A 239,256-nucleotide genomic window follows, 5' to 3' on the forward strand; every position below is an offset into this window, starting at 1 on the left:
CGTCACTTCCTCCAACACACGAAATGGTAATGTCATCCGCATAGATGGTATGCCTGATGCCCTCGACTCGTGAGAGTGTTTTGGAAAGGCCGATCATGGTCAGGTTAAACAAAGTGGGCGAGATCACCGAGCCCTGTGGAGTGCCCCTTGTTCCAAGCTCCACCTCTTCCGCGATCATGTCTCTTGCGCGGAGAGTCGCTCTTCTTCGGTGCAAAAATGACCTGACGTAATCATGGAATCTTACGCCAAGACCAAGCTCGGATATCGATTGCAGTATAAATTGATGGGCTATCTTATCGAAAGCCTTCTCCAAATCTAATCCAAGGATGGCCCGAGTGTCCCGCATGTCGTTGTCGATTATCTGACTCCTGATGAGCTTCATGGCGTCCTGTGTGGACAGACCTGCCCTGAAGCCAATCATCGTGTGGGGGTAGAGTTCCTTGTGTTCGATGAACCTCGTGAGCCTGTTGAGTATGACATGTTCCGCGACCTTGCCTACGCAGGATGTGAGCGATATTGGTCGTAAGTTGTCCAGGCTTGATGATTTGCCAGGTTTGGGGATCAGTACTGTAAGTGCCCGCTTCCATGCTTCCGGGACCTTGCCTTCCTTCCATGTCTCGTTGATGACTTCTGTCAGGTATTGTATCGAGTGATCGTCCAGGTTATGGAGGGTCCTTTTTGTGATGCCGTCGGGACCAGGAGCAGACTTGCCATTAAGCTCATGCAGCGCCCTCCTAACCTCTTCCGTGCTGATGTCTGCATCCAGCTCGGAGTTGGGTGGCCCAAGGTAGTCTGCGTAGGCGACCGATGTCCCTTGCCGGGGACCAACAGGGAGGTACTTCTCCACCAGGCTCTGCAGGACTTCCTCCGTGGTCTTAGTTCGTGTGGCTGTATGCAGAAGCTTTGCCATCACATGCTGCTGGTTGGACATTGTGTTGGTGTCGTCCAGAAGATGCTTTAAACGATTCCAGTTTCGACCATTCCGCATTTGACCATCAACTGAGTTGCACACCTCGTCCCATTGCTGCTTTGAGAGGGTGTGGCATAAGAAGGAAATTTACAAAACAAAAATGGGTTGGAGTGCATACAGCAGGTATTACCAAATCCTGAATTGGAGCTTGCCTCTGTCGTTGAAAAGAAAGGTGTACGATAATTGCATTCTACCGGGGCTAACATGTCGGGCAGAAACTAGAAGGTTAACAAAGAACTCGCGAACAAGTTAAGGACCGCGCAAAGAGCGTCGGAACGAAAAATGTTAAGCGTGACGTTAGGAGATAGAAAGAGAGCGGTGTGGATTACAGAGGAAACGGACATAGCCGATATTCTGGTTGTCATAAAGAGGGAAAAGAAAAGCTGGGCAGGCAGTGTAATGTGTAGGGTCTATAACCGTGGACCATAGGAGTTACAAATGGTTGCGAAGGGTACGGAAGCGCAGTTGAGGACGAGAGAAATCTACGTGATTTATGAAATTAAAAAGTTTGCAGCCGCATGTTGGAATAAACCAGCACAGCACAAGGCTAATTAGAAATCGCATGGAGAGGCCTTCGTCGTCCAGTGGACATAAAACTAGGGTGGTAATATATACAATATATTGTAAAGCAGAGAAGCAGACAAGAAGCCTTTCTTGCGATCACCTGCCTTACTCTAACTTCGTCGTCTCTATCCTCGTGCTCGCTGTGCGATCGCCCAAGGTTAAGTGTTCGACTTCACAATCGTTCACCCTGCGAAATTTAGACGCGGCTTGCAACCACACAACTTAGGCTGCAGGCAACTTTTCCAAGGAATGAAATCTAAAATCCCTTGATAATTTGAAAGTAGCGACACTCTTTGAACTCTGCCGCCGCCGCGCGACCTCCTCGCCTCCTCCTCGCCCCTCTCGCGTTCCCCCGCGGCAACCAGTTTTGCCCCCCGTTTTTCTGCACGACGATTGGTCTCCCTGCCGTTGCCCTTGGAAACGCACGGATCTTGAGTTTTGCTTGTGTTTTTCTTTTTCGTTCGCGCCATTTTCCTCCTGAGCACGGCTGGCTCGGCGTAGCGAACGTTGTACGCTGTTTCCTGCTCTGTGTGCTAGCGCTTTGCCGGGCTGTTGCCCATATAACTGCAGCAAGAAGCCTGAAGATGGTTATGCCGTTTTTATGATATCGCAAGGAAAGCGTGACGGCTTGCGCAGGAATTGTGGCTGCATGACATTGGCCGAAAGAACTTTGTTCCCACAAAGAACAGCGTTGTTTGCGAGCTGAGGCGTCTTTCTTATAGCTCGCTGCAAAGCATCCCGTGATGCTGCATTTTTTTTTTCATTCTTTTGGCTTGCTCACCAGCGTTTTTGTTGCGGTTGTGCTCAGTATGCTTAATATTCTGGGGCGGCTCGATCACCTCGCACGCCGCTAACTGTTGTTATTCAGTCGGAAGTGCAGCATTAAGATTCTGCTTCGCGCCCTGAAAAAAATTAGTGGCAAGTATACCCGTGGTATTGCAGGTGATGAGCGTTAGCTACTCAACATTGAGTTTTCTTCTTTTAAATTTTAAGGCGAAAGCCTTTAGATCTCTATGTTTCAAGGTTGCGTTGTCCACTGGAAGTATCACGTGACCCAAGGAAGGCCAGAGGTGATCCAAAGCATGTTCACCCCTGTATAAGAGAATGATTACCCAAGTTAATGAATCATTAGTGATTGACATAAGGTGGATTAGGAAGGATTAAGGTTGATTAGAGGGTATTAAAGAAGATTAAGGCGGATTAGAGTGCATTAAGAAGGATTAAGGTGCATGAATAAAGATTAAGGTGGGTGGAGGAGGGTTAAGGCGGATTATGGTGGATTATGGTGAAGGGTTGATGAAAGGGTATTAAGACCGATTAGGGTGTATTAGGGCGCATGAGAAAGGATTAGGTAGGATTAAGGTGGACAAAGGAATATTAAGGTCGAATAATGTGGATTAATGTGAATTAGGGTTGATAAAGCAGGATTAAGACCGATTAGGATGGATTATGGTAGATTAAGGTGGATTAGGGACCATGGAGCTGGATTAGGTAAGATAGAGGTGGATTAGGGTGTATTAAGGTATATCGGGACTATTAAGCAGGATTCAGTTGGATTAATGTGCATGAATAAGAATTCAGGTGGATAAGGGAGGATTAAGGCGGATTATCATGTATTAGGGTTGATAAAGGAGGATTAAGACCGTATAGGGTAGAATAAGGTGCATTAGGGGCGATGTAGGTTGATTAGGTTGTATTAAGGTGGATTGGGAGTATTAAGCTGGATTAGGGTGGATAAAGGAGCATTAAGGTGGATTAGGGTCGTCTAAGGTGAATTAGGGTTCATTTCGTATTAAGGCCGGTTAGTCTAGCATAATCCTCCTAATGCAAATTAATCCACCGAATCCCCATTCATCGATCTTAATCTACCTTCATTCACTTTAATCCACCATAATCCACGAAAGTCCTCCTTAATGCACCCTAATCCACCTTCATCGACCTTAATCTACTCTAACCCTCCTTAATGCATTTTAATCCTCCTTAATCAACCCTATAATGCTTCCTCGTTCACTTTAATTCACCCTAATCCACTATAATCATCCTTAATTCACCTTAATGCACCCGAATCCACATTCATCTACCTTAGTCCACCCTAATCTTCCTTCATTCACTTCAATTCACCCTAGCCGACTATAATCCTCCTTAATACACCTTAATCCCTGTTAATCCACGCTTATCCATCATCATGCACTTTAATCCACCCTAATCCTCTATAATCGTCCTTAATGCACTTCAACGCACCTTCATCCACCCTAATGCACCTTCATCGACCTTAATCCAACCTAGTCCTCCTTTATGCACCTTAATCCACCTTCATTCACATAATGCACCTTCATCGACTTTAATCCACCTTAACGCTCCTTAATATACCCAAATTCATCTTAATCCAATCACTACTCAATCATTACTTTGCTAATCATTAATCATCTATGCGCGGCTGCACATGCTTTGGTTCGCTTCCCGCCCTCCTTCGGTCACGTGATATTTTCTGTAGCTCACAACGGGACCTTGTAACAGAGGTCTAAGGCTTTCGCTTAATAAGCCACACATAAAGGGATGTGTCACAAGCAATACGAGATCAGGCGCTCGAAGTAAAGCATCTGATCATGAGGCAGAAAAATTGTCTGGAATATAGAACTCGCCTCAAAGCTCCCTTTACATCGGTATACCCCGTTCATACGGCTTTAGGAAAAAACCAACCTCCTCATAAAGGTTGCCTCCAGCATTATCGATGCTGTTATTAGCGTTTCTCAAAATTTTCAACCCCACTGGGGCGCGCAACCGGCCCAAAATAACACGCCTCCATAGAATCCTGCGGCCCGTCCGCGGGAGCCCAGGAAGAAAAGCGCGCCGTGCGCTGCCGGCGGGCGAGGAGAATTGAGGAGGAAAGCGCCATGAGGAGGAGAGTGCCGCTACTTTCAAATTATCAAGGGGCTTTAATGAAGTCATCATTGGTGAGCCGCCTGGTGTCGTAGAGCTCAACCATACAAACACAGAACTAAAATTGCAGTAACCTACTTTATTCTGCTTCGCTGCTGGTGCAAAGTTTCGGTAGCGGCGTAATTGTGTTCACAATTACGCCACTGTCGAAAACTTACACCGCAGCTAAGAAGACTATATAATTGGCTCTGTGTTTAGGGGGTTGAGCTTTGCACCACCAGCTGGCGCCACCAATCTGGCCGCTCACGTTTACGCCCCCGACCATCCGGTAATCTGCCCAAACCGCTCGTTTGCCAGAATAGCGGAAAGCTCTCTAGTGAGCAGCCGCTCTGCGGGGCCGTCGCATGCTTCTTCGCAGTGTGGCCGAGGGGGGCAACGCTGGAATAACAGTCACATCAGTCATATACAGAGTAGCAATGCAGATGGTGAAAATGAGAATGGAGGAATGGGCAGAACGTGAAGAGATCTTGGGAAAACTGCAGAATGGATTTCGAAGGAACAGAAGGCTAGATGATAATTTATTTGTTATAACACAGTGCATAGAGATAGTGGCAGCCAGGCAGAAACCGCTATGGATAGCATTTTTAGACATTAGAGGAGCCTATGATAATGTAAACCGAGAAAAGTTATGGAGCCAGTTGAGGGAATATGGTCTAGATAGAAAGGTGATTGGGTTCCTACAACAAGTTTATACAGAAAATGAGGTAGAGATAACATATGGGAGGAGGAAACTACAAAGCCAGCTAAAATAAGAAGAGGTCTCAGGCAGGGCTGTCCACTGTTGCCCCTGCTTTTTATGATTTACATGAGCCAAATGGAAAAGAGACTAGGAACCGGAGAGACTAGGCACAATAGGAACCAACAAAAGCTATATGCTGGAAGTACTAGCCGGACTGATGTATGCAGATGATCTTGTACTGCTTGCTGACACCCGAGTAGGGCTACTGGAACTAATGAGCATATGTGGAGAGGAGGGAGAAAAATTGTGACTGCGATTCAGTAGAGAGAAGTCTGGGATAATAGTATACAATGATGAAAGGGGGGAACCATTGGAAATACAAAGCACTAAGATTGATCATGTTGAAAAATACAAGTAATACAAGTATTTGGGCATATGGCTAAACGAGGGCAAAAAGTACTTGGAAGAACATGAAAAAATTATGATTGAAAAAGTGAAAAGGAACTCAGCTGTAATGAAACACTAGGCACTATGGAACTATAATAAGTACGAGGTGGTTAGGGGAGTATGGAAAGGGGTTATGGTACCTGGCCTCACATTCGGAAATTCAGTACGGTGCATGAAATCGGAAGTTCAGGCATGCATGGAAACGAGACAGAGAAGTGTAGGCAGGTTGGCCTTAGGAGCACACGGGAACACCCCTAATGAGGGAGTCCAGGGGGACATGGGATGGACGTCATTCGAAGGTAGAGAGGCAATAAGTAAGCTAAAATATGAACAGAGACTCCCAGCACTGGAGGAAAAAAAGGTGGGCAGGAAAAGTGTACAAATATCTATACATGAAAAGCTTGAACACAAAGTGGACACTCAGAACGAGGAAGCTGAGGAATAGATACCTACAGCCGAGGGAGGGGGTCCAACGTGGTTCTAGTGTGGGAAAGGAGGTGAAGGAGACGGAAAGAAAAATGTGGGTTCCGGAGAAAGAATGCTCGGAAACCCAGCGCTATCTATGTATATATAGGTCACAAGAACAGAAGATTAAGAGAGAGCTCTTATTTGATAACTCGCGGGGCAGCTCACTGTTATTCGAAGCTAGGACGGGGGTTTTGAGAACGAAAACATACAGGGCTAAATTTGAAGACGTGGATATTTTGTGCACGGCTTGCGGAGCCGAAATGGAGACCACAGAGCATATAGTGCTGAGATGCACAGACCTTCGCCCGACCCTGGCAGAGGGAACAGTGGCAGATATAAAAGGGGCATTAGGTTTTCCCGGGGAACGAGGACAAATAGACGAGAAAAGAGCGGCAGTAACGAAGGGGAGGCTAGAGGATTGGTGGAGGAAGTCAAGGGATAGATAACACCATAAATCGGGGAGATAATGTTTTCTATACTTTTTAGATAGTTATTTTGGGGGGAGGAGGGGAGTGAAAACTAGTTTAATGAGAAGGGGTTATAAATAAAGGGGAAAAAAGAAGTGGGAGCAAAAGGCTAGGTGGCGCCAGCCGCCGCCCGTTACAAAGGGTGTAGCCGCCATCCATCCATCCATCCATCCATCCATCCATCCATGAGTTATGGAGTCGCCATCTGTCGGAAGCGCCTCACTTGCGTCGTATGAGGGATCACGCGGCGCGCTCCTCATAGGTATCGTTTACGGCGCTCAATAAAAACACCATGCGGCAGCCCTCCTGGACATTTATGCAGGTACTCTCAAAAGGAGGGAAGTTTTTGACTGTCAATATAATAATCTTGGGCAAACTGAAAGCACAGAATCGTTTACAGACGCTATCTCTTTACCGAATACGTACAGTACGTGAACGCCACTGAGCGCGGCCGCCGAGGTGGAGTCACCCGAACCGGCTTCTTGCGTGAAAGGTAGGCAAACGCTGGGAGTAAACTATGCGAAATCTGTTCTTATAGTGGGCTGTCTGTATAACCAAATGGGTCATAACAGAATGGAGCCTCAATCCAGCGATCACACGGTTTCGCAGTGACCGACTGTGCGTCTGCATGCATGTCCGCGCACATTGTTTTTGCTTTCGCTGTGAGCGCGTTTTCGCACCATGCCTTGAGCTTTAGGCCGCAGCATTCTTGCATTTGACAGTACACTAGCAACCATTGTTGCGTGGACGCTATCAGAACTGTTCAAAAATAATTCCGTTATAGAGACTTCGACGCCTAGCTACGGCGACTGTGATGTGCCGTTGCGACGATTCAATCTTTTTTTGTCTTTTAAATTCTTGGACATTTCAATACTATTTCTCAAGTTGCGTCGCACTGTATGTTTATCGGTCTTCTCCGCGTGCGACTTCCCTCTGCTTTATTTTCGTAGTCCGCATTAATTCATAACACAAACATGACCATATGCCATGCCTTTTATAATGTGCGTCTTACCGCTCCCTTTCCGTTCCAGTGAACTTGCCAGTATCTAGCATCAACAAGTTCACAGACCAAACCGTCATGACATAGCCGGGCAGCGGGCGCGGGCTAGCGTCTCAGTGCGCGTTTTCTGCTACTCACCGAACATCGCGCAGTCCCGGCGTCGTAGCAGAAATGTTCCTCGCGTCTGTGCTTGCTGCATACCCGAGTTGTAGCCGATGACTGTCTGCCGGTTCTAAGTTTCGCCAGCCAAGCTTCACGCAGCTCCTTGCCCTGTGGCTACGTGTGAATAAGGCTGACACCGGGCTCCGTTGCGTGCGTCCGGCACTGCGGCAGCGAGCAGTAGCCTACCATGCAGCACGCCTCCAAAGGCAGCGACTACCTAATATAGTACTCTAAAATGTTGTCAAGCAGACGCCCAAGGTGGTAAAGCATCACCACTTAATCAGAACAGCGGCGCAGGTGGGACTTTAAACTTTCGTTTTCAGCTCGCTTCGGTGCTCCTGAAGCAACCGACGCGGCCACTGTGTCCACGTGATCCCTCATGCCACGTCACGCCGACGGTGGCGCTAGCTTTCCGGTGGTCGAGCTCGCCGCCAATCCGCATTTTGCGATGCATTGTGGTGCCATCGTGCGGTGGCCACGAGAAACAATTTGGCAGGCGCCGCTGCGCGCCGCGACAGCCGCCCCACACGAGGCTCGCGACCAAACAAGCAGCGTGTGAGACAAGACCGAAACAACGTGAACGCGCCGTCACATTATTTTGTCATCCTCAGCTAACCATCGAGCCCGCTGGTGAATGCTTTGTACTCGATGTTGCTTCAGCGTGACGAACGGCTGGAAGAACAGCTTCGGCAACGCTTTACAAGCTCCTCCTTGTCCTGAGTCTGCTGCGCCTGTGGCATAAAGTGAATAAGTAATAAAACAGTATGAGTATGCACAAAAATCCATGACTCGAATAGGGCCTGAGGTGTAGTTCTTAGGTCGAATATCACGTTTCACCTCTGCATGTCTTGCTCTATAGTGTACCATAGTGCTAGGCACACATACATACGCAGGCAGTGGGGAGGCCAACAGAATGCCAAGTTGCATACGTTATTTACCCACGTAAAGTGTGTGTACATCTACAAAAATGCAAAAAAGAAATGGTCAGAAGACCAAAATCGGTGATACCCCCTCGCCTGTTTGTGGGGCGCCTGCCTTCCTCTTAGAACGCGCCGTGGCGCTTACGTAGCGGTCGACAGCGTCCTTTTTCTTTTTTTTTGAACTGGTGCGTATACACAAACAGCGTCGGTATTGTCACGTAGTAGTGACGGCAAAGAACACAGTAGCAATACTGTGAATGTCGAAACTAACTTTTATTAGCCGAATGTGTGCCCACAAAAACAGCCTACTCTTAAATTACGACGATAGCGGCGAACACAATCGGCGATCGGCGAAATCCTCGAAAAGCGCGTCAGCTTTTATGAGCCATCGAACGCTTGAGAGTAATCGCTGGTTCTCGCATGTCTTCCAGAAAGTTCTACTCCATTCGCGTCACGCATACATGCAATTATATTACGCACGGTTCGGCGACAACAGACAGTGGATAGCACGATCGATAACATTCGAGAATCTTCCTATACATACGGGCGCGTCCCACGCGGAACGATAACATTTGTTTGATGGTGAAAAGTGGTCACCCGAAAAAGTTAGTACGCGTGTCAGTATGAAGTCCAGATGTCTGGGCAACAGCAAAGGCGCCCCTGAAATGTGTCATTCACACAATGCGCGCCACATGACTCCGGAAGGTGCTGCACAGGAGAATGAGCCTTATATACACACCGCATTACATCCCGATTCATTAAATGAATATAAAAGCTTCCTGCAAGTAAATATTACTTTACTTGGCGCCGAAAAGAATGACGAAACGACAACTGGTAACGATTGCTAACTAGCACTATCTGCTACTTCCACAAGGCAAGCTGTTTACCCCGTCAGGCTAGCTGTGGAGGTGAGCTTCGCTCCGACAGATAACTACGCCGACATCCCGAGCATTCGCTGAGCGTTTATAAAGCTGCAAGTGTGCACGGTGTGGAGTTGCAAAATGACGGCGTTCTAGCGACGGACACACAGAGACGATAGAAAAAAAAAAACACTTCGCATTTCACTCAAACAGGTCGCGCGAGATCAGAGATTGTTTGTTTTGCTAGCTCAAACATACATTTGGGTCCTCGTCCATATTATTCGTATGAGTCAGTAATGACAAAAACAGAGAGGTAAACTGCATAAGCCAATACATACCTGTCACAAAGTGGAGCCCTAATCCAGGCTTCACGGCTCTGTCGATCGCGTTTTACTGACGGAAATCGGAAAATCCGCATTGCCCTGCTGGGATGGTCACGGGAGGTGCAGCCGTAAACGAGACACGACATTGACATCGCTCAAAATTTAGATGGCAATAATGTTCGAAAGGTGTTCCTTGCACGCGGCAGCGAGAATGACAAGGCTGACAAGTGAGTGAAATAACTTTATTCGAGTTCCGGCGAGGACGCGAACTCGTCGCGCAACCGGCTAGTCCCACGTCGGGACTGGCAAATCTAGCCCACCGGCCCAGTCACTGGCAGGCCGGACAGCCAGGATTTGCTTGTCTAGAGCGAGGCCACGCAAATTCGAGTCCCACTCTTCCTTGCTGAACTTGGAGTATCTCGACCCGCACTCCTGGAGCACGTGTGCTAGAGTGGAGGTCTGCCCGCTGGACGGGCAGGCGTCGTCGCGATATACGTCGGGGTAAACCGTGTAGAACTGCAAGAGGCGGATATGTGCCGATCTGTAAGAGGTAGAAGAGAAACGGCTGGCGCCCTATTCCACTGACAAAGGCAGCGCGTGCCACGGTCGTACTGCACTCACTCGGAGGAGGGCGTCGAGTCCGGCCGTGCGCCTGCCAAATTGCTTCGGTCCTCTGCGGCTAGGGCACTGCGCGTGTGCAGTTCGGCGTCGCAAAAGGCTGATTGCGTTGCGGCATACTCCCTCTTATTATCTCCTTCCTCCATTGACAAATGCATACAACACGCGCTGAGGGTTGCCAGATGGTCCCAACAAAACATAGCCAAATGATCGTAAAATGTAGCCCAAGAATAGCCATACCCATATTTATCGTGAATGAAAAGTAGCCAAAAAATAGCCAAAAGATTTGATGATGTTGTGCAGGTGCCTTATAGATGGTGCAGATGGTGTTCAAATATCACCGCATATTTCCCCGGCTCTAAAGTTACTTCCGCCGCAAGCGTGAAGAATTCCTGGCTAGAGCTGCCACTCAGACGTGGATATGGACACCACTTATTCTTACAATAAACCGAAGAATTTCTTTCTGATTTACTCATGAAGCTATTGGTATTTACTGAGCCACGTTCTGAGCTAGCTTTAGTTCGCGCCTCGCTTTATCCGAGGCATTTTTCCATGAGTCTGGCGAAATATTGCCAGCTCCAACCTCGAGGATCAGATTAGGCTGGTCACTATCGAGTGCCCAAGAGGCGACCCGAACTCAAGGCTCTAAAGTAGGGGTGCCTTTCCTGTGGGCTTGATTTCGTAAATAAACATGTTATTTCTCTCTCGCTCTCTTTCTCTATCGATTTATTCATAAGCAGCTCGACGCTGAGTTAGCAAATGCTGCCTCTTGGAGGAACACTGCACTCTGAAGAAAACTTGAAGCATTTTCTTCGTGCGAAGAAGCGGCAGTTGTGACTGCCATTCGCCTTTTAGTGGGAACAAACAGAACGACCTGCTGGCCCATAACTGAAGAGGTTAATTAAAGTTTGCAGTTTTAATTGCCAGCAGGATTACGGCGCTGGCAATAATCGAGGTTGTATTGGTATCGAAAAGTGTACAATGGCGCAATATTTAAACAGGGATTCGCTGGCAAGACTCGTGTAATGTGAAAACGTGCACGTATATATATAATTTTCTGTGAATGCAGGCGCGAATGCGTGTGTTGACAAATTTCCGAGGAGAGGTTGTGTACCCTACTTTTAAGTGCGATTTGCAAAAAAGAAAGAAAGAAATGTGATCCTACTAAGGAACACACAAAACTTATTTTATGGGTCGGGCACGGCTGTCATGAAGTTAAGTACAGCGTACACCCCTCTGTCTAACAAATTCAAGCACTATACATCAGAATAGGAAGTCAGTAGAACACTAATATACCTTTGCATACTGGCAAGAACTAGTTGCCCAAACACCACTGTGATGTGGGCAAAAATAATAAAATATGGACGTAACAGTACCACAAACACCTATTATGTATATCGAACGTAGTTCTTTTTTTTTTTCATCACAGCTCTAATATACGCATGCGCAAGGTGCAGTGTAATGCTTATTAAGTCGAACAAAGAGGAATTACAATGGTCATAAAGTACGTTCATATAAAAAGTACACCATAATTGCAGTTATTCGTTCGCACATAGCATAAACAAAAAATATTGGCAGGACTACGGTATGAAAATGGACGAGTTATCATCCTGACCTTAGCAAGGCAATCACTCACCGACCTTTGATGAGCAATTGCCTTGCTATCTTGTCTGTGGACGAGCATTCTTTTCATATATTTACAGAGCTTATCAGTGTAATAATATGCGACGTTCAAAAAGTACCATGAAACAATCGCAACCTTCACGTAATACAAAGCTGCTTGACTAAAACAAAGAACGAAAAAAGAAAACATTGCGTAGAGTCCCAGTTGATACTTCTCACACTGGGGATTTGCGCAAATGGATTGCATACACAATCTAACCCCATTTATTTAACTTCCACGTTCACTTGGACCGTACAGAAATGCAAGTTTGAAACGCGACAGAAACTGTTCCTCTGGCTGAAAATCCTTGCAGTAATCCCCACTCTCTGCCAGACGAAACTTAACGCAGTGTCTCATTAGGCATGTGGTTTCTGAGACCATTCTATGTCAAAGAAACCTGGATGAACAACACGCTTTCTACGGCTGCGTTCGAAACAGGCCGCACAAGTAGGCGCAAAGCGAGCTCAGATAGCAGGGGAACATTAGATTTCCGGCACTGTCTTTTGCATTTTGGCATTACAGGGACACTAAAGGCAAATACTAAGTCGGCATTCATTGTTTACATATCATTCCAGAAACATTGCAATGCTTGTGTTGTGCCAAGAAAAGACTTAGTTTACGAGAAAATTGCATCTGAAGGGTCTGAATACCCTTTTGAAATTCAAATCTCCCACCATCCAACCGGGGGGAGTACCACCCTTTGCTGCCGTCGGTGAGTAAAACAGCTCCCGACAGACGGCGGTACCGAGCCAAGAGGGAGCGGTGGATTCGCCGCTGCAGCTGGTTTTTGGTCAAGTGGCGTGGGCCGTTCGAGCATCGCGCGACATCACATGGAAGTTGAATTCTCTGCTACTTGCAGTTTGTGCGAGTCGCGAGCCAGCAAAACCAGCGCAGCACTACGCGATCAGGAAAGTAGTGAAACGCGAAAGCGTGGGCGGCGCTGGGTCGAGCGAAAACGAAACGTTCCGACCGCCTGCGTCGTTGTCAGCTGTAATTATAATGAGTTCTTTTTTCTAAAAATGAAATAGAACTGAACAAGCAGCATTTTATTTCATCTTATGATACAATACATGGATGTTGTTTTTTTCTTTTTGCAACGAGTAGTTGAGTACTATTGACAGAATTTAACTGAGGAGTGCTTACGTCATCGGGCAAGTGCTTGAATGTCCCGGAGGAGTCTCTAATCATGTCCTGCATTTACCTCAATTTCTCGATTAGTAAGGCTCTGTTCGCAAAAATATTGACATCTTAGTGATTCTGGAGCACTAATCTGTCACTATAGCTTGACCTAATATTTGCCTTTAGTGTCCTTTAAGGACCACGGGTGAAAATGATGTGCCACCACATGCGTACTGTTACGTTTCGCCTACAACGCGCGGTAATGCCGGCGCGGATGCAACGGACGCCGGGGCTTTGTTCAAAGCGGCGGACATTTTGGCCCGTCCGACGCCGCCGCAACGCCTACCCGCCAAGCGTGTCCAGGCGTGTTTCAGTGCCACGTGTCTTCGTGTGTGTGTGTGTGTGTGTGCCCACGCTTGTCAAAGCGCGGCATCAGGGGAGCGGAGCTCCCCAAGTGAAGGTTGGCGATGCGTCACTACACTCGGTTCAGCAGGTCTCTCGGCTCGACAGTTCGCGCCGTCGTGGGGTCATGCTCCGCCGTCCCGTGACCTTCATCCCGTGACCTTCATCCCGTAACCTTCTCTTTTGGACCGCGACGCCGAGGGTATAAGAGCAGCTGCCCCCGGACGCCAGGAGAGAGGCTCCGATTTGTACTGTTGAGTTACGTGCTCTCCCGTCTCTCCACTTCGGTCGACCCGACCGGCCGCTCTTTTGCTATGTTAGAATAAACAAGTTGTTCTGTTACCAGTCTTCTCTTGCTTTGCCGGGACCTTCGGATGCTTCCAGTGCCCCAGGCCGCCAGGCCAACGCTACCCTTGGGGCTTGCGACCCATTGGCAATAACGGGCGTCAGCACCGAGACCCCAACAACTCGTGCCAGCGGTGCGATTACAACATCTGGTGGCAGCGGTAGGATTCCTACATCTGGTTGCCAGCGGTGAGATCGCGACAACGGAGGCCAGCAGCGAAGAGATGCGGTTGACTGTATGCTGAGCAGCACAACGACCATCCGGGAGCAGCGCAACGAGCCCTGTGTGATGACTGGTTGCCTGCAGCGGAACGACTGCGCTGAAGTCTTGGCTGCGAGGTTTGGTGAGTGCGGGACTTTCTTCTTCTGAGTTTTGCCAGGCTTTTGTTAGTGTTAGAAACAGAGCTGGTAATTGGGGTTGTCGTTGCTGCCGGGTTAGTTTGCGGCAAGACAATAGTAGGCAGTAGAGAAAGCAGCATTCAGAGCAGCCATGGATTTGAAGTCGTTGCGCAAACCGAAATTGCTGGAGCTTGCGAGAGAGTTGGGTCTGGATGTCTCAGACAAACTCAGAAAACCAGAACTGCTAAGGGCTATTCTTGAGTTAGAAGCTGAGGATGACGAGCTGTCGGAATGCCTTGAGACCATTGAGGAGAGGGAGGAGCAAAAAGAGAAACAGGAGCGCGAACTTAAAGAACAGAAAGAGAAAGATGAGCGCGAACGTAAAGAGCAACAAGAGAAAGAAAGAGAGCGCGACCGTCAACACGCTTTGGAAATGAAGCGTCTCGAGTTAGAGATGGAACGCGCTCGTAATGGAAGTCAGGCACACGGTGCAGGAGAACGAGTATTGTTCAAAATGACTGACCTGATGCGGCCGTTTAAGCTTGGAGAGGACATTGGTTTGTTCCTGGTTAACTTTGAGCGAACGTGCGAGAAGCAGGGGTTCTCTCGGGAAACGTGGCCACAGCGCTTGCTCACTTTGCTACCCGGCGAGGCGGCCGACGTAGTCGCTCGCTTGGAGAGAGAGGAGGCAGAGGATTTCGACAAAGTGAAATCGAGTCTGCTAAAAAAGTACAGGCTGTCAGCGGAGGCGTTCCGTCGGAAGTTTCGGGAAAATGAGAAAGGCAAAAGTGAGTCATATACAGAGTTTGCCTACAGGCTTATGTCAAACATGCAGGAGTGGCTCAAAGAAGAGAAAGCGTTTGGTGACCACGAGAAAGTTCTGCAGTGTTTCGGGCTAGAACAGTTTTATAGTCGGTTACCTGAGAACGTGCGGTACTGGGTCTTGGATAGGCCAGACGTTAGTACGGTGGCTAGAGCCGCTGAGTTAGCCGAGGAGTTTGTGACGCGTCGGGCTCGTGGAGCTAAGGACGGTCAAAAGGGTGAATTTGGCTCCAAGTTTGAGAGGCCGAAGTTCACGCCCATGAGAAAGCGGTTCGAGACGAGGCAAGCGCGCGTGTGTTATACGTGCCAGAAGCCGGGTCACTTTTCGGCGCAGTGTCCGACCGAACGTGAGGAGACGGCGGCAGCCGAAGCCGAACGCAGAAAGCGGTTCGAGATGAGGCAAGTGCGCGTGTGTTATACGTGCCAGAAGCCGGGACACTTTTCGGCGCAGTGCCCAGAAACAAAATCAAAAGTCGTGTTTTTTTCATTAGGCAGCACTGACGAGAACATGAAGCTTCTCGAGCCTTACATGCGAGACCTCCTCGTGAACGGGAAAGAGTGCCGAGTGCTTCGCGATTCCGCAGCTACAATGGATGTAGTTCACCCCTCTTACGTAGAACCCGATATGTTCACGGGCGAGTGCGCATGGATCAAGCAAGCAGTGGAAGCTCATAGCGTGTGTCTGCCGGTAGCAAAAGTGCTTATTGAAGGACCTTTCGGAGCACTTGAGACGGAGGCCGCAGTGTCATCTATGCTGCCCCCCCAGTACCCGTACTTATTTTCAAACAGGTCCGATCACCTCCTGCGCGAGAAGGGGCTTTTGTTTGGTGAGGCTAGCGTTCAGGCCTTAACCAGATCGAAGGTTCGGGAGCTCGCTGCAAAGGCGGTAGTTGCGGGGCCGACGTTGTTGAACGATGAAAAAGGGTCAGAGGCGCAGCAAGCTAGTATTCAGAGCACGCCCGAACGGGATAAAATTGAGCCTGTAGCGTTAAAGGCACCAGATACTGGAGAGGAAATTCCCGATGCGGGAAAGTTAGAAGAGCTTCCGGTCGAGCTTCCGGGACTAGGCTCAGTGACGAACAGGAAAGACACCGATCAAGTCATTAGTGACTTAATAAGTAAAGCATCGCTGTCGCCTGAGCAGAAAACCGAACTACACCAGCTCTTACAAGAGTTTCAAGGTCTGTTCTCTGAGAGGCCTGGTAGGACTTCTGTCCTTACTCATGACATAGAACTTACCTCCCCAGAGCCAGTACGATCCAAGGCGTACCGGGTGTCACCCCGCCAGAGCGATATTATGGAGGCTGAGGTAAAGAAAATGCTACAGCTCGGTGTTATTGAAGCGGGTGAGAGTGATTATACCTCCCCTTTGATTTTAGTTGAGGTACCGGGCAAGGAACCTCGTCCTTGCGTCGACTACCGCAGGCTTAATTCCATCACTAAGGATCAAATTTATCCGATCCCTAACATCGAGGAGCGCCTTGAGAGAGTGAGTAGCGCTCAGTTTATTTCCACCCTAGATCTTGTCAGGGGTTATTGGCAGGTTCCACTTACAGAAGAGGCTAGTAAGTATGCGGCGTTCATTTCACCAATGGGGACATTCCGTCCTAAAGTTTTGAGTTTTGGTTTGAAGAACGCGCCATACTGCTTTTCAAGCCTCATGGATAAAGTGTTGCGGGGACAGCAAGAATTCGCTTTACCGTATCTAGACGACGTAGCGATATTCTCAGCATCCTGGCCTGAGCATATGGCGCACTTGCGGGCAGTGCTAACCCGCCTGCGCGATGCGGGCTTGACAGTCAAGGCTCCCAAGTGCCAGTTAGCACAGGCCGAGGTTGTCTACCTCGGACACGTGATTGGTCGGGGTCGTCGCCGCCCCTCTGAAATAAAGGTGGCCGCTGTGCGAGACTTCCCGCAACCGCGTACGAAGACCGATATTCGGTCGTTCTTAGGTGTCGCCGGCTACTATCAGAGGTACATCCCCAGGTACTCTGATATCGCGGCTCCCCTAACGGATGCTCTAAGAAAGACAGAGCCGCAAACAGTCGTCTGGGATGAGACAAAGGAAAGAGCTTTTAGCGCCCTAAAGAGCGCCCTAACAAGCCAACCTGTGCTACGATCGCCCGACTACACAAAAGGGTTCGTTGTTCAGTGTGATGCTAGTGAGCGAGGCATGGGCGTTGTACTGTGCCAACGGGAAAATGGAGAAGTAGAACACCCCGTCCTGTATGCTAGTCGTAAGCTGACCAGTCGTGAGCAGGCGTATAGCGCCACCGAGAAAGAGTGTGCGTGTATCGTGTGGGCCGTTCAGAAATTGTCATGTTACCTAGCCGGCTCGAGGTTTATCATTGAAACGGATCACTGCCCTCTCCAATGGCTGCAGACCATCTCTCCCAAAAATGGCCGCCTCCTGCGCTGGAGCCTCGCTTTGCAACAATATTCCTTTGAGGTGCGTTACAAAAAGGGGAGTCTCAACGGTAACGCCGATGGCTTAAGTCGAAGCCCCTAACGTGGGAATCAGCCTCAAAATTGCTTGTTACTGATGTTTTTCTTCCTGAGGCAGGATTTTTAACCTATTGCTTTTGTGTAGTGTTTCAAAGTGATGATGTGCTTTCTAGTGCAATTTTTCGATTTGTGGACGCGTTCTGAGTGCTGCTAAACTACTGTAAGGAACTAGGCAGCAGTAAAAAAGGGGAAAGAGCCTGGCAGGGCTTAGTGAGGGTTGTGCCGTGCTTGCTGACTGAGCGGTTGACTTTTGGCGTGGTTCTAACGCTTGCCGGAAACGAGAACAAAAATGTCAACTCTCCCGAAGTCACTTTGCAGTGTCCTGTGTGCACCTGAACGTGAGAACGAGGCCTTCTCTGTGCGCTGCGCTCAAGAAACGCCCAAGGACGCCCAACTTCGGTTATGAGCATCATCGAGCGACATCCCTCCGGACAGCGGATGCAGTCCCCTGACCATCGGGATCTCCTTTCCCCGGCGGGGCGGTCTGTTACGTTTCGCCTACAACGCGCGGTAATGCTGGCGCGGATGCAACGGACGCCGGGGCTTTGTTCAAAGCGGCGGACATTTTGGCCCGTCCGACGCCGCCGCAACGCCTACCCGCCAAGCGTGTCCAGGCGTGTTTCAGTGCCACGTGTCTTCGTGTGTGTGTGTGTGTGTGTGCCCACGCTTGTCAAAGCGCGGCATCAGGGGAGCGGAGCTCCCCAAGTGAAGGTTGGCGATGCGTCACTACACTCGGTTCAGCAGGTCTCTCGGCTCGACAGTTCGCGCCGTCGTGGGGTCATGCTCCAACGTCCCGTGACCTTCATCCCGTGACCTTCATCCCGTAACCTTCTCTTTTGGACCGCGACGCCGAGGGTATAAGAGCAGCTGCCCCCGGACGCCAGGAGAGAGGCTCCGATTTGTACTGTTGAGTTACGTGCTCTCCCGTCTCTCCACTTCGGTCGACCCGACCGGCCGCTCTTTTGCTATGTTAGAATAAACAAGTTGTTCTGTTACCAGTCTTCTCTTGCTTTGCCGGGACCTTCGGATGCTTCCAGTGCCCCAGGCCGCCAGGCCAACGCTACCCTTGGGGCTTGCGACCCATTGGCAATAACGGGCGTCAGCACCGAGACCCCAACAACTCGTGCCGGCGGTGCGATTCCTACAGTACATATATTTAAGCTGTTGTGCAAGTGGGCATAATATTTGCTGCATAGCAGCCGGCATGGAACACAGTCGACAGCTGTCAACCCCACTGTTTTTCTTACTGAATCACGCGTGAACCGGCAGCAGATGGCGCCGAACCCAAAACAAAAGAACAGAGCTTAGTGCTGGAATGACGTATAAACATGGCAGCCATGACTTATAACGTCATCCTCCCAGTGCCAACTTTGCCTACAAACACAGCCTTCGGGATTGCCTGCATATATTTGTAGAAGCAACGAGCTTTGGGTTTTCATAAACCGGTGTTCCCGTATTTTGTCAGTGTTGACGTGGTCCCCGGGACGTACTTAAGACAAAAATAGCCCAAACCGAGCCATGTAGCCAACTCAGAATTTTCGACGCAAGCCTGCACAAAAAGTAGCCGAATTTGGGTATTAATAGCCCAATCTGGCAACCTTACGACGCGCGAAGAAACTCCTCTGTAGTGCATAGACAAGAACGGTGCTGTCGGATGGATGGATGGATGGATGGATGGATGGATGGATGGATGGATGGATGGATGGATGGATGGATGGATGGATGGATGGATGGATGGATGGATGGATGGATGGATGGATGGATGGATGGATGGATGGATGGATGGATGGATGGATGGATGGATGGAGGGAGGGATGGATGGATGGATGGATGGATGGAGGGATAGAGGGATGGAGGGATAGAGGGATGGAGGGATGGATGGATGGATGGATGGATGGATGGATGGATGGATGGATGGATGGATGGATGGATGGATGGATGGATGGATGGTTGTTATGAGCGTCCCCTTTGCAACGGGGCGGTGGGTTGCGCCACCAAGCTTTTGCTATTGTACTGCCTGATGTCCTACCTAAGTTAAGAAAGAAAAAGAAAGAAAGAAGAACACCATGAACTCCCACAACCAAATTTTCTGACCCCCTATTGCGAACTTTGCTTTTGTACGTCTTCGTTTTTTGTCATTTCCCTACTTTTCTTCCACCAATCTCCCAATCGCCTCTTACTAATCTCTATTGCCGAGATGTTGACTTTTCCCCTGCTCTCGCTGAACCCAAGGGCTTCAAGGAGGCCAGTGGTGCCTAAACCGACCGCTAGGCAGATGTCTTCACATTCTAATAAAACATGCTCCATCGTTTCTCTAGCTTTACCGCAGCAAGCACACACTACTTCTTCCTTCTTATATCTCGCTTTAAAGGTGCGTGTTCTATGACAACGTTAGCCACGCGACCATCCTCAAGGGACTGGACGACCTCAACAGTGCATGAAGAATCCATGGCTACGTGACAGCGTTCCTATCAAACAGAACAGCCACGATGGGATTAGGAGACCTGCGGACCAACAAGTTCCACACACCCAACAAAGGAAACCCACAGGGATCCGTAATCTCACCGATCCTCTTCAACGTCGCAATGATTGGATTAGCCCGGAAGCTGGAAAGGATCGAAGGAATACGACACGCCATCTATGCCGACGATATCCCCGTCTGGACCAACCAAGGCTCGCTCAGCCAAAAAGAAGAACGTCTACAAACCGCAGCAACATGCGTGGATGAATGCGTCAGGGAAGGAGCCTGCTGGGCGGAGAAGTCCAAGCTCCCGAGAGTCGGACGAGGAAAGCGCCCGGAACGTCACCCAAGAAGGACAGAAGATACCAGAAAAAGAAGCCGTCAGGATTCTGGGAATGTGGGTGCGAAGTAACCAGCGCTGCACACACTCTATAAGCCTACTCAAGCAAGCGACAACACAGGTGGCGCGCATGCTCACCCGTGTACTACAAAAAAGAAGCGGCATGAGGGAGGGAGACACGGTCAAGCTGGTTAGGAGCCTCGTAATCTGCCGAATCACGTACTCCCTTCCCTATTACAACACAAACAAAGGCGAGAAGGACCAGGCAGACGCCATCATAAGGAAAGCCTACAAAACAGCTCTTTATCTGCCGGCCAACACCTCGACAGAGAAGCTGTTAGCCCTCGGACTCCATAACACGTTCGAGGACCTCAAACAAGCACAATTAGGGTCGCAGATACTCAGACTCCAGCAGACTACCACGGGCAGGAAGCTTTTAAAAAGGCTGGGACATCAAGAAACAGAAAGGAAAGAACAGAGAACGGCAAACCTACCAGTTGAGTAGCGCAGCACCATCAGGGTAGGGTCCTTGCCAAGAAACATGGACCCAAACCTACACGCAGCCAGGTGGAATGCTAGGGCAAAAGAATGTAGAGAAATATCTAGCAACCAAGGCGAACATGGTATATACGGACGCCGCGGTGTATCCTCGGAAACGAGGAACAACAGAGCAAAAAGTCGTCACGACAGTAATTGGATCGGACTATAAGGAGATCCAATTAAGGAGGTTCAATACTTACAAGCATTTGTCTCGCAAACCATATTTATTTCAAGGAAATTTTCAACGTCTCAATAATTTCTCTCGTCGTATTCGAGTGCTGATTGCCGTGTTATAGTTTGTTAACGAAGCTTCCCCTCAAGTCTAAATATTTTAAGGCAGTTTGTCGGGTGCGTACCATGGCCACGTACGCTTATATCGCCTTCCGTTTCTCTACCACGGGCGCGCTTTAAAACCACGGCGCTGCAATTTTGCTTCAGAGACTTTCCTTTCCTTCCTTCTTCGCCTCCCTTACACTGGCTCTCTCAACTACTACACGCCGAGACAAAGCAACAGCGCGCGCATTAGATCCCATAGATGAGATGAATATTATTACGATATGATTCCGCGAGAGACGAGCAGCCGCGAGAACGACGAAGAAGTTGGTCGGTGCCCTCGGCACGAGCGAGTGTCAGCCTGGCTGCCTGGCTCCAGTGTAAATAGCGTGTAAATAGCATCTCTCGTCTGTGTCTTTCCACACGTAACATTTCTGGTGGAGGTCAGCGATCCCCGTCCTCACCACGGAACTCCGAAGTGGTCGGCACACCGAGCTTGTCACCATGCCTCCCGGTGACGAACCCGCCTCCGCAACGGCTTCGGCTTGTCCGACTGCTCCAGTCGTCACGGTTGCCCCACATCGTGACCCAGGTGTGTTCTCTGGCCTGGAGGGACAGGATGTCGACGACTGGATCAAGCTCTATGAACATGCCAGCGCTAATAACAGGTGGGACCCAACGATTATGCTCGCCAATGTCATCTTTTATCTCGGCGGCACCCCACGCGTGTGGCACCAAACACATGATGACGAAATAACCAGTTGGGACAGTTTCAAAGAAAAACTGCGGGAACTGTTCGGCGACCCCATTGCGCGCAAGGCTGCCGCGAGAAAGGCTCTTGCATCTCGTGTTCAGTCACCTACAGAGCCATACGTTTCCTACATCTTCGACGTCTTGGCTCTATGCCGTAAAGCTGACGATCATATGTCCGAAGGAGATAAAGTGGCACATGTGCTAAAAGGCATCGCCGACGACGCTTTCAATTTGCTTGTTTTCGGCAACGTGTCGACTATCGATGCCATTATAAAAGAATGCCGTCGCCTTGAACAGGCTAAGAGCCGCCGTATCTCAAACCACATTGCGCGCCTACCCAACACTGCTGCTACGTCGACATGTGAGGGTCGACCACGTCAGACCACCACCTGTGACGACGTCACCCGCATTGTTCGCCGCGAACTCGAGGCCGCCTCTTTGCCAGCCTTCTCCACGCCGCATCCCGATCCGCCAGCAACCACCATTGCGATGATTCAGGCTGTCGTCAGACAGGAATTTGAAAACATGGGTCTGAACACCGTGTGTTCCACGTCTCGACCCAGCGTTCCCCAGTTATCTAGCGGCCCTCCTCGTCCCCGGCAGTCCTTTTCTGCCACATCTCGCCGCAACCCGTCCGAATGGCGTACACCTGATGACAGGCCGATCTGCTTCCACTGCTGTCGCATCGGCCACGTCGCCCGTCACTGCCGCAACCGATGGCCACCACCTCCTCGCACTTACGCCCCCACTTATTCCCGCAACTTTGGACCTTCTGTACCCTATGCCACCCGCCATGAACCTACTACTGCTGATGTCCCTGCTCCGAACCTTCGCTACAGCCGCTCGCCCTCACCTCGACGCCACCAGTCTCGTTCGCCCCAACCCCGCCGCTTTTCTTCGCCGCCTGTCGCCTCCCGCACCCAGCCGGAAAACTAGGCACTGCAGCTTCTGGAGGTGAAGCTGCGTTGTCGACCCTGCCCTCAAATCCTCTGCTCACGTTACCTACTAACCGCAACCTTCTTGACGTTGACGTTGACGGCTATCCTGTCACGGCACTCATCGATACAGGAGCACATCTTTCTATTATGAGTGCTGCCTTCCGACGACGACTGAACAAGCTCCTCACCCCAGCGTCGGCACGCGTCGTCCGCGTTGCGGATGGCGGTACTGTGCCTATCATCGGCATGTGTACGGCACGTGTCAGCATCGCCGGCCGCCACACTCCTGTACTCTTCACTGTAATTGCTCATTGCCCCCACGACCTTATTCTCGGCCTCGATTTTCTCTCCGCCCATTCTGCCCTAATTGACTGCTCTTCCAGTACCCTTCGCCTCGAGTTGCCGATGCTCGCAGAACCTTCTGATGCACCCCACTGCCGCTTACGCTCCACCGGCTTTCTTCGCCTGCCGCCAAAGTCCATAGCCTACATTGAACTGTTGTCTTTCCCACCAGTTCCTGATGGCGAGTACCTCGTCACTCCTCTGCCCGACATCCCAATACAGTATGACGTCACCGTGCCTCACAGTATAGTTACTATTACTGCGAACCACACTCGCATGCCTGTCAGTAACTTTGGATTGGCCAAGCAAATTCTACCGCAAGGTATTTGCCTTGCCACCATTGATTGTCTCGGCGACCAATACGTGGCAGCGTTATCGACCGATGGTTCTCGCGACCTTAGCATGCCCATCGCGCCAGCCTCGGGCGTCGATCCCAACATAAAGAAAATGGTTGCGACGGACCTGTCCTCTACGCAGGCTAAAGACCTTTGCGAAGTATTATCGTCCTACCACGATATTTTCGACTTTGACGATCGCCCTTTAGGCCAGACGCTCGCGGTCAAGCATCGCATTCTTACTGGCGATGCTGTGCCTATTCACCGACGACCGTATCGAGTTTCTGTGTCGGAACGCCGAGTAATTCAAGATGAAGTGAACAAAATGCTCGATAAAAACATCATTGAGCCTTCATCGAGTCCCTGGGCGTCACCTGTGGTGTTGGTTAAGAAGAAGGACGGCACGTGGCGTTTCTGTCTTGATTACCGTCACCTGAACCGCATTACAAAAAAGGACGTCTACCCGCTCCCACGTATAGACGACGCCCTTGATTGCCTGCACGGTTCCAGATATTTCTCGTCTATTGATCTTCGTTCGGGATATTAGCAGATTGCTGTTGACGATATGGACAAAGAAAAAACCGCGTTCATCACACCTGATGGCCTATACCAATTTAAAGTAATGCCGTTTGGATTATGCAACGCCCCTGCCACCTTTGAGCGTATGATGGACTCCTTGCTCCAAGGTTTCAAATGGTCCACATGCCTCTGCTTCCTCGACGACGTCATCGTCTTCTCGCCAACGTTCGACACTCACCTTGAGCGTCTCACAACTATACTTGATGTATTTCGAAAGGCGAAGCTGCAACTTAACTCATCGAAATGTCGTTTTGGCCACCGACAAATTACTCTTCTGGGCCATCTAGTTGACGCTTCCGGAGTACAGCTTGACCCCGACAAAACTCGCGCTGTCCGAGAGTTTCCGGTTCCGAAGACAGCCGCAGACGTTCGAAGTTTTGTAGGGCTGTGCTCGTACTTTCGTCGTTTTGTTCCAGATTTTGCGACAATTGCTAGGCCCCTAACTACTCTTTTGAAGAAAGGCGTACAATTCTCGTGGGGTACTGCAGAAGCCGCCGCCTTCTCTCGTCTCGTCACTCTTCTAACCTCACCACCCATTCTCGCCCACTTCGACCCTGATGCCCCTACAGAATTACGTACAGATGCCAGCGGTCATGGCGTAGGTGCCGTCTTAGCCCAGCGTCAGCGTGGCACGGATCGCGTTATTGCTTATGCGAGCCGCCTCCTAGCACCATCGGAGCGCAACTATTCCATTACGGAACGCGAATGCCTCGCTGTTGTCTGGGCGGTTGCAAAGTTTCGTCCTTACCTTTACGGTCGCCCTTTTTCCGTAGTCACTGACCATCATGCTCTTTGCTGGCTCTCATCGCTAAAGGATCCTACAGGCCGGCTTGGTCGATGGGCTTTGAGGCTACAGGAATTTTCATATTCCGTGGTGTACAAGTCTGGCCGCCTGCACCAAGACGCTGACAGTTTGTCGCGTTACCCTGTTGACGACTCTGACTCCTCCAATATTGCCAGTGCTTCTTGCGTATTCTCGGTATCCCAGCTGCTTCATTTCGCCGACGAGCAACGCCGTGACGCCTACATCAGAGCACTCATCGACCGTTTTGAACACTCTCCGGCCGATGCTACTCTACGCCTCTTCGTCCTCCACGACGGTACTCTGTACCGTCGTAACCTTCATCCAGACGGCTCTGAGTTCCTGCTTGTAGTACCTAAACACCTCCGCTCCACCGTTCTAGAAGAGCTTCACGACGCACCAACGGCAGGACACCTCGGCGTATCTCGAACCTATGACCGTGTACGTCGCCGTTTTTTCTGGCCGGGCCTTGCCCGTTCCGTACGACGTTACGTCGCCGCTTGTGAACTTTGCCAACGACGCAAGAAGCCTTCCCAGCTCCCCGCTGGTTACCTGCAGCCGCTCGGCATCCCTGCCGAGCCCTTCCATCGTGTCGGCTTGGACCTTCTAGGCCCATTTCCGGAATCTACATCAGGAAACAAGTGGGTTGCAGTCGCGGTGGACTACGCGACCCGCTACGCCGTAACCTGTGCTCTTCCGACCAGTTGTGCAACTGATGTTGCGGACTTCCTGCTACATGATATTATATTGATGCATGGTGCTCCGCGTCAATTGCTTACAGACCGCGGCCGCACCTTTTTGGCCAAAGATATTGACGACATCATGCGTGCCTGCTCAATACAGCATAAATTTACCACCTCCTACCACCCCCAAACGAACGACCTCACTGAGCGTTTGAACCGCACCCTTACTGACATGCTATCCAAATACGTTTCAGACGACCACCGTGACTGGGACCTGGCTCTACCTTACATTACCTTTGCATATAACTCTTCCCGTCTCGAAACTGCTGGCTTTTCCCCGTTTTACCTCTTGTATGGCCGCGAACCGACGCTACCACTGGACACTGTGCTTCCGTCCGCCACAGCTTCAGCTAGCGATTATGCCCGTGATGCTATCGCCCATGCTGACCATGCTCGCCAACTTGCGCGCGCTCGTCTACAAGTGTCTCAAGACAAGCAGAAACAACGCTACGACCTCCGTCACCGTGATGTCCATGTTGTGCCCGGAGCCCTCGTGTTGCTTTGGTCACCATCGCGTAAAGTCGGCCTTTCTGAAAAACTGCTTTTCTGTTACACAGGCCCATATCGCGTTATACGCAAAGTGACTGATGTCACCTATGAAATCGTTCTAGCCACGCCCACGACGTCCTCCGCTGCGACAACCAGTGACATTGTCCACGTTGCCCGACTCAAGCCCTACAACTCTCCATGCCCCTTGGATATTTAACAGCACCGTGACGGTGCTTTTGCCGCCGGGGGGTAATATTACGATATATTACGAAACGAGAAAGCCGACGACGTCGCTTTCGTGGACGCCGCCGCCTACCGGTGCAACCGAGCCTACGCCGCGGTAGCCGTCTCGTCCTCGCAACGGACTTTAAACGCCGCAACGGTACGCACACGTGATCCCGAGGTGGCGGAGCAAGTGGCCATAGCCCTGGCAATGCTCGACGATAAGCGAACGACAATATTCAGCGACTCGAGACCGGCCATCAAAGCGTTCGAGAGAGGAGTCGTCTCCGTCAAGGCGTTACGCATTCTCCGCGGCGCTGATCCAAGCACCCTCAAACACCACACCGTCGTCTGGTTTCCCGCCCACCTTGGTCGGATCCCGGGCGCCTCGCCCAACCTCAACGAGACAGCCCACGACGCTGCGCGCGCGCTTACCGACCGCGCCGTCACCCCCGGGCAACCACGTCTCGATGAGTTGGAGGCGAACAGGGACGCCCCAGTAACCTACAATGAAATAACCAAACACTTTTACTTGGGACGACGTCTCTTTCCGCCCCCGCACCCCAAACTAAACAGGCCACAGGCGCTTACGCTACGCTTATTACAGATAGATACCTATCCGAACCCCGCCACCTTACACATCATCTACCCAGACGTCTAACCCAGACAATGCGTGCCCCTCGTGCGGGGTCACGGCGGCACTCGCACACGTGCTCTGGGAGTGCAGAAACGCTCCGCCCGACTCTACCTCCGACAAGTGGGAGAGGACGATACGAAGTCCGCTCCTAGAAGATCAGCAATGGGCCGTCCAGCAGGCTCGCGCAGCGGCCGCCAGGTACTCCCTGTCGGTCCCTGCGTGGGAGACGCCCACTGCGCGCTGACGTGCGTCCTGCAGGACTTCTATTAAAGTTTTTCCAATCCAATCCAATCCGCGAGAGACGAGCAGCCGCGAGAACGACGAAGAAGTTGGTCGGTGCCCTCGGCACGAGCGAGTGTCAGCCTGGCTGCCTGGCTCCAGTGTAAATAGCGTGTAAATAGCATCTCTCGTCTGTGTCTTTCCACACGTAACAATATTTACAATTATTATTAGGGTTATAATTATATTCGAGTGCTGATTGCCGTGCTATCGTTTGTTAACGAAGCTTTCCCTCAAGTCTAAATATTTTAAGGCAGTTTGGCGTGTGCGTATCATGGCCACGCACGCTTATATCGCCTTCCGTTTCTCTACCACGGTTGCGCTTTAAAACCACGGCGCTGCAATTTTGCTTCAGAGACTTTCCTTTCCTTCCTTCTTCTCCGCCCTTAAACTGGCTCTCTTAACTACTACACGCAGAGACAAAGCAACAGCGCGCGCATTAGATCCCATAGATGAGATGAATATTTACAATTATTATTAGGGTTATAATTATATTCGAGTGCGGATTGCTGCGCTATCGTTTGTTACCGAAGCTTTTCCTCAAGTCTAAATATTTTAAGGCAGTTTGTCGTGAGCGTATCATGGCCGCGCACGCTTATATCGCCTTCCGTTTCTCTACCACGGGTGCGCTTTAAAACCACGGCGCTGCAGTTTTTGCTTTCCTTTCCTTCCTTCTTCTCCGCCCTTAAACTGGCTCTCTTAACTACTACACGCAGAGACAAAGCAACAGCGCGCGCATGCGATCCCATAGATGAGATGAATATATATATATATATATATAGAAAACTATCAGTCATAGCTCTCGTAGTATAGCCGTTTCCTTTTTTTTTCTTTCGAAAGTAGTCCTATTAGGGTTATTATAATTACACGAAGGTATTTCGCCCTCGTCAGCAGCAGTCCTTGAGATAGTTATTCTGGCGGCTAGCTTGAGCAACCTTGAGCGATCGGAAAGCGCGTTTTCCCCTCTTGGCCGGCGGGGACGGGCGGCTTTGTTCCGGCCGCAAAGCCCTCCACGTCTCAGTAAGGTGCCTGGTGGTGGTCTCGTACGGACGATGCCCTCTCGGTGAGCGCAAATTTCCCCTCATCTTTTAAGAGGTTCAATACTTACAAGCATTTGTCTCGCAAACCATATTTATTTCAAGGAAATTTTCCACGTCTCAATAATTTCTCTCGTCGTATGCGAGTGCTGATTGCCGTGCTATAGTTTGTTAACGAAGCTTTCCCTCAAGTCTAAATATTTTAAGGCAGTTTTCCTAGTCTCTAAAGCCGCTCAAGTTCGCTCTTCTCCTCGGGCAGCCATTTTTCCAAGAAAGTATGCCTTCCAACCACTCGGCAAAAACCGACTATCGCGGACAACATGAGTCCCTTTCCACGTAAGTGTGAGGCCCGGAGCAGGAGCTGTGGCGCTTGAAAATGGCCTGGGGCCTGATGAGCCAACCGACTGAGTTATCTTTCCGGGCAACATCGTAAGGTCACGAGTTCAAATCACCTGTTATGTTCCTTTTCTTTCCCCCTTTTTTTCATTTTTTTCTTTCTTTTTAATGTCTTTTCCTTTGTTTTATCACTGTACGGGAACCCTCCTAAAATAAAAAAACAGAAAGATATATATCTTCAATTATGTATGGCCTCACATGTGCAGGTCATAAATACCAGGTTCTCTAGCCGAGTGCCATCCATGCGGTATAACCGAGCTCAGATTGGTCCACCTTGACTGATCAAATAGGGCACCACCGTATATTAAATGAGGCGTACAACTCCTGCGGGACCCGCCGTGGTTACTTAGTGGCTATGGTGTTAGACTGCTGAGCACGAGGTCGCGGGATCGTATCCCGGCCACGGCGGCCGCATTTCGATGGGGGCGAAATGCGAAAACACCCGTGTACTTAGATTTAGGTGCACGTTAAAGAACCCCAGGTAGTCGAAATTTCCGGAGTCCTCCACTACGGCGTGCCTCATAATCAGAAAGTGGTTTTGTCACGTAAAATCCCACAATTTCATTTTTAAATTTAACTCCTGCGGGGACGGTAGAGTATCCGCCTCCCGTGCAAGAGGACCGTGATTCAAATCCCGGGCCGCACAATTCTCCACCGGAAAATACCAGAAAAAAAAAAGAACAACCGTGTGTTGAGAAAATTGCACAAACAGGCCAGGAGTGCGGCCTGATCCCGGTGACCAGAACCGGTAACGCACTCTCTCACCAGAGCAGGATTGGCCACCCTGGTGCAGTACTTGGCCACAACCTCCTATATGAACACAACAATCAAACCCCGGCCCTCAGTCCCCAGCAGCTGCGAAGCAACTGACCACGGAGGCGGTCAGACCTGCGACGCTGCAGAGTGTGCTAAGAATCCCTGGCTCCGGACAGGCCGCCATTGGAATATGAACCTGGCAACGTTTAACGCTAGAACGTTATCTAGTGAGGCGAGTCTAGCAGTGCTATTGGAGGAATTAGAGGGCAGTAAATGGGATATAATAGGGCTCAGTGAAGTTAGGAGGCCAAAAGAAGCATATACAGTGCTAAAAAGCGCGCACGTCCTGTGCTACCGGGGCTTAGCAGAGAGACGAGAACTAGGAGTCGGATTCCTGATTAATAAGAACATAGCTGGTAACATACAGGAATTCTATAGCATTAACGAGAGGGTGGCATGTCTTGTTGTGAAACTTAATAAGAGGTACAAAATGAAGGTTGTACAGGTCTACGCCCCTACATCTAGTCATGATGACCAGGAAGTCGAAAGCTTCTATGAAGACGTGGAATCGGCGATGGGTAAAGTCAAAACAAAATACAGTATACTGATGGGCGATTTCAATGCCAGGGTAGGCAAGAAGCAGGCCGGAGACAAGTCAGTGGGGGAATATGTCATAGGCTCTAGGAATAGCAGAGGAGAGTTATTAGTAGAGTTTGCAGAACAAAATAATATGCGGATAATGAATACCTTTTTCCGCAAGCGGGTTAGTCGAAAGTGGACGTGGAGGAGCCCGAATGGTGAGACTAGAAATGAAATCGACTTTATACTCTGCGCGAACCCTGGCATCATACAAGATGTAGACGTGCTCGGCAAGGTGCGCTGCAGTGACCATAGGATGGTAAGAACTCGAATTAGCCTTGACTTGAGGAGGGAACGGAAGAAACTGGTACATAAGAAACCAATCAATGAGTTAGCGGTAAGAGGGAAACTAGAGGAATTCCGGATCAAGCTACAGAACAGGTATTCGGCTTTAACCCAGGAAGAGGACCATAGTGTTGAAGCAATGAACGACAATCTTATGGGCATCATTAAGAAGTGCGCAATAGAAGTCGGTGGTAACGCCGTTAAACAGGAAACCAGTAAGCTATCGCAGGAGACGAAAGATCTGATCAAGAAACGCCAATGTATGAAAGCCTCTAACCCTACAGCTAGAATAGAACTGGCAGAACTTTCTAAGTTAATCAACAAGCGTAAGACAGCGGACATAAGGAACTATAATATGGATAGAATTGAACAGGCTCTCAGGAACGGAGGAAGCCTAAAAGCAGTAAAGAAGAAACTAGGAATAGGCAAGAATCAGATGTGTGCGTTGAGAGACAAAGCCGGCAATATCGTTACTAATATGGATGAGATAGTTCAAGTGGCTGAAGAGTTTTATAGCGATTTCTACAGTACCAGTAACACCCACGACGATAAGGTGAGAGAGAATAGTCTAGAGGAACTTGAAATCCCACCAGTAACACCGGAAGAGGTAAAGAAGGCCTTGGGAGCTATGCAAAGGGGGAAGGCAGCAGGGGAGGATCAGGTAACAGCAGATTTGTTGAAGGATGGTGGGAACACTGTCCTAGAAAGGTTGGCCGCCCTATATACACAATGCCTCATGACCTCGAACGTACCGGAATCTTGGAAGAACGCTAACATAATCCTAATCCATAAGAAAGGGGACGCCAAAGACTTGAAAAATTATAGACCGATCAGCTTACTGTCCGTTGCCTACAAAGTATTTACTAAGGTAATCGCAAATAGAATCAGGAATACCTTAGACTTCTGTCAACCAAAGGACCAGGCAGGATTCTGTAAAGGCTACTCAACAATAGACCATATTCACACCATCAATCAGGTGATAGAGAAATGTGCGGAATATAACCAACCCTTATATATAGCCTTCATTTGATTACGAAAAAGCATTTGATTCAGTCGAAACCTCAGCAGTCATGAAGGCACTACGGAATCAGGGTGTAGATGAGCCATATGTAAAGATACTGGAAGCTATCTATAGCGGTTCCACAGCCACCGTACTCCTCCACAAAGAAAGCAACAAAATCCCAATAAAGAAAGGCGTCAGACATGGAGATACGATATCTCCAATACTATTCACAGCATGTTTACAGGAGGTATTCAGAGATCTGGAGTGGGAAGAATTGGGGATAAAGGTTGATGGAGAATACCTTAGCAACTTGCGGTTCGCTGATGATATTGCCTTGCTTAGTAACTCAGGAGACCAATTGCAATGCATGCTCACTGACCTGGAGAGGCAAAGCAGAAGGGTGGGTCTGAAAATTAATCTACAGAAAACTAAAGTAATGTTTAACAGTCTCGGAAGAGAACAGCAGTTTACGATAGGTAGAGCGAGGCACTGGAAGTGGTAAGGGAATACATCTACTTAGGGCAGGTAGTGACCACGGATCCGGATCATGAGACTGAAATAACCAGAAGAATAAGAATGGGCTGGGGTGCGTTTGGCAGGCATTCTCAAATCATGAACAGCAGGTTGCCACTATCCCTCAAGAGGAAAGTGTACAACAGCTGTGTCTTACCAGTACTCACCTACGGGGCAGAAACCTGGAGGCTTACGAAAAGGGTTCTGCTGAAATTGAGGACGACGCAACGAGCCATGGAAAGAAGAATGATAGGTGTAACGTTAAGGGATAAGAAAAGAGCAGATTGGGTGAGGGAACAAACGTGGGTAAATGACATCTTAGTTGAAATCAAGAAAAAGAAATGGGCATGGGCCGGACATGTAATGAGGAGGGAAGATAACCGATGGTCATTAAGGGTTACGGACTGGATTCCAAGGGAAGGGAAGCGTAGTAGGGGGCGGCAGAAAGTTAGGTGGGCGGATGACATTAAGACGTTTGCAGGGACAACATGGCCACAATTAGTACATGACCGGGGTAGTTGGAGAAGTATGGGAGAGGCCTTTGCCCTGCAGTGGGCGTAACTAGGCTGATGATGATGATGATGATAAGGAGATCAATTGCGCGTCGGCACGGGACTGTACGGTAACTGAGGGAGAAGCAATAGAGAGTTTTAGCAGTGCCGTATTACGGCACGGTAAGTGCGGTATACGGTACGGTATTACCGTTCCGTACTAATTTACCGCGATGACCGAAGACGTTTTAGCTGCGTGTGCCGCTCGATTCGTACGGTAATGTGATAATGATGATAGCGGCTAACATTGTGGCTATGCAGAATGCAATAACTATGCGCTGAGCACGAAATATTCATTTTGACGAATACTTTTAGAAAGCTTTAGCTTGTCCATACGCGCATTATTTTTTACAGAAGTGCCCAGCTACGGCAAGCTTAGACGCCAGTCACAAGGCCGGTAGCGACATCTTGTGACAGTTGCCCTGCAACACGTGAAACCTTTTGTAACATAGGTGTTCTTATCTAATCAATACATAAAAAAGGGTATGTTTCTAGTAAATTGCACCGCTGCTGACACTTTACACCAGCAGATAAGTAGAATATAATTAGTTACTGCAACAAAAACTCTGCGTCCCCTCTAAGTAAACTCTGCATCACCAGATGGCGCCACGTACCTGGTTTTTTTTTTATGCCACTGTTTACTTCTTGTCACTTCATCGCTCCGCAGAAGGTGATTTAAGTAACCTCTTGCCTTGGTATTATCACGGTAAAAAAAAGCATGCGAGACGTGGACTCTGTGGCCAACATCAGCTTCTCACTGTTTTGGCTTGGTGCAGCTCGGCTCGCGACACACGGTGCCAGCCGAGCCTTACCGACTCCTTACCGTCTAGTGTGCCGTACGGAAAGTCATTCCGTACGGTAAAGTTGGCGCATGCGCAGTACTCGACCGGTACGGTTTTACGCACTTACCGTACCGTATACCGTACTTTCCGTAGCACCGCTAAATGTCCCTAATGACTGTTACTCTAGCGGTCGCGGAGGGTTACCGCGCAAACAAATCCCTTACAATATTAACGGATTCTAACGGAGCATGCCGTAACTACATCAATGGCAGAATTGGCCAAAAGGCGCGGCAAATCTTCATCCGCGCTGGCCAACACGAAAGACGAGTTGACACATTTTCTGGATACCGGTACACACTGAAATTGAGGGCTACCAGAGGGCCGATAGGACCGCTCGCGAGCATACTAACCGAGCGGACCTAAATGGAGACCCCGGGGACTTCATGACGGTGGTCCCGACGTACTCCGAAATATTAAACTATCATAGAGGAACGAGGGTCAAATGCTCCCCGCCCCATAACATGCTTAGTCAACAAGATGCAGTTTGCTGTCGAAAGCTGCGAACAGGAACCTTCCCCCCAAATCAACACATACTAAGCAAAATGTTCCCAAACCACTACACGGGCATATGCCCATGGTGTGGCGCAAAAACCACCCTTTATCATATCACGCGGGAATGCAGCAAAAACAAAACGTTCCACAATATAGGAAGTCCGAGTGCGGAGCAGTGGGAGAGCGTGCTCTCCAGCGGCAACCCATGCCTCCAACGGCGGCTGGTACACCATGCCCGTCGAGCAGCCAGGCTCAGTGGTGCCCTGGAATAGGGACGCCAACCCTACAAGACGGGAGTCATCATCGACAAGAAGATGGAAGCACTCGGTCTGACCGCTGAATTACTCTGTAAATTAGAGTGTATCCTATCCTATCCTAAGGCATCCCGATCTCGCTTCGAAAAGTAATGAGCTTCCCTTTGTTGTGCCTCCGGGGTGGAGGACGAAAGACGGACTCGTTCCGTAGACGAAGAAGAAACGAAAAACTTTGTACAATATTTACATACAGTGGATGATAGCGTACAGGTATCAGTAGGTGCGCATCAGACCGACTGGGCGGCGGCAAGCGACTCTCTCTTCTCACAATGGGCCGTTTCTCCCTTAAATCCCTTCGGCGACCCCTCGTCGACAGGAACCGGTTTGGGCGAGTTCTCGTCGGCAGGAACCAGGCGGGGCAGGGTGATGAACTCGCACGCATCAAATTCTTGATTCGTCGCGGAGATGGCTGGGCGCTTCTTGAAGTCGCCTCCCGTGTCTAATTCTTGATTGTCGCGGAGAAGTGGCAGCTCCCGTCGCCTCGTAGTCGCCACGTGGTGCTCGTAGTATGACAGAACACCTTTGAGTTATCACAAATTGTTTCTTTCCTGATTTCGTTTTTTCCTCTTAAGTAGTTACTCATGGCAGATTTCTTTTTCATTGCCGCCACCCATGAGATTATTTCAGCCTCTCTGACTTTCCGCTTGACGTTCTTTGTTGCTGTGTTGCCCACCCTATAGGCCGCATACTTGCTGGTAAGCTTCCTAGTTCTTTTCCTCCACTCTGAATCAATGTTTTTCCTGTACAGATATCTCAGCACTCTCCAAGCCCATTTACTTTCTTCCATATTCTTGAGTTGATGGATGGATGGATGGATATTATGAGCGTCCCCTTTGGAACGGGGCGGTGGGGTGCGCCACCAAGCTCTTGCTACTATACTGCCTAATATCCTACCTACGTTAAACAATGAAAAAAGGAAAAAAAAAACACTTTGAACTACCACGCCCAAATTTTCTGATCCTCTATTGCGAACTATGCTTTTGTACGTCTGCGTCTTTTGTCGTTTCCCTACTTTTCTTCCACCAATCCTCCAGTCGCCTCTTACTAATGTCTATTGCGGACATGTTTGCTTTACCACTGCTCCCTCTGAATCCGAGGGCTTCAAGGAGGCCAGTGGTGCCTAAATCAACCGCTGGGTAGACGTCTTCACATTCTAATAAAACATGCTTTGTAGTTTCCCTAGCTTTACCGCAGCAAGCACATGCTTCTTCTTCCTTCTTATATCTCGCTTTATAGGTGCGTGTTCTAAGGCATCCCGATCTCGCTTCGAAAAGTAGTGAGCTTCCCTTTGAGTTATCATAAATGGTTTCTTTCCTGATTTCATTTTTTCCTCTTAAGTAGTTACTCATGGCAGGTTTCTTTTCCATTGCCGCCATCCATGAGATTAATTCAGCCTCTTTGACTTTCCGCTTGACCTTCTTTATTGCTGTGTTGTGCACCCTACAGGCCGCATACTTGCTGGTAAGCTGGTTGCTGGTCTGCATCGGTGCATTTGCTCTGCGGTGGTGGTGGCGAGCGGCATCGCAGAAAGTGCAACCAAGTGCTTCGATACTTGCAGTGGCGGCTATCCTTCCCTGGAAACATCGCCCACGTGGCACCGGTGCTGACAGAGGAATCCTCCACGATTACTTCCAGCAGTGACGTCATCGAGCTACATTAAAGGAACAAGGCTTCCCTGGCATCGGTGCATTTGGTCTGCGGTGGTGGTAGCGAGCGGAATCGCCGAAAGTGCAACCAAGTTCTTCGATACTTGCAGGTTGGTGATGGTGCAAACTAACTTTTAGTAGAAGTATTACTTGCTCCCTGCCACCACCACTGAGGCTTCTAATGTTACTTTGTTCACTTTTTTTATTAGAAATGCCTATCTCTGTACTTTAATGACACCCTTCCAGAATCAGGCTCGTACTCTGTGTGCACAGAATGCGGCTTTGGTTACCACCTCGGCACATGCTTAAGCGTGGCGAAGTCCACGTTTAAGGCACAAGATGACGCGACGAAGAATAATTTGAAATGTCAGACATGTGTTGTATTAGCAGCCCGAATGGCCGTTGACGTGCGAAAAGAGACACACGAACAAGTTTCAGGAGTTGAACGGATGCTGTCTGAAACTAACAAGCAGTTGATGCAACTGCTACCTGCCATTATAGATAAAGTTGAAGAACTCATGCTGCTAAAGCACACAGTAGGCAAATTAGAGCAAACTGTGCAGCATTTCTCGGATGTGTGCGATCAAGTGCTGGCTACAATGAAAACACATTCTTCAGAGATAGCTGCTCTGAAAAAAGAAAAAAAAGGTCGAAGAAGCTGAGGCAAACAACGGCAAAGAAGAAATTTCTAAACTGCGACACCAAATTAAACAACTTGAGCAGTATAGCAGAAAGCAAAATTTGGAAATTCATGGACTTCCGCACCGTGACAATGAAGTACTGCTTGACAAAGTAAATAATTTAGCGAAAACACTGCAACTTGCCGAACCGTCTCGAGCAGATGTTGAACGTATGCATAGGCTTCCACCTAAACCACGCAAAGAACCTGTAGTGCTAGTCCGTTTTGTATCCCGTGTCACGCGGGACGAATGGATGACAAAAAAGAGTGATTTGAAAGCAAGGAAATCGAATGTTTAGTTCCTTGATAATCTGACGCCAGAAAACAAGAAGTTTCTGTGGGAAATGAAGCTACGATGTCAGGAGAAGCATTACCAATTCGCTTGGCATAGGGACGGCAAACTGTTCGTGTGCAGGGCTTAGGGCGAGTGCGCAATCTGTATTGCATGCGAAGCTGATTTGAGTCTGATACGCTGACTTTCTCATGCCTTCTGGGCGTTATAGATTACTTTCTTTTCTCATGGCGGGTACATGCGCATCAGCTTACTATGAGTTCTTTATTTGCTTCTGCCGTAAATGCTTCATTTTTTCTAAAAGATAAGCTATCTATCTTTCATTTAAATGGTAGGAGCCTGAAAAATAAATATATGGAAACTGAAACTTATTTGGTATCTCTAGAACATAAATTCGAAGGTTTTGCTTTTACCGAGACGTGGTTCACAAGCGCAGATGATGCTATTCATTTTGATGGCTATAAATGTGAAGGTGTTTATCGTAAACACCGCCGTGGTGAAGGCAATTCACTTTACTTCAAAAACGATATGTCCTACGAGCTGCTGTCTGAATTCTCGTACGTTACTGATTCCTATGAATGAGTTGCTGTAAAATGTTGTAAATATCTAATTGCATCAGTGTACCGTCCCCCTTCAGGTTATCTTGATGATTTCATTCAATTCATTACCAAAATATTTGGAATATGCCTCTGATCTGAGTCTCCCGGTTGTTTTGGTTGGCGATATGAACATTAACTTATTATTACTCGCACTGAAGAATTCATTGACGTACTACATTCTTATAATTGCACTAACACAATTTTTTCGCCAACCAGAATAACGCCAGATTCTAATCAATAATTGATACATGCATAACGAACCACAATCTAAATGTTTTTTTTCGGGAATTCTCACCTCTGATTTAAGCGATCATTTGCCAGTATTTTGCTTTTTGCCACGACGTGAAAAAATAAGAAGGCGTTTTCGAGGTCAGTTTTTTTTCTGTCGCCACTTTAACGATGAGAATATGAGTGCTTTTCGCTCAATGATAGAGAATACAGACTGGTCTGAAGTGTATAGTGAAAATGGTACGAATATTTCGTATGAGATGTTTGCTCCCATAATAAAGTCGTGTTATGATGCTGCTTTCCCATTACAACAAATCAGGACATACAAGAAAGCTAGGAAGCAGTGGGTAACTCGAGAGATGTATAAAAGAATGCATAAACGTGACAAATTATTCAATACATTTATTCGGTACAGGGATCTTGCTATACTAAGTGAATAAAAGAAAATAAGAAACAAGTTGACTTCAGACCTCAAAAAAGCTAGAAACAGGTATTATGAACATATGTTTTCCACGGTATCAAACAATCCAAAGAAATTATGGAATGTAGTTCGCAGGTTAAAAGGAACCCAGTATAACACAAACCCGAATACTTTAACGTTTGATGACACTGAATACAATTAAACTTCCTAGGCCAATAAATTCAAAGATCATTCTTTACTTGCTGGTGGGTCATCCCACTCTAGTGGTTCATTACTGGCATCTGAAAAATTTCTAAACTACCAGACCTCCAATTCTATCTTCCTATCACCTTGAACTGAAATGGAAGTGCTTTCCGTTCTTAAGGCTTTGAAAAAGGATACTGCAACAGGGACTGATGACTTAAAAAAAGAACCAATCATATCTGTTGCTGATGTTGTCTCGGCTCCATTATGCTTTATCTGTAACATGCTTTCGTGGATGGCATTTTTCCAGATTCTATGAAAATTGCCAAAGTGATTGTATTGCATAAGGGAGGCTCTGTCGCTGATTTAAATAATTACAGACCGATATCTATGCTACCTCTTTCCTAAAAAGTGCTGGAACGACTCGATCCTAAAGTGCAGCCTAACTAAATTTCTAGATAAAAACCACGCCCTTGTGGATCAACAGTTTGGCTTCCGTGAACACAGATCTACTGAAATGGCACTTGTTAAGATCAAAGAAAAGCCCCTCAGTAACATTGAGAACAAACTATATTTGGTTGGTCTTTTCCTGGATATTAGAAAAGCTTTCGACTCCATTGAACACACCGTCCTATTTAATAAACTGTCATACTACGGAGTTCGCGGAGTGGACCTAAAACTGATTCAAGATTACTTCACTACCAGGCAGCAATGTACGTGTTATAATGGGTTTTGTTCACAAATGAACGAAATTGCACTCGGGGTCCCTCAAGGGTTGATTTTGGGTCCACTTTTCTTTATTCTATACGTAAACAATATTGTAAACATACCGCTTACTCCAGATATAGTCTTGTATGCTGACGACACAAGTTTGTTTTTCTCAGGTGACAGTCTACGTGTGCTAGAAATTACAGCGAATAATTGTTTAGATCAACTTTTAGTTTGGTTATCAGCAAACCAGCTACAGTTAAACGTCACTAAAACTAAACATGTCGCCTTTACGCCTAGAAATAGGCCTGATTGCTGTGCTTTTTGTGTAAAGTTCAATAGTTGTGTAATCGAGTGGACTTCAGCTTTAAAATTTTTAGGTGTACTTTTTGATGAGAACCTGAGTTTTACACCTCATGTAACGAAGATTCATTCTAGTATTTGTATGTCAATAGGCATATTGTTTAAGATGAGATACCTTGTTCCTACTTGGTTGAAATGCCGTCTGTATTATGCTTTAATTCAGTCCCATCTTAGTTATTGCCTGTTGGTATGGAGGACTACATTCCAATCAAACTTAGATCGACTAGCTGATATGTCTCCAAAAGCAATCAGTTCGCTGTGTTGAAAACCTTGGACCCCGTGATCACAAGGCACCTTTTTTCTTGAAACATGGACTTTTAAAAATTAATCAGCTATACGAACTTGACCTCGCTATATACATACGAGGCGAACTCGAGAAAAATTCACAAATTTTTTATCAAAACTGCCTCTCAAGTTACACCCAACACAATTTCAGGCATGACCATATTAGAGTTCCATTTTGCAGGACCAACTACGGTAGAAAACAATTACCATACTTAATTCCATCATTCAAGAATGCACATCTTAGCACAATCACTATCGCGCAAAACTTCAGATCGTTAAACTGCTTTAAAAAGGCTATGAAAAAATATTTGCTTTCCCTTTCTGAATAACATTGTGCTAATTGCTTTCTTGTGTGTTTTATGTATGATTATTTTAAGTCAGTTTCATATTGTGCTTGTATATATATTTTTTCTATTCATATTACTCTGTTGGACCTAAACTGTTTCTACTTAGAAAGTTGTACAATGATTGTTGTATTTACTGCGGGTACGTTTGTAATGTATGCTATATAATTGTAATCCACGTTATTGATATGTGTGTATACTATATTTATGATATGCTACCTTACCGTTGAGCAATGTATGGGTGACAGGGCCTTAGTCAGGCAGACAATGTTCTGCCTTTAGCCTTGCCATCCAAGACATTCACTGTGTCTAAATCAATGCTTAATAAAAGAATAGCAGGTGAGCAGTATATATCTACAGATACAAAAATAAGATGTATAACACATGTAAGAAATGTGCAACAACTTTGCGCTTTGCTCATAGGCAATTAATACTACAGAATATATACACCAAATACAAGTATATGCTAATTTTCATGACAAAATAAAATTGCATTTTAAACATCCTACGCTACGTACATACATGCACAAGGTACAGGTACATGCTGGTTTGCGTAATCAAATAACAGCACTAGAAATTTTAACATGGTAGGATATCTCTTTCAATTTTTAATTCAAACTCAGACAGTGACTCAGGTGTTAGTGGTGAAAGGCGCTATCATATTCTATTCATGGATGGCAACTGGAAAAAGGAATATTTAAACACCTCGTTGTTACATTTATACTCTACTAAAGTATTTGTATGTATGTGCCTAGTAGCTAGGTCGTGTTTGTGAATAAGAAATGTAATTTGAAATGTCAATTTTTAAATAATTATGCAGGAGTTGGTAAATAAATTTTAAACGTGCCTGTTTCGCTTGTGCTTCTAGCGCAAGGAGCCCAGAAATAGCTAGAAGGTTAGTAGGAGAGCCTTCACGTTTAAATTTGTTATGGATGAATCGAATTGCTTCATTTGTAGTGTTTCTATGTTCTTTATGTTGGTCTGGGTATGAGAAAACCATACAGTGTTTCCATATTCGAGGATCAGCCTAACAAATGTTTTGTATGTTAGGAGTTTTGTCCATCTTTGACTTCACATCACCACGGATATAAAATGAGCGCGCGCCTCGCTGCAAGAGCAGCTAGGGCAGTTTACCGCGCGCGAGCAGGATGGAGTGTGCTTCATTGGTGTGTCTTTTTGGCTTTTGTTCGGTTGACCAAGGCCCAACTACATATATACTAGGCAGAACTGTACAGTTGCGTACTGAAATTTAGAGCTGTGCTTCTGACTACTATTTGTGGTACGTTTGTTGTGGACCGCTTCGAAATGTCCCGAGGCCAACGTTCTGATGGTCCATTTTCAGACATCGCTTGGTTTCTAGCGCTCCTCTTCAAATGTCAGAGATATTTGCAATGCTTATCTCGAAGTCTCTAGCAGCATTATGTTTTTGGCACTTTCGTGGTGCGAGAAGCTGCCTGAGCAAGTTGCTTATCAGATGAACATTCCATCCAGGGATTCTGCTTGTGTGAATTTTCTTTTGGTATATACTTGTAAAGATAGCTAGAAAGTACTGGCTTTCTATCTTGAGTCTTGTGGCCCCAGAAGCAGGTGCTGGCATGCAGGCCATACCCTTTTGGTCATTCATTAGTATGCGATCTTACCTCCTACTAATCAGTTGTACACTTTCAAATATTACTGTGGCGTTGTGACTGCTAGTCATTTTCTGAATGTTAACACCCATCTTTTGTTACTTTTGTTTTAGTCAAGTTGAATTTTGAAGACTTTTTTATTGAAGTTCTTTGTTTTCTAGATCCACGTTTAGCCTGTTTGTAACAGCTAGAACTTGCAATGAATATTTTCATGCATGTGCCAGGCTGGGTGCGAATCATTCTTGCAATAAAGCTTTATTAATTGTATAAATAAAAAAGCAACGTCGATATGACATTGTAAGCCTCACTTGTGTGCTTTACGTAGTGGTTACTGAAATCACTTTTTTCATGTAGCCATTGCACGATTTGTAAAAAATTCATAAGGATCAAAATACAGATCTACGATTTTGTGAGCCTAGTTTTCACATTTTGATGAGTGCTCGGACTATATATAAAAGTAGACAGGCACTTTAGCATACACTAAAGGCACGAGACATTCCTTAAATTACTTGTCATTCTCACTCGAATGCATTTTCTTATTACTTTTCCCCCACAAAGGGTCGTGGGATCCGGTGTCTTAATTAATGCGGTATTAATTACGTCTTAATTTTGTCATAAATAACATCAACGGTCTGGGGTTCAATTTCCACCAAAGGCCGATGGTTCGAGTGTCGTAATTAACTATATTAATTAGCAGTATATTAATTATATTCGTCCTAATTGACACAAAGTGTCATAGGTTAGTTTACCACTAAAGGTCGATGGTTCTAGTGTCTTAATTAACGCTACCTCAACTGTGCTTTAGCTAGCTTTGACCTCATTAACACGAAATGTCGTGGGTTCGAAGGACTTAACTCTATCCTAATTAACTCCACCTTAATTAATGCCAAAGATAGTGGTTTCTACCCTCAACCTTCACCATGTCAATTAGAATCCAACTTAGAGATATGGCCGGTTCGCCCATTTCTCTATGTTGAATCGTGGGTTCGAATGCCTTAACTTTGCCTTAATTAACACCAAAGATCGTGTGTCCGACTCCCACCGAAAAGTGAGGGTATGACTCGCGCCAAAGGTCGTGGGTTCCCCTCTTGACCTTCATGATGTCAATTGGAATCCTACTTGGAGATATGGCTGGTTCGCCCAAATCTCCAAGTGGGTTCGACTCCCACCAAAGGTGGTAGGTTAGACTGCCTTGATTAACTCTATCATAATGAACTGTGCCTTAATTCGCTTTGCCCTGTTTGACACCGAAGGCTGAGGGTTCGAGCCCCAATTTCGGTGCCACTGAATTTTGGTGCCATAATGCCAAACATTAGATTTTTTTACCTATGAGCCATTTAATGATTTGGCTTTAAACGGACACTAAAGTGAAAAATTATTTCTTCTGCATGTGTAAATTACCGTTCTACAACACCAAAAACACATCTCTTGCAACAATAAGACGTTTGGTAAGCCAGAAAAAGCCCAAAAAGGAAATACGGGTGGCGACGCGTACTTAAGTTCCCACACCTGGGGGCTGTGACGTCTTGGATTTTGACGGCATCTTCTAGGGCCTGCTAATTATATATAGCAGTACAGACTGACTACATTGTGTCCTAAAGGAACCAACTATTAAACATGGCAAGTTTCGGGAACCTTTATTCAGCCAACGCGACCCAAATGCGAAAACATACTTTTGGGATCCCTGACGTCACGCTGACGTACCAGCGCTGGGGTTTCGGCGCGAAATTCATATACTGATACTTGGACCTTCATTTTCTCATCTAATAATCAAACTATTTTTTTTAATGACTGCCTGCAGGGTTCTCAAACAATGCTTCGTTAGTCTAAACTGATTTATTGTTTCGCTTTAGTGTCCCTTTAAGAAAGATACCTCATGAGTGCTGCAATTTATATTTTGACATATGTTAACAAAACATTTCAAACGAGGTCACCAGCTACTTGACAACAATGGTGACAACTGTGGCATTAGTGCGCTTCACCAGATGCACCACTGAGGACAATGTGAACAGCGGAGCATGTGGCTGAAGCATAGCTAAAGGCACATGTCGTCGGCCAGTCATTACGTACTTGCGCAGAGTGCAGCTCACCCTGCTACGATAAACGTCACCCGTATTTTGTCCGAAAGTTGTTTTCTCATCTCTCCGCAGCAGTGCCATTCCCACCTGGCGGGACACTGTTATGGTGGTCAGCACCATCGCCGCATCTGTAGCATGATATAGCTGGCATGCACCCAGTTTCCTAACGTCCGTTGCTGTGCTTTTGTTACCACCATCAAAGCTGCCACTGTCTAATCGTCATTTGAATAGCACCGAAAATGCAATGGCACTGCAATGGCGGGGCAAGAATACAAGCTGCCCGCCGTGGTTGCTTAGTAGCTATGGTGTTAGTGGGTGTTAGTGGCTGCCAAGCATGAGGTCACAGGATCGAATCCCGGCCACGGCGGCCGCATTTCGATGAGGGCGAAAACACCCGTGTACTTAGATTTAAGTGCACATTAAAGAACCCCAGGTGGTCCGAATTTCTGGAGTCCCCCACTACGGCGTGCTCCATAATCAGAAAATGGTTTTGGCACGTAAAACCACAGTTTTTTTGAGAATGCAAGCTTCAAACCAAATACAGGTGACGTAATTGCACTAGGACAAGCAGCCCCGCATTCCGCGTCGAAACCACATGCGCATGCATGTGTACATGTTCAAAATGGCTGGCCGATGCCGCACAATGCGTGCTAGGTTATGCTTTGGCCACACGCCCTGCTGTTCGCATTTCATTTGTATTCAATAGTACTTACATCTGCTGTGGCACTTGCAGGCATGCACGCTCATTATAGCGTGAACAAAAGATCCAGTAGATGTTCTATGAACCGCGCCTGTATCACTAAAAGAAACATCTATTAGAGGTCACTTATGTCCAGCTGCGACATGCTTTCAACATGCATCTTAAACCCATCATATAAATGATTTAACTAATTCCTGCAACCGATTACTATATATTATAAGGTTATCTACACCGTAACTTGTCATCAGCACCTCCTTCAGTCTAACTACTAGCATATAAAACCTTAATTCGAACTAAACTAGAATATGCTTGTGCTATTTATGACAACCATCAGATTAATATGATTAATACCATTGAATCGGTTCAGAACCGAGCGGCCAGATTCATTATTTCTGACTACTCCTATTCCACAAGTGTTTCAGCCTTAAAATCCAGGTTGTGTCTTCCCTCGCTCACCTCCCGCCGCAAAAGTGCTCGTCTTTCATTTTTTAGCTTCTTTCATTTACAGCCCACAGGTAACCAGGTCATCATTCCAGCCCATCGTTTTTCCTGCCACACACATCTTAATGATGTGTATCTACCTCACGCCCATTCCACTACGTATCGACATTCTTTTTTTCAATACACAGCCCGTGAATGAAATACCCTTCCTTCTGACATTGCCCTCATCACTGACATTTCTCGTTTGAAAGCTGCCACCGAAGACCATCTTTCAAGTCACATAACCTAACCTGACACGCCGTTTTTTCAATGTGCCCACCCCTCATGTGATGTCCTGTCCAGGGACCTTTGAGGTATAATAAATAAATAAATAAATAAATAAATAAATAAATAAATAAATAAATAAATAAACAAACAGTTACAGCAACGTGATCTAGATGAAACTTAGGTTATCCATAGTACGTATTTGTAATGCTGTTAAGAGAAATAGAGATATCTATAGATATGTGCAATGTTTAAAGCAAATATGTTTTATGGACATCTATGGGACATAAATGGTTCACTGGGGAAGTGTTTGGAGCACAGGTAAGGTACGCTTTGACAGTATACCTGAGTATACCCCATGATGGCTGCGATGGGTGCGCATTCGAAGCTTTGGCTCTGCCGGAAAGGTGTGACACGGCTTGTCTCGCCCAACGACACTTTACCCACACCGGTACCCTTGCACGCAGCAGCGCAGAGGCATACTCCTACGTTGTGCCAGGTGCTTCACTCATCACATTACTTATTTATTTTATTTATTTCGGATACTTTCCTGGCCCGAAGGCATATTAAGAAAGGAGTGGTAAGTGAAAAAAAAAAACAGTACATAATTATACAATAATAGGTATTACAAAACGGCAGAAAATACAGCAGTCTTGAAGTTGTCAACGTCAGAAATGGCAGCGATGGAGGGAGGAAGGTCGTTCCATTCGGCGCTGGTCTTAGGAATAAAAGAACCACGACATGTTGTTCTAAAAAATGGAACACCAACTTTAAGCATGTGATCGAAACGGGATGAAATGTATGAAGGGCGAGTAATAAGATGATCGTTTAATAGTGGGTGGTGGTGATACAGCCTGTGGAAAAGACAGTCTAAAACATTTACGGCGCAATGAAAGGTCCGGTAAAGCAAGTGTGTTTTTCATGGAAGTAATGCTGGCGTAACGGGAATAGTTCGATAAGATGAAACGTGCTGCGCGATTCTGGATGGATTTTAGTCTGTTTATCGGTGTGATTTGAAAGGGATCCCATACCGTGGATGCATATTCTAGCTTTGGTCAAACTAATGTTTTGTAGAGGGTAAGCTTTATCGGCATAGACGCAGCAGAGAAATTTCGACGCAAGTATCCAAGAACCCGGTTAGCGTTATTAGTGACGTGTTTGATGTGCGTATGCCATGATAAGTTACGTGAAATACGAACACCTAGGTATTTTTACGAGTTGACGAATTCAAGAGAAGTATCGTGTTGTCAGTGTTAGTGCGGCCCCATACATGCATTGTTTTACATTTATTAACGTTTAGTCGCATGAGCCATTTATCGCACCAGTTGGATATGCTGTGTGTTACAAAGTAACGCAAAACACAAACGGCGATTTTCAATACTTGGGCACATGCTCCACTTGCGAAAAGAAGTATGCGGCTGAGTGCAACTTGCGCTGTGGAGACGTCATTCGCTGGCGCTGCTGGCGCCGTCCATGCATGTGGAGAGACGCGGGCGACGGCTGGCTCACCGGTGTCCGGCCCCGACAAAGTCACAGGAACGTCACTTCCTCTAGTTCATGGTGTGGCCGCCAGATGTCATATTTCGTAAAACTGCATGAAATTTATTATTTTCTAGTTTCTGCCTGAAAACAAAGTTGTGTCAATCGATTCCAGCACCAACGCTTTCATTTGGACTAAAAGTCTCGTCTGCAAAAATTTTGTTCAGTATCCCTGTAAATGTAAGGGCTTCTTTTACCTTCTGAAGAAAGGAGTTGGTATCGGATTGTGTTTGGTGCCTTTCTTGAACGATTTGGTTCTCACCCACCATAACAAATGTCAAGTGAAAATACGCTATCGTCAAAATTAAAAAAAAAAAAGAATGTATAGGCATTGTAACGACTGGCCTGTGTGTTGAACAAATTATGTTGTGCGCCAAAGCAACGACGAAAGCCCTAACATTTCAAATATGCTGAGCCGCCCGCAACAGTTAAATAAACCACCTTAGGAGGCCGCAACGACAAAAAGACGTTAATTAGCATTTGTGCACGCATTCTGGTCTACCCCGGTGGTGCCCTGCATGAAGTGAGTGGGTTAAGCTTCGCGCATGCATTCCTTCTCCTCCTCCACAAGGGAGGCGCCGGCAGAAACTCTATGGCCGGCAGTGTCCGTGTGCAGCAAGAGCTGGCTGACACAACCCACTTCCCCGTTCCAAAGGGGACGTTCATAACATACACCCCTCCATTCATGTCTATCAGTGCCTTTTCCTCTGCTGGGCCAGTGGTGGTTAGAGGGACCACTGAGCTGCCTACGTGCAACGAACGACGGCCGCAAGCGTGGAGAGCATTCATTCTTTCTTTCTCCTAAGTAAGGGTGTTCTGGATTCTATTCACAAGTTCCGTAGACTGTCACGCCCCCGCACCAATTGGCGAATTTTTTTTCAAGGAGTATCGGAGTAACCGCAGACGGTGCAGCGGTAGCGAACTTGCTTGCTTTTTTCGTGGTTGCCTGTATGCTTGGTTATCTGTTTTTATGCACCATTTGTTCAAGATAAAATTGAAAAGCAATCGCATACGCAAACAACGGTGTGGCTTTTATCCCAGGTATATGTAGTACGTGAGCAAGCGTCACAACTATTTGCTCAGGTTTCAGGTGCGTCAACTCATTGTGTGTGGTTGCCGCAGTCTCTCGTTTCGCCAGAAACATGTTTTCATTCTCGCTGCACCCCTTGCTCCGCTGCGCAGCCAAGCTCGAACTGCGAACTTGTGGCCGGCGCAAGGAGAACGCACGAGCATTCAAGATAAAAACTGACATGCTTGTAGCACTTTGTCACAGCTACAAACACAGAAATGCTACAGTAGATCTACCTGGAAGGCCATAGTAAGTATTTGACCATGCTTCACTGGCAGCAGCCCTCAGTGTGGTTGCAGTTGTCTCGTCTCACCAGAAACGCATGTACTTCTGAGCTGCACCCCGTGCACCAACGCAGCTACAGCGGCCTTTAAAACAAAATTGGTAGAACATAAAACACAGCTACAGAATTCGCGACGTAAGCGCAAGAACTTTCTGTCGAGACTCCTCATCACTCGAACAATAATACAACTCCTTCAAGCAAAATAAAACAACCAGTATGGCTTTCTTTACATGTGTATGCACCAGCTTAACAGCATAGAAAAAAGACGTCTGAAAAATCGCAGTTGTGATAACCTTAGCAATATCCTTCCAATAATTATCGAATTTAAATATATCTGCCCATAACTCAATGTGCGAAAGGAGCTTGAAAACATCGTATAGCAATAATATTGCTCTCTGTTGTGAAACAGCAGTGCGTGAAAGGTAGGCTTTGCGGGCAGTTGCAATTAGCACAAAGAAAAAGAGAAAAGACAAGGCAAACGTACCTTGAAAGAACCTTCCCGGTAATAAATAAATTCCAGCCCATGTGGCATCTCTCGGACACGCGACGTCTGCAGGCAAAGCCCTTGCACATTGACAGATGATGCACTGCAGGCTTTTGTGCTTCCACATGCCCCGGAACAAATAATGCACTTGGCATTCATGACTTCTTTCCCTTCAATGAGCCACTGTATCCACGTTTCTGAGGCATCTATGTTGTGCATGATGTCACTTAGCGACAGTGACTGTGAAAAAGGTAGAACCACCTTCAACCGCTAAGCCAACTATGAGCTTACATGAAGGATGCACGTGTGCTCAGGGGTTCCTATACTCTTTGTGGGTGCTATATTGAGTCGCCTTGCAAATAAAGCACGCCCCCACTGTTATGATTGGGGGCTCAATCCCATCGCTCGTGATCCGTTGTCAAGATTGGAGTCCGGCATGAATTCGAAGGTAGCTGGCCCATGCTGTCGTCCAACTTATCCACGCTGAGGACGTTGATGAAGGGAAGGACTGCTTCTCATCGAGAATGAGGGATATGGGTTTATTTACAGTATTTATATCAGTCTAACATGACTGTTTGAGAAAGTACATCAGTCTAACATGACTGCTTGAGAGAGAGTGACCTGAGCAGCTGCACAACAGCGGTTTTTAAACACTTGGTCCTCTACCGATACAAGGTGATGCGAACGTTCGTTTAGTCATCGCAAACTAGCCGCCTCCCTGCGGCACGGTTTACACACACACACGCACACACGCATACACACAAGTGCGAAGGTCCGGAGCCGACGTCAGAGGGGCCCCGTAGAACTCGGAGCCGTTCCGGGTAGCGCGTTGTCTTGTGTCTTGGTCGGTGCGTGGGAAGCAGCGCAAATCGGCGTTCCCGCGGCAACTCGCGCACCCGTAGCAGATCAGGTCCGCGTTGGGGAGTTTGGGAACAATAGTTGGCCCGCTGAACTACTTCCGTCACAACGCATCCTAGCTGAACCGACGGAGAGTGGAGGATGCGCGTATTGATACCGACACAAAGTCGACTTCGCCACGCCGTAGCTAGAGGTTGGCGGTGATGCTCCCGAGATGTTGCTTCCACAGTTGCAACGGGTTGGCAAAACTTTGCACTGCAGCTGGCTGTTCTTAACACCACCAACATACTTCAGCCTTCAGCAATTGAGCAAGTTTGACTGTGTGTCGTTCTCTGTGAGGAGGCTTGTAGAGCTGGCCGCTCCTTTGTTTGTTACTCACTACGTGGATCACCTTTCGTCTCTGCCTGGGCCCCTTCATGCTGGTCAAGCTATAGACGGCCAGGCCCATGCTACCTTGACGGCCCTGGGTGAACTGTCCTTAACAATGATACCTAGCGTTGTATGAATTTAAGCCATAAACTATAACACTGAGATAGTGAACGATGCGATTGCTTTGTTCCGTGGGTGTCTTGATGACAATCTGGTCATTACACAAGCTACCAGTTAATGACACATCATCCAATTTTTAGGTATCACACCTTTACGTTCTGCAAATCGTGTATGTTTTGAATATCACCTTTGGGTAAAAAAGACACACCTACCGCGTGCTTCATCACATTTAAACCTGGTGAAGCAAGCAATTGCAAATCTTTTTGTCTCGTTAATGCGCTCTGCAAAATGTGCCCTCATGCGATGTCCAAAAGAAGGCTGAAAGAGTGCCTGATGGATGCAACGTACCTTCACTATACTCTTTATCTTAGTGGCAAAAAATGCACTGAGAAAACTAAATACTGTATCATATGTGTGAGCGAATTAATGCGTGGCATATGCGTGGCATATCACATGGGTGGCCAGAAATGAGCAAGTGAAGTTAATATATTTTCTGGTCTCCCGAAACGTACCCACATTCCCCCAGGCTACAGGACAGATCCATCCGTATGTGGACCGAGGCTGTGTGAAAAACACCAGTGCCCTTTCGTGTCCTGTGCTCAAGGCGTGGTTTATCGTTTTAATTTAAATGTGGCAAAGCATACATAGGGCAAATCGCGAGGTGCCTTAAAGGAAGTGCGAACAAATGTTGAATCAATATTAGTAAGCTGCGACGACTGTGCTTGCGAACCATTGTTTAAAGAATGGTGTGTGTTGCATGCAGATGGCGATAAAAATACGTAGGAAATTGTGGAAGCGAGCTTGATTGCAAAGGCGGATGCTAGCTGTGTCAGCATCGCAGCTGCATTAAGTAGACGCGAAATGGTTTATCTGGACTCTGCAATGCCATATGCCATATGACCATATGCCATATGCCCGCCGCGATTTGCCCAGTCTCCCTCTGTGGGTTACAATTATTTGTTGTTACATTGGGTAAAAATTTAATGCATCTCTTCCCGAAATAAAAATTCATTTGAAACTCAGTGCATCATCCTCATCATTCTTTCCTATCCCAGGGTCACTACGTTATGCACTATGGTCACAGAAAAAGGAACCACGCAAACAAGTGAAATAAATATTTTCGAACGTGTTTGAAAACACATTGTCAAATATTGCCATAAATATATCAATGACACATTTGAAATTATTAGAATATTTTTATAATATTATTCAGTAAAAAAAATATTTGGGTCTTCATTAGATTGCTGTTGATTAAGGTATGACAATTGTTTTATATACACATACTGTTTCACTTTATTTTCATTATTATGCTTGGTGTGGAAATGCTGGAACATCTTGTATTAAGAAATAAGACTGCTACCAAAGGGGGGCATTCCAGGAAATGGCATATATTTTATAACCATTCAATTCATTTTTCATTGATGCCACATCCCCGTTATCGCTGGAATTGACCATACGGCGTGACGGATGACGAGATATAAAGCAGGATTGATGCAATTAGGTTCACTGGTCTCATCTTGCAGGGTACGAATCATGGGCCTGCTGTGGGATGCAGGAAGGACACACACATCTTCACAACAGCAGAAAAGCTTTATTCCCCCCTTGCGCATGACATGCGGCATGTCAATTTCATCACAGCATTCCGTTCAGTCACATCAGCTTGTGGCTGAAACAAAGCACTTTGCCAGGATACCACTAGAACAAGCTGGTGGCAGGTTTCTTTTGCGGAGGGCAAGATTCGGCAGTAGAGTCCTGGGTGCTGTGCAGGCGTACGCACACACACACACATATACATGTGAACCTAGCAATTACACAAGTGTGGCCACTTTGGGGTATCGACAGTGCATCACAAAACTCCTTAGCTAGACTTCCACACCTTTGTAAACAACACCGACTAAGCTTACAAATATTTCTAGTATATCTATTATGTGGTGCAGCTGACTCCTTCGTGTAACTTTCGGCAACAGGGCAAACGAAAGCGGTTCAGAAGTTTGTACATGAGAATAAACTCAGGCAGCACGATTGCTATAAAATGGCGTTCTGTTTCGGCAAGGAATACAGAGATTCAGTGAGAGCAACTCTGTAACTTGATGTGCAAAGTGCAAAATACATTGCAAGCTCATGCCGCATTGCACGAACATAGCAGTGAACAACAGCGGGAGGTATTCAGAGTTTACTGCGCAGAGCGCTGAGGCAATGAGCCTCTTGCATACACTGTGACAGAGATGTGCTGTAATTTTATGACCGTCTTCAGCAGGCCTCTACGCATGAAGCCAAAAGTCATGCTAAGACTTTTGTAGCACACTTTTAAAGCTATGGTCGATGACACTCGCCAGAACTCTGTAAACATGAGGATTCAATAGGAACAAGAGCCGGTGTCACAACGAACTCTAATAGGCCACGTGTGAAATCGCAGTTGCCATGAATACAATGCAAGGCATCTTTCCACTCATTTGTTTTGTTCACTTTGTGATAGCATTTCACTCACAGTCTTTTATTGGGATTCCCGAGGGTTGCAATGTGGGCTTGTTGGTAATGCATCTTCAAGGGGAGTATGGTAGCGTGATTCAAAGACAGGACAAGAGAAGACACGAAGGGACACACACAGCGCTGTGTGTGTCCCTTTGTGTCTTCTCTTGTCCCGTCATTGAATCGCGCTACCATACTCCCCTTTATTGGGATGTCTCAAAATTTAGATGCAAGCATGTATAAAGTTTATAGTTCAAAAACACTTGCAATTTTCCCGTTCCTCAAACAGGTGTTACGTGGCCTTTCTTACTCCATGCACTATGTGTGGTATTTTATTTATTCATACAAGAGTGGTTGCTATCTGTTGAGCAAAGCCAAACACGGGCAGGCATGCATTAGCCACATCAAGGAGTCTTCTCAGGTCAGTGCAGTAGTCATTCACGGAAATGAAGCAAAAGTGTTCAAAGCACTGGCCCCAATTACTCCCATTGTCTTCCACAGGCCAAAAATACTTTCTGCACAACACTGGCAAGGTGGTGATCCCACAGATGGAACCCCTTCTGCCCATTTCTAAATAAATGAGTTGAGTCTTGCCTGTGCTGTCCACTCACCACATTCATCAGTTGAGCAGACAACTCCAGGTGAACGGATCACAAGGTGCAAAGCCTCAGCGACAAAGGCTTTAATGCAGCAGCAAGCTTAGAGTGATGGAATAATGGTTGAACATTCGCTTCCCTATCCAAGATTTGTGCAGAAAGTGCCGCATAAGATTGATCATGCAACATCCTCAACGCAAACATGTGGCACACGAAACATTTCCCCTCCACGGTTATATTTGCACCGATTGCATTTTCTGGAACATCAGCTCGGCACATGCCATTTTAACACTGTAAAGAAGCACACGTCAATGAGGTGCCAGTTGGCATCTACGGGTGGTGGCTAGATGCGGCGTGCGGCAGACGAAGACCAATCGGAGGATGCGTGCGTACAGTTATTTACATTACTCGGAGATACGGTCGAAGGAGTACCTCACTTCGGCGCAGTTGCGGTTAAGCAGTGAACTGTCTGCTCACGGTGAAGACGCATGCACGTGCTCCAGTGTCTCTCCACAGAACAGTGCTGGGTTCATGCACACTGGCGGTTATGGGCACAGCAAAGACCATAAAAAACAAACTCCAATATAAAATTGTTTTTCATGCACCTATGTGAAGCAATGATAACCATTCTCTTTCTTAACCTTTTTATGACCCTAGGGAACCAGTCCCAGGTGCAGTATTGGGTACAAACTTGGAGCTGTGGAGCTGAATGAGTGCAAGAAATAAAGCACAGACAAGACAGCACTTTCATCTGTCCTGTTTGTATGTACTTGTTTTGAATTTTTATTTAACAAACTCACCAACAAGCTTACTTTGTAGTTCTTCTGGAACTTACAGCTGGCCAATGGGAAACCAAAAAAAAAAAAAAGATGACCTCACCCGACAGGTGCTGCTCGCTCGTACTGTGAGGTGAGTACTATTTCTTGCTACCTCATTTCAAAGGAGATGCCACTAGAGATCATCATCACCAAGATTCCGCACTTTACCAACTTCAAATGTGAATAAATAACTTGCAATGTACTTCTCGAAACAAGGCTGACGAAAGGCGGTCTTGACAGGTGTGCTAACATCAGTTAAGTGGCAGCTGCCAAGAAAAACCCTGTTTGTCCGACATTAAATTGTTTTCCATGTACCAAAGGCAGTGACTAGGCGCTGGCATCACCTACGCAACAATGCCCCCCTCAAATGGGCTGTAGTTGCACTTGCCATTCGTTTTGTAATTCACTTGCTGGTGCAAAAGCATCGCAAGCAGCAAAGAAATAACAAACTTTAAAACAACCCTCGCTGGGAATTGAAGTTTTCAATAAAAAAAGCAAGGTTAAAGCAAGGTTAAAGCAAGTTCCAGGTGCCAGCCTATGGAAGAAGCTGGTCGGCCCAGATATATATAACCCACTTTTTGAACACAACTACAAGAACTTTATAGATGCACTTTCCATGAGTTGCAATGTTTCATGGACAGTGCAGTCAATGAAGGCCAGTTCTTAACATAAGAGGCCAGCTTGCAGTACTGTGTCCTTGAATCGACACAGTGAAACATCTACCAAACAAGGCCATGCATGCATCAGGATTAGATACATATTTTTTTCGGTATTTGATCCAGCTTCCCCAAAGGCGTAAAGCCAGCTAAAGGAATGCAATTGAACAATTACTGAATGCTTAAAGGGCAACTCTAGTGATGTTTTCAATGTCCACTGACCTTAATAAAATTTTGAATAAACATTCTCTTTGGCACTCTGATTATCTGTGCCAAATGATATGGCTGCAAGTCAGTTAGTTCTCCAGAAAATGAATTTTAAAGATTGGTTGCTTGTTCTTGACTCATGCCTACGAATGTATTACATTTTACTGGCCAACCTGTGTTCGTGACATCAGAGACCACCACTTCGTTCAGAAACAACAAAGCTAGCTCTTTTTTCCCTGCTATGATGGCCTGCAATCATTGTTTTGACAGACATGAAAACTGGTGCTTCTTTTCGTTTCGCCGCAGCACAATGCATTGAGCTAGCGCACATCAGCTGCCTCACATGGCGGCCACTGGTAAAAAGCAAACACCGATCCTTCAGCGCTCATACTGTCGCTGAAATCACCGCTGCCTAGTTCGAAAGAGCTGTAAACGCTTCCCGTGTCATCAGGAGGCATTGTCTGTTTTGCTTTATTGACATTAGCACCATGCGTACTGCGAGTTTAGCATGCATTCTGCATGTTTGGCACCCATTGTTCATATAATAAGGCTGAAATTGTGTTATGAAGCTTGTGTTAAGTATGGTACCGATACCATGATTAATCTTGCTAAGTTAAAAGCAAACACAAGTGTTCGTCCAACCAGGCACAAAGAAATGTGGACTGTACCCAGCCCTAGAACTACTTACGATGAACAATCTTTGTCCTACAAGCTACCTTCCCTTCTAAACTTATTAAACCATGAAGGTTTTGAGCCTTTGTGTAATCAAAATTGTCTCATTAAGTGCTTCGCCCAGTCCATTGTTCAGAAATAGTACATCCTTTCGATTTTTTTTTTGTCCCTCTTCTTGTCGATCGCTGGTTTTCATGTTTATGCTGTTTCAAGCCGATGCAAATGGGTTGTGTTGTTTTGCGCTTTTTATAAAATTTTGTGTTACTCGACGTTATGTAATATTCATCGATTTATTTGAACTCTTTGTGCATGACTGACCATCATCCTGCTGTTTTGCCAACTGTAACGGGCTCGGGACCTCGTCAAGCTGCTCAAGCTTTTAGTCCTGTACTCCTTCTATCCAAAGGAAATAAAGTTGATTGATTGATTGATTGTGGCTGTTTACTTGCAGTAGTATAGGATCTGACGTCATCGACCTATCGTGATGTCAGACAAAGCAGCTACCCATTTTGGTTTTGGTACTTCGTTTATTCGTTATTTAAAATTATTGATGAGTTTCTAAGCCAACTGAACCACCCTACTGGTGACAGGATTGTCAATGTCATTTGAACATGACCATATCTTAATGCATACACTTAAAAGAAAAACACCGGAGTTGCCCTTTAATGCTTCTATCAAGATGAGCAGTGCCAGAGCTTTCTCACATATCCACGTAATCTGGATAGCAGCGCAGCAGGGACTTCATTTCAGAGGCTATTTTAAGCCTGCCCGTAACCTTCATTTTAAATAAGTAAATAAACCTGCTTATCTTTGTTAAGGGGAGTGTCTTCATAGGCTTCTTTCAACAAGGAAGGAGATCTTAAAGGGACACAAAAGCAACACTGTTATAGTATTTTTAGACTGACAAGGTATGTTTTCAATACTCAATTTGCATTAATTTGGGGAACAAAGGTTGGTTACTCGCAGAGGAAAGAAAGTGTAAAGATTCATCTCTCAAACTTTACATCGCATCACAGCATCGGTACATGTATGACATCACAAATTTTTCATGCGTGACATGTTTTTCTGGGGGAAAGCTCACTGAGTAGAGTCTTTTATTCATTTAGAATGCAATGCAACCTTTTGTTTATCGATATTAACCCCTTACTGCACCTTGTTGCATTTACGCAACATTCCAATGAATACCATTAAAAACAGAAGCAAAGTCCGTTCGGAGCTGCCTGTACACATTGCATTTCCGCAACATTCGTCTGAAAAACGCACCGCCTTGTGCTGCCATCTGTGCTCATTCTTCAGATCTTCTACCAAAAAAAAAAAAACGTGGCGGAGGCTGTGTGCGCCCACGAGCAGTGATACAGGTAAGTCTTGCCAATTATAAATGTACTTCTCCATAAGACAAAATGCAAAAAAAAAAAAAAAATTCGTACGCTAAGCTACACATCCTCCTGACTACATAGATGCAAAAAAACTTTATCTCGGAATAGCTTGTTCTTGGCGACGATATGTTGCTATATTGCGCGAATGCAAAACATGTACATGTTTTTTGTTTCTTTTGAGAAGCGAAATGGCTCCTAGATGCTTTTATGGCCAAGCAATTCCTTCCGATAGTGAAGGCAGTGACGTCTCTGAGAGTGACGACAACCATGAGTGTAAGTTCGTTTCGATTCAATATGTGTGCAATAAGTGCACCAATGATCGTCACGTGCAAATAAGCATCTGAGTATGAATCGCACTAAGTCTATCTTTCACCTCCAACTTCTTTATTTGCCTGTTGTTGCAAATAGGCAACATATCCTTTTTCTGCAAATTCATACCGCAGGAGTCCGCTAAAGTTAGTTTCCATGGGAGTAAAGCTTCTGTTATGCTTCCCTGCAACTCAATGAATAACATTATGAGGAAATAAAAATTGTGCTGTAGAGGTTTAACTATAAACTTCAGTGGACGCTGTCCAGATCTCACAATGTCACGAGAAGCGTAGAAATTTGAACCTCATTTTTGTTCTTGCACCTTTCTTGGCTGACGAATATATTCTTTGTTAGACTGACATTTCTGGTATTCTAGGAATGTAATTTACAAATCCAGTTAACATAAAAATTCCTGATAAGCAAGACGGAAAGCTGGACATTTGGTATGAATCCGTGCTTAAGAACAAAACAGTGTGGTGCTTGTGAAGCTTTGGCACATGAGCAACGTGATCTGATTATAGCCCTGCGGAAAATTCAATTCGGGCAGGTCAAGCCAAAAGATTCCGCCATGTTTGCAAATTGAATCATCAATCATCATCATCAGCCTGTTTTATGTCCACTGCAGGACGAAGGCCTCTCCCTGCGATCTCCAATTACCCCTGTCCTGTGCCAACCGATTTCAATTAGCGCCCGCGAATTTCATATTTTCATCGCTCTACCTTGTCTTCTGCCGTCCTCGACTGCGTTTCCCTTCTCTTGGTGCCCATTCTGTAACCCTAATGGTCCAACGGTTATCTAACCCGCGCATTACATGACCTGCCCAGCTCCATTTTCTTTCTCTTAATGTCAATTATAATATCGGCTATACCCGTTTGCTCTCTGATCCAAACCGCTCTCTTTCTATCTCTTAACGTTATGCCTAGCAATCTTCATTCCATCACTCTTAGCACGGTCCTTAACTTGTTCCCAAGTTTCTTTGTCAGTCTCCAAGTCTCTGCCCCATATGTCAGCACTGGTAAAATGCACTCATTGTACACCTTCCTTTTCAATGGTAATGGTAAGCTTCTAGTCAGGAGCTGATAATGTCTGCCGTATGTGGTCGAACCCATTCTTATTCTTCTATGAATTTCCTCTCATGCTCAGGAGTCCCTGTGATTAGTTGGCCTAGGTAAACGTACTCCTTCACAGACTCTAGACACTGACTGGTGATCATTAACTCTTGTTCCCTTGCCCGGCTATTCATCATTATCTTTGTCTTCTGCATACTAATCGTCAACCCCACTCTTACACTCTCTATGTTAAGGTCCTCGATCATTTGTTGTAATTCATCTGCATTGTTGCTGAATAGAACAATGTCATCGGCAAACCGAAGGTTGCCGAGATATTTGCCGTCGATCCTTATTCCTAAGCCTTCCCAGTTTAATAGCTTGAATACTTCATATGAGCACGCAGTGAATAGCATTGAAGAGATTGTGTCTCCCTGTCTGACCCCTTTCTTTACGGGTATCTTTCTGCTTTTCTTGTGTAGAAGTAAGGTAGCTGTGGAACCTCTGTAGATGTTTTCCAAGGTAGTTAAGTAAGCGGTCTGTACTCCTTGATTACGCAATGCCTCCATGACTGCTGGTATGTCTACTGAACCAAATGCCTTTTCGTAAACTATGAAAGCCATACAGAGAGGCTTATTATACGCTGCGGATTTCTCGATTACGTGATCAATAACATAGATGTGATCCATTGTAGAGTATCCCTTCCAGAAGCCAACCTGTTCCCTTGGTTGACTAAAGTCCAGTATTGCCCTCATTCTATTGGAGATTATTTTGGTAAATATTTTACATAATACTAGGAGTAAGCTAATGGGCCTATAATTTTTCAATTCCTTAACACGTCTCCCTTTTTGTGGATTAGTATAATGTTTGCATTCTTCCAATTTTCAGGGACCCTTGCAGTCGACAGACACTTCGTATAAAGAGCCACCAGTTTTCCAAGCATTATGTCTCCTCCACCTTTGATTAAATCGACTGTTATTCCATCTTCTCTGCCACTCTTCCTCGTTTCATGTCGTGCAAGGCCCTTCTGACCTCATCGCTAGTTATAGGAGGAGTTTCTGTATCCTGTTCATTACTGTTTCTAATGGAGGTATCCTGACTCCTCTGGGTACTGTACATTCTGCTGTACATTCTGGGTACTGTATTCTTCTTTGCTTTTACTATATCTTTGAGATTGCTGATGATATTACCCTGCTTATCTTTCAATGCATACATCTTGGTTTGCCCTATGCCAAGTTTCCTTCTCACTGATTTCAGGCTGCGTCCATTTCTTACGCTTCTTCAGTCTTTCTCACATTATGGTTTCGAATGATTTATTTTCGCCTTGTTGATCAGTTTTGACAGTTCCGCGAATTCTATCTTATCTCTTGAGTTAGACACTTTCATTCTTTATTGCTTCTTTATTAGGTCCTTAGTTACTTGGGAGAGCTTGCCAACTGGTTGCATTGGTGCCTTGCCGCCCACTTCAATTGCTGCCTCTGAAGCTAGCCTAGTTACGGTTTCATTCATTACCTCTATGTCATCATCGTCATCTCTCTGTTCTAAGGCTGCATATTTGTTTGCAATCAATCAGATGGCAGCCATGTAATGAGTCTTGACAAGGTGGTGAATCCGACAACAGCATGCAGTACATATAGGGCGTGTTACAATTCTGGTCAGCATCCGACACCGTTCACGTAGATGGCTAAGGAGACAGCCAAGACAGCTTCGAGGCCAAGTAAGGGAATGTGTTTCGAGCCGCCTGGAAGACGTATGGAAGATGCTTCTGCGACGTGACGTCACTTCTCAGCGACGAAGAGAAAAAAGAAGAGAAAAGTAGATATTTTTTCTGTATTTTAAGATTTTTCACCTGCAAACCCATGAAAAACATGATGTGGCTTACATTAAGGGCACAGAAAAGGGTGTCTACCTTTTCTTGTGCACATGGTTGTATATGTGCACATACAACCTTCCCATTCAGTTTCCAAGTGTCCTGCTCGGCCGCCATTTTGTTTGGGCAGGAAAGGAGCCATAATTTTTTACCACGATGCTGTCTTCACAAAGCTGTCTACTATGACATCTTCATGAGAATTAGAACAAGACTTAAAAGGAAGTGTTAGCTCGGACCCAACTCTGAAGCCGCCTATTCAAATACATGTCAAATGCAGAAACGCTTGTCTGAGATAACCACTGGGCCGATTTTAATTTAATTTGTTGCATTTCCGAGAGAAAGTTAAATTCTAATGATTGTTAGAAGTGGAATTTCAATTTAGGGCCTGAAGATCTTAAAATGAATCTTCAAAAATTGCTAAGCTAGAAAAAAAATAAGAGCACAAAGTTTACAAATTCATAGCTCTGCATCCAGAATAGATATCGCAGTTCTGTAAACTGCATCCATTAGAGCATTCAAGGCGGACAAATTTGATGTCAGTTTATATCTTACGTGAACTTGTTACATTGTCTACAAGGGTTTTACAAGAGTTATACTCACATATTAATGATAAACTTGAGTCATGTGTAATACATCAGTTTTGTCCGCTTCAGATGTACTATTAGATGCAATGTACAGAATTCTTATATTGTTTCCATTGCAGAGCTAGAGTTGTAAACATTATAGTTTCGTTTAATAAAAATCTGCGATTTTTAATCATTTTTATTAAGAAACTGATGGCCTAAATAAAAAATTTCCTACCAACAGTCGCTGGATTTTAACTTCTTTTTTTAGATGCAACAAACCTTATTCGCTCTGATACAGCAGTTGCCGAGAAATACGATTTCTTCTTTCCCATGTATTTAGATAGAAGGCCTGTGCTAAAGCTTGCTCTTAAGATGGCCACTGTCCATTTAGCCGTCTACTTCACTGTCTACAGCAAGCAATGAAACAGAGTTATACTATGTATCATGCACGTATGTTTATAGCTGTGTATATGAATGCATGTAAGTTGATTATGCATGCGTGTAAAGCTATCTATTACTTGTTTGAAATATTGGGCTATAGCATTATGATTGTTATACTTTCATGTGCTGCATACTATTGCTTAGATTGGTTGTAAACATTGTGAAAGCTGCATAAGTTTTTTGCCACATGTTTCTGATACAGCATAAAGGGAGTGGGGGCCATATGAGGCAAAAGTATCGTTTTTGGTTCCCAGCTGCTCCTCAAATGATTTTTTCAAAAAAATAATAAATTGACCTGACATGGTTGAGTGTGACCATGTCCAGAATAGCACCTCTGACAGCATTTAGGCGACTCATTTCTGATTGGCTGAGAAACGAGAACAAACTTGCTTGTGAATCATCGGTGCGACGCATCTGTATGCACCTCGCCAAGTGAGCTGGACTAGTACCACCTCCCATTTACACGTCCAGCTCGCACAGCTTGATTGTTTGTACAAGATCTTACAAGCAGACCTGATCCACATGGCTGGCTGGAGCATCTGCTCCCGTCAGCCGCTAAATACAGAATGCTAGCCGACATACATTTCTCCTTTGTATGACAGTACGCTCAGTGGGACGGCAAATGCTCGGGGCAAATCACGCCCTAGAAACCATGGGTCTGCGCAAGTGTGGTAGCAAATTCAGGCACGGCCGCCAGACTTCGCTCCATTGCCAATCTTGTTGTGTGCAAGCATCAGCAACACTACAGATCACTGTAAGTGTAAAGACGAGGATTGGGGACACCACCGCCTTTAACTTCTGTGCTTGTGCACTGTTCATAAAAAGATTGAATACTGTGCAAGAGCAGAAGTTCACTGCATCCTATCAGGCATCTCTGATAGCTACACACGCACCTTATTCAAACTCCCTGTTCAACATAAGTACTTCACAGCATGCCATGCACATGTGTCGGTCTCACTGTACGCACTGGGCAGTGCATTACTGCACCGATGAAGCTGGTCATAAGAGTCGCTTGTTATGGCGCAAAAGAAAAATTACGCAGTTGTATGCACTAAAAGCACAAATGAATTGTGACTAGCGAGCAGCAACCAAATTTGTACTCCTGAGAAACTGTGTCTGTCCCGTAATGCTTTCTAACTAGGAAATAAGTGTGTAATTGGTCAAGTTAAGACAACAGGAATATTTTAGTTGGCAGAAGGAAGAACAAGAACAGCGGCAGGAACTAGGAGATAATCGGCAGCAAGAAGAGGAAAGGGGGTGTTCAGAAGTGGATCGAAAACGATGTTATACGGCGATGCTCGATAAAAAAATTCTGCTGAAATTCTGAGAATTGTCTACTAATGTGCAAGCATTCTTTAACCCCAGAAAAAGTGACAGGTAGATCTGCATAAGCTAGCAACATAAGTAAGCAAAAGCGAAGTAACAGCTGAGCCAAAGAATGCCTACGCTTTAGCAGACAATTCTCAGAATTTCTGTAGCAATTCTTTCTGCTCACATAACACTGGTATGTTGATATTGCTTGACACCATTTTCTAGTCGTCATCTCTTGAAACACGTTGTCACCTCACTAGTATCACATTTTCTCGCATTTACTGTTTTACAAGCCAGCATTTTCACCTTTCCTGCATGGTATGACGTGTCTGCATGACACGTGTCTGCAAAATTAATATGTCAAGTTTAGTTAATTACGCTTAAAACCTTGACCTCGTCTGCACCACCTGTCACATGATAACGTGACCTCGCTCACATTCAAGCTGCCTTGCTGCAGTGAGGAACAGCTGTAGTGCCTCTCACCTTCGTGTTAGAAGCAACAAGCTTTACTGCCACAATTGTAAAACATGAACAACAAAAAAGCTTGCATTTTGAACCGTTGCAATAAGAATGATCCCAGGTGAATCACTCAATGCGTTGGTGTGCTTGAGACATGGCCGGGTGAAGCAACAAAATGTGCTTGCAATGTATTATAACAGTGACCTGTATTTGTCGCTGCTGCTGCAAGTGACTTTGCAGTGTTATGATGACAATCGGCTTTGACATTATGGCACAGTTGTATAAGAAATACAGACGCTGACCGCAGAAATAAAAGTTTAAGAGAACAAAAAATGTTTCACTTCCTGATGCCACTGTGGATAAGGCTCCTGTATAGGAGTTGAAATGCCTTTTGTTCTTTTAAACTTCTACTTTTGTGGTCAGTGGGTCTTTTATGCAACTGTGCCATGATCATCCCCGACCAGACGAGCTTTCATCAAACCCTACATTTCAAACTTTGACAGTACAAATAATGGCTAATTTCTGGCTCTGCCAGTCAACTCCACTCACTTGTACTGAGGTCTGTTGTCTACAACCATACTAACCAAATGGCTGTGAATACTATTTAGGGGAACTGAATACAGTGATTCCAGTTGCCTCTCTTCCAATTCACTAAGCTAATTATGTACAAGCAATCAATAGAAAAACTTGTCAATTATACTGCTTCGGTCATTAGCGAATATTGAGCAGCTCATCTTCTTCGACTAAGCTGTCACAACCTGGCCAATGAAGCAGCCATGACTGGCTGATACCACTGTGACACAGTCGTTTCAGGAGCCTGTCACAAATGCTGGGCTCAATCTCAGCACCACAGCTGCACATAAACTGTCACTACACAGGCAGGCATGTCGAGGACACTGTGGACACTTTGTTGCACGTGCCACCTCGCCAAAGAGGAAAACACGCAGAAGGCGGGAGGTGGAAATTCAAGACGATGAGCAAGACGAGAACAAGGTGAAAGCTGGAGCCAACGTTTCAACAAGTGGACTGGTCTACTTCAAGGCCTTGAAGAAGACAAGTTCACTTGCCTTGAAGAAGACCAGCCCACTTGTCGAAACGTTGGCTCCTGCTTTCACCTTCAGTAACACTTCATTTGGGCCTAGTTGGTACATAATTCTGAACTAATCGTAACAGCACAAACACCTAAGACGAGCCACAAAAAGAAAGACACGACACACACTGGCGCTGTGAGCAATGCAGTGACGACAGTAGAAGTTGAAGAACATGAAGACACACAAAAAGAGGGACCCACTGCACTAGAAAGGAATTTCAGTAACACTTCATTTGGGCCTAGTTGGTACATAATTCTGAACTAATCGTAACAGCGCAAACACCTAAGACAAGCCACAAAAAGAACGACACGACACACACAGCGCCAGTGTGTGTCGTGTGTGTGTGTCGTGTCTTTCTTCTGTGGCTCGTCTTAGGTGTTTGCGCTGTTACGATTAGTTGAGTGCTTTCACCTTGTTCTCGTTTTGCTCATCGTCTTGCCAAAGAGGGAACTTTTTGCAACCTATATTTACTTCGTGCCTTGAGAGCTAGGTCCGTTGTGGCACCCTTTCCTACCAATCCTCCAGCCTCCTTATGCTGATCTCTAACATTTGCAGAATATACTCCCCGTATGGCTTTTAAATCGCAATGCTTGCATTGTCCACTTGAAACATTGAATGGAATTATTAAAATATGTTGCATCATTTCACTGTCCTGTTAGTGGTGGCAGACCCTTTAGTTGCGTCAACATACTCGATAGCAAACATAGCAGTTGTCAGCAAACTGTGAAACCTCCTGCATACCCGGTGTTTTGATACTGCCGGGTAATAGTGGCATCACTTTTGCTTTCATCTCCATGTGGTGCACAAGCGAGGAAAAATGTGCGCCCTCTTCCAAGGAGCCGGCGGTCAGCAGGGTGCCTTAGAACCGCCAGCTGTGGCCGACGAGACAGCCTGCCCACAGCGTACATCCCAGCAGACCACGAGGCGGGCCGGCTGTCCTCCAACGTTGGTGGTGGCCGCTGGAGGGCGCGAACCTTGTTTCCAGCTAGACCGGAACGATGGCCGCAGCCGACCACCTGCCGTTGCGTCCGTTTTGGGTGGGAAGCGGCCGTACAGGTAGGTCAGCGCCTGCGAACGAGGCCATTGTAGTCGGGGCTGTATGCTTGGCCCATGGGGTACTCACTCTATGGGCCAAAAACTCACTATTTCGCCCGAAAGGCGAAGCATTGATTGTGATAGCAAATTAGTACACAGCTATACGAAGTAAGGACAGTAGTTTTATGAGCCGTATAAACTTGAAAACCTTCACTTACTAATTGAATTAACAAGCATGGTGTCAGTGCGCACACTCGATGAGCGTGGACATTCGCTGCAAAATGCTGGACGCTGGTCTGAACAAGTGTGGCAGCAGCAGTCAGCGAAGAGAGTGGTATATCACTTCGACACAAGAGTGGCGAGAACACAGCGTACACAAAGTGTGAGCTGTCTGCAGATCCCTTTCAAGATATAGTGCTTGCGACCGCGTGCGGCTGTGCAAAGTACACACTTGTTGGCGCAGTCAAAGCTGCCCCCTCCCTCCTGCGCTGCCTCCCCACGTTCCTCCATATATGGCACGCGAGATTGACTGGATGGATGAATAAGACTGAACCTTTTAAATTGGGCAGCACACGCCACCTAGCCATGACTAATAATATATTTTGTACTTAGTGGAGGGTGAAATTTCACTCTTGCCCTGATTTTAGCCACCAATCAGATAACCTCCGTTCCGTTATTTCTACCTGCTAAAGTCCATTTTTTCTCCATTGTCCCTAAACCCCAATGCTTTCAAGAAGTCTGCCCCATTGCTTTGAACTGTAGGGTGAAGCTCTTTATAAAAAAGAATCAGGTGTTCAGCCATTTCCTCTTTCTCTCCGCACACACCGCATAATGTGTCTATCTCTTGGTATACTTGGCTGAGTATGTCTTAGCCCCAAATACACTTGTCCTGGCTTCAAACAACAAAGAGCTTCCCCTAAAATTATCGTGGATATTTTCTTTGGCTATTTCCTGCTTGAAAGTTCTGTATGTTCCCAGCGCTGATTTCGTTTGCATCCCCGTTTTCCACAGACCCCTCTCTGTTTCTTTAATCTTTTTCTTAACCAATGTTTCTTGGCTTGCTTCCCTGCTGTTGTCCAAATATTTATGTGACAATTTTTTGGTTCGCTTGCTCCATTTTGTGTCAACATTCCTCGTGTACAAGTAGCAGAAAATTTTCCTTGCCCACCACCTTCCCACCTTTTCTCTCAATCGCTCCTCAAATTCTACCTTGCTGCTAGCTTCCCTGCCCTCGAATGATATCCATCCCATGTCACCCTGCACCCCCTGATTTGGTGTATTTCCTTGTGCTCCAGCAAGCCTACCTACCCTTTGTTGCTTAATTTCCAACCTTGCTCGAACTTCTGACCTCATGCACAGGACCGCAATGCCGAAAGTCAAACTAGAGACCATTACCCCTTTCCAAATCCCTCTCACCACCTTGTACCTATTGTAATTCCATAGTGCCCTATTTTTCATCACAGCTGCATTCCTGCTACCTTTAGTCGTTACATATTTTCATGTTCTAACAGGCACTCAGCCCCATTGTTTATCCACACGTCAAGATATTTGTACTTATCCACTACCTCCAGCGTAACCTCCTGTATTCCATGCTCGCCACCCTGATTATTATTAAAAATCATGACTGCCGCTTTCTCGTTACCGAACTTTAAACCTAACCTATCTCCTTCTTTACTGCAAATGTCCATCAAGCTCTGTAAATCTTCCTTGTCTGCCATACGTACAATGTTGTCCGCGTACATAAGTCCTGGTAATGACTGTTCAATTCATTCTCCTTGCTTGTAAAAAGAAAGGTTGAAGCCAAGTCTACTCCCCTCCAATTTGGTCTCTAATCCTTGTAGATAGAACATGAACAACAAACCGCGATCACCAGTTCCGCTAGCGCCAGGTTGCCACATATGCAGCTGCTGCACGGAGCACAACACCCCCCCCCCCCGCCCCCCATCCTGCCACGGCGCGACGGAAGATGGCACGTTTGCTCTCCGCTTTCTCTTTCGTGCATGCCAGATTGAGCCACAATTACAGACTTCCCTTACGTGCTTTCACTCACACATACAGCTAGCATATGACATGCGACAGCGGTGTTATCACCCTTGGACTTTATATGGAACATCACGGCAACGTCAAAGGCAAAAATACCCCTGGAGTGCCCATATAATTGCTATCGCAATAAAACATGGTTTCTAAACTACAAATCTGACCAAAAAGCAAGGTTGGCAGTGTTTTTAGACCCTCGTTATAATGTAGTTGAGTACCACCGGGATGCTTCAATGGCAAACTGGATTGAAAACCTGGCTTTAGAAGAAGCAAGAAAGATTTATACTTCTCGAGACCCAGACATGTCCTCAACATCTTCAGAAGAGGCTCCTTCCAAGTTAGCACTGTGGAAAGACTTTTTTTAGTTCATTGGTGCTTACTATATAATTTCCTTTATTATAAATGCGAATTGATAGGCTCTTCAATCAGCAGCAATTTTCATTTGCTTATGACAGTAATTTTCACAGCCACAAGCATAGGTTGAAGGATATGTTCATGATGAAATTCAAGGCCAGAAAGAAGGTCGATCTGAGTGGTGGCGTAAGCTTGCAAAGAGATACCTGCCGATACCAGACACTAGTACATCCAGTGTGACGCTCTTTTTGGGGTCTGAAAGAGCTGTGACATACAGGAGAGTGTCGCTGCTCCCTGAACATATCGAGCAGCTATTCCTTCTTCATGACCACGTTAAATAACTGTGGTCATGATATTGTTAAGCAGGAGGCTTTTGTTACTAGAGAATTTTGTAGACCACAAAGCATAATTTTCCTGTACATTATTTGCTGTGCAACAAGCTTGCCTTTCTTTCTTCGTACCCCTGGTTAGTGAAGAAAGTTAAGTTTTTGCAATACCAATAGTACTTGTATTATAAATATTCAATTCACACTTGGTTTTCATTCTTTCAATTTGCTTCGAACTTGAAAATTTGATATTTGCATACCCCTAGTGTTTCTAACCTGAGCTCTCGCTTAATGTCTCCTATCAATAATACTAATTCTAAGCTTTAAAGAACACGTCAGCTTTCTACAATCAACTAATGTACCACATTTTTCATCAGTCCTTGTAAATTGGTCAGCTGCCCATGATTGGAAGGTAGCCAAGGTAATCTTTATTATTAAGGATGTTGGTCAACATTCACCTGAAAACTACCACTCTATTTTGCAAACATAGACCTTTTGTAAGCTTCTTGAGCACATCACTGCCCCATCTCATACCTACAATAATTTTGAGACAAATGACAACTTCTCATCGTTTGTTTACTTCCCTAAAGTGATTTTTGTGTGGCTATTGTACAGCATGTTTGAGACAAGTGCCATCACGCAGAGTAGGAATGAAAGGGAAAATTGTCGTTCACCCAACTGTAACACGAAGCTACAAAGAAAACCCATATTGGTTTCTCAGACAGAAAGCCCTGCAATTGAAGAAAGTTGGTCTCTCTCGATTGTAATACTAGGCGGTGGTGCAACCTCTCTCTTGTTTGAGAAGAGTATGCAGGTACTTTCTTGGGTGTTTATTTTGAAGCCATTCTCATCCACCCATTTAGACAATTTGTTTAGCCCAAGCTGTACTTGTCGTTTGATGATAGCAATATTGCATGCTTTGAAACTTACTTGCGCATCGTCGACACACACGGAATGAAACATTGCATGTGGAACGACTGTATGCAGGCTGTTAATTTTTACAATAGAGTGTGCAACTAAGCATGCTGTCTTACGGAACATCAGTTTCTTGGGTGAATGATTTAGATAAAGCATTGCCTACTTTTACATGAAAAGTGCGGTTAAACAGATAGCTTTCAATTGTGTTTAACATGTTCCCACGGACGCACATCACGGAGGATCCTGAATCACCATGTCATGCTGTACGCTTTGTCTAGGTCTAGAAATACTGAAAGTGGAAACAGCTTATGAATGAACGCGTCTCTGATGCTAGCCTCAATGCAGAGAAGGTGGTCTATTGTTGACCTTCCCTCTCTGAAACCACATTGAAGGGGGTCTAGTTTGTTGTTACTTTCTAGGTAAGTGCCGGTTTACCGTTTTTTCAAAAATTTTGCACAGGCAGCTTGTTAGCACTATTGGACTGTAGCTGCTCGCTAAGACCGGGCCCTTTCCCTTGTTTAAATACAGGGATGCCTATAGCTTCTTTCCATGATGACCGAATATACCCTGCTGCCCACATGGCATTGAAAAGAGATAGGAGTGTTTTCAGTGTTTCAGGGTATAGGTACCTAATCATTTCGTATATGATACGATTGCCACCTGGCGTGGAGTTGTTCAAACAAGCTAGCGACATAAGTGGGCAATTGTAAACATCACTCGATGAACTTTTGTGGTTTAGGGGGTGCTGCTCTTCGCATTCTTTGAGTCTTAGAAATGTTTCTGTATAGTGCAATGCACTCGAGACACATTGAAAATGTTCGCCTAGACAATCCGTTTTGGCTGCTTAATAAGGGTTGGGGATGTGACTCCCGACCTATTAACTTATTTACACTATTCCATACTCTTGTTTCATTGGTATACGGTTTTATACTGGAGATGTACCTATCCCAACTTTCTCTCTGCATATTGACGTGTTCTCCTGCCTAAAGCAATCTCCAAGCTTTATTTTGATTTTTTCGTGCTTTCCGACATTCGTCGTTCCACCAGTGGATCAGCCGTCCACCATGGGTTCCGCCAGTCCGTTAGTTTGCTTGATACATTTAGCTGCAGCGTCAATAATAAAACCTGTTAGATATGCCACAGCGTCGTCTACATTAAAACCAGCAATTTCATCTCCGCCTAAGTACGTCAGCTCTCAGAACAGTTTCCAGTTGGCTCAGTTCATGTTCTATCAAGGAAAATGTGGCGAGCATCCATCCTGTTTCGTTAGGTTTAAAATAATTGGAAAGTGGTCGCTCCCAAAGGGGTTCTTCACAATGGACCACTCCAGATACAGAATTAGTGTACTCGATACTACACTTAAGTCTACAGATGAGTATGCGTTATGTGCCACACTGTAGTACGTTGGCTCTTTCTTATTAGGTATACATGCTCCTGAGGAAAGCAGAAAGTCTTCAATTAGGCGACCTCTCACATTCCAACGAGACTCTCCCCACAAAGTGTTATGTGCATTTAGGTCACCGACAACTATTCAAGGCGCCGGAAGTTCATCTACATGGGTTTGAAATTCGGTTTTGTAATGTTGGTAATTCGGAGGAATGTATATACAGCTGATAGTGACTAGCTTGTTAGACAGCACCCCTTGAACAGCAACTGCATCTAATGGCATCATCATCATCATCAGCCTGTTTAAGCCCACTGCAGGGCAAAGGCCTCTTCCATACTTCTCAAACTACCCCGGCCATGTACAAATTGTGGCTATGTCGTCCCTGCAAACTTCTTAATCTCATCCGCCCACCTAACTTTCTGCTGCCCCCTGCTACACTTCCCTTCCCTTGGAATCCAGTCCGTAACCCTTAATGACCATCGGTTATCTTCCCTCCTCATTACATGTCCTGCCCATTTCTTTTTCTTGATTTCAACTAAGATGTCATTAACTCGCATTTGTTCCCTCACCCAATCTGCTCTTTTCTTATCCCTTAACGTTACACCCATCATTCTTCTTTCCATAGCTCAGTACGTCGTCCTCAATTTAAGTAGAACCCATTTCGTAAGCCTCCAGGTTTCTGCCCCGTAGGTGAGTACTGGTAAGACACAGCTATTATACACTTTTCTCTTGATGGATAATGGCAACCTGCTGTTCATGATCTGAGAATGCCTGCCAAAGGCACCCCAGCCCATTCTTATTCTTCTGATTATTTCCGTCTCATGATCCGGATCCGTGGTCACTACCTGCCCTAAGTAGATGTATTCCCTTACCACTTCCAGTGCCTCGCTACCTATCATAAACTGCTGTTCTCTTCCGAGACTGTTAAACATTACTTTCGTTTTCTGCAGACTAATTTTTAGACCCACCCTTCTGCTTTGCCTCTCCAGGTCAGTGAGCATGCCTTGCAATTGGTTGCCCGAGTTACTAAGCAAGGCAATATCATCAGCGAATCTCAAGTTACTGAGGTATTCTCCATTAACTCTTATCCCCAATTCTTCCTAATCCAGGTCTCTCAATACCTCCTGTAAACACGCTGTGAATAGCATTAGAGAGATCGTATCTCCCTGCCTGACGCCTTTCTTTATTGGGATTTTGTTGCTTTCTTTATGGAGGACTATGGTGGCTGTGGAGCCGCTATAGATATCTTTCAGTATTTTTACATACGGCTCGTCTACACCCTGATTCCGTAATGCCTCCATGACTGCTGAGGTTTCGACAGAATCAAACGCTTTCTCGTAATCAATGAAAGCTATATATTAGGGTTGGTTATATTCCGCACATTTCTCTATCACCTGATTGAGGTCGAGGTCATGAGGCATTGCGTATACAGGGAGGCCAGTTTTTCCAGAACAATCTGCCCACCATCCTTCAACAAATCTGCTGTTACCTGATCCTCCCCAGCTGCCTTCCCCCTTTGCATAGCTCCCAAAGCTTTCTTTACTTCTTCCGGCATTACTTGTGGGATTTCGAATTCCTCTAGACTATTCTCTCTTCCATTATCGTTGTGGCTGCCACTGGTACTGTATAAGTCTCTATAGAACTCCTCAGCCACTTGAACTATCTCATCCATATTAGTAATGATATTGCCGGCTTTGTCTCAACGCATACATCTGATTCTTGCCAATTTCTAGTTTCTTCTTCACTGCTTTTAGGCTTCCTCCGTTCCTGAGAGCATGTTGAATTCTATCCATATTATACTTCCTTATGTCAGCTGTCTTACGCTTGTTGATTAACTTCGAAAGTTCTGCCAGTTCTATTCTAGCTGTAGGGTTAGAGGCTTTCATACATTGACGTTTCTTGATCAGATCTTTCTTCTCCTGCGATAGCTTAATGGTATCCTAACGGAGTTACCACCGACTTCTATTGCACACTCCTTGATGATGCCCATAAGATTGTTGTTAATTGTTTCAACACTAAGGTCCTCTTCCTGAGTTAAAGCCGAATACCTGTTCTGTAGCTTGATCTGGAATTCTTCTACTTTCCCTGTTATCGCTAACTCATTGATCGGCTTCTTATGTACCAGTTTCTTCCGTTCCCTCCTCAAGTCTAGGCTAATTCGAGTTCTTGCCATCCTATGGTCACTGCAGCGCACCTTGCCGAGCACGTCTACATCTTGTATGATGCCAGGGTTAGCGCAGAGTATGAAGTCTATTTCATTTCTAGTCTCGCTGTTCGGGCTCCTCCACGTCCACTTTCGGCTATCCCGCTTGTGGAAGAAGGTATTCATTATCCGCATATTATTCTGTTCTGCAAACTCTACTAATAACTCTTCCCTGCTATTCCTAGTGCCCATGCCATATTCCCCCACTGCCTTGTCTCCAGCCTGCGTCTTGCCTACCTTGGCATTGGAGTCGCCCATCAGTACAGTGTATTTTGTTTTGATTTTACGCATCGCCGATTCCACGTCTTCATAGAAGCTTTCGACTTCCTGGTCATCATGACTGGATGTAGGGGCGTACACCTGTACGACCTTCAATTTGTACCTTTTATTAAGTTTCACAACAAGACCTGCCACCCTCTTGTTAATGCTCTAATGCTCTAATCTCTCTAAGGGCGTATGGAGTTTTAATTCCCAGCAGACAACACCTTTGTCAACTACGATAGCCACACCCCCGGACGACACGACAGTGTCATCGCGGTCTTTACGAAAAATAGTGTCGTCGCAGAAAGTTTGCGTATGTTTGAGGTGTCTTTCTTGAACCAACAGCACCTTTGGACTACATTTATGTAGGAGCTCTTGAATGTCATCGAGATGCTGGAGGAGACCTCTGTCTTGCAGTGTACTATTTGTGTATCCATGTTGAATGTGGTTTTGGTACTGTGTGTTTAAGAAAGAGGAAATAGCCCACAGAGCCCTTTCCGGCCATCGTGATGTGGTGTTTTCCTTTTTTGGAGCCATCGTGAGAATCTCGCCGCTCCTTAGGCGCTGGTGGTGCCTTCTGGCTGGTTGTTGTGTCCATCACCTCTTCCAAGGCGCTGGACATGCGCTCTTGCGGGCACTGTGTTTTATGTGAAGGCCTCGTCTCGGTAGACAAAAACTTTGAGGTCACCATACCAGGGGTAGATGGCCCCTTCTGCTGGGGTGGCGGTGCAGCACAAGCTGCAGCCGCCGAGGTTGGCATCACCGCCGCCTCACTGCGAGTGCGCTGGACAGCCTCCGGAGGCTGTTGTGGTGCTGCCCCCTGACGCGCCACTTTGGCAAAGCTGTTCTTTGGCAGGTATGCTTCCTGCCTGCGTGCCTCTTTGAACGATATGTTTTCCTTAACTTTGATAGTTACTACTTCTTTTTCTTTTTTCCAAGATGGGCAGGACCGCGAATATGTGGCATGTTCCCCATCACAATTCACGCAGTGTGGAGTATTCTTGCAATTGTCAGATGAGTGTTCTTGGGCACTACATTTAGCACAAGTGTGGCGGCCTCGGCAGTTCTGTGAACTGTGGCCAAATCTTTGGCAGTTAAAGCATCAGAGAGGATTGGGGGTGTACAGTGTGACCCAGATCTTTATGTACCCAGCCTCAATGGTCTCAGGTAGCGTACTTGATGCGAAAGTTGGAACTAGGTGCTTTGTTTCGATCTCCTTATCAATGCACCTCATCTTAGTTCTCTTGACATTGATCCCATTTTGATCGCTCCAGCCCTCCAGTAGTTCGGTTACAGTCAGCTCCATGAGATCAGCATTGGAAACGACTCCATGGGTGGTGTTCATTGTGCGGTGTGACCGCAACTGGGAGATTCTCGAATGACACTAGATTAGAGAGTTTTTCTTCTTGTTTCGTTTCACGGAGTTCTAAAAGGAGATCACCACTTGCCAACTTGGAGACTTTATTAGCTGGGCCAAAAGCTTCAGCAAGTGTCTTTGCAAACCAGAAAAGGTGCGATCATTCTTGCTGCCTTTCTTCTTTCTCGGAATGTATTACATGAAATCGTGCAAAAATTGTCAATGTTTCAGCCAAAAAACGTGAAAAGTTCTTTGGCATGCCCTCACTTTTGAGGGTGATCAAGGAGTGGGGGGAATGAGTTTTCCATATGTAAAGGCAAATTGTTCAGCAGCAACGCCAGCCACCCACCGTACCTAACAAAGGGACGCTGCAAAACCTGGAACGACAGGTCCTGCAAATGCCAGCTGTACGCCATTGCTATAACCAAATATGGTATACCCAAGGTTGGCTCCCCATACCAGGTTAACCCTTGCCACCCCGAAAGTTTGAAGTTAGGAGAAGTGAAGAAAGGACAGGAAAGATTAAAGGTGAGAGAGAAAGACGAAGATCGAAAAGGAGGACAGGAAAAGACGACGACTGCCGATTTTCTCCAAGCGGGTCAATCTGGAGGTGCTGTCTATGTGAAGTAGAGGCCAAAGAGGTGTGTTGCCTCCGCTGGGGTGCCTTACAGGTTCAAACACGCAACATCGGCTCAACCCCCAGGATCACCCTTTCCCCAGACACGTCTAAGCCACGCACGGCTACACGCGGGAGGGGCCAACCCTCGTGTGCTTGGGTATGTGGTGTCGGAACACACCAAACGCCTGCTCATGCAGATGCCCCTGTGGTGGTCATACCCTGGCAGAATAGAGAATGTAGAACGGTAAAGGGGAAGTGGGAAAACCATTGATATTAAATCTTACACAGTTGTTTTCTCGACACTGTCTAGAGATATTCAGTAGAAAACTGAATCAAGAGGAATTGCACAGACAAATATACTTCATACATAAAACTTAACAAACAAGGACGTCCAGCATATTGGGATCAAACTGCTAGATTGGGCAAAGTATTAACTGGTATGAATGGAATTGGGCATGGAATATCATGAAAAAAGAAGAAACAACAAACAATCTGTTCCACAAATAGACGCACCAGACCAAGTACACCAGCATATATGGGTCTAAACATGTTATCTGGCCTGATAGGGTCATAAGTAGAAGACCACACAAAAATGTGGAGGACGCTTAAGCTTTGCTTTTAAGAGCAGGACGCTTTCTGGGAAACGGCAGCTTACTTGCGAATGCACGGAGGCGAGCGCGATGGTGTTGTTGCAAGGAACCAAGCAGGCCGCGCCACTCTATGATTGGTAGAAATGCTGGAATAGGGGTTTGTGTGAGTTTCCGCATAGCAGAATGATGTTTTCTTGTATATTCAAACTAAACTCCAATGCTATCATGTCTCTAGGTTGTGTGTTGGTCGTACTTTACGATTTTTCTGACACATTTTACTTTGAGGAATTAAATTAGTTCAGTTATGCCTCTGCACCACGTGGAGGGCCTGTGCGGTTGAAGTTGGGTATGATTTTTAATGAAATGACGTCTGACGCCGACAACAGGTTTCTTGCGACATGGGGCCCTTAACGCTGTCATGTTAAAAGTAGTGAGTACTCTATGAAATCGTTGAATGTAAGTCCTGCCGCCATGAAGAATCTGCAGTATCGAAAATATTTTTGTAGCTAGGAACATGTTACATGCCACCACGCTGCCAATATAGAAAGGTGGTGTGGAAGAAAAGTATGCGGGCATTGCTCAGTGCTGGCATGCATTCTCACCAGTAATGCAAACTAAGCCTGTGTGCATCCAAAGGAATGCCAAGGTATTTAGGTGGCATGCTTGTTCAGTCTATACCAGCATAGTAAGCCAGTGTAGATCCCCGCAAGCCAAACTAAAGACTTTTTGACCAATTTATCTAAGCAACAGAAGCCATGGTAAAATTTTCAGTCAATTATGGGACTTTCTCAATGCAAGGTTTGTCTGTGCAGAAAAAAGCAACATCATCTGCGTAAGCTGATACTTTGAGTTCATTGCCCCAAAAGTTAAATCCATGAATGTTACTGCAAAAAAAAATTTTTATACACAGTGGCTCTAAATAAGGCGCAAACAGAAGTGGTGATAATGGACTACCATTAACAATGATGCAAGCAGAACAGTTAGCGTAGCACACACAAACGCCTTTGTAAACAAGGACAATTGAAACACATTTACATATTCTAAAAGTTGGAAAAGTACAATGGCTCATGCGATCGAACACTTTCGCTAAGTCAATCTGAATCAGTGAAATGTGGTCACTGTGGGATAAGCAATACTGAAGAGCTGTCCAAATTAGGTGTAAGTTGGTTTGTACAGAACGGCCTTTCAATCTGCACGTCTGGTGAGGTCCAGTAAACAATGACATTGCAAACTAGAGTCTGTTAGGTAAGACTTTTACACGAATTTTATAATCCACATTTGTCAGTGTAATGAGCCTACAGCTTTTACAGAATGCAATTTTTCTTTTAGGAATTAAGATAAACTGGCTTTTAGTGAATTATTGTGGAAAGCAATCTTCACTGAAGCTGGTAGTAAAAACTTTAGGTAAAACAAGGCTTAATATAAACTTAAAGGGACCCTGAAACGGTTTTGACGATTTTGTACAAACGTACCGAGTCGTTAGAGTAGGTCCTTCTGAGCATTAATTGATGCATCTAAGTGATCTGCGTAAAGAGTGTAATTTATTACAGTCGAACCCAGCTATATCGAACTTGCAAAAAAACGCCTATCAGTTCACTATAGGGCATAATTCGATATAAGCCTGCTGAAGAATTGGACGCCATAAAAGCACATACCATTTATAAAATCACTTTATTGATGCAACTAGCTTAGTTTTGTATGAAATAGTCCTGTATTTTCTTCTGCTTGAGCAATTTCACTGCCTGTGACACACGCACTTCACATTGTCTAAAGAGTCGGAGCAGCTGAGGCCGCAACCTTCCACTTTTGCGCAGAAAGCGCCGAACTAGTGTGAGTGCACCAAACACCTTGGAGGATGTGGGCAAAGGACCATCGTTGCTTCCCTCATTGTGCCCACTTTCACTTGTGCTTGGTACGATGTTGGCAATGTAGTCTTCGTTTTTCGGGCTCTCCCGTGGTCGCGACGCCATCATCTGCACTCACAAACTCGTCGATCATTGACTCGTCAACGGCTTCCGGAAATTCTGACAGCTCGCTCCAAACTTCGGCAACACCGGCAACGGCTTCGTCGCACTCATCAGAACTTACAGTCATGACCGGGCATGTGGAAGCCGGCATGTCTGAAGCAATTTCAGATGAACCACTTGTACATGGTCATGCATACGCATTGGGTGCCACGGACACCAGGTCGCAAGTTTGTCCGCTTTAGCCCTAATTTCTCCCTTATTCTTCAAGATCCTGCTGAGGGTGCTCCTCAGAATCTTGCATGCTGCGGGGTCATCTGACTTCTCACTGCGTTTGGCTCGATTTATGATTTCAAGCTTCACGGCAAAAATCAAATTCTGCTGCTTCATCACAGCAACACTGCGGGAGAAGGCCCACAAGGCGCAAACAGAATGCACCAGAACAGCAGCGAGACAACTCACACTTGTGCCATCTTGCACGACGAGGGCACAAGAGCCTCTGATTGACTGTCTGAGCAAGCACTGCAGGCGTGCGAGGATAATTTCTTGCAGAGGGGTATCGATGGCTCGCCCGACGCAGCGCGGTCACAGTAGAGAGAGAAGTTGGATGGAACCATACCACCGAGTTTGCCCGACACTGTGAGGGAAAGCCAACTTTTGGGGGCACTTTTGCGCTGCTTGTCGTTCGATATATCAGGAGTCGCTGCTATTTTTGTTCGATGTAAGCATAATTTTTGCTATATACACTCATTGTAACTATACCATGTTCACAAATTGTTTGATATACAGAATGATTCGATGTACACAGGTTCAATATAGTCGGGTTCGACTGTATAACGTTTTAAATACGTACATCACTACCTATCACAGCACATTGCTCGGCTGAATTTTAAGTCGCTCCTACTCATTTGATGTCATTCACCCCAATGACGTTAGTTGGGCGAGCTACCCGATTGGCTGCCCAGGGCATGTCATCAATAATTTTTCCAACTTTATGGTGAACAAATGTTGTTCGTAATAGCTGGAATGTTAGTTAACCTGTTTCTATAAAAAGAAAGTAACAGAAAGAGAATGCACATGAACAATTTCTCACTACACTTAGGCACTTCCGGCACACAGCAAGCGTCGTCTGCTTGTGTTACAACGTGCTCCATTTTGACGAGAACTCCACAGTCAGAATCAGTCTCAGTGTTCGCGAGCACCATAATTCGACTTTGTTGCATTGTGGGCTGCAAACGTAGCAGCTGGCAATATGTCAAGCTGCGACATTGTGTCCCTCTGCAAGACAGCAAATGAGTGGACTGGCTGTGGCGCATCAGACTGCCACTATCCAATCGGCGCCAGGATTTGCGCATTTGCAGCCATCACTTTACCTTTACACTGGAGGGTTACTACCGCAATAGCGTTTCGCAAGTCCGGTATTCAGGTAAGCGCAAGCGCAAGGGGACAGGGCCTAGCCGTTTGACCGTACTGTTTCCCGGGATGAGCAGAAGCACAAACGTGAATGGTATGCACGGTGCAACCACCTGGTGGCACAGAGCTCAAGAATACACAGTAGCAGTAACGACATGTATTCTTCTTTGCTGCTGGTGTAAATTTTTCACAGGAGTGTAATCATCAACACATTGTTTTTGTAAATGTTTAAAATGTTTTACACTTGGTTAAAGCAATATTAGCACTTTGTTTGGCTGGTTAAGCTCTGCGCAAACGGGTGGCTACACCGTCCATACTGATCAGGTCGCTCATGTACATCTACGCTAAAGTTCCTTCATCAGCTTGAGTTTATGCCTCCAGTCATCCGTCGAAACGCCAAGCTCACCTGTGGTTGCCGGAATACCGGACACGTTTGGCACTGCGACAGAATGCTCGCAACGCATGCTGCTTCGATGGCTCTCGCTTGGGGTCAACTGCCAAGCAGCTAGCGGAGAGTTCGAAGAGGGTTCACACGCTCACTCCTAGAGAACCGGAAGTCGACGACGGGACGTGCCATCATGACACAGAGCCAGTAAAGGCAGAGCTTAGCCCCGATCACTCAGCGAACGTGTTGAGGACAAAATGCATGACAATGGAGGAGGGTAACTTGTAATCGTCCGTAGCTCTCTTAATATGAGATGCTTCACAGAAATTGTATTGCGAATGATTAACTTTAGCTGTACCCTATGCGTCTACAAGATTTGTCCGAACTGTTTCAGGGGCCCCTTAAAGGCTTTATAAAATTATCCTGAGATTCCATCAGGACTTCGAGTTTTCGAAAGCGGTAACTGATCAATGGCAAGTTCTATTTCTTGTTTGGTAAAAGGTCCACTAATCACAGAACAATCATCTTCTGACAGAGGATTCAACAGGGAGATGAAATTCATTATAACCTCAGCATTTTGCATGTGAGTAGAGCTGAACAGCTATGTGTCATATCTCCAGTGGTTGTGACAAGTGCACTGTTAGAATTTGTCTATAACATGCATGAATTTTGCATGGTGATGCTCATCCAGTAATGCCGGACATGTTGGTTCGTCAGGGTGCAAGGCACGGTTTGTATATAAGAGAACATGACTACTTTCATAGGATTTGGCATCATGGTTTTGATGATGGCTTTCAACAAGGATGATTTCATTTATGCATACACCAGGCAATTCTTATTCGAGCTCATGGAGGTTATAAAAGCGTTTCAACAAAATTCTTTCTTGCAATTTCTGTAAAATTATCTAATAGAGATCATTTCGGTTGCTACGTCTCAAATTTCTAGCTAAACTGTTTCCCAAGCTGTAAATGAGTGCAAATTTTTAAAGCTAGATATTAACATTGAATGTGCACAACATATGAAGTCTTAATTGATAATTAAGCTTACGTTAAGCTTCCATAGTGCCCACTTCAGCCTGAAATTAGTGCGACTATTATCACCAAAGTGGGCTGAGTCAACCAGGAGGCTAGCAGATCACGGAGTGTCCCCTGAGCAGGATGAATTTTTTTTGTACTCAAAAGCTTTCATTCAGAGAAACCTGTATCGGCTTCCTTTGTAGCTTCGTGCCTCAGTCAGGTGGATGACAATTTTCCCTTTCGTCTACAAGAGTTAGGTGTAGCTAACTGCAGAGCGCTATTGTTCCTCACAATAATGCAGCAGTGCAGGCGACAAAATGTCGTCCTCACTGGATGTGTTCCAACTCTGGCCAGCATTGAAGACAGTCTACGTTGACACCTAAGAAGACAACTTCAAGCCCAAGTAATGGAACACATCTGGAACTGTTCGGAAGATATCTCTGTGACATGACGTCCTCTCATGGTGACAAGAAAACGACTAGAAGATCACATATTGGTGCATCTAATCTGAACCCTTTGCACGTGCGAACTAATGAAAAACAAAACGTAACTTACATTAGGTGAATAGGAAAGTTGGACAGCACTTTCATGAGCGCAGATGACCTTCCCATCGAGTTTCCAAGCTTCCTGCTCTGGTACCATCTTCTTTGGACAGCAAAGTAGCCTGTATCATTTATGACCTGGATGCTGTCTTTGCGAAGTGGTGCTATTTGACAGCTTCGTCACAGTAGAAACGAGACTTGAGATGCTCAGATTAGCACCGGGTATTGGAACACAGCCACGGTACATACCCCAAACATGGCAAATCCCATCAAGGACGGCATGAAGGCTAGCCCCTTGACTGATAGCGGGTATCCCAGGTAGCGCGAGTTCATGAGGATGTCCTCCTCAGCCAAGCTCTGGTTGGTGGCTGGGTTCAGCTGGCTCAGTCGATACTCCAGTGTCCACAGACTCCGGTTGCCTGCAACAGAGCCATTGCACAACAAACTCGTAAGCAATCAAACAACCTGTATTGGAATCAGCTTTTTTCATGACAGCTCAAACAGTGCACACACGAATATATAAGAATGACATTCACTGGTAGCAGATTTGCTTGCACTCATGTCGTCAAGTGAAGTGCAGTCATTTCGACAGCAAGATAGTGAAAGGCGGCGTGACCAAATGCTAGAAAATTATGCTATAATCTTCTATGCCAATTCAACCATGTATGTTTTATCTTTAAACAGTTTGAGCAGGTGCACAGCCTCTTGCCAGGGCCTGCCTCATGAAAGGGGCATCACACAGGCACTTGAGTAGCATTGGAAATTGTGTGGCATTGGAAACTGTGTTCTACCTCTACGCCCCCTCTGCATCCTTTTGTGTTCATATAGGAGGTATAGCGGCTCAACAGCCACCGTAGTCCTCCATAAAGAAAGCAACAAAATCCCAATAAAGAAAGGCGTCAGGCAGGGAGATACGATCTCTCCGATGCTATTCACAGCGTCTTTACAGGAGGTATTCAGAGACCTGAATTGGGAAGAATTGGGGATAAGAGTTAATGGAGAATACCTTAGTAACTTGCGATTCGCTGATGATATTGCCATGCTTAGCAACTCAGGGGACCAACTGCAATGCATGCTCACTGACCTGGAGAGGCATAGCCGAAGGGTGGGTCTAAAAATTAATCTGCAGAAAACTAAAGTAATGTTTAACAGTCTCGGAAGGGAACAGCAGTTTACAATAGGTAGTGAGGCACTGGAAGTGGTAAGGGAATACATCTACTTAGGACAGGTAGTGACTGCGGATCCGGATCATGAGACTGAAATAATCAGAAGAATAAGAATGGGCTTGGGGTGCGTTTGGCAGGCATTCTCAGATCATGAACAGCAGGTTGCCATTATCCCTCAAGAGAAAAGTTTATAACAGCTGTGTCTTACCAGTACTCACGTACGGGGCAGAAACCTGGAGGCTTACGAAAAAGGTTCTACTTAAATTGAGGACGACGCAACGAGCTATGGAAAGAAGAATGATAGGTGTAACGTTAAGGGATAAGAAAAGAGCAGATTGGGTGAGGGAACAAACGCGAGTTAATGATATCTTAGTTGAAATCAAGAAAAAGAAATGGGCATGGGCAGGACATGTAATGAGGAGGGAAGATAACCGATGGTCATTAAGAGTTACGGAATGGATTCCAAGGGAAGGAAAGCGTAGCAGAGGGCGGCAGAAAGTTAGGTGGGCGGATGAGATTAAGAAGTTTGCAGGGACAACATGGCCACAATTAGTACATGACCGGGGTAGTTGGAGAAGTATGGGAGAGGCCTTTGCCCTGCAGTGGGCACAACCAGGCTGATGATGATGATGATGGAAACTGTGTGGTACTCATTCTCAGGTAAGTTAAGTATTTTCTTTCTACTTAATGTGCAACTGTAATGTTACGCATACAGCAAACCCTTGTTGTGACTATGTTTGTGGTGGAAACATCACTTGGTCTTTTGGGGCAGTTCTGGGAGCAGGATAAACTGCAGTTTGGAGCAAAAATGTGTGCTTTCGGCGAAGAAAAATTTGCTGTTTGCAGTAAAAAAGAAAGAATGTTTTGGAGCAGTGTCTTACGGCTGTGGTACAAAGAGGAAGCTCTGTGTAAGTTAGTACTTGCTGAAACATTGCATTTAATATATGTATTATACTAAGACAAGTACTTTTTCATGAACTTGCCATTCCAGTTTGTTATTATATAAGAAGATGAAGATAAGCACGAACTTAATCCTAATTCACAGTTGATTTTGCATTTTAAGGAAGGGTTAAACCCCCTCCCCCCTGCCCCAAGCTGTCCTTGGCTTCATTATTCATTTCATCTGCTAAGCATTTTATCTGTTACAGCGTTTCATCCACTAAACCAGTTTAATATGCACAGTCACCCGATTCTTTATTAATATTGTGCGAGCCCTGTATCCTTGCACATTAATAATACTGCATAAGGATATGCTCATGTGGTTAAAGCTAATGCTGGTCACAGTGTATGGTCTTCTAAACTTCCTTGTCCCATTTTCAAATTTTTTTCCCATGTTGAATCTGCCTAGTTGTAATAAAGTGTGCCTTACATATTTGTTGATATACCAATAAGTGACCCCATGCAAGGCGCGTTGAGAAGCTGTGCCCTCACAATCGTGCGTCACCATAATTACATAAGATAATTATTATTGTGATAGCATCTATATGGACACTTCAGGCGAATTTCTGCAGTCATCGTCAGCATCGCCATGAGGCTCCGTATAATGTCCTAGTGCAATAAGGAGGGGCCCACGTGTCGTATATGCTGTAGCTGTGATGGAAAGTGTGCGACAGTAAGTTGTAAGGGATGGTTGCTTGCTGTGTGGCACCTTCTCAGGCGCAAAATATATTCCCGATTCGGAGCAGGTGTGCGTCAGTGCAAGCTTAGCGCAATACCTGCGGTAAATAACAATCTGGTGGAGCATGCAGCAGGATTTCCTTCACGGAGCAGTTTGCGCCGCACTTCCATCACTGCCATGTCACCGAGTTGTGTAGTTTGTTATGGCTCGAATCATTTTCCACTGAGAAGCATTGACTTGCACTTGTGGGTTGTTCTTCATTGCAGGTAATCAGCACAGGAATCTGGTGAAGAGTGACACAAACACACACGCACATTCCTGTGCCCTTTCCTCGCAACATTTTCCATTCCTTTCTTATCTGTAGTGTAACCTGCTGGCTGATGCCAGCGATAACAGCAGCGCTGCAGTGTTCAAGCCAAAGAAAAAGTGTAGAAAAAAATAATTTTTTTTAGATAATAGTCGAATTCTGTTAAGTTCATAATAATAATAATAATAATAATAATAATAATAATAATAATAATAATAATAATAATAATAATAATTAATAATAATAATAATAATAATAATAATAATAATCAGCCGCGTTACACCCACTGCAGGGCAAAGGCCTCTCCCATACTTCTCCAACTACCCCGGTCATGTACTAATCGTGGCCATGTTGTCCCTGCAAACTTCATCTCATCCGCCCACCTAACTTTCTGCCGCCATCTGCTACGCTTCCCTTCCCTTGGAATCTAGTCCGTAACCCTTAATGACCATCGGTTATCTACCCTCATCATTACATGTCCTGCCCATGCCCATTTCTTTTTCTTGATTTCAACAAAGATGTCATTAACTCGCGTTTGTTCCCTCACCCAATCTGCTCTTTTCTTGTCCCTTAATGTTACACCGATCATTCTTCTTTCCATAGCTCGTTGCGTTGTCTTCAATTTAAGAGAACCCTTTTCGTAGGCCTCCAGGTTTCTGCCTCGTAGGTGAGTACTGGTAAGACACAGCTGTTATAAACTTTTCTCTTGAGGGATAATGGCAACCTGCTGTTCATGATCTGAGAATGCCTGCCAAACGCACCCCAGCCCATTCTTATTCTTCTGATTATTTCAGTCTCATGATCCGGATCCGCAGTCACTACCTGTCCTAAGTAGATGTATTCCCTTACCACTTCCAGTGCCTCAGTACCTATCGTAAACTGCTGTTCTCTTCCAAGACTGTTAAACATTGCTTTAGTTTTCTGCAGATTAATTTTTAGACCAACCCTTCTGCTTTGCCTCTCCAGGTTAGTGAGCATGCATTGCAGTTGGTGCCCTGAGCAGTGGCGTAGCTAGGTCATCTGGCACCCGGGGCCCATAGGTCTTCTGTCAACCCCTCCCCGGGTGTCGCCGGCGGAAAGAGGGGTGTTTTCAGACGTATATGACACCCCCCCCCCCCCCTCACTGGCCCCTTGCACCCGGGGCCCACGGCCCCCCAGCCCCCCCTGTTGCTACGCCACTGGCCCTGAGTTACTAAGCAAGGCAATATCATCAGCGAATCGCAAGTTACTAATGTATTCTCCATTACCTCTTATCCCCAATTCTTCCACAATCGAGGTCTCTGAATACCTCCTGTAAACACGCTGTGAATAGCATTGGAGAGATCATATCTCCCTGCCTGACGCCTTTCATTATTGGGATTTTGTTGCTTTCTTTATGGAGGACTACGGTGGCTGTGGAGCCGCTATAGATATCTTTCAGTATTTTTACATACGGCTCGTCTACACCCTGATTCCGCAATGTCTCCATGGCTGCTGAGGGTTCAACTGAATCAAACGCTTTCTCGTAATCAATGAAAGCTATATATAAGGGTTGGTTATGTTCCCCACACTTCTCTATCACCTGATTGATAGTGTGAATATGGTCTATTGTTGAGTAGCCTTTACGGAATCCTGCCTGGTCCTTTGGTTGATAGAAGTCTAAGGTGTTCCTGATTCTAATTACCTTAGTAAATTCTTTGTAGGCAACGGACAGTAAGCTGATCGGTCTATAATTTTTTAAGTCTTTGGCATCCCCTTTCTTATGGATTAGGATTATGTTAGCATTTTTCCAAGATTCCGGTACGCTCGAAGTCATGAGGCATTGCGTATACAGGGTGGCCTGTTTTTCTAGAACAATCTGCCCACCATCCTTCAACAAATCTGCTGTTACCTGATCCTCCCCAGCTGCCTTCCCCTTTGCATAGCTCCCAAGGCTTTCTTTACTTCTTCTGGCGTTACTTGTGGGATTTCGAATTCCTCTAGACTATTCTCTCTTCCATTATCGTCGTAGGTGCCACTGGTACTGTATAAACCTCTATAGAACTCCGCAGCCACTTGAACGATCTCATCCATATTAGTAATGATATTGCCGGCTTTGTCTCTTAACGTATACATCTGATCCTTGCCTATTCCTAGTTTCTTCTTCACTGCTTTTAGGCTTCCTCCGTTCCTGAGAGCATGTTCAATTCTATCCATATTATACTTCCTTATGTCAGCTGTCTTACGCTTGTTGATTAACTTGGAAAGTTCTGCCAGTTCTATTCTAGCTGTAGGGTCAGAGGCTTTCATACATTGGCGCTTCTTGATTAGATCTTTCATATCCTGCGAGAGCTTACTGGTATCCTGTCTAACGGAGTTACCACCGACTTCTATTGCACACTCCTTAATGATGCCCACAAAATTGTCGTTCATTCCTTCAACACTAACGTCCTCTTCCTGAGTTAAAGCCGAATACCTGTTCTGTAGCTTGATCCGGAATTCCTCTAGTTTCCCTCTTACCGCTAACTCATTGATTGGCTTCTTATGTACCAGTTTCTTCCGTTCCCTCCTCAAGTCAAGGCTAATTCGAGTTCTTACCATCCTATGCTCACTGCAGCGCACCTTGCTGAGCACGTCCACATCTTGTATGATCCCAGGTTTAGCGCAAAGTATGAGGTCTATTTTATTTCTAGTCTCGCCCTTCGGGCTCCTCCACGTCCACTTTCGGCTATCCCGCTTGTGGAAGAAGGTATTCATTATCCGCATCTTATTCTGCTCTGCAAAGTCTACTAATAACTCTCCCCTTCTATTCCTAGTGCCTATGCCATATACGCCCCCTGCCTTGTCTCCAGCCTGCTTCTTGCCTACCTTGGCATTGAAGTCGCCCATCAGTACAGTGTATTTTGTTTTTACTCTACCCATCGCCGATTCCACGTCTTCATAGAAGCTTTCCACTTCCTGGTCATCGTGACTGGATGTAGGGGCGTAGACCTGTGCAACCTTCATTTTGTACCTCTTATTAAGTTTCACAACAAGACCTGCCACCCTCTCGTTAATGCTATAGAATTCCTGTACGTTACCAGCTATATTCTTCTTAATCAGGAATCCGACTCCTAGTTCTCGCCTCTCCGCTAAGCCCCGGTAGCACAGGACGTGCCCGCTTTTTAGCACTGTATATGCTTCATTTGTCCCCTTAACTTCACTGAGCCCTATTATATCCCATTTACTGCCCTCTAATTCCTCCAATAGCACTGATAGACTTGCCTCACTAGATAATGTTCTAGCGTTAAACGTTGCCAGGTTCAAATTCCAATGGCGGCCTGTCTATGATTGACTATGGTTAATTTGAGTTTTTTGTTTAATTCCACCCAAACTTTCGATCCTAAAATTGGCCTTCACCGAATAACTTCAACTTGGCCAATCAGCATGCACGTGCTTTTGACCCCTATGGTGACACCAATAACAACCCCTTTAGTGGCAGCATGTCTCGGAGGAGCTTAAGGGACAGTGAATGTGTTGAATACATGCCACTGCCAGTCGAAAATGCCTATTTCCGACTTGCCCTAGACAGAGTTTTAAGCAATAACGGTAGCTCACAATGTCCAATTACATTGGTTACCCGATTCTAACATGCGCCTTTGTTTTTCCAAGAAAACTGGACAGAAAACTGATTGCTCGGTGCAAATGGATATGAAACCAAAACTGCCTTCATGGCATTCATATGCTATACCACATCACGCATTTGTATTGCCGCAAAGATGACTTTAGAAACCCGGCTGCCATTTTTGCAAAAAAATCCTGGTGTGCCTTATTTCTATTTTTATTTAGGCGATTTAATATCGCTTCTACATTAGCCATCTACAATGGACACATGAAAAGTGGGCATGAGTTACATTAGGGGGGGGGGGGGTTAGAATTGGGCAAGCAGTGCGTTGTGGCGTTTTTTCTGCATATTGGTTTCGACAATATTACAAACCACTCTGATTCTCTTATTGATCACACCTTGTGTAATTCTGAATTTAATGTACCAGCAGGTGTTTACGATGTTACCATTGCAGATCACAACCCCACATTTCTTTTCTTACCTCTTAAATACATGTCCTCTTTGTGTAATACACGCGATAGAAGATCTGCTTGTATAAATTATGAAGAAGTATGATGATTACTACAATGCATGGTCCTCTTTGTGTAATACACGCGATAGAAGATCTGCTTGTATAAATTATGAAGAAGTATGATGATTACTACAATGCATGGACTTTCAGAAAGTATTTGATTTGTGTGATGTTCATACTCAGTGTGAAACACGTATTCAATGTATCTGCAATGCCATTAAGCAATCTACAAGGGTATAGGTATGTGCACCACAATTACGAGCGACCAGTGTGTCCTTGGATAACCCTTACTATACCGGAAACATTAAAGCAGAAATATTCTTTTTACTAAATCAAATTGATATTACAGGAAGAGGTTTAAATAGTTTAGAAATAGCTCAGTTAGTATGATTAGAAAATAGAAAAAGCAATACTATACTAACCTTATTAAGAATATTAAGAACGAGAGCGGTAATACGAAAAGAATATGGGAAATCATAAAAGAGGTTATAGGCAAAGACAAAATACAGAGCATTAGACCTGATAAACCATTGATGCAAGTAGCTAATAATTCTAATTATTATTTCGCTAACATAGAAATGAATTCAGCTAATCAGTTTTTATCCTGTAAACCCGCACCTGCTCTACCTAGAATAGTTGACAACGACTTTCACCTAGAAGAAATAACACCAGTACTGACAAATGGGGCAGAAACTTGGAGACTGACAAAGAAGCTTGAGAACAAGTTAAGGACCGCGTAAAGAGCGATGGAACGAAGATTGCTAGGCATAACATTAAGAGACAGAAAGAGAGCGGTTTGGATCAGAGAGCAAACCGGTAAAGACAATATTCTAATTGACATCAAGAGGAAAAAATGGAGCTGGGCAGGTCATGTAATGCGCAGGTTAGATAACCGTTGGACAATTAGGGTTACAGAATGGGTACCAAGAGAAGGAAAACGCAATCAAGGACAACAAAAGACTAGGTGGAGCGATGAAATCAGGAAATTCGAGGGCGCTAGTTGGAATCGGTTGGTGCAGGACAGGGGTAATTGGAGATCGCAGGAAGAAGCCTTCATCCTGCAGTGGACATAAAACATGCTGCTGCTGCTGCTGATGATGATGATGATGATGAACTGCTATCAACGATACATCAAATGCCTCTAAAGAAAGTGGCTGGTCATGATGGCATACCCACTAGGATTTTAAAAGACAATATAGATATTCTCTTCAGTCTCATATTCCATGTATTCAATCTAGCATTTGCTCCCAGTTCGTATCCAGTTGTATTGAAAACAGCCAAAGTCGTTATCGTATACAAGTCTGGAGATTCAAAGCAACCAGAGAATTATAGGCCAATTTCTGCTCTGAGTGTGATAAACACAGTTCTTGAAAACTAATTTCCAAGAGAGGGAAGCGATTCTTAAACAAAAACAATGTAATTTGTCCGCAGAAGCATGGCTTTGTTCTCTCTAGATCGACATCAACTGCAGTCATAACACTTTCGCAATTAATAAATTCTGCACTTAATCATAGTGAACTAATTACAGGAATATTTTGGGGTATATAAAAGGCATTTGATACCGTTTCTCACTCTATACTATTGCAAAAACTTGAAAGTTATGGCATCATAAGGACTCCCTAAAATTTTTTTCCATCTATTTATCCTCACGGAAACAAATGGTAGTAATGGGTGATTATTATTCTACATACATCACAGTCACCAGTGCATTCCCACAAGGTTCAGTGCTCGGTCCTGTGTTATTCCCATTGTACATTAATGACCTCCCTAATGCTCTTCAGACCTCAAACATTCTAATGTACGCAGATAATACAGCTTTATTATTCACAGGAGACACACTTTCTGCACTGCAAACGCATGTGACGTCCGAGTTATCGAACATTTCCTCATGGTTCTTAGAAAGCAAACTGACTTTAAATAGCAATAAGACAAGATATGTAGTTCTTCGATCGAGGAGAAACAATGTTGACACCAGTCAAATAAATATTATGTTAAATAATAGTCTTATCCACAGAGTTCATTTGTTTAAATATCTGGGTGTCATATTTGACCAGCACATACATTGGGAAGCCCACATTCATAATGTATGCAAGAAGGTCGCATACGGTTGTTATACCCTAATTAAAGCAAAGCAATATTTATAAGATATTATCTTATAAATATAGTGCAACTGAAAACTCTGAATAGCCACCCGGGAACGCAAGTGTTCGGACGACAAGAGACAAGCAGACGCGACGAGCGGATCATACGACACTCAGGGCCTCTTGGTAAGCGCTGAAAACTTTTTCCCTTTTTATTTTTATGCACAAGTGTTAAGCGCTGTTCAACTTTAGCAAAAATGTATCGCGTATTGCGTGCATGCATAAGATGCAGGAAACAAGAGGGCAGGGCAACTGAGAATTTACACTATGTCATGCAACCTATACCGATCAGCAAGAAACGCAAAGGTCGGACAAATTAGCGCATCTCTTACGCATGTAGGGCCCTCTGGGCCGTACCTGTCGGCGACAAGGTAGCCTAGCCGCCTGCGGCATTATCTTACTGAGCTATGTCTTATGCTCGGTTGCGGTAGTCGGAAGCTCAAATCCGCCTCCTTATTTCTTTTTCTTTTCTTTCGCTTTTTTTTTTTAAACGATGATGTATCTACGTATGACATCCTCCAGTGCACTACATCTGCTGGCTTGGAGTGGCGCCTGTCACCGGCAAAAGATGCCGAGAGCGAGTGGGGCTATACTAATCCAGGTACAACCAAATTAGGAAGGCCTACTAAGCTTGAACAAAGACACTCCCTCACCAGAACAGGAATTGGCCTCCCTGGTGCAGTATACGGCCACAACCTCCCTAATGAAATGATCTCCTCAATGAAATGGCCCTCAGTCCCCAGTGCCTGCGGAGCACCTGAACAAGGCAGCGGTCAGACTTGTAACCCAGCGGAGGGTGCTAAGACTACCTGGGTCCAGACAGGCCGCCAATGGAAACTGACCCTTGCAACATTTAACACCCGAACCTTCTCGAGTGAGGCAAGCTTAGCAGGACTCTTCGAAGAACTATCAGACATTGGTTGGGATATTATTGGCCTTAGTGAGATTAGAAGACCTGGTGAGGCTTACACATTGCTGAATAACGGCCATGTCCTCAGCTGTAGAGGTCTCCCGGATAAGAAGCAATACGGGGTAGGATTCCTAATCTATAAAGACATAGCGGGCAACATTGATGAATTCTACAGCATCAACGAGAGGGTAGCGGTAGTCGTAATCAAACTCAATAAAAGGTATAAAGATAGTACAAACCTACGCTCCAACGTCCAGTCACGACGATGAGGAAGTAGATCAGCTTTATGAAGATGTTGAATTAGCGATGAGAAAAGTGCAAACGTGGTATACAGTAGTAATGGGGGACTTCAATGCAAAAGTGGGGAAAAAGCAGGCAGGTGAACAGGCAATTGGCAACTACAGTGTCGATTCTAGAAACGCTAGAGGTGAGGTGCTGGTAGAATTTGCAGAAAGGAATAAGCTGAGAATAATGAACACTTTTTTCAGGAAACGTAGCAACGGAAAATGGACCTGGAGAAGCCCTAATGGTGGAACAAGAAATGAAATTGATTTCATACTTTCTGCCGATTCCAGCATAGTGCAGGATGTAGAAGTAATAGGTAGAGTAAAGTGTAGTGATTATAGGTTAGTGAGGGCCAGGATTCACCTCAATTTGAACAAAGAAAGAGTAAAATTGGTCAAGAAAGAAGAGGTCAACTTCGAGGCAGTAAGGGTAAAAGCAGACAAATTTAGGCTGGTACTTGCAAACAAATATGCAGCCTTAGAACAGAGAGATGACGATGATGACATAGAGGTAATGAATGAAACTGTAACGAGGCTGGCTTCAGAGGCAGCAATTGAAGTGGGAGGCAAGGCACTGAGGCAACCAGTAGGCAAGCTCTCACAAGTAACAAAGGACCTAATAAAGAAACGACAAAGAATGAAAGTGTCCAACTTAAGAGATAAGATAGAATTCGCGGACCTGTCAAAACTGATCAACAAGGCGAAAATAAGTGATATTAGAAACTATAACGTGAGAAAGACTGAAGAAGCCGTAAAAAATGGACGCAGCCTGAAATCAGTGAGAGGGAAACTTGTCATAGGACAAGTCAAAATGTATGCACTAAAAGATAAGCAGGGTAATATCATTAGCAATCTTGAAGATATAGTAAAAGCAGCGGAAGAATTCTATACTGACCTTTACAGTACCCAGACAACTCAGGAGCGCTCTATTCAAAACAATAATGAACAGTATACAGAAACTGCTCCTATAACTAGAGATGAGGTCAGAAAGGCCTTGCAAGGCATGAAACGAGGAAAAGCGACAGGAGAGGATGGAATAACAGTCGATTTATTCAAAGATGGAGAAGACAATGCTGGGAAAACTGGCGGCTCTCTATACGAAGTGTCTATCGACTGCAAGGGTCCCAGAAAATTGGAAGAATGCAAACATTATACTAATCCACAAAAAGGGCGACGTTAAAGAACTAACAAATTATAGGCCCTTTAGCTCACTCCCAGTGTTATATAAAATATTTACCAAAATAATCTCCAATAGAATAAGGACAACACTGGAATTTAGTCAACCAAGGGAGCAGGCTAGCTTCAGGAAAGGTTACTCTAAAATGAATCACACACATCTTTGTCATTAACCAGGTTATAGAGAAATCTGCAGAGTACAATAAACCTCTCTATATGGCTTTCATAGATTATGAAAAAGCATTTGATTCAGTAGAGATACCAGCAGTCATAGAGGCATTGGGTAATCAAGAAGTACAGAACGCTTACGTAAATACCTTGGAAAATATCTACAGAGATTCCACAGCCACCTTAATTCTACACAAGTAGAAAGATACCTATAAAGAAAGGGGTCAGACAAGGAGACACACTCTATCCAATGCTATTCACTGCGTGCTTATAAAAAGTATTCAAGCTATTAAACTGGGAAGGCTTAGGAGTAAAGATCGACGGCGAATACCTCAACAACCATCGGTTTGCCGCTGACATTGTTCTATTCAGCAACAACGCAGACGAGTTACAACAAATGATTCAGGACCTTAACAGGGAGAGTGTAAGAGTGGGACTGAAGATTAATATGCACAAGACAAAGGTATTGATAAATAATCTGGCAAGGGAACAAGGGTTCAAGATCGCAAGTCAGCCTCTAGAGTCTGTGGAGGAGTACGTTTACCTAGGTCAACTAATCACAGGGAACCCGGACCATGAGAAGGAAATTCACAGAAGAAAAAAAAATGGGTTATATCGCATACGGCTGACATTGAGAGCTCGAATGGTAGCTTACCGTTATCATTGAAAAGGAAAGTATACAATCAGTGCATTTTACCGATGCTGACATACGGCGCAGAGACTTGGCGGCTGACCAAGAAGCTTGAGAACAAGTTAAGGAACGCGCAAAGAGCGATGGAACGAAGAATGCTAGGCATAACTTTAAGAGACAGAAAGAGAGCAGTTTGGATCAGAGAGCAAACAGGCATAGACGATATTCTGATAGACAGTAAGGGAAAAAAATGCCACTAGGCAGGTCATGTAATGCGCATACTAGATAACCATTGGACCATTAGGGTAACAGAATGGGTACCAAGAGAAGGGAAGCGCAGTAGAGGACGGCAGAAGAATAGATGGAGTGACGAAATTAAGAAATTTGCGGGTGCTATTTGGAATCGGTTGGCGCAGGACAGGGGTAATTGGAGATCGCAGGGAGAGGCCTTCGTCATGCAGTGGACATGAATAGGCTGATGATGATGAATATTTATTCATTTCTTTATTCAGTGAGTGCCTTGCTTTGCCAAAAAGGCGTTACAGCAGGGGGGTTACAGACTTAAATAAAACACTTCTTCATCTATACAGCACACCTGCATCTCTTGCAGCCGGTTCCAATCTCTGACAGTCATCACAAAGATAGAATTGTAAAACATAGTTGTCCTTGCACAGTACTCTTTCACTTTGTGTCGGTGGTCATTTTGACTGGATATGTAATTGGGTTTATCAAAGTAGCTATTACGAGCAATTCTAGTGTTACTATGAAAAACACAAAAGAAAAACTTCAAACGCAGTTCTTTTCTGCGCAAAGAAAGCGATTCCCAACCCAATTCCGTTTTCATAGCGGTACAGCTGTCTGTCCTCTTGTACTGCCCTTAAACAAACTGCACAGCTCTAGTCTGAATTTTTTTTCAAGCTTATCTATAGACCTGGCCTGCATTGGGTCCCATACAGGGCATGCATACTCCAAAATAGGCCTAACACATGTGAGGTAGGCTGTGTTCTTTAAATTCTGTGGTTCCGCTAGATAAAGTTAAGAGCCCTTGCTGCTTTACCAACAACATAATCAATATTGGCATTCCATGAACAATCATGTGATAAAACGCCAAGATAATTGCATGTTGGTTCGGCAGTAATCACATACATATTTATGGTGTATGCTGTTTCTATGTTTCTTTCTTTTTGGAAACATGCATGTGAACACACTTTTTTGGATTCAATGTCATTTGCCACTTCTGGCACCACCTTGTAATGCGATCCAAATCGTCCTGCAAGGAAACGCCGTCACTTGCGTTACTAACCTGCCGATATAAAATACAATCGTCTGCAAACAAACGTATGCACAACGAAATACCCACAGAAATATCATTAACAAAAATGAAGAATAAGAGCGGTCCAAGGACGGAGCCTTGTGGCACGCCTGACGATACACCAACATAGGATGAACACCTCCCATTCAAAAGCACGCATTGACACCTGTCGAACAATTGGTTATCCAAGTTAGTACATTCTGGTCAAAATTTAGAATCTGCAGTTTGACGAGGAGAAGGGAGTGCGACACGGTGTCGAAGGCCTTTCAAAAATCTAAAAACACATAATCTGTTTGCCCACTCTCGTCGGCACTGGAAGCCAGCTCGTGAAAGAACTCTACAAGTTGCGTGGTACAAGAAAAACCTTTGCGAAAACTGCGCTGCTCATTTATCAGAACATTATTATCTGCAAGATGGATCAATATGCGCTTAAATAGGATATGTTCCAAAATTTTACACGATATCGATGTTGATAAAATGGGCCGGTAATTTGTTACATCCTTTCTTGAGCCACCCTTATGAACTGGAAGAACATGGGAAATTTTCCAATCATCGGGTAAAGTGTCTGTTGAAAGGGACTTTGAGTAAATTATGTAAAGAGAAAGCAAAATGGGCACAGCACATCGCTTCAGTATACGAGGAGAGGTACCATCAGGACCAACTGCTTTGGATTGGTCTTGGCTTTCAAGAAGAGAATGTATACCGCGAACACTCAGTTCCACTGGTGGCATCAGTGGAAACGTGCTTGGGTGCGGTTGGGAAGGACCGTCATGTTTGGGTAAAAACACGGATAGGAAATATGTATTTAAACATGTGGCTTCAGCTTCCTCATTGACTACAACCATATCATTAAAATTCAGTTCGCTGACTCCAACATTATTAGATCCGCAGTCCTCAATATAATGCCAGAATGACTTGGGATTAGTTTTCATTTTATTATTGAGGCCCTCGAAATATTTCTCTTTTGCTTTTTCCACACTTGATTTATACTGCTCCGTTAATGCTTTCAATTTTTTTGCGTGCTTCCAGTTTTCTTTCATTTACGGAAAACTCGTTGCCTTTTCTTGATTTCTCTCAAAATACCGGACATCATCCACAGCTTCTTGCATTTATTAAGCTTGCCTGCTCGTATCGCAGGTATATACTTATCCACAAGGGCTAACATCTTATCCCTAAACTTAAGCCATAAATTGTTTACACTATTGTTTTCAGCAAGGCACTCAAACAGGGGCAAATGATCTTCTAGCTTTTGAGCTATGCTTGAGTAGTCACCTTTGCTGAATAGAAAAATTTTTCTTGTTGCACAACTTAAGGTTCTTCTACTTTCTTTTTAATGTCTGCAACTGCCATGTGGTAATAACAATGACATTATTCACCAAACTGGGGGACATTGAGAACACAAGGTCTAGAATGTTATTATTTCTAGTTGGGCAAGTAACAAACTAAATAAAACCAAAATTGTAGATTATATTTTTCATTTCTATGTTCACATGGCACCCAGTACTCCTTACACATATTGACACGTGAACTCGTTTATCTTTTACGGGTGAGCACTTTTACAATCCACGAAATGTTATCGCTCAGCGCAGACGCGTCTACACGTATCGGAAGTTTCTAGAATGTTATCAGTGCTTCTATCCGCTGTCTGTCCTCGCCAAACCTTGTGTAATCTGATTGCATGTATGCGTGACGCGAATGGCGTAGAACTTTGTGGAAGGCATGCGTGTCACAGCAATTACTATGGAACATTTAACGACTCATCTATAAAAGCCGACGCGTTTGACCCGCTGATCATATTTTGACGATTGCCGACTGTGTTTGCCGTTGTCGCCGTTCTTTAAGTTTAGCCTGTTTTTGTGGGCACAGGTTCACCCAATAAAACACTAGTTTCGTCTTTCCCAGTTTGGCTGTTTTCTTTACCGTCACTACCACGTGACATCTGGTGGAGGTGCTTTGCGTTCATGTACCAGATGCCCCCGCAAAGCTGTGACCCAAGCCCGAACACGAAAGACTTCAACGTCGACAAGAACCAGCGCGGTAGCCGCAGGCTGCAAGGACTGCCCCCGGAGCACAGTCTTTTGCCTGAGACGAGCAGGAAGATTGCCACCAAGTCCACTCTAATGGCAGCCCCAGCGTCCCCCATCGTGCTGCAGCAGCCCAGGGAGCCTCCGACGTTCCGCGGTTCAACGTACGAGGACGCGGAAAGCTGGCTTGATACGCATGAGAGAGTCGCTACATTTAACAGCTGGAACAGCGACGACAAACTGCGACATGTTTTCTTCGCATTGGAAGACGCTGCCAGGACGTGGTTCGAGAACCGAGAAGCCACCTTATTGACCTGGGACCTCTTCCGAAGCAGCTTTCTGGAGACATTTGCAAGTGTCGTACGCTGAGAACGAGCCCAAGCGCTATTAGAAACCCGCGTGCAGCTACCTAATGAGACAACCGCGATCTTCATGGAGGAAATGAGCCATCTATTCCACCACGCCGACCCTGAAATGCCTGAGAAGAAAGTCCGCCTACTGATGCGTGGTGTAAAGGAAGAACTTTTTGCCGGAATGGTACGAAGCCCATCGAAGACCGTCGGCGAGTTTTTATTTAAGGCCGAGTTTCTTAGTAAGGCCACCAGCATCGAGAAAACACTCGAGATGCGAAATTGGCAATTCGACCGGCGCATGAACTCTACAAACTACACCGGAGTTCAATCACTGGCCAGCGACAATCTACGCGAGACCATCCAAGACGCCATTCTAAGTCTGGCAGGTTAAAATCACCAGCAAGAATGAAAGGTCTGCTTGAAGCTTCCGAGATAATTTCATTCGGCGATTGAAGTGTATTGTAGTCCGAGTTCGGTGGTTGGTAAGATACACCTACAGCGAACGAAGAATTATCATCTAGGGTAACTGTGCACCCAAAAGATTCACCATCACACAGGATGTCCAAGACGGCAGATTTCAGAGAACTTCAAACAAGAATACACCGCCCCCATGGCTCGGCCTACCTCTACGATACGCGCCAAATTCACTCGGAAACACCTCATGATTGCCGATATCACGGTTCAGCCACAATTCCATGCCAATAACTATGTCAGCTCTCACCGACTCAATTAGTCCTGTCAATTCTGCCATCTTATTCCTTACACTTCTACAGTTTATTACTCAATTACTACAGCAAAGTACTCAAATCCCTTTACTATGCGTTTTGTCATAGCCATATTAGTTATTGTTTAGAATTATGGGGCGTGACTTACATGACATACTTACAACCTTTACAAAAACTACAGAAAAGGGTTCTGAAAATAATTAGCACTTCAAATTATACCAGTGATAGATTTAATGATGTTTTCCAAACACATGTGTTATCGGTTAAGGCACTATGTAATCATAACACCCCAATTTCAGTGAATAATATTTTGTGCATTAACTTTCCTATTCCTCCAAAAGCCCTTTTTTTTCCAACTCTCAGTACTAGACATGCTTTAAAAGGTAACCTCAACTTACCAAAGTGTTATAATGTATACGGCGAAAGGCTAATTGCATTCAGTGGTACAAAAATCTGGAATATTTTACCCCTAGAGGTTAAAACCACACGTAATTTCAAGCAGTGTAGCAAATTCTTTTTTTTTGATAACCAGCATCTCTAACTTACTTGAACTGATTATATAGGAGTACTTTCAGAATGTTTCTTGTCTGTTATAAACCATGACGTGTTACAGAATACTCTGCTGTTAAAATCTGCACCTGACCTGTCTGTTATAATTTGACACTGGACCGGAAACTACCTTCCCGACTATTGGTCCAGATATCTGTATGATCATGATTATATGAAGAAAAATAAAGCACTTGCACTTGAAAAAAAAAGAAAATTGACCCACTGGATAACTTGATAAATTTTGTTGGTCCCGTCAGGTTCGAAGTATAACATTAAGTCGACTGTAGTAGCTTTTCATATTTATTAAAAAGTTTTTACATATAACATACCTTAATAAGCAAGAAAAGAATGGAGAACATGAAGCTTAATTCAGAAAATACAAGTGAAAGTAAAGATGTACCACAATTTTTAACATTTGTGATCGCAAAATATTTACAAAGCTTGCAGTATACAGAAATAAATTAAGTAAAATGCAAAGATAAGCTAGAAAGTCACACTATTGTGTCAAATTTGAAACCTATCATAGAAGTATTAGGTGTGGGCCAAGCTCAATGCAACTGTCTTGCAACCTCAGGTCATGTCAATTCTACATGAAAACGTCATACAAAATAACGCATCAAGTGGAAAATGCGATGCCTTCAATGACCATGTATTTCATGGACAGACAAGGGGGAAAGTACTACAGTGCACTGTTTGCAAGAAACATAGCTACCCTTGGCTGTTTCGATTTGGCACGGAATTGACACGGCTTAATATATTAATAGTATTTAGAAAAATAAGTTCTACTCTGTTTGAAAAAAAATTTTGCTCTTGGCTGCAATTACAGACTTTTCATGGGCATTTGAAAGAATAAACTCTAACTGTTTGCTAATGAGACTAAACTGTTATGGTTTTAGGGGTACTATTTATTCACTTGTTTGTATCTTGCACATAATAGTCAGCACGAACAATAACAAGTCTTCCAACTTACGAAAGTTGTGGTTTCCCAGCTGTTGTGTTAATGAGCGTGTCAGGGAGCATGAAAGAAATGTTGAGCAAATGAAAGAGGGCCCAAATTTGCCTAAGCACATCGGGACCTGTCCCTCACGCTCTTGTGAACCTCGTTTTTCAGATGTGCGGATTTTTGCCCGAAGAGCAAGGGAACTGGTTGAAGCCTATCACATAGGCAGGAAAGGCAGCTTGTGCGTTAGCGAAACTTCGTTATTCATTATGTAAGGCCGAGAAGAAGTTTCTTGAGCGTTGTGCGTCATGAATGTTTGGTTAGATGCGTGAATGAAAGCTTGCTCTGTGTGAATGTGTTGGCCGACGGCATATAGGTGCCTGCGTTCTTTGAATAAAGCAGTTGTCAGTGGCGCCCTGTCCCGTTTTCTTCTCTTGTGTGTGTCTGTTTATTTGGAGTTTTTATGTTTTATAATGAATAGCTACCAACTAGCCCAACAGGAAGTGCTTCACTTTATCATACAGCACAGTCTTAAACAACTGAGTGTGATGATGCAAATTGCTTTAAAGCCAATTTATAAGCATTATCTAGTCCTGAAAGTGCACTCTAGAGATTGAATTAACCATTGTTACAAATGCAGGTTAATCTGGAAACCCATTCTAGTAACTTGTAACTTCTGTAGGTTTCAATTTATTTGATAGTATTGTAGAGAGAAGGACTAATGCAAGGACTAATTTATTGCTCGCAGCGCACATGCTATCGAGGTTGTAGTGCAAGGGCTTAATTTATGTGAACGTGGACTTTATGAAAACTCTTGAGGCTTTTGAATTTGTGCTGAAAAGAATGAAGAAAGAAGAAACAGAAAGAGGTGAGCTAGGGGCAGCTTGTGCACTTGGTAGCATCAAGAAAATTGAACAAGAGAAAAGGAAGAAGAGAGGCGGGTGCCAAATGAGAAGGCGTGAGGCTCATGACGGGGAGGGCGCGGGACCAGTGCACCATTCTGGGAGCTCCTGCTGCGGTCCCTGAGATGGCCCTGAGGAAACGTCTGCCTGTTGGCGCGGATGCAGAGTAGTGCCTGGAGTGACGCCGTTTGCAGCAGGCCTGGCTGTTGCCTGCTCGTAGCCGCCTGTCGGAGCAGCTTAAGGCTGTGTTTGGGACGAGGCCTAACCGAGGCCTAACCGAGACCTTTGCTTTGAGATCACCGCTTGCTCGAGGTGGCACGTGGAGCTGTGGTGGTGGAAGCCACCCGCCTGACGCCCGTTCGAGTGCACTGGCCATGGTAATGCAACAAGGGGCTGTCGCGCCCTGTCGTCAAGCCTTGGCTCACCTCCAACAGGAATTGTCACAACAGCTCTCTGCCGATCATCGTCACCATCGGAACTGAACCTGTGAGACATTTTTACTCCTTTCTCGAACGCTGTGCGTAGGACTTAATGTTGGCATGTGTTTGTTTGAGTGACTTCGTTCTGTACTCTGTGTTTACTGCTTGTTTTGTTTCACTTTACCATCCACGATAAATGTTGGTTTACGTCTATCTGCATGTCTCTGATGTTCATTACTGCTTGACTGCAGACAGACATACGTGATGAACAACTGTTACAGAGGTGTTTCCTTGCGCCGTCCTCTTCATCGTTGGTAATGGTGTAGCAGCACCAGTACAGTCCTTTGGTAATAGAGTTGACTCAATGCATGTGCTTGGGGTTAGGTGATGAGGACGGGTCTTGTGCTGTTGGGCCTATTGATGCCGCAGCAAGACAATTTGATGAATCTAACACAGGAGCAGCCACATGAGCCTCGACAAAGGCAGGTTTCAGCTAGTCCAGGGATATGGTGTTGCAATCATTGACGAGTAGAGTATCCGCACGTCTGACAAGGTACCGACCGTTGTATGGTGCATCGAGAGCACGGCAAGTGGGTTCATTGTGCAGTCATACGTTCATACGTGTGAGCAGTCCCGATGGTGATGTTGGACCAACGACGGCTTGTGTTGTTGGGCTCTGGTAGGAGAAGCATGTGGGCTTGTGAAAAGGTGTGCTGCCTGGTTGACATAAGCTGAGCTGGGTATGCACCCTAATTTGGCCACATTGAGAGGGCAGCCTTGCCCTAGTGGCAGTTGTAAGGAGGTGCCATAGACGAGGTTAGAAGGCACACAGCCAAGGACATCTTTGATTGCGGTGCACAGCCCCGGAAATATGATGGGAAGAGATGTGACACACTGTTTGTGGCTGCTGGCAGCCATGAAAGCAGCTTTGAGCGGCTGATGGAATCGCTCCGCAAGGCCTGTGAGTGACACACTGTAGTTCTGAAGTGGGCGTTGCTCAGGAGTCTTGTCAGCTGCTGGAATAGGGCCACCTCGAACTGCTGGCCATGGTCAGCGACAGTCTCGACCAAAGTCCCGAAATGGTTTATGCATCTAAAGACAGGGGTAGTGCTGCTGGCACTGCTTCAGGCCAACGTGTGAAACAGTCGACGGTTGTAATTATACATCAGAATTCCTTGGAGAAAGGGAGGAATCAGACTAAGTCAACGTGAATGACAGCAAAACAGAATTCCTGGGGAGCAAATTTGGTCAGCGGCATAGTACAGTGCCTGTAGACCCTGCACTGTTAACAAGCAAGGCACAGGCGTGTCCAGGTGTGTATGTTGCGTTCAAACAGGACAGACAAAATGTTAAGCCATGAGTTGCTGTGATCCACGAATCCCAGGATACAGCAGATGATAAACCTAATAAAAAACAAGCTGGCAAAGTCGGAATGGGACATAAGGATACTGGCGTTCGGAAACCTCATTGACGTTTCGGATGATAGAGATGCCAAGGTCGAGAAAGCGGATGTCTTGCAGGTGCAGAGGTATTCCACCTTGGTATTCAGTACAACAGAACATCACTCATTCATTAGTTCAAGAGCAAAAAAATACAAAACACTAGATTTTATTCAACAGAAATTCTACTGGTAAACAAATATTTTCCACACCTTCATATACTATAACTGAGCTGTAATCAGTGCCGACATACTAATTTGGTGTTCCCTTTAATAAAAGTCGAGCGTATTATATATCTTGATTTCTATATGCCCAAGTTACTGACAGTTTGCAACATTCTTGTTATACAATGCTAGAAGACTCCAGATGTGATGCACTGTATTTTCTTGCCTAAAATTTGTAAGCGCTAAATTTCGTGAAAAAATTTCCCAATGTTCTATATTCGATTCGATATTCAGCTTTCCCTTTTTTCCTACATTTGATTTGATGTTCAATTCGAAATCTACTTTTCGGTGTTTGCACGCACCTAATACCATAATCTTTTCCTCAACTATAAAAAAAAAAAAAAAATTGTGGGGTTTTACGTGCCAAAACCACTTTCTGATTATGAGGCACGCCGTAGTGGAGGTCTCCGGAAATTTCAACCACCTGGGGTTCTTTAACGTGCACCTAAATCTAAATACACGGGTGTTCTCGCATTTCGCTTTTCCGCAACTAAGTGGTATATTAAATACCACTTCATTGGCACAGGGTATCAAGAAGAACTTCAGTTTGGCCTAGTTGGTGTTTACTGCATATCATATTGACCGCATAGTCCCCGTCTTTATTTGCGGTCAATAAGATATGCAGGGTATCAAGGGCTTGGCGCAGCATTTCTTTTCGCACACCATTTCCTTCTTTTGGCCACTAGCAAGGGCACACAACTAAGAAACCTTGAGAGGGGCACTGTAGATGAGGTCGACACTATGTTTTTGCCCAATATTTTTAAGGAGGTTGTGTGGAATCATTAGATGTATGCCATCACGACGTACTTGTTTGACCTCACGTGGCGACATGTTGGATGACGCCTCAAGCTTAAGAGGCTTGGAGCCTACATCAACCAGCATACTTGAAAGGAATCCCGATGCTCTCAGATGCGAAACCTGAAGGCTGAAGCTATGACTGACAGTGTGTACACATGACTTAGTCAAGGCTGGCATGAGGCATGAAGAAGCAATGCTCCGTTTCACTAGTTTAGTGTGAGACGAGTTAAAGGGTAAAATAGCTTTGTGAGAATGCAGCTCATACTCCCAACAAACATGGCTGTCACAATTAAAATACAGTGCTAAATCCAAACACCGGAGTATACCATTATTAGGAAGTTTCATCGTAAAAGAAAGAGAGTGAACATTGCTTAATACCGTATAAAACACGGTGAGCTACTGCAGTATTGTTTGCATTAGGAGGAACAGATATAATAACAAGAAAATCTTCCACATATCTATGTACTTTTAAAACATAATTCTGGCTCAGTTCATGCAAAAACAAATGGTCAAAGTTGGCTAGATAAATGTCACCCAGAATGGGTGCTAACAATAAACCAATGCAAACACCATTTTTTTGTATGTAAGTCTTACTGTTAAATGACACAATGGTAGAGGCCAGGTAGAAGGCTAAAAGCTCTAGAAAATCTTATGTCATGATAAGACAGCCATTCTGAAATGAAACAGCACCACATGAGTCAATTGCTGCTTGGACGGTTACAAAAAGCTTGTCATGCAGTACAGAATAAAATTATTCCTTAATGCCCCCTGACAATGCAAAGTTCGCCCCTGGTGCACCCATCTTCAAAGCTTCGACTACCAAATTCTTCAGCACAAGTGGGCCCTATAGTGCTAGTACACTGAGGTGATGCTGAAGGATTACACTGACGTTGCGTTGCCAGCTATCCCTTTCTGTAACTATGGCCTGGGAAGGACAGAGTAGCTTGTGGGTTTTTGCAGAAAAACATACCTTAAGCACGCTGCCTTTGCATGACCTGACTTAGATGCACTGGGTGCAAGGTGCATCCAGTTTCATGCCACAGAGCAGAGCGGTTGCCCTAGTCTTGATGTTCACAGGTGTGCTGTCCACTAGTCTGACGCGCTTTTCTATGGCTGAGGCAGCTTTCTTATTGAAGATTGGTGTTGGGAGAATGACGAAGCCTCCTTCCTTGTCGCTCAGCATTAATTCGAGGTCAGACTTCCTGAAAAAAGCTGCTGTACCACGTAGGACTGAAAGGCCATCTGTGGTGTCGTGTCGAGCATGTAGTAGAACATAGAGGCTTTCTGAGAGACACTGCTCCATTTGGTCGCTCAGCGATTTGTCCACAAATATGACTGCAGACAAATCGTCAAGCTGTACAGTAAAACCTCGTTAAACCGTACCTGCTTAAACAGCATTTTCGTTTTAAAAGTAGTAAAGTCAAATCCCCGACTCAGTGGCCATTGAACATAATGTGTTTTGTATTCACATAGACCGTACCAGCTTATTGTGTACGTATTGGTTAACACATAATGTTTCCACTTTTCTTTGCGCAAACACGGCGGTGCGTCGTCTCCATCGGGCGGCCCGGCAGAATAGTAAGCCTCAGAGATCAGCACAATGACCTCCAATCGCTCTGTGTGTTTGCGCATGAAGCCACATCAACATCATTTCGGCGCTGTGCCAGAGAGCGTTGCGGCATCATGCAAGCTGGAGCTCGCGTCATGCCGAAACTCGGATAAAAAAGACACCAGGTGCTTAGCATAGAAGAAAAATTAGACATTGTTCGTGCTATCGAATGTGACGCAGAAAGTCGGCGCTGGCTACTGTTCACTACGGTGTGTGGGATTTGGAATGCAAAGAAGTTGCTTGACAGCGCTGCTGCGACCATGAAGAGATGTTGGCTACGAGGTTCGACTTTTCGCCATCGTTGCCTCTGTCGTTGCCGAAGTGTCGCCTAGCAAATGTGGTAAGGACAACATGGAAAGCAACAGCATGGGCGATTCAGGCCCGACAGTGGCAGAAGCTGTGCGTTACGTCAGCCTCATGAATGCAATCGTCGCTACGAGAACAGCAACCCGCAATGAAAAGGTGCCCTGCGACTTCTGCAACACTACCCCGCCTGTGAACGGAGATTATGCAAGGCCAACGAGGAATCTGCCATGCGAGTGTTTGCCGAGAAGAGGGCACTGGCTTACAGCTTCAGCCAGTTTGAGGCCGCTGTCGTCGCTGCTAGGCCACCGCGGCATCAAACAAAAATAACATGGTTGTCGCGCGAAGTAAATAAATACTGCATGTTTTTCCTCCTATCATCGCACTCTCTCCGAGTTCCGTTTTTGACAGATAAGTGGGCGATCTCATGCTATTTCGGTTAAGCAGTACTACCGTTTAGTACATACTTTTTCCAAGCTCTGGCCAACTATGGTTTAACGAGGTTTCACTGTATTGCCAAGATGAATTTTAAACGAGATCGTCTGGCCCTAATGAATTAGGTTCCAAAGCCTGCATTGGCTAAGAGGTTTGTATGGGAGTCATAGGAGCTGCATTTATTAAAGATGAACTGCACAACTTTTTCTTGCACCTTTTCTATTTTTGATATGTTAGTTGATGTGTGCGGAAATCGGATAATGTTAGAGTATTCTAAGATGGAGCAAACAAAAGTTGTATAAGCTAGCAGTCTGGTGCCCTTCAGTACAAGGTGTCAAAATTGTCTAAGAAACAAAAGTTTGCATAATGCGATTGAAGTAATGTTATCAATGTGTAAGTTCCATGAAAAGTCAAAAGTGAATGTAAAACCTAGGTGCTTGTGGCGATTTACTTTTCTCAGGCAAGTCCCACCAAGAATGTCAGAAAATTCCAAAGGCTTCTTTTTTGTTGTACAGGACATACATACAGATTTAGTGGTGTTAATAGATATTTGCCATTTTTTGCACCAAATGGACAACAAGTTGAGTGCCCTGTTTAAAGAATAAGCACTCTTTGTTACTCCCACTTTCTTTATAAATACTGTTTTACAATGATTGCAAAAAGCTTAATGCCACATTCAACGTTAGCAGTAGTGTCATTAATAAAGAATAAAAAATAGCAATGGGCCCAACTCTGGCCCTCGAGGGACTCCTGAGGTGACTGCTACAGACCTGGAAGGAATGCTATCAACAATGATATACTGTGTTTGATCCAATAGGAAGTTTTTGATCCATGCAGTAAGCTTACCATCCTTTATTGTAGCCTCAAGTTTTGTAACTACTTTAACCTAGCCTGCACAATCAAATGCTTTGCTGAAGTCAAGAAGGATCATGTTATGCCCCACTTCGCTTAGTTGTGTGACTGCTGAGAGGCCACTTCTAAAGCCGTGTTGTTGAGGTGCTAATATCTAATATATGTTCTCGCTCAAGAAATACAGTGACATATTTGCAAATAATCTGTTCCAATATTTTACAAGATGCACTGGTAAGTGAGATTGGCCTGTAATATGAAGGTTCATTGATGTCACTATATTTATGTATAGGAATCGCGTTCACTATTTTCCAGTCATCGGGTAGTTGTGCAGATGAGAGTGATATGTGGTATATTATGGCAAGGTATTTTGCATGCCTTTTTAAAAACTTACCTGGGATATTACCTGGACCATTAGCTTTTTTGATGTCAAGGTTAAGCAATAAATTAAGGACGCTGGGATTAGTTGTGTTTATTGAATCAATGATTTTAGGAGGACAAGGCAGGGAGGGAAGTAAGCCATTATCTGTAGTGAAAGCTGGGAAAGAAAGGTGATGTATTCGCTCGAGTGGTTCTCCTTTTAGAGACCGTTCAGGTGATACACCTGGACATGAGCAAAAGTATCTCCAAGACCTGTGTGGATTGTTGGTAGTGAAGACAGGCAATGTTGTGCTGAAGTAGTGATACTTTGTATGCTTTAGCTTTTCTCTGAAGTCAACGAGAGTGGAGGTCAGTTTATTCTTCAAAGATTGATTCGAACCTTTTGTTTTAATGGTATGTCTAAGTATTTTTAATTTAAACTTCGCTTCAAAAGCCTCATGCGATATCCATGGGTTTTTCTTTTGTGCTTTGCAACATTTCATTGGGATTGTAGGAACAGAAGGCCACAAACATAAAGAATGGCAAGTTTGATGTGCAGTGTAGTGCAATCGAATTAAATTGATCCCCACAAAGTGTCAACATCACAGCACTGTTTAGAAGCTTCTTGGAGGGAAACATCAAATTTGTGCACTAGGTGACAGAGAACACTCACATCATCTACTCTGTGAAAGTCAAGGACAGCATGCACCAGGTCCGGTTTCGTTATGTTGCCTTCTAGAGAGAGCTTACATTTAGGTATGTCGTGGTCCGACATACAACCAACGATAGCCATCTCAATTCTGTGAAGTGAGAAGTAGTCGCTTGTAACGAATGTGCAATCAAGTATGCTACTTGCAGAGCCTTGTGAGTGGGTTAGCTGGTAGCGCTCTGTTGTGTGCCGTCAAAATGCGCAGCAACATCTAGTTAGTACTGGTAGACTACCTGGTGCAGGTTAAATTTCAGCATTAGATCCGCAAGTGCAGTGGATGAGGCTAGTGCATGGTAATCCAGTTCAGGTCCGGCAGGCTCAAGTCCCCCATGAGGATCACTCTGCTAGTATGAACGTGGCACTGCATAAACTCCTGCAAAGCAAGCATGCCTTCGAACCTGCTAGTAGGGCTTCGATAAACAGAGCCAGCAAACATGCCAGTGTTGTACAATATTGTGCAAAATAAAGCTTCCTTATTGGAGTCGTCAGGACTTGGAGCAAATGGAATATCATTCTTGAGTAGCACAGCCACACCCCCACTATGAGACAGCCTAACTTTACGAATAACAGAAATTTCGTGACTGAAGATGTCTGCCGAGAGCCAGGTTTCAGTGATGGCCACTATGTTGGCCAGTATTGACAAGGGAGGCAATGGCAACATTCAACGATCTGCAACGTTATTTTGCGTAGCTCCTGCGTTTCGCCAGAGACCATGCTGCTGCAAACCTAGGTGATTGGTTGAAGTTGCACTCTGTCACACAAAGTGCGCACAAAAAAATCACAGACTTATTTCACTAAGTTTCTCTTGAATTCATGTTAATAAAGGTGGTCTTTTGTTGAGCGTGCCAAGTCTGCTCTAGAGTGTGCATTACATTGTGCGACCTATAATGTGAAGTGACCTGTATAACAAAGAATTTTGGAGCTCCAGAACAGTTGGTTATAAAGGTTGTACTCCAAAGCGTGCAGGTAGAGAACTCAGTGGGAAGCTTTGTAGGCTATGTATGCGTCGTGTCTTTTGCGTTTACAGCCTTGTGGGCTTTGCACGGACAGCATGACGACACAGCCGTCTCCAGTGCACTCACCTCAAGCCGAATTTACCCCTGCCATTGAATCTCCTCTGCAATTTAAAACAAGATCATCACGAAATGAGCTTTTAACTAAAATAATTAGCAATGTTTTGCCACTGCTTTTTGTTAGGCCAGTCATTTGAGCTGATACAGCTAGGCTTAGTGAAAGACACCAATGCTCCCACAAAAGTGGTTTGATTTGCATCTACTAGATGGCACCACAGAATTTAGTCTTGGCTATGTATCGGCAATGCTGAACACTCAACTAAAAGCATGCCAGAAGACAAGCACAATGACAATTCAGAGCCATTAAGCACGCATTTATCTAAACCATCGAAATGTTATACTAAAGCTGGCTGGTATCAAGGAAAGAACAAATTTAGGAAAGCATAACTGATATTGGCTATACTTGCATATGCATGTATGATATGAAGACTGTAAAAGGCTGGTTTTCTCTGAATGAAAGACAGATGGCAGTCAGCTCTTGTTCTGTGATTCATGTTAGCTTTTCTGTCCTCATTTAATTGTGCTGTTTCAGCTTGCACTGAACCTAGAAGTACGTATTTATTGTAACACGCCCCCTCCACTATAACTTCCGAGCCCCAAGACTGCAAAGTATTAAGTTTAATTATTGTATTATGGTGTTTAAAACGTTCCAAAACCGGAATATGAGGAACACCATAGTGAAAGTCTTTGGATTAAACCTGACCACTTGGGGTTCCTAAATGTGCCCTCAAAGGACGGCACACAAGCATTTTTTTCATTCCATCACTATTCATTTCTAAAACAGTGCCAAAGACGAGCACAAGGAAAGGAAAAACAACACAAAGGTGAGCTCGTCCTGGTGTACTGTACCATATTGTGGTGTGCTCATCGGTGTCTCTGTTTTTTATCATACGTTATCAGGGATCGAACCCACGACCATGTGCTCAGCAGCAGAACACTATCACGGCCACCATGGCAGGGGGGTTCACCACAGCTCAGGACGGCGGGGGTTGGGGGGGGCACAGCTGCCAGTCACGAACAGTGCTTTGCGCTATTTTTTGCCACTAACCTGTGCTTTGAGAGAAAACATTGTAACTGGCATCATCCGTGTACGCTGCAGTAGATAGTATATGGCTAGGGTTCTTCATTTTCAGACAGGGACCAATAATTCCCAATTTGTGCATCCCAAACAAGCATTACAAAAACCAAATTCAACCCGATTTTCCCTCAAATTCCACCCTTCTGTAAAGCGTGAGAACAAATGACAAGTGTTACAAAATCAATGAACGTTGCCCTTCCTGTGTCAGCAAATGGTCAAGGTATGTCAATGTTTTGTCTGCGTCTGTGTGAAAGACAATGTTTGTCTTTCACACAGACTTAAAGAAGTGGCTGGCAGTTACGCAGTAAAAGTGGTATTTTTGGCAAAAAACAATATAGGTAGCGTGTGTTCTAAGGTTAAAAATAAGTTCGAAAGAAAGGATGATGCAAAGAATGAATGTAGCGTTAAACATCCGCGCAAGAACCAATTTGTTGATTGCCCAAAAAACGTTGTTTATCAGATTCCTACGACGTGTGGTCGTGTGTACGTAGGGCAGACTGCGAGATGCATTAACGCGAGGTTAAGGGAACACTTGTCCAGTCTGAAAGGTCGCCCAAGTACGCATTTGGCAATGCATTGTCAAGAACATGATTGCTAACCTTGTCTTAGTATCACCGACATTTTGTTTAGGCATAGGAATCAAACCACGAGGGAAATTGTGGAAGCACACTCGATTGAAAAACAAAAAGAAAAATGCAACAGCCATCCTTCTGTTTCATTGCTGGATAAGGAAAATTCCCTTCTGTCTCCACATCTTTAATGTATTTTATTGTAAGTGGTTGTTTCATGCACCTTGCTGTTTTTATGTTGACCGGGTGGCTTTGGTCCACGGCATTTTATCTCAAGTGTTATATGCGCTATAGGCGTGCTCTGTTGACTAGATTGCGCAGATCTACGGGTATTTAAGCAGGAAGTTCTTTGAAAATAAAACCAGTTGTTAGAAAGCGCTCATCCTTGTGTTGCTCCTCTTCTTTGTCCCTGTTTGTTTGCGTACAAAAAGCTTTTTAAAAAATGAATCTGTTCCAACTAGGCCGACTTACAGTTATTATTAATAATACATGAATATTATATATGCTTCATTTCTGAATATTCAAGCTAATGCCAACATATGTAGTGTATTCAGCGCCTGCCCGCCTTCGATTAACGAAGGCTTGTTAACCATTCAGTATCCATGTTTACATGAACATCACAATAACACATTGCATCCTATTCCCCACACGTCACCCGCATGTAAACAGCGATGATGTGCTAGGAAGCGAACACAGCGCTGAGTTGCTCTGCACTGCGCTAGCGCTGACATTGAGAGACTGTTTTACCAATAACGGTAAATTATAATGCCCAGCAGGTTGAAGATGGTCACAGAAATGCTGAAAATGCAAATGATAATGAAGGTCAGTTATACTTCACTTTCATTCTGTGGGGATGCGTGACTTACGCCTCCCCTGAGATCTAGGTTTCCCGCATAGATCGTCTCCTGCAGGGCGGCTTCGCCCGCCGCGTGGCCTGGCGCCCGCGGCGGTCCGAGTGGTTGAAGCGCAGCGCGAGAGATGGCGCTAGTGTTGCGCTGCGGCGGGGTTACTTAGGCGCGGGAAAGTAAGGCGCTTGGGCTCTTTGGGTTCGGGAAGCGAGCGGGACGGACGCCCGTGCCGCCCGCGCGTGCGCCGACCATGCTTCTGCGAGACCGTCTCGCGTGGCCGCCTTGAACACCGTTCGTGTGACAGTACGCGCGAGCGACCAGGCGTAGGGATCCAGCATGGGGCGAACATATTCGCTCGCAATGCGGTCGCGGTAAGTCGGACTTCTAGATTTGTCGCGCGCCCATCGGCATGTTTTGGGGATAGCAACTCGGCTAGCAGGCATTGATCTATGAAAGGTGCAATAAATGCCCTTGTGACTGTTTGCACTACTGTGTTGTCGTTCCTTTGTCCCCAAGAGTACGGAGGAGAACCGCGTATCTCCCACAATTCATAGTCATATCATTGATGGTATTGCTTCTTGGGGTAATACCTATCATTGTCATCTTTCCTCTATTCAGCACATTCAAAATCAGGTTACCCACATTATAACGCAAAGCCATTTTTTCTCTAACACCTCTTCACAACTACGTACAAACCGCATTCCTCAAGTTACTGATTTGTTTAACTATCATTTAGCGATATTCTTTTTCAAATTGCCCCCCCCCCCCCCCCCCAACTCAAGAAGTTTCTTACAACTTCGTTAGTTCTGATCTCTTTTTTAATCCTAATAACACAAGGTTTGCAGCACAAGGAAATTTCCTGTTGCCTTTATGTCATACTAACTAAGGAAAGATGGCTTCCTATTTTTGCACGCTTAAACTTTGGAACAGTCTACCATATTCCACTAAGTTGTTATCTACCTTATACTCTTTCAAATACCAACTCAAGAATTATTTGCTGTCTGATTAATTTCCTATAATGTTATTTTGCTAATTAGTAGCTGTGTAATTGGCAATGATTGTGCATTTTTCCTCTTCCTTTTGTTTTTTATGTGTGTCATCACTCAGTTTCTTGGTTATATTTTGCTCATTTCATATTTTGTTTCTCTGCTCTGTATTCCGCTTTATTTTTTATATAACTTCTAATCCAAGGGTCCCAGTGCAGTCTGACTTTGGGAACCTTGTCTGTATACCATTTCTTGTAGCCACTTGTTATGAATGAATAATAAACTGAAACTGAACTGAACCAGGGCTTATGGTATAAAAAAAATGCATCACACCTTTTGTAAAGTATGCCTATGTGCAGCAATGTTCGTGCTTTTCTTCCTATGCTGAAGTGCAGAAAACAAAGTAAGCAAGGGATCACCAAGCACATCTATATTTGTTGTCTTTGTTTATGTGATTTTCTTACAAAGTGTAAATAATGTCTGTAAATGAGGAGTTGTATAGATATTGTTATGAGCCAATTGTGCTGCAGATGTAGAAGAAGGTGCTGAAGTGTAGAGTTCACAAGAGGAAGGACGAAGTGACGTTTATTGTCTGCCATCTTTGTTGTTGCTGCCCCATTTTTAGCCTCCTTGTACGTAATGTCAATAAACCCCCCCTTTCTGTAGATATCCTGGTAACATCTTGGTGGAGTTGCAGGATACATCACGATCCCATCACGGAACTTCAGAACGGACATCTTGTGAGCCATTCAACCATGTCGATTGAGAGGACCACTGCTTGAGCTTCCACTACCACAACACCAATTGTCTTGACCCAACTCCGAGATCTTGGCTCCGTCTCTGGAACTGACACCATGGACAACGAAGTCTGGCTAATCGAATGCAAATGAGCCAGTAAGAATAATCGGTGGGACCCGACTATAATGCTGGCTAACATCATCTATTACCTCAAGGGAACAACCTGTGCTTGGTTCCAAACACATGAGCAGGAATTGATCAATTGGGACACCTGCAAGCAAAAGATGTAGGAACTCTTTCGGAAGCCAGTTGGACGCCAGTGAGCCGTCAAGAAGGAACATTTATGTCGGGCCCAAACATCTACTGAACCGTATGTTGTGTACATTCAAGATTTATTAGCACTCTGTCGGCAGGTCGACAACAAGATGCCCGAAGCTTACAAAGTCAGCCACATTCTTAAAAGGCATTGCTGCTAATGTTTTTAATTTACTGGTCTATAAGGACTGCTAGACTGTCGACGACATCATAAGAGAGTGCTGACCCTTTGAAGAAGCAAAGAGCCGTCGTGTCTCACAACAATTCGTTCGGCTCCCTAACACTGCCACTACCCCATAGTGAAAATATCCAGCTGCCTGGTGCCGAAAACTTGCTGCATCTTGTATTGCGCAAGATCGAGGCTGGATCTCCATCGGTTCCTCAGACTTGTTCTTATTGACGAGTCCCGCCTGGCAGTATCTTTGATTCAAGCTGTCATATGCGAAGGGTTGGCAAGCGCAGGCATCCATTCCATCTGTGCTCTAAATAGCCCAACCATCAGCACTTACTTTCGACTTCCCTGCCCACAGCCGACCTATCTCGGATATCGCAACCCAAACCAGTGGCGCACACATGATGACAAGCCAATATGCTTCAAATGCAATGAGAGAGGTCATATTTCCCGCCATGGTTGCTATGGTCGGCTTCCTTGTCCTGCGTACACTTACCGCCCGGAAGAGAGCCGTTCCTTACCCTTTCATGCTCGCAATGACCCACCACACTATAATATTGCTGCTCCAACTCCATGCTACGACCACCGCTCGCCATCTCCACAGAACCGGCACTCTCTCTCACAGATTGCCCATCGCTCGCCGACGCCATAGCCTCGCCATCCCTCTTTGGAAAAGTGACCAGTGCAGCTCCCGGAGTAGATGCTGCATTGGCCAACCAACTCGGAAATCCTCTGTTGACCCTCGCCACCCGACAAAATCTTTTGGACATACAAGTGGATGACCTGCCTGTTTCGGCACTCACAGACACGGGGCGCAATTATCGGTTATGCGCGCTCGCATTTCTCGCTGTCTCCGCAAGGTTCTGATGCCTGTGGCATTGCCTGTCGTTTGTGTACTGCGCATGTGAGTTTTGCTATCCATCAGACCTCAGCTCTATTCGCTGTTCTGCACTAGTGTCCACATGAACTCATCCTCAGGCATGACTCCCTGCATACGCATTCTGCCCTGATTGACTTCTTTTCTGGCTTTCTACAGTTAGAACTCCCTACTGTGCCTGGTCTGACCACTGAGTCACCACATCGTTTATCTGTCGCCAAGTTTGTTCGCCTTTGACCAGCGACCACGGCGTAGGTCACACTGACCTCAGATCCTGTGGTTTGTGACGACAACTGCATGATCTTTCCTTCCCTAGGCGCTCTTTTGACAAGAAGTGTAACCCTCCCTCACTCTGTTGTGACTATTTCTACGAACCGGGCATATATCCCTATTCTTGACTTTGGACGCACACCACATTTGCTTCCCGAAGCCAATTTGCCTTCCGTCATCACCTGCTCATCCCCACACAGACATTGTCCACGTTGTCCGTCTCAAGCCCTATTGTGCCTCGGAAACCCCTAAGTACCTTGTGTGCTAGTTCTTTCATGTAACTTTGTTCACCTGCACTGAGTCGGTGCTTTTGCCGCCGGAGGGTAGTGTTATGAGCCAATTGTGCTGCGGATTTAGAAGATGCTGACGTGTAGACCGGACAAGAGGAGGACGAAGTGAGGTATATCATCCGTCATTTTTGTTGTTGCTGCCCATTTTTATTGTCCTTGTACATAGTGTAAACAAACCCTCTTTTCTGTAGATCTCCCTGTAATTATATGTTTGTCACGTGACTTGCGAGTTGCTCTCTATAAACATATGCATCCAAAATGAGATTATGTGTTAACAATTTGTGAAATCTATCAGGTAAATCCCAAACAGTGGGCTGCCAGAGTACAAAAATCCCAATTTCTCTCCAGTGTTCTTATTTAAAGATAAGGCCCGATTTCGGCCCAGAGCCCCTGCTCATCTTTCCCTCCAAATTCAGTGATCTACCAATGGTGCTATTCAAATCTGATATAACTGCTGTACCCACTAGTGCAAGGGCTGATGTGTAGCCCTTTGTGTGCCGAATGTTTTAGACATTTTAAATGTGTTAGCATTTCTATGCCTACCCAATGAGAAATTTGTCCGCCACGTAAGACAATGAATGGCTCATACAGAGGTCACAAGTGCTCGGCAAAGTGAAGCGAACTGCACACATTCAATGAAATCACCCATACAACACACAGAACAGCACACATTTCCATAAAGAACAAACTCAAAACAAGCATATGAACCATCAATAAAGCACTGCATACCCCCTCTCAGAAAATTGAAACAGCTTCGTTAAATAAACCTCAATTCACCTTAATTTACATTACAACATTCACACATTAACATAATTCACATTATTAACACCAAGGGTCGTGGGTTTGACTCTCACCAAATGTCAAGGGTTTGAGTGACTTAATTAACTGTGACTCATACTTTAATTAACAGCAACGGTAGTGGGTTTGAGTGCTGTAATGAACTCTATACTAATTAAAGCTGCCTTATCATGTTTGCTGTTGAACATGATAAGTGGACGACCAATAAGGGTTTATACTGGCCTGATAAAGTCTCATAAGATTGATGACACCGGGCTGCATGGAATTGAGCAAGTGGCACAATGCTTATGCACACTTAGACAAGTACCAGAGGAGTTCTTGTGTGAATTTTTTTCTATCCCCCGTGTGCTAGAGGTTTTACGTAAGTGCTAGAAATTTAATTTTTAGATAACACGCTAGCAGGCTTAAAATTAAAATGCTACTATTTATTTTCGGCGTTGCTGAATATTTTAGTGTTTAACTCAGAAAATTCAAACAAAAATTTACACTTGCAATAAACAACAATTATAATTATGGTAGTTTCTTAATCTAAACCTTACTTGTTCTATGAGAAAAGAAGATTCTGGACAGGCGCGTGCATCAATGCCCAGACGAGTATATTTTATACATATTTTCCTTCAGATGTAGAAACATGGGAAGGCAGGCTGTGCTGCTAGCGCGGGCTATCCCAACAGACACGTATAGACCTTTTTTCTGTTTATAAACATAGGCCCCCGCAAACTTGTGGTTTTGCCTCCTGACGTAGCCCACTAAATTTAGCGGGTAAAAAAAAGGTAATGGGGTGTAGCGATAATGCACTAAAACAGAATCCTGCAGATGTTCAACGCTTTCCCCTGTACATAACCGTAATATTACAAGTCAAGTTTGCCGTAACTTGTATAAAAATTATGAGTAGTATTAGTTTTCAGGCATTATGGTGCCCTTCTTTTATCCAAACATGTAAAAACAGACTTTCCTTACATTGAAAAAAACTTGAAAAGACGCTTTTTATTCTGGTGTAGTGGACTGATAAGGCATGTGACCGGCAGTCTCTTGGGGTCACACACTCACTGCTGTGATCATACGAAAGATCGTCTATGACTCAAGCATGGCACTTAGTGGGTTAGTAGCAAACATGCTGTCTTACACTGTGTTCTGGCTCAACCATAGGGGACAGATAAAGCACTGTTCTTTGAGATCAAGGAAGTGTCCTGGCCATCAGAACATGGCGTCAATCTACAGCTCTTTATTCTCGGCATTCCCAGTCATACAATAGCAGCGCAGTGCCATATTTTCCTTTGGATAGAATTGTAACAAACTCTGATGGCATGAAGGCCATTTTCGTGAATTTTTCACGTGTTGAATGATCACCACATGTTGCCTACTCGCTCATGACATCTGTGCAAATTGCGAAGTTCCAAACCAGATTAACTAAAGAAAAGGTTTAATTTTCCTGTAAGCATATTTCATTGTTTGTCCCGAATGACCAGAAACACTACTCGGCACAATTTTAATTGGCCTCCTATTGACTATGTATACGGGGCATGTCAGTTTACAACTACTGGAGCCCCAACTTGGAACAGTATACCCCCTGATATAAAAAAGAAGTATCCCACAATCCCGGCCCTTTATTAAAACAATACTATATGAGCTTGGTCTTATTATCATGACATTTCTAATTATTGTTTGTGTGCTGCTGTCTTTTAGAGCACGTCTTCTCTATTGCACCATTTGGTTATTGTACTTGTTCTTCTTCTCAGAATGTATATTAATATATGATCTTGTTTAAAGGGCCCCTCACCAGGTCTGGCCATTTTGAGCTGACAAGTACAGAGCATACATTGTGTGATAACAATCGTGTCTGCAAACTATTACATCACTACACGCTGCGGAAAGATCTGAAATTTCAAACCGAACGCCGTTTTTTCTTCTCCTCACGGCCGCTGTGCTCCAAGCTGCAGGATGACATAGTCACGACCCTGCACCTACGTACTCGAGTCTGCAGTGTGACATCGCCCGTGGCGACGTGTGACTTCAAGAATTATTCAAGGCACCATCTGTTATTTGTGTGATCTGTTGCTTGAACTGACGAATGGAAGTTTAGAGAAATAATAAACCACACAAACGGAATGTCTTCGTGTTTTTTTGCTTTACTTCGCACCGAAGCAAGAGAGATGTACTTCCGCTTCGTCGGCTTGTTCCCACGGTCGTGCGGTCACGTGCATAGGTACTGAAACTATGCAATTTTCTACCGTGCTCCAGCGCGAAATCATGCTCTGCGATACGCTTATTCTGCCTCAGTATTTGTGTAGCACTGAATTATACCGCTAGTCATGTTTCCTTGTGCACAGCGCGCAAAATCATGCGCTGTGCGAATAAGACAGCCGGTCGCACTCAATGCCGTCAGCGCAAATGTGTAGCGCTGGAAAAAAAAAAGTGAAGACAGGGCTTCACTTGCGAAGGCTAGACGGGGCGAGTGGAGAGGGAGTCTCGCTATGCAGTGGAGCTTGCCTGCTGAAAACATGGGTTTGCAGCACTGAAATATTTATATCTCGGCTGTTAATGAGCCGACTTGAAAAACTTTTGAGGCAGAACGTTCCCTAGAGGACACGTAACAACTTCCAGCGTATAACCAAAATTTGCTATGGGGCCTGGTGAGGGGCCCTTTAAGGTGGTGTACTGGCAAGAAGTGAGGCTTAAAGCATCAGGAACAATATTTATTTTTCAACCATTTCGCTAGACTCTGGCTGCGCATGCTCGTGAGCACGGGCTCTCGTGTGCAAGGAGGGGCTTCTTCTTCCGCCTGAGACAGCTTAATTCAACAATGTTGTTTCTAATGCTTGAGTCCTTGTCCATGATGCCATTATATCCCCAATGAGTTCACCTGCTTATGAGTAATTGTTACTCATTGACCCACCAGCTACATGTCTAAACAGTGCTTGTGCTACATCATTTTATAGGCAAATAAAGAAAAGAAAGAAAGAAAGAACACCTGGCCCTGCAACTGCGCGTGGCATGCTCGCAGTGAGCACGCACTGGAATGACTCCTGCTGCTCACCCGTGGCTAGTGTGGCATAGTTGACCACAGTGTGCACCTTGTTGTCGGGACCAGTGTACTGGCCGTAGTCCTCCGGCTGGTAGAAGATCTGGTTCTTCCACATGTTGAGGTCCAGCAGCATCACCGCCACAATGATGCCATAGTTGAACCACTTGCCTGCAGCACCACCGCAGTTTGTCAACAACATACTCCCAGCTCCTCCACTTTAGAACATTTTCTCTTCTTGAAGTGTAACTTGACTAGCCCCCCTCCCCCCTTCAAAAAGAAACACTGTTCAATGTCATATGTGGCACCTGGGGTTTTTTTCTGGTACTCAAGTCATTACATTAACACATTAATTGTAGCTGCTTTGCTTCAAGTCCCGATTCCTGTGTGTTGTAACTTGCCACCAGGTCATTTGTCACTGCATTTCTCTTTAGTTCCAGAGATTCCCCTGGGATTGCAATAAAATATAGTGAGAATCCTTAACTTGCAATGAATCGGTTTGCGACACGATTGCATTTGCCCTGCAGGAAAAGCCTGACCCTCACCACAGTGAACATTATGTTAATCAGCTGATGGTAACATCTGTTTTGGAGTTCACTCTATCCAACACAGCTTTCATGCCAAAAATTGTACGAAGCTGAAAGAGCTATGACTTTCTGATGCCTTCCAGTCTAACTTACAGAAAAAGAGTTACGTTATGGAAAAACAAAAAATTACCGATTACATTTATACAATTACTTATTTAAAAATGTAATTGATTACAGTGACAAATTACTGGCCCACTGGAAGTAATTAAGGAATTGCTCAAATGTAATTTATTACTTTTCTGCTATTTTGCTCCCAACTTATATAAAACATAGAATGAGCTGGCGAAGCTGTGTTAGTGCATCCTTTGCAGTCCTTCACACATTTACCTTCGCTTACAATTGCCTTTCAAAATTTTAATCGTTTATTGTTCCTTGTTTTCTGGTGAAGACATGAGCAGCGACACTGAAAACTCGGTTGATGCGCGCGCGAAATAGGAGGGGGGTGTTGTAACATACTGATACGTGGTGGTGACTTTGAAGAACACAGTAGCAATACTGTGAAGGACAAAACTAACTTTTATTGGGCGAACCTGTGCCCACAAAAACAGGCTACACTTATAGCACAACGATAGCGGCAAACACGGTCGGCGATCGTCGAAAATCTGATCAGCGGGTCAAGCGCGTCCGCTTTTATACATCAATCGTCGAATGTTCTAGAGTAATCACTGGGACCCGCGTGCCTTCCACAAAGTTCTACACCATTCGCGTCAGGCGATGAAATCAGATAACACAAGGTTCGGCGACAACAGACCGCGGATAGAAGCATCGATAACTTTCCAGAAACTTCGGATACATGCAGGCGCGTACCGCGCTGTGCGATAACATTTGTTAGGTGGTGAAACGTGTCGCCCGATAAAGACAAATAAGTACACGTGTCAATACCCCCCTCTTAAAAAGCATTGACTCGATGCTGCAAATAAACGAAAATAATAAAGAAAAGCACTCGTAGCAAAGAAAACAACAAAATAAGAAAGTTCGTCAGCGTCCATAAAAGGGTTTAAGGCGCACCACGTGGACCACTTCAGATCGTGCGCGCCGCCGCTGTGAATGCGAAATGCCGTCTGGCACGACCTCATAGTCCAGTGCGCCAATACGTCAGATGACCTTGTAGGGCCCGAAATAGCGTCGCAATAGTTTCTCACTCAGTCCTCGTCAGCGTATCGGGGTCCATACCCAAACACGGTCGCCGGGCTGGTACTCGACGAAGCGTCATCGGAGGTTGTAGTGTCGGCTGTTGGTACACTGCTGGGTCTTGATCTGTAGGCGAGCGAGCTGTCGGGCTTCTTCGGCGCGCTGGAGATAGGTAGTGACGTCAAGATTCTCCTCGTCAGTGACGTGCGACAGCATGGCGCCGAGCGTCGTCGTCGGGTTCCTGCCGTAAACCAGCTTAAACGGCGTGATCTGTGTTGTTTCTTGCACCGCCGTGTTGTAAGCGAATGTTACGTACGGCAGGACGGCATCCCAGGTCTTGTGTTCGACGTCGACGTACATTGCTAGCATGTCGGCGAGGGTCTTGTTCAGGTGCTCCGTGAAACCATTCGTCTGCGGGTGGTAGGCAGTTGTCCTCCCGTAGCTTGTCTGGCTGTATTGCAGGATGGCTTGGGTGAGCTCTGCTGTAAAAGCCATTCCTCTGTCGGTGATGAGGACTTCTGGGGCACCATGTCGCAGCAGGATGTGCTCGACGAAAAATTTCGCCACTTCGGCTGCGCTGCCTTTTGGTAGAGCTTTAGTTTCAGCGAAGCGGGTGAGGTAGTCCGTCGCCACGACGATCCACTTATTCCCAGATGTTGACGTCGGAAACGGCCCCAACAAATCCATCCCAATCTGCTGGAATGGTCGACGAGGATGTTCCATTGGCTGTAGTAATCCTGCTGGCCTCGTCGGTAGTGTCTTGCGCCGCTGACAGTCTCGGCATGTCTTGACAGTCTCGGCATGGGCGACGTCGGCGGTCACACGCGGCCAGTAATACCTTTCCTGTATCCTCGACAGTGTCCGGGAGAATCTGAGCTGCCCACCGGTTGGATCGTTGTGTAGGGTGTGCAGTGCTTCTGGACACAGCGCTGACAGTAGAACAAGGTAGCTGGCGCGGACTGGTGAGAAGTGCTTCTTCATGAGCAGGTTGTTTTGTAGTGTGAACGAAGACAACCCGCGCTTAAATGCCCTAGGGACAACGTCGGTGCTCCCTTCCAAGTACTCGACGAAGCCTTTTAGCTCCGGGTCTGCTCGCTGCTGTTTAGTGAAGTCTTCCGCGCTTATTATTCCAAGGAAGGCGTCGTTGTCCTCGTCGTCTTGCGGCGGGGGATCGATGGGGGTGCGTGATAAGCAGTCGGCGTCAGAGTGTTTTCTTCCGGACTTGTATATTATGGTGACGTTATATTCTTGTAGTCTGAGGCTCCACCGCGCCAGCCGTCCTGAAGGGTCCTTTAAGTTAGCTAGCCAACACAATGCGTGATGGTCGCTGACGACTGTGAATGGCCTGCCATAGAGGTAAGGGCAGAATTTTGCTGTAGCCCAAATGATGGCGAGGCATTCCTTTTCAGTCATAGAATAATTGCCTTCCGCTTTTGACAGCGACCAGCTAGCATAAGATATCACCCGTTCAAGTCCGTCTTTCCTCTGGACTAGGACGGCACCGAGGCCTAGGCTACGGGCATCAGTGTGGATTTCAGTATCGGCGTCCTCATCGAAGTGTGCAAGTACCGGCGGCGACTGCATGTGTCGTTTGAGTTCTTGAAATGCGTCGGCCTGAGGCGTTTCCCACTTGAACTCGACATCACATTTTGTAAGATGTGTTAGTGGCTCCGCGATGCGTGAAAAGTCCTTGACAAAGCCCCTATAGTAGCCACACATGCCAAGGAATCTGCGCACTGCCTTCTTGTCGATTGGCTGCGGGAACTTTGTGATGGCAGCTGTCTTCTGCGGGTCGGGGCGTACTCCAGATTTGCTGATGACGTGGCCTAGGAATAGAAGCTCATCGTAAGCGAAGCGACACTTTTCTGGCTTCAGAGTGAGCCCTGATGACTTGATGGCCTCTAATATCGTCGCAAGCCGCTTAAGGTGATCGTCTAAATTTCCGGCAAAGACGACGACGTCATCCAAGTAAACAAGACAGGTCTGCCACTTCAATCCTGCTAAAACCGTGTCCATCACGCGCTGGAACATTGCAGGCGCCGAGCACAGTCCAAATGGCGTATCCTTCAACTCATAGTGGCCATCTGGCGTGATGAAGGTGGTCTTTTCGCGATCCCTTTCGTCGACTTCTATTTGCCAGTAGCCAGACTTGAGGTCCATTGATGAGAAGTATTTAGCATTGCAGAGCCGATCCAATGTGTCGTCTATCCGTGGGAGGGGGTATACGTCTTTCTTCGTGATTTTGTTCAGTCGACGATATTCGACGCAGAAACGTAGGGTTCCGTCCTTTTTCTTCACTAAAACAACTGGAGATGCCCATGGGCTTTTCGACGGCTGGTTGATGTCGTCACGCAGCATTTCGTCAACTTGTTGTCTTATAGCTTCGCGTTCTCGCATCGAAACTCGGTAAGGGCTCTGGCGGAGTGGTCGAGCGCACTCTTCAGTTATTATGCGATGCTTTGCGACTGGTGTTTGTCGAATCCTCGACGACGTCGAAAAGCAGTCTTTGTATCGTCGAAGCAGACTTCTGAGCTGTTGCTGCTTGCTCATCGGGAGACTTGGATTTACGTCGAAGTCTGGCTCGGGAACTACGGTCGTCGTGTTAGATGCGACAGAATCCGAGAGGACAAACGCATCGCTGGTTTCCTGAATTTCCTCATTGTATGCGATCGTCGTGCCCTTGTTGATGTGCTTGAACTCCTGGCTGAAGTTTGTCAGTAACACTTTCGTGTTTCCTCCGTGCAGTCCAGCGATGCCTCTCGCGACGCAAATTTCGTGGTCGAGCAGTAGATGTTGGTCGCCTTCGATGACGCCTTCTACGTCAGCGGGTGTTTCGGTGCCGACCGAAATAACAATGCTGGAGCAAGGCGGGATGCTCACTTGATCTTCGAGCACACTGAAGCCGTGGTGACTACGAGGGCTCTCCGGCTGTATCGCTTGATCTTCCGACAGCGTTATTGACTTCGACTTCAGGTCGATGATTCAGGTCGATGATTGTGCCATGTTGGTTCAGGAAGTCCTTGCCGAGAATGACGTCTCATGAACACTGTTGCAGGATAATGAAGGTGGCAGGGTAAGTCCGGTCATGAATGGTAATTCTTGCCGTGCAGATTCCACTCGGCGTGATGAGGTGTCCTCCAGCGGTCGGAATTAACGGGCCTTCCCATGCAGTCTTAACTTTCTTCAATTGGGCTGCGATGGGTCCACTCATGACGGAGTAATCGGCTCCTGTGTCTAATAAGGTGGTGACTGTGTGGCCGTCGAGAAGCACGTCGAGGTCGGTGGTTCTTTGTCTTGCGTTACAGTTAGGCCTTGGCATCGGATCACGGCTGCGTCGTGTTGAACTGAAGCTGGAACGTTGCGTCGTCAGGTCGTCTTTCGTCGACGTGTTCTTTCCTGCCAGACTTTGTCGGGACGGCGGTGTGTCGTCGTTGTTATGTCGTCGAGATAGTCTTTTCGGCGTCTTCGGCGGCGGCGGAGGATCTTCGTCAGTTCAACGAACGGCAGCTGCACCTCCATCGGTTGCTGCTTTTAGTTTTCCGGATATGGGCTGACGGACCGGCCCCGGGCTGGGCCAATGTATGGTCGGCGCTGCGGCGACAGGTAGCGGCCTGGTGACGGCGAACAGGACGGTCGTCGAGGGCTCCACTGATTAGCGGCGAGGTACTCAGCGATGTCACGAGGGGGTTCACCTTCCCTCGGGCGCTGTCCATTGACGGCGAAGCCTCGCAATCCCAGGTCGCGGTATGGGCATCGGCGGTACACATGGCCGGCTTGGCCGCAGTGGTAGCAGAGCGGGCGGTGGTCGGGGGTTCACCGAATGTCCGTATTCCTTGCGTAGGTGCGCTGGGTGATGGGTGGTTGTGCTGTGGACGACGGAATTGTGGCATTACAGGGCCCTGGCGCGGTCGCGGAGGGGGACCTTGACGGCGTTGACGGCGGCGTGAGTCATCGCTTGTGGCTGGGGCTGCGGTAATTGTGGTTGCACCTCAGGAATTCCAAGCGATCGGTGCACCTCTTCTTTCACAATGTCGGCGATCGAGGCCGCTTGAGGCTGCGACGATGGTAAGACCTTGCGCAGTTCTTCGCGCACAATGGCCCTGATGGTCTCACACAGATCGTCCGTGGCCAGTGATTGAATTCCGGCGTAGCTTGTTGGCTTGGTGCGGCGGTCGAATTGCCAGTTCCATAATTCCAGTGTCTTCTCGATGCTCGTCGCCTCACGAAGAAACCCGTCGACGGTCTTCGGTGGGCTTCTTACCATTCCGGCGAAAAGTTCCTCCTTTACACCACGCATCAGTAGGCGGGCTTTCTTCTCCTCGGACATTTCTGGGTCGGCGTGGCGGAACAGACGGCTCATTTCCTCAGTGAAGATACGCGATCGTCTCATTCGGCAGCTGCGCTCTGGTCTCCAGTAGACCTTGGGCTTGCTCTTTTCGCACGACGCTTGCAAATGTTTGCAGGAAGCCGATTCGGAACAGGTCCCACGTCATCAAGGTGGCTTCTCGATTCTCGAACCACGTCCTGGCGGCTTCCTCCAATGCGAAATAGACCTGTCGTAGCTTGTCGTCGCTTGCCCAGCTGTTAAATGTAGCGACCCTCTCATACGTTTCCAGCCAGCTTTCCGGGTCCTCAAATGTGGAACTGCGGGACGTCGGTGGTTCCCTGGGCTGCTGCAGCACGATGGGGGCGCTGGGGCTGCCATTGGGGTTGCCTTGGTCACAATCTTCTTGGTCTTCTCCAGTAGAAGTCCGTGCTCCGGGGGCAGCTGTTGAAGACGGCGGCTTGCTCGATGGACCGGGACTACGTTGGTGTTCTCTCTGCGGTCCGGGCTTGGATCATGGCTTGTCGGGGGCGTCCGGTACATCAATAAACAGCACCTCCACCAGATGTCACGTGGTGGTGACGTTGAACAACACAGTAGCAATACTGTGAAGGACAAAACTAACTTTTATTAGGCGAACCTGTGGCCACAAAAACAGGCTACACTTATAGCACAATGATAGCGGTGAACACGGTCGGCGATCGTCGAAAATCTGATCAGCGGGTCAAGCGCGTCCGCTTTTATACATCAATCGTCGAATGTTCTAGAGTAATCGCTGGGACCCGCGTGCCTTCCACAAAGTTCTACACCATTCACGTCAGGCGATGAAATCAGATAACACAAGGTTCGGCGACAACAGACAGCGGATAGAAGCATCGATAACTTTCCAGAAACTTCGGATACGTGCAGGCACGTCCCGCGCTGTGCGATAACATTTGTTAGGCGGTGAAACATGGCGCCAGATAAAGACAAATAAGTACACGTGTCAACACGAACACCTTGCACACAGGACTGTGGTTGCTCAATGCCACAATGCTCCCATCTGGGTTATTTCAGCACTTCGTCGTTGCTAAGGCTTGAAGAAGGCACTCCTGGTAGCATCAATGAAAAACTGGAAATATTGTCTGTAGGTGATTTTCTGGTGTCAACGTTCTGATTGGTATTGCTATCGAGGCATAGCAATACTGTTTGAACTTGTCGGTCAACATTGGTTGCAGTGTTAATACATGTAACCTAGCCAAAGAAGAAGAAGCGAGAAAGGTGATTCCAAAGATGAAGCAGTGGGGGCTGGAATGAGCTGAATTAAACACTGATAGCCGCCTTGTTGGTCTAGTTACCTGTTCTGTTACAAATTTGGCACAGGCCCATATGGAATCTAGTGCTACTCGCTTGAGCCCCACCGATTTTCTATGGACAATGCGCATCGATGTTACAGTTTCCTGTGGTGAGCCGGTGAACGTTGCACAGTGTGTCACGGTGAATAGCAGTCCTGTTCGGGTGATCACTAGTCATATTTAACTCTTACTACTGCAACTTGTTTACCAGAAATCGAACGCTGGCGAGGGCTTTCATGATTGCCATGAGTGATCCCCAGCATGGCGCAGACGGCATGCATTCTTGCAAGCTTCGCGGTTCCACCGCAGAAATCCCATCTTCACGAAAACCGAATTAACCTCTCATAACTGCGATTTAGAGGACCACAGTGCAAATGCACTGATGCACAATATAATGAAGTTGCAAGAAGCGAATAGCCGGCATCAGCAGCAACTATTTTATTTTTTATTGCAAGCAAACTTTCAGCAAATGAGGAAGACACGCTTTATCACAGCTTAGACACAGCTTTATTTCTGTGGAACACATTACCGTTCCCTTTAAAATTGTTCAAAGCTCACAGGTTTCGTACAGAACTTAAGTATTTTCTTTTAGTTTCCTCCGACTTTCCCATTTGAGTGTACTATGTGTTATATTTTTAACTTTCACTTTGTTTCTTTATATGTCTCTCGCATTTTGTTTACTTCTTTTTTTTTAAAGCAATTTTTTGTAGTTTCACCTTTTGTTGTCTAATCCAAAGCCTTGTTATTGCTTAACACATTCATCTGCTGCTTTTCTATTCATTTATGCCTTGTCTCCTAAAACCTTTATTATCGGAAATTTCACATGTTGCCATTGTTGTTTTATTAATCACACTTATTTACACACACACATTGAATCACACTTTTTATTAATCAATTAGTCATCACACAGAGGAGGTCCCATTTCAGTTTCTAACTACGGGACCTCCTTCTGTATATACTTACCATGTAATTATCACCATTTTTGCTTTGAATAAACTGATTCTGATTCTGATGCAGCTTGTCAGGCTGGAGGTCTACAACTGGTCGTACACAGGAAGTGCCGGGAATGGCTTGATTTTTATGAATACGCCTGTGACAGGAATTGCTGGGGACAGGATAAAGACGAAACTTATGAACATGCGTCTATACTTGGGAGGTAGTGCAAAGTTTTGGCACGAGCTTCGAGCTTCTGAAAAAGATGAACGCCCATGGAACGAGTGGAAACAGAGCTTTTTATTTACATTGGGTGAGAACAAGCTTCAAACTGGGATAAAGCTATGTCTTACAAGTACAACTACGGGCCGGTTCTTGACCATTTCTTTGAGAAATGGAGACTGCTGCATTTAGCTGGCTCTGCTCTACCCCAGGCTTCATTGGTCACGCTCATAATGCTGGGACTTCCAGAAGACATGTGGTGTTGTGTTCAGCTTCGAAAGTCAAACAACACTGAAGAGTTACTACAGAAGATAAAAGGGCTGTGTTATAATGTTGAGCAACCAGTGAGCGGTTATGATAATGTGAAATCCCAAGATGAACTGGCCCTCACCGAATAAACAAGTCGCATATCAAGAGGAGAGTGGGAAGGCAGCTGCACACACCTCTGATTACAATTCACCGGGACCACAACACAAAATATTTCTTGTAGAGCGCACCAACTTGGTATATGTTCCAGTGCATGTACTAAATGGAAAAGAAGTCAGCGCATCGGTCGACAGTGAAGCTTCCATCACCGTTGTGAACAAGAAACATATTCTGGACTTGAACCCAGTGAAAGATTTTCCAGTCAGTGTGTATGGATACGACGGCAAAAAGCAAGTGCACAATGAGTGGGCAGAGGTAATCGTCAAGTGTCAGAGCAAGAGCATCAAAACCAAAGCGTTGTTCCTCGATGGAGTAAAATACCCAATGATTTTGTCATGCCCAGTAATGCAAGAGCTCCATCTAAATCTTTATTAGGATGGCCAAGCTACTACTCAATATGATCACCAGTTGTCATTGTTCTCCCTATTTAGTGAAAGCCTTCGGAAGCCCACTACAGCAGATGACGTCACGAGGATGTACCCGGAGCTCCTCTGTGAAGGAGGTTATCCTAAGGCTACATCCAAGTTTAAACTACCATTTGAGCTTCGAGATACAACAGTTGTGAAACGCAAGCCTTACAACATGTCGCGAGATAAGAAGATATGGCTCAAGGAAGAACTGCAAAAGAAGCTCGATGCTGGTGTTATCCGACCGTCCACGTCTACCTTTGCATTACCCATCACTATAGCGCCGAAAGAAGACGGAATGTATAGACTTTGCACCGATTACCGTCAAATTAACAAACTGACCTGTTCCCTTTCCCGGTGCCACACATCGACAAAATTATCAATGAAATTGGTGGTTGTAGCGTCTTCTCTCGCTTGGATCATTACAAGGGCTTTTGGCAAGTGCCTTTAGTAGAGGAGACTAAAAAGTTTTAAGGATTTATGACACCTTTTGATATATATGAATATTGACGTGTGTATTCTATGCAGAAGACAACAAAGATAGGGACATTAACGGACTTCATCTAGTGGGTCAGTGAGATTCGGCGAGGACTAAAAAGACGTGTCTCTGGCCTGTTTGTTTTTCAACAAGTTGTCCTGTGGTTCTTGAAGAACGTCTCCATCTGTACTGTCCGCGTTGTACTGCGACACTCATGGAGGTGCGGGGTACTGACCGCGCCTGATGCTCCGGAGTCCTTCCGGGAGTCGTTCCTCTAGCCCGGACATGCTATCACCAGTTACGACACCTGTGCATCGCTTTAGTCGTCGACTGCTAGGCCTTACCCCAGAGTTCTCCCCTCTTCAACTACTTGTCTCCAGGAGCTGCACACATCTCACAATGGCCGAAACCAGCCCACCACAAGCATCCCAAAGCAGCCGGTTTTCGAGTCCACAGCAAGTAACTGTTCTGCATCCTCTGGTTCCCGATTGCAATCGGGTGCAGTCTTCGAAGACATTGAAGACTGGCTTGACAAGTATGAACGCGTCGCACTGATTAATCAGTGGACTGAGCAGCAAAAGCTCTCCCACGTCTATTTCGCCCTTGACGACAGCGGCCGTACTTGGTACGACGACCGCGAAGCTAGCCTAGCGACATGGAATGACGTTCGTCAGAAAATCACGGATACTTTTGCGACTGCCGACCGACGCGACCATGGAGCTATGAGTACAACAACCTAATGAGTCGGTCACAATGTCCGCCGAGAACATGGCCCGCCTCTTTCGTAGAGTCGACCTGAACCTGACTGAAGAAAGAAAATTGCCCTACCTCATGCGAGGTGTGAAAGAGCAGTTGTTCGCGGGGCTAGTGCAAAATCCACCAGTCACACCGCCGTACCACAGCCTCTGGCAGCCACTCCTTGGTGGCCGCCACAAGAGGAGGCTTCGAGGCACGCACCCATTACACAGCTACAGTCATACCACCAGCCGCCATTCCCAGCGCCTTGGTCAACGCCACAACATGACACCACGCGACCGCGATTTCGGAGAACCAACGCATGGCCTTGATAAGCGCCCACTCTGTTTTCACTGCGGAGGCGCCGGCCACATTTCGCGTCAATGCTGGCATCGCGACACATCATTTCGACCTTTTCGTTCGCGGTACTATGGTCGACGTGCAAATGACGACTCCATGCTACGCCGCGACGAAACTGCTTTTCAGGGACCTCCAATAGCGCACCCGAATGACGAATCCGTGTGGCATGTTTAGTACGATTTCGGCTGTCGGTCGCGCTCTCCAACCCCTCCGCGTCAGATGCCTTCACCTACTGGACGTACCTTTGCTGACCTCCAAGGACAAAGGTCACCCAGCCCACGCCGGGGAAACTGAAGGCACCGACCTCTGGGAGTAAGGTTGCAGGCCCACCGCAAGACAATAAAAAGCCCCCAACATTCCCGCTGCAGAACGACGTGAAGCCGCTAAACCCCGACACCGAAGAAATTGTGAGCGACAACATTGATGTTTTGGTGGACGGACAGCCAGTGACAGCATTAGTCGACACTGGTGCCGACTTCTCTATAATGAGTCAGGAACTCGTCCTCCGCCTGAAAAAAGTAAAAACACCATGGACGGGACCTCACATAAAGACGGTAGGCGGGCAATTACTGATGCCTACTGGAAGATGTACTGCTAGAATTAGCATCCTGGATTCTTCTTTCGTGGCCGCTTTCATCATTCTTCCAGTGTGCTGTAAAGATTTGATTATTGGAATGAATTTCCTGAAAGAATATGGCACCGTAATTAACATCCCGGACTGCATGGTGACATTTTATAAGAGCCCTGGTTTAGTCCACTGCTTATCGCCGCAACGCAACTCCTTTCGTCTAGCAGAAGACGTCGTCATCCCACCTCGATCACGTACCCTTGTTTCGGTAGCATGTGATGCAGCGTTTCATTGCGATGGAGTTGCCGACCAAATAAACACATTGTTGTTCACTCATGGTATCTCGGTCACAGGAGGAATCATAAATGTCACCAACAGGCACACGAACCTGTTACTAAGCAATTTTAGCACAGAGAGACGGTACCTTCCAAAGTGCATGGGTGTAGCTTATTTTGATGGTGTTGGGGATGTTCGCGGCTGCTGTTCACTACTTGAAGAAGCGCCTATGCAAGACCCAATTTCTGCACTTGACGTCAGCACTGCTTTATTGCAGCACGAACGAGAGCGGCTACTCATGCTATTGTCGAAGTTTGCGTCGACGTCCAGTGTCGGACGGACACCTTGTGGGGTTCTCCTCCCGTGCTCTTGGGACAAAGGAACGACAACACAGTAGTGCAAACAATCACAAGGGCATTTATTGCACCTTTCATAGATCAATGCCTGCTAGCCGAGTTGCTATCCCCAAAACATGCCGATGGGCGCGCGACAAATCTAGAAGTCCGACTCACCGCGACTGGATAGCGAGCGAATAAGTTCGCCCCATGCTGGATCCCAACGCCTGGTCGTTCGCATGTACGGTCACGCGAACGGTGGCGCGTTCCAAGGCGGCCACGCGAGACGGTCTCGCAGAAGCATGGATCGGCGCACGCGCGGCACGGCACGTCTGTACTGCTTCCTGTCGCGACCCAAAAAGGAAGCGCCTTCCGCTCCCGCACCCAAGTAACCCCGCCGGTAGCAGCACAACAATCGCGCCATCTCTCGTGCTGCGCTTCAACCACTCCGACCGCCGCGGGCACCAGGCCACGCGAGCCGTGCGGGAAAACCAACATATCAGGGGACGCGTGAGGGTCGCGCATCCCCACAGCCTCTAACAAAGCATCGGATAATTACAGAGGATACGGCAAGACCAATTCACCAAAATCCTTATTGTGTGGCTGCCAGAGAACGTGAAGTCATACAACAACAAGTGACAAAAATGCTGGAAGATGGCGTGATCCAACCATCAACGAGTCCCTCGGCATCTCCTGTAGTTCTAGTCAAGAAAAAAGACGGCAGCTTGCGTTTCTGCATGGACTACCAAAAACTAAATCAGGTGACAAAGAAAGACGTGTATCCACTTCCCCGTATAGATGATTTACTCGACAGGCTTCGTCACGTGCGTTACTTCTCTTCAATGGACTTAAAAAGCGGATATTGGCAAATTGAGGTAGATCCGAGAGACCGTGAAAAAACTGCTTTCCTTACGCCAGACGGCCTATATGAATTTACAGTCTTGCCTTTCGGCTTGTGCTCAGCCCCTGCTACGTTCCAACGCCTCATGGATACTGTGCTTTCGGGTCTGAAGTGGAAAGCCTGCTTAGTGTACCTGGACGACGTCATCGTGTTCTCCACAACGTTTGAAAAACACCTCGAATGGCTTGAAGCGGTTCTGCAGTTCATCCAGTCCGCCGGTCTCACCCTGAAGCCGGAGAAGTGCCGCTTTGGCTTCACAGAACTACAGTTCCTGGGTCACATCGTCAGCCACGCAGGTGTCCACCTGGATCCTGAAAAAATTGCCGCTGTTGCACAGCTTCCCGTACCGTCCGATAAAAAGGCTGTCAGGCGTTTCCTGGGCCTCTGTGCCTATTACCGGAGGTTTATTGTGGACTTTGCTCGCATTGCGTCGCCGTTAACTCGCCTGACGAGAGACGACGTTGCTTTTGTATGAAGCGACAAAGAGCAAGGTGCATTCAACGACTTGCGGTAACGTCTCCAGACACCTCCAGTGCTTGCTCACTTTGATGAGACCACTCCTACATTCCTCCACACTGATGCCAGCAATGTTGGCTTGGGAGCTGTTCTTGTGCAGCGGCAGGTGGGCACAGAAAGAGTACTTGCCTATGCAAGTAGAACACTCTCACGCACAGAGGCTAATTACTCCATAACTGAGATAGAATGCCTCGCCGTTGTATGGGTGGTTATGAAATTTCTACCATATTTGTATGGCCGCCACTTCACGGTTATCAGCGACCACCATTCATTGCGTTGGCTGACAAACCTTAAAGATCCTTCTGGACGACTGGCGTGTTGGAGCCTACGGCTGCAAGAGTTTGACATGACTGTCAAGTACAAGTCGGGGAAACGACATACGGATGCTGACTGCCTGTCTCAATCGCCGATAGAGTTGTCTGCTCCACCCGAAAAAGACTCGGCATTTCTTTGTGTTGTGGACACATCCACCATCGCGCAACAACAACGGGATGACCCTGAGTTGTTTGAACTCATCAATTACTTAGAGGGCAGATCCACGAAACCGTCTAGAGTTTTTGCAAGGGGACTGTTGTCATTTTGTTTGCGGGCCGAAGTCTTCTACAAAAGAAACTTTTCTTCGATCGGGTCCCCCTATCTGGTCGTCATTCCTGCAGCTCTTCGTACGGAAGTACTTCAAGCCTGTCACAACGAGGTGACTTCTGGTCACTTAGGCTACACGAGAACGTTGGCCAGAGTGCAGCAGAGGTGCTACTGGACGAGACTTATCACCACCGTGAAACATCACGTTCGCACTTGCCTCGACTGCCAGAGGCGCAAGTTGCCTCCGTCAAAACCAGCCGGCCTCCTACAACCCGTCCAGGTTCCTCGAAGACCATTTGACCAAATCGGAATGGATATATTGGGTCCACTTCCTACTTCTACTGCAGGGAATCGCTTTGTTATCGTCGCAACCGACTATCTCACACGTTACGCTGAAACAAAGGCAATCCAGAGGAGCACAGCAGCCGAGGTAGCGCGCTTTTTCATTGAGCACATTGTGTTGCGACACGGCGCACCAACCGTCATAATAACAGACCGAGGAACTGCATTCACGGCTGCGCTTTTAGATCACGTCTTGCTGCTAAGTGGAACGGCTCATTGGAAATCAAATGCCTACCATCCACAAACCAACGAATTAACAGAATGCCTAAACAAAACAATTGAAGACATGTTCTCCATGTATGTGGATGTTGAACATAAAAATTGGCACGACATCCCACCTTATATCACCTTTGCATATAACATGGCGAAACAAGAGACGACGCGCATGACTCCGTTCACCCTTGTTCACGGATGGGATGTACGAACGATATTGGATGCGATGCTTCCACAGGACTTTGACGACACTGATACAGACGCCGATGTGTTTACGCAACGCGCAGAAGAGGCTCGGCAGCTCGCACGCTTGCGGACCTGCCAGCAGCAAGACTACGACGCAGGGCACTATGATCTTCACCGTCGAATGGCAATCTATGACGTCTGCGACAGAGTGTGGGTTCGGACACCCATACGGAAACGAGGCCTCTCCGAGAAGCTGTTGAGACGATACTTCGGACAATATCGAGTACTGCGCCGACTCAGTGATGTCAAGTATGAAGTCGTCCCCGATAGTCCCAATTCTACGCGGCGCCGCACTCGCCATCCTGAACTTGTGCACGTTGTCCGCATGAAGCCGTATGTGAGCGAATAACCATGCGAGAGACCCTTACTTCTGCAAGTGACACTTATGGTCTAGCATCGGGACGATGCTCTCTCAGGGAGAGACAAATGACGTGTGTATTCTATGCAGAAGACAATGAAGATAGAGACATTAACGGACTTCATCTAGTGGGTCAGTGAGATTCGGCGAGGACAAAGAAGACGTGTCTCTGGCCTGTTTGTTTTTCAACAAGTTGTCCTGCGGTTCTTGAAGAACGTCTCCATCTCTGCTGTCTGCATTGTACTGCGACAATATAATAGACTGCCTTTTGGTTGGAAGAATTTGCCAGTTTTCTTTCAAAAGATGATGAATAATGTTATGAAGCCACATCTTGGACGCTTCTGCAACGTCTACATCGATGACATTATAGTTTACTCTAGGTCAGAAAAAGAGCACTCGGAGCGCTTGGCCGCTATTATGCAATCACTTAGTGATGCAGATCTGAAGATAAATCAAAGAAAAAGTGAAGTCTTCGAGCCTCGGGTAGTTTTTCTTGGAAGGGTGTTTGATGGTGTCACCAAGAGCACCAAACAAGAGTCGGTGTAACGAATCTCGAAGCTTGCGAAGCCACATGATCTGCATTCACTCAGAGTTTTTCTTGGTATTGCTGGCCACTTCAGAGTATTTATCAAAGATTTTCCGAATATAGCAAAATGCTTGGCTGAACTGACCAAAAATGGTGTCCCTTTTCTCTGGACTGAAGAATGCGAGGCAGCCTATCTGGAACTTGTACATCGTATATTGTCTGACCTAGTGCTTACGTTACCAAACTACAGTCTGCCCTTTGAGATGAATACTGACGCATCTATGGTACTGGGGCAATATTATACTAAAGAGACACACAATCTTCCCCGAGTCAGCAGCTACAAGTGATAGGTTACTATTCCTACACCTTCAGCCCTTGTCAAGTTAATAATACTTCGACCGAGAAAGAGGCTTTGGCTGTTTTAACGGCAGTGCGCTATTTTTGGTCATATCATCATCATCATTATCATCATCATCAGCCTGGTTACGCCCACTGCAGGGCAAAGGCCTCTCCCATACTTCTCCAACTGCCCAAGTTATGTACTAATTGTGGCCAAGTCGTCCCTGAAAACTTCTTAATCTCATCTGCCCACCTAACTTTCTGCCGCCCCCTCCTACGCTTCCCTTCTCTTGGAATTCAGTGCATAGCCCTTAATGACCATCGGTTATCTTCTCTCCTCATTACATGTCCTGCCGATGCCCATTTCTTTTTCTTGATTTCAACTAAGATGTCATTAACTTGATGATTTGTTCCCTCACCCAATCTGCTCTTTTCTTATCCCTTAACGTTACCCCCATCATTCTTCTTTCCATAGCTCGTTGCGTCGTCCTCAATTTAAGTAGAACCCTTTTCGTAAGCCTCCAGGTTTCTGCCCCGTACGTGAGTACTGGTAAGACACAGCTGTTATACACTTTTCTCTTGAGGGATAATGGCAACCTGCTGTTCATGATCTGAGAATGCCTGCCAAATGCACCCCAGCCCATTCATATTCTTCTGATTATTTCAGTCTCATGATCCGGATCTGCGGTCACTACCTGCCCTAAGTAGATGTATTCCCTTACCACTTCCAGTGCCTCGCTACCTATCGTAAACTGCTGTTCTCTTCCGAGACTGTTAAACATTACTTTAGTTTTCTGCAGATTAATTTTTAGACCCACTCTTCTGCTTTGCCTCTCCAGGTCAGTGAGCATGCATTGCAATTGGTCCCCCGAGTTATTAAGCAAGGCAATATTATCAGCGAATCGCAAGTTACTAAGGTATTCTCCATTAACTCTTAGCCCCAATTCTTCCCAATCCAGGTCTCTGATTACCTCCTGTAAACACGCTGTGAATAGCATTGGAGAGATCGTATCTCCCTGCCTGACGACTTTCTTTATTGGGATTTTGTTGCTTTCTTTGTGGAGGTCACATATCGATGGAATAAAGTTTGAATTATATCAAGATCATCAAGCCTTGACTTAACTCCTGAACATGTTGGAACCAAGAGGGAAGCTTGCTCATTGGATAAATGAACTACAACAATATGACTTCGAAATATTCCATCGTTCAGGCAGCCATCTGACAGACGCCGTTCTCTCGATTGGCAATTGAGCTCCCACATGTGATGATTAATATGACCAAGCTGTGGGAAGGATGTGACAACCTATATTTTGAAAACGGTTAAATGCATGGTACTCGAGACTCTTGTTTTGAAAATACTCCACCTGTACCACGACACCCCAGAGTCCGGTGGCCACAATGGTTTCTGGCGGATATACAACGAGATTTTTCAAAGGTTTAGATGAAAACACATGAAAAGAGATATTGAAAACTATGTAAGGTCATGCCATTCGTGCCACATAAACAAAGCCAAGTACCGGCCATGACCAGACGAGCCTGTGTTGCCTGAACACTTGGGCAAACCTTTTGAAGTCATACATGTAGACTTTGCCGAGCTGAAAAATGAAATTCCAGGTGTACGCAAAACTCAGTCATTTCTGGTCGCAATAGATCAATATACCATAATGGTGGCTGCATGGCCCGGCAAGGAAGACGCAAACAGTGTCATAGCCCTCCTAGACAGAGGCATATTCTCCAGTTTGAAGGTTGTGATATCAGACAATGGGCTTGCATTCATTAGCAGGAAGATTCAATAGTGGGCAGAGAGTTGTGGCATCACACTGCGGCGTTGTGCGCCCTATCAACCACAGGGAAATGGAACGGCGGAGAGCGTGATACACGATTTGAAACAATTCATGTCGATGACATAATAGTTCTGCAGAAGCCCGCAAGGTGGAGAGAAGTAATTATTAAAGGGAAAATGAGATATCCACCCAAACGTAGCAAATTGCTACAAAGGAAACCTATACGGGTTCCTCGAAAGAACAGCCTCGCAGTTGAAGAAAAATTCGTCCTGGTCTGGTACTCGAACCAGGGACCACCACCTTTCGACTTCACCCTGCCATCTGCTAGCCGCGTGGTTAGCTCAGATGGTAGAGCGGCAGCCCCGGAAAGGCAGTGGTCCCAGGTTCGAGTCCCGGACCAGGACGAATTTTTTTTCAACTGTGAGGCTTTTCTTTCGAGTAACCCATATGGGTTTCCTTTGTAGCAATTCGCTATGTTTGCATGGATGTCTCATGTCGATGTATCCAAATTTTAACAGCAGCTGGAAATGTTGTTTAGAAGCAGCTGTGGCTCATCATAACAAGACTCGTACAAGCAGTCTTGTGTGCAGTCCGTATTTGGTTGCCTATGGTGAGGTTCCAAAGCTAAACACAGACAAAGAGCTTGGAATTGCAGACAGGCTAATGCTATCTGAGCATTGCAAAACATCTGAGGAGCGATACAAATATAGAAAAGCCATGAAGTTTCACTTTGACAAGTGGCGCCAAGGCCATACACCAGATGTTGGACTACAAGACCATGTGCTCATTCGAAAAGGACTATCGGCCAGTGAAGCAAAGATTCTTGGACCTTTTGAAGTAGTGAAGTTATCGGTGCAACAAGGTGTACTCAAAACTGTCTGGTACATAAATAATGGACAGCTGGAGCTTGCGGCCATAAGCAACATTCTTCGTTATCACCCCAGGAGGGGTGACGCAGAAAGGTGGGGAAGTGTAACCTAGCCGAAGAAGAAGAAGCGAGAAAGGTGATTCCGAACACAAAGACGAAGAAGTGGGGGGCTGGGATGAGCTGAAATAAACAGTGATGGCCACCCTGTCGGTCTAGTTACCTGTTCTGTTACAATACAAGGAAACAAACACTGAGCATCAGGGTATGCCTTACTGAGCGTGTGTATTTGGCAGGATGCAGTGCGGCGTTACACTGTAATTCCCACCAAGTCAATGCTGAATGCTGTTTTGCCTGTTACAGCTTGTCTTGTCAATAGTTACATGTAATCGCCTACTGAAAAAAGTAAACGAACTACAGTTCACATTACTCAGTAAAAGAGAGTAGTGTATCAATTACAAAACTACAAAAACATGTAAATCATTACAAGTAATTATTTACGCATACTTCATTATGTACAACTCGTTTCAGTTCAAGCATGAGATGCTCTACTTGCCTGTGCTTGACAAAAGCTTGAGCTTGGAAAAGAGCGCTAATGGACAGGAACACAAAGACAGAACAACACGAACGCATAGTCACAACTAATTTTTAATTGAAAGAAATACAGAACAGGTATAATCATGGTAGGTGATGAAAGAAAAGGTCACATTGAAGCCTAACTATGATTTGGAAACTACATTCAAGGAACATGACAACCACGTGTCATGCCCAGCGAATAGGTTTCCAATCATAGTCAACCTTTCATGACATTTGTTTCTTTACCTATTCTTTTTTTCTTTGGCGGACATGCCTAATAGCTCGATTTTATTGTTATAACTGATAATTGGGGATGGGAGCATTGTAGCAAACAGTTTATTTTACCAAAGAACACATACAAAAGTTGACGGTGCATCGGCTGCTAATTGTTATGCCAGATTTATTGTTAACACTGATATTGTTAAAGTTGATTTGACTGTATTTCTTTTAGTAAAAACTAGCTGTGAGTAAGCGCTCACGTCGTCATCCTTTCTATGTGTTCCCATCCTGTTCACACTGCATTGTGAAATGTACTGACAATGGCAAGCAGTCATTACAGGAAAGTTGCGATATGGGTCAGTTAGTACATATTCTTGAGAATTAAACTAGTGAAAAGACTAAGAACAGAGGACAGACATGGCACGCACATGAATGGAGGACAAATAATCGTGCTTTATTGAAAAAAGAAAAAAGAAACTGTCTCCCAGGAAAACCAGGGGAGCATGCACAGCGGAAGAGCCAAACCACACACAACACAACATTGATTACAAAATAGACCAAGCAGCTAGCGCCAATAGGATAGGAAACTTAGTTTCTTCTGCATCAGTGAGATAGAAGTTGTGCTGATGCAATTATCTCCTTGCATGCTGGTGTGATATGCTTCAAGAATTCCATGCTCCTCCTTGCCTCTACTAAGAATTTTAACAATGAAAAAAAAAAGAACTGAACGCAGCCACATCCTCAACAATGGCTAGGCAGATTAGCTCTGTCAGAAGTGTTCAAAGAATTAGGGTGATTAATAAAAATTAATAAATGTGTTCACCGGTGATGTCAAATGAAAGAAACATGCCAGCCCAATATCATAATTAGGATTTGTTATTGTACCTAGTTCCACACTTGATCACAAAAATTTACCTCCACCCAACTCTTGTTTCTTCACGGAAACTTCAAAAAGCGCTTGTGTCGCCAAATATTTTTTTTTACGAGGAGAACACTTTGGTGAAGCCTTGTTCACACAATCACCAGCAAGACCAATTTTTTTCAAGAGAATCAGCGATGGTTACTTTTGGCGTCTGGGATGTTTTGTCTACAATGACGCAACTCTTCCTCCACTTCGTAAATTATTTCAGAACTGATTGGCCAAAATGCTCAATAACTGGGATTAAGAGCCTTCTTAGTCCCTTTACCTGTCATCTGCATCTTCCTATTAGTGCAAGGAAGTTCACATTACTAACAGCAAAAGTGAGCTGATGTTCCATGCACGAATCTCAGAGTTGTTATTGAGCATTGTTGTTTCAACAGCATGACACAGGATGAAGGAAAGAGGCGCCAACTTGCAATTCAGCACTCTGTCCTTGGCTTTTTCCTTTGTCCTGTGTCGCGCTGTTCAAGTAACCTGCTGTGTGACAACATGTACCAACCAGCCCAAATGAACACGCTGCCAGTATTGTTCACTTGTGATAACAAATTATTTCTTCATACACACTATCCACACTTAGTGTTTTTCTTTTTGTTCCCTTCCTTCCCAAGCTACATAATACATGATATAGTTTGTATAAAATTTACATTTCAATTTCATTGCTTCTATGGTGGTTAAGAGTATGTGTACTTCACACTGCTACAAAAGCCTCGATGGTGCTGCAGTTATTTACCAATCAGTAAATAAAATATTCTGGCAGAACCCATCTCACTATGAATGTTATTATTGCGATTAGGATTGAAGCAATGCAGCAACACACCGTATTGCCACTGCTGAAATGCATCATGTATGAAGTGTGCAATGCAGCCGAGCTTCTCTCTCGCAGTTCCCTCTCAACACGCTGCGCTGCCTAGCGGCGGCGCCACGAGATCCGTGCATGGCACGTGTGAGTGAATTCAAACAAGACTGTCTGAATATCATGCAGATTTGATTCTGCCTAGCACAGGATAGCGAAGCAGCATCAACAGAATGAGGCTTTATATTCGTAAGGCACAGCCGCACCAAATAAAGAAATGTGTGGTGCACCGCCAGTGGTAAAACGCTGCTGTGGCAGTGTGGCCCCACTGACTTGTGGTGCACCACTGCAGCAGTCACGTGGCAGCATGCAAAACTCGCCTCCTTTATTTTACTCTGCGTGCAGGTGTGAGATGTCCTTTGTCTGCTGACAGATCGGCACTGTGTCTATGTTCTTCGGCCTCCATTTTTAACTAAACTCACTCAGGTGATGAGGACAATGTCATTGCCACTGCTCTTTTTGCAGCATCATCGCAGTGTTCAGAAGATGAGAAGAGGGTGTCACTTCCGTGTTCTTGTATTCAGATTTCATTTTGTCACACAGAATTGGATATCGGCTTACCATCTCCAAAAACATTTATATCGGGACGACATGGTTTAGACACATCATTGTAAAAAGAATCGCAAACCAAGCCAACCAAAACAGGTGCGAACGAGAGCTGATGCAAGCAGATGCGAATGCAAAACGAGCGTCTAGTTGGCCGCCACACACGAGTGTGAATCGAGCTCTAGTGTACTAGAACGGGGGAGTGGGTCCAGTGGACTGTTGCGGCAAATGCCGAGAGTGATGCAAACAACGTTGAAATTGCGGCGGCGCTGTCATTGCTTTATCCTGTAACTCCAACTGTTCTCGCTGCGCCATTGGCAGCGGCGAGCTCGCGAGCCAAGTCACTCTCGTCTGCTCCACGTACCGTCATTCTTGCATTGCTTACACTGTTTCTGTTGCTCTTTCTCCATTTTCTTCACAACACATTGTTCAAAATGTCGTTTTGGAGCAGGATGGTACAAAGGACCACTTTTGGCACAATATGGCACAATCGGCACAGCTGTTCCATCAGTGCATCGTGAAATATTGACACAATGATGTGGGGCTCCCGCACCGTGGGATAGCGTGCGCAAAGGTCGGCGCCATGAAAGACGATGAAGCGCGTGAGCTGCAAGTTCTTCTCCTAGCCCGCCAGTAAACAAAAGCGTCTATTTTGCAAGACTCCGTCTTCAATCTACGTTAAATTTTTCTGGTGGAGGTGCTGGGTACATGCTACCACTCCCAGATCGAACACCGCCTACAAGCCCAGTACGAAGTCCGGTCGAGCTGACTCCAGTTCACATACGGACAAGCCGTCGACTTCAACAACTGCCACCTGAGCACGAGCCTCTACCCAATCAAGTCATAAGGATGAGTACCTCAGTTCTGTCTTCTTCCTCAACCACACCGACCAAGGTCGTCCTTAACCAGCCGCAAATCCCCACATCCTTCCATGGGGACACCTTCGAAGATGTTGAGGACTGGCTCGATCCCTTTGAGCGTGTCGCAGAATTCAATGGCTGGACTCCAGAGTGCAAGCTACGCAACGCCTACTTAGTCCTCGAGGATTATGTGTGGACATGGTTTGAGAACCGTGAAGCGGCCCTATCGACATGGGACAAATTCCAACGGCAGCTAATCAGCACATATGCCAGGCTCGATTGCAAGGAGTGAGCTGAATATGCAATTCAGGTGAGAGTGCAGCGGCCGAACAAAAGCGTCACAATGTTTGTGGAAGATATGTGCCAACTTTTCCGATGCGCGGATCCATCCATGCTGGAAGAAAAGAAGCTCAGGAACTTGATGCGCGGCGTCAAGCAAGAGTTATTCGGTGGACTAATACGCAACCCACCAAAGACCATTGCAGAGTTTCTCGCGGAAGCCATATCAATGGAAAAGAGACTGCAGCAGCGAACAAGGCAGTACAACCGCGACGTGTCAACCCTATCTCTCGCTATACCCTTGGACAATACCAACACCTCGCGGGAGCTCATTAGGCTTGTTGTCCGAGAAGAGCTTCAAAAGCTTCAGGTGGCTCAGGTATCGGTACCGCGGCTCGCTCTGGCTGAGGTCGTCCGGGAGGAAATAAGGCAGGCAGTACAAGTTCCGGAGCGAAGCGAGACACCACAGCACGAGGTACAGCAGCCACAGCCTCGCATGTCGTATGCGGAAGCTGCGCGAAGTTTGTTGTCCCCGACTTTTTTGATGTGCGTGATGTCCCGGACTTTCATAGTGTGCATGCCGTTGAACAAGCAACTGACGACTTCAGGACTCGCCGCACGCCATTCATGTCTGAAACACGACCACCCCGCAATAGCGACGTATGGTGCACTGCAGACCGGAGGCCCTTGTGTTTTCATTGCGGTGAAGCCGACCACCTCTACAGGGCATGTCCTTACCGCCGAGCTGGGCTCCGTGGATTTTCACTGAATGCGCCGTGCCCGCGCAATGGTGAACGCCTCCTGGAGATTGAAGCCTACCTCGCGGACGCCAGGACCTCGTTTGCCCCGTAATTCCGTGTCCCCCGGTCACTGTCACCTGCCCGAAACAGGTCTTCCAGCCCCAACTTCACGCCAAGCGCAACAAGGCGTCGCTCACCCAGCCCTGCCTCCCAGAAAAACTGAGTCCAGCGACCTGCGGAGGTGAGGTCGCTGTCGTTGCGAACGCTGAAGATAATCCACTAAGACGATCGCAATATGACGTAATTGAGACGCAGAGAAAGCAGTGTAGTTCGGTGTCAGTATCTTGCAACGTACCAGTTACCATAGATGACCATGAAGTCGCAGCGTTAATTGACATGGGTGCGGACACGTCTGTTATGAGCCAGAATCTAGCGCGTATCCTGAACAAAGTTTCGATGCAATGGACCGGGACTCAGATTCGTACTGCAGGAGGGCACCTCATAACCCCAATGGGCCGGTGCACGGCACGAGTCAACATTAGGGGCTTCACGTACATCGGTGATTTCGTCATTCTTCCTGAATGTTCGAAGGACCTTATACTCGGCATGGATTTCCTTCAGGTGAACGGTGCCATCATCGACTTGCAAGAGTCTAGAATCAGCTTCGCTACTACGTGAGCCATAGCGAACAGCAATGGCAATGACCGTGACATCGCGCTTCGCCTAGCTGACGATCACGTCACGTTAACAGCCAAGAGCAGCGTGCTTACCCATGTCCGATGCGACATGGAGGACGACGCCGAAGGAATTGCGGAGGCAAACATCCCTCTGCTTCTTGAGAACCACATTTACATAGCCAGAGGGCTTCTTCAGATGCGCAACAAATGTTCAGTCGTCTTGCTAACAAACTTTAGCAACGAATATCGGCATGTACTGCGAGGAACGACAATCGCATTTCTTCACGAGATCATTGATGTTACTGACATTGCCACATTGGAAATCGCATCGTCTCAGCAATCTGAGTTACCCAGCCTAAAAGAATGGATTCAAGTTAACGCTGTTCTGCCAGACCATCAGAAAGACCGTCTACTGAGTCTCGTGAATGAATTTGCGGACTGTTTTTCAACATCGTCCAAAGTACGGCGCACGCCCATCACAAAGCACCGCATTATAACAGACGAGTCCACACGTCCTGTTCGTCACCATCCTTACAGAGTCTCTCGAGTGGAAAGGGAAACGATAAAGCGTCAGGTGAAAGAGATGCTCCAAGACGATGTGATCCAGCTGTCCACAAGCCCGTGGGCCTCCCCTGTAGTGTTAGTCAGAAAGAAAGACAACACACTAGGCTTCTGTGTAGATTATAGAAAGTTGAACCGTGTCACAAGCGCGATGTTTATCCATTGCCATGCATTGAGGACGCTTTGGATCGTCTACAACTTGCCAATTTTTTTTCTTCGTTGGATTTTAAATCAGGGTATTGGCAAATCAAAGTCGATGCACAGGATTGTGAAAAAACAGCGTTTGTCACACCTGACGGGCTTTATGAGTTCAAAGTTCTCCCCTTCGGTCGCTGTTCCGCACCTGCCACCTTTCAGCGGATGATGGATACCGTGCTAGCTGAACTCAACTACCGATCTGGAAGGAAGCACAACACCGCCGACTGTTTGTCACGTGCACCACTGCCTATGATGTCCTCGGACCTTGACCCTGACTTGCCATTTTTCGGCGTTACCGACGCGATAAAGATGACAGCACAAGAGCTCTGAACCTGAGTTGCTGACGCTGATCGAGCACCTTCAAGGAGTTGAAGGTGTTTTACCCCGCTCGCTCGTGCCGCGGCTTATCATCGTACTCTTTGCACAACAACGTCCTTTACAGGAAAAACTGCGGAAGCGGTACAAATACGTACCTCCTTGTCGTGCCGTCAGCGCTGCGCCAAGACATTTTGTAAGCCTGCCATGATGAGCCATGTGCGGGACACCTGGGATTCGCTAAGACATTAGCAAGGATACGCCAGGAGTATTACTGGCCCCGGCTTTTTTCTTCTGTGCAACGGTACGTCAAGACATGCCGTGATTGTCAGCGCCGCAAGAAACCACCAGTTAAACCAGCTGGCTTTCTCCACCCTGTGGACCCTCCTCAAGCACCGTTCCAACAAATAGGAATGGATCTACTTGGGCCATTCCCAGTAACTTCTTCGCGCAACAGATGGATAGTCGTCGCTACCGACTATTTAACCCGGTACGCCAAAATCGAAGCTATTCTGCAAGCAAACTCGTATGACGTGGCCAAGTTCTTTGTACGCCACATCGTCCTACGACATGATGCACCAGCTGTTCTCATCACCGACCGCGGTGCAGCACTTACAGCCGAACTTATGGAGGACGTTCTCCAGCTGACGCATTGCTCTCACCACAAGAGCACTGCATATCACCCTCAAACCAATGGATTAACTGAACGTCTGAACAGAACGCTGGCTGATATGCTCTCCATGTATATCGACGTAGAGCACAAGACGTGGGAGAAGATTTTACCCTATGTGACTTTCGCGTATAACACTGCTGTACAGGAGACTACACAGTTTACGCCGTTCGAACTTGTATACGGGCGCCACGTCACGTCAACACTTGACGCCATACTACCTCTGGTGGATAATGGCCCGACCAACGAACACGCGGAAGAATTTGCACAAAGAGCTGAAGAAGCATGCCAGCTTGCTCGGCATCGTATCCAGAGCCAACAGCATACCGACACCCTTTGATACAACCAAGGTCAACGCGACATCCATTACAATACCAGTGCCTTCGTGTGGGTCTGGATGCCCATCCGTCGCCGTGGACTCTCGGAAAAGTTGCTCCGCCAGTATTTTGGTCCCTACAAGGTTACACGCTGCCTCAGTGACGTGACCTATGAAGTTGTCCCTTGCAGTTCTGACCCTGGTTCGCTCCGTCGTCGTCCTCGCGCGGAAGTTGTTCATGTAGTGCGCATGAAACACTACTATGTGCGTATGTGAACGCCGAGATGCACCTGAGGAGCTCCATTTCTTGTCGCCGCAAGAACTTTTTAACGTGACCGAGACGGTCGCTTTTCGCATGGGGGGACAATTGACACAATGATGTGGGGCTCCTGCACCGCGGGACGACACGCGCAAAGGTCGGCGCCATGAAAGACGATGAAGCGTGTGAGCTGCACGTTCTTCTCCTGGCCCGCCATTAAACAGAAGCGTCTATTTTGTAAGACTCCGTCTTCAATCTACGTTACAATATGTTTGCTCTAGTGTGGCCATTGGTGCTTAAGCACATGGTGCCTATATTTCTCAATATTGCGCACAGATATAATCGTCATGAATCACATCTATGTTCTTCCTTTAATCCACTGGCTACAAAAAAATTGGGAGGAAACGTAAGCTTGGACTTTCAGAGTGTAGCACGATAGCATTCAAAGATCCCCAACTGCTTCTCATGATTCTTGGCAACTGCAGCTTATGTTTCCCGGGAAACGCTGGCGCCGAATGCTATGCATGCAGGCGAGCTTTCTGGTAGAAATGGCATACGATGTGGCGGAGGTGAGTGTCATCTGGAGGTGTTGCAAAGAAACGGGTGAGCCGCTCCATGGCCTCCAAAATTGGCGTGTGCAAATCTTGGAAGCCATAGCCACCCTATGAATAGTAGAAATGCTGGAAAAGGGGTTTGGGTTTGAGTTTCCGCGTATAAAAGAATTATGCTTTCTCATATACCCAAATTACAATCCAACACTATCCTGTCTGTAGATTGTGTTTAGATTGTACTTTACGATGCTTTTGATGCATATTACTTTGAGGAATTCAATTAGTTCAGTAATGGCTCTGCGCCACTTGGACAGTCTTTATGGTTGTAGTTCATAATAATTTCTCGCCAAGTGACGGCCGGTGCCGACATCGGATTTTTTGCAACACGGGGCCTTAACACTATCACGTTAATATTATTCATGCCATAAGTCCCTCTGTACCGATTATATTTGCCCCTTACGGGCATTACACAAACCGTTAAATACTAAACACTAAAAATACAACAGATCTGGGCTCAACTGTCGTAGACAAGTGACCACATTTCAATCAAGCATAGCATATTTTCGCCTACCAGAAGTGAAATTTTGGCGAGTTTATAAGAATTCAGACTTGACTTAAATCACAAATAAACGAGAACTAGACGTCCGGTCAACCACTTGTCAAGCCTGGTGAATCGCCAGATTTGGCACTATGGCCCCTATTATTGGGCCTGGCAGTCTGCTGGCCTTGGTATCCAATGGGTTAACGTTGTGCACTTGTTACTTTCCTGCAAACAATGCTACAGATGCAAACATCATCATCATCATCATCAGCCTGGTTATGCCCTTTGCAGGGCAAAGGCATCTCCCATACTTCTCCAACTACCCCAGTCATGTACTAATTGTGGCCATGTTGTCCCTGCAAACTTCTTAATCTCATCCGCCCACCTAACTTTCTGCCGCCCTCTGCTACGCTTTCCTTCCCTTGGAATCCATTCCGTAACTCTTAATGACCATCGGTTATCTTCCCTCCTCATTACGTGTCCCGCCCATGCCCATTTCTTTTTCTTGATTTCAACTAAGATATCATTAACTCGCGTTTGTTCCCTCACCCAATCTGCTCTTTTCTTATCCCTTAACGTTACACCTATCATTCTTCTTTCCATAGCTCGTTGCGTCGTCCACAATTTAAGTAGAACCCTTTTCGTAAGCCTCCAGGTTTCTGCCCCGTACGTGAGTACTGGTATGACACAGCTGTTATAAACTTTTCTCTTGAGGGATAATGGTAACCTGCTGTTCATGATCTGAGAATGCCTGCCAAACGCACCCCAGCCCATTGTTATTCTTCTGATCATTTCAGTCTCATGATCCGGATCCACAGTCACTACCTGTCCTAAGTAGATGTATTCCCTTACAACTTCCAGTGCCTCACTACCTATTGTAAAGTGCTGTTCCCTTCCGAGACTGTTAAACATTATTTAGTTTCCCGCAGATTAATTTTTAGACCCATCCTGCAGCTTTGCCTCTCCAGGTCAGTGAGCATGCATTGCAGTTGGTCCCCTGAGTTACTAAGCAAGGCAATATCATCAGCGAATCGCAAGTTACTAAGGTATTCTCCATTAACTCTTAGCCCCAATTCTTCCCAATCCAGGTCTCTGAATACCTCCTGTAAACACACTGTGAATAGCATCGGAGAGATCGTATCTCCCTGCCTGACGACTTTCTTTATTGGGATTTTGTTGCTTTCTTTATGGAGGACTACGGTGGCTGTGGAGCCGCTATTGATATCTTTCAGTATTTTTACATACGGCTCGTCTACACCCTGATTCCGCAATGCCTCCATGACTGCTGAGGTTTCGATTGAATCAAACACTTTCTCGTAATCAATGAAAGCTATATATAAAGGTTGGTTATGTTCCGCACATTTTTCTATCACCTGATTGATAGTGTGAATATGGTCTATCGTTGAGTAGCCTTTACGGAATCCTGCCTGGTCCTTTGGTTGACGGAAGTCTAAGGTGTTCCTGATTCTATTTGCAATTACCTTAGTAAATACTTTGTAGGCAACAGACAGTAAACTGATTGGTCTATAATTTTTCAAGTCTATGGCGTCCCCTTTCTTATGGATTAGGATTATGTTAGCGTTTTTCCAAGATTCCGGTACGCTCGAAGTCATGAGGCATTGCGTATACAGGGTGGCCAGTTTCTCTAGAACAATCTGCCCACCATCCTTCAACAAATCTGCTGTTACCTGATCCTCCCCAGCTGACTTCCCCCTTTGCATAGCTCCCAAGGCTTTCTTTACTTCTTCCGGTGTTACCTGTGGGATTTCGAATTCCTCTAGACTATTCTCTCTTCCATTATCGTCGTGGGTGCCACTGGTACTGTATAAATCTCTATAGAACTCCTCAGCCACTTGAACTATTTCATCCATATTAGTAATGATATTGCCGTCTTTGTCTCTTAGCGCATACATCTGATTCTTGACAATTCCTAGTTTCTTCTTCACTGCTTTTAGGCTTCCTCTGTTCCTGAGAGCATGTTCAATTCTATCCATATTATACTTCCTTATGTCAGCTGTCTTACGCTTGTTGATTAACTTCGAAAGTTCTGCCAGTTCTATTCCAGCTGTAGGGTTAGAGGCTTTCATACATTGGCGTTTCTTGATTAGATCTTTCATATCCTGCGAGAGCTTACTGGTATCCTGTCTAACGGAGTTACCACCGACTTCTATTGCACACTCCTTAATGATGCCCACAAGATTGTCGTTCATTCCTTCAACACTAACGTCCTCTTCCTGAGTTAAAGCCGAATACCTGTTCTGTAGCTTGATCTGGAATTCCTCTATTTTCCCTCTTACCGCTAACTCATTGATCGATTTCTTATGTACCAGTTGCTTCCGTTCCCTCCTCAGGTCTAGGCTAATTCGAGTTCTTACCATCCTATGGTCACTGCAGCGCACCTTGCTGAGCACGTCCACATCTTGTATGATGCCAGGGTTAGCGCAGAGTATGAGGTCTATTTCATTTCTAGTCTTGCCATTCGGGCTCCTCCACGTCCACTTTCGGCTATGCCGCTTGCGGAAGAAGGTATTCATTATCCGCATATTATTCTGTTCCGCAAACTCTACTAATAACTCTCCCCTGCTATTCCTAGTGCCTATGCCATATTCCCCCACTGCCTTGTCTCCAGCCTGTTTCTTGCCTACCTTGGCATTGAAGTCGCCCATCAGTATACTGTATTTTGTTTTGACTTTAACCATCGCCGATTCCACGTCTTCATAGAAGCTTTCGACTTCCTGGTTATCATGACTGGATGTAGGGGCGTAGACCTGTACAACCTTCATTTGGTACCTCTTATTAAGTTTCACAACAAGACCTGCCACCCTCTCGTTAATGCTATAGAGTTCCTGTATGTTACCAGCTATGTTCTTATTAATCAGGAATCCGACACCTAGTTCTCGTCTCTCCGCTAAGCCCCGGTAGCACAGGACGTGCCCGCTATTTAGCACTGTATATGCTTCTTTTGGCCTCCTAACTTCACTGAGCCCTATTATATCCCATTTACTGCCCTCTAATTCCTCCAATAGCACTGCTAGACTCGCCTCACTAGATAACGTTCTAGCGTTAAACGTTCCCAGGTTTATATTCCAATGGCGGCCTGTCCGGAGCCAGGGATTCTTAGCACCCTCTGCAGCGTCGCAGGTCTGACCGCCGCCGTGGTCAGTTGCTTCGCAGCTGCTAGGGACTGAGGGCCGGGGTTTGATTGTTGTGTTCATATAGGAGGTTGTGGCCAAGTACTGCACCAGGGTGGCCAATCCTGCTCTGGTGAGGGAGTGCGTTACCGGTTCTGGTCACCTGGATCAGGCCACACTCCAGGCCTGTTTATGCAATTTTATCAACACGCGGATTTTCTTTTTTTTTTCTTTTTTTTTAAGATCTGGTGGAAAATTGTGCGGCACCGGGATTTGAACCACGGACCTCTTGCACGCGAGGCGGGTGTTCTACCTCTACGCCACCGCTGCACCCCAGATGCAAACAATGCTACTAAAATGCACATTGTAGCTGGCAGGAAACTACTGGGCATGCACTGTTAACACACAAGGTTAACACACAAGATGCACCCTAAGGAGTGCAAAATTTTAAAGGAAGTATTCGCAGCAGTATAAGTATTTTGGCTCCGCTGATGAGTGATGCACTTACCGCTAATGTGGAAGACAATCTCGGGCAAGTGGACAAACTTCTGGAACATGTGGTACTTGAAGGAGGCTGCATGCAGCCCAGGCAGTTTGATGTTGAGGTCACACACAAAGTGCGGGAAGTCCCAGTCCTGCACAGCCAGTGGTCACAGCAGCAGTGGTTAGCTCCTAACCAGTCCAAGTGGTATTCCAGAGGTGTTATAATAAGATGCACACAAGAGAGGGACGCGGCGTGTCTTTACCTCCAGCATCCTTGTTGAACTGTATTCAAAAAAATTAAATGTTTTAAATCAAGTATCAAGCTGTTTCAACAACATCTGCACAGTGTGCACTGTTTATTATATGCTGCAGAACTGATGCAAGCCAACAGCAATAAAACATAGGTGCAAGCACTGTGTAGTGCACCATTTATTCCTTATCTGCAGTGCTTCTCACACCTCATCCCCAGCTCACACATCTCCCAGTTGATGCCGTAAAACCTTGTGAGGTTCTGTGCAGTGGCAACAGAAGCTCTGCAGAAAAGCAGGCAGTTGAGGGAAGTGCTAGAGACCTGGAAGAGAAGTCAGCCTGGCGGCAGTCATAGATCTCTTTCGGGGAAAACTGTGGGTCGCAGAGCGGTGCATAAGCACAGCCCAAGTGGCAGCATCATGGGTAGCAGGTAAAAAAGCACCGAAAGGTAAAGCTGGGTGGCAGCTGAACCATAGGTAAGTGGCGAGAGACCGGCGGTGTCACGATGGGATCAATGGCAAGCAAACGGTGATGTAAGGCAAGGTGGTGGCCCAATCACGGTGATCATTCAAGACATACATTGCCAGCATTTCCATCAATGTGGGATTTAGCCACATGGTGAACCCTTTGTGTGCTTTGTGCTCCACAAAGTAGGAGTGAAGGAGGTCTTGTGCAACATCTGAGAGGAAGTATTGGCAGCAATCTGCACGTACTTGCCAAGGCGTACTATATATAATTGAAGATGACACCACAAGGCAGGAAGTGAACAATATCAGTGATGCAAGTAGTTGCTTAGGCTCGCATAATAGTATACCAGATAGTGTAGTGTGTAGTCTGTTGCGAAGGAAACCCATTTTCTACTGCATCCACCCCTACAAACTACATCCTAGGGTGGATGTAGTTAACATATCAAAAAGGTCCCAATGCAAAAGAAGGGGTGAAGAAGACTAGAGGGCAGCACACAAGACCACTTACATCAGTGGCAGATATTAAATGCAGCAGCACAGCATCAAACAGATCGTTAGAAGCCAAGCTAAAGAAAATTGTATGTGCAGGAACTGTTGTATACATGATTGTATGTGCGCGATATTCTAAGATGGCCAGCAGTTGTGATGTTGTGGAGCTTCTTCAGAACACTGGAACAAAAGGTGCCATGAATAATGAGAAGAAGCTCCGGCCTGTTGGGTGTTTTCTGAACAGATACGTGCCCCGGCAAAAGGAGCGACACAGATGTGCGTGTCATACACGCACATCTGTGCGTGTATGTATCTGTGCATGAAAGGCAGCTCAAGCATCAGCATGTTGTCCATCACCTTATCCGAGAAAACAATAGAATATGTTTCTCCCGTGTGCACAAGCCTCAGATAAAAATATTTAAATGCACAGGTTCTTCCGCCTCTGTTTTAAAGACTTATGTTTTCTTCGCATCGCTATTAGGTTCCTGCATGCCTTTGGTAAAGTTCAGTTGTTAGTCAGCCGTATTCTGGTCTCCTTCCTGTTCCTGTATGACATCATGCTAGCCGAACCAGAGATGTACACCAACTAGCCCTGCAAAGTGTTCGAAAGCGCTTAAGCGATAGAGAGGCAGCGGAAGCGTTCGCTGCCTTCTGTCTGCGCTCTTCATCATGCCAGCTTTGTGACAACGAGTGTTCGCTGTCATCAAGTGAGATCTGTTCATGTGTGCTTGTGTGGCGCATGACACAGTGCCTTAAGGTCGCATGTGGTACTTCGACAGCAATGAGTTTCATCACAGTGCTTGTAGAGGAAGAGCGATGGGTCCAGCTGATGAGAACACAGATGGAGGATGATAGACCATAAGGTATCATTGCTTTGCTTTGCTGTTAGAATGTTAGAATGCTTTGCTGATAAGAATGTCGAGCACATCAGTGACAGTGAGGGTGGAGGTGTCGGTAACATGGCTGCACTGTCAGAAAGGTTGACGGGACATTAAGATGGCTCATGGGAAGAAAAATCCAATGCCCAGTATTACGCCATCCACGTTATTGCCCCAAAATTCATAGTGAGTCGAACCCTCGACCTTTGATGGAATTTGAATTGACGACCTTTGCGTTAATTAAGGTAATCGGACCCACAACCTTTGGTGGGAGTCGAGCCCTTGACTTTTGGTGGTACTAAAGTTCAATGGCACCAAAATTAATGGAGCCACCATTGATAGTTGAACCCATGACCATTGGTGGGAAGGGAACCCACGACCTTTGGTGTTAGTTAAGGCACAGTTAATTAAGACAGAGTTAATTAAGGCACTCGGACTATCCTTTGGCAGAGGTTGAAACCACACCCCCTTCAGTGGACTCGGCAGTACTTCCAAAGACAGTCACGTCAAAATGACTCGCCTTTATTTCGTGCAGGTAAACAATCCTTACCCTCTTTTTGCGAAGCTTACACATTACGCTGGTTTGATAGTGCTGCCGAGTCCACTTTGTTGTATTGCCATTGCAAGCGACTGCGCACATGTCATTTTCCACCTTCTGTTGCTATGTGGGGACATTGAACTAAATCCTGGACCAGGATCTAACACCCGCTCAGGCAATACAGATTCGCACAATGAATTGCTTGAGGCATTGGGCGAGTTAAAAAATGGGCAATCAACCCTTCTAAACGAGATGAAATCAATTCACATAAGGCTCGCTCAACAAGAGAAAGCGTTTAAGGAGATAAAATCAAGACTAACAAAAATTGAAGAAGAATGCACCTCACTAGGCCCCCTTAAAGCCCAAGTTAACGACGTCCAGTGCCTCACCCAAGAAAACGCAAACAAACTGTCAGACCTTGTACATAGGCTAGACAACAGCGAGGACAGGGCCCGTCGTTCCAATCTCGTATTCTTTGGTGTGAAGGATACTGACAGCAAAACCTGGGCCGAATCCGAGAATCTCATAATAGATATTTGCAAATCCGAGCTAAATCTCACAATCCAACCTAATGGACATAGAACGGGCCCACCGGCTTGGTAATTTCAATACTGAGAACAGGCCTATTATTGTCAAGTTCGCGCACTTCAAAACTAAGGAACTGGTTCTTTCAAACGCAAAACATTTTAAGGGAACAATTCACAGCGTATCCGAAGACTACTCCCGTAACACTCGTATTGCCCGTAAAAACCTCATAGATTACGCTAAAAGTCAACAAAAAAAGTTTACCCTTCGAGACGACAGGATGGTAATCAGTACCATAACGTACACATTCGATCGCGCATCGCAATCAGTGTTACCTCGAACACCATAGCTATCATCCAAACACACACAAAAAAGCACTCCCAACTCGCTCTCAGTCCTTTACACTAACATTAGAAGCCTCCTGCCTAACGCGATGCTCTATCTAGCCTAATCAACACCATAGAAAGCAATGTAGTCGTACTGACAGAAACCTGGTTAAATGAGAACATAACGGATAGAGATGTACAGACCGCATTCTGCAACTGTGATGTCTTCCGCAGTGATCGCATCCGTAAACGAGGCGGTGGCGTTCTTATAGCAACACGCTGCAGCCTGAAATTTCATGTTGTGCCGATTGACTCTCCCATCGAAATATTATTCATCTGTTTTAAAGCCTCATTTCCGCCGACAGTAATCTGCGCTAGCTATCGTGCTCCAGACAGTGATGCTTCATTTATTCCTTCCTTCCACAACGCCCTTCATACGATAACTTTGGAACTTCCACGCGCTTGTCTCTTTGTCCTAGGTGACTTCAACTTTCCCAAAATTAATTGGCAGAACCCATCTGACACGACTAATTCTCGTGCACGCGATTTCTTCAATACTTGTCACACTTTTGGTCTGACCCAACTGGTCACCAGCCCAACAAGGCAGAATGCTCAATCATCGAACATATTAGACCTAATACTAACGTCACATACAGAAAACTTAACATCACTCTTGAATCTGCCGGGAATCAGTGACCACTCAGTAATACATGCCACGTTTCTCTACTACTTACCGCACCCAAAAAAAATAACTAATACAATCACACTTTAAGACAAAGGAGACTATGAAAGCATCAACAGTGAACTTGATGCGTTCCGAACCTGGTTTCTAACCGATTTTCATGATCGCACTCCTGAAACTAATTGGCTACTGTTCAAAAACAAAATGCACGCTCTAATTGAAGAATTTATACCTACCATCACCGTAACTGAGCGCCATGAATCACCTTGGTGCAATTCCGTGCTAAAACGCATGAATAACAAAAAGAAAAGACTGTTCCGAACCGCAAAAAAAAAAAAAAAAAACAATAACCCCACCACGTGGCAACATTATTACGAAGCAGAAAGATCCTATAACCTAGAAGTATACAAAACTAAACACTCATTTTTTCTTCTACTCTACCCGACATGATTTGTACAAACCCACGTCAATTCCGGAAGTGTATCAATCCTAACCCCATCACAAACACTGTGTGACGATAATAATCCAATTGAAGATCATGACATTGCGGAAGTTTTGAATTTATCATTCAGCTCAGTTTTCAGTCACGAACTGGATAACAAATTACCCGATTTCCCTTCCCTTAACTTTCCACCTATGCCGGATTTCAGCTTCGAACCTGATGGTATTGTCAAAATAATCGACTCTTTGAAATTAACCACCTCAGCTGGTGTTGACAGAATTAATACTAAAGTGTTAAAAAATACGAAACATGCAACTAGCACCATATTCATATTTATACTTTTTGTGCGCAAACAAACAGGGACGAAGAATAGGGGCAACACAAGGACGAGCGCTTTCTAACAACTGGTTTTATTTTTGAAGAACTACTTACTTAAATACCCACAGAACTGCGCGATCTAGAGAACAGAGCACGCCTACAGCGCATATGATACCCGCTGATCTGCGCGATCAAGTCAAAAGAGCAACGTCAATATTACATATAACACTTGTGATAAAAAAAGACGTGGACAAAAGCCACCCGGTCATACTAAAAACAGCAGAGTGCATAAAAACAACCACTTACAATAACATGCGTTAAAGATGTGATGATAGAAGCGAATTTTCTTTATCTAACAATGAAACAGAAGGATGGCTGTTGCATTTTTCTTTTTGTTTTTCAATCCAGTATGCTTCCACGATTTCCCTAGCGGTTTGATTCCTATGCCTGTACAAAATGTCTGTGCTAGTAACACAAGGGGAGCAACTATGTTCTTGGCAATGCATTGCCAAACGCGTACTAGGGCAACCTTTCAGGCTAGACAAGTGCTCTCTTAACCTAGTGTTAATGCATCTCCCAGTCTGCCCTACGTACACATGACCACACGTCATAGGAATCTGGTAAACAACGTTCTTCGCGCAAGCAACAAATTGGTTCTTGCGCAGATGTTTAACAGTGCATTCTTTCTGTACATCATCCTTACTTTCAAACTTCTTCTTAACCTTGGAACACACACTACCTATTTTGTTTTTTGCCGAAAATACCACTTTTACTTCATAACTACCAGCCACCTTCTTAAGTCTGTGTGAAAGGCCGTGCACATACGGAATCACTGAAACATTGGAATCTCCATCCTTCTGCCTTTGATTCTTTGTGCATTGTCCTTTATCCTTGTTAAGTTCTTTCATTAGTCGAGCACACGTCGCCAGCATCACAGCGAGCGGGTACCGAGCCTTTCTCAACCTGTCAACTTGCTCAAAAAATGCAATCCTTACAGTGTGGTGACATGACTTCAACAACGCTGACCGGAAACACGAAATGACTATTCCATTTTTCACAAGCCTGGAATGGTTTGATGCATAGTTCATTAGCGGTTTTCCAGCTCGGGGTGAGAAAGACCAACACACATGTTCCGGTAGGAATGTTAACTTGACATCAAGAAACTGTAGCTTATTATCTACCGGTACTTCCGAAGTAAATGTTAAGCCCTTTCCCAGAGAATTGAAGGCTTCTACAACCCTATTTCTGAAAGCACCCTTGTCTACAGGACAACCTAAAATCAAGTAGTCATCGACATATCTGTATACCTTACTTACTACACCTTCTAAATCTTTGGCCAACTCTCTGTCTATGCTTCCCCAAAAAATGCTACTTAGGATGGGAGCTACCTTTGACCCGATGCACACACCCCTTGCCTGTATATACGTTTCAGCACAGAACCCCACAGAACCAGTTCATTGCTCATGTCAGGCGGTGAAGTAGTTCCTGGATTTTGTGAAGCATAGGTGCCCTACACAATTTTACCCCAAAACATATGGTTTCTGTTCAATTTTGCGGTTCTTGTAACACATTTTGCAGTTCCACCTTTTTGGCATCTTCTGAGGATGGTCAGATGAGAAGTCCAAGGAACGTACTTCACCAGTTCGTCTAGAGTCATGCGCCTCTTCCAGGACCGATCGCTTTCAGCGTAGCTGGGCAACTACAAGATTATGCACCCAAGCATATCTGTTTGCATTTTTGCACATTGTCTTTATCACCTCTACAAAGAACAACAGTAAAAAGAAATTCCACGCTGTTGTAAACTGTCTTGCGCTGATCCACAGGGCTGGGCCGAGATGTACTGCAGCTAGGCCGCTTTCTTGGCATGAATGGAAGTTTCTTTACTACCGATGGCAGCACATCATAACCAAGCGAAGTATGCAACTTGAAGATAATCAGTAGAGCTCTCAGGTCATGAAAAAAGATTGACAGATAAGCGCTGTGGGGTCTTCGGGTCTTACAGGAGTACCGACCACTGCAAGGAACCAAAGGGGTCCCGCACCAAGGGCGGAAAATGCAGTCAGGGGCACCTGTAGCACGCCGCTGCGAGAGCACAGGCTCAAGCTGGGACACGCCGCTAGGAAAAGTCCCGGCAGCTATGCTACTTGCTCTCGCGATAACCGATGGGCCAACTCGCGAGAGCTCTGGCAACCTCCTTCGGCTTGGGCTTCCGATGAGTGCGGCTCGGCGTGGTACGACCTCGCGCAAGCACAAGGCACCCGTTCTTCGGCTTAGCATCGGAATAGGATCAACACGAGGTACGCTCTCCCCGCATGGGCAAAGGCACCGTGCGTGAGCTCAGTCCGAGTCACAAAGGTGCCGGCAAACGAGAGGAAGCATGTAGTACGTACCGGGCGCAGTCCCAAGGAGCAAGAGGCTGATGGCTGATGCGGCCCTGTGGCTCGCTAAGCTCGAACTCACGGTGGTCGGTACTCCTGTGAGACCCGAAGACCCCACAGCGTGCACAAGGAAGGAGACCGTTCAAGGCCATAAACTCACCGGTGAACAGCTGCGGATGTCCCATGCTGACTCAAAACATTGTCGTCGTCAGAGCTTGAATGTGCTTTACTGTCATCTTCGGAATCGTAACTCGAGTCCTCACCACTAAATTCAGGTGCGGGTGCAGCACAGTTTTGAGCAGGACGCTTTTCTCGCGATGCAGCCACGTGGGACGATGTCATGGGAGCAACTTTCAATAACTGCACAGTGACACCGGCAGCCCCCCTTGCCGGGATTTTATGAGAGAAGCGTTACCAAAACTCTTGGAAACTGGTTGTATAAGCCGGGTCCACATGCTGGAGATGCGGTGGACCTTCAGAAATACACTTCAGTGGAATGAAACGACTCAGACTCCAAACGAAAGCTCACTAGCGAACAGGTGGCGTCATTTTCGATTAATTATCACCGCTCAGCACTGTTGAATGCCAAAGCCGGTGATATAACTTAATTCGTGACGTGCTGGGAGTCATTTGATTACAAAATTTTGATGCTGGTGCAGTGTAATCATGAGCAGCATGCTTTTTTTATCGAGCACGGCAGAAGGTGACAGCCACGCCTCTTTTCGCTACAACATACGCACATTAGTTCCCAAAAACGTCCGTCAAAAATCACATCATCGGATTGCGAAAATTTTAACTGATTCTTAAAGCGCAGTGCCTGTACTAACTACTGCATGGCCTTATGTGCATAAGAAACGGCTCCAATCAGTCAAAATTGGCGATCTAAAGCATCATTCACCGGTGATCAATTTGAATAGGTGTGGTAAAGAAAGAGTTAAGGCACTCAAACCACCACCTTTGGTGGGAGTCGAACTCTCGATCTTTGATGGGGCCAAAATTCAATGGCACCTAAATTGATGGTGCCGCCATTTATGGTTGAACCAAAGACCATTGGTGAGAGTCAAACCCACAATTATTGGTGTTAATTAATGAAATAGTAATTAAGGTACAGTTAATTAAGATAAAATTAACTAAGACACTTGAACCCACAACCTTTGGTGGGAGAAAACAAGTATTAGGAAGTAACAAGGCATTTGAATGAGAATGTCAAGTAATTTAATTAATGTCGCGTGAGCGCATAGGCTTGGCTTTCATCTTCATCCTCTTTAGCACATGCTGAAGTGACTGTCAACTCTTCTGAGAGAGAGAGTAAACTTTATAGAAAAGAGCATATTAGGATAGGTAGCTCTGCAGAGGGCAGTCCCATCAGTCCATGAGTCCCGCTAGCGGCCTTGGCTGCGCTTCTCGCTCGGTTGAACAGGTTGAGCTGGTCCGTCGAGTATGAGCTGGACAGTGCTGCCTCCCATTGCCGTGTGGTGGGGCATGTTATGGGTGTGAGCTGTGGTGTGCTTGCGCAAGCCATGTGGTAAAGCATTGCGTATTGATTGGATCACAGTGTGAGCATTTATAGGAATACAGTGCAGGGTGCACGGCATGGTAGATACTCAAGTGAGGATATGTGTTTGTGTGGAGTTTTCGCCATATTGCGGCTTCCTCTTGCGTCAGAGAATTATGAGGCGGCGGTAGTGTTCTTCGTGAAAGGCGACAGTGTTGTTGGATAATAGGTTAATACTGTAGTATGGGCTCGGTGTGGAACTGCTCGGCATGACCCTCTTGCGGCTCCCGGTGTGCATGCGCTCAGGCATAGGTGTGTGCCTGCTGATTGCCGCATAAGGACTCGTGCCCCGGAGTCCACACAACTTGTATGTATGACTGGAGCTGGTGCGCCCCAATCAGAATACGATGTGTGGCCCTGGAAATCTTCACCCTGGAAAAATTTATTCATGCCGTCTGAGAGTCCGTCAGAACGCTATAGCTAGTTCCTCTGCCTCCGCAGCGCTCGCTCTGGAAACCGACAACGCATTTATTTTGGTCCCGTGATTGTCGACTACGCTGGTGACAAATGCAGTGCTTCTTGATGTGCTGGCTGTCTGCGTATAGGACATTAGGGTCAAAAAGGCCAAAATGTCATAAATATAGTGACCAAATCGCTAAAATGGCAACACTGATCAGAAACCTAACAGGAAAGCTGTGTCGTTGGGCATTGTGACTGCAGCAGCACTGCTTTGATGTCCTGTAGAAGTCTGGTTAAATGCACCAGGAGCCTGACTCTCTCTCAAAAGAGTTGGGGTGGTTCTCATACTTCCTCGTGAGTGCCTGTGCTCTCACGAGAAAGTATGAGAACCACCTTAACTCTTTTGAGAGAGTCAGGCTCCTGGTGCATTTGACCGCGTTTCGAACAACAATCTACAATCTTGCCTGGCAGGCATGTAAACGCCGCCATCACATGTCGGTAGCAATGTGCGTGCTGCTCATGGTGCAGCTTCAAATGGGCGATCAACGAACAAGATGGCGGCCATGACGTGTTTCCAGCGCACTGATCGCTTCCGGCGCTTGGTTGTTCTTGTGAACAAAAATGGTGTCGCCCACACAAGTGTAATGTTGCGGTATTTAACGCAATTTTAGAGCAAAACAATCGAATTTGAGCACATCTAGGAGCATGCTAGCCTTACGCAATATGCAGAGTTACGTTCCGGCAAATTTCGTTGATGCGGGATTGCACTACAGCGACATTTCGTTGCCGAGAGGTACGAAATGCATTGAATCCTATGGGCGTTCGCCAGGGATACGAAAACGTTTTGTTGTCGCGAGAATTTCGGTGTTGGGGTATTTCATTATAGCAGGTTCCGACTGTCTATTGATCTTGCAAAAGAATGCCTATCAGTTAGATATAGGGCATACTTCGATATAAGCCTGCTAAAGAATTGGACATCATGAAAACGCACACCATTTATAAATTATCTTTATTGATGAAACTAGCTTAGCTTCGCATGAAATAGTGCTGTATTTTTTTTCTGCTTGGGCAATTTCGCTACCTGTGATGCATGCACTTCTCCACATAGTCTAAAGAGTCGGAGCAGCTGAGGATGTAACCTTCCACAATCGCGCAGAAGCACCTGACTAGTGCAAGTGCACCAATCACTTCGGAGGATGTGGGCAAAGAACCATCGTTGCTTTCTTCATTGTGCCCACTTTCACTTGTGCTAGGTACCATGTCGGCAAATTAGTCTTCCCCCCCTTTTCGGGCTCTCCCGTGGTCGCGGCACTATCATCTACACTCACAAACTCGTCGACCGTTGACTCGTCAATGGCTTCCGGAAATTCTAACAGCTCGCTCCAAACTTCGGCAACATTGGCAACGGCTTCGTCGCATTCGTCAGAATTTACAGTCATCACCGGACACGCGGAAGGCGGCACGTCTGAAGCAATTTTGGATGAACCACTTGTACACGGCCGTGCATACGCGTCGGGCGCCACGGGTTCCGGGTCGAGAGTTTGTCCGCTTTAGCCCTGATCTCCCCCTTATTCTTCAAGATCATGCTGAGAGTGCTTTTCGGAATCTTGCATGCTGCGGGGTCATCCGACTTCTCACCGCATTCGACCCGATTTATGATTTCAAGCTTCACGGCAAAAAGCTAATTCTGCCACTCGATCATGGCAACACTGTGGGCGAAGGCCCACAAGTGCAAACACAATAAACCAGAAAAGCAGCGAGACAACTCGCATTTGCGCCATCTTGCATGACGAGGGCACAAGAGCCTCTGATTGGCTGTCTGAGCAAGCGCTGCAGGCGTGCCAGTATCATTTCTTGTAGGGGGGTGGCAACGGCTCGCTCAACGCAGCGCGGTCATGGTAGGGAGAGCGATTGGATGGAGCCACGCCGCTGGTTTTCCCCACCACTGCGAGGGAAAGTCAACTTCTGGGGGCACTTTTGCTTCGCTTGTCGTTTGATATATCGGGGGTTGCTGCTATTTTTGTTTGATGTAACCATAATTTTTGCTTATATACTCATTGTAACTATACCATGTTCAGAAATTGTTCGATTTACAGAATAATTCGATCTAAATGGGTTCGATATAGTTGGGTTCGACTGTATTGCTAATGCACTTATATAGGAATGGCACTGATATGCTTTCGTGTGACCTGCATTCACGAAGTGAAACGTCATTCTATTCTTTTAAATTTTTTAGATCACTTACCGAATGAACAGCTGCGTCTTTACGCTGGTGCGAATTATATGCGTTCTCTTTTTTTCGTCAACGTCGGGAGGGGTCCTATGCAAGTCCAGCCCAAAGTGACAGAACGGCTGGGTAGGAACTTTGATAGGCTGAAGGCAACCAGCAGATAGCATTGTAGGTTTCTTGGCAAAAGGTCCAAGTTTTAATGTAGCGGCACACAACGGTGAAAAAAAAAAAAATGTTGTCGTAGGTTCTGCAGACGCCTAAATGTTCGTAGGTTTGGGCATCATGTGTGAGGATATCCCTGCACAGAATCGTGTGGGACAAGGAGTAGAAGTTCTGTACAGAAGGCATCGCGATTGAAAAACATAAGGCGACCGGTTTTCTTTTGGACTGTGATAATTTGCAATACTAAATTCAAAAGTAAATGCACGGTTTCATCATGCCTTGTTCTTTTTTAAGCACATTAGAAAAGCAAAAGTCATCTACACCTTGCTGGTAGATTCACTGCTTATTCTTCAGTTACACAGGACTAGATGAACTATACATGTTTAAGCAGATGTGTTACACAATGTTAGCCATGTTACAGGCTTTCAAAACAGTATACATTATTTAAAATTCACTTCACAGTTCTAGCAACAATTTTAGCAAATCTTGAGCAAATTTTAATAAAATTTAGTGACTTTGTCGCAGTTTGACACGGCTGTAAAATGTTGCAACACTGCCTCTGACTGATCCCAGCCAGCAGAGCACATGGTGGTCAGTGATGACAGAGAATGTGTGGCCTATTATGGCTGAGTGCTTCCCTTTCGTTCACGCTTCCATCTTTAAGATTGCTACACTCGCCGACATTCGCGTTTCTTTTTTATTTTTGCGCCAATGTGACTGGTCAGAAAATGCACAAAAAGTGCATTTCTAAAAAAAAAGGGGGGGGGGGGGGGATTGTCTTCCGGACCTTGGTGCTGGTCGTTCGTTTGTCAACTACCGGCGCTCGTTCTGCCGCCACATACGTAACAGCTGGCAGCAGTAGTAACGGCGAACACAGCGGTGACTGCGGCATGGAGCGTATGTTGGCAGTGGCCTCATCGACCGGTATGGCGAAAGCACAGCTTGGTTGACATTATTGGGTGCACTAGCGGTGCATTTTAGCATTTGCAGTATCTTGCAACAGTTGCAACGACACTCTGGTCAGCTGTAACGGCAGTAAAGCAATCATGATTTTCGCGTCACTGACCAAACCCAATCTAGTTATGCTGGCTGAAGAGCAAGGCATAACTGTGCACCAGTCTTTACGGAGGTGTGGGTTTGAATCCCACTGCTGCCACCAGGCATTACATATCCGGCCGGCACATTTCGGCCGCTAGTACTAACGTTTGGGCTCAAGAACGCCCTATTCATGTTTTCTAAGCTAATGAACAAAGTTTTATCACCCTCCTCCCAGGTACGGAGCGGAGTCTTTTCCCACTCCTTAGCTTGATGACAGTGCCGTTTTTTCTAGGAACTGAGAGCAGCAAATGACACACTTGAATGAGATGTTTCTTGGATTGCGCAATGCAGGCCTCACCCTGAAAATGGGCAAATGTCATCTCGCTAGCACAGAGGTTCAATATTTAGGACATGTTGTTGGTCTAGAGAAGCGGCGACCATCAGAAATTAAAATTGAGGCTATCACTAACTTTCCTTCACTGAAAACAAAGATTGACCCGCGTTTCGTTTTAGGTCTAGCCGATTACTACAGAAACTGCATTCGCAACTTTGCAAATGTCACCAGTCCTCTAACCAATGCCCTTTGCCAAACTGAGCCAAACATTGTACGTTGGAACGCGAAGCGGGAACATTCTTTTCAGAAACTGAAAAGCCTTCTGGCGGGCGAAGGGGTTCTTGAAACTCTAAACTACATGCTTCCTTTCATTGTCCACGGTGATGTGAGAGACCGTGGCATGGGCGTAGTGCTTCAGTAGGCGTAACGCTTCAGCTATTCTCTTTGCATCTGTAATTGTTAATCACTATCGCATATTTCCCACAAAAGTTGGGAATCCTTATTAGATAGGAATTGCCACAATTTTTAGGTGTTCTGAGAGGCAAATTGACCAAGTGTTTCCGTAATGTTCCCTTGCTTCTCTCAGTTTTACAGCCAAGACATTTGTCATCCTACTAACGATCGTCCTGTCATAATCTTTAGATTTTCTATATCATATTATTTTACATTTGAGACTAATAATGTCTCTATTTATCCATGGATTCTGTCTGCCGACTTTTTTTGTTTTATCTGGAATGAATTTCCTAATACAAAAGTGACACGAAGACTTAAACTTGTTCCACAAAGAATTCACGTTATCAAGCTGTAGAAGTGGTTCTTCTACATAATGCACATTTTGAAGGTTGTCAGCAGAGTCATAATTTTTAACAGTGATATTACTTGGCTTTACGTAACTGTGATCAAGTAGGAAGCGTGCATGTGAAGTACACCATTTTGTGGTCAGAGATCCCTTCGTTCAATTCAGCTTTATTGGAGGCGAGGACTTACGGAGTTGCCGTATGTCGGAAGCACCTCCCTTGCCTAGTATGAGGGATCACGCGGCGCACTCCTCATAGGCTTGGCTTACGACGCTCAATAAAAACGCCATGCGGCAGCCCTCCTGGAGAATTCTGTATGTACTTTCAAAACGAGGGAAGTTTTTTACTGTCGAAATAACAATCTTCGGCACACTGAAAGTGCAGAATCGTTTACAGACGCTATCTCTTTACCAAATACGTACAGTGAATGTCGCTGCGCACGGTCTCCGCGATGGAGTCTCCCGAACTGGCTTCTCACGTGAAAGTTAGCAAACACAGAAAACTATGTGGCATATGTTCTTATAGTGGGCTGTCTGTATAACCAAATGGAGCATAACAGAATGAAGCCTCAATGCAGCAACCACACGGGTTCGCAGCGACTGACTGCGCGTCTGCATGCATGTCCACGCACAATGTTTCATTTTCGCTGCTTGCGCATTTAATTTCGCACCATGCTGTGAGCTTTAGGCCGCAGAATATGAGTATTTGACAGTACACAAGCAAGCATTGTTGCATGGATGCTATCAGAGCTGTTAAAAAATAACTTCATTATAGAGACTTTGACACCTACGGCGACTGTGATGTACATCGCGACGATTCAATCTTTTTTTTTTCTTGTAAATTCTTGGACGTTTCAATATTATTTCTCAAGTTGCGTCGTACTGTATGTTTATCAGTCTTCTGAGTGTGCAATTTCCCACTGCTTCTTTTTCATATTACATTGTATTAATTCATAACACAAACATGACCATATGCCATGTCTTTTTTTAATGTGCTTCTTACCGCTCCCTTTCCATTCCAGTGAACTTGCCAGTATCTAGCATCAACAAGTTCACAGACCAAACCTTCATGACATTAGCGGGGCAGCGGGCACAAGCGAGTGTCTCAGCGCGTGTTTTCTGCTACTCACCGAACATTGCAGACCCGGCGCCGTAACAGAAATCCTCGCGTCTGTGCTTGCTGCATACCCGAGTTGTAGCCAATGGCTATTTGCCGGTTCTAAGTTTCGCAAGCCTAGCTTCACGCAGCTTGTCAATTGTCCTGCGGCTATGTGTGAATAAGGCTGACACCGGGCTCCATTTCGTACGTCCGGCACTGCGGCAACGAGCAGCCGCCTACCATGCTGCACGCCTCCAAAGGCAGCCACTACCTATTATAGTGCTTTCAAATGTTGTCTAGCGGACACCCAAGGTGGGAAAGCCTCACCAATTAATCAGAACTGCAGCGCATGTGGGACTTTCCATTTCAGCTCGCTTCAGCGCTTCTGAAGCAGCCAACGTGGTCGCTGTGTCCACGTAATCCCTCACGCCATGTCACGCCGACTGTGGCGCCAGCTTTTCCAGCGGTGGAGCTCGCCTCCAATATTCAGAGACGCTAGCAGAGTACAACACAAGATCGAGAATTGATGTCGCTGAATCTGTAATTCTTGTAGGGAGGCATCTTGAAGGGGCAGCGCAATATGATGAAGATGGAAGGCAGGAACACACAGGACAGCGCTGAACTCACAACTAACTTTATTCGAAGGCACACACAAACTTATGTACACGACCCATAGCCACGTGCTCTCCCATCGATGGCGTCATTATCAGTGCGCAGGCAAAAAACGCAAAACCCTGTAATCTAATGCTACACTATGAGGCGGCTTAAAAATTCAAATTCACTGTCATGCAAATTTAACGATGGCATGTTTACACAATGCGACCCTTCTTTTCCTGATATAGTAGGCCTCAATAATCTCCCTCATGGTCTGATTTCTATGCGCGGAAAGTATTGTGGTGTTTTTATAGATTGGGGTGCAGCCATGCTCAGAGCAATGCCGCGCTACATGCGAGTAGGCATTACCTGTTAGCGAGCGCCTATGCTCAGGCAATCTAATATACAGGCAATGACCTGTTTGGCCGATATAGACATGACCACAAGAAAATGGAAGCTGATAAACAACTCCCATTCTACAGTGCACAAACAGGGAAGTATGCTTAACAGTACAGCCTTTCCCAGCCTGAGTAGAGGCAGCCTGGGCCAACTTCCTATGAATCTTGCCACAAATTTTGATTGTCTTGTTAGGGGCAGAAAAATCAACCTTTACATCAAACCTGCCTGCTACGTTCCTGAGGCTGTGTGATAGTATATGTACATATGAAATTACAACCAGTTTTTTCTTCTTGTCGGCAGGCTCAGGATTGTTCATTCTTATGGGTGCTCCTAATTTTACACACTTAACAAGCTTCTGTACGGTCATGCGGATAGCATCCTATGACTGGATAGCATCGGGTCATGCTGAAAGCAATGCCATAATGTCATTGCTTTCGGTTCTATAGAGGGCCAGGCCAAAACACATTCCTGCATTGAAAAAATGCAGACAACTCAAGATGCGATAGAAAAGAAGATTTCTGCTCTAACGGAGCGCACACACAAAGTTGATAAACAACTAGAAAACCTCACGGCGCAAACCGCCAAAGTTCAAAAAATAGAAGCAACAGTTACAGGGTTAAACAAACAGATCGTATCCCTGATGAGCAAGGTCGATGAGCTAGAAAATAGAAGCCACCGAAACAACCTGGTTATATATATGGCATAGAAGAGCCACGTGGCAAAACTGCAGGTGGCCTCTTGAAAAAAGTAAAAGATGATATTTTCAAAGACACACAGCAGGTTACAGTCACGGGAATCGAAAGATGTCATCGAATCGGGCAGAAGGCCGAAAATAAATGCCATCCTGTTATTCTAAAGTTTCTGGACTACCGAGAGAAGATAGTTGTACTAAAGGATTGTAATAAACTTAAGGGAAGTATGGTGTCGATTTCGAAAGACTTTTCCTACAGGATAAGAAAAATAAGGAAAAAATTGTGGGGCACATCAGCTGATGAAAGGAAAAACGGATTCAAAGTGAAACTCTTTTTTGATAAACTAAGCCTGGATACGTCATGTTCGGGTGGAACGAAAGGACTGGTTCACGCTATAAGTTACACAAAAAGGCTAATTGACGGCAAAAGCATGACATACTGTCACTGAAAGTACTTAATATAAACTGTGTCGTTAACAAGGTTACTGAGCTAGAGGCATTGTTGCTGACCCATAGCATTGATATAGCCATCCTCATTGAAACGTGGTTAAATGTGTCCATTTATGACGGTGAATTTGTGCCCGCTGGATACGGCATACATAAAAAAGACCGCGAAAGTAGGGTGGTGGGGTGGCTATTCTTTTTAACAAATCCTTAGGCATAAAAAAAATGCCCGATGTGCCTGGTGTCGAGGCTGTCTTTTGCAAAGTGTATTGTGGTAACACCAGGTATGTTATAGGCGCTATTTACAGGCCCCCTGGTTCTGATGTTGGCATCCTCGAAAACCTAAGAAAGTATCTAGACACACAAGTCAGACTTGGGGACAAAATAATCCTATCAGGCGATTTCAATCTGCCCGAGGTGGATTGGTCAACTTTCCCAGCCCAAAACCGAAATGATAATCACTGCGCAATACTGATTGATATGGCCTTCGCGTTCGACTTACTGCAAGTAGTTCAAAATTACACCAGGATTCACGGTAACTCAAAGTCCATACTCGACTTGTTTTTTTGTAAGTGGTTCAATTACAGTTGAAACTTCCTGTGAGGTAATAGTACCTGGCATCTCGGACCATTCTGCCGTATTGCTAGAATTGACTGGTGCAGCAATCAAACGTAATAACCCAACGTCTAGTTTCCCTAACTTTTCACGAGCAGATGATGTCTTTATCATTGACATGCTTTCCTTTAATTTGGATATTTTCTCATCCTATTCTGGAGATATAAACAGTCTTTGGCATCAATTCAAAATAATTGTAAAAGAATGCATTGATAAATATGTTCCCCGGATTGTGAAGGAGTCGAAGCGCAAAGACGCCTGGATCTCTCGGGACTCATTGCGGTTACAAAGGCAATTCAAGAGACTCAAGAAAAAACAAAAATTTACGAACTCTTCCTGTACTGTGAAGAAAATAGCAGATATTACATTACAGCTAAAAGCACAAGTAAAAACTGGCAAAAAACGGAGAGTCCGTATCGAAATTTTATACGCACGTCCCCCGAGCAATTCTGGCGGCACATACGCCCGACTTCTAGGGAACGGGATGCCTTTGATATTGAAGTGTACAAGTAGATGATGCAGAAAAACCTCAAATGCCTTCAATGAGCAATTTAAGAGCATTTTCACTGTTGATAATGATGTATTACCACACTTCGATGCAAATTTCCCATCCATACCAGATGTTCAAATTAGTGAAACTGGAATTTTAAATGTGCTCTTAAAACTCTATATAAAGAAGTCCCCAGGCCCCGATGACTTACCAAACGCATTTTTTAAGAGATACGCAGAATGGGTCTCAAAATACTTGTGTGTTCTGTTCTCTAGATCGCTAACTGAGGGGCAAGTTAAGGACGACTGGGGAATTGCCAGAGTAAAACCTATCCATAAGAATGGGAGGAAAGACTGTATCAAGAACTATCGTCCGATTTCCTAAACCTGTACTGCATGTAAACTTTTAGAACACATTATACATACATAATCACATAACGGAGTTTTTTGACAAACATAATATTTTAACAAAGTATCAACATGGATTTCGACAAGGTTATTCTACATGTACCCAGCTAGCAGAATCTATACATGACTTTGCACTTTCAATTAATAACCGAAAACAAACCGATGTAATTTTTATGGACTTTAATAAAAAAGCTTTTGATAAAGTCTCTCATAAGAAGTTATTGCACAAATTAGGGAAGATAATAAATAAGCACCAACTTTTAAACTGGATTGCTGCATACATTACCAATCGAAAACAGTTTGTTGTCTTTAATGGAGAAACTTCGGAAGTTGTTGGTGTGGACTCAGGTGTTCCCCAGCGGTCGGTGCTTGAACCCCTTCTTTTTCTTTTGTTTATTAATGATATTGTGTGCAACATTCCTGTCAAAATACGATTGTATGCCTATGACTGCATGATTTACACAGAAGTGAACAGTACAGCTGACTAAATTCTCTTAAGTGATGCACTCAACAAAATTGTTCAGTGGTGTGATATGTGGCAAATGTGTATTAACTATGAAAAAACAATGTTCATGAGAGTTACTATCAAAAAAAGTCCACTAACTTTTATCTATTATATCAACAGCAGTGTTCTTCACGAAGTACCTCATAACAAATACCTGGGCCTCTGGATAACAAGTAACTTAGACTGGACTAAACACATTGATTCTGTCGTAAGAAATGCAAACTGCAAGATGTTCTCTTTATGAAGAGCTTTAAAATTCATTACTCCTGATGTCCGCATGACCGCATATAAAGCGCTTATTCTCCCATCATTAGATTACGCAGCCATAATTTGGGACCCCTTCACTCAGACCAATATTAACAAGATTGAAAGCGTACAGAAAAAGGGTGTGCGATTCATATATAACAGCTTTGGACGTTCTTCTATTTCTGCCCTTTTTAACCAGAGCCAACTTGCCACAAATAACCAAAAGAAACCGGTCATCTAGGCTAAAATTTATGTATCAAATTGTAAAGGGGCGCTATAAGTTAGACACTTCAGATGTAATAACCTTTTCATCCGGGTATGCCACTAGATAAAGACACCTATTAACAATTGCCCCGTTTCGCACACGTAACAACTCCTTTAAATACTCTTTCTTTCTGTGGTCAATAACGGAATGGAACCAGCTTACTAACACCCAAGTTCAACAGCCTTCACTTACCTTGTTTACATCGTGTCTAACTTAGTGCTTACCGTATGCCTTCTATTTAATTTATATTAGTTTATTTACTCTTACATATAGTACGTACGTACTCTTACTCAACCTCCTCTATGAACACAACAATCAAACCCCGGCCCTCAGTCCCTAGCAGCTGCGAAGCAACTGACCACGGCGGCGGTCAGACCTGCGACGCTGCAGAGGGTGCTAAGAATGCCTGGCTCCGGACAGGCCGACATTGGAATATGAACCTGGCAACGTTTAACGCTAGAACGTTATCTAGTGAGGCGAGTCTAGCAGTGCTATTGGAAGAATTAGAGGGCAGTAAATGGGACATAATAGGGCTCAGTGAAGTTAGGAGGCCAAAAGAAGCATATACAGTGCTCAGAAGCGGGCACGTCCTGTGCTACCGGGGCTTAGCGGAGAGACGAGAACTAGGAGTCGGATTCCTGATTAATAAGAATATAGCTGGTAACATACAGGAATTCTATAGCATTAACGAGAGGGTGGCGTGTCTTGTTCTGAAACTTAGTAAGAGGTACAAAATGAAGGTTGTACAGGTCTACGCTCCTACGTCCAGTCATGATGACCAGGAAGTCGAAAGCTTCTATGAAGACGTGGAATCGGCGATGGGTAGAGTGAAAACAAAATACACTATACTGATGGGCGATTTCAATGCCAAGGTAGGCAAGAAGCAGGCTGGAGACAAGGCAGTGGGGGAATACGGCATAGGCACTAGGAATAGCAGGGGAGAGTTATTAGTAGAGTTTGCGGAACAGAATAATATGCGGATAATGAATACCTTCTTCCGCAAGCGGGATAGCCGAAAGTTGACGTGGAGGAGCCCGAACGGCGAGACTAGAAATGAAATAGACTTCATACTCTGCGCTAACCCTGGCATCATACAAGATCTGGACGTGCTCGGTAAGGTGCGCTGCAGTGACCACAGGATGGTAAGAACTCGAATTAGCCTAGACTTGAGGAGGGAACGGAAGAAACTGGTACATAAGAAGTCGATCAATGAGTTAGCGGTAAGAGGGAAAATAGAGGAATTCCAGATCAAGCTACAGAACAGGTATTCGGCTTTAACTCAGGAAGAGGACCTTAGTGTTGAAGCAATGAACGACAATCTTGTGGGCATCATTAAGGAGTGTGCAATAGAAGTCGGTGGTAACTCTGTTAGACAGGATACCAGTAAGCTATCGCAGGAGACGAAAGATCTGATCAAGAAACGCCAATGTATGAAAGCCTCTAACCCTACAGCTAGAATAGAACTGGCAGAACTTTCGAAGTTAATCAACAAGCGTAAGACAGCTGACATAAGGAAGTATAATATGGATAGAATTGAACAAGCTCTCAGGAACGGAGGAAGCCTAAAAGCAGAGAAGAAGAAACTAGGAATTGGCAAGAATCAGATGTATGCGTTAAGAGACAAAGCCGGCAATATCATTACTAATATGGATGAGATAGTTCAAGTGGCTGAGGAGTTCTATAGAGATTTATACAGTATGAGTGGAACCCACGATGATAATGGAAGAGAGAATAGTCTAGAGGAATAAGAAATCCCACAAGTAACGCCGGAAGAAGTAAGGAAAGCCTTGGGAGCTATGCAAAGGGGGAAGGCAGCTGGGGAGGATCAGGTAACAGCAGATTTGTTGAAGGACGGTGGGCAGATTGTTCTAGAAAAACTGGCCACCCTGTATACGCAATGCCTCATGACCTCGAGCGTACCGGAATCTTGGAAGAACGCTAACATAATCCTAATTCATAAGAAAGGAGACGCCAAAGACTTGAAAAATTATAGACCGATCAGCTTACTGTCCGTTGCCTACAAACTATTTACTAAGGTAATCGCAAATAGAATCGGGAACACCTTAGACTTCTGTCAACGAAAGGACTAGGCAGGATTCCACAAAGGCTACTCAACAATAGATCATATCCACACTATCAATCAGGTGATAGAGAAATGTGCGGAATATGACCAACCATTATATATAGGTTTCATTGATTATGAGAAAGCGTTTGATTCAGTCGAAACCTCAGCAGTCATGGAGGCATTGCGGAATCAGGGTGTAGACGGGCCGTACGTAAAAATACTGAAAGATATCTATAGCGGCTCCACAGCCACTGTAGTCCTCCATAAAGAAAGCAACAAAATCCCTATAAAGAAAGGCGTCAGGCAGGGAGATACGATCTCTCCGATGCTATTCACAGCGTGTTTACAGGAGGTATTCAGAGACCTGGATTGGGAAGAATTGGGGCTAAGAGTTAATGGAGAATGCCTTAGTAACTTGCACTTCGCTGATGATATTGCCTTGCTTAGTAACTCAGGGGACCAACTGCAATGCATGCTCACTGACCTGGAGAGGCAGAGCAGAAGGGTGGGACTAAAAATTAATCTGCAGAAAACTAAAGTAATGTTTAACAGTCTCGGAAGGGAACAGCAGTTTACGATAGGTAGCGAGGCTCTGGAAGTGGTAAGGGAATACATCTACTTAGGACAGGTAGTGACTGCTGATCCGGATCATGAGAGTGAAATAATCAGAAGAATAAGATTGGGCTGGGGTGCGTTTGGCAGGCATTCTGAGATCATGAACAGCAGGTTGCCATTATCCCTCAAGAGAAACGTTTATAACAACTGTGTCTTACCAGTACTCACATACGGGGCAGAAACCTGGAGGCTTACGAAAAGGGTTCTACTTAAATTGAGGGCGACACAACGAGCTATGGAAAGAAGAATGATAGGTGTAACATTAGGGAATAAGAAAAGAGCAGATTGGGTGAGGGAACAAACGCGCGTTAATGACATCTTAGTTGAAATCAAGAAAAAGAAATGGGCATGGGCAGGACATGTAATGAGGAGGGAAGATAACCGATGGTCATTAAGGGTTACGGACTGGATTCCGAGGGAAGGGAAGCGTAGCAGGGGGCGACAGAAAGTTAGGTGGGCAGATGAGATTAGGAAGTTTGGAGGGTCAACATGGCCACAATTAGTACATGACCGGGGCAGTTGGAGAAGTATGGGAGAGGCCTTTGCCCTGCAGTGGGCGTAACCAGGCTGATGATGATGATGATGATGATGACTCTTACGTATCTATGTATTTGTTGGTTGCCTTTCTTGTGATCTTTTCCACATTTGCACCCTCCTGCCGCAATCGCCAAAGTGGGATTGCAGTATCAATAAAGAAAAATAAATAAAATTAGCAGAGGTTTGGCTAGCGATAGCCAAAGCATATGAGAGTTGGGCATGTATCCTCACACTAGTGCTGACTGTGCCGAAAGCCACGTTTTTCGTGTTTCGCGTTTCTTTTCATCGCGATAGTACAGTTTGCGCTGTCATCATTACTGTAGCGTCACCTTTCCTCGTTTTCAAATAAAACAGAAGCAGAACAGAAACAAAAATATCGCAGGATAAGGGGCACACCATCGCACAGTGCAATCTAACCGGATGTGCCCGCCTGTCAATGGTGATCACTGGACGGCGCCCACCATACCTTCAGTTCTGCTTCGGCCACACGTTCCGCTGTTCGAGTTTCTTTCTATTGCCACAGTACATTGAAGGGATGTGAAAGTTAAGAGCAATTGTCTTACAATGCTTGTTTTAATTTATTTTTGCAATTTTGTATCTCATCAGTGTACTTATTTTGTCTTTTATCTGCTGAATATTTAAAAATTTTTCTCCTATATTGTACATACCGTCGGATTGGCTTTACTTTGTCCTGTTTTGTAATTCGTCGTAAGGGGTCCCACTTGCAGATTTTACTTTAGAATGCCTTTCTGTATGAAACTGTTTCTGTAGCCACTTACGCAACTATAAAATTGAACTGAACTGAATTGGAGGTGGAGGTGTCACTCACAGCCATGACTGCTGCATTTCCATGAATGCAAGGACACTGATTCACTGAGATGTACACTGTGTAACTCTGCAAGAAGCTTGAACATCTAAGGACTGCATGACCACTGCAATTAGAAATTATAGGTGTTGTAGTTAAAGATGATGGAAGTATAGATTACTGAGCAAATGAGCGTAGCTGATATTGTAGTCGAGATTAAGAGAAAAAAAAATTAGCTGGGCAAGTCCTGTAATGTAAAGAGTCAAGAACTTGCAGGTATCTTTGATTAAGGGAATGGGTACCAAGGAAATAAAAATGCAGTCAAGGACAGCACAAGACCACAGGCACAGAGCAGAGTCAACTGACAGGAGTACTAATTTAATGCAACTGGAAGAGGCCTTTGCCCTGCAGCAGACACAAATTAGGCTGTAATGATGATTATGATAAAGCCTGCAATACAAACATTTAATCAGTGCTCCAGGGCAACACTGGGTCTATGAGAGATGCCATGGTATTCTGACCAGCTGGGATCCCTTGTGCACCTAAATTTTTGTAAAGGGGCATTCTTGCATTTCAACATCTAGGTATGGCCCCCACAATCAGAACGTCAATACGGCAGGTACAAAACAGATAACAGATTGCCTAAAGCAGACAAATATCCTGCATTAGCTTACACTATATGAGAGAACATTACATTGAATTTTTACCAGGCTTACCGTTCAATAACAATGCAGAGAAAATGAATCTAGATTAATTTCAACTAACGCACTAAAAATACTTTTGCCTTCTGCCATTCAATCAAGTCCATGACTTCGTGCTCAGCAGCAAGACACAGTACAGTTAATTCGACCTTGGTTAATTTGGCTTATCGCTTAACTTGAATGCACTGGAGCATCTCAGTGCAAACGCACACATATGGAAGGAAAGCTCATTTAGTCTGAATGCAAATGCATGTCGATTGGGTAAATTCAATCACCACTGGTAACTCCTCATGCACGCAACGGTTACTAAAAGCTTGGAAACATAAGAAATTCAGCAGACGGTGTGCTACTGGTTCCCTGGATGACTGTGACAATGGCAGCCCTGCAGTGGTGACGACGATTTGCGCTGTACCCTGGACAATGTCTCTTTTGACGATTTTGTTAGCACCAACGATAGTGGTGAGCTCTGTGGACTACTAAATAACGACAACATGCACAGTTATTGTAATGGAGTCAACTTCCCTTAATTTGACACTGACGGGACTGGCGAGATCGATCGAATAATCAACCAGGCTGACTTGAACAAGATGTAGAAGAAATGCCAATACATACTGCTGATTCATCTGGCAGTGTTTGCCCTATCCCAACACGCCCCCGAATCAAATGCACACCCACTTTCTGTGTGTCCGAAGTAAAAAGAAAAAGAAAACTAACCTAGGAATGACATTAAAGCACTTAAGCAAAGGAGAAAGCAAACATGCACCCGATTTTTTAGTGAGAAAACTTGTTGCACAAAGGTGGCTGGTTTCCTACAGTCAGCTTCGCCACACGGTATCTAAAGTCAGCTCCGCTGCAATACATCATACTATACATTGTACAATACATCCTACAATACAGTGGTAAAGCATAAGACCATTATGAAGGTGGTTTTCGTATTGTGCCTGATTGCACTGCGCAGACAATTCGCAACCCAATTTAAAAAAAAAAAAAATATGGAAAGACACACATTAGTACAGTATTAGGCAAATACCATAATCGCACATTGTCAGCTACGGTTATTGCTTGAAAATCTTCCTAGGGAGGGCCGAAAATAGGCATTTTCGACGAGAGATGCCGTGTGTTCAACGCATTCATTGTTTCCCAAGCTCCACCAGGACAGACAATGCCACTAAAGGGGTCGCTATCGGGGTCGGGCGTGTGCGTGCTAACTGGTCAAGCTCGAATTATCTGGTGAATGCCAATTTTAGGATAAAAATAACGAAAGCTTGGGCCTATAACAATGCACGGGCACTGGCCGGGACCTTCGGTCGGAATCGAAATAACCAAAAGATCAAATTAACCGGAGTCAAATTAATGCAAGTCTACTGTACACTGAATTAGTCTGTCAATGATGACAGACTCCTTTCAAGAATAAAAAAGATTTGCATCTGTTTATACTGCTGCCATTTGTTAATTCGACCTTTGGGTGATTCGACCAGAAGTTGCACTCCTGCAAGGGTTTAATTAATGGACGTTGACTGCATAATGGCCATCGTAGCAGATTTCACTGAGGAATCCTACGTGATGGGATCCTCCGAAATGTTGTTCTTTTATGCACAGCCCAGGATGACAATCAATGAAATCGTACCTGCATGACGATGAGCAGGTCCATGACGAGGATGAAGGAGGCAAGGAAAGCACGGGACAGCTCAGTGGTGGCCACGAACTCGCGGTTCAGGTAGTCCCAGGAAATGCGGTCGCTGACAATGAGGCTGACCACGACCGCCGACAGCAGCAGCGACACAGCCCAGAAGACAGTGATGCGAGTGCGACCATGGCTCTGCCAGAACGCACGCAGGGCAGGCGCCCAGCCGGGGTACAGCTCATCCTGGAGCATCATGTCCGTCACCTGTGGCAGCAGCAGCACCACTCTTTTCATTGACGTTTATGTTTGCTGTAATTAGACAGCATGTAAAAAAAAAATCGCATAATGTGGTTTTACATAAGATCTTGACCACGGAGCCTCACAATTACCTGGGGTAGCGCTATGTTCCCGAGTAGAAAAATGCCAAAAAGTGCAGGCTATGAATCGGCATTTCTCTCAAACCTTCAGGACACTTCGAAGGCACATTTATGACACTTGTTTCGTCTCTCACAAAAGCCTGCATTGAGTGCGTTTCTGTTTTTATTTATTTATTGATTGATTTCAAGCACCTGCAGTGCCCGTAGGCATAATTTCAGGGGGGAAGGAATACACAGTGTTACATAAGCTCGATAAAATACATAACTGATCAAACAAAAATAACACAACAATAGAAAGGTTCACGCTGCCATAAATTCAACAGAAATGCTCTAAATTCTTATTTAGAATAAGAATTTAAAGCATTTCTGTTGAATTTATTCTCTAATTCTATTTTCTAATTCTCTATTCTCTAATTCTAAATAGTCTGCAGTTTTAGATGCAAGAGGGAAATAACAGCCTGCTTTTTCTCGTTTACTGTGCAAGAACATTTTTCCTTAACCATAAGTAAATACTCATGCTAGGTTGTGCAGTTACATCAGATGTGGGCAGTATTGGCATGTTGGTAAAGCAAGAGGGACGAAAACTTCCACTATCGTCATGTACTGCTTTCATATTTTCTATTTCTGCTTTCTTCATTGCTTGTAGTACTATGTGTCAATAAACATGAGCATGCTTTAAGCCAAGCCACGCCCAAGACTAGCCAAATTACTGTATTTACTCGATTATAATGCACCCTCAATTGTTACGCGCAACCATTTTCTGTGACCAAAAAAAACAAAAAAGGAAAAAAAAAATGGCCTCAATTGTAACGGGCACCCGTTTGCCATGACCTAAAAAGGAAATGTTTTTACAGTACCGTGCACCTCATTCTTTCATACAGAAATACAACTTCCTCTCATTTGGAAAAAATGAAAGCTTTACTCCCAATGCACTAAAGTTGCGATAAAGAAAAAAAGTCGAAGTTTCGCCTGAAAGTCGAAGCATCGATTACGATAGCAAATTAGTAGACATCTATACAAAAAGTAAGAATAGTAGTTTTATCGGCCGTATAAACTTTTAAACATTCGCTTACTAACTAAATTAACAAGCACGGCGTTACGCGCGCACAAGCAAACATGAACACGTCTCACTCAATGACCGCGGAAACTCTTTAAATGCTGGAGTGAGGAAGTGCGTTTGCAGGAACGAGGGAATTGACCTTTGTGCGGCTTCTTGCTTCGACGCGAATTAAGCGATGAGAACACAGCACGGTGCACCTAGATGCGTAGACTCTTGTCTCCATCGCAGATCCCTTTCAAGATAGCGGCTGTGCGGTATGTAGCAGCCACTAGTGTAGAATGCCTCTCCTGTTTGCGCCAGTCCTGCATGCAAGTTTCTGGAACTCCGAACACCAGCGATGTGGCCCGATTTCCATCCGTCTCCTCACATGTGATCACTTTCCTTTTAGTTGCGACATCGTGATGAACTCGGCCTGTCTTTGCAGTCGGCACTTCCATGCTGATAGAGCAAATGCAGAAAACGGGAAGACGGACGGTGCACTAACCTAAGCCAAGGGAAGCATTGCCTAAGCACATGTACTACAGCACATGGAGAAAGCTACGGCAGCTAGGCTCGAAGCGCGTACGAGGTGGCCATTTTGAAATGCCGATGGCGATATGGTAACACAGATTTATGGTCGTACTCGATTCTAACACGCATGCAATTTTTGGACCCGTTTTATGAGAAAAAAAGTGCGTGTTAGATTCAAGTAATTACGGTATCCTGGAATTCCCACCCCGTAACAGCAACTTCTAAGAAATTATCATAGACAGAGGCTCAAGGTAGTTCTATCACAATTCCTATTAGAAACACAACAAACATAACACTGACCAAAATGGTGTTGTCAAGGGGGGTAGGCATTCTGTTTTATTGTGTTTCTAAGATAGATCTACTTCCCATTTGGATAAAATGTTATCAAATTATTGATTTCTTATTATCACAAATTTATATCTTTAATGTTGCAGGAGCAATGAACTTGCCATCCATGCAGTGAGGAAGTCACCGAGCCAGGTTCCACAGGCGGCCACTTTCATGAAGCTGGCATTGGTGACCCCCATGAGTGCGTTGATACGAAACTGGTCGGGGCGTGGGTGGCCGCTGAGAAGCAGTGCATTGTACACTAGCGAAAGCATGTAGACAAACACCAGCACTGTCAGCAGCATTATCATCCAGGTGCCTTGCTCCTCGCGGAACATCTTCAGCCGAAACAGGTTGCCTGCACCAAGAGGAGGCACAGGTGCTTGCAATGCCACATGTGTGCACGAGCCATCCACACACGTATCTGGACCTGCCAACCTACAAGTTCAAAAACACAATGCTAAAAGCCCAAAAAATACTAAAACCCGGTGAAAAATACTTTTAAAAAATGCAGCAGATCAAACGTGCCCTGTTGGTATTTATATACGGTGAAGTTTACGAGGCAGTGTTCATCATCATCATCATCATAATCATCATCAGCAGCCGCAGTAGCAGCAGCAGCAGCAGCAGCAGCAGCAGCAGCAGCAGCAGCAGCAGCAGCAGCCTGTTTTATGTCTACTGCAGAACGAAGGCCTCTCCCTACGATCTCCAATTATGCCTGTCCTGCGCCAACCGATTCCAACTAGCGGCCGCGAATTTCCTAATTTCATCGCTCCACCTAGTCTTTTGTCATCCTTGATTGCATTTTCCTTCTCTTGGTACCCATTCTGTAACCCTAATGGTCCGACAGTTATCTAACTGGCGTATTACATGACCTGCCCAGCTCCATTTTTCCCTCTTGATGTCAATTAGGATATCGTCTATACCCGTTTGCTCTCTGATCCAAACCGCTCTCTTTCTGTCTCTTAACGTTATCCCTAGCAATCTTCGTTCCATCGCACTTTGCGCGGTCCTTGACTTGTTCTTAAGCTTCTTTGTCAATCTGTCTCTGCCCCATATGTCAGCACTGGTAAAATGCACTGATTGTACACCTTCTTTTTCAATGATAATGGTAAGCTTCTAGTCAGGAGCTGGCAATGTCTGCCGTATGCGATCCAACCCCTCACGAGGCAATGTTTACACGCACCTTATCTGGCTCAAGGATGCCCTGAACAAGGAGCTCTGCAATGCAATGCACCTTCTGATACACCCAGCGCTATAAGAGTTGGAAGAAGCAAGCTGGCTTTTTGCATTATTTGTTTGGGGTACCCGACCTCCCCTTGGAGGTGCAGATGCGACTGTCCATGCTTTTGCCAGACGGCACAACAAATGCACGACGAGAGGCCACCTCCTCTGGTTCCCTCCTTCCCGTCTCATTGCGGCTCTCCATGCCTCCTCGCCTCTTCCACCAGTGGCCGACGACCAGCATGCGCAGGTTGGCTTCCCTCCTCCACCTTCCAGTGCTGTGGGTGAAGTGTGTGAGCCATCGCTTCTAGATGGTGCCGCCATCCCGCAGCAGAGTATGAGCTATTCAGCGTGACAGCAGCAGCAGGCAGCATCCACGGTCAGCAAGAGAAGTGCAGGAGGGTTCATAAAAAAGTTTCACTTTAATATTGCACACCCCACGTACTGTGGGAATTTATGTTATGTGAAGCAATTTGCAGGTATCTGGTTATGTGGAAGCGGCCACATAACCATGGCTTATCAGGGCTTATGACAGCCCTGATCAATTCTCACAAGTCACTGATGTTGCTTCCCAAAGCTGCATTAGAGGGGCTACTCGAAATTGCAGTAACATTGCGGTTGTAGTGTTTGGAGCACTTATGTAGAGCCGTTCATTGCAGTGGCCTCAGCAAGAAAGTCCACAAGTGACTTTGAATGGTCAACTTGTTTTCCTTATTGTACACCCACCCCTTATGTAATACCCCACAGTAGGGCCTTTAAGGTAATCAAGTGAAAGTGTCATCGGTGGGTTGCGGATCAGGCCAGCAAAGATTTCCTGCTTGACACCTCGCATTGGATGACACACTTTCTTGTATTCAGCCATTGAGGTGTCTGCCCATCTGAAAAGCCAAATTACATCCTCAGTATATATGTGGTGATTCTCCCATTAGGACCTCATATTCATCCCTGAATTGCCAACTCCACTCTCTCTTTTCTGTCTGCCTTGGTATATGTGGTGATTAATTGCCAGCGAAATTTGTCCCACGACGTCAGTGTCACCTCATGGTTCCCAAACCATGTCTTGTGCTCTTGAGACCAGCCATTGAATTTGGTGACCCACTCAAGCCAGTCTTCAATGTCCTCAACAGCGTCTCTGTGGAACACATTGGGCATCAGTGGCTGCTAGAGGATGACCTGCGCTGGCGCAGCAATCGCAACAGAAGGTGATTGATCGGAAACCTTGTCTTTGTTCTTGGCAGAAAATGTGAAAATCTTGTTCTAAGTATAGTCGAGAATGCTTTCGTCTTCGGCGTTATTGGAATCTAAGAATTCTTTCATAGGTTCGCGTGATCTTGCTATCGCAAAGTTGCATTTGAAGCGAATAATCTTGTGGTCGGATATTCCAGGTAAAACATCCACGGAAGGGCCCTTTTCATGAATGGCTTGAGAAACAAAAGCAAAGTCAAGTGTGGTGCTGCAACTGGAAATGACACGTGTCGGTATCTGCACAAGCTGTGTGAGATTAAAGCAGTACACAATTTCAAGCAACATTTCAGACTACGTGCAAGGCAGTCTGAAATGAGTGAGCACAGTTGTTCATATTGAGTTGGAGGCCTGCCTTAGTTAAGCAGTGCAAGACCTGCTTACAACGCCATACTACAACACCACAGACTGAACAGACGACAATACCCACCTCCACACAAGACCCTCTCACGTGAAGACGCCGTAACATGGAGACAACTACAAACCAATACATACCCACATTTAAGCAGACTACACGCAATCCACCCTACACTATATTCATACAAATGTCCCCTTTGTAATGATTACGCCTCCCTATATCACACCACATGGGCGTGCCCCAACGTGAAGGCGGCCCCGCAAGTACCCAACCCCACACCCGAGCAGTGGGAGGCCGTGCTGACTAGTTCGGACCCTCGTAACCAGCAGCAACTGGTGCGGCGGGCCCGGGAGACAGCAAGAGCCGCAGGAGCCCTGGACTAAGGGTGCCTCCCGCACAAGCACAAAGACACCTGCTTGTCCTTTCTTTTTTTTTTTTTTTAATAAATGTTTCTCCTCCTCTTCCTGCTTGAGATGGCACAGATGAGAGGCAAAGTCAGGAGAAAAGACGACCACGTCATCAAGGTAACAAAGCATGTCTTCCATTTTAGACCACAGAGGAGATTGTCCATCATCCGTTCAAAAGTAGCAGGAGCATTTCAAAGACCAAACGGCATAATGTTAAATTCATACAGGCCATCTGGTGTTACAAAAGCTGTTTTTGGGTGATCGGCTGGTGCCATGGGCACTTGCCTATAGCCGGACCATTGAGTGAGTGAGTAAAAGTACTCCACGCCTTGCGAAGAATCGAGGGCATCGTCAATGCGCGGCAAAGGACATACACCTCTGTGCGTTATCTTGTTAAGATGGCGGTAGTCCACGCAAAACCAGATGGGCCCATCCTTTTTCTTTACATGGACTACAGGGGACTCCCAGGGACTGTTAGAAGGTTGAACAACTCCACGCTGAAGCACATTGTTGAGTTGGTCTTCAATAGCACAGTGCTCTGTTGGTGACACGTGACACAATCGCTGGCACACCGGAGCGTGGGTGCCTGTATCGATCTCGTGATACACCGTCGATGTGTGGCTCAAAGTCGCTTATTGACAACCAAATGTAGAGGAGTACTTGCAAAGCAGGTTGAGAAGCTGGGAACGTTGTGCGGGGCTCAGGTAGGTATCCACAGAACTGTTGAAGATGTCCGGTGGAGACGGGGGGCAAGCAGGGTAACAAGCCAATACAAGCCAATGTACTGATATCGGAGAAGGTGCCATCAAAAGGGGCATCGAAGATGGTCGTAGAGTCGATGCGCTCAAGACGTCCAAGGCACTCACTGCGACGCAAAGTGAGGTGCGAGGCATAATCGTTGGAGACAAGCATATGAGTGAAGCTCCCGTTGACAGTGAGGACAGCGAAGGGAAGTAAACACCGTCAATGAACAAAATATGCGATGGTGTGAAAAGAGCAGTGATATCTGTAACACCGTTGGAGCAGGCAGTTGCAAGCACAGATGTGTGCGGAGGTATCGTAGCGTCGTCAGCAATGAGCAGCTTGGCGGCACAATCATCAGCATCCTCAAGTTGGGCATCAGGAAGCCGCGCAAATTTGACGTCGGCGCGAGAACAGTCAATGACGGCCTTGTGATCGGAAAGGAGGTACCACCTCAAGATGATGTTGTATAAGCATGAAGACAGAACAATAAATTTGACTGTGTACTGTACGTGAGTCCTTGAATGGTGATGCAGGTAGTGCACACAGCAACAGGGGTAATGTGCGGTGCACTTGCGGTACGGAGCCACAGAGCGGACAAGGGTGTCACTACTTTTCTGAGGGAGCGATAAAGTTCTTGGGTAACTACAGAAACGGCGGCTCCTGTGTCAACCAGCGCAAGTGCAACAGTACCATCTACATATACTTCAATAACATTCGTCAGAGAATAGCAAGGCCTTGTGCTGTTCGACACAGACGCAGTTCTTGCCTCAGGAACTGCGGCGACTAGTTTTCCTGTTAGGTAGGAGTCAGACAACGGCACATTGGCGAAAGCGAACAGTGTCGGGGCGATGGCAAGCGGCGCTCATGGACAGGGTTAGCGGTGCATAGAGAAGTCGGATGTGATTCACGAGGTGACGAGAAGAACGGAATTGGAGGGGTGTATGATGGCGCAGGTTGGTCAACTTGGGGAAGCCATGAGTGACGGCAACAGAACCGTGCCACATGACCAGGGATGCCGCAATAGAAGCACATTGGGCGGTTGTCGGGCATGCGCCATGATGCAGTGTTGGCTGGTATTCTGGTGAGAAATGCGGGCGGACGTGATAGTACAGCAGGCTATGGTGATGAGAACTTCGGTGGCATGGTCTGTGCTACAACTTCAGCAAATGTTATAGTGCAGGTGCTGGCGGCGGTGCACGCGGTTGCGGAATAGCCTCAGATACTTGCTCATGTATAATTTGTCGCAGGTTTAGAGTCAAAGATGGCGTAGAGCTTGTAACGCCAGTCACTAGAAACAGATGCCGAGCGACTTTGGCAAGGATGAACTCTTTGATCTCACAGAGCAGGGGGCCGTGGTCGGGAACTGCAGTTAAGCTCGAAACAGAGACATCCTGCATGGAAGAACGCCAGGTCAGGAGACATTGTCTGCAGAGTTCATCGTAACTGTGACAGAGATCAGCGACTTCGACGATGGTCTGTGGGTTCTTCGATAGGAGCATTTGAAAGTCGTCGTCTTCGATGCCCTGCAAAATATGACGGATCTTATCAGATTCGGTCATTGATGCATTGATGCACTTGCAAAGGTCGACGACGCCTTCTGTGTAGTTGGTGAAATTCTCACCGGGCTACTGGGAATGGTTGTGCAAGTTCTCTTCGGCACGCAGCTTTTGCACCCTGAGCCGACCGAAAACTTGCGTCAAGCTCGTCTTGAAATCTGAGCAGGTGTGAAGGTTGGATTCGTGGTTGTGGAACCACACGTTTGCGACACCCGTGAGGTAGAAGACTGCATTGTTCAAGTTGTGAGCATCGTCCGATTTGTTGTGGGCACTTGCACGTTCATAGGATGAGAGCCAGTCTTCGACATCATTTTCATCAGAGCCGCTGAAGATGGCTGGATCCCGTTGATGCAACGAGCCGAAACAGAGAAGGGTGGGCGAGGCCAGGTGGGCGAGGCCGGTGGTGGCGTTTGGCTTGCGTCTTCAGGCATGATGGGCGGCAACTACCGACTGCGGAGTTCCAGGGTTGGGGAAAACCTATTAACCTCCACCAAATATGTAATGTGGTTTAATTAACAATCCAGAACATTGCACGATACACAAGCAGGTCTGTTGATCAAGTGTCGGGCACCGAGCGCACAAGCTCACTTCTCGAGCGAGGCATTGACAATGTACCTGAAGCACACGCCTATCTTCTTCGCTACAATATATATATATATATATATATATATATATATATATATATATATATATATATATATATATATATATATATATATATATTTTTTTTAGTGAAATGCTGAATCACAGGATCCAGCAGTAAAACAGGTCAAAGAATAGAAGTGCATAGAAGAACTAGTAATATTTTACTGACGTTCTGACCGGGGACCAGCCTTCATTCCGATGGAGGGCGGTTCGAGGCCAAAACGTCATTAACATCCTGGTATTTTTGTTACGTGCTTGTTCTTTGACTAAATATATATGGTGGTCTTATTGAGAGTGAAATTACAGCAAAGCATAAAAAGAAGGAAATGCACATGCGCAGTGAAAACAGTGGACTGGCGCTCCTTGTGATACGGCTTTGATGTGTGCCCTACTAAGGTCTTTCTACATGACTAATGTGATTCTACATGACAGTGGGTTTCATCACAACTCTCACAGGCCACAAAAGCTGTGTTTGGAACGTTCACATTTTGTTTACTTTATTGGCACTGAAAAAGCCAACTTCACGTCATGTAGTAAAGCCAAATTTCTCTATAATCAAACAAATTTTTTATGGCCATTCTGCAAATAAATATATATGATTCTGAGTGTATATTGGGCATTTATTTAATGTGCCGATTCAATCGAGTATGTAAAAAGAATTGACATTTTTGGAAATGTATTTTTTTTTAATTGGGAGTAAACGCGTTTAAGGATATGTGAACTCTAAGCAAATAAGTCTAGTTGCAACACAGAACATTAGTTGCCTTGCTTCACTGACATCAGGTGCTTCAATATATATTACGGTTTTACACCTACTTACCTATAGAAGTGAACAAAATGCATGCGTCTTTGGTAAAACACAGCACTCATAATGCATAACTAAGCAAATTAAAATCAACTGGTAACCTAAAGAAACCAAGGTGAATCTTCACTCATTCGTGAGCAGATAGCTTCACGCTCGGGTGGTTCACGAAACAGACGCACAAGGAAGGGGGGGGGGGGGAGTGTGTCGTGTGCAGGGTCTCGGGGAAATGCATTCAGCAGCATGACAATACCTGCCTTCATGTTTTTGCTTATGCCACATTAACTAATTGAGTACAATTGAATCATTAATTTAAAAAAAATTGAGTTAAAATTTCCCTACGAAAGGCACTACTGGGAATAAAATCACCTCCAGCGCTTGTCGAATGGGTGCCGCAGTGCTACAGTTGACTTTGCGAGGGGGGGGGGGGCGAGCCCCTCAAAAAATGGAGGACGGCCGGGCCCCCCAGGCCCCCACTGACTTTAAGCACTGAGTGCAACTAAACAAATAATAAATTTAGAAACAGGTCTGCATTGTCATGATAAGTTGTTGTGTGTAGTGTCGTACAATAACCCTAGGTGCCATCAATAACAATAACTACATGTAAACATCGAGAAGTGGCACCACAAGTGTCATATTTATATGTAGCAGTAGACATGCTTCAACATAAAGTTCAGTTCAGGTTCGTCTGGGTTTCATTTGAGTCGTGTAGTGTGTCCGTTCGACTGCCTGGTCCAGCCGACATAACAATCTGGCAATGAGGATGCTCCCAGGTAATTCACCGCCGCCACCGTCTTTCTGACAAGCCAGCTATACCATGGTTCCACTGGCAGCACCTGTTCTAGAACTAAGCTCCCGTTTCCGGAGCATCCGAACTGTCGGCAGCCCACCGCCGAGCCCTTCTCTTGCGCTGCCTTGGCCCCGAGGGACAACACATTTTTGATGCACTACCACCATCATATGCACGTCCCCCCCCCCCCCCCTCTCCCTAGGTCAGCTCCACTTTTTGCGACTACCACTACCACAGAAACACCGGCCGCCAAGGTAGCCGGCGCCGACCAAACTTAAGCCCATAACTCTAATGCCACCGGACAAATATGATGCTGCGCTTGAAGTGCTAGCTAGCATGGAACTTCGCCACTGCCCCAATGTATGCGTCGAGCGGTGCCGCTTTCACAACCCTTGTCAACTGCACTGTGAGCCCATACTAGACTTCACCCTTGCGCTTCATGAACTGGCCTCCTCATGTGATTTTGGCATGCAAGCTGATACAAATCTGTGCGACTCGTGGAGGAAGAAAAATGTAGGAGAGGCCTCAGCCAGCATGGACTTATTGGAGAAAGTGTTGTGGAAATCACGTGCTGCTTTTCGTAAAGGAGCACTGGGACTGGTATCCCAAACGACAACTTTACCATAGCAACCATGCTCCTGAAGCTCTCGCTACTGTTCTTGGCCTCTGAAAAGTGAAATAATATTTTTCCGCCCGCGTCATTTTCGCAGAACATTCTGTTCGCGAGACAAGCTGATTTGGGCGTGTAGTGTGAAGCTTGAAAGTTGCATTTTGGGTCTGTGAGTGTGAGTGTCAGCCAGCAAGAGAGACATGAGCAATCACGGTGCGGGTCTTCTTCAATGTGCCATGAGCAAACACAGGAGCTCGTCTGCTTCACTAAAACTGTCACAGAAGTTTCGTAGAGTTTGTTGCACGCTTCCGACGGCTTGTAGCAATGCAAGTTCAAAGCTCATGCCTATCTGCCCTGGCGAGCTGATAGGAGGTGCAAAGGGAAATGGCTCACCAACATGGCTGCATTTCCGTCTTCAAAAATGTGACATCACAGCTTCTGCTTATATGTTCTTTTCCTCCATGGTACAGTGTACTAGAATAGGGCAGTGAAACGACCCTCGCTGGCTGCTCCTTGACAAAGCTGTCACGGTAGGCGGCGAACATAGCGGTGGCACAGCAGTCGCCGACTGCACTGTGCCCCGTGACAGCGTGTGCACGAGATTTGGCCTAGGCAAGCCATTTCAGCTACGTGTTCCTTTATTCTGTGCATGTCTTGGGTAACAGTTCGTGTATAAGCGGTGACTCCTTGCTTCAGCAATTACCCATTGCTGAAGCAACGCTTACCCAAGTAAACAAGATTGAAAAAATGAAAGGGGGTAATATTTTTCAGCTCTTTGGACAGGGACCTCTGCAAGCATTCTTTTTTTATCGGACACAACAAGAGAGAAGCTGTGGCAACAGAAGCTACTGCAAAGTTCTTTTAAAGAATGAAGTCGCTGATTGCTGTACTGATGTCTAGGTATCCAGCAGAAGCTCTGACATCCAATTCTACCAGTGTACAAAAGATCCAAGATGTGCTTGAATTTCTGAGCACTTGAGTGTGTCACACTAACAAGAAGCATTTTCTCAGTGACTCAACAGCAGAAGGATTAAGGGTAACACTGACAAGTACGCTCGAGCTTCTTGACTACAGGAACAAAAAGGTCGGATTCAAATATCTGCTAACTTCAAGGCTTAGCCTGGATAAAGTTAACTTTCTTGGCACCGTATATACTTGTGTATAAGCTGCCCCCGTGTATAGCCCACATTCCTACTTTCAGACGAAAAAATGTGAGAAAACAAAAAGTGCCGAAAATGCGTCACTCCCACGAAGTGCTACAAGATGTCGCCAATTAGTTTTTCCTACTCACCGCATATACTTGTGTATAAGCTACATTTTTTTAAAACACATTTTCTCAGGTGCAGGTTATACATGAATCAGGCCTATAGCTACACATTAACACGCTATAGTGCCACTGCGACTACTGTGTCAGATAATTAAAAAACTGGTGGCAAATATCAACATTTTACTTCACTATTTATCTCCGCTCTCAAGCTAAGCACTCTCGGATGAGCTCGGCCCATCAGCACTCTCACCACTGTCGGACGAGCTTGCCTCATCGGCGTGCTCCCAAAGCTGATCATTCTCTGTGCCTTCCATGGCGTTTGATATCCCCGTGGCTCTAAAGCTCTTTGCGATGGTGTCCACTGACACGGAACGCCATGTGTCGAGAATCCAACCGCAGTTATTCCCTGGTATTGTCGCAGCCATCTTGGTGAGACACTGAAGGTGGCCTCAAGCTGGAAGAAGAAATTGTGTCTATGGTGACATTGGTACACCAAGAAGATCTACAACTTGCTACAGCTGAGGATAGCACACTCCAAGAAGTAGTCCATTACATACAGACATGGTGGCTAGCCCGCCAAAACCTGGACTCCAACTGACTCTGTCCCGTGAAGTCCGAAGGGAGTTGTAGGCAGTTAATGGTGCGCTCTTGCATACAGAGTGCATTGTAGTTCCTGCCAAGCACACAGCTTCTTCCAACTGGCTCACGAATCCCACCCTGGTTTTGTGAAAACCAAACAATGTCTACGAGAAAATGTCTACTCCGGTGGCCGGAGTTGGGCAAGCAAGTTGAGATGACTATCTGCAGTTGTACTGCTTGCCAGGGCGCAAGACGAAAGTGCCAAGAACTCGCCCACACCACTTCAGCCAGTACCTGTTCCTGATAAGCCCTGGTACAAGTTCACCATTGACATCGTCAGTCCTTTCGAGCATGCGCCCGCAGATTGCAGATTTGTCATTGCAGTAGTAGATTAGTTTCCGAAATGGCCGTAAGTGGCATTCTGCATTGATGCTACCTCTCACATGGTGATGAAGTTCCTTCTCACACTCTTCACACGTGAAGGTTACCTGACCGCGATAGTATCCGACCATGGCCGACAGTCCACGTCAAGGGAATTTCAGTTCTTCCTTGAAGACTGTGGGATCAACCACATCTTTTCTGTCCTGTACCACCTACGTATGTGTTCCTTCGACTTCGTCTTTGTCTTTAGTGCTTTTTTATGAAAACCGGCAAATGGTCTCGTCAAGAGATTTAATCATGTACTAAGTCATACATTCAAGTGGTCTTACTGGGGCAATGTTTAGTGAAGGCAACAGTGACAGAATACCTAGGAATATAGCAAGCCACCTCTCACAGCACTACTAGTCTCTCACGGGCAGTTCTTCTACATGGCCGACACATGAGAACAACTCAAGATGTCATTGGTCAGCCAACTGCAAACTTCAGCACAAATGCAGCTCGGGAGATGAGTTTGCTCAGGAAAAGGATTGCAGAGAAACAACATAAAATTAAGGCCTATACAGTTGAACCCTGTTGTATCAAACTCAAAAAAAGAAAAATAAGGACGCCTATAAGTTTGATATAGGGCATAATTCGATATAAGCCTGCTAAGAAATTGGCCATCATAACAGCACATACCATTTAAAAAAGCACTTTATTGATGAAACTAGCTTAGTTTTGCATGAAATAGTCCTGTATTTTCTTCTGTTTGGGCAATTTCATTGCCTGCGACACACGCACTTCTCCACATTGTCTGAAAAGTTGTAGCAACTGAGGCCGCAACTTTCCACATTGACACAGAAGCACTGGACTAGTGCGAGCACGCCAATGACCTCAGATGATGTCGGCACAGGATGGTCGTTGCTTTCCTCATTGTGCTGACTATCACTAGTGCTAGGTACAATGTCGGCAATGTAGTCTTCGCTTTCGGGCTCTCCCATGGTCACGACACCATCATCCACACTCACAAACTTGTGGACCGTTGATCCATCAATTGCTTCCGGAAATTGCAACAGCTCGCTCCAAACTCACGACACTGGCAATGGCTTCATCGCACTCATTAAAATTATCAGAGTCACCACCAGACATGCGGAAGCCAGCACATGTAAAGCAATTTCGGATGAACCATGTCGCCACGTCGACCTCGCTGTGCGTACGCGTGGAGCACCACGGGCACCGGGTCCCGAGTTTGTCCACTTTAGCCCTAATCCTCTCCTTAATCTTCCTTCAAGATCGTGCTGAGAGTGCTCATTGAAATCTTGCACACTGCAGCGACATCTGACTTCTCAATGCGTTCGACTCGATTCACGATTTCTAGCTTCATGGTGAAGGGCAAATTTTGCCGCTTCGCACTAGCCATCACGGCAGCAGTGCGGGAGAAGGCCCACAAGGCGCAAACACAATGAAGAAGTGGTTCGTTGTGGGAAAAACGAAAGGTTGCTGCTATTTTCTGCAGCCTCTGCAGGAGCACGGCTCAGTGCCAACACGGCGGAAAGGGGGGAGTAAACAAGGTAAGTGGGTAGCAGGTTACAGCGGCAGAGCAAATCCACAGGAAGGGCCTAGTGGTTCCAGCCGGAAGGGTAGTCCGGTAACAGGACAGGGTGGTTAAGCAGGTTCCAGGTGCTTGGGGCAGGTCAGGAAGCCTTGAGTGGGTTGGATAGCCGTGAGGCTATCCGTCTTAGCAGAAAGTCCTAGAGTCTCGCTGAGAGCCCCGAGGAGTAGAGGTACTCGACGACACTTAGGAGGGCTGGTAGCTGGTTGCGACCAGGGAAGAGGATGTCTTGCCTCCCGTGCAGAAGGAAGCCCCAGGCATACCAGCAGGAGACGGCCACCCAATGAACCGGAAAAGCACCGACACCACTTGCACTTCCACCATCTTGCACGATGAGGGCACAAGATTGCTGTCTGATTGGCTGTCTGAGCAAGTGCTGCAGGCGGGCCAGAGTCATTTCTTGCATGGGGGCGTCGACGGCTTGTACGATGCGGCGCGGTCACGGTAGGTACAACGGGTGGATGGAGCCGCGCTGCTGAGATTCCTGCTGCTGTGAGAGAAAGCCAACTTCTGGGGGCACTTTCACACCGCTTGACGTTCAATATATCGGGGGTCGGTGCTATTTTTGTTAGACGTAAGCATAATTTTTGCTATATATACTCATTGTAATTATACCATGTTCAGAAATTGTTCAATATGCAGGATAATTCGATGTAAACAGGTTCGACATAGTCAGGTTTGACTGTACTGACCAACGCATGCTACACAGCCAGCGCCCCCCACCACTCGCACTACTCCATCCCATGACCAACGTGCTTCTGCACACTCTCTTTCCCCATCAGTGTCTATGCTACCGACCCCACCAAGTCTGCACCAGGTCTTCCATGCCAGGGCTTCGTGCCCTGGCACGGAAGAGTGTAGTGTACCGGCAGATGGACCGGTAGATGGCCATGGACTCGATACAGAGTCACTGTCTGACCAACCCAGGAGAATTGGAAGACCTCCAGTGCACTTCCAAGACTATGTGCAGTGATTTGACAGTGGTTCACAAGTATTTATATAGACAGTGACTGTTTTTCATGTATTATATATGTTTCATGTATTATATATAACCTCCTATATGAATACAACAATCAAACCCCGGCCCTCAGTGCCCAGCGGCTGCGAAGCAACAGACCACGGTGACGGTCAGACCTGTGACGCAGCAGAGGGTGCTAAGAATCCCTGGGTCCGAACAGGCCGCCATTGGAATCTGAACATGGCAACGTTTAACACTAGAATGTTATCTAGTGAGGCGAGTCTAGCAGTGCTATTGGAGGAATGAAAGGGCAGCAAATGGGATATAATAGGGCTCAGTGAAGTTAGGAGGACAAAAGAAGCATATAAAGTGTAAAAAGCGGGCACGTCCTGTGCTACCGGGTCTTAGCGGAGAGACGAGAACTAGGAGTCGGATTGTTGATTAATAAGGATATAGCTGGTAACATACAGGAATTCTACAGCATTAATGATAGGGTGGCAGGCTTTGTTGTGAAAATTAATAAGAGGTACAAATTGAAGGTTGTACAAGTCTACACCGCTACATCTAGTCATGATGACCAGGAAGTCGAAAGCTTCTATGAAGACGTGGACTCTGCGATGGGTGAAGTCTAAACAAAATATACCATATTGATGGGCGACTTCAATGCCAGGCTACGCGAAGTCCCAAAGTTCATTAGCGCTGGTAAAACGGCTAAAGTCGCACAATGTGGACTATTTCATTGTCGTGAGCAGCGCCGCTGTGATAGCGAAATGCTGTCTGGTACGACCTCTTAGTCGAGTGCGCCAATGCGTTGAATAATCTTGTAGGGTCCGAAATAGCGACATAAAAACTTCTCGTTAAGTCCTCGTCGGTGTATTGGGGTCGAAACCCAAATACGGTCGCCGGACTGGTACTCGATATAGCGTCGTCGAAGGTTGTAGTGTTGGCTGTCGGTCCTCTGCTGGTTCTTGCTCCGCAGGCGGGCGAGCTGTCGAGCCTCTTTGGCACACTTTAGATAGGTGGCGACGTCAATATTCTCTTCATCATTGGCCTGCGGCAGTATGGCATTGAGTGCCATCGTAAGGTTCCTGCCGTAAACCAGCTTAAACGGCGTGATCTGTGCTGTTTCTTGCACCACAGTGTTGTAAGCGAAGGTTACGTATGGCAGGATGGCATCCCACGTCTTGTGTTCTGCATTCACGTACATTGCTAGCATGTCGGCGAGAGTCTTTTTCAGGTGCTCTGTAAGACCATTCGTCTGTGGGTGGTACGCAGTTGTTATGTGGCTTGTCAGGCTGTATTGTAGAATCGCTTGGATGAGCACTGCTGTAAAGGCCGTTCCTCTATCAGTGATGAGGATTTCTGGGGCGCCATGTCGCTGCAGGATGTTCTCAGCGAAGAATTTTGCCACTTCGGCGGCGCTACCTTTTGGCAGAGCTTTCATTGTAGCGAAGAGGGTGAGGTAGTCCGGCGCCATGACGATCTCCTTATTTCCGGATGTTCACGTCGGAAAGGGTCCCAACAAGTCCATCCTGATCTGCTGAAATGGTCGGCAAGGGGGCTCAATCAGCTGTAGTAATATCGCTGGCCTTGTCGGTGGTGTCTTGCGTCGCTGACAGTCTCGGGATGTCTTGACATAACGGGCGATGTCGGCGGTCAGGCGCGGCCAGTAATACTCTTCCTGTATCCTCGATAGCGTCCGAGAGAATCCAAGGTGCCCAGTGGTCAGATCGTCATGTAGGGCGTGCAGTACTTCTGGACGCAGTGCTGAGGGAAGAACAAGAATGTGGTTGGTGCAGACTGGTGAGAAGTTCTTCTTTACGACCAGGTTGTTTTGTAGTGAGAACGAAGACAATCCTCGCTTAAATACTCTGGGGACGACATTGGTGATCCTTTCAAGGTGCTCGATGAGGCTTTTTAGCTCCAGGTGTGCTCGTTGCTCTTCAGCGAAGTTTTTTGCGCTTATAATTCCAAGGAAGGCATCGTCATCTTCGTCATGTTGCGGTGGCGGGTCAATGGGGGCGCGTGATAGGCAATCGGCATCAGAGTGTTTTCGTCTGGACTTGTAGATTACAGTGATGTCATATCCTTGCAGTCTGAGGCTCCACAGCGCCTGCCATCCTGAAGGGTCCTTTAAATTCGCTAGCCAACACAACGCATGATGTTTGCTGACAACTCTGAATGGCCTGCCATATATGTAAGGGCGGAATTTCGCTGTAGCCCAAATGATGGCGAGGCATTCCTTTTCACTCGTAGAATAATTGCCTACCGCTTTTGACAGCGACCGGCTAACATAAGATATAACCTGTTCAAGTCCGTCTTTCCTCTGGATTAGGACGGCACCGAGGCCTAGGCTACTGGCGTCGGTGCGGATTTCGGTATCGTCGTCCTCGTCGAAGTGCACAAATACCGGAGGCGAGTGCATGCGTCATTTGAGTTGTTCAAATGCGTCGGCCTGCGGCGTTTCCCACTTGAACTCGATATCCCATTTAGTTAGATGTGTCAGCTGCTCAGCGATGTGTGAAAAGTCCTTGACAAAGCCCCTATAGTAGCCACACATGCCAAGGAATCTGCGCACTGCCTTCTTGTCGATTGGCTGCGGGAACTTCGCGATGGCAGCTGTCTTCTGCGGGTCGGCGCGGACTCCACATTTGCTGATGACGTGGCCTAGGAACAGAAGCTCATCGTAAGCGAAGCGGCACTTTTCTGGCTTCAGAGTGAGCCCTGATGATTTGATGGCCTCTAGTACTGTCGCAAGCCGCCTAAGGTGATTGTCGAAATTTCCGGCGAAGACGATGACGTCATCCAAGTAAACAAGACATGGCTGCCATTTCAATCGTCCTAAAACTATGCTCATCATGCGTTGGAACGTTGCAGGCGCCGAGCACAGTCCGAATGGCATAACCTTGAACTCGTAGAGGCCGTTTGGGGTGATGAAGGCAGTCTTTTCGCGATCTCTCTCGTCAACTTCTATTTGCCAGTAGCCAGACTTGAGGTCCATTGATAAGAAATAGTTAGCGTTGCAGAGCCGATCCAATGCGTCGTCTATCCGTGGGAGGGGGTATACGTCCTTCTTCGTGATCTTGTTCAGTCGACGATAATCGCCACAGAAACTTAGGGTTCTGTCCTTTTTCTTCACTAAGACTGCAGAAGATGCCCACGGGCTTTTGGACGGCTGGATGATGGTGTCGACTTGCTGCCTAACAGCTTCATGTTCTCGTGTCCAAACTCAATAAGGGCTCTGGCGGAGTGGTCGAGCGCATTCTTCGGTTATCATGCGATGCTTTGCGACTGGTGTTTGTCGAATCCTTGATGCTGTCGAAAAGCAGTCATTGTATCACCAAAGAAGACTTCTGAGCTGTTCCTGCTTACTCACAAGAAGACTTGGATTTATTTCAAAGTCTTGTTCGGGAACTATGGTCGTCAGGGAAGATGCAGCAGATTCCGAGAGGACAAACGCATTGCTGGTTTCTTCAATTTCCTCAATGTATGCGATCGTCGTGCCCTTGTTGATGTGCTTGAACTCCTGGTTGAAGTTTGTCAGCATCACTTTCGCTTTCCCTCCATGCAGTTCGAACGATCCCTCTTGTGATGCAAATTTCACGGTCAAGCAGTAAACGTTGGTTGCCCTTGATGACGCTTTCTACATCTACGGGTGTTTCGCTGCTGACAGAAATGACAATGCTGGAGCGGGGTGGGATGCTGACTTGGCCCTCAAGTACACTGAAGGCACGCTGATGGAAGGCCTCTCCATTGGTATCGCTTGGTCTGTGGACAGCGTTATCGACTTCGACCTCAGGTTGATTATGGCACCGTGTTGGTTCAGGAAGCCCATGCCGAGAATGACATCTCGTGAACACTGTTGAAGGACAACGAGCGTTGCAGGGTAGGTCTGGTCATGAACTGTAATTCTTATCGTGCAGATTTCCGTCGGCGTTATGAGGTGTCCTCTAGCTGTGGGAATTTGAGGGCCGTACCATGCAGTCTTGACTTTCTTCAGTTTGGCGGCGAATAATCCACTGATGACAGAGTAGTTGGCTCCTGTGTCCACTAAGGCGGTGATTGCGTGGCCACCGACAAGCACGTCGAGGTCGGTTGTTCTTTGTCTTGTGTTGCAGTTAAGTCTTGGCATCGGATCACGGCTGCATCGTGTTGACGTGTGGCTGGTACGTTGCATCATCAGGTCTTTGATCTGTGTATTCTTTGCTTCCAGGCTTCGTCGGGATGGTAGTGTGTCGTGATGTCGTCGAGATAGTCTCTTCAGTGTATTCGTCAGCGGTGGAAGATTTTCATCAGTTTTACGAACAGCAACTGCACCTCCATCGGTTGCTGCTTTTAGTTTTCTGGATATAGGCTGACGGACCGGCCCCACGCTGGGCCAGTGTATGGACGGCGCTGCGGCGACAGGTAGCGGTCTGGTGATGGCGAACGAGATGGTTGTCGAGGGCTCCACTGAGTAGCGGGAAGGTAGTTGGCGATGTCACGAGGGCGTTCACCTTCCTGAGGGCGCGGTGCATTGACGGCAAACTGTCGCAATCCAAATTCACAGATGGGCATCGGTGGTATACATGGCTGGCTGCCCCGTAAGGGCAGCAGAGCGGGCAGTGGTTGGGGGCACGCCAAATGCCCATCTTCCTCGCGTAGCTGCGCTGGGCGACAGGTGGGCATGTTGGCAGTCGCGGCGGTGGACGACGGAATTGCAGCTTTACAGGGCCCTGGTGCGGTCGCGGAGGGGTACCTTGACGGCGGGTACAGCGGCGTGGGTCATCGCTTCCGGCTGGGGCTGCAGTGATTGTGGCTGCACATCAGGAACTCCAAGCAACCGCTGAACCTCTTCTTTGACGATTTCAATGATTGAGGCCCCTTGAGTCTGCGACCTTGGGTACAACTTCTACAGCTCTTCCCGTACGAGCACTCTGATAGTCGGTGGCCAGTGATTGAACTCCGATGTAGTTTGTAGAGTTTGTGCAGCGTTTGAATTGCCAGTTCCGCACTTCGAGTGACTCCTCGATGCTGGTGGCCTCGCCAAAAAACTCGTCGACAGTCTTCGGTGGACTTCATATCATTCGGCGAAAAGTTCCCCCTTCACACCACCCATGAGTAGGCGGACTTTCTTCTCCTCAGACATTTCCGGGTCAGCGTGGCGGAATAGACAGCTCACCTCCTCTATGAAGATCGCGATGGTCTGATTGGGCAGCTGCACTCGGGTTTCTAGTAAAGCTTGGGCTCGTTCTCGGCGTAGGACGCTTGTGAATGTCTGCAGAAAGCCGCTTCGGAACAGGTCCCACATCGTTAAGGTGGCTTCTTGGTTCTTGAACCACATCTTGGCGGCATCTTCCAATGCGAAAAAGACATGTCGCAGTTTGTCGTCGCCGTTCCAGCTGTTAAATGTAGCGACCCTCTCATACGTCTCAAGCCAGCTTTCAGGATCCTCAAGTGTTGAACCGTGGAACGTTGGAGGCTCCCTGGGCTGCTGCAGTATGATGGGGGACACTGGGGCTGCCATTGGGTTTGACTTGGCGACGACCTTCCTGGTCATCTCAGGCAAAAGTCCGTGTTCCGGGGGCAGTCCTTGCAGCCTGCGGCTACCTCGCTGGTTCTTGGCGACGTTGGTGTTGCCTTCTGCGTTCTGCTTGGGTTACAGCTTTGTGGGTGTGACGAGTGGATGACGAAGTGGAAGAAGAGTGCGCGGTAGTGTGTGGCGGGCATGGCACACGATGAGGGCGCACTGTGGTTCAGATTAGGGCGGCTCGGCAGATGGTCACGGGACAGCGATGGCCTGGTGGGACCTGCTCCAGGAGCGATTGAGTCGGCTACCGATCTATCCCGATCGCACAGCCGGGCAGCCCAAGCACGAGTGGCTAACGGTCTGCTAGGGCAACCGTTCAAAGCCTCCTAGGGACCAGGAAATGACTCCGGTGGCTAACAGTCCGCACTGATGTCCGTGCCTGCGGTCCTGCCTTAGAGCCGCCGCTGAAACTGAACCTGCTGCAGTTCATATGGCTGCCAGCAGTGCTTCCGGTCCTGTTATGCTGGCAGGAACCAGCAGAGCTCGCCGTAAACGGGCCTGTCACGTTCCTCGAGCACAGAGCGGTGAGCGTCTTCTTCACCCTCTTTCCCAGTGCCGGAGCGTGGCAGCTCCACTAGACGACACGGCTGCGGTCATTCGGAGTACCCCAAGGATACCACCATGGTTCTGCGCGTGAGTTAGTCGCCTGTCAGGTGAAAGAGGACACTTTACGACAGCGAACTTTGCCGTATAGACACAGACGACTAGTTTAGCTGGGTATAGTTTATGTTCCTCCATAAACTATATTACAATTTTCTGCATATTTATGGTGCATTCCTGCTTCCTCCAGATCGTACTTCCAGGCATTTCTTTTTCACTTACCATAGTATACAGCAATTTCACGAATCAAATACATCTTTTGATCAATCCTTTCTACCAAACACTATTGATGAATAGAATCGACTGCCTTAGTCTAATGTCAGTGAGCGTAGCCCCACAAAATTTGGAGACATTATTACTGCTTATTTAATTCCATAAGTGTTGTGTACAAGCCTGGTCCTTGTTTTTCATCTCATCTTGATGCAGGTTCTTTTGTGCATGTGTGTGTGCGTGCATGCGTGCATGCGTGTGTGGTCTCTTATAATGATAATTGTCAATGTCATGGTATCCTTGACTATGTCTTATCTTTGCAGAGCTTTTTTTACTATTGTTTTACACTCGTTGAATTTTTTGTTCTGTCCCGCATTGTAAGTGTGTGACACAACAAATCCGCTTCCCCCTTGTGTAACGTTCTAGTGAGATCTTTAAGGGAAAATAAATTATGATGGCTAGTCGGATGACAATGAAGAGCAGGCAAACAAGGGTTGTCCACTCACGAAGCAGAAAGTGGTGGATGAAGTATTTGCCACAGACGAGGCCACAGAACAGGGCTAGGAGCCAGAGGAGCACCTTGGCACACCGCCATCCCCACTCGGGTGGGTACTTGGTGCAGACAAACGAGAAGACATTGCCAAACACCGGAATCTCGCTCTCGGTTCGGCTGTGTGAGATGGGGTCCTCCGCAAACACCAGGAAGTTGCAGAACACCACAAAGTACGACACAAACAGCCGTGCGTATGGGTGCTGCAGGAAGTACCTGCAACATGTGTGCGACACACATTGCTTCATAAAAACAGTATGAATGGGAAGCATTGTCATCTACCTAAAGGTATCACAAAGCCACAGAAGAATCCCACTACGGGTTTCTCAGAAAGAATTAGGGCTGTGCGAACACTCTAAACTTTTGCATAACAAGTGAACAATAGTTCTATTCGATTCAGTCTTCGAATTGATGTCACTTTTTGTAAACATGAATGTTTTGCCAATAGTTTTCTAACAGCATTTCAGATCTTCAAGTGAGTTTGAACATGAAATTGGAGCAAAATTATGCGATCAATTTTATCCTTGTAGCCAGTTACAAAGTGGAGCAGGCTACGTGGCTACTCATGGGCTTGACCAGCTAAACGATGATAATTTGCCCTCTCTGAAGTTCCCTCTGTATGGAAACACACTACTTACTTTTTCCTAATACTCCTTTTGTGTTTATAATAAACAACACTTCAAACCTTGCAATGTAATGACAAAAACTTGCTAACATTGTGAATACTATTACTAGGATGCGAACATCGTTTCATATTAATGGTAAGAATGGCTCTTCATTATTTAAAAACTATTCAAAACCTATTCAACACTCGAGTCATTGAAATTCATTTCTGGCACTATTTGATTCATATTCGATGTGGTTTCAATTGCAAAACAGTTTCAGCCAGGTGAAAAAAAGATTCGTCCTGGTCTGAGAATTTAATCTGGGACCAGCGCCTTTATGGGGCGGTCGCTCTGTCATTTGAGTGAACTCGATGGTTAGCAGATTGCAGAGTGGGGGCATATTAATTGACAACTCATAGCACTGGAAGACAGAATATGTCAAATCAGTTAAATTGGTAAAGTGGAGGAGGCTTGATGAAAGTAAAATATGGGTAGAGCAACCATCCCGGAAAGGCATTGGTCCAAAGATTGATCCTTTAACAGGACGAATGCTTCTTCAACAGTGCAGCTTTCTTTCTAAGGAATTCGTGTTGGGTTTACTTTACAGCTTCATGTTATAGTAAATCTATCCCGTTATAGTCAATCTATCCCAAATGGCGAGACTAGAAATGAAATAGATTTTATACTCTGCGCTAACCCTGGCATCGTACAAGCCTTAAGGCACCCTGCTTCCTCTCCGCCACTGTTCGTTCATGCTCCTCCTATAGTGTCACTTCAGTCGGTACAGCCGATATCATACTGCAAAGCTGGATACGCGCCGCCGCCCTTCGCTAATACCGCTCCTGATGCCCATCGTCCGGTGCAACCAGTTCATTACATCGACGATTGACACGTCTACTCAGAAGTCAGATGTTTGGTGCACACCTGATCACCAGCCTCTATGCTTTCACTGCAGTGAGGCTGACCACCTGTACCAACAGTGCCCATATCGGCACCTTGGACTTCGAGGCTTTTCCGCATACTTGTCGCCGCCCCGATACGGCCAGCGACCCCAGGACATTGAGCAACCTGGCAACATATAACGCTAGAATGTTATCTAGTGAGGCGAGTCTAGCGGTGCTATTGGAGGAAATAAATGGCAGTAAATGGGATATAATAGGGCTCAGTAAAGTTAGGAGGACAAAAGAAGCATATACAGTGCTAAAAAGCGGGCACGTCCTGTGCTACTGGAGCTTAGCGTAGAGATGAGAACTAGGAGTCGGATTCCTGATTAATAAGGATATAGCTGGTAACATACAGGAATTCTATAGCATTGACGAGAGAGTGGCAGGTCTTGTTGTGAAACTTAATAAGAGGTACAAAATGAAAATTGTACAGGTCTACGCTCCTACATCCAGTCATGATGACCAGGAAGTCGAAAGCTTCTATGAAGACGTGGAATCGGCGATGGGTAGAGTGAAAACAAAATACACTATACTGATGGGCGATTTCAATGCCAAGGTAGGCAAGAAGCAGGCTGGAGACAAGGCAGTGGGGGAATACGGCATAGGCACTAGGAATAGCAGGGGAGAGTTATTAGTAGAGTTTGCGGAACAGAATAATATGCGGATAATGAATACCTTCTTCCGCAAGCGGGATAGCCGAAAGTGGACGTGGAGGAGCCCGAACGGCGAGACTGGAAATGAAATAGACTTCATAGTCTGCGCTAACCCTGGCATCATACAAGATGTGGACGTGCTCGGTAAGGTGCGCTGCAGTGACCACAGGATGGTAAGAACTCGAATTAGCCTAGACTTGAGGAGGGAACGGAAGAAACTGGTACATAAGAAGCCGATCAATGAGTTAGCGGTAAGAGGGAAAATAGAGGAATTCCAGATCAAGCTACAGAACAGGTATTCAGCTTTAACTCAGGAAGAGGACCTTAGTGTTGAAGCAATGAACGACAATCTTGTGGGCATCATTAAGGAGTGTGCAAAAGAAGTCGGCGGTAACTCTGTTAGACAGGATACCAGTAAGCTATCGCAGGAGACGAAAGATCGTATCAAGAAACGCCAATGTATGAAAGCCTCTAACCCTACAGCTAGAATAGAACTGGCAGAACTTTCGAAGTTAATCAACAAGTGTAAGACAGCTGACATAAGGAAGTATAATATTGATAGAATTGAACAAGACAAGCTCTCAGGAACGGAGGAAGCCTAAAAGCAGAAAAGAAGAAACTAGGAATTGGCAAGAATCAGATGTATGCGTTAAGAGACAAAGCCGGCAATATCATTACTAATATGGATGAGATAGTTCAAGTGGCTGAGGAGTTCTATAGAGATTTATACAGTACGAGTGGAACCCACGATGATAATGGAAGAGAGAATAGTCTAGAGGAATTCGAAATCCCACGAGTAACGCCGGAAGAAGTAAGGAAAGCCTTGGGAGCTATGCAAAGGGGCAAGGTAGCTGGGGAGGATCAGGTAACAGCAGATTTGTTGAAGGACGGTGGGCATATTGTTCTAGAAAAACTGGCCACCCTGTATACACAATGCCTCATGACCTCGAGCGTACCGGAATCTTGGAAGAACGCTAACATAATCCTAATCCATAAGAAAGGGGACGCCAAAGACTTGAAAAATTATAGACCGATCAGCTTACTGTCCGTTGCCTACAAAGTATTTACTAAGGTAATTGCAAATAGAATCGGGAACACCTTAGACTTCCGTCAACCAAAGGACCAGGCAGGATTCCGTAAAGGCTACTCAACAATAGATAATATTCACACTATCAATCAGGTGATAGAAAAATGTGCGGAATATAACCAACCATTATATATAGCTTTTATTGATTATGATAAAGCGTTTGATTCAGTCGAAACCTCAGCAGTCATGGAGGCATTGCGGAATCAGGGTGTAGACGAGCCGTACGTAAAATACTGAAAGATATCTATAGCGGCTCCACAGCCACTGTAGTCCTCCATAAAGAAAGCAACAAAATCCCTATAAAGAAAGGCGTCAGGCAGGGAGATACGATCTCTCCAATGCTATTCACAGCATGTTTACAGGAGGTATTCAGAGACCTGGATTGGGAAGAATTGGGGATAAGCGTAAATGGAGAATACCTTAGCAACTTGCGCTTCGCTGATGATATTTCCTTGCTTAGTAACTCAGGGGACCAACTGCAATGCATGCTCACTGACCTGGAGAGGCAGAGCAGAAGGGTGGGACTAAAAATTAATCTGCAGAAAACTAAAGTAATGTTTAACAGTCTCAGAAGGGAACAGCAGTTTACAATAGGTAGTGAGGCACTGGAAGTGGTAAGGGAATACATCTACTTAGGACAGGTAGTGACTGCTGATCCGGATCATGAGAGTGAAATAATCAGAAGAATAAGAATGGGCTGGGGTGCGTTTGGCAGGCATTCTGAGATCATGAACAGCAGGCTGCCATTATCCCTCAAGAGAAAAGTTTATAACAGCTGTGTCTTACCAGTACTCACGTACGGGGCAGAAACCTGGAGGCTTACGAAAAGGGTTCTACTTAAATTGAGGACGACGCAACGAGCTATGGAAAGAAGAATGATAGGTGTAACGTTAAGGGATAAGAAAAGAGCAGATTGGGTGAGGGAACAAACGCAAGTTAATTACATCTTAGTTGAAATAAAGAAAAGGAAATGGGCATGGGCAGGACATGTAATGAGGAGGGAAGATAACCGATGGTCATTAAGGGTTACGGACTGGATTCCAAGGGAAGAGAAGCGTAGCAAAGGACGGCAGAAAGTTAGGTGGGCGGATGAGATTAAGAAGTTTGCAGGGGCAACATGGCCACAATTAGTGCATAACCGGGGTAGTTGGAGAAGTATGGGAGAGGCCTTTGCCCTTGCTGTGGGCGTAACCAGGCTGATGATGATCCCTTTACCTCTTTTGCACCTTGCTGGCTTTCACGGAAGTGATTTGCTTAAAACAAACAGGTACAAAACTGTCAACTAAAAGGTCTACATTCATTCAAACAAAGGGAGGCATAGGGAAGATAACTCCTAAGGGGCTAGGAAAGGTGAACTTGGAATTAAGTTCACGCATATATTCCCCGAAAACGCAATCTTTTGGCACCAATGTTCAGTACATCGCCGGACTGTGATCATATGACGTGCTTTCTGGGCACTGAATCCTATCTAAACAAGAAAAGGCACATGGCATGTACGATTGGAAACAGTAGTCGCCCACTGCAGCAGCTTCCCTGCAATGTACTCATCGAACCATCCCACAATAATACACCGACATGCACTCAGTTTCCTATTCCAGTTTCAGCAAATCTCCTCCAGGGTGACTGCCACCTTATTCACCGTTATCGCCAACAACGCCATTGCAATAAGCATCTTCACCTATCTGTTTCAGAGAGCATGGGGCACAGCACCATTGGAAGCGCACTGCACACATTTAATAGGGAATAACCCAAGCGCGCCACCATTTCCTGCTGCAGGCAATGCGAAGTGAGTGTCATCTTGTGCTCTAGTGGCATCATCGGCATCATATTCCAGGGTAACCCACCAGCTCAATTTCGTTTTGGTCTCCCGTCGCTGTTTTAAAACATTATGCAATAGGAAAACAACATGTGTTTCAGGTTACCCCACCAGCTGGACGTGTGCAGGCAAACGTTTCAGGTGGCAACGATTCGTGTGGAGTGCGCAGATGCCCTGCTCAGAAAAGCTGCTGATTCAGGCGCAAATGTAAGCTTGCTAAAGATACAAATATGTATGACAATGCGCTTTTCAGGCTGCTTGGGCCCTGCCAGTTCGAACGGCATCAGCATTTTGTGCTGCAATGATTTGTGCAAAGCTTTGCCTTACGTAGATGTCAACTAGAGTTGAGCCTGTCAATGTTTTTGTGACTTTGAGTCCTGCGTTTTCCCAGTTAGTAACATTTTTTTCCAGCATTTTGTTTCCAAAATGTATGAACGACGTTATACTTGGAAATTTTTCTATTATGCAGGGACATCCCACAAAGCTGGGGTCATATATTATGTCAATACTGTCGTCACTGATAAGTATCTGCAAGGGATAATCAAGATTCTTGAGTACCATTGTCTTGGCTCCATGATGGGCCCAAAGCTTATCTTTAAAGGGAACACCTTGCAATCATATGTTAAGGTCGACCATGTAATGTAACGACCAGTGTGTCGTTATATGGCTCGAGTGGTACAATCCCATAGGTGCAGTCAGTGCCAGCCATTAGTGCGGTCGGCACAGACCAGACGACATGCTCTCATTGTGCAGGTAGCCACGAACAAACCTAGCTCATGCACACTACAGGAAACAAAATGAGCAAGTTACAACAAACAACACAAAAAGACTAGGAAGAAATATCCAAAGCTGGTAAAAAGATATTGCCACATTGAGAAAAATTGGCAAGAATAATTCTAACCACACCAAGGCAGCAGCTTCAATACGCTGTGGGAGAAAGTGTTTGCTTGACTGGTTTCACAAAAGTGGCCTTGCTTACTTTTGAGGAAATTCAGCTCCGAATTGAACACAGGACTGTCACATTAAAGACGATGCAAAAGCAAATGATTGGTACATTGTAGCAGGTACTCCCTGGTCTGAGCATGCCTGTGGTTACTGCAAGCTGGGCAGGCTGCGACTGCCAACTCTCCATCAGCCAGACGTGTTCGTCCTACACTTGTGTGACCCCACACATTTGTTTCATCATCATCTTCAACTGTCATCAACCTTTTCTGTCTTTTTCATTTTCCCCTTCCCTCAGTGCACAGTATCAAGTCGGAAGCATGTCTTTCAGACTGTCCCTTGGAATACGAATAATGGAACAGGAACAGTACAAGAACAATGGAATGCATGCGTATTTCCTAAGCAGTGATTCCTCCTACCGTCTACACTCGTTACAGTGGACCCACAAGCAGCAGACTTTTAGATATAATGGAACATATTTCAACCTTAGTTTGTTCTCCCTATTTTATTAATGCAACGAAGCTCACTTTTATTGGACTGCATTACAACGAACTACCAGCTACAGAGGACAAAATTAGCAGCAATTTCTTTTTCAAATTTGGGCGTATAAAACATGCTTTTACCGTGTTGACACGGACTGACAACTCACTTGTGAGGGTCAGCCGACGATCGCGGCTCAGTATCGCGCGTGCGGGAGAGGAAAGCGGGGCAGAATCATGCTGTCTTCTTTCGCATACGAAGCAGGGGGGGAGCCAAGGAAGAGGGGGGTTCTACTCCGGTGGCTGCTGCTTACGGTGCGGCTGTGCGGGCGCTGTATCTTGAAAGCAATCTGCGATGTGGACAAAGTGCGCCCAGTGCCGATAGCTTCGTAGGCACTGTGCTTTCGACGTTTAGTTCGCGTTGAAGCGAGAGACAGCACGAAGGTCAATTCACGCGCTACTGCTGCCATGCTTCCTCACTCTGTTTTGACAGTGACTTTCTGCTGTTATCGAGGGAGATCATCAAACTACTATCTTTAATTTATTTGCATAGCTGTCTACTAATTCGCTATCGCAATCGATGCTTTGCCTTTCGGGCGAAACAGCGACTTTTATTGTTTGCTTTTTACTTTGGATATTCGTCACTCGCTCTATGCAACAAGATTGTTAGACATCGCAAACAAAGTTTTGGAAGCAAGGTGCTTCGGATGTGATGGACTTTGGATAAAATGGACGTTTTTTGTCGGATTATCAGGGTTCGTTGTAACGAGAGTCGACTTTACTACGTTGTCTTGTGTTTCTTGGGTGGTTCAATCTAGAGTCGAACCTTGGTATATCGAACAGCACGGTGACGGCGAGAAAGTTCTATATAGCCAGAATTCGATATAGAAAATCACATAAATACGCATCATAAGCTTTTGCAAATCAACCAATGAACCAATCGGGGATCGTTGTTCGGAGTGCGCAACAATTGGCCTAGGCCGCGCCGACTGGGTTGTATTATTCGTAGTATTAGTCGGCGCCCAAATGGCGCCCTCGGCATGATCGATATGTGCAGCTATAGTGCGCAGTTGTCGGGAACGCTCATCGCGCCACCGCTATCTTCGAGGGTGTTGCGGGAAAGCTCACCGACTGTCCACAGAGTGCACAGAGTTCAATATATCCATTTTACGTCTGATTCCGTTTGAAATAAACAATTAAAAAAGCACGTGATTTTCTAAGTGATATAGAAAGTGTTCAATATATGCAATATTCCATATATCCGTGTTCAGTATATCGAGGTTTGACTGTAGTTCATTATTTAGTCATTTATTTATTACAGAGTCTAGCATTAGCTCGCAGAGCATTATAGTGAGAGTGGGGGCGGACAGAGACATTTAACAAATTTTCAAAGTAACATGGCTTTGAAAGGAGAGATAATCAGAGAAGAAAGTCGCTCATGACACCAAGATGCATCACGGCCACACACAAAAAAAGGAGAAAACAATCAGGTAATGAGACATTCTACAAATTTGCAGTGTAACACAATAGACAGTAATACGCCAAGCGAACAAGGCTTTGAACGCCATGAAGGCCCGAAAATCCATTGTGATCATACAAACAAAAGGTGAGAACAACCAGGCAAAATGAGAGCGCATATGTACTTTGAACACATATTTGAACCTGAGAGTTTTATTCTATGCTTACAATGGCTTCAGGAAGCTGGTTTCATTCAGGTGCTATTCTTAGAAAAATTAATTTCTAAGCAAATTACTCCTACCAGCAATCTCCCGAACCTTTAAACCATGGCTGCCATGAAAAAAGTTCAGCTTAAGCACTTGTCCCCACTTGCCCACGTTTGTCCAGGACAAAGCACTTGTCCATGTTACTTGTCATCTTCTTTTGCGCTTTTACTCATATTAGGCTACGTTCCCACATGGGAAACGGGAAGCAGGCGAAAAGACCAAAGCAGGCACAACATTTTTTTCCACGCATGTCCAAGATGTTCACATTTGTTTTGCCACGGGCGTGGCCACCACTGCTGCTTTCGCTCACATCCATCTAGTCTGCGCATGATCGTCCGCATGGTAGCACTCTTCATTTCACCATTTCAAGTGGTATTTTCATTCGTTGACCCATCCATCATCAAAGGCGATCATTTCGTGGAACTTTGCGTGTCGTCTGCAACTTTCGTCTGCCATGGAAGAGGAAGAAGAAATAGTTCTGATACTTCCAGCTAGTTTTTTTCCCGAGAAAGAAACGATGAACAACAGAAGAAGCAGACACCTTAGAAGCGGACACCTCAGATCCAGTGGTGGCGGGTTTGCCTGGCTTTGCAAAAACGTGAGAAGTTGGGTGACACCAGCGCGTTGCTGCCACATCTCCAGTCCTGTGACGTTGAATACTATCGCTAGTAAGTACTGTTGACAGACCTGTCCTTGCAAAGCCGGTGACTGGTTGTAGAGCATGGGGTGGTTCTCGATCGTGTCGATCAGCATCACAGCCGATTCAAGGTTCAATTTTAAAGCGGAATATTTAGATGCTACTGTAGCTTCCGGTGAAATGGAACAATTTTCTGCTTCATCATGGCGAAAAAATCAGTCCGAGACCGATTGGGTTTGCCGCCTGGTTTTCCGCCTATTTTCCTGCCTAGGCAGGTTTTTGAACCTTGAAGTTTTTGCCACATCCGCCTGCTTTGAGACCAAGAGTGAAAGTAGCCTTAGACTATGGAATACCAACTAGCTCAAGCTAGCCTGAGACAGCACCTACAAAGGCTCAAATCTGCAGTTGGAATAAGGTTTCAATATGGCTTTGAGACTGCGGCTGCAATTGAATCTCCATTGAGGTGATGCTACTTTTGTCACAGTAGTCACCGACGGTATATCTTGCTACTCGATTTTGTCCGCGCTCTAGCGAATTGGTCATGGTACGTTGATAAGTATCTCACAGCACACACGTGTATTCAAGAACAGGACGTATGTCCTATTCGTGTAGAACAGCTTTTTCACACTTACGGGGCACATGTGCAAAAGTACAGGCCAAGAACAAGACTTCTGTTTGCCTTATTTGCCGTTCTGTTGATGTGCTCATGCCATGAAAGGTTATCCTGAAAATATAAGCCCACTTACACTGCTACTTTTACATGCGGAAAACTGACATTGACATTGTTTAGTTGAATATTGTTGTGTTTAGAGCCATGCGCCAAGTACTACACCACTTGGGAATTTTGTTTAGGTTAGACTGTAGAAGTTCCATATCTGCTGGAGTGTTGCAGTGGGTGGTAGACGATGTAAGCTGCATATAAATGGATTTTTGAAGTAATTCCCTTTGATATGTCATTAATGAAAAGTTCGACAGAGTGTTACACTCCTGTAATACATTAAGGCGAAAGCCTGCTGCACATGTGGTAATGCATTAAGTTATACAATCAAAGGGGTCAGACTTCTTGGAAGACATAACAAGCTGCAGTGTGAAGTAAACTTGTGGTGCTGTAGGTAGACCTCCTCAACGACACATGCTAGCATCTAATGCAGTACCTAAAGGTTCTTTCGTTCTCTCTCTCTTTCTTTCTATGTGATTTCTTTCCTTGTTCGTTCTTTCCTTCATGCATTCTTTCTATTGCTTCTTTATTCATTGTATTATTGATCGAAGTATGTGCAGAATATTTCACTTATGTATCTTTCTTGTTCGCTTATGTTCGCTAATTCATGTGCTGCTTTATTCGTCTACTGTACTAATTGCCGAAATTCTGCTATTGACCTGGTTCTCTTTTTATGCTCTATGTAATATTGGAATATTCATGGATTGTACTAATTGTTTAAGTGCTGCTTTTAACCCACCCTGTAACGACAGACAGGCCAAAAGTATGAGTAAATAATAATTTAAAAAAATATTCAGCCACTCCATCTTTGCTTGCTTATGGGGTTATGAGCCATTCATGAGTATGATATTTTTTGCATCACTGGACTAGACGCCACTTTTTTCGGGTATGGGCCATTGCAATGAGCCGCTTAAGGCTTTTGCCTTAAAAATTAAAAACTATAATGAAAATTAGAAACATCCCATGCCCAACACGGACCCCTGTTGGAAATCAGATGTAACTGCAACTAATGATGAGCTTGGACCATTTACAATGGCAAGCTGTCCTTGGTCAAAAAGACAGTTAGAAGCCAACGTTTCCTTGACATGCTCTGCATCTGAAACAGCAAGTCATATTGTCATTGATGCTTGAATGTCAAGGCACAATGGCCATTGGGCAAGATTACTACTGGTGGTTTGTTTAATCATGTGAAATTAGTCTGAAACAAAGCCTAGATGTCATGGAGGAGCAGTCTCATTCACCTGAAATCCTTCTGGACGTAGAGAGAAAGCACGCTTTGGGTGTCTGCTGTCTCCAGGTGGAAGTGGTTCTCATCCTGAGGCACAAGCTGTACCAACACGCCTGGAGGGAGGTGCCGCACCTCCACCGTACTGGCAGCACTGCACACAGGCAATGTTTACTCGATTAATGAGACTCTCTCTAGAGATACAGTGAGATGTCTACATTGTCACGAGCCTTCAGAAGAGCTCTTGCGGTTTTAATAAACCGCAAGCAGGGAAGGCGCGCAGTCTTTTTTGTTCTTTTGGGCTCGGCCCACTCTTGCCCTTGACCTACTACATCATCATCACCATCATCAGCCTGGCTACGCCCACTTCAGGGCAAAGGCCTCTGCCATACTTCTCCAACTACTCCGGTCATGTGCTAATTGTGGCCATGTTGTCCCTGCAAACTTCTTAATCCCATCTGCCCACCTAACTTTCTGCCGCCCCCTGCTACGCTTCCCTTCCCTTGGAATCCAGTCCGTAACCCTTAATGACCATCGGTTATCTTCCCTCCTCATTACATACCATGCCCATGCCCATTTCTTTTTATTGATTTCAACTACGATGTCATTAACTCACGTTTGTTCCCTCACCCAATCTGCTTTCTTCCTATCCCCCTTAACGTTACACCCATCATTCTTCTTTCCATAGCTTGTTGTGTCGTCCTCAATTTAAGTAGAACCCTTTTCGTAAGCCTCCAGGTTTCTGCGCCATACGTGAGTACTGGTAAGACACAGCTGTTATACACTTTTCTCTTTAGGGATAATGACAACCTGCTCTTCATGATCTGAGAATACCTGCCAAACGCATCCCAGCCCATTCTTATTCTTATGATTATTTCAGTCTCATGATCCGGATCCGCGGTCACTACCTGCCCTAAGTAGATGTATTCCCTTACCACTTCCAGTGCCTCACTACCTATTGTAAATTGCTGTTCTCTTCCAAGACTGTTAAACCTTACTTTAGTTTTCTGCAGATTAATTAATTTTTAGACCCACCATTCTGCTTTGCCTGTCTAGGTCAGTGAACATGCATTACAATTGGTCACCTGCGTCCCCTGAAGGCAATATCATCAGCAAATCGCAAGTTACTAAGGTATTCTCCATTAACTCTTATCCCCAGTTCTTCCCAATCTAAGTCTCTGAATACCTCCTGTAAACATGCTGTGAATAGCATTGGAGAGGTCGTATCTCTCTGCCTGACGCTTTTCATTATTGGGATTTTGTTGCTTTCTTTATGGAGGACTACGGTGGCTGTGGAGCCGCTATAGATATCTTTCAGTATTTTTACATATGGTTCGTCTACACCCTGATTCCGTAATGCCTCCATGACTGCTGAGGTTTCGACTGAATCAAACGCTTTCTCGTAATCAATGAAAGCTACATATAAGGGTTGGTTATATTCCGCACATTGCTCTATCACCTGGTTGATAGTGTGAATATGGTCTATTGTTGAGTAGCCTTTACGAAATCCTGCCTGGTCCTTTGGCTGACAGAAGTCTTAGGTGTTCCTGATTCTATTTGCGATTACCTTGGTAAATACTTCGTAGGCAATGGACAGTAAGGTGATTAGTCTATAATTCTTCCAGTCCTTAGCGTCCCCTTTCTTATGGATTAGGATTATGTTAGCATTCTTCCAAGATTCCGGTACGCTCGAGGTCATGAGGCATTGTGTATACAGGGTGGCCAGTTTTTCTAGAACAATCTGCCCACCGTCCTTCAACAAATCTGCTGTTACCTGATCCTCCCCAGCTGCCTTACCCCTTTGCATAGCTCTGAAGGCTTCCTTTACTTCTTCCGGCATTACTTGTGGGATGTCAAATTCCTCTAGACTAATCTCTCTTCCATTATCGTCGTGGGTGCCACTGGTACTATCTCATCCATATTAGTAATGATAGTGCCAGCTTTGTCTCTTAACGCATACATCTGATTCTTGCCTATTCCTAGTTTCTTCTTCCCTGCTTTTAGGCTTCCTCCATTCCTGAGAGCATGTTCAATTCTATCCATATTATACTTCCTTATGTCAGCTGTCTTACGCTTGTTGATTAACTTCGAAAGTTCTGCCAGTTCTATTCTAGCTGTAGGTTTAGAGGCTTTCATACATTGGCGTTTCTTGATCAGATCTTTCGTCTCCTGTGATAACTTACTGGCATCCTGTCCAACGGATTTACCACCGACTTCTATTGCACACTCCTAATGATGCCCATAAGATTGTCGTTCATTCCTTCAACACTAACGTCCTCTTCCTGAGTTAAAGCCGAATACCTGTTCTGTAGCTTGATCTGGAATTCCTCAATTTTCCCTCTTACCGCTAACTCATTGATCGGCTTCTTATGTACCAGTTTCTTCCGTTCCCTCCTCAGGTCTAGGCTAATTCGAGTTCTTACCATCCTGTGGTCACTGCAGCGCACCTTGCCGAGCACGTCCACATCTTGTATGATGCCAGGGTTAGCGCAGAGTACAAGGTCTATTTCATTTCTAGTCTCGCCATTCGGGCTCCTCCACGTCCACTTTCGGCTATCCCGCTTGCGGAAGAAGGTATTCATTATCTGCATATTATTCTGTTCTTCAAGCTCTTAAGCATTGTCTTTTAGCTTCCTCCGACTTTCCCATTTGAGTATAGTATAAGTTGTATTTTGAACTTTCTCTTTGTCTCTTGATTTCCTTCCCGCATATATATATGTGTGTGTGTGTGTGTGTGTATGTGTATGTATATATATATATATATATATATATATATATATATATATATATATATATATATATATGTATATGTATATATATGTGTATATATATGTGTATATATATTTTACTTTCTTTCTTCTTAGGTATTTTTGTAGTTTCACCTTTCGTTGACTAAGTCGAAGCCTTGTTTTTGTTTAATACGTAGATATGCTGCTTTTCTGTTCATTTATGCCCTGTCTCCTTAATCCTTTATTCCTAAATTTTTCATATTGCCATTGTTGTATGCATTATTAATTCTAGTCATCATGCACAGGAGGTCCCATTTCAGTTTCTAACTACGGGACCTCCTTCTGTATATACATATGTTGTAATTATCCTCATTTTGTCATGAATAAAACTGATTCTGATTCTGACTCTCCCCTGCTATTCCTAGAGCCTATGCCATATTCCCCGACTGACTTGTCTCCAACCTGCTTCTTGCCTACCCTGGCATTAAAGTCACCCTTCAGTATAGTGTATTTTGTTTTGACTTTACCCATCACCGATTCCACGTCTTCATAGAAGCTTTCGGCTTGCTGTCATCATGACTGGATGTAGGCACATAGACCAGTATAGATCTTCCATTTGTACCTCTTATTAAGTTTCACAACAAGACCTGCCACCCTCTCGTCAATGCTATGGAATTCCTGTATGTTACCAGCTATATCCTTATTAATCAGGAATCCGACTCCTAGTTCTCATCTCTACGCTAAGCTCCAGTAGCACAGGACGTGCCCGCTTTTTAGCACTGTATATGCTTCTTTTGTCCTCCTAACTTCACTGAGCCTATTATATCCCATTTACTGCCATTTAATTCCTCCAATAGCACCGCTAGACTCGCCTCACTAGATAACATTCTAGCGTTAAATGTTGCCAGGTTGAGATTCCAATGGCGGCCTGTCTGGACCCAGGGATTCTTAGCACCCTCTGCTGCGTCACAGGTCTGACCGCCACCATGGTCAGTTGCTTCGCAGCTGCTGAGGACTAAGAGCCGGAGTTGGATTGTTGTATTCATATAGGAGGTTGTGGCCAAGTACTGCACGAGGGTAGCCAATCCTGCTCTGGTGAGGGAGTGCATTACCGGTTCTGGTCACCATGATCAGGCCGCACTCCAGGCCTGTTTATGCAATTTTATCAACGCGCAGATTTTTTTTTTAGTCCGGTGGAAAATTGCACGGCCCTGGGTTCGAACCATGCTCCTCTTGCATGCGAGGCGGATGCTCTACCTCTACGCCACCGCTGCACCCTCAATAGTCACTGCTATATTTAGAGAAAGCCGGTCGTCCTGTTCAGCTGCAGATGGTGTCGGATCGGGATCTGTCCGTGTCTGCGTCGATCGGGGGGTCTTCAGCATTTCGATCGTCAGTGACCTCGCCCCCAAAGATCGCTTTAGTTTGTTTTCCCGGTGAGGATTGGGTGACCGTGCGGCAGAATACCACTTGGGCAGAGGTGAAAATCGTCTCGGAGGCGGTGACATCGACTGCCGCCCAGCAGGTGGTGGCAAGCGCTGCTAAGAGAGGTAGTCCTCAATGTCCTGGGGTCGCGGGCCGTATCGGGGCGGCGACAAGTATGCGGAAAAGCCTCGAAGTCCAAGGTGCCGATATGGGCACTGTTGGTACAGGTGGTCAGCCTCACTGCAGTGAAAGCACAGAGGCTGGTGATCGGGTGTGCACCAAACATCTGACTTCTGAGTAGACGTGTGTCTATCGTCGATGTTATGAACCAGTTGCACCGGACGATGGGCATCAGGAGCGGCATTAGCGAAGGGCAGCGGCGCGTATCCAGCTTTGCAGTATGATATCGGCTGTGCCAACTGAAATGACACTATAGGAGGAGCATGAACGAACAGTGGCGGAGAGGAAGCAGGATGCCTTAAGGCTTCCATGTAGGTCGCACGGCGGTATTCATTAGGTCGTGCCGTAGCATTGTCAGATGGCACGGTATCACGGAGGGCCTGGTGCAGCTTGTCCTTGATGATGCTTGTAAGGGAGCTTACCGTAGTGTGTGGTGTCAGTGTGACATTGGCCTTTTACAAATCTTCACACACTAAAGAGCGGATGAGCTCTCTCAGAGTCACTGTTGCTTCCGATTTGTGAAAATGTCAGCAGCGGAAATGCTGTTCACTTGCCACTCATACAGGTTGGACCGATGCAGGAGCATCTTTTCTATGGTCACGGCCTCGGTCAAGAACTCCGCGACCGTCTTCGGAGGGCTCCGCATAAGACCAGCAAAGAGCTGCTCCTTGACCCCATGCATCAGATGGCATAACTTCTACTTCTCTATCATTCCTGGATCAGCTCGTCTAAAGAGGCACGTTATGTCTTCAATGTACATGGTCACAATTTCGTTTGGCAACTGGAGAGGGCCTGAATTGCTTGTTCTGCTCGTTCATAGTGATCAGCACTGGTGTAGATCTTAAGAAGCCAACGACAAAATTTGTGCCACGATATCAGTTGCTCCTCATGGTTCCAAAACCATGTACGTGCGCCGTCCACCAGGTAGAAGCAGACGTGTCTCAGTTTTGCCGTGTCGTTAGAATGGTTCAACGCAGCCACGTGTTCGAAGTCGGCCAACCAGTATACGACGTCTTTGAACAGTGCACCATGGAATGTCGTCAGAACCTGTGGGCTCTCAAGCGTATACCTGTTCAACATCGTGCTCTCCGTACCGGTTGGGGTGAGTTGAGCGGAAGCGCTGGTCATACCGGTTGAAGTCATGGGAGCCTTAGCGTCGATGACTTCCGGGGCTAGCCCCCTGATTCTGTGGTTGGCCCGATGCATGGGAGTGTCGACTGGCACCAGATTCGTTGTGCGGATCCTTGGAGGAATTTGCAACATCCGTGAGGGTTACCCGCACCTCCACCTGTTTGTCAGGAGCCTACAGAAGTACTTTTGGGATTTTAATAAATCGCAGAGCAGCTGTCTCTTGGAAAGCGCGTCCGTTGGGGTTGGCTCACAAGTAGAGAAGGCGCACGGTCTTCTTTGTTCTTTTGGGCTCGACCCACTCTTGCCCTCGATCCACGACCCCTACATGTGGCAATATATTGAAACGAGTGGTAACAAACTGATGGTTAAAACATAATTTACATAGAAACTCAAGCATTTAAGATCCTTTAGCTGAGCAAAAATTTCCTATACATGGATTAACGAATGATTTGTTAGTTCACAATGAAGATTTTTTGATTATTTAACACAGATTAGGCTAAAATCTGGCGGCACCCAACCCCACTAATAACTCGCCTGATAAAATTGTTCAAAGCTCTTGCAAGCTGTTGGTCAATTGGTAACAAGGCAAACTGGACACACTGCCAAGTTGGCGGTAATGCCCGCATTCTACCTCTGCCACCTTGCCAATTCACATAACTGCACACTCCCAATGCATCCAACTCCCACACTGGTTCACTCCTAGCAGAGAGCCCTAGAAATTATTGCGAGAGTGCCCAAAGCGGTGGCCTCTACCTGAGATGCCTGCAGAGAGAAGCTGCAGTGTGGTGCTGCTGTACCATACCTGCTAAACATGCAAGCCAGAGTTTGATGTAGTAGTTCTGCGGAAACCCACAAGGTGGAGAGAAGTAATTAATAAAGGGAAAATCAGACATCTACCTGTTCGTAGCAATTGCTACAAAGGAAACCCACACGGGTTCCTCGAAAAAAAAGCCTCAAAGTTGAAGAAAATTTTGTCCTGATCCCGGATCAGGACGAATGGGCAATGTACTATTTGAAACTCAGGTTTCACCTGAATATGTCCACACACAGTCACACTACTTAGTGGTGTATCTTAGCCCCTTCTATGGCAGCTAACAATTACCAAGTAATCGTCAAGTGATCCTGTGTGCAGTTGGAGATAGAGTTATCAAAAGCACAAAATGCAGCAAGTGTCAATAAGCATCTCCAAAATGAGTCAGAAGAATTGCATGAAATAGCATACAGAAAAACAATGAGAGTGTTCATCACATGACTGAAAAGTAAAATCCAGAAAGAACTTGCTGGCAAGATGGGCAAGCTTACTTTGCCTCAATGTCTTCTTTCGTGCTGGTGCATTTGTACCATCAGCACTTATCAAATTTCAAAAGTGCTCCAAAGTTTGGCAGGTTGCATATCCACGACATTAGGTTCAAGAATAACTAAACTGCCCACCTGCTCACATGTAGCAACATTGTGGAATCTCAATGGTAGCAACATTAATGCCTTACGTGTGTGACAGCAAGGAAAAGCACCCACCTGAGACTGGCATCATCTTCGTGGGAACTTGGGCAGCGACATGCCAGCAGCACTGACCGCAGTGGTTGCTTGCTTGCCAATGTAGACCCTCCACTGTGCAGAATGCACATAGGAGCTCGTGTCAGTTGTTTAGGTGCAAATGGGAACTAAACAGTATGGTACATCCTGAGTCAATAAGGACTAAATCAATGTGACTGGTCACCAGGTGCATATTCCAAGTGTCCTGGCTAGATATGACAAAAATGTTCATTCAAAATGCACCCCCCCCTTTTTCCTGGCATTCCTATGCATGAAACATTCATGCTACTGGTACTAGGACATGTCGCCCTGCTCCCTGTGTCTGTAGCATTGGAAGCGTGATGTTAGCTCCAAGACGCTTACCCTGGATATCCACCAGAGCTACTGCATGCCTCACAGCTCACATCAGGATTCGCTGCACAAAGCCAGTTATTTGCGATCACTTATGCAAAAACACGCACACGAATGTAAAAGGCAGCTGGGCCAACTTTTACAGACATATATAAGATTTTTCGTGTCTGTGTAATTAAGCCAACAACCAATGCCTTGGCATATATTAAAGTCAGGTCTGGTCTTCATTTGACAAGCACAGCTCCAGAATTTCATTTAGCCCTGACAACACTGAAAAATGCCAAACATGAGGAATGCAGTCCCCAGTAGTCCTTTGGTCCAATAAAATAATTTATGCTCAACCTAGCAGGGCTTTATGGCTTTAAAGTTCTGTTGCTACACAAGGCCCGATGACCAGCAAGCATCTCACACCAGGAAAGCAAAGGGTTCTGGCTTGTCTGTTTCAATATTAGGCTGCAGCATTGACGCTACACTCAGAAAGCACAGCCATCCAGTAAAAATGCTTCATCGTTTTTTCTCATAGTCCTTCATCGCATGTACACAAGTGTGGCTGAAAAACAAAGTTAAAATTTGCACAGGTACATGCCACAGTGCTTTTCTCACACAGTCTGTCATGGAACGAAGAGGAGCGGCGATCGAGAACTGCAGCAGTGTTTTTCGCCTTGCTACAGAAAAAAAGACACACAGGGCTAAGCAGTACCTCAGCCTCTCTGAAGCAAACAATTTTGAAATGGAGAAGGACACGGCAAATGCAGAGAATCTCACCTCGACCCGAGGGCTGGTCTGTGCTTGGCCGCAGCCATTCCATCCTACACATGGCCAGAAGCGTTGCGCTGCCCCCAGCCTGCAGAGGGGCATGCACCATGTCAGCCTGGCTTACAAGGGCAAGCACGTGGTCACTGCCACCATCACGCTACTTATGTCTCCTGCAGGATGCAGGTTTCTCCCAGCAAATCTACGCAATCCCAAACAACCGCTGCCCGGTGTCAGCAAGTTCAATTTTATGTCTGCAAGTTTCCTTCACCACCCCACACAATTCTCTGCTGTTTTTGGCTGTTTCTCTTCTTTGGCCCTACATGACCTGCTGCAACTACACCTTTTTTCCCCTTAAATCTCAAGCAGAATAGTACCACCAACCAACACTTTGCTCGATCCCTAACCCATACTGCCACCATCTTGTCTCCAAACATTAAATACAATTCTTTGCAAAACTGGACATCAAGCAAACATCAGGCTATCAACAACCCCTGTGAAGCTCAAAGAAGAAAGCCCTCTGATCCAAAAGCTGTTTATGAGATGTGAAGCAGTGAATAATGAGGCACTCTTTTCAGTCTTCTGGATGTTTCTGCAAAGCTAATGAATGACCATAACACTCAGCTGCAGTGAGGCAGGGCTGCAAGAACTTTAAATTTCTTGATCTGACCTACACTGTTATGCACAGCAAGGAGATCTTGTGCTTCTCAGTAACATAAATCCAGAGGTCAGATTTTGTAGTGACCTGTTTCTCTTCATTTCTATTGCCTGTTTTGCCAAGCAGCTTTCCTGGAAAACTATGGTGGCTTGGCAGCATCTGAGATAGTGCACTGGTTCATTGTAGATGATGAATTAAAAGTGCAAAAAAAATAACACAGACTATATGATGAGAGCACTGCCAATGTTGTCTGTGCCGTCTGATCCAATGGAGTCCAAATCAGCACCGTCAAACTTTTTTCACAGTAATGCAGTCTAACTATAGTACGTAACTTCATCCTGAAAAAGTTAACGAAAGTGAACTGTGTCGGTTGACACTGTCACATGCCAATCAAATTGCAATGCTAAACTAGCTTGAATGCAACACATTTTAGACTGTTTAGGTGCTCAGCTCGTATCTGGATTTTACTGGTTAAGATGAACTTTCCGCCACAATGCCACAAATTCGCTTTCATATCATGCAGCCAACAGGATTATGAAATAAATAAATTTATGTGTACTACAAACACTTTGAGAATCACAGTTATGCAAAGCAGCTGCTGGCAGGAGTGGCCCTGCCCTGTACGTAACTGGAATAACCTGCCCACCATCCTTTATAACTGCTGTAACTGACCACTTATGCATTTCATGACTGTTGCAATATTTTCTTCATTCTTTGTATATCCCACCCCTTCTGTAACACCCACTTTTTAAGTGGTACTTAAAGTAATGAAATAAAACTGGCATAGCACAGTTTGGGGTTCTGCAAAGTGCTATCAGATGGCACCACATGTCCATGTAAGACGATGTATGTGTAATGGCAATGGCAAGGTGGCAGCACAACAACGGCAACGTTGATGCATGGCTTGACGACTGATTTATTGTATTCCAGCGAAGAAATACCACATCCTGTCTTGTTATGATCTGGAGTCATCCTAAGGTGAACTAGGTGAACTGAGTCAATCCCAAGGACGGTACAAGGTCATATCGTGTCTCAAAGCTGCCATAAGGGAACCATGGGAAGGCCACCTACCGCTTGTCTTCAAGTGCTAGCTGGCATGTGCGAAGGGGTGCAATAACATGTTCACAGGGGTGGGCTGCCCACCCCTACGGATATGTTCAGTCACCAACTTGGACAGCTTGCTGGGTGTAATAAGGTTATGTCTAGTACAGTGCACGCATCTTCGGCCTAATGGGTAGAGCAATGGGCTATTGTGCGGGGAGAACCTAGTTCAAAGCCTACCAGCTTTTACGTTGCGACTTTGTCATTGAAGATGCCACAAGTGTGCCGAGAAAAGAATCTACCTACTGCGATGTGCCCAGTAGGAGGCAAAAAATGCTTTGCATGCTTTTGAGGCACAAGCAACTGTAGTGCTTTTTTTTTTATTGCAACCCTAAGAGCTCAGCACAAGCCGTGTCCATAAATTTGCACTACCCTCCGTACCTGTGCACTCTAATACATATAACTGAAGTTCCGGAGAAATGTTGACATGTTACAGAAATGAACAAACAGAATTGTCTGGTGCACCTATGCTAACTTGCTTTGAGTTTGTTGGCGGCGAATTTGCCACTGTATTCTTAAAGGTTGGCACCAACTATATAGAACATCTGAAATGTGATTTTTGGCACATTACCACAAGCAGAAATTAAACTTTTTCACAGTTATGTGAACTGGCATGTCTATAATGCCCCACAGATAATGAAAGCTTTTCCCCCACAAACTACATTACTGCTTTATGAAAAAGTGTGCGAAAAAGATGTAGACAAGAAAGAGAAATGTTTCTTTCTTTCTCATCTATGTCTTTTTCGTGCACTTTTTCATTAAGATGGAACCACACCAACTCGCCCAGCTCTCAATTTTGATGAATTGCATTACTACCTTGAGCTTGGAATGTCCAGAAGAAAAAGCAGTACCACTGTTAATACACCTCACTCTGCTTTTTTCCTTCCTAGTTCTTTCGAGGGTGGCTGTTGTGGAAGCTTGGCACTTAAAAGCCTGTCCTCCATTTCTTTTTTTTTTTTTTTCGGGAATAACTTTGAAGGCAGCCAGTCATGCTGAGCTCAAGTGAGAAAATTGGGGGCTGGTCCGTGGCATTTTCCAGCTGCTTTTGACTGATACAACAGCTCGTTAACGGACGCATTTCTCGTGGCTGCAGAAATTTGGAGCAGCCAACTACGAAAGAAAAACAAGAAAGAAAGAAAGACAGCAGGCTTGAGCAATTCCTTCGGCCTTGAATTCATTTACTGTGACAGCAGCATACTCTCACAGTGAAGACCATCATCTCATTTTCCATTGTTGGCTTCTTCATGAAATATGCAAGTTCACCCACTACGGGGTACTGAAGCAGAACACTGCACTTATAATGTGCTTTCAAGGGGGGGAGGGGCGGGTGCAGCCGTACCAAAAGTTATTAATTTAAAGTAAGAATTCGAAAAAGAGAAATAGGTATGATAATATTTAAGCAGCAATATAATTATGCGATAGTAAAGAAAGAATAGTGTAGATTAGATAAAGAAGTTTTCTGGTTCTTTGTGATGTACGCAACTTCCTATTTGTATGGCACAGTCAAAGCATGTTGTTTACTTGGAATTACACACATGGACAGACTTTACCACTCTCTGGCAGCTACATTTATTCGGTTAAAATGCATAGCTTTATGCAACCTTTTGTTCGCAGGTGTGTGGCAGAAGACTTATGTTTCATTATTCTTTGAGGCAGTTCTACATTTCACTATTTAAATATATTTGATTCAGGTAATCTTTGTACAATCATGTTTATTTCCTTTGTTCTGTGTAATACTGTAACAATTTTTTGTTTTCATTGTTCAGTAGGACAACGTGACCATGTCATATGAGATAACTTTCAAACTTCATCTGCTTACGTAATTTTTAAATCCAGTTTTCTTGTAGATAAATATTTAGGCCGCGGAGAAGATGCAGTTGCTGTGTTTAAGGCAGCAGGCTTTTTTAGACTCAGTGACCCAGCTTAAGGTTCATTCCTGGACAACTCTGAGGCCCATAATTCTACTGCAACTGATGTCCTGAGCGAAAAAATGCGGAGTCTCCTATGAGATTTCAGCGGTTTCATTTTCTATGTGCATTTGCAGTGTTGCTATACAGGGAACATGGTGGCTGTAAATCATGTGAGCTACTGTGTAAACAGTGTGTTGTTGTCGCTATGTGGTCACTGCTGGCATTGATGCTGTCAGTGCTTTAGATGGTACCGTTCACCAACCACTTTATTCTCAGCGCATCCTCCTTGTGGGTGCGTACCGTGTGTGAGGGTTATCATCATTTTCATGTATGCCTCCTTTATGCTGCTGCCACTGCTTTCATGAGCATGATAATGGAGAATGGAGAATTGCAGACGAACACATCACTGCCATGTCAAGAACAATTCCTGTGCAATGCACATAATGCAATCATCCTCTACTACAGTACTACTCACTCTGGCTTCCAAAATACATGCACAGTCATCACTGCTGTCAAAGTGTGTGTGCAGCATGATGCCTTGCACTAATTGCCCCAGCACTGTTGTTCCTTGGTAGTTCAGTGGTTAGCGCGCTAGGCTCCAAAGTGCCCATGGCTTCACTGGCATGGGTTTAAATACCAGTGCTGAACCGTACGGGAAGTTTTCTTTTTCTTCACACTGTGACAATGACAATGCTGGAAATGTCGAGGTGGCTTGATGACGACAGAAATCATCACTGTGGGTCATTGATGATGACAAAGGCTGTTGTCATTAGAGTAACAGAATGGAGGGGCAAGGCAAACTCAATTTTGAGCACTCAACTGCTGTCGCAGGAAAAAGTTAAACAGGCCACCTCAATGAATCATGATCCATCCAACTAAAACACACCAAATAAATTTTTTCATGGAGACTGCTGCGGAAGGTGATCAGGGGACATATTCTCCTTATGTAATACCCCTTATGTTATACCCCGAATAAAGTAATAAAATGACATGAAATGATCACGTTTGGCGATACTATCGCCTTCGCATGACATAGTGCTGCAATCAGTCGATCAGCATGCTCCTGATGGCTGAGGTGATAGTATCGCCTAAAGTGATTGTCCTAGAATAAGTCACCAGCATGGAACTTTACTCCACACAATTCTTCTGGGCGTCAAAAAACGGGCCTCAAATCACACAGGAAAAGCATACCTGTGAAGCCTCCACCACTTGCACACTTCTGCAGGAGTCTTAACGAAATATATTCACACACTGAGAAATTACAAGGCTGCAGTCACCTTTGCGATTACACCTGCTCTGTCAGCACAGAGCCTCGGCTAAATGGCCAAGAGAGTCTGCTGTGCAAGGCTGCGGTAGAACTGTTTCGGTTGCATGTAGATGTAAACATCTGCAATTTTTTAGTTAAGCAGAATATCTTGCTGTATTAGGCATTGTGTGTTGACATTTGATTTGCCTGGAACAGGCCTAGTGTACACAAAGTGCAGCGCGACGTCAGTCAGTGTGCAATTGAGCATACAGGGAGATTATTGGAGTGGGTACCAACTTTGATTTAAGCTTGTGGTAGTAGTGCAGTATTAGAACTCTCTATACCCCGACATAGTATGTGCATACAGTACAAGCAAAAGAAAAAAAATAAGCCAGAGGGCAAGTGTTTGTTTCCTTTCTGCGCCACTGTGTGTTGTGCGCGTGTTTGCACTTATTCATGTCAAGCAAGTACCAATACTGGGCCCTCGGCAAGTGCTTTTGTGTCTGTGGATCGACTGCACAATATACAACAGCATTTGGAGTCAAAATTTTCTATAGATGCTCTTTTCAAAATACCGAAAACGAACAAGGTCATACGTTTCTGCATTACTCCACACGAGGATGCGTGTACGCAACCGTAAATTCATACGCCGATCTTCTCATACACAAACTATAGTTGCACCTAGATGACGTATATATATTAAAGCTGTTTCGAATGGTTTTTCAGACGCACAGCAGCACTATACTTCGTGTCATGATCAACAGTAGCTGGATGAACTTAACGCTGACTTAAATCGTGTGTGTACAACCTCGACAACGTAGCACGGCATAGTAATTTACGTTTCTTCACACGCGGCAGTTTCCTCAAGAAGCCGAACGGACACTGAGATAGCTTCACACGGTTGCACGCGGTAGTAATGATACTTATGAGCACTACAGTGCAGTAAAGATGCAGAACTCTAACTGCCAAATACGTGGGCGAAAATTATATACTGTAACATGTGCAGCTCCAAACAGTTAACAGGTTATCGACGGCACCTTCTAATTATACGATGTCCTTACGCGCCTTGCAAAGTAGATAAGGTAGAACCTACACATGTAGGCCCATTTGTTTATTGTACGTGCTAAAAGCAGGCACTGTTGATGTTACCAAATGAGTGAACTTACATCGCATCGCCCATGAATGGTGCTTTTGCCGGCATGGCGTCCCTGCTATGTGGGTAAGCATGCCCTCCGAACCTAACATGACGTCTTCGAACATTTCGGCCGCATTCTAAACTTTGCCTGTGCCGCCTGTGCGCGAAAGTTCATGAGGTCAAAGCACACCATCAACTAGTAATGATGCCGCTAAAAGATTAATAACACTTGTATCCATGAGACAACCTTAGCAGCGCACGTAATGTGAGAAAACACTAAAACACAGGGCACAACGCACAACAAACAATAGTTTGCGTACAGTAAAACACCAAACAGCCTAGTGAAACCACCCCCGTACTGCTACCGGCCCCGTACATTCTCAAGTTCTAGCGATCGCCACAGAGGGCAAAAAATCAACCACGGCGCGTTCTAGCATAAGCGCGTAAGTGGAGTTACTGTGTTCGTCGCATACTTTTTTTTGTATTTTTTCTGCTAGGGGCGTTCAACCCGACTCAATATATTCGCAATAGGGGACCAGAAAATTTGGTTGTGAAAATTCATAGTGTTTTTTTTATTGTTTAACCTAGGTAGGACATTAAGCAGTATAATAGCAAGGGCTTGGTGGCGCAACCCACCATCCCGTTCCAAAGGGGACACATCAATCTTATTTGATCTATAAATGTACACATAATATCCGTCAAACATAGATAATTTTTTTAACTTACGTTACTAAAGCCTGGTCTCAGAACCTTTAATAAAGGTTTTGAGACCTAACTGACGTGTGATAAGCAGCAGCCCACTGGTATTGATTGCAGTCCGCGCCGCTCACGTGACCTGATCTTAGGTGCTCTTTATTCCATACTTTATTCTATGTTAGGTGCCTAGGGACATGATCGTTTAGGGATTTTTGAGAAGTCTCGGTCAGGCGCGGTGTGGCTCCAAGCGACGCCGTGGCGTGTTCGTTCTCTGGCGCGTGCGGACCACGCGTTGTTCAACGTTGCTTATGTGATTGTGCTTGCGTTGCTTGTGTGTTCGTTGTAGAAAGCTGTGAGTAGTGGTGGTGCGGCAGTGCGGCTTTGGCCTCGGTGAGCTCTGGCAGTACAGAATGTGCGTTGTGTGACCCGTATACTTCCTTGAGAACTCGGCGGTGGTGGCAATTGAAATGTCGAAGTTCTGCGAAATCGCGACGTGGCGTCGCCGTGCCCAACTTTGCTTAACGCACATCGAGAGATGTGCTGCTCGCTACAAGTCATGTAAATGCGACTGCGTCGACCGCCCACTGTTCAGCAATGAAAGTGTGTTTGGTGTGCTGTGCTTGAAATGAGTAGTGCAGCCGTGCAGCAGGGGTAGTGGAGGAGCAGAGTGGCTTAGGGACTCCATTTGGGTAACACTGAACTTAGTGTCACACCATAGAATAAAGAACAAACTTAGAGAAGGGAAACTGTACCTTCCGCCGTGGTTCGAAAATAAGCAGCGGCAGCGCATGGAACTTACTTTGGGGGACGCCAGATGACGTTGCTCAAACCGGAAGCGGAAGTGCACATTTTTTTTTTTTAGAGCAAAATTCAACATGGCCGTTTTTTACCGGTCGCGTACGCCGGTACGCGCCGTGCTTGCCCTGCAGGCTATGCGGCATGCCTCAATGCCTTCGCTGCCGCGTAGGTGGTGCGTTCTAATTGCCAAGAGCCTCTACTGACGCCCATACAAACAAGCCACAAGTGAGTGAACAGAACGCGCGACTTTATTGGCAGAAGACAAGCAGTGTACATTCTCGTGCAATAGCAGAAATAAAGTTTGCATGTCGAGATACGCTGGAATCATTGACGCGAGCTCCTAAACGGCTCACCGTCGTCGTCGCACATGGTGGTCAGGTTAACGAACAACAACCAGCAGCGGAAACATATTGGACAGAGTGTGCTACTTGTTTGCAGCGACAGTCGCCGTTAAAAATGCCCAAACTGCATTGCGAAGCAATCGGGAGACGCAGGCTGCTACCGCAGCCTACACAGCGACATGGGCTACCCCAGATTTTAGCCATTCACTCCTTTCCAACCTGCACGTTTCTTTTCTTTCGGGGGCCGCTAATGTGTGGCTCACACTTGCTGTCTCACATTGTCTCACTATGGACAAGTCGCTTTCGTGGGCATCGCCTCCATCAGCTACTTTTGCGGGCCTTTCCAACCATCTGGCTATCAACTTCATACGCATCGGACTATGTAAGCACGTATGCTGGTCTCCGTTCATGCCTAATCGCGGCCGAGAAAGGCCAGAGGCACAACATGCCCATTGCTGCAGCAGGAAAGCGCGAACGGGGAGCACGAATCACGGTGCATGAAAATTGGGAGTCTATGTCGCTGTGCAGGCTGCAGGAGCGAATGCTTACTTCGAGAGACTGCTTCCCAGTGCAACCGACCAGGCCGCAATATTCTAAAAACATAACACTGCGACCATAACCAAGTGACATAACAGCAAAATTAAACAGCAATCAGTCACCGCATGAGGTTCAGACAATACATTATACATTGGCGACGAACCATATGGCAACAGTGAGCATTCACATACACGGGTCTCTTAGGGTACATTGAGCTGCCTACCTACAGGCGTAGTGCCTGCCTTCGTCGCACGTGGTGGTCTACTAACGAGCAACAACCAGCAGCAGAAACAGATTGGACAGAGTGTCACACCTGTTTGCGGCGACAGTCGCTGTTAAAGATGAGCAAACTTGCAGTGCAAAGCAATCGGGTGACGCAGGCATCTGTTGCCGCAGCCTGCACAGCGACATGGACTACCCATAATTTTAGCATTGACTCCTTTCCAGCCTGCATGTTTCTTTTCTTTTGGAGGCCGCTAATGTGTGGCTCACACTTGGTGTCCCACATCGTCTCAATATGGACAAGTCGCTTTCGTGGGCATCACCTTCATCAGCCACTTTTGCGGGTCTTTCCACCCAACTTCATACACGTCCGACCATGTAAGCACTTATGCTGGTCTCCGTTCATGCCTAATCGCGGCCGAGAAAGGCCAGAGGCACAATTTGCCCATGGCTGCAGCAGGAAAGGGTGAACGGGGAGCACGAATCACGGTGTGCGTAAATTGGGAGTCTATGTCGCTGTGCAGACTGCAAGATCAAATGCTTACTACGAGAGGCTGCTTCCCAGTGCAACCGACCAGGCCGCAATATTCGAAAAACATAAAACTGTGACCGTAACCAAGTGGCATAACAGCAAGATTAAACAGCAATCAGTCACCGCATGAGGTTCAGACAATACATTATACATTGGCTACGAACCATCTTACGGCATAATGCTTGCCTTTGTCACATGTGGTGGTCTGGTAACGAGCGACAACCTGCGGTACAAACAGATTGGACAGAGTCTCGCACCTGTTTGAACCAACAGTTGCCGTTGAAGATGAGCAACTTCCATTGCGAAGCAATCAGGTGACTCAGGCATCTGCTGCCGCAACCAACACAGCGACATGGACTACCCGGCATTTTAGCGTTAACTCCTTTCCAAGGTGCACATTCATTTTCTTTCAGGGGCTGCTATGTGTGGCTCACACTTTGTCGCAATGTGGACAAGTCGCTTTTGTGGGCATCACCTTCGGCAGCCATTCTTGCGGGCCTTTCCACCCATACGGCTACCAACTTCATACACTTCGAACCATGTGAGCACATATGCTGGTCTCCGTTTTGAGCAAATCATGGCCGAGGTAAGCCACAAGCACAATTTGCCCATTACTGCAGCAGGCCAGAACGAACGGGGCGCACCAGTTACGGTGTGTGTATACTGGGAGTCTATGTCGCTTTGCGGACTGCAGGAGCAAATGCTTACCTCGAGGGACTGCTTACCAATGCAACTGACCAGGCCCCCACATCTGAGAAACGTAACACAGTTACCACAGCCAAGTGTGGCAGCAAAACCAGATTCTGCAATCAATCACTTCACTGTAGCTTGCACAAAGACCCAGGCTATCAAGGAAGAGGAGCAATCATCAACGAGACTAGGAATATGGAAAATGAGAAAGCTTGCATTCAAGAGAGAAGCCACTCTGCTCTGCAAGCATTGAAGGCTAAAAACATCAAGAAAAGTAAAATGGTGCATAGCACATGTGCATAGGTTAATGCAAGATGCATGCCGATGCTGCATCAGCTATTTCAGGAGAGGAATTGCGCATGACAACATACACTAGAAGATACTGCTACAGATATGTTAGGCTGCTAGACAGTGACTGGTATTAAGTATCAGCGAAGAATCGGTTGACCTTTATATTTGGATGAGGATGAATGACCTCTAACAAAAATGGGCAATGAGAAAGCTTGCATTTATAGAAGAAAAATTACACTTGGCACAAACGGAATTAACATGGCTAGGAAACTGATTAAGGGCAAACTGATGGAACTCAATCTTTTGGCCAGCGTCGTCCGTGCTTGGTCAGATGTTGCAGGTGCACCTGAAGACGAAGAATTTCTAGAAGGTCCTTTTTGAGTTACCTGGATGACTCAACCAAATGTCCGTGCTGGTGGAAAGGTGGCTGAAGCTCTTTTCAGTCTTGGCACAGTCCTCTGCAGACTTGATATCTCATTCATATTCTTCTGCATGTGCTTCTTTGTTCTTGGTGTAAAAGCCTTGCAAATTCGGCTCCAGCCCCTTCCTGTTGGCGCAGATAGGAGCTCCTGTGATGACCAAGATGTGCTTGGCATAGACTCTGTTGAGCAAAACGGTGACACATGAGATACAGCACAGATTAGCCAAATTTATGTGTGTTTTATATGTTCGAACCAATTATACTGAACCATAAATATGAACAAACATTCATATCTGCTGCAAACAGCAAGCCAATACAGCATATATCAAACATATTTATTTCTGAACCATGTGTTGTTTACCTTGTAGTAGTAGCCAATGTCCACACAATGACCTTGTTGTAGCAGGCAGCAGCTTCTGTTTAGTGCGTGGAGTGTGTTGCTTTATACTGGTGCCGTCTTCATTACTGCATGTCTGGAACAGAAATTTTGACTGAATCAGAAATTGAAAAAGCAACGTTTTAAAATGCAAAAAGGTGTGACATATATGTTGTAATGATTTGCGACTACAGAACACATGCAAATGTACACTGTCTGTTCTAGGGTGCTTAAGCAGCATGTTAAATAAATATTGCTATTGTCCATAAAATTGATGTCTGCCTAACTACAATGCATGTCAACAGCGCAAGTACTATTAAGATCACAAATGAGAACATTTGTGGGTTCATTTATGCACTAGAAGTGATCACACTGCTAGTTCCACAAGCAAATGCATGAAAGTCATGAAGCTATTAGAACTGATGCATTATTTTTCTGCACGAACGTGATGCACCGCTTCACTACTGCAAAAATAAATGCCCTACGGTAAACCAATCTGAACAGCAAGAACATTTGGAACCAACAAGTACGAAATATGGGTGAATTATCATGCTTGCAACTGTTTAATACATTAAATTCTGTACTTTCACTTTATTTTACCAAAGGATTATTCGGTTTTGTGGACGAAAGACGTTGCCGGCCGACTCGAAAAAAATGTTTAATATGTGTATTGATAAGGCTACTCAGTCACCTACAACCACGGCTACAATAACATGAAAAATGAGACGCGCGTTCCGATATCGCTCTTTCTTTCCTGGTTGTGTGTGTAAACCAAACGACAGCCTCGCAAGTAAAGGTTTATTTAGGAAACAGCAACTGAGATCCTCACTGCCCATATGTAATGCAGGATCTAGTTCGTTAACTTGTGCCCACCTGGAAGGTAATGACACGGATATTATATAACGATTCAAGCAGCGGTGTTAAACGACTCACCGTTATTGCCGTTGTCAGCCGCAGCAAAATCCAGCTCCCGTTTCGATGCAGACCTGTTCCGAATGGCTCACGACCGAAACCCAACTGCCGGGCTTACATGTCCGCTTGCAAACACGTAACTTCACCCCAAGTTAAATAACGCGAGACATCGAAGCGCAAGAAACTAGTTTTAGAAACAAAGCAGCCTTGAGTGTACGAACGAATGAATCCGTGCCGCCGTGCACTCGGAAATACCGGTAAAAATTTTAAATCCAGGCCAGAGGTCACGTGAAAGATCGATGATGCTGAACGCTATTTGCGTTTATAATGGCGAAGAAACAATAAACTTACTAACAGAGAGCACAATATCTAATTAGCAATGATAATTTTGCCCTGTTTTTATGTAAAAGAAAATGCTTCGGTAATTGTAAGAGAAAGTTTGTAAGATAAAATTGCGCTTATTACGACGCCTCTACCAGGAAATGTTGGAACTAACGAACGAATCCCGAAAGTGATGCTACTACGTCGGCTTTGTTAGCAGCGGCGCGCGGTCGATTTTTTCGCCCTCTGTGGCCATTTGTTGAACTTGAGAGTGTGCTACCCCTGGTCACACATTACTGCCCCCCCCCCCCCCCCTTCTCTGGCTTCTGGATTGGATTGGCGCGGCTCGCTACGTGCTTACGCGCGCTATTCTGAGCGCAGATTGATGTGCGCCTGGTTTCTGCACCAGGCTTTTATACAGTCGCTTTTTCGAGCGCAGATTGGTGTGCGTCTGGATTGTGCACTGCGCTTTTGTACGATCGCTTGTCGCTGCTTTCCTTTTCTCTGGCTTGATTCGGTGCGGCTTGGTGCAGGCGCACATACTTGGTGTGCGCCTGCTTTTTTTTTTGAGCTGGTCTTCGAACACATCGCTTGCTGCTCACGCTTATATATAAGGAAGTGCTGCGCCGTGGGTGTACCGTGTATGTAAGCGCGCCAGAAAACTGCGCCTTGTTTTCCATTACATTGTGATGTACCTTACCACTGAGTAGCACCGAGCGATCACTTCTCACAAACGCAGAAATGAGTCTTTGCAGCGCGTGTGGCCATTGACTCCCACCACAGCCATGTGAGGTGCGACTCCAGCAGCGGTGCAGTTACCCTGCAGCCGGCGGAGAGGAGGTGGCGCTTCAGTTTATTAACTTGCTAGTTTTTGCGTGTGAACGCCCGTGATAGCTCGTGAAGTCGTGCGGACGAGCTGCTGGCGCGACACCCACTCGCCCCGAAGGATTGTGCGAATTGATGAATGCCTCCTTCGCGGCAAGCGAAAACACAATCGAGGCCGCCTGATGACGGGCGACAAGGTTCCGCTGAGCCGGCAAAATCACGGCGGCATTGCAGACCTTGGACCATGGGTATTCGGCATGACCTGCGTGACCACCGGGCAGTTCCGACTATTCAAGGTCGACAGACGAGACGCGGCGACGCTAGGCCCCAATATTGCAGCCAACGTTGAACCGGGGACCACCATCCACAGTGATGAATGGGCCGCATACAACTGCATCCCGAGCTTAGTGGATGCTAACGGAGTGAGCCTCAATCTGCAATGGGAAACTAAACCAGACAGCATGAAATTTGTGGACCCGATCACGGGCGTTCACACGCAAAAAATGGAAAGTTATTGGCATGCAGAAAGTGAAGCGCCACCTCCTCTCCGTCTGGAGTCGCACCTCACATGGCTGTGTTGGGTAGTCAATTAATGGCCACACACACTGCAAAGACTCATTTCTGCGTTTGTTAGAAGCGATCGCTCGGCGCTACCCAGTGTGAAGGTACATGACAAAGTAATGAAAAACAAAGCGCTGTGTTCTGACCCTTTGCTTTTGTATGAATGTTTCCCGGCATTGCTGCGCGCTTACGTACGTGGTATGCCAGCGGCGCAGCGTTTTCTTATATATAAGCGCGAGCAGCGAGCGATGTGTTCAAAGACCAGCGCAAGAAAGCAGGCGCACACCAAATATGCGCGCCTGCACCTAGCCGCGCCGAATCAAACCAGAGAAAAGGAAAGCAGCGACAAGCGATCGTATAAAAGCCTAGTGCAAAAACCAGACGGACACCAATCTGTGCTCGGAAAAGTGATGGTGTAAATACCTAGTGCAGAAAGCAGGCGCACATCAATCTGCGCTCGGAAAAGCGCGCGCAAGCATGTAGCAAGCCGCGCCAATCCAATCCAGAAGCCAAAAAAGAAAGGGGAAGTAATGTGTGACACTAAGTTCAGTGTTACCCTCCATTTGCGTGTTCACAGACATGATGTTCCCGTTTTGGTCTCATTAGCGGCTGTCGCGGGATTGTGGTGTGCTCCTTGCCTAGCATGAAGTTTACGATGCTAACACACAGCATGTTCAGGTTTTTCCGTGCTATATGTCATTTGCATGACGTCCGAATTGAAAACGAGGCATATGTCTGTGTTCTTTGTCTTTGTGTGTTGTAAATTACTTTCTATTGTGGAAGTTCTGGCAGTCTTATTGCGCAAGGAGTACGAACGTAAACATATAAACATATTTATGTGTGTGAAATTTTGAATTACTCATAATACCCAGATGTTGACTGATAAGTGGGCTACACAGCCTGTGTGAATCAGCTACCTTTTGTTGCGACGCTCTTCCGTGTGGTAGACTGATGCATGGTGGGCGTTTATTTCTGTACTGTTGTCAAAACCATTTGTTTATTCACTCAATACAAATTTACTACTTCTTCGCCGCTGTATATTTTATTTACGCGGTGGAGCATACTAAAAGTGGGAGGGGGCCGCTATCACCCAGCATACTATGTCCACTTAGGCGGCCTGAGAGGCGGCGGGTGCGCGAGTGTATAATTAAAGAACTCATTATGTACAGTGACAGTGTCCCCTTTCCACTTTTAGTATGCTTCACTGGAGTACATTGGTGTATTGCGAGAAAGGTAATCTTAAAAAGCCCAGTTATGCAATGTTTTTGTAGCTTGCTACTCTGCAATACAGGGGTGGTAATAAGCATCGTGCAGTGAAGCACGATGCCTATGCTGAAGGATGGAAAGGGCACATAGATTTACACTGTGCTCATTATTTTCAATTGTGATATAATTTGCAAGTGCGTCTGTGCTCGTGCTAAGCTTCATTGACAATTATTCCATATTCATATTGCAGGGAAGCCTACTAAAGCACATTTGTCATTACGGAATGTGTTACTCACCTTCAATGCAAGAGAACAATGTGGATTCATGCCCATGCTTTTGGCTGGACTGCACATGCTCTTTGAGAATTGATTCGTTGTTCATAAGTGCGCTGGTACTTCACTCTATACTGGAGGGTTGGAGTTGATATGGAAGCACAATTTTTTTATATGGAAGCAGGATATTCATTAAGGGGACAAGATGTTGCCAAGATAGTTGCATACAGCTTTTTCTTTCTTCCAGGCACCTTTCCTACTAGAAGCTTCCATTGCAGTGTTTTGAGCCTCTTTGAGCCAGCACATAGTGTATATAAAAATCGGACACTGATTGGGAACATCACCTAATGCTCTCTGCAGCAAGCTGTGCACAGGAGAAGTTCATGCCTATTAATAGTAAAAAAATGTAGCACGACCAGATAAAATAAAAGGGGGTGGGCTGCAGCAATACTAAGTGTACAGTGGTGCTTTGTCCTTTCCCTTGAGTTTTCTGGTTTTGTGCTTTTTATTATGGATCCTCCACAGAAACCATCTGACTGCCGAACTTGAGCTTGTTGGTTTCAGGTCTCATTGTTGTTATTAACAGAACAAGGGCTTGGAGGCATCCAGTCACCTTGCTTGTCTCATGGTGTCGCTTCATGAGCACCATAAGCCTCCAGACCAACGAGGAAGGGAGGTTTGTTGCAATCGCTTCTGAACAGTACTGCCACCAAACCAACAATGACAACTTTTGGACAGTAGAATGCTTGCACCCAGCAAATCTAAGAAGGAAGCATTCAGGATGTGCAAAGTGGGCCTTTTGAAGTTGGCAGCATTGCTGAAGGGGCTTTGCCGGTCTGCCCTCTTTATGGACACACAAAGATGATTTCCTTTTGGGAGTGATTGTTTCAGAAGTAGTTACTTGGCAACAGTGCAGAGTGTTTAGTAGCAGAGAAGCTTGTCTTTGCCCACTGTCGCCTCTGTGAAGTGCCTACTTTTTGGACGCAATGTGCTCTCCACGCATGCATGCATTTTTAGCTTGTAAAGACGTCTATTACCCCTTGCCTCGAGCTGGTCCTTGCTGGTGTCACCCAAGAAGGCATTGGGGAATATGTCGATGCACACTTACAAAGCACTGTTGATACCAGTGAAACCAGATTAATGGAGCTGCTGTTCTTAATTTTTTTTTGTCCACTCCATCCTTGTTAGTTACAATGAGCAGTTCTTTGTCCGAACAGAAGGCATATGTAGTTGGTCGTGCATAGCCTTACGCACGAAGACTTGTTGGCGTGTTACGACAGAGACCTGCCTGAGAACCTTAGCACAGTCTGTATGTAAAAATCTTCTGATGTGGTGATGACTTCCTTCTCCTTATCACACTTTGCCTGATCAAGCCAGCAACTGGGTCAACCAGATGTTCAACAGGCTTCCCACTAGTTTTCCCAGAGTCTGCTTTACCAGAGTGCTGCTTATAGATAAGTTTTCTTGACCTTGCGGTGCACTTCAACCATTGCCACACCTATAGCATGCAATCAAAAAAGTGCTATACATCATGTTGCTCAAAACTCATGACATGTGCTACAAGGCCTTGAGGAACACCCTCATTTATTTATGCCCTCATCATACTGTATGAAGCTTCACAAGATAAGTGCGAAAATTATCTGCTGGTTTTTCAGTGTTCAAATCAAATCAAATCAAAATCTTTATTCAGCATTCTTCCGCGTATGAAAAAAAAGAATGCTGGGACAAGAGCAAAAAAGCTGCTACAAGCAGCTTGACGAGGCCCTTGCCCCTGTTTGACTGGCAGCGCGAAGGTTTTACACTCATTGTAAATACATATTGTTTACATATATGTGTTGCATCTCACAGAAAAAAGCAAGACAAATGTATTCGCGTACAATAGCATCCCACGTACAGGCCAACATGTCTGAAAACATATACAGGAAAAGGAATGTATGACAAATGTATTCGCGTACAATAGCATCCCACGTACAGGCCAACATGTCTGAACATATACAGGAAAACGAACGAAACAAAAACGCATTTCTGGTCCAATTTAGACCATTTTCATTCAGGTCGTACAGACAATAAAAGAATCATACAAAGGTAATACGAAAACAAGTAACCTGCAATATAATAGAAAACGTTTACATGACATTCTTTCCCTTCGCCTTTTCCCTTTCTTTTTCTTTTTTCTTTTCTTTATTAAAGTTGAAGACCGTCGTTTGCCATTAAAAATTCTTTCCATTGTTTTCTAATGATGGTCCTCGGGTCTATATGCCTCTTTTCAAGGCTATTTAGCAGGAATGGTACACGATATTGTAACCTGTTAAAACCATTATTGGTTCGGCAAAATGGCAAATCCCATATTTCTCTTTGCCTTACGCTGTACGGCAGCTGCAAAGATTTTTTGAGGCAGCTCATTCGAAGAAAATGCTCATTTGTGTGTTTTAAGCTGCTTTTGTATTTTAAGAGCAGGTTAAATATGTATGCATGCCTGACAGAAAGGACATTAAGTGACAGAAACAAATCCCGCGTATGGGAATCGTATGGGGCATTTGCGATATGGCGAATAACTTTTTTCTGTATTGCAAGTAATTTGTGAATGTTTGTTCGAGATGTTGTCCCCCAAACAAGGTTACAGTAGTTTATATGCCGGAGGAATAAGGCATTATATAGAAGAAGCTTGAGTTTCGGTGGAATCACCTGTCGCAATCTGCAAATCATTCCACATGCCCTCGCCAACTTTTTAGCTACAAGGTCAACATGAGCGTCCCAAGTTAAATTTTCGTTAAAAACGACTCTAGTGTTTTAACCTGTTTCGCCAGCTCGATTTTGGAATTGTCAAAATAGATATCCAAGCAACGATTTATTTGCTTTTGCACCGGCGCAAATAAAATACATTTGGTTTTCGCTGCGTTTATTTTCAAGGAATTTACTGTGCTCCATAGAAACAATCTATCAAGGGTAGTATTTGCTAAGCTTGCGAGTTCCTTAATATCTTTGGACTGAAAGAAAATGCTGGTATCATCTGCATAGATAACAAAATATGCTTGATCACTAGTGCTTATTAAGTCATTAACATAAAAATTGAATAAGGTCGGTCCCAGTATACTGCCCTGCGGAACCCCAGCCTTCACAGGAAGCAAAGATGAATATTCGCCTGAAATAGCGATGCACTGTTTTCTTTGTTCGAGATATGATTTTAGTAATTCTAAAGGTATTCCACGAAACCCATAATGTGCTAATTTGCATAATAAAGTGGTATGATCAATCCTGTCGAACGCCTTCGAAAAATCTACACATATGCCAAGGGTTAACTTCCTTTCTTCAAATCCATTAAGTATGTACTCTTTTTGCGACAATAGAGCCAGTTCGGTTGACACCTGCTTTCGAAAACCGTATTGCTGAGACGTTATAATCGAAAACCTATTACAAAACGTGGTCACTCTATTACAAATAACTTTTTCCAAACCTTTCGAAATAACAGGTAATATTGCCACTGGTCGGTAATTGGATAAATCGTTTCTGTCTACAGGCTTATACAACACCGAAACCTTTGCGAGCTTCATTTTGTCTGGAAAAACACCGGTAGACAAACAAGTATTAAACAGATGCGTGAAAACTGGTACTAGGAGATCGAGTACAAACTTAATAGGTCCTATTTGAAGTCCATCTATATCACGCGCTTTACTATTTTTTAATGATGAAAATACTAAGAATATTTCCTCCGGAGATGCCGGCTCAAAAAAAGCACTGTTTGTAATCTGCATGTCCAGGAAGCTCATGGCTGTGTCATCATGGACGCTATCAACCAGATTTATGAAATATTCATTGAACTTGTTCGCCAAATTTTGGCCTTTAAATGCTTCATTATTATTATTTCAAGTCCTTCATTTTGGCGGCTTCCCCTTTGTAATAGTTTGTTCATTTCGCGCCAGATTTCATTACCACGAGCGCCCGGTTTCCCCAAGAGGTTTTCAAAATAGCTGTTTTTAGCATTCCGTAAAAACTTTGTCACAAGGTTTCTGTGTCTTTTATAAACAAGAAAGTCTGCACGATTTTTTGTTTGCAGAAATACAGAATACAACGCATATTTTTTTCTTATCATATTGAGACATTCATCTGTGAGCCAGGGCTTACGTATCTTCCTGGATTTCTTTACAATTTTGAATCTAAAGCAGGTTCTGTAGGCTTCAGTAAGGATAGAAATGAGAATGTTGTAGGCTTTGTTAGCGTCCACACATTCAAAGACAGGGTTCCAAATTATTTTTTGGATTTTTTTCCTAAAGTTGTTTAATGTTCTCGGATTTATCTCTTGAACAATGAATGACTCAGAATGATTCACACTTTTTTTCATAATTTCACCGTGTTTACAAAACATATAAATAGGTAAGTGGTCACTCACGGCTGCTGAGACAACACCCGATTGTATCCTGTCTTCAATGCTGTTAGTTACGAATAAATCCAGAAGACTTTCAGAAGAGTGGCTGATGCGTGTTGGCTCATTTATAACGTTTTTGCAACCAAATGAATCCAACATTACCTGCAATTCTCGTGACTGATTTGTATTTTGCAATAGGTTAATGTTACAGTCACCCCCAATTGTAATGTGAAGCCTATTTAATGACACAAAACTGAGCACGCTCTCTAGAAAAGAAAGAAATGCGTCCAGTTTACCATTCGGTGGGCGGTACAGCACAACAAATACAGATTTCTGATACTGTAAGGGTAAGGCTTCATAATCTGGCGTTTCTGCCGTGAATTCGGCGAGTATGCTGCATGGCATGTGCTCGGATACAAGTTGCAATACACCCCCACCACGGCGATGTGATCGATTTAGAAAAAAAGTTCGAAAACCAGGCAGGCAAAGTACTTCCCCTTCAGATTCGTACCACGTTTCTGTGAACATGATGACGTCAAATTTGAAACTGAACTCAGCAAGAAACATCATTAGTTCGTCATGTTTGTGCCTAGCTGATTGCGTATTGCAATGCAAGAATGAGATATAGGCACCGCCACATGGGCAGACAACGTCACGTGGCATAACCATCAGAACAAAAAGTACGGGAATGAACGCGCGAATAGATAGGAAAGAACTACATCATCTTTTCCAAGTCGGCTTCACATGTTACACGTAGCATACGGGAACTTTCCGTCTTACGAGACCACAACAATGTTCTGGTTCGACTCATCTGTTCCATCCGTCCCACTGTTCCGCACAGGAACACGATGGCAAACCTCAATGTCCTGCTCATTTATAGGCTCGCCCAGCGCTTCACCTACTTTTCCAAGCACGTTCACGAGGTTCTCGTTATTTGCAACTGGAATTCCCTTCACTTCGATGTTTTTGTTTCTTGAGTACTGATCCTGAGCTGTTATCCTGAGGGAATTATCACGGACCTGAGCCTTCAATTTGTCCACCTCCTGAGCCAAAAGATCATTGGACACCTTTAAAGCTGCATTCTCCACCTTGACGCTAGCACATTTTGCTTTCATCTCTTCATACTGTTTGTTTATGAATTCCAAGGATTGTTTTAGTTCCCTTAAATCCTTCCGGAATTCGCGTTTTAGGTCTGCTATCTCGGTTCCCATTGGGACAGGTTACGATTCAAACACAGGCGTACGAAAATTTGACAGTCGGGCAGCAAAAATTTGACTGTAAGGCAGCAGAGGCAGCAGAGGCAGTACGTACAAAAATTAGCAGAAGAAATGAGAGTTCAGACCTGTAAAATGCAAGTTAATTGACGAAAATCACACTCTGCACCGTGCGCTGCCCCGCTGCCAAGTGGTTCCAGCGATGATCGTGGCGTCCTTTTAAGCCAGGCAAAGCGAGTGTGTCACGTGTCCACAAACACCAGTCAATTCACCGGCGCATGAGGACGACGCCGCTGTATCTTGATGCAGCTGTACCGCAGGCACTTGGTCAGTAGCCGAGCGTTTCGCCTGTAAAATGCAAGTTGACGAAAATCACACTCTGCTCCGTGCGCTGCCCCGCTGCCAAGTCCCTATCAAGTATCCCTATCCAGCTTCCTGAAAGCTATCCTGAGTGTTTCAAACGACAGAGTGCTGCCGGACAAGAAGAGCATAAAGCAAGGGTCGCTATAACCACATGTCACACAAAATGAAGGCCACTGATTGTACTGGCGGTTTGCATCATATCCAACTAGCTTGGTTCTTTCTTTACAAGTGAGTAAACTTGGCTTGCCCTGAAGACATGGCCTGTGACAAACTATGTGCCAGATGCTGTGTCCCCTGCATGTCTACGAGATCCTGACATCCGGCAGCAGCTTCTACACTGGGTAAACAGGCTACTATAAAAACGACTGCCTTTACTAACATGCTAATAACATGAAGACGGGCAGAAATTTGGCTATTCATTGGGCCCAACTTCAGGTGCAAGCCACTCTTCCACCAGATGTTTGTTGTTTACAGGTACTGGAGCTACACAAATGCAGATAAAAACAATGTTTTAAAGTAGTAGAGGAACTATATTCTGCATAAGCAGTGCTACCTGCAGCGCTGGTACATTATAGCCACAATTCATGGCTGCGTGGTGCAGCCATGCAAAGGCACTATTCTTGAATTATTAAGTTCTATTTATTATATTTCTGGTGGCCATATATTGCAAGTACACATCCACATTGTGTACAATATGCTTAAATGATGTCAACTATGATAGTTATTCCTAATCTGAAATGCAATGAAAGAGCAAATATAGGCAACAAATTGTAATTCAAAAAGACAAAGACAACCAGTGCACAGGATAAGCAACAGACTTCCTTTAATTGAAAAAAAAAAAAAGTCGCGTGTCGCAACACCAGCAGCGGGTAGCAATCTTTCAGGCTTGGGTGACAGAGACAAAGCAGCAAAATGCTACAATCGCACTCAAATGTAAAACGGCCATGGACACAAGAACCGACATCATATTGTGCAGAATGAAAGGGCAAGACTCCATCCAAGAACACTATGGTACCACATACTTGACATGGTGTAAAAAAATGTTAACTCGCCCTACCCATAAAAAAAAGATACAGGAAATGCACCTTAAAGTGCAATGTGCAGTCTAAAAAGAAACAACCCCAAAAAGGTTTTGCAAAATCTCAATTATTAAAGTTGTCAAACCGTATTCTCACTTAATGAAGCTGCACAGCTGAAAAGGAAGGAAAGAAAGTTCAATAGCAGGGCTGCAGAAAATGTCACCAAATCAATATACTTTGCTTACCAAGGATACCTCTGGTTTAGTTGTGGTCTGACTTTGCACAATAATTGTGTAGAAGCTTTTCTTGTTTAGAATGGTTTAGCAAATAGGGAAAAAATGACCATAAGAGCACCAGGCATATGCATAGTCTACGCGCAAAAAGCCACTGCTTTCCTTTATTTTTTTTCTCTACCACTATTCACGAGCATTTAAGTGCCTCAGTAGCACTGCTAACATCCTACTGCAATACACAAAATTGGGCAATTTGTGGCATAAATAAAATTACAGTTTCACTTATAATGCGAAACAATGATGCAGTAGCTGGTGAAATATGCGCAGGAAGCTTGCTTCATGCAGTGTTTGTTGAAGTGAACATTTGCCAATGCAAGTCAGTAATCTCCAAAAAAGCAGTAAAATAAGCACAAGTTGTATTTATTTGTGGGAGTTGTGCCTCCCAGTGTTGAAGTGGAAAGACTCGACTTTTCTTTCTCCTCTTTCATATTCGGACTTGGCCACTGGTCTCCACCAAAACAACCCTTTAGCTTCTTACTGCTGAATTCGTTTTGGTTTTCTCAAGTCTATATTTGGGCTGCCCATTGCTAGGTCTCGCGCTGTGCTTGAGGAAAACAAGACACCAACAGCCCCAACCAGCAAATCTGAGAAGCCAAGCACTAGAAGATTAATGAAGGAGATGCACCCAATCACTGTCATTACATGTAAGAAGAAAATTTAACATAGGACTGCCTTCACAAGTGGGAAGGTGACCTTCAAGGCATGGACACCAGCTCTATATACAGTATGCAGACATTGAGCAGGTGTTAGTCAATCATGGCA

The 239,256-nt window shown here is 45.6% G+C and overlaps 1 protein-coding gene, 1 long non-coding RNA gene and 1 pseudogene across 3 annotated transcripts; 1 reads left to right on the forward strand and 2 right to left on the reverse strand.

Moving 5' to 3' along the window:
- The first annotated feature begins 46,538 nt into the window (after window positions 1–46,538).
- On the forward strand, window positions 46,539–55,604 carry LOC140217423 (uncharacterized). The gene is made up of 2 exons (XR_011893999.1): window positions 46,539–47,377; window positions 53,478–55,604. It is a non-coding gene; the product is annotated as an uncharacterized lncRNA (long non-coding RNA).
- Window positions 55,605–62,544: 6,940 nt separating this feature from the next.
- LOC126538478 (transmembrane protein 117-like) lies at window positions 62,545–227,800 on the reverse strand. Of its 2 annotated transcripts, XM_072288020.1 has the most exons (12): window positions 227,131–227,800; window positions 222,273–226,949; window positions 216,204–216,282; window positions 215,070–215,162; window positions 208,106–208,243; window positions 197,216–197,475; window positions 177,299–177,534; window positions 174,906–175,166; window positions 149,020–149,146; window positions 117,525–117,680; window positions 80,299–80,468; window positions 62,545–64,710 (listed from the first exon to the last, which is right to left on the reverse strand). In XM_072288020.1, the coding sequence occupies exons 3-12, from the start codon at window positions 216,239–216,241 to the stop codon at window positions 64,489–64,491; spliced, it is 1,701 nt and encodes a 566-aa protein (XP_072144121.1). In that variant the 5' UTR covers window positions 216,242–216,282; window positions 222,273–226,949; window positions 227,131–227,800; the 3' UTR covers window positions 62,545–64,488. The 2 variants fall into 2 exon arrangements, with proteins under 2 accessions (XP_072144121.1, XP_054930772.1); XM_055074797.2 differs by lacking the exons at window positions 222,273–226,949; window positions 227,131–227,800 and adding an exon at window positions 215,451–215,502 and having other exon boundaries at window positions 216,204–216,276.
- LOC140217069 (uncharacterized) lies at window positions 65,304–66,447 on the reverse strand (annotated as a pseudogene).
- Window positions 227,801–239,256: the final 11,456 nt, after the last annotated feature.

The sequence above is a fragment of the Dermacentor andersoni genome, chromosome 4 (assembly GCF_023375885.2).
Source record: "Dermacentor andersoni chromosome 4, qqDerAnde1_hic_scaffold, whole genome shotgun sequence".
NCBI classification, from domain to species: Eukaryota; Metazoa; Arthropoda; class Arachnida; order Ixodida; family Ixodidae; genus Dermacentor; species Dermacentor andersoni.

Excerpts from the sequence above, each read along its gene's own strand:
- LOC126538478 (XM_055074797.2), bottom strand. The coding sequence starts at position 216,255 with ATGTGTAGGATGGAATGGCTGCGGCCAAGCACAGACCAGCCCTCGGGT. Across the intron at positions 215,163-215,450 it reads AGCTCTGGTGGATATCCAGG|TGGAGGGTCTACATTGGCAA; the intron begins GTAAGCGTCTTG and ends CATTCTGCACAG. Across the intron at positions 175,167-177,298 it reads ACTTCCTCACTGCATGGATG|GTGACGGACATGATGCTCCA; the intron begins GCAAGTTCATTG and ends CTGCTGCCACAG.